General features: G+C 40.6%; 2 protein-coding genes and 1 non-coding gene across 5 annotated transcripts; 2 read left to right on the top strand and 1 right to left on the bottom strand.

The window, feature by feature from the left end:
• Positions 1-81,709: 81,709 nt before the first annotated feature.
• On the bottom strand, positions 81,710-237,574 carry RALGPS2 (Ral GEF with PH domain and SH3 binding motif 2). Of its 3 annotated transcripts, XM_004761986.2 has the most exons (20): positions 237,441-237,574; positions 202,315-202,461; positions 197,018-197,122; positions 195,637-195,687; positions 179,839-179,922; positions 174,265-174,354; positions 168,511-168,603; positions 158,028-158,154; positions 118,127-118,264; positions 117,051-117,141; positions 112,707-112,774; positions 110,356-110,491; positions 109,421-109,572; positions 105,909-105,963; positions 103,418-103,495; positions 101,753-101,858; positions 99,099-99,191; positions 92,286-92,391; positions 90,060-90,151; positions 81,710-87,401 (listed from the first exon to the last, which is right to left on the bottom strand). In XM_004761986.2, exons 2-20 carry the CDS (start codon positions 202,369-202,371, stop codon positions 87,372-87,374), a joined length of 1,752 nt encoding a protein of 583 aa, XP_004762043.1. In that variant the 5' UTR covers positions 202,372-202,461; positions 237,441-237,574; the 3' UTR covers positions 81,710-87,371. The 3 variants fall into 3 exon arrangements, with proteins under 3 accessions (XP_004762043.1, XP_004762044.1, XP_004762045.1); XM_004761987.2 differs by lacking the exon at positions 103,418-103,495; XM_004761988.2 differs by lacking the exon at positions 174,265-174,354.
• ANGPTL1 (angiopoietin like 1) lies at positions 123,887-147,280 on the top strand. Its single transcript, XM_004761985.3, has 5 exons — positions 123,887-124,258; positions 129,772-130,617; positions 142,741-142,934; positions 144,336-144,606; positions 146,587-147,280. The coding sequence occupies exons 2-5, from the start codon at positions 129,795-129,797 to the stop codon at positions 146,772-146,774; spliced, it is 1,476 nt and encodes a 491-aa protein (XP_004762042.1). The 5' UTR covers positions 123,887-124,258; positions 129,772-129,794; the 3' UTR covers positions 146,775-147,280.
• On the top strand, positions 206,487-206,624 carry LOC123389065. The gene has a single exon (XR_006603599.1). It is a non-coding gene; the product is annotated as a U4 spliceosomal RNA (small nuclear RNA).
• Positions 237,575-251,119: the final 13,545 nt, after the last annotated feature.

Raw genomic sequence — 251,119 nt, 5'->3', positions numbered from 1 at the left:
AGGCAGACAGAGAGAGAAATTGGAGGAAGTGGGCTCCCCGGCCGAGAGGAGAGGAGAGCCCGACAAGGGGCTCAATCCCAGAACCCTGGGATCCTGACCTGAGCCGAAGGCAGAGGCTTCAACCCACTGAGCCACCCAGGTGCCCCTGCGTAGTTCATTTAAGCAGTAGGGTGTAGTGGGTAGAACGCCTCCTTAACTGGTGGTGTGATACTGGGTGTGCCACCCAACCACTCAGAGTATCGGTTTCCTTATCTGCAAAATGGGAGTTAATCGGAGTCCTTGTTTCACAGCGTTGTTGTGAGGTCCAAATTAGGAAACGCGTGGGGAAAGTACTTTCGCCCTATTGTATAATACATGAGTTATTTTGCACATGTGTGTTTACTGAGCACCTACCATCAGAAGAGCCTAGAGAAATGACTGGGCTTGACACTAGTTCCAGACGGTCTGGTTAGGGAGGCAGCCCTCTGCAGAAAACAATCCCTACAAGGAGTCCACTGTCAAACACAGGAGTTGTATCAGCTTTTAACTGGATGTTGTTGAAAGGGCTTGGGTGTCATTTGCGGACCATGCATACATAATTCTTAGGGAAATGAGCTGGATAGCTATGAGAGTCTACCTAGCTTCTCTGCATAGGAGCATTGGTCTGACTGCCATCAGTTTATCTCCCTGAAACTTGTTTGCGACATCAGATCCTAAACCGACAGCCAAGGTCAGTTCCTCTAAGATCCTTTATCTGAAAGGGGCCCTCTCTTTTCTTGCCTGGAACTCTTGACGGGTAGTTGACTGTTGAACAGTCGCTGCTCAGAAGGCAAGCATAGTCTGCAGCATCGGCTTTCTGGTGACCCCTTCTGGCACTAGGGACACTGAGAGACGTGGGTTCACGGCCTCTCTGGGCAATCCATTCCAGGGCTTAATTTCACATCCATCAGATCCTTCCTTCCACTCCACAGGCTGCAGAAGAGTCACACTGTCTCCTCTTCTGTCTTTATAGATGGCAAGCCGGGGATTCAGGACCTTCCTGCTTTCAGACAGCAAAATTTCTGTCCCCCCAGTTTTCTCTTCACTGGGCCACGTGATTCAGGCTTCTGTGAACGTGTACGCTGCACCAACACAATCCTGACCCTCCACCATGCTCTTTCCTGCCTTCTCTTCCTGGAATGCACCTTGTTTCCCAACCAATCGACAATCAGTATATTCTAGATACTGTGGGGGATGCAGTCCTTTAAGAAGGGGATGTTGCCTTCAAAGAGTTCACATGACAGGCACACAGGAAGCAGCTGCAAGGGATACAGGGGACTTAAATTTTGCAGCACGGACCCTGTGATCACGGAAAGAAGCAGGGTCCAGGAAGATAATGTGGGCTGGTATCACCAGTGAGGGAGGATTAAGGTGAGCAAAATACGGGTGGGAGAAGAGAGGGACAATATGAACCAAAGTGGCACCTGGGTGGCTCTGTCGGTTGAGCCGCTGCCTTTGGCTCAGGTCATGATCCCAGGGTCCTGGGATCGAGTCCTACATCCGGCTCTCTCTGCTCGGCAGGGAGCCTGCTTCCCCTCTCTCTCTGCCTACTTGTGATCTCTGTCAAGTAAATAAATAAAATCTTAAAAAAAAAATGAACTAAAGTTAGGTCATGCCGTGTGAATTTAAAGACGGACATCCTTATCTGATGATAGAGACTGGGGAGTTTTCTAACTTCCTTTGGCCCTTCAGTGAATGTCTACCCAATGCCAGATGCTGAGCTGGATCCCATCCATGGAAAGGCCAAAGAAAGCCCAGTTCTCATCTTTGGGAAGCTGACAGTTTAGTCTTGGGAAATAGAACAGAAGGTCAGGCAGAACCTCCATTAGGAAGGCCTGAGACTTTGCCGAGGCTTCTGGGATGCTTCTTTCAGAACTCGTGATGTAGTTCTAGCTCTCCTTGTCTGATCTCCCCCCATTTGCCTCTCTCTTCCCTCTCTCCAAACTGCAAGGCTCTTAAAGATACAAACTGACTTTATTTCATCTTTATTTCCATTTGTGGAGTACTTTCCCCTCCCTGATGTGTCGAGGTGCCCTGAGTGGAAATCGGAGCCAGAACTTGGTGGGACCCCCTCCAGCCAAGGGCGGTGCACATATGTCCTCAGTAGAAGAATCTTGGTTAGTGGCCCAGGGCGGAATCCTCCAGGGCCTTGTCCACGGCCTGCAGAACTCAATAGCAACTCCTCTGCTTGGCATGTCCAGGCCCAGTGCAGCTTTCCAGGCCCATATTCTGCTAATTTCTTACCTTCCACCCTAAAAGACTCACTTGCTCTGGAAACATCCCCTTTTCTGCACCCACGGTTGTGATCATCTTCCTCTGGTCTCCACCCGCACCCCATCCCCATCGCCTCTTGTGGAAATGTTATACATCTTTCAAATACCATTTGCTCACAAATCCTTTCCTGACTTTTGCAACTGTCCGTGCACTCCTGGCCTTCTAAGACTCAGTCCTTCATGCCTCTTTTGGAGTATGGTTTGTTGGTATCTTTGGGGATGTCTCTGACCCCTTCCACAGGATTGTAAACCCTTCAGGGCCACGGACAGTGTTTTATTCCCAACTGTATCTTTCTTAGCACTAACAGGGTCCATGGCCCATGGTGAACACGCAACCCTTGGAAAAGAAGTTTTAAAACAGGTCCTTGTAGACATGGGCCATCAGAGGCAATCTTTCTTGGCCTCTTCATCATTGTGTTTTCCTTAACCTGTTTCACAATTTCCAGGTCTCTGCCAATTTGTCAAGCCCGAGGACTCAAATAACAGTCCAGCAATCCCAAGGTATAAGGGGAGTAGTGTCTGAAGGTGTCTGTATACAGCAGCACCAACAGAACACACACACACACACAGCTTTTAAGAGAATACCTCCAGGGACGCCTGGGTGGCTCAGTTGGTTAGGCGGCTGCCTTCGGCTCAGGTCATGATCCCAGCGTCCTGGGATCGAGTCCCACATCAGGCTCCTTGCTCCGCAGGGAGCCTGCTTCTCCCTCTCCCTCTGACTCTGCCTTCCACTCTGTCTGCCTGTGCTCGCTCTCTCTCTGACAAATAAATAAATAAATAAATAAATAAAAAGAATACCTCCACAATGGTGGGTCCTACTGAAACAAATTAATACTACATCAAGAAAGTCCAAAGGAGCTGGAGGCCAGTTCTTGACAGTCCAGGGTGTAGGAGCCGAGGAGAGGGAGACGGGAATGGAAGGATTACTGAGTGAAGGAACACAGGTGTCCCTTGCAGGAGCAGGAGTTCATCCTCTGCCTCCTCTGCCTCCCGGCAGGATTGTTCTCTGCCTGGGGCTCTCTGTGGACTGCATCTTTTGCATTTCTTTCCCAGCTGGGCAAACTCCTATCTCTCTCCCTTTGCCACCGGTTCTACAGAGCTACTCCTAGCCCACCCCTTGCTTGCAGCACTGGGACCGCCCACTTAACCCTTCGCAGGGCTTGTCTGTCATCTGAGCGAGCCTTGGAGCCTCTCAAGCCCGGAGTCCCTCCTACCCCCGCCTCTCCGCCAAGGAATCGTTCAGGAGGCATATATCTAAAAGTGGTGCCAGGGCGCCTGGGTGGCTCAGTGGGTTAAGCCCCTGCCTTCGGCTCAGGTCATGATCTCAGGGTCCTGGGATGGAGTCCCGCATCGGGCTCTCTGCTGAGCAGAGAGCCTGCTTCCCTCTCTCTCTCTCTCTGCCTGCCTCTCCATCTACTTGTGATTTCTCTCTGTCAAATAAATAAATAAAATCTTTAAATAAAATAAAAGTGGTGCCGATCCTTCAGTTGTTTCTCTCTATCCTAGTTATTTCTTTTCAAAGCAGCCTTATTGAGATATAACTTACATACCATAAAACTCGCCTGTTTAAATTGGACAGTCCGATGGTTTTTCGTATAAGTATGGAGTTGAGCACTTAACATGAGTCTAGAACATGTCCCTCACCCCAAAAAGTAATTTGGCCTATATTCTTTTCTTCTGAAAATATATGTTTGTTTAGCGTTGTTGTTGTTGTTTTTAATTTGTTTATTAGAGCCAAGAAGAAAAATACCTCAAGGGGACAGTGGAACTCCTAGAATGATGAAGAATGCAAAGAAATCCTAGCTCTCCAAGCTGTTTCACTTCGCTGCCGTTGCCTGGCTGTAGTCATTTAATTAACCACTCCAAGATGTACACTTCGTTGTGTTATATGCTCCCAGGTGAGCGTCTGGGGCCACGTCTTGGAACATTCTCCAGTCTGTTGTGCCTTTCTCTCATGCCAGCGGGCTCTTCAGTGGGTTTGGCAGAGACAATATTGCCGACTCCAGATTGCTAATTCCCACCAGGCAGTCATTTTGTAACATGCTCAGCATCGTAGCCATGCACATGGGTATTTAATACACATCTTTTTTTCTTTTTGCTGTGATGGAAGCCATTTAATTTTTATTAGCTCAATTTAATGCATGAAGTAATTGCATTAATTACTGCATGAGGTTATTACAGCCACCTGGAGGTTCTGGGTTCCTCAAATTCAGCACCCCTCACCCACAGGTAATGTGCAAAGAGTTAAGCTGAGGGCTCTTTGAGCCTCTCTCATCACTAATCCGGGGATATGGTAAAGCTTCAGTCTTCAGTCTGGACCCCTATGCCTGCCCTCCCCCAAAGATTTGAGTGTAATTGTCTTAGGGGGAGGGCCTAGCCAGGTTTTTTGTTTTTTGTTTTTTTTACAAAGCTCCCAGCTTACTCTCATTTGCAACCCAGGCTGAGGACTGCTGTTCTACCAGACGCTAAGGCAAGATCATGTTGAACCGTGTGAAGTTGCAGTCTTTGGAGGGCAAAACCGGTCGAATATTGGTAATTTCATATGATTCAATCTAATATTCAGGCAACTGGTTTATATTTTTGAGCGGAAGGAAAGATTGGTCTTTTGGAAGGTATTCCATAGGAAACCAGTCATTTCTCCCCAAAATCCTGCTCTGCAGTGTGTGAGGGTGAGAAAAATGGGACCGGAGGCCAATGACCTAGGTGGTCAAGATGCCCCAGCTCCATGGACCAGACCTGCCTGCATGTCTCCTTCCAGTGCAGCTGAAACATTCAGCAGCCCCTGGGCTTCCGTGCAGGGAGGGAAATGGAAGGAGCAGGCCACGGGTGAGACAAGAAGTTCTGAGGGAATATGACGAAGAGAGTCTGGTCCCTCTTTCATAGGCATGTACGTTGATGAATGCATAAATCTTAAATATAGGGCAGGCCAAATAAATCCCATGGATGGAGGAAGCCTGGCACTCAGGCCCGCAGCTTGTGACCTTGTCCTAGAAGATGGCTGTTCATGGCACAGAGAGGTGGCTCAGAACAGGGGAGGACAAGATATTTGACGCAGTAGGACTCTGAGCCCAGGGAGAAAGGATCCAACACCTCATGGCCATCCCTGTTGTAGAATTATAGATCATTCTTTCAGCTGAAGAAAATTCCGTTGGGAGAATGTGTTACAATTTATTTATCCAGCTTTACTCTCTTGGAGATGTGGGTAGTTTCCAGATTTGGGCTGTTACAAACGGTGTTGCCGTAAGCATTCTTTCTGCCATGAAGAATGTTTGGGTTTACTTAGGAGTGGAGGGGCTAGGTCCCAGGGATGCTCATGTTTGGCATTAGTAGAAAGTGCCAGTTTTCCAAAAAGTGGAACCAATTTACACCTCTATCAGCAGCGTACAAATGGCAGTAGCCCCACATTCTTGCCCCCTGAGTGATCTCCAAGCCACGGCATTAACCGAACCCGGAATGGTATACTTCCGACCTGAGTGTTCAAGCAATGGCTGGTTTCTGTTATGTGCAGACCAGAGCTTCCTGGCTAAGGCACTCTACAAGGGCAAGTCAGGGGGCTTGCCCTGAAAGGCATCTTCTCTTTAAAGGCCAGCCATTGGGGCACCTGGGTGGCTCAGTGGGTTAAAGCCCCTGTCTTCAGCTCAGGTCATGATCCCAGGGTCCTGAGATGGAGCCTTTCATCTGGCTCTCTGCTCAGCAGGGAGCTTGCTTCCCCCGCCCCACAACTCTCTGCCTCTCTGCCTACTTGTGATCTCTGTCTATCAAATAAATAAATAAAATCTTAAAAAAAAAAAAAAGAAAAACAAAAATAAAGGCCAACCATTTTTTTTTAAAGATTTTATTTATTTATTTGACAGAGAGAGATTACAAGTAGGTAGAAAGGCAGGCAGAGAGAGAGAGGGAAGCAGGCTCCCTGCTGAGCAGAGAGCCCGATATGGGACTCGATCCCAGGACCCTGAGATCATGACCTGAGCTGAAGGCAGCGGCTTAACCCACTGAGCCACCCAGGCGCCCCAAGGCCAACCATTTTTTGACATGTGTCTCACCCACCACCTCTGGAGCCGGGGAATCGTGTCTCCTTAGGGAGTGGCACAGAGGTTCCTTCCTTGTTGTTACCCCTGCCAGCTCTTATCCAGGTCTTCCTCATTTCTGTCCTGGACGATTGCTTGCTCTGCGCCTGGGTGTTGTCCTCTGGGGCTCTTCCACTCCAGTCTATCCCTCATACACTCGCAGTATTAACTGCCATATACACCTCTCAGTTGAACTTCTGAAGTCTTCTGGATAATCCCAAAACAACTAAAATTCTTTCTTTGACAACTCATTTGTCTGCCCAAGAGTATACTGAATGGCTTCTTTACTGTTGTCACGGAATCACCCAGTATAGTAACTATTCTTGACTGAGAACTCATTTTGTTTGCCAAGTCCTGTGCTAAGAGCGGCACCTCCGTTTCATTTTGTCCTCACAACAATCTCGAAATCTTCGCGCCAATGATCAAGGTGTGGCCTCTCAGCTCCAAGCCACAGCTTTCATGGCCTGCCCTGGGAAAAGCAGCTTGGACCTTGTGAAAGTTTTTCTTTCGCGGATGCCACCATGTTGAGTTTTGTCAGTAGAGGGCGCCAGTGAGGCACTATCCCCTTCCGACCGCCAGACTCTAGGAGAGTCCAGGGGCGTGCTGCTTCACCCCGCACCCCTCCCGGTGCCTGCCTGATTGGCTTTCCTGAGCATCCGAGAGGGTGGGTTTCCAGCAAGTTTAGAGATTTCTAGCAAGTCCTCCATCGCAGCACCACCATGGTCTGTCCGCTGCTCCCCAATGAGCCCCAGCTATGCCCTCTGCAGCAGTCTGGATCCCAGCCCCGGGAGGGGAGGGGCTGTCCTGGAGCTCTGGCTCCACAGGACAGGGTGGCGGCTGCCTCTTGTAGCTGCTTCTCTCCTTTTCTGTAGAGTTCTCTTCGCTTCTTACAAGCCAGTCCCTCCTTACTCCAACCCACTCCTGCAGTGAATAATTCTTCGCCTCCAACGTTCTCTGTTCAAATTACTAAATTTCTACTCTCTGGTTGGACCCTGATGGATATAACCCTCTTCTGATTGCGCTTCTGGTTTTGTTTTTTGTTTTGTTTGTTTGGTTTGGTTTGGTTTGGTTTGCTTTTGGGAATTAATGATATATATTTTTTCATTTTGTTGAGTTTTCCCTACTATTATTATTTTAATCCAAATATGTCAGCCAGTAAACTGTATCTCCTCTTTGTAAACACAAACATATTAGTTATTCTCATTTTCGCCTTAAGAAAACTTTTCTGGAGTTCTTGGGTGCATTCCCACACCATCTTTTTGCCCCTTTTTCCTGGTCTGCCTTCCACATCATGTTGAGCATCTCCCTGTTGTGTGGGCACTCATGCACACGCTTCCAGATTTTATCTTTTTTGTCTATTTCTTCATCCCTGTCTTTACAGACATATGTTTTTCAAAATACCCTTTGGGGCTTTCCTTACATGCCCACGTTTATGCTTCTTTGGCCTTGTTTTAAAGCAAAGTTTCATTTACTTGTTATCCTTTGTATAGAATCTATGTTTATTAATCTCATCGCTAAGGTTCTGATAAAGAGCTTATTATATCTAGGGAAAAATCCTTATATTGTTAATTTAGTAGGGTTTGGGGAGGAACCAAAAAAAGCACACGCATGTGTTTTTTGTGCCGTCTTTACCCAGAATTCCTTGTATATATATATTTTTGAAGTCAACTTAAAAAATTTTTTTTTTTTAAGATTTTATTTATTTATTTGGCAGAGATCACAAGTAGACAGAGAGGCAGGCAGGGTGGGGGTGGGAAGCAAGGCTCACTGCTGAGCAGAGAGCCCAATTCCGGGCTTGATCCCAGGACCCTGGCAGAGGCTTTAACCCACTGAGCCACTCAGGTGCCCCAACTTTTTAAAGTTTTTAACTTAACAGTATATCACAACCTGCTTCCCACATTATTACATATCCTTTTACTACAACATTTCCTTAAATTACTGCAATATTTTAAAAGGTCTTTGGCATTCCCTGCAGAGGATAGTACCAGGTTTCCCTTTGTTGGATATTTAGGCTGTTTGCATTGTTCCGAGAAATTTTTATGAGGGTTGTGGAGCATAACAGAGATGGAGGTGCTCACCCAGGACCCTGACAGATAACACAGAGGCAGCTTGTCATGCACACAGCACAGTTACACACCCCGGGGCTCCAGAGAATCCACAAGCAACTACAATTTTCTTTAATGGCCCATCCACCTACCAAGGGTAGAACATCCTGAATGTCTTCTTAGTTAGCTGCCTGTACCCGAGAAAAGGCAGAGTTCCTTATTTTCAACTTGTTTTCAGTTTTTCCGTCTCCCTTTACTACTCTATTTCTCATTTAACTCCTAATTTTGCCTTCAATATATGAGATAAATCTATTACTGTCTTCCCTGCACACAAGTAAACAGCGTGCTAATAATTTAATGTCTTGGAGTTAATCATTGACACTATCAAGTGCAATGTTTCTGTGCTCGTTCTCCTAGCTAAGTCACTGTGATGGTCTTCCACGGATGAATCGGGCCCTTCTAACTTCTGGTGGGCTCTCTGCCGCCCGCCATCTTGGCCCATTAGACTTGAGCACATCCTGTGGGGGAGAGCAGCTCTCAGCATCTCCAGTTATAAAATGCACCAAATAATGACATAATTATGCAGAAATAAATATAGACTGCTCAGTTAAAACCTTAAGTTATGGAGAAACCTCCAAGGAAAATGAAAATAAGTTTGTCCCTTCCAGTCTTTACCCTCCTCCATACACAAACACAGACCAGCAATTCACAAGTAAATGCAAGGTTTTCAACGTCCAACAATTTGGAGTAGTGAAGAAAGAAGTCAGAAGTAAAACATTTTATACAGTGCCTCTCCTTGTCCTTTCTAAAACCCAAAAGAGTCTCAAGCGACAACATTCTCCTTCTGAGTTGAAACCAACGGGGGCTGAGGCTGCTCTGGGACAGTGCTCCTTTCATGAAGTGGAAGTGAAGACTGGGCTTATTCATACATAGAACTTGCTGGGCAGTTAGACCACACCCTTGTGGGCTGCTGCTCGCACCCAGGGCTGAGGCTGGGCCTTGATAGGATTGCTGACCTCCAGAGGGCAACGTGGGACTGCTTGTGAAGTAACCTTCCTCTGTGGAAGCCCACTGAGGTGGAAACTTTAATGTTGGTTCACTTTCATCTGTGGCTCTTGAGAGTCAGCCTTTCAACCCACATTTCCTGAACTGCTCCCATATGTTGGGCCTGGGACTGACAGAGGGCATCAGTTCGGTGGGGAGACAGACCTCGACCCCCAGACTCACAAGACGGTCTGTTCATGCTGCCTGCTCCTTGAACAAACATCTACCCACAAGCTATTTCTGCGAGCGGCACACTCTCCACACAGCGGAGGGGCTTGGGGGAGCCCCTGGGGTTGGAAGCTGGTAGCCAGGGAACTGGATGGAACAGTGTCTTCTTAGATCAGACACTAATAAATAAAGCAAAGATTTCCAAAGATGCTTTCATGTGCCTCAGACTAAAAAAAAAATGTTAGTTTTACGTATTACACAGGTCACCACATTTAAGAATATTACCCTTATTATTATGCGGGGAAGTAGAGGAGGCAACGGTGGGATTGTAAGACGCAGTCACAGCCCACCCCCCCACAGGCCACCCTTGGGCTACTGGCCTCCAGGCCCCGCATTAGAAACAGAGCGAGAGTGCCATCAGACACTGTGTGCCCACCCCCTCCGCCCCCTGCCACATCCCCCTGGAGGAGGTTACCTTGTCCTGGGGAGTCACTATGCAAATAAAAAATGCAACACTGGGTAACGAGGGCTGCTCATGAATCCATTTACTGGATCATTTTTTCATCATTTACTGAGTCCTCACTGTGAGGCGGCCCCCGGGGCTGGGTCCTGAGGGTACAAGACCCTAGACATTGGGTTGCCTGATACAAGACAGGGCGGCCAGTTCCATTTGAATTTCAGATGAACAAATCACAATGCTTTTAGTGTAAGTATGTCCCATATAGTAATTTGATTTGCTGAGTCTGGCAGCTCTCCCAAGGAGAGGCCATAAAGAAGGCAAAGTGCTCAGGAGTGCGGAGTGGGGGAAGGGCTTCCTTGGGGCCCCTGCTTCTGTCCGGGAGGCATCTCCCGGTGAAGCCTCCACGACCATCCTCGTGCCCTGTAGCCCCACACCTCAGTTATTCTGAAACTACAGTGTGCCTGTCTATGTCATCACCCAGGGGCAAGGTCCTTATCCAGCCTGGTCACTGGCCTAAAGCCCAGTAAGGGGGTGTGTGGCCACTACTTGTTGAATCAAGCAGATGTTCCTGGGAGACGGAAGGCGGGCATGGTGGTCAGGGGAGACCTTGTAGGGGGAGATGGCATTGTGGTGGGGTCTGACAGAAAGGCAAGCGCTGAGGGGGTGACAGGACATGCCCTCAGGGGAATGGCGGGAAGGCTCTATGACCAAGGCTAACCGCCCTGCAGTTCTTTCCATGTGGAGAAGTAACAACAGCTCATGGCCTGACCCCACCAGCCTGTGTTGTGAGTAAGGTGGATCTAGTGGGTGATATGTTTTTCCCTGTGTCTCCAAAAGGACTCCGTGTTCACCATGATCTCAGAGAAGAAATTCCCTGAGGGAGTCATGGCGGCAGCTTAACTGTTTCTGGGAGCTCAGGGCTGAGGATTACAAAGCAGACACATGGAGATGGACGGCAAGCTAATGGCATTTCAAAGGACAGTGGTAATTCCTAAGCTGTGTAAATGGTATAAGAAAGGAAATTAAGGGGACACCTGGGTGGCTCAATTGGTTAAGCAGCTGCCTTCGGCTCAGGTCATGATCCCAGTGTCCTGGGATCGAGTCCCACGTCGGGCTCCTTGCTCAGCAGGGAGCCTGCTTCTCCCTCTGCCTCTGCCTGCCATTCTGTCTGCCTGTGCTCGCTCTCCCCCCCCCTCTCTGATAAATAAATAAAATCTTAAAAAAAAAAATTAAAAAAAAAAAAAGAAAGGAAATTAAGCTCGTGAATGTCTGTCTGCTCTGAGTCAGGCCCTGTCCTAGTCCCTGAAGGCCTCTGCCATCTTGTTCTTTGAGCTGGGAGTGAAGGCCAGGGTACATGAGGAGAGGTCAGAGTTTTGTCATGGGCTTTTGCTGCTTTTGGCTTTTCCTAACATGTTTTCTTTGTGAATAATCAAAGTCACTTTTATGGGGATGTACAGTCTATGCATTTTTATCCACATACAGATTCTCATAACTGCTACCTCAAACAGGATACAGATCATTTCCAGTACCCTACAGATTTCTTTCAATGCTGCCCCTTTGGTAGTCAGAACTTTCCCTGTCCTTAAACTCTGACAACTAACTAAACTCTGATAACTATTGACTGATCTGTTCTCTGTTCCTACATTTTTGTATTTCTGGAAAGTTCTGTGAATGGAATCATGTAGTATGGAATCCTTGAGGCTGGGTTTTCCCTCAGCATAACACTGGAGAGTCACCCATGTTGCTGTGTGCTCAGTAGCCCATTCCTCTGCGTTGCTGAGAAGTATTTTGTTGTAGGGATCTAACGGTTTGCCCCCTCATCTCTGGGAGATGTTCTGTTGTCCCCAGTATTTGGCCATCGTGAATAATGCTGCTATAAAGATTCACATATAGGGCTTGATGTAAAATAAATTCTCATTTTTCTAGGATAAATACCAGAAAGTGAGATGTTGGGCCCCATGAGAAGTGACGGTTTAACTTATTAAGGACGTGACTGTGTTCCAGAATGGTTGTATCATTTTGCAGTTGAGTTCAGCTGTTCCTTCAGAGTTCAGATGACCCTTCCTTCATTCGTCCCTTCTTTCCTACTCACCTTCTTTTCTTCATTTGCCTTTTCTTTCTTTCACATTTTCACTGGAGTAGAACTTATGTGCTATCTTCAGGATAAAACTAGACAAAGGGTTACAGGCTTGTAACTACCCCCTGGGTGATCATAGGGAACATTTCCAGCACCTCCTCCTTGCATATGCCCCCTAGTTCCACAAAAGAATTGCTCTCCGGACTTACATCTCAAGCTTGTTTATATTGCTGAGTGCCATTTTGTTGTTTGTGCAGTAAAACTTAGACTGACCCTGCTCCCCTCCCCACAGAGGAACTTATTGAGAAGCAAGTCTGGGAAACCAATAAAATAAGGTCAGCTAATTCCTAATAACAGAGCCCAGAATACAAGACCAGGTCGGCCAGTTCTTGATAACAGAGCCCAGAATACAAGGACAAGTTGGGCCAGGTAGAGACATCCAATCAGTAAGAAACACATATATTTTTTCCCTAACCACCAAAGAATGTAAACCCCGCCGTTTGGGTGCCAACCTTGAGCACCAATTCTGACCAGAGTAATAGGTTAGGTCAAACAGCTACTATAGGGTAAATTGTGATTCAATTGGCCACCTGCGTGTGACCTAACATGACTACAATTTCATTGGCCACCTATGTGTGGCCAGACTTTTGGTCTATAAAAGGTAGTCTGTAAGCTGGGGGTGGTCACTCTCTTCGGAGACGGCCCTGGCTGGTCAGTCTGACTTCTAATGCTTAACATAGAATAGAGCTTTGCATAATTTCACCTTGTCTCAGTCTCGTTCCCCTGGCTGATCAGCCTAACTTCTAATACTTATTATAAAATAAAGCTCTAAATAACTTTCACTTTGTCTCAGTCTCATTTCGCTTAATAAAGGACCTAATACTGAGTCATTTGCATTATAGGACTATGCCTCAACACCTTTATACACTCTCCTGTAGAAGAGAGAGGGGACCTGTCATCTCTGAAAACTTGCATGGACTGGGAGGTTCTGTATAGTTGACCTACCCACCTCAAAGGTCCTCAGAGTCCCTTTTCTGCAAACTCCTTTGGTAAATCCTGGGAGATTAAGATTTGGGGAGGGACTGGCCTTTCCTCCTGGAACACAGTGCTGACTGCTCTTCACAACCGGCCAGACTCTTTATTGAGGAAAGACCTCTCTAGTGGGCAGAATGAGACAGGTTGCTATCCAGTGACATAATTGCTTCTCTAATGCAGTAAGACAGCCCTGAGCGAGTTGTAACATCCAGGGACTCTAGCCCTGTGTCCAAGGGGGCTTACGGGAGAGCCGGAAGACTTCACTTGCTTATGCCCTTGGGCCTGTGACCCTATCTGACTGTGTAAGTTATATGTACATCATCTGTCTTTTTAGGAGCATAGTCTAATTATGAAAACTTTTCTTATTGAAATGAATTATGTTTCCAGAAGTTTAAAAACCATAAGCTTACAGATTTAAAAAAAAAAAAAATGAGCACAAAGTGAACACATCCAGGTAACAACCACTCAGGTCATTTCCAGCATCCCGGGGCCCTGGCCTGTGTCTCTCTGTCTCTACTTGGTCTTCCTCAAAAGTATCCACTCCTGGTTTTAACAGATGAATTTTGCCTGTTTTTAAACTTCATGTGCAGGGATAAGTAAGTGGAATCACGCAGTTGTGTTTCTCTTCTGTCTGACCTTTTCACTCAACATGATGTTGACTGAGTCATTCATGTGATTACATGCGGCTGTAGACCGTTTCTTCTTCTTGCTGTAGAGCCTCAATGGAGGGACTATGCCACAGAGCCATTATCCTCCTGTAGCTGGACATGGGGGTTGTTTCTAGTGGAGTTCTTACAGAAAGTGCTACTCTGAACCTTCTTGATCATGTCATGTGAGGCACCTATTTCATGCACTCTGTGTGGCTCTAGAACAAGGTGTGGAATCACTGGCTCATAAAGTATACCCGTGCTCACCAACACCATTCCAAGTCAAGATTGCCAGAGAGGTATTAAAATGGCGGTCCTCATTTCCACTCCGATCAGCAGCAGTTCATGACGGTTCCTATTGCTCCTCTTGCTATGGTCAGTTTCTAATTTTTAGCCATTCTGGTGGGAATCATGGTTTTTAAACATTGCAGTTGTGACAACTAGTGGGGGGAGGGTGTCAGAACACCAACCCAGTTCCATCAACACAGGGTTCCTGAAGGTGGGGGTGGGACTCAGGGGAAGGTGGCTGGAGCTATTTCAGAAGCCATTCCCATGATCCTCATCTTCTTGGGTCTCTTCTCTCCACCATGCAAAAGTTGTGGCATGGTTAACCTCACCTGAATTAGGTATCATCTAGCAATTTCACCTACCAATGGGCACTGGCCTTGAAATTGTAATTTAATTTATAAATTTAGCACAATTACAAGGAACATAGCTAAAGAAGTTGGATGGAGGACTTGGCAGGCTCTCTTGAACCTTTCCAAGTCAGGTTGGCCTTTTCTGAAGGCAATACATAATTCATATTTAAAACATCCCAGTCCAGTGATTTGGACATAGTAAATGTTCAGTATTGGTTTCCAGTAGTACAAATAGCAACTTAAATTATTCTAGAAGAGATATGATAGTTGCTTCAAGTAACTAACACTAGCCCTACAAATGTCACTAAGCAGACTAGTTTCAATGACCTGTTCATCAGCCAGTTACCTGAGTGCCCTGTTTTCTTCCCAGCTTTAGGATTAGCCAAGACCATGGAGAAGGAGATGGTGCTGATCTTGAGTTCTAGGTGTAAGTCAAGGAATGTGTGTGTGCATCTGTGCGCGTGTGCGCGCGCACACACACACACACACACACACACCAGTGGTTTAGGATTGACGGGAATCAGACCATCTGTACCCTCTCACTTCCCTCTGACCCCAAAGCCTTTCTTTCGCCATTTCTGCATTGCGCATTGTCTCTTAATGAGATTATTTTCCTTTCCTGACCCTGGGAAGTATAGCAGAAAGGCAAATACATGAGTGCTGCCTCCCGATTGCTTGGGTTCAAATCCCAGCTCTGCCAAATGGGAGCCGTGGCTGTGGTGGTCATTGTCATAGTGGTTCACGTGCATCAGGCTTTACCTGTTTAAATGTGGCTGGTGAGGGGGGTGGAGTCAATGACCGCCTTTCAGGGATGCACCTCTCAGCACATCCCATTAGAAAGTTTGGGGCCTGTTCATTTGCTCAGCAATAACATAGCTTTCCCCCAATGGAATATAAACCGCGTGAGGGCAGGAATGTATCTGTCTTGTTTACTGTTATATTCCCAATGCTTGCTAGAGCAGTGCTTAGTACGACGTATTGGAGGCTCAATAAGTAGTTGTTGAATGAATGAACACTGTTCAAAGGGCAGGAGTCGCACTGCTCCTAAATTTGAAATCCATAACCCGGATGCAGAGTGAAGGAAAGTGGCTGGGAGCTAGAGGAGCGAGCAGCAGAGACGTCCAGAGGAGCACGAAGAACAGGGGCAGATCAGGACCAGCAGGGAGCCCGAAGAGAGAATGGGGCAGCTGGGGAGGCTAGAGCCAGGCCCACCACATCTGAGAGCCCCACCCAGACAGGTGGGGTCTCCAAAGTGAAGGCCACTCCTCCTTCTAGCCTCTGGGCCTCCCCTCACCCTGGAACAGCCCGACCCCAACTGCGGGCACCTCTCTCGGCTCTGCCTACCTAAAATCAGGCCCTAAGTAAGACAGAGTCTAGATGGGAGGAAACTTTCTCTCTCTCTTTTTTTTTTTAATGGTTTTATTTATTTATTTGAGAGAGAGACAGTGAGAGAGAGCATGAGCGAGAAGGTCAGAGGGAGAAGCAGACTCCCCATGGAGCTGGGAGCCCGATTCGGGACTCGATCCCAAGACTCCAGGATCATGACCTGAGCCGAAGGCAGTCGTACAACCAACTGAGTCACCCAGGCATCCCGGGAGGGAACTTCCTCTTAATGGAAAGAGGACAGTCTGTTTCTTTAAGGTTTGGACCTAGCAGGCAGAAGGACAGAGGCAGGAACCCCACTGACAGTGAGAATTCACTCAGGCCACCAGACGTGAACTGGGACTGACTTCCCACAGAAAACCATCCAGTGAAGATTTCTCTCATTCCTGATGCATCAACGTCCCTGAAGTTTGGGAGACCAAGGCAGTTGTTCGATGCTAGAAGTACACAGTAGCCAAGATAATAACAACAACGAGGAGTAGGAGTTCGAGGAAGCTTTCCAGCTTGGAGGTAGAGCTAAAGTCAACACCATGCCAAGCGCGTTCAGGTCACTGGCTAATTTTTCATGTTGACTCAGCACCTCCTTTGAGGTCGACATTGTGCGAGGGCCTGTCGTACAGAAATGGCTAAGACATTGGGACCCTCCTCAAAATTGCATGGTTTTGTGGAAGCCAGCCAGCTTCTGAACACGAGACCCTTAAGTGCATAAGTCTTGCCACTCTGGGACAAAGAGGTGCTGTCAAAGGGCTCCGTTGACTTTCTTCTTTTTGTATGACTCATGTCATACATACATTTTTCAAGTGAATTATAGTTGACACACAGTGTACATTAGTTTCAAGTACACAATGCGGTGATTGGGCAAGTCTATACATAATGTCAAGCTTATCACAAGTGTAGCTGCCATCTATCTGTCCCCACACAACACTGTCTCAATACCACCGACCATATTCCCTCTGCTGCACCATTCATCCCTGTGACTGACTTACTCCGTAACCGGAAGCCTGTGCTTCCCAGTCCTCTTTGCCCAGGTTGCCCATCCCCCACCCCACTCCTCTGGCAACCATCAGTTTGTCTCTGTGTTTATGGGTCTCTTTCTGGTTTTATTTATGTTCATTTGCTTTGCTTTTTAGATTCTAAGTAAAGTCATATGGTGTTTGTCATTCTCTGACTTATTTCGCTTTATAAGACCTTGTAGTTACATTTATGTTGTCACAAATGGCGAGATCTCATCTTTTTTTATGACTGAGTCATGTTCCTGCGTGTGTGTGTGTGTGTGTGTGTGTCTACAACATCTTTGTCCATTCATCTTTCAGCGGACAGTTAGGCTGTTTCCATATCTTGGCTATTGTAAATAACACTGCAATAAACATAGGGGTGCGTGTATCTTTCTGAATGAATGTTCTTCATTTTCCTTGGGTAAGTAACAGCGGTGGAGTTACTAGGTCATATGGTATTTTTTTTTTTAATTTTTAAAAGATTTTATTTATTTATTTGACAGAGAGAGATCACAAGTAGGCAGAGAGGCAGGCAGAGAGAGAGAAGGAAGCAGGCTCCCTGCCAAGCAGAGAGCTTGATCCGGGGCTCCATCCCAGGATCCTGGGATCATGACTTGAGTTGAAGGCAGAGGCTTTAACCCACAGAGCCACCCACGCACCGCTGGTATTTCTGTTTTTGATTTTTTAGGATCTTGCATACTTCTCCCCAAAGTGGCTGTACAATTGACATTCCCACCAACAATGCACGAGGCTCTCCTTTTCTCCACATCTTCATCAACAAAGGTTATTTCTTATCTTTTTTTTTTTTTAAAGATTTTATTTATTTATCTGACAGAGAGAGATCACAAGTAGGCAGAGAGGCAGACAGAGAGAGAGAGGAGGAAGCAGGCTCCCTGCAGAGCAGAGAGCCCGATGCGGGACTCGATCCCAGGACCCTGAGCCCATGACCCGAGCTGAAGGCAGCGGCCTAACCCACTGAGCCACCCAGGCACCCCTCTTTTTTTTTTTTTTAAGATTTTATTTATTTATTTGACAGAGATCACAAGTAGGCAGAGGGGCAAGCAGAGACAGAGGAGGAAGCAGGCTCCCTGCTGAGCAGAGAGCCCGATGCAGGACTTGATCCCAGGACCCTGAGATCATGACCTGAGCCGAAGGCAGCGGCTTAACCCACTGAGCCACCCAGGCGCCCCTATTTCTTATCTTTTTTTGATTCTAGTCATTCTGCAGGTGTGAGGTGATAATCTCGTTGTGGTTTTGATTGGCATTTCCCTGATGATGAGTGATGTGGAGCATCTCCTCCTACGTGTGTTGGCCCACTGGATGTCTTCTTTTCTGGTGTCTTTCTTACTATCTGCTTCAGAAGTTTGGAGCTTGCCATGAAGCCTCCTAATTCTCCTGAGCTGTGTCTCCCTGACTCTTGGACTCACCCACATTTTGTGAATCTGTGTGTAGCTCCAGCCTCTGATCCTGCCTCTTAAGGTGATGAGTCATGGAACTGGGGAAACTCCTGAGTAAGGAGGATCATCTGGTAAATAGTCTCCATGTATGAACTTGCCGTGTTTCCTTCAAGCTCGCTCTTCCCACTGTGTTTCTTGTGCTTTTGAATGGCATCACGATTCATCCTGTTGTTCAAGCCAGAAATCAGGAATATTAAAGCAGCATGGGTCTGAGCAGGTGGGTATAAGAAATGGAGTGGAGGAGAGTGGTTCATCAGCTGTGGCACCATCTGGGTCCTACAAAGGTAGGTCTTTATCCTCCGGCCCTAACTTACTCCTTTCATTCAACTGGAATGTGGCCCAGAAGTCTCACCATCCCCACCATTGTCCCATTCCTTTTTCTTTCTTTTTAGGTTCCCCTGCACAAGACACCCCTCCTCCTTCTAAAACCTCCCCCACTTCTGCCTCTTTCTTTTGGCCTAAACACAAGCTTCTGTTAAAAATATGACAACAGCGGCACCTGGGTGGCTCAGTGGGTTAAGCCTCTCTGCCTTTGGCTCAGGTCATGATCTCAGGGTCCTGGGATCAAGTCTTGCATCCAGCTCTCTGCTTGGTGGGGAGCCTGCTTCCTCCTCTTTCTCTCTGCCTGCCTCTCTGCCTACTTGTGATCTTTCTCTGTCAAATAAATAAATATATATATATTTTTAAAAATTTTAGAAAAAAAAAAAAAAAGACAAAGGTTCAAAATGGAGTTGTTTATGCCAAGCCCTAGGTCACCAAACTGAGACTTGACTACGGTTTCAGCCTTCCCAGAAATGGAACCTTAACTCAATCAACCAGGACTCCCTGATCAGCGCTACTCGGATAATCTGCCCGATAGACCCCTGCCATCCCGATAACCAATCCACTTTTTTGTCCAGTGTCACTTCCTTATTCTGCTCCCTCCTGCCTTTAACAGGCTTTCCTTTTTGTATAACTCCTTGGAGTTCCTTTCTATCTGCTGGGTTAGATGTGGCCTGACTCATGAACCATTGAATGAATAATGCCAAGAAGATCTTCAAAAGCTACTCAGATGAAAAAAAAATAATAATACTTCTGTTTATATAAACTCATGCAAGTAAGTACTTTGGAGAAAAGATGCCTCCAACATGCAGACACGCTGACATTGAACTCGTATCTAGGATCGAACAGATGAATCTGTGCTATGCATGTTCCAGCAGCTCTGAAACACATGCCCACGCTGAAGGGTCCAGTATCCACATTTGCCTTCTTCGTCATCACTTAGATCGATTCTCTCAAGCGCTCTTGTGCCTTTCCTGGGCTTCACAGAGGATTCCAGGAGCACAGGCAGTGAGGCTCTATGGAGGCAGAGCAAGTTGCATTGTTTTGTCGCTACCTGTATTTTTAAGGATTTGCTTCTTTTCTGCCAACGAATCCAAACTGGCAGGATTTTCATTCATTCAACAAAAAGACATTGAGAATTGACTCTGTGCCAGTTTGTGTGCTAGAGGCCATTGTACAAAAGTGAACCAAACACAGCCGGGCTCAGCCCTTGAACACATCCCAGGCAGTGAGGTAGGCGCTAGGCTGGGGATGGGGCAGAGACTCCAGTCCCAGGCCTTGTTGGTTTTTTTTTTAAAACCTTTTCTTTTGGAAACTTCCAAACACATGCAAATGTTGAGAGAACAGTATAATGACTCCTCACAAACCCATCCATTTCCTGGTTTCAACAGCTATCAACATTCTGTCATTCTTATTTCATTTCCTGCCCCTACTTCTTTTTTTCTTGAGTATTTAAAGACCCATCCCAGATACCCTATCATTTACTTATTTCAGATTTCTGTTTGGTGCTTGAAAGAATGAGGCAGGCCCTACCCAGTCTCAGAGGGGGCTGGAAAGCTTCCCAGAGGAGGTGGCATCTAAACCGAGGCTTGGAGAAGGAAGAGGAGTAGCAGCCAGGTCAGAGTGATAGTGGGGAGGAGATGGGGCATGGGGAAAAAAGGTTTGAGACCGAAAAACAGTTCATGCAGAGGTCAAAGGTAAGAGGTCGAAGGTTAGGGGAGAAGGTGTGTTTAGCCCCCCGCCACTCACCTATGGTCTGTTAACGAATGGATGTGGCATGACCTGGGCGCCTGTCAGAAATTTAGGAGCAGGAGCCCCAGCTCAGGCCTAGGAATCAGAATCTGCATTTTAATCAAAATCTCCAGGTGATTGGTTTGCGCATCTAGAAGAGGCCCTGGGTTGTAGGGAAGCCTGAGGGCTCCTGCAGCAGGAGAGAAGGATGAGGAGTGAAGACAAATGCTCCGGGAGGGGCTGCCGAATGTTCTGAGCAGGGACTGGTGTGATCACATGTGCCTTTTAGACAGCAACCCTGCGGCTATGGGGAGAGTGGTTTTTTTTTTTTTTTAAGTTTTATTTTTAATTCCAGTTAGTTAGCATACAATCTTCTATGAGTTTCAGGTGTACAATACAGTGATTCAAACTTTCATACATCACCGAGTCCTCATCACAACAAGTGTCCTCCTTCATCCCCATCACCTGGTTCACGACCCCCCACCCTGCCCGTGACCATCAGCTTGTTCTCTACAGTTAAGAGTCTGTTTCTTGGTTTGTCTCTTTCGCCCCTTCCCCTTTTGCTTGTTTCTTTTCAAAAAAATTATTTGAGAGAGCATGAGTGAGCATGGTGGGGGAGGAGGAGAGGGAGAGAGGGACAAGGAGACACCCCACCGAGTGCGGATCCTGATATGGGGCGCCATCTCACGATCCTGAAATCATGATCTGAGCTGAAATCGAGAGTCGGACACTTAACCAACTAGGCCACCTGGGTGCCCCTGTTTTATTTCTTAAATTCCACATACGAGTGCCATCATACTATGTTTGTCTTTCTCTAACAGACTTATTTGGCTTAGTGTCATACTTCCTAGTTTCATCCATGTCATTGCAAATGACAACGTTTCATTCTTTTTTATGACTAGAGAAAGTAGAGTGGTTGTTGGGGGCAGGGGACAGAAGCCCTAGACACTACCTAGTTAGGCTTTTGTTCCCTTAGAGCTACAGGGTACCAGTGGGAGCTGGGCATGGACCCAGGAGCCCAACAGCCTTGCCTATGCTGCATTTTTATAGTGTTGTTCAAACCCTGGCGTGGCCGCTTTGCCTTGGGACATAGTATTTAAATTTTCTGAGCCTCTCCCCTGGCTGTCCCAAGCATGGCACCTTCTTTTTAGGGACCTTTGATCACAGTGTCCATGAAGAATGAATATCTAGAAATAGAACCTGATTTTGATCTATTAGGGATGCAAATGGAATCAGAAATGCTGCAGCTGCCGGGTCCCACACCCATGTGTCCTCCTCCACAGAGGGCAGCACTTAGGCCTGTGGCCACCTGGGGCCTTCATGGAGAGGCAGCTTGCTGGCCAGCTGACGTCTGTGTTCGAACACGCCTGCCTCTGCTCAGGCCCATTCTCTTGCGCTTTGGGGCCTGAGGATGAGTGAGATACAGAACTCTGCTACCCTCCCCCTGTCAAAATGTTCCCTGTTCTTTGGGCTCATGCCCGCCCCCTCCGTGGCACACCGTCTCTCCCCCAAGAGGAGCGCGGGTCGTCAGTGGAGTGACGGCCCAACACAGCACAAAGCTGAGTGCCTCTCGGGGACATGTCACCAGAGGAGGACACTTAGTAGGTCCTGAGGAAGTCAGATCCCTCCTTGGGGGTTCTGTGCTGTGAGTAGGGACAGAGTTGGGTTGATCACCGAGGCCATGAAGGGGTCCTTGCTGAGGTCAAAGAGCCAGAGGACCACATTGTGCCAACGGTCTCCGCGGGTTCTCCTGTGGTGCTGCACCTCCACAAGTGGCCACACGGGGTCACTGTGCTTTCATGCTTGGGTTGACGCAGCCTGGCTGGGCCTTTGCCTCCCTACAGTTTGTTCTGCAGAATTCTGGCTAACGGAGAAAAACTTCGCTGAGCCTGGAAGCAACATAGGCCCTGAGGGCAGAGGGACCCCATGGTCTGGGCAAGGCGGAAGAGCAGCAGATTAGTTCCACAGTCACATCGTTTCACCAAGAGCCATCATGGGGCCCTGCCCAGATGCCCTGCACACGTTGGCCCCGTTGGCCCCATGCTCTCTGATTCACCAACAGTGAGCGCTCACCTGGATGGGTGAGGGGTGGGCAGGAAGATCTACCAGAGCAGGGAGATGGCTGAGTTATGTGACTTTGGAAAGACAGGGGGTCACACCCCTCAGGAACATCTGGTGGTTCCTGTCCTCTGCAGAGCACCCCTGCTGGTCCTGGGTTTCAGGACTACAGACCCAGGAGGCTCAACGTACATCAGGCAGGTGGCCGACCCTCCTGCTGGGCAGGGCTTTGCTGGGGGAAGCCCCCAGAGAGTGAAGCCAGCACAAGCACATCTCATGGGCTCCTGGACCCTCCCACTCCCCAGACGGACTAGGGGTTCCTTGACCTCAGGTTGTTGATGGCTCCCAGGACCTAAGAGGCAAAGGTGTGGGTGGAGACTTGGAGGCCGGCCAGAGGGGGCTAGGGCCAAGGAACTCTGAGGGCCAGGACTGGCTGGTATAAACCCCTGAACCCCAAACCTAGGCTCAGGCCCAGAGCTAGGCTTTATGTGGCCTGAAGCTTATGCCATTTGAGGATCTTTTCAAGAAAAATAATATAACACTACACTACAACTGTTAAATTGGCCTAAAAGCAAATATTTAGTTAGAATGAGAAAATAGATCATATCAAATTATAAATTTTTATAAGGGGGCAAGTAGTGCAGATATCACAAAATCCAGAAAAATCTCATTTCTATGAACTGCCTGACAGACTTCTAGAATACTTTCCCAGGTGTGCCTGGATGTATGCTCTTTGATCACCACTTCATTTGCCAATGATCTGGTAACATCATTTTCCACATGGAGAACAGAAAGATAATCCAGCTCTTCCTCTAAGATGGTTGGTCAAAATTTGGTGTAAAATGCTACAGGCTTGTGCTTACAAACTCAGGACGTTGGTACATTCTGTTTTGTCAACCCCAACAAGGAGGAAAAAAATGTGACACGTTTAGAATTGTATATGCTGCATTATGAAGTCTGTTCCTGAGAGGAGAACCTCCTGGCAGAAGACAACTTTGACAAAGCATCAACAAGCACAAACCCTGCTTCTACATGTATGATGACTGAAAGAATTTCCCCACAAACTCGCTTCTGACCCTGGATGTTCTGAGCCTTGTTTCTCTTACACTTCCCACCTGCTTCGGGTGCCAGGGGCCCCAGGTCACATTCCTGTTGCCACGTGACCATGAGCCAGTACAGGGGACAGTAGGAATATTCTGGAAACCACTCTTACCTCGGGGGAAGATGCTAGAAATCATTGAACTGTACTAGGAAGTGACAAAAATCATATACATAAATGCACTCTTAACTCAGTTTCCCCTTAGCCGGACACTTAATAATGTTACAGCCTCTCCAAACCCCACCCAACATGAAAGGAAGCGTGAGCAAAGAACGTCAGAGTGGGAAGACACTGGAGTCTTAACTGGTTATGGTTTATATACACCACGCTTCTCTAGATTGTAAGCAGTTGCTAAGGGTCTCTCCCAGGAACTTGGAAGAGGTCCGTGCAAGTGAGGGGTCTTACAGCTTAAGCTTTATTAGCTAAACTCACCCTTGTCTGGAACCCATCACTCTTTCCTCCTTGTCTTCTTTTTTTTTCTCCACCCAACCTGTGTTGTTTCTGGTGGAGGAATTCGTTTCCTTCCAGGCGGAAGGCAGAGCCAGTCTCACTCCCCAGCCTCTCCGGGGTCTTGGCCTTCCTTCCACTAAACATACAGCTCTTCTAAGCTTTCCATTGAGTTGATAGCTAGAGACCACAGACATAGGGAATAAAGCAAATTCTTCGGACGTGCCCCTGAGAGGCAAAGTCACACACAGGTGTTACAATGCGCCCCCAGCTGTGATTGGAGGCCTGAAGTCAGTAACCATATTTCTAAGCAAAACAGATTTAAGATCTCCTGGGGCTTTTATCCCTGGAGTTAGGAGTGAAACTCAGTAGGTAGACAAATAGGATAGAGGCCGGGGCAACTGGTGGCCAAGGCTGGGGTCATGGCCACCTCCCCACTTGGCTCTCCCAGACCCCATCCTGAGCTGTTCCCTGGAAGACACCAGGCTTCCCGAGGGCAGAGGCTGCGTCTCCTGCTCCTAGCATGATTCTTGGTACATAGTTGGTGCTCAATGAATGCTGAAGAGTGAAATGAGACTGTGGGATCTGACTGCTCCCGCGTGGCCCCAGAGGCAGTAAGAAAGACTGCATTGGGTGTGAGTGGCTACAGGTCTGTGAAGGCCAGGAGACTGCCCATACCTGGCAGCAACTAGGTAAGCGGGCCAAGCCCTCTGCATCTCCTCCTTTGGTGCATGCTCTCATTTATGATGCTATTTTATTTAACTAGGTTCTTCCTTTAGAAATCAGGCAAAGACCAACTTACGGCCTGGCTTTTTTTTATGCAGGGATTTCTTCTGAGAGTTTCTTGGGAAGTTTACGTGTTTTTCCAAGCCACGAGTCCTGAGAAAAATCAATTGGGAAAACAGGAAAAATACTATAATTCTCCTGTGAGAACTGAAGCTTAGCAATCAACATAGAGACATGACAGGTTTGAAGGATTCCATTGACGTCAAGTGAAACCAGGAGTGGAAAGTGCTAACAACGCCAAGTTGAAGGTTAAGGTTGATGTTTTGGAGGACGGGAACAAGAACACATGGGAGGGATGTGCTCATCATATCATCAGTCTTTCTTGTAGCTGTTTTAGTATTTTGTGTGTGTGTGTGTGTGTGTGTGTGAGTCCCTGTTCTGGTGCTGAGTTGTATTGCTAACAAAATAAATATTAATAGGTTTATACATTTAGTATATGTTTTACAGATCTTATGAGTGGTGTTCCAAGAAAAAAAAAACCAACAAGATTTGAAAGCAAAAATAGATCCCTAAATTGACAGATTATAACACACAATTGTGTGTAGCGTTATTAGCTTTGTTAAAAGATCTGACCATTGGGGCACCTGGGTGGTTCAGTGGGTTAAGCCTCTGCCTTCAGCTCAGGTCATGATCTCAGGGTCCTGGGATCGAGCCCCACATCAGGCTCTTTGCTCAGCAAGGAGCCTGCTTCCCCCTCTCTTTGCCTGCCTCTCTGCCTACTTGTGATCTCTCTCTCTCTGTCAAATAAATAAATAAAATCTTAAAAAAAAAAAAAAAGATCTGACTGTTGCATGTCCAGATTCTCCCCAACGACGTGCCCTGGGGCTTCCCAGGGTTTGAATATCGGCCATAGGCAGTGGTGTTTCATGAGTACCACGAACTTGAGTGATTCTTAGGTGCTAAACAAAATTGTGAAGATATACATACGAGTAAAGAGTATGAGGAATGTTGGAGGTGTTTTAAGAATAACTTAGGATTGGGGAATTTCCAAGAATTCCCAGGGATTCCAGTTTCTTATTCCTGTGTTCTGACGTTAACCATCTGTTCAAGAATTTGGGAATGCTATTCCAGCCTTAGTGAGGATCCAATGTCAAGCTAGGGGACTGAGAGAGAGTCACGGTTTGGGGGCCAGGACACTGGTGCAGGACTGCTAGGTTTATGTCAATGTCTTTTTGGTCCATATCGCTCCACGTGGAGATCTCAGCCTTATTTGTGTTTGGCTTGGGGGATAGCATGGAATGGGGGATTGGAAGGCATCCGAGGGGCTCTCTAGCGACCTCACACTTGTGGAACACCCATGACGGGCAACGACTCACCCTTGTCTCCTTACCCGACCCCCATGTTCCCCACTGCTCCCAGCCCTGCAGAAGGCTGTGCTTATCTTCTCCCTGTGGGAAATAACGTTTCTTGTGTCCTGCCCAGGTCAGAGTTTTGGAAGTCTGTTCAAGAATCTGTTACTTGGCTTCCTGTGTGGAAAGAGCTCTGGGTCTGATCCCAAAACCCAGATTTGAGTCCTCCATCTGTCAGCAACGAGCTTTATCACTCTGGCCTCTAACTGGTCTGTTTACAGGAGCAGTCCCCCAGGCTCCAAGGCTGGGGTGAGGTCCTGAAACCAACCAACCAACCAACCAACCAACCTGGTCAGATAACTAGATAGGCAAGTGACTGGATAGTCGAGAAGGCATTTGGGAAAGGGGCTGGTGCCTATTAGGCACAATCTCTGGAGGTCACAAAAGAAAAATGAAAACTTCTAGTTTAAACCAAATGGTTGGGAAATGGCTGTACATCTCTCTTCCTTCCCCATGCTGCATGTAAGAGGTTTTCTTAAGAAACACAAACCATGTACACTTCCAAGGACAAAGATAAGATATGTCAACAGCTGCTTAGTAGACTGAATAATTGGAACTGGCCAGCCAGGGACAATGAGGCTGCCATGGGCTTCGGCTTCCTCAGGGGTCAGGGAAGAGGTGGCACAGAGAACAGAGAGACCCTAAAAATCTATCTTTCTTTCTGCCCCTCACTCTGGTAGGAGACAGGAAGTTCACTCTTCAGAGAAAGACAAGCCAGACCCAGCTCCAGGCCACCAGGCCGAGCAGATGGGGGAGAAAGGCACGAGCTGAGGTCAGGACAATGGACTGGGAGTCCCCAGCCTGTGCCCTGGGGCCCTGGGGACTCTTTCCCACTCTGATCTGAGCAAGGCTGGCTGTTACCTTCCAGGTGGGCAGTTGGAGGATTCTTCTCTGGAAAAAATGGACCAGCCTGGGGCGCCTGGGTGGCTCAGTGGGTTAAGCCGCTGCCTTCGGCTTGGGTCATGATCTCAGGGTCCTGGGATCGAGTCCCGCATCGGGCTCTCTGCTCAGCAGGGAGCCTGCTTCCTCCTCTCTCTCTCTGCCTGCCTCTCTGCCTACTTGTGATCTCTCTCTGTCAAATAAATAAATAAAAATCTTAAAAAAAAAAAAATGGACCAGCCTGAGAGAAGAGACCTACAGCGACTGAAGTTTGGGTCCTCCCATCAAAATACCCAAGTCTTAAACTGGTCACTCTGTAGATAAGCTCTGCATGCAGTCCCCATGCCCTGTCCTTGTGCTCAGAGATGCCCCCGTACAACCACCGACAGACAGCCCAGGGTCATCAAGGTGGGAGAAAATCGTGGGTGGGCCAAACAAACACAAGCTTTGTCTTGAATTCAACTTGTAGGGAAAACGCTGAGAAAACACTATATTTAAAGACAACCATCCCTGTATTGTAGAAGAGAACAAGTAGAATTATTCTTATCTGCTAGGAGTCTGTGCTGAGTGTTGAAAGCCTTGTATTTTATGGGGGGCAAAAAGGCTTACATCAACTTTAAATTGTGAAGATTAGTAAAAGGGAACCTCATTTATAATGAAGGCGGGAGGCCAGAAGGGGGAACTCTCACACCCTACAACTCATCAATCACTGCCCCAATGAAAAGAGAGGTGCCTTATAAATTGATACTACTTATGCTGTTACTTTACTACCCTAGTAGAAGGAAGGTTTTCTCCTCCCCTGGCAATAGCCCAGCCAATGAGAGACTCACAACCCAACCAATGAGAGGCCAGTATCCTTGGAATTTGGGATGGATTTTTCCTTTACAGCAGCCCTCCCACCTTCCCTCTTTCCTCTATCCAAGAGCCTTCTTTGTTCTCTGGACTTGCCGATGGTTTGGCTTAGTTTGCTTGTCCCAAATTGCAACTCTCTGCCATTCCTGAATAGACCTATTTTTGCTCTTAAAATAACAGGCTTTTGTTTTCTTAAAGTTTTTATTTATTTGAGAGAGAGAGGATGGGAGACAGAGAGAGACCATAAGAGGGGGGAGGGTCAGAGGGTGAAGGAGACTCCCTGCTAAGCAGGAAGCCTGATGCAGGACTCCATTCTCGGATTCCAGGATCATGACCAGAGCCGAAGGCACTCACTTAACCAACTGAGCCCCCAAAATAATGGGCAGTTTTAAGATTAACAGCACCTGGTGATCAGAAGTGGGATTCAGAGAAGATCCCCCCAACAACTCCAAGGCTGGTGAACAAACGAGTACTTACACCCATTAGACCAGTTGAGGTCAGTGTGTCTTGCCACCTCTGGAGTCTGAGGGTAAGTTTTCTCTGGGCTTTTAAGCTCCACTTTCTTTGTGTTTTGAGCTCTCTAGGTTTTATTCAGAATTGGTCTCAGGTCTTGTCCTTTCTGAGAGTACATGTTTGGCCTTCGGTCTGATTCCTTTTGAAGCCAGGCTGTTCCCACTGAAACTGTAATGTTTAGGAACTTTTCCTTTTTACTCTAGAGAAAAATCTCTAAGAAATGGAATACCAGTCATCAAAAGGCTTTGATAGTGTCGCCCCTTCTGGGTTCCTGCCTGGTTTTATGGATAAAAACTGTGGTCCCACTTCAAGCACATTTCTAACTAAATGGACCAACTTAACCTAGAGTAATTTAGAATTTCAGTGGCCATTATGGGGAACTTTTGATCTTCCCAAATTTGTTTTACTCCAAACTAAATTTGAAAGCCACAGTTCCAAAAAAAGCAAGAACAAAAAATTTAATGGGATGTTTATTTTAATTGGTATCTTGAGGCTTCCAAACATTTTCAGGATTCCAAGTTTGCTTCTCTGCGAAATACTATTTCTAACTTGACTGAGGCAAATAAACAATGAAATAAGTCAAAATGGTTTCTGAGGCCTCTTTTCCCCCCTCTCCCACGTTGGCATGCACCTGTGCAGCTGCCTGGGGCTCAGGCCCCCCTCCAGGCTTCATTTTCCTCTATTCCGGCTGCACCTTCTCCAGCCCCTCAGTACTGCCTGCTCCCTCATTCTCATTTTTTCACCCAATTTCCCTTTTCCCCATTCCCTCTTTTTCTGAACCCATGAAAACCTGCCTCTTTAAAATTAAGTTTTCAGGGTGCTTGGATGGCTTGGCTGGTTAAGCCCCCAACTCTCCCCCCACCCCCCAAGCCCCCAACTCTTGATCTCAGCTCAGGTCTTGATCTCAGGGTCCTGAGTTCAAGCCCCACCTTGGGCTCCAGGCTGGATGTGGAGCCTAGTTAAAAACATTTAAATAAATAAATAAATAAATAGTGAATTCTCAGGATCCAAATAAACTGCAAATTGCTTATGCTCTCTAGATTAAGGATGAATTTTGAGCCACAGTTTCCCCAAAGTAACTGAGGAACCCATAGGGTTGCTGAAGAGTTTCACTTAGTCAGACTTAACAAGTTGGTTCCTCAGGTTTATATCAATTAATCCACAGGACTGTTGGTGAAGGACAGGCCAAATGCTGAATGACAATAGCCTGATGGGAACATCCTGAAAGGGAACAGAGCTCTAACTTTTGGCAAGATGCTAGAACACTTGCTGGAAATCTCTACGAAGCAGTTGCAGTAACTTTTCCTAAGCCTGTTGATTGGAACAGAACTTAGGCTTGCACACAAAGGCCTAACGAACCTGTTCATGACTAATATTAACATCTCCAAATTGTATCCAGAGAAAATTATGGTCTTCCCTTAGATATTAAATTCACCTGGATAACATTTAACTCTGTTTATTAAATGACTGGACTGAGATCTTTCTCTTTTAGTTAAAAAGAAACACTGATGGACTAAGAAACCCTGTCCACTCCATATTTAACTAACTAGGCAAGCCAGCTCTTTTGCACCCTAGATGAGTCATCTAAAAGAAAGACTGCTAAAATTCTCAACTTTCAACTCGGCAAATAAAGGTCCCTAAACAAAACCCAAGTTTCTGCTATTATTGCAAAGAGCCAGGACATTGGGAAAAATATCATAAATTTAAGAGTTCAAGCACCTTCAACCCTCTGGCCAGCCTTGCCAATGTCCTCCTCCTTGTCCCACTGATGGGGCTCTGAGGCACTACAGGGACTCCTCCCAATCTTCCCTCTTAATTGGCTCAGAGAAACCATTCTCCAGACTGGGAATGACTCTCTCCCCTCACGGACTCCAGAGCTATACTCTCCGTGCTGAGCCCTGCTGCTCTAAGGTAGTCCCTAAGTTCTGAAGTATGAAGCCAGTTCAGGAAGTGGGGGCTCTCCACCAAGCCTCAACAGATCCCTGTCTCTGAGCCTGTCCCCTCTTGTCTAGGCCCCTGGAGAGGTACACACCCTTTTTTCCTTGGTTCCTCCACCCCTCTTCATTTATTGGGTTGAGATTTCTTAGAAAAGTGGCATGCAGGAATTTCTCCTCTCAAAAGGGAGGGTGATTCTAGAATGTGACCATAATCAAAAGAGCCAACAGGTGGATTAGGTGACGCTCTGTCTCTGCCAGCACCATGGTTGGTCCTGAGGATGCTGATTATTTGCTCCTGTTGCACCAGCTTCCACTCTTTGTATGAGCAGAATCCCCAAGTGATGTTGGCAGAATTCACAGGGTACCGCTCATCAGGATTCAGATAGATCCTCCAAAACCTCTCCCCGGAACTAATCAATACCCTATAAATAAAGAAGCCCTTCCAGGCACCAAGCCCATAATAGAACATTACAAAGCTCAGGGCCTCACAACCCCGCTCCCCCCCCATTAGTCCCTGTAATATCTCTGTTCTACCCGTGAGAAAACCCAATGGCCAAGGATGGAGGCTTGTCCTGGACCTCCAAGCAATAAACAATGCTGTCATCGTGGTGCGCCCTGCTGCTCCTAACCCCCATGTGCTACTGACATCCCTTGTCACCGAAAGCAAATGGTTCACTGCAACTGATCGATGCACTGTGTTTTTAGTGTCCCAGCTGGTAAGGATGGTGAGTCTCCTCTTCCCTTGACTTGCGAAGAACAGAAACACACCTGGACGGTCGTGCCCCAGGAACACCCAGAGTCCTTCTTGTTTTTCACAAACCTTAAAAGCTGAAATGGGTGATGGCAAGTTCTCTGTAGGTTCTGCTTCGTTTGAATACATAGGTGACTTGCTTCTCTGCTCCCCTTCTCAAACCTCTCTACAGGTACAGCATCCTCTTGTAGATCCATCCATCCATCCATCCATCCACCAACATCCATCCATCCAAAAGTTAAAACTTTTGGCCCAAAAGGGACATAGAGTCTCCAAAGAAAAATTGTGGTTTGCTCAAATGCAACTTCATCTGATCTGGGACCTGATCTGGTACCATTTGGATTCAGATGAAAACCCTCACGACTGCCTAATACTGACAGTTCAGCGTTTGACCCTGTGGCAATTTATAGGAAGCTCTTCTAACTGATATAGATTTTTTGTGGTTTTTTTTTTTTTTTTAAGATTTATGTATCGATTTGAGAGAGAGCATGAGTGGGGGTTGGGGCAGAGGAGAGGGAGAGAAATCCTCAAGCAGATTCCCCACTGAGCATGGAGCCCAGCTTGGAGCTTGATCTCACAATCCTGAGATCATGACCAGAGCTGAAATCAAGAGTCAGCCGGCCAACCAACTAGGCCACACGGGCGCTCCTACTGATGGTACAAAAAAGGTAATTATGCTGCTACTGCAAGTTCTTTTAAAGTCATCGAGACAGCACCTTAACTGGTAGCCACTTCAGTTCAACAGGCCGAGTTCCGTGCCCTTACTAAGCTTGTACCTTAGCCATGGGTAAAACCCAAACCACAAACATTTATACTGGTAGTCAGTATGCCTTTGGGGTAGCTCATGACTTTGAAATATTTTGGAAACAACAAGATATCTTTACCCTCCAATGGGGATAAAATTTAAAATGGCTCCTGTGTTCAAAATTTATGAGCTGCTGCACTTTTTTAGGCAGCTCTTACTATTATTAAGGTTCCTGGGCATCTCGGACTTGACTCGCTGGAGGCCAAAGGAAACCAACTTCCCGATACTTCTGCAAAAAACCCCCGCTGCTGTCAAGGGAACCAATAGCTAATCTTCTCATCATGTTCTGAAAGGATGTTCTCCCAAAAGATAACGTGGGAAAATTGAACAGGGACACCCAAGAACTGGCCCCATTAAAGGAAAGACAATATTGGAAATCTAATAATTGTCGGTTTAATAAAAAGAACTCTGGTTTAGACCTGATAACAACCTGGCCCTACCAGGAATTCTAAGATCCCACAACTTACCACTGTATATGCCACAAACCACTGGTATACTGACAAAATGGTAAGTGTTCATGAACCAGCCTGGGTGGGAAAGTAATAAGAAGCTCCAAAATTGCCAACCTTGCTTGTCCTGCTTGTCCAAAGTATAATTCAGGGAAACCTGTTCACAAAGATGGATTTCCCACAGCTGTCCCATCTCACAAATATACATATATTTTAGTCTCAGTTTGTCTGTTTTCTCACTGGACCAAAACTTTCTGTAGATAGGCCAATGCTTCTTCTGTGGCTGAAATTCCATTAGAAAACATTATCTCCACCTGGAGACCCCTCTTGAACTTCAGATTGATTGGGGAGCCTACTTGACCAAGTCTGTGTTATCTGGCTGACTTTACAACGCTTCATTGTGTGGGTCATCCTCAACCCTCAGGTGAGTTGAATGCACTAAGAGCAGCATCAAGACGTCATCAGCAAAATTTGTAGAGACCCGCCAAGTACCTTGGCCAAAAGCATTGTCCCTGATGCTTCTGAATCTCAGTTCCACTTCCTTTGGAACTTCTGGACTATCACGCTTTGAGATAGACACAGGACATCCAGTGCTCTTGGCCTCTGCTTCCTTTGATCCACAGTTAATAAAAGGAGATATACTAAATATTGCAAAGGCCTAATTGCTTCTATCAGAAATCACCATGCTTTGGTAGGGCAGTCCTCTCACAGCACACTCCTGGGAGAAAAAAACCCCCAGGCATCACAGTTTGCAACCTGGAGATATTTTCTATTGCAAAAGACACTTCCAGGTTGCCTGGATGGCTCAGGTAATTAAGCATCTGCCTTTGGCTCAGGTTATGGTCCTGGGGTCCTGGAATGGAGCCCTGCATTGGGCTTCCTGCTCAGCAGGGAGCCTGCTTCTCCTTCCCTCTCTTTCTGTCAAATAAATAAATGCAACTTTTTTTTTTTTTTTTTAAAGATACCTCCAGAAAGACTCTCAACCTTGCTGGAAAGGCCCTTGTCAAGGACTATAAACCAACCCTTGGGTTGCCAAGAGCCAGGGAGGAGACTCTTGGACTCATCTATAGTCAGCCTCAAACCAGATGGACTTACACCCCCATCTGGGGACCTGAAAGATTTCCAGGACTTGAAGCAGGCGACATGCGACAAGGCAACTTTTTCCAGATGTCCGACCAAGGCCTGTCTGACTTCCTCTCATTCTTTGCTTCTTTGATGCCTTTTATGAAAAGAAAATGATCTTGTCCATATTTCCCAATCTCTTGTGAAAGGGGGGGAAACTCTTACTTGGATTATGCCTTTTGAAATCAGCATCATCTGGATCCTGTACACTTTTTGGAAGGGTTAGAAGGTTCAGAATTCACAAAAGCCTTTCCTTCATCTGAACTCTAAACTGAATTTGGATTCTTATCCATATTCATGGTTTCTGAATTTGCAACCTGAGAGGCAGTATTATTGCTAACACATTTGTTCTCAACAGTTCTTTTGATATGACAGTACTGTTTTAGAACATCTTTGAAGTTTTGTTGTTTTGCAAAAATTTCCTCATCTGTTGTTTCGTGTTTATAACAGCACCATATCTTCCCAAATGCACCTGATCCCCTCTCTCAGCATGCTCCTGCCATAGTCACTGTTCTGCTTCATGGCCTCTCTAAATGGAGATTCCTAGGAGGTGTGTGTGACTCTGGGTTTGTCCCCATATGGAGAACTTTCTTCCCAGAAGTTGACAAACATGCCAGGAAATGTTTCAGTTGGTTCCTTTAGACCTAGGTTCCTAGCTTAGAACCATCATTCAATTTGGAATTGTTGTGGGATTTCTTCAGTCTTATAAAATTACTTAAATTTTGCATTTACCTGTCAAACTTCTATCTATGTATTTATAAGATTTTATTTATTTATTTGACAGAGAAAGGAGAAAGCACAAGCAGGGGAAGCAGCAGGCAGAGGGAGAAGCAGGCTCCTGCTAAGCAGGGAGCCTGATGACATGGGGCTCGATCCCAGGACCCTAGGATCATGACCCAAGCCAAAGGAAGATGCTTAACCGACTGAGCCACCCAGGCGCGACTCTGGTCAAACTTTTATAAAAATGATGTACCCAATAAGGAGATGATCTCCAGTGCTTACCATCTTGATAAATATGGATGATAGGTAGAAAGTACCTGAGAGTGCTCCCTCATAACCTTCTTAGTTACTCAAACATGGCCTTAAGTGATTTCCAACGGCCACGTAGTTGCCCGCCCCTGTGGGCCATGACAACCAGGAAAGGTCCTTCCTGGCACTGAGGGACAAAGCCACTAAATATGGAAAACCCTACTCTCAATCAATGATGTTTTCAAAGAAACTCATATTTCCCCCTTTTGATCAAGATGTTTCTTTTGAAAATTAATTAAAGGGAACCTCATTTAATGGGGTGCCTGAGTGGCTCAGTTGATTGAGCACCTGACTCAGGTCATAATCTCAGGGTCCTGGGATTGAACCCCGCGTTTCTGGGAGTGCAGCCTGCCTGAGATTCTCTGTCTCTCCCTCTGCCCCTGTCCCTGCTCCCTCATTATACCTCTTGCTCTCTCAAATAAATATATAAAATCTTTGAACCAATAAAATAAAATAAAATGAAGTCAGGAGGCCAGAAGGGGGAGCTCTCACACCCTACCACTTGTCATCAATTACAGACCCAACAGGAAGAGAGGTGCCTTAAGATACTACTTGACTGTGCCAGCAGGAGTAAGAAAGGTTTTCCTCCACCCTAGCAACAATCAAGCCAATGAGAAGCCAGTACACTTGAAACTCCCAAGTTACACCAATGGGCCTTTTGTTTACAACAGCCCTCCCAACTTCACTCTTTGCTCCAAGAAAGAGCATTTGTCTCCTTTGGTCTCTGGATTTGCTTATGTCTTAGCTGTAGCTTGCTTGTCCCAAATTGCAATTTTTAGCTGTTCCTGAATAGACCCATTTTTGCTGTTAAAATAGCTGACAATTTTAAGGTTGACAGAATCGTTAATATTATTCACATAACCATAGATTTATGATTAATGTAATTATCTAAAATTTCACAATTCTAGTGACTGTTTTAATATTAGGAAGTGTTTTCTTGCATTTCCTACATTAAAAACAAGTTTTAATGCAACTATGTTTTCTTATTTTTTTATTCCTTGGATGTCAGGAGCTTTTAAGAACAGAAAATACAGCAAAATGCAATCTGATTTGGGATTTGTAAACTTTATACTAGTGACTTTACCTAGCAAAGCATTTTGTTGAAAGAAATCTGATTTTTTTTTCTTAAGAGGGGAGCTTCCATATTTTTATCATATTTTATTTCTAGAGGGAGACTTAATTTTTTTCTTTCTTTCTTTTTTTGCTTATGTATTTTTCATCTATACCAGATAACCCCCAACATTAAAGACTGAGCCAAAACAAGCACCTCCCCCTGCCCAAACAAAAAATCAGGAAACAAAGATAATGTGCAGAAGAAAAAAAAAAAACAATTTTAATGATTTTTAGGAAGATCAAAATCCATAAAAAAGGAGGATGCTACATATATATTTATATGTATAGATAGATAAATATAAAGGAATGCCCAGAGGACAAAAAATACCTCTTGGAAATTTAAAATAAAATTGTCAAAAATAAATAGGAGGGATGGAGCATAAACTCATGAAAATCTCTCAGAAAGTAGAATAAAAAGAGAGATGGAAAATAAGAAAGTCAAATATACTAAAGAAGTGTCAGTGGGAGAGACCAGAAAAAATTGAGAGGATATTATCAATAAATGAACACAAGAAACATTTTCAGTACCGAGGCCATAAATTACCAGTTTGAAAGATACCAGTGATACAGTGATACAGTGTATCAGAAAGAAGAATGAAAGTAGACCTACACCAAGGCACTTAATCTTGGATTGTCAAAACATCAAGAATAAGGAGACAATATTATCGGTGTGTGCAGCTGAGGAATAAAGTCACATGTGAAGATTGGTAATGACAATGGGATGCGATTTCTCACCAGCACCACCGGGAACTCGGAGACAGGGAACCATACCTCCAAAATAATGGGAGAAATGACTTCCAATCTCAAATTCTGTGTCCAGCCAAACTCTTAATCTTGGGAGAACAGACTAAAGGCATTTTCATAGGCATGCATGACTTCAAAATGATTGACCTTTCCTGCACCCTCTTTCTAGGAGTTACTGGAGCAGGAGCTCCCCACCAAAATGGGGGAGTGTCCAGAGAGGGAAAGATGGGGGTGTAAGGGATCCAGGAGAGAGGGGACAAGAATCTCTGGGCTAAGTTTGTAGGACGTCTCAGATGAGGGCTCTGAGCTCTCCCAGGCCCAGATAAGAGTGGGAGGCTGAGGGCTGGGGCACAGATGTCTCGGAGGAAAAACAAAAATGGCCCATTACCAGGATCACGCACAGAGAAGGGGTTTTGGAGAAAAATTAGTGATAGGTACATAGAGAACAGAAGGCACAACACAAGGCAGTTCTTAAAGTGGGAGTGGGGTGGAGGTGAGGAAGCTGCACAGGGAAGGACATGTCATCTGATGTATCTCTGGGAACAGCATTTACCTTGTCATGAGGCAAATACTGAACATTGTGTTTTAAATATCGCCGCCGTGCATCTTACTGTAAGGTGGGAGAGTGGAATGTATGTGTGTGCAAGGGAGACTCATCCTTATCTTTCATGGTGACAAGTGGTCTTATAAATATGGAGGTAAATTTGAAAAACACAGCTCAAGGAAATAAAGGTGGTAGCCCCTAGGGTTGGGGCTCAGAGGAGGACAGGAGCCTTGAAGTACTGTTTCGCTTTGAAAAACACACACCCTGGATTATGAGGCTAAGCCTCCAAAGGACAGGTCCCCAAAACTCTGCCTGCCATCATGTTGCACTGCTCCCCAGCAGGCCCTCTGCCCTGGGAAGCCGGCTCCCCATACATCTAAGGAAGGGCTCGGAGCCCTGCAAAGCCCACCAGGGTGACCTAAAGCAGCAGCAGTCCTCACGCTGGCTTGGAAGAGAGGAAGGCGACCAACAGCGCCCCAGAGGTTCAAGCTCTGCCCTTCTCCCCCCACCTTCCTTCCAGGCTGCTGGCTTCCTGCCAAGATCAGCGCTTTACTAAATCAAAGCTGCAAACCTTAAATCTCCTGCCCCACCCCCACACCAGATCCAGCCAAACTGACTTTGCAGGAGGATTTATTAAGCTGGAGGAACCTACAGAGGAGGAAAACATCCACTCCCCCCCGCCCCCTCCAGCCACAAGGCATCTTCAATGGCTCCTGTCCTCCCGAGAGAACAGAGGGGATGGGCTGCCCAGGGAGATCCGCAGGCGGGAAACTCGTTACAGATGTGAGCCCCGGAGTCAGAGGGGGCACTGGAGACCTGCACATGTCGGGACTTTGGGGGTGCTCGTGTGTTTCCTGGAAACCAGAGACCAAATAGGAAACAGGAAGCCCCAGGAGAGAGGCTGAAATATTTCAGCATCATTTGCAGAGGCAAAGGCTCCTTGCCAGGGCCTGAGAGCCGCTCTGGTCTGTATTTCTCCTCAGCCTCAGATCACCTGAGCCCTCTCATTCCCCTGCAGTGCACCCCGCCTCTCTCTCACCTCTTGGGGTAGAGGTTGCTTCTTAAAGGGTGTTGGAGTCTGTGTTCACACACACACGCACACGCACACACACAGAGCTGCAAAGCCATTTTCTGGTGCAGATTTCTGATGAAGCTGACAGTTTAACACAAATACCATCTCACGCCTCAGAGTTTCCTGCAGCTACAGCGGCCCCTGGCACCAGGCACTGACTTACTGCTTCCATGTGAGTGACCCAGGGTGAGTCTGGGTCTGTCTGAGCCCATGCTACGATCTGTAGCTGGAGCTGAGCATGGCCAAGCTGGGAGAGCTCCTGGGACGTGAGCCCAGAGCTCGAAGCACAAGTGGCCCCAGCTGTACATCCTGGCTGTGTCCTTTTCTGCTGCAGACACAGGCCTGGCCAAAGGGGCCCCCTTCACGGGGCCCAGAACTCTGTCTCTCTGTCACTGAGAACTTTCTTGCTGGGAACCAGTGTGCCACTCCCTCCCAACTTCTCATCTGAAGACCCTCTCCATGGTGGGGGGGGGTGCTCCATGTTTGGGGGCTCTCCTCCCTCCACACCCCGAATCTCTGTTGGAAATTCCCATTTGATGCTAGCATCTGTGAACTTAAAAGTCTGGGACAAGCATGTGCTGTGAATTTCAGGATCAGACCAACCTTGCTTTCCAGCAGGGTGACCTAGATTTCAGGCAACGTAGCTTCTCTGAGCCTCGGTTTCTTCATTTATAAAAACATGGGCTCCTCTCCTCTTGGTGGTGGTGTGTGGATTGGGGTGGGTGCTGCAGAATATCTGGGCCTCGAGTGGACATTTCTCCAGAGAAGATGTGCACACAGTCCAGGCGCACGTGAGAGCTGCTCCGTACTGTCAGTCACGAGCTGGTGAGCAGGAAAGTCTCAGCCACACAGCCACCTGTGCCCACAAGGACGGCCACAGTGAGAACAGGAAGATGAAAAATAACCAGTGTTGCTGAGCCTGGGAAGAAACCAGAGTCCTCACGCATCGCTGGTGGGAACATGAAACAGTCTAGCTGCTGTGGGAGACAAGGGAGCAGCTTCTCAAAAGGTTAAACTGGGGGGCGCCTGGGGGGCTCAGGCGGTTCAGCAGCTGCCTTCGGCTCAGGTCATGATCTCAGGGTCGTGGGATGGAGTCGGGCTCCCTGCTCAGCGGGGACCCTGCTTCTCCCTCTCCCTCTGCCCAATCCCCTGCCCTGCATGCTCTCTTTCTCTCAAATAAATAAAATCTTAAAAAAAAAATTTATTTATTTATTTATTTGAGACAGAAAGAAAGAGAGAGCGAGAGAGGGAACACAAGCTGGGGGAGTGGGAGGAGAAGCAGACTTCTGAGTCTGCTGATACTGAGGCCTGGGCCCCACACCCAGAGATTCTGATTTCCCTGGTACGAGCAGTGGCCTGCAGGTCGAGATTTCTGGAAGCTCCCCCAGGTGATCCCAGCAGCCCAGGACCTTCCCCAGCATTTCCACCCAGCTGCTCACCTCTTCCTTCCCGCTCTCAGGCTTGCTGAGGGCCCAGGGGCAGCTAGATGGGACCAGAGTACTTGAGCGTGTGAATGCGGAAGAGAGTGAGGAGCCAGATCGATATATGTGACTGTGTGAGGAAATCTCCCATGAACCCAGGAGTGGGGAGACGGAGTGGAGCTGAACACAGGGTGCTTCAGGGATCCCAGAGGTGCCAAAAATAGAAGCTCCCAGGCATTCATAGGACTCAGGCCCAGGCCTGGCCCAGCAACATTTCTCCCAGAGGCTCTTGGTTAAAAAGAGCTACAGGCCTGGCCGGAATTCAAGGGGAGGAACACACCACCAGGCTATGAATGCTGGGAGGTATGGGTCATTGGGGGCCATTTGGGGACACAAGCTACCATACAAAGCCTTTCCAGAACCGGGGCTTGTTACCCGCTCCATTCTCCTCTACTCATGTTTCTGACTACCTGGTTGGCCTCTCCTTTTTCGTTCCTCATCTTGAGGAGTGACACAACCATTCAGGCCCTTAACACTGAACTCAGACGCTTCCTGACATTTTCCTCTTCTTTCCTGCCCCTCCCCATCATGCTGTCACCACAAAATCCCATGTATTCCATGTCCTGAATACCTCTACTCTTCCCTAACACCCTCCCCACCCTGTCACGGCCTTCCTCTAGGCCACCGCCATCTCATGAGTGGGCTACTGCAAGCACCCCTCCAACTGACTAGTCTCCTGGCCTGGCCCTCTCCCGTGCCCCCCCTTCCTGCCAGAGTGAGCAAGCCACAAAGTGGGGGCCTGTCCTCCCCGTCTGAAGTCTTCTCCCTACCCCCGAGTCTTCCCAGGGCAGGCTCCTGCGTGGGGAGCATGGGGCACACCAGTCGCTTTCCCTGACCACCGACCCAAAGTGCCCCCCAGGTGCTCTCTGTGAGGGGGTTCGGTTTTGCTTTCTCCACAGCACTTCTCCTTACGCACTATTTTCTTATTTTTTTGGTCCCTTCTGTCATGATTCCTTTTCTTGTTTCTGCTTTCTGTTGTGTAGTTCTCATACTTACAGTTCTTTATGCTCTTCTATCTCCTTAGATTGAACTTACGGAATTATTACTGATACTAGACTTTTTTTTTTAAGACCTAAAAAAAAAAAAAGGCAATTTCGTGGGGTCTGACCCAATAGATCATGAGCTACTTGTAGGTGAGTAGCTTTGTGTCTTGCTGTCCTTGGCACCTGGTATGGGGTTTTAACTAGTTGGTCACATGCACTAGCTTTAGGAAAGAATTTCAAGAAGTCAGGAGGAAGGGCAGGTGTGACCCCAGAGACGTGAAAAAGAAATATGCCAGAGGGACAGGAGGCTCTAGATAAGAAGGCTCTGAGAACATAACCAGGGATAATCTCAGTGAAGAAGGAGACATGTTGAAATACAAGCAGGTGCTTCTTACAAAACACTGAATGTAAAGAAACTCACGTCAGTCCTGGAGCAGGGTTGGAGAGACAAGGTCAAACTCGAGAACACTTCTTGAGTAGCATCAGGAAAGCCAAAGCTTTGCAAGAAACAAGTGTTTTTAAAGTTTTTTTTTTTTTTTTTTGACAGAGAGAGAGAGAGCATGAACAGAGGGGAGGAGCAGAGGGAGAGGGAGAAGCAGGCTCCCCACTGAGCAGGGAGCCCAACTCAGGACTCGATCCAAGGACCCCAGGGTCACAACCTAAGCCAAAGTTAGACGCTTAACCGACTGAGCCACCAGGCACCCAAAACGGGTGTTTGTTTAGTTTTTTGTTCCTTGTTACTGTGGTTGTTTGTGTATTTGTTTTCTGTTGCTGCTCTGACAAATCACCCCAGATACAGTGGCCTGAAACAACGCAAACTCATAATCGGACAATCCTGGAGGTCAGAAGTCTGACGCCGGTCTCACTGGACTAAAATCGAAGTGTCACAGGTCTGCACTCCTTCTGGACGCTCCAGGGGAGAATCGGTTTCCTTGCCCTCACCGTGGCTTCTAGATGTGGCCGGCATTCCTTGCCTGGTGGCACCTTCCTGCATCTGCAAGGCCAGGGATGTTCAGCCATGTCTGCCTCCCGTCCCGTGTCCCTGTGATGACCTCGGGGGACCCCAGGCTCATCTCCCTGTTGTAAGAGCTGCTGACCAAGCAACCTTAATTCCACCTGAAGTTCCATGAACCCCCTTCTAGCATCTCAGTCGTGCAGCCTGACCGATTCTGAGGGCGAGGGTGTGCTCATCTCCGGGGCACCGTTCTGGCTTTACGGAGAGTGTGCGAGTCTTTGCGGGAAGAGAGCTAATAAGAAAGATGGACGAGAAAGGGGCAGAGGCGCAGTGTGGGGAAGGTGGTAGGCGCGAGGGGCTGTCAGAGTCCACGCAGAGGCTGGGAGGCCCACAAAGGGAGCATGGGCGGGGTTGAGAGGGAGCTGCGATCCCACCCAGCCAGGAGGTAACGGAGCAGACAAGAATCCTTGCGCAGGAATTCGAATGTGCAAGAAAGGCCACATTTAGCGGATTTCTTCAAATTGATTTCAATCTGACTCCAAGTCCCCATCCTGCCGGTACGGCAGGAAACTCAACAGGAATGATTACCAAAGCTTCTCCTCTCCCCAGAATCCAGAGGCCGCCCCTCCGAACAGTTACCCACCACGACCCCTGCGATCCCGTGTGCCTGGCGCTGTTCTGAGGACTTGCATGGACCAACCAACTCACGACAGGCCTGAGCCCAGACGAGTACTACTAACGTTCCTATTTGACCCGTGAAGAGGCGGAGACCCAGAGAGGTTCAGGAAGTCGCCTGAGGCCACACAGCTCCAGGCCATTGTGGTTGTGGTCAACATCCTCCATGTTCTTCAAGGGAGGAGTAGCTCCTTACAAGTCTTGGCTGGCTCAATGCCACACAGGAGGTAACCATTGCTAAGACGGGGCACCCTGGCCCCTATGCCCCCCTCCGCACCAGGGATACCACGCAGCCGGCCACCCAGCAACCGCACCACTTGCTCAGCTCTGCCCAGACCTGCTCCCTCCTCTACCCAGATTAATGATTGTTTTTTTCCCCCCTCAGAGAATCAGTTGCCATTAAAAATATTTATCATCTTGTCTTCAACCAATGCTGGGAAGAGACAGCCAAGTGAATACTTCTATTTTGGGCCTCATTGTACAAAACTCCCCTGTGGGGAGGGAATGCACACAGATCCAGCTACCCTCACCCATCTGGGGACTAGGACATTTAAAGATGAAAATGCCCCCATTAAGACTTCAAAAAAGTATCCCATCACACAAGGAAGGGAGTGCCCACCATCCTCGAGTTAGTTCCTTTACGTCCCAGAGCATGGCGAGAGCCTGAGAGGAATCTCCACGCCTTGGCTTGGGCCTCTTTGAGTCATCTCTTGGGAAGGCTGAGGGTGCCAAGAGACTAGCAGATTTTTGAACCAGTGTTTTAAAAATGGAAAAAGAGGTAGATTCCAAACCGACCGATCTGAACGTTGACAAAACCTTCTGAAGAGATTATTAAACACGTAATTTGTAAGCCATTAGCAGAGGAAATGGTCTTGTTTCCTTTAATAATGGGGTTCTCCAGACTGGAGATGTCTTGCTGTGGGTTGAAACAGGAACCTAAACGAAGACCCCCACTGAGACCTCTCCCAAGTGTCTCTCCCAAGTTCACGTGATGAAGCCCTAACCTTCAATGTCATAGCATTTGAAGGTAGAGACTTTGGGACAGAATCAGGCTCCGATGAGGTCCTGTGGATGGGGCCTCGTGATGGGTTGAGTGCCCCTGTGGGAGAAGGCAGAGACATCAGAGCTCTCTCTCTGCTGTGTGAGGACACAGCATGACGGCAGCTGGCCAGGAGCCGGGCTCTCACCAGAACCGAACCGTGCCGGCACCCTGACCTTGCACATCCAGTCTCTAGGACCGTGAGAAAATAAATCTGGTGGTTTAGCCTCCCAGTCTGTGCTATTTAGTTATGGAAGCCCAAGCAGACGAACACAGATGGGTTTGTAGCTGGCTCAGGGAAAGTTCTTGAAAAGTGATTAATGAAATTCTATCAGGGTCGGGGTGGTGGTGGTGGCGATCAGGGCAGACCTAAATTAACATATACAGGGTGCACGTGCCCTGGACCTATGCCATCCCACATCTGAATCATTTGCACGGTGAAAGGTAAAGCAGCTAACGCATGTGAAGTCTGCCCTGGGCTGGGGGTGCGCAGAGGGCTAGCTTACAGGTCAGATAACGGAACCCCAGCACAGAGCCTACTTCCACGAAAAACTCAACGTGCAGACCCCCGCCTCCCTTTGTGCCACGCTCTCGTGACGTGTGTCCCTGAACTCTTTCTTGTACCGACAATGGCCCTCTGCTTTTGTCTAGTCCAGGAACACGCTCTCCTTTCTTTACATCCCATTCCCATGTCATCTCGGTGAAGTCTTTGTGGACCTGTGCTCCCGGGAAGCTGAGCCCTCCTGGGGCTGTGCCCTTTGCTTTGTAATTTGTGATTTAACGTATGTCTTCCTACACGCAGTCCCGGCTGCGATCTCCCAGGCTCCCGAAGTGCCGTGACGGCCTTGCTCCTTTCTCTCTGGGTGCCTAGCATAATGCCTTGCATGTAGTAGGTACTTGATAAGCATTTGCAGAGGGAAGGGGGGTGGGAAGGAGGAAAGGAAGGAAGAGAAGGAGAGAGGAATCAAGTTGACTGCTGCTCTGCTCTTGCCATGGGAAGGGGTTTTGATGATCTATTGCTACACCCCGAACCACTCCCACACTGAGTGTCTGAAAACAGTAACTATCTTATTTGCCCCTGCTCTGTGGGTCAGGAACCCAGCGAGGGCTTCACTGGGTGGCTCTTCTCCTCCACGTGTGCTGGCGGAAGCCATGCACTTAGCTGTATTTGATGGGGGCTTGAAAGGTCAAGAAGACTTCAGTCATACAGCTGGGATTCCCACGTTCTGCCATGTGGCCTGTCCCCCTCCATGAGGCTTGAACTTGCTCAGAGAATGGTGCCCATCAATAGTTGGACTTCCGACATGGCGGCAAGTTTTCAAGAGGGGGAGTCCCAAATGGCGAAGGTTCACAGAAGCAGTGGATCTTGGGAGGCCCAGGCTCAGAAGTTAGGCAGGGTCATGTCTGCCACATTTTATTGGTTTAAGGAGGCCATAGGGCCAGGCCAGCTTCCTAGGGAGGCTTCAATGAGAGGAGTAGCAGAAAGGGGTGTGCGGAGCTCCCAGAAGCCTTGCGATGTAGCCAAACAACCATATGCTTTGGTGTGGGGCCCTGGGTTCAAATCCCACCTCTCTCGTATGTAGGTCTCATGTGACTTAGCCTGTCTGGGCTGGTCCCTCTATGACATGACTCTGAGGATAATGAAGAGGGGCCTCTTTCCCAGGGTTATTGTGGGTTTCAAATGAACCCAGTTGTTACCAGCGGCAGAGCCAGAAGTGGTAACCAGGCCAGAGAGACAGCCCGCAGCCCTTCCCAGTGGCCCACGCAACCCTGGGGAAGACTCAGCGACCACAGAGTCCCCAAAGGCCAGTGAGTGCTGGCCACCTGTCTGCCAAGGAACCCTGTCTCACCCTGAATAAGATGTAGGTCATAATCCTGCCGCTGTGTGACTAAGTAGTCTGTTCTTGTGTCTCTGTTGCTGGGTGGAGGGGGCGGTTAGTGTTGTCAGGGAGTGGGGCATGTTTGGCAGGGTTTTGGGGGAGCAGGGGGGTTGCCTAATTTAAATCCAGGTGGGAAATAAGCACGAGAAGATTTTTTTTTTTTTCAAAACACTTTAACAACACTCTCTGCCCCGAACTCCCCCAGCCGTGCACTTGAGAAGTGCAGAAGGAACTCTGACCCCACTTGCCCAGGACTGTGGGCCTTGGGCTGAGCAAGGTAACAAGCAGAGGTTTCCCGGTCATGTGCATTCTTGTCACCTAGTCTGGCCGAGCTGCTCTTTCTCTCCTGACTGGTCTCCCGGCTTCCCCATGGTCTATGCTCCACACAGCCGCCCAGTATCCTCTTATATCCCCATTTCTTCACTTGTCAATTTCTCTCTTTTTAAAAAAAATGTTTCAAATTCCAGTATAATTAATGTACTGTGTTATATTAGTTTCAGGCATCCAAGAGAGTGATTCAACAACTCTACAGATGAATGGATAAAGACGTCGTGTGATATATACTGGAATATTACTCAACCATAAAGAATGAGATCATACCATTTGCCACAACACGGATGGATCTAGAGTACATTAGGCTAACTGAAATAAATCTGAGAAAAACAAATACCTTATGATTTCACTCACATGTGGAATTTAAGAAACTCACAATTGAACAAAGGAAAATAAGGAGACCGAAAACCACTCTTAACTATCCTGTTAAATTTTTAGTCGCACCTCTCCAGCGGTTCCTCACCCCGCTGCCCTCCCCTCGCACACCCCACCCTGGCCCTGCGGCCTCCTGCTCTCCCTGAAACACGCCAGGCTCTGAGCTTTGCACGGGCTTTCTCCCACATCTAGAACACTCTTCCTCCAAAGTCTGGGTGACCCGCCCCCTCACCTCTTTTAAGTCTTCGCTCATAGTTCACCTTCCTAACGAGGCCCCGCCCAGCATCCTATTTACAATTGCAGCCAGTAGCTTTCTAGGCCGCTAGTCTTTCTCTCTTCACTCAGCTCCCTGGCGGCAGGGGTTTGGTCAGTTTTCTTTGCTGCTAGACCTCAAGCCTCCGAGGCAGCTGCTGGACCACAGGCAGCCTTAGCGGTCTCTGCTGCCGCTTCCTGTGTGCCCCTTCTGACATGTGTGCAGCTACACTCCCCAGTTCCTGGGATGGCCATGTCATTTGTTTGGGTTCCTGAAAGGAGAGTAAGAGGGACATGTGCTCCTTCCAGAAGGGACGTTTCAGAGGTGGCATGTGACTGATCACAATTCCCCTGTCATTCTGGTGCAGTGATCGATGGTTCCTCGCCAGGTGGTGGTGGTGGCTTTGTTTGCTCTTGTCCCTTGGTCCGAACTGGGCGCAGCAGAGTCCCTGTAGCTGGAGGGTTCAGTAGCCCTGTCCTGAGTCATTAAGATTTGGGGGAATTTGTTGTTGCAGACGGATACAGTGGGCCCTCCACAGATATCGAATAAATTAATGAGTTGTCAATGAATCCCTTTGTCGTCTCCTTTAAAGTCCTGAATTAAAAAATCCCACTCGAAGTATATCATATATAATGATAGTCAGGATTTTCTTGAATGCCAGCACCTAGAAGTTTGCGAGTTGTGCTTACCCATTTAATCCTCAATAACTGAATAAGAAGTTAAGCTATTGTTATTCCCGTTTGTCACAGGAGGAGAATGCAGGACAGAGAGATGGAGGCCAGACCCACTGGTCTCTGCCGGACTTCTAGTCACATGGCGGAGCTCAGCCACATTCGTTGGGGATGAACCCAGGCCACCAGCCCCACCCCCGGGCCGTGGTCAGAGCGCGCCAGCTGGCAACGGGAAGACATGCAGTCATCATTTCCCTACATACACGCTGTCTCTGGATATGGTGCAGGGCAGGAATGCGTGCTCCGAAACGGGGTGGGGGGGCAGGCAATCAGCTTGCTGACCTGCTGAGCTGGGTGATGGGTCACCTGGATGATTCCATGTCTGGTTAACATCTCAGGAGGTATTAAGTGGTTTGGCTGCCAGTAAAATTCTCCAATTGTGCTTTGTGCGGAGGAAAAAAAATACCCAATCATCCAAAAAAAAAAAAAAAAAAAAAGAATCCAAACCCTATCCCTGCCCTTTAATTTTTAAATATATATGTATTTTCCGGGAAAATTCAATCCATATGTTTAACCTTTCATATGCTGAACCGTTTCCTAGGGAATATTTGACTTGCAAAACCCTCAGAACCTTCTCCCACCTTCCTCTCCCTGTCTCCGGCACCCCCAGCACTCCAGAAACAGGAATTCACATTTCAGCAAAAGTGAACCTGGGGGGAAACAGGAAGCCTATACTCTGGGAAGGCCAAATGGCCCTGGACTGCTGAGATGCCCACGGCGCCCTCCCCCCGGGGCTATCACCTCCAGGCCTCACACTGTGTCACATGGGCTGCCCTCCACTGCTCCATGTGTGTCCCGCTCCCTGACCTCTACTTTGGAAACAGTGGAGGCATCTTGAAGGAGCTCAAAGCCTCTTTACACACTTGGAGTTGGGACAACCAGACAGTACAAAGACATACGTGAAACCAGACAGGGGTCCACATTTTTGTGGGGGAGCCTGGAGCCTGGGCCTCCAGAGTCTCGAGATAACTCTACCCATTCCTGATGGTGGCTCCTCCTGTGGGACTCACTAGGGACCGGCCAGTGGGAAGGGAGTGCGTACAGTACATCGGACCTGAAATGCAGGCTCTATGGGGGAGTCAGGCCAAGCGCCGCATGGTGTGAGCGATAATAATTATTAATGCCTGACTTTCGTGTAACACTTCATAGTTTAAAAAATGCTGTCAGCAGTTTGATGTAGCCAGTTTTTTGAAGCCAAAATGCTTGAATTCTGATTCTTGGTCCTAGCTGTGCAACTCTGGGTAAATCACCTAACCTCTCTGAGCCTGGACTTACTTATTTGTGAAATGAGGACAAGAACAACTCCCACCTCCCAAGGCTTGTTGGAAGTCTGTGAGACAATGCCAGTGAACCCACTTTTAAGCTGTGCAGCTCTAACAGCTAGAGGTGCCTGTTGTGGAGGGGACACCTCATCTCCCTTGCTGTTCAGGTCTCGGTGCTTGTGAGTCTGCCCCTGCCCTGAGGACGACACATGAATTTGCAGTTTTCCATATATATATATATATATTTTTTTTTCTTACCTTCCCATCTTGGGTGCTCTGGGTGGCCAGCAACACTTGTGGGTCCCAGGATTCTGGACACTGGGGAATGTTCCTAGGATGGACCATGAAGCCTCTTAGGGGAGAACTTGTCCTCAGGGTAGGAAGGGTCAAGGACAGGCCTTGGAGAGGCCGTATGAAGGAGAGGAGAGGCTTCAAGTACCTCTGGAGAGTTCTAGTGGGAAATCAATAGACACAAGCGGTGGAGGGGTTCCCCTAAGTGTTGTCAGGCCAGGAATGAGGCCTGCAAAACGAGGTAGTGCACAGAGACAACTCAGTGCCCATCCCAGGGGCCCTTCTTGGGCTCTGGGGAGCACTGGGCAGGGAAAACCTTTCCAGGGGCTGGGAGGAAGGCACGGCAGGAGTGGGGTGGGCGCTGCAGAGCTGTCTCGCACACACTGAGACACCCCTGGGGGGCCCTTGAAGCAGGGGTCCCACGATGGCAGGTGGACATAGAGACCAGCACCATTCAGTCTCGTGACCGTGATGCTCCTCGACTCAACTGAGACTCACGTGCATGAGAAGTGGAGGCGGACAGCCCCCTGCCTGCAAGGTCTCCTCCCGCGTCTGTGCCCGGCCATCACCTACACCACCTCCCCCTTTCCCTCTGGGCCCAGCAGAGTGTTGGATAAACGTTGGTGGAAAACAAGTAGGAAGAAATGAAGAAGTGGAGAACTGAGGGCCCACCCGGGACCCCCCAGTATTCAAACTGAGCCCCAAACCCGTCTCCAGCGTGAGCTGCGTTGCGTTCTCCTGCCCTGGTCTGTCCCAGGGGTCTGCGGGCGCTTTGGGGGGAGGGGGTCCCAGGCACACGGCCCCACAGAGCCAGCGTGCGGCCGCACACTCACCTTGCCCCAGGCGGGGAGGGCACAGGCACCCAGTACGGGTCTCTGCCGCGGGGGCCGTCCTGGGGGGTGAGCCTCAGCTTTGTAAGCTGTAGCTGGGCATGGGCATGGCTGGCCTCTGACCCTCCAGGCTCTCTCCTGAGGCACCTGTGTCTGAGCACGAATGAAAGGCAAATCTCCTGTGACTTCCAGGTGAGGTGTGTCTCTGCCACCCATTAGGATCACCTGGGGCGCGCTGAGCGTGCCCTCCACCCCCAGCCCCCCTCCCCGTACCCCCATCCAGGCTTCATGTCACAGCAGCGCTGGACTGGTACCCAGGCGTCAGTTTCCTTTAAAATGCCCTAGGTGACTCTAGGGTACAGCCAGGTTTGAAAAAAGGTGATGTAGGGAGCTTTAAAGAAATCCCCATGCCTTAGCCTTATCCTGAACCCATGAAACTAGGCTCTCGGGTGCCTGGGTCTCCTTTGGTCTGTGGTTGTGTTAGGTGTCCAGGTGATCCTAGTTTGCATCGGGGTGAGGTCTGATCAAGCTCAAAGCCCACATTTTGCCCACGAGTCACCTGCAGCCCAGAGAGTCAATTACCTCCCTGGGGACATGGCATACCCAGTGGGAGCAGGAAACGACTCCAGCTCCAGGGCCCTGAACCCCAGGCCAGGGCTCATCCTGTCACACAGGGCGGGCAGAGGGCACATAAGGACACTCCCTCCAGCCAGGAAAACCCACAACTGGAGGGTTTGGGTTGGCTGATTTGGTCAAGAGAGGTCCTGAGATTCTCACTTGACTTTGATCAGAGAACTTGCACAGGGCAACCACTCCCCTCCCCTGACTTTTAGTAAACCCAAAGGGCAAAGTCCTTCAGGGAGACCTTGCCCAATTTCTGAGCATGGGCGTAGAGTGTCTTGGTACTGAGGCTGATGAAGATGGTAAAGGTTAAACACGAACTCGCTGGAGGAAAAATCTGGAAGGAAGAACCACACCCAGGGGAGCCTTCTGGGCCATACACACCCCACATATTCTGTGGGGCTCTCTGGGGTCTTTGCGCTCCTGGCCCTGATTCCCAGGGCTCTTTCTGTCCATCCCAGCATGCAGTTCGGTGGGAGCGTCATGGGTCTGGAGGCCGACTGCCTGCTTCCCCTCTAGCTCCACCACCAACACCTGCTGGAAACCAGTATTTGCTGAGTGCCTGCCATTAGCAGGAACGATACCTTCTCATGCTTGGCCTCTCTGTACTCAGAGTTGGGGATTATTAATGCCCATTTTACAGATGGGAAAGCTAAGGCTCAGGGAGGTTAATCGCTTGCTCCAGATCACCTGGGTATGAAGGCACAGCACTGGGATCTAAACTCAGGTTGCAAAGTCCCTGCTTTCTCCTCTGGAGCACCATGTCCCCCAGTACCAGCCTCACCTTGTTCAAGGCCAAGGTCCTTCACCTGTTAAGGGCCTCCTCCTCTGTTGAGATCTCAGTGGCTTGCTTCTGGTCCTGCCTGATAACCCACACCACAGCCTGGGCGGGGTGTCTTCTGCACTCCTCCGGGCCCCTCTGGACCCAGCCCATGGGAGGATCCTCCTGACACGGACACACTCAGCCTGGGACAGTGGGCTGGCACTTTAATTTTACAGGACAGTTTTATTATTAACATAACATTAAGGGAATTAAAACACCATTAAGGGAATTTATTTATTTATTAAAATATTTTATTTCTTTATTTGGCGGAGATCACTAGTAGGCAGAGAGGCAGGCAGAGAGAGAGGAGGAAGCAGGCTCCCTGCCGAGTAGAGAGCTTGACGCAGCTCGATCCCAGGACCCTGGGATCATGACCTGAGCCGAAGGCAGAGGCTTTAACCCACTGAGCCACCCAGACACCCCACATTAAGGGAATTTAAAGAGAAAACAGCACAATGTACAATCTTAACGACTCCTCTTCCACAGTCTTCTTTCGTGCCACTTTCTAATCTTGAGTTGGAGAAATGTACATTTTTTAAAAACTGTGTTCTAACTACAGCGCTTATAAACAATTTTGTGTTCTGCTTATTTTATTTCGAACCAGCTTATAAATACGTTTTCCTAGGCTCGTCCTCACACTGCCCGGATCTAGCATCTAGAGTCTTTCTGTCCCCTAGTTTGTGCCATCGTCAAATCGTTCCCCAATAGCCCGAAACTGCGGTTCATTTTACACGTGACTGCGTAAGGGATGCTTCTGTCCACACACTCCCTTTGCAGGGGCGCAGAGGCCAGGACTGCTGTGTGTGGCTGTGGGATAAGAAGGGCTGGGCTGGGGCGGGGAGTGTGGGCAGATCCTCTGTCGCCTGGGCTGTGTCTGCCCCAGCCAGGGTCAGGAAGCAGGCTTCCCGGCCACCGCCCTGTGGGCAGCCGCGGCCCGTGCAGCTCTGGCAACTTCTGTGCGGTCTCAGGCTCTGAGACCCTTGGTGCTCTTCCTGCTTACATTTGCAAAACTTGACCGTGAAGAGAAGACTCACCCCGGAACGCTATTTCCAGAGAGTCACTGGATGCAGAACAGTGTGCGTGGCGGCAGGGTGGGGGTGGGGGGGAGGAGTGTACGTCGTGCTATTGGGGACCCCAGCGTGAATACTGCGTGCCCCCGACCCTAACGCTGCATGCAAATGAGCTTCTTGCATCCCCTCACACGCTGGAGTAGCTGTTTGACAGAGGTGGCCAGGAAGGACCCACGCTGTCTCCTCTAGGAGGTAGTGATCATGGGCTCGAACCCGCATGTGTCAGCTTTCCATCACTCCCAAGACCTGGAGAGGTAGGAAGTCTCAACAGAGCAAAAGTTGTCATTTCCAACAACCTCAGGAAGCAGCTGGAACTTTGGAGCCACACCCCATTGGGCAGGAAGAGGGGCTGGGGTGTTGACATGGTGGTGAAGTGACAATGAGGTGAGGGGCAAAAGTTCCCTTGAAAGCTGAAGAAGGCAAAGGTCTAAGTCCCCTTGGGGCTTTCCTGTCAATACCCCAGAGGGGGTTCCTATCCCTCTCCAACGTGGCCATCATTTTTAATGTACGCACTGTGCCTCCATCTGGGTGAGAAGCTTCTGGAAGGCAGGGTCTGGGTTACACTCTACTTCAACCTTGGGAATCAATGAGTCTCCACCACTGTGGGGCAGCCTCCTGAGCTCGGCTCTGAAGGATGGGTGTGATCTGAGTTGGTATAAAGAAATGGGAAGGGCAAGCCAGGCTGGGAGAGGGGAATGGGCAGGGAGTGTGTGGGGTGAGTGGGGGATCAGTGAGAAGACCGCACACACTAGGTTGGGCCTGCATTGAGAAAAGAAACCAGGCTGGAAACAGGGCCTCCGGAAGAGCCCTTAGCCTGGAGAGAGAGAGCTCCTCTTCCATGTCTGATTTTCTCTGGCTCAGAGTGGAGAACAGTGATGAGGGTTGGGGGTTGATTACATTTGGCACCTTCTTGTGATCATTCAAGGGGAAAAACATAACCCAACACTAGATTAGGTAAACAACCGAGATCCACGTTGCCAAGTCCAGACCCTGAGTGAAAACAGGCTGTCTAGTGCCTGTCTCAATTCAAACTACAGTCTCCCATGAGCACAGCCCTGCATAGGGTCCCGAGGGAGCCGCAGGGACTCTGAGGGCGGGGCCTAATCACTGCCTTGACCAAGGCTTTGTTGGGGGGGCAGGTGACGCTCAGGCTAGACCCGCTGCACAGCACCAACAGGGTGGCTGCTTGGGAGGTGAGAGAGGGTCCTTTCTCTGCAATGCCCCCTCTGTTCCTCACCTCTGCTCCTCACCAGAAGCTCCAGATCTACCAGGAAAACCAGGGGAGGCAGGGACCATCTTCTGGAATGACCAGGGCTCGCTCCAAATGCCTCTGCACCTCGACTCTGGGGCTCCACCACCCTCGCCATGTTCCCTAGGGTCGGCAGTGGAGGAGGGGGTCAGCCCCTTCTCTGGGTCCCAGCCTCTGGGCTGTTTGCTAATTTTGGTTGAACTCTGGTGTTAAGTAAAAACATCAGGGATTCCTGGCAGGCACTCAGATGAAATGAGACTTAGAAAAACAGAAGAGTGTCCAGGTCTTCCCAAGCAGTGTAAGCAACAACAGCCCAAGCTGTTGACGGCCCCTGGAGAAGCCCCCTTGGCAACAGCCAGCCCCGCACCACCTGCATTTAACTGGGGAGCTTTTCTCGGCCTGTGGCTCAGGTGAGAAATTCTGACCCACATGTCCAGCTGACTCTTGGATATTTCCATCTGAATGGAAACACCTCACCCTCAACAGGTCAAAGCCAAAGTCTCCCCCTACCCCTGACAGCCCTGTATGTCCACTTTGTTCTCTCTGACTCTTTCTCACTCGGTGGTGGGTTCCGCTCTCCTCCCGGAAACCGGAACCAGGCACGTGGGACACGCCCTTGTCTCTTCTATCCAGACACCAGGCAGTCCCCGCAGCTCCCCATCTTCTTCCCCGTTTCTGCTGCTTCCTGGGCTTAGGGGTCTCCTTTTGAACTGTTACAGCTCACTGTTTGATGATCCTCCTACCTCTGTCCTGTCCCTTCTCAAAATCATCCTTGACCCAGCTACCAGGGGGATCCATCCAAAATATAAAGCTGATCGAGTGCCCTGCCCCCACTCCCTTGACAGGGACAGAGGAGAAAACAGTTGCAAACCATTCATTGCAGGGTCCAGTCCTGTAAGTGGGGATGTAGATCTCTGTCCCGCTTCCTTCCCCTTGTAGGAAGCAGTGGGGAGAATATGTGAGAATGGCTGAATTTGTGACTTACTGTTTAGGGCAGCACAGAGAAAGACTTAGCAGTCACTGAAGGTTCATATTGTAAAAAAAATGTAGGTGAAAGCTATAAGGCACGTTGTGTTATGCTGGAAAGAGGGCTATGAGCACCTTATCTTAAAAATGAATATTTTTGGGGCACCTGGGTGGCTCAGTGGGTGAAAGCCTCTGCCTTCGGCTCAGGTCATGATCCCAGGGTCCTGGGATTGAGTCCCACATCGGGCTCTGTGCTCAGCAGGGAGCCTGCTTCCTCCTCTCTCTCTGCCTGCCTCTCAGCCTGCTTGTGATCTCTCTCTGTCAAATAAATAAATAAAACCTTTTAAATAAATAAATAAATACTTTTCAGTGTCCGTTACCACCAAGGGAGTCCTCTTGCCCCCGTCCCTCACTACCCCCCTGTCTCATACTCACGTGCGCCCAAAGCTCCCAGATTGTGGTCTCTAGTATCATTTTCCACTAACAGGAATGAGAATTCCACCGAGGACAGCCGATTCCACGTCTTTAAGAGGCAGGGAAAAAATCAGGATGGGGTCTGGAATGTCTTCTTGTTGCCAGAAAGCAAGAATGCTTTCAGCAATGTCAAGGGCAGTGCTCTGAGGACCGAGGAGCCAAACCGAGGGGTTCCTGAACCAAGCCTTGACCATTAGGACATTAATTAGAACAGGTTGAGCCGGAGAAGGAATGCGGGTTCATTACAATACTCAAAAAACCAAAACCAAAACCAAAACCAAACCAAACTAAAAACCTTTAAAGTGTGCAGAGAAGTGGTTGGAGATCAAAAAGAGGGTGAATACAGTGGGCTATGTTAATTTGTCTCGGCTTTAGTAAGTGAGGCATTTCATAGGAACAGGTCTTCTGTTTCTTCTACTAATTATAAATCTGCTTATAAAGGATAGACATGTGCTTGTTTCTAACTGTGAAAGCCAGAAACAATAAATGCAAGGAACTCTGAGTCAGTCAATTTTTTGGTGGTGGTTGTTTTTTTAAAGTAAGCACTGTCCCAAGAAAGGGCTTCTCAGTCCCGAGGTCACTCAGGACAACTGAGCAAAGCAGGGTCCCCTGTGTTCCCAGTGGGCCCAGGGAGGGGCAGGAAATGCAGAGATTTGGCTCCTCCTTCCTTAGGGGATAAAAGTTCGAGATGGCCCCTCTAGGTGATAACACAACATCAGCAAGGAGATGCACCTCTTTTTTTTTTTTTTTTAAGATTTTATGTATTTGATAGCAAGACAGTGAGAGAGGGAGCACAAGTAGGGGGAGTGGGGGAGGAGAGGGAGAAGCAGGCTTCCCACCGAGCAGGGAGCCTAATGCCAGGCTCAAACCCCTGAGCTGAAGGCAGACACCTAACGACAGAGCCACTCAGGCGCCCTGAGACTCAGATTTTTAATAACGCTAACAGACCAGGGCACTATATCATGACATAAGGCTGGCCAAGCAAAATGCCAGCTCATCTCATTTTAGGGGGGAAAATGTAATGCCACAAAACTGAAAACGTTCCCGAAAGGTGCGGACTTGAAAAGTCTTAGTGAAGTAACAAAGTGTAATTATACAAAGGAAACTTCTCCCCATATTTGATCTCTTCTCATCAGACTTTGCAACCCAGACTCAGGCTGACCCAGGACTGATTCAACCACTCAGATTTTCACAGACTCTAGCGGTTTGAGATGCTTCTCTTTTGGTCTGGTAAGATTGTTAAAATCCCTAGGAAGGTAAAAATAGTATTTGGTAAAAATCACTGAAATCCTAGGAAGGTGTTAAAATTGGCGCCCCAGGAAGGTGTGGAGTTTAGGATGAAAAACAGAGTGAAATCCATATTATTAGCACTTTTATAACAGGTTTTGATATAAAGGTATTAAGCAGTTTTGGAACTGTGATGTTCTGTATATTTAATACATTTAGAGCTTTTAAAAGGATCTGCTGTATTAAATTTGTGTATTTAAATGCTTGGAGGTGTTTCTTTATGCTGGCAATCTGTGTTAAATGTTTGTGAAAATCCAATGTGCTAAATGCATGATTTAAAAAAAAAATCTTATTTTTTTCAGAACAACTTCAGGTTTATAGCAAAACTGAACTGAAAGTAGATAGTTCCCATATACCCCCTTCCCACAACAGCACACAGCCTCCCACCCTCCCAACATTCCCCAGCAGAGTGGGACACATGTTACAATCAATGAGCCCACACTGACATGTCATTATCAGCTGAAGTCCACAGCGAACATTAGGTTGTACACCTTGGTGGTGTACAGTTTATGGGTCTTGATAAAGGTATAATAATAAGGTATAATAACATGTATCCACCATTGTACTGTCCTATAGAAGAGCTTCACTGCCCTAAACATCCTGTGCACTCCGTCTACTCATCCTTTCCTCCCCACTAGTCCCTGGCAACCCCTGATCTTTCTATGCTTCCCTAGTTTTGCCTTTTCCAGGCTGTCCTATAGTTAGAGTCATACCATATGTAGCCTTTACACTTGGACTTTTTCCACTCTGTAACACGTGCTTACATTTCCTCCATGTCTTCATGGCTCGCTAGCTCATCCCCCTCTCCCCTTGAGTGCTGAATAATAGTCCACGGTCCAGATGTGCCACAATTTGTCCATCTGTTCACCTACAGAAGGACATCTCATTTGCTTGCAGGTTTTGCAAATTATGAACTATAAATATCTGTGCATTGGTTTCTGCGTGGACAGAAGTTTTCAACTCCTTTGGGTAAATGCCAAGCAGTACAATCGCCAGATCATATGAGAGTGTGTTCCATTGTGTAAGAAACTGCCATCTGCCTTCCAAAGTCGTGATATCATTTTGCATGGCCCCCCAGTAAGCCCCCCAGTGATGCCCCCCAGTGATGAATGGAAAGTTCCTGTGGCTCCAAATCCTCACCAGCATTTGTTACTATCATTGTTTGGGGTGTTGGCCATTCTAAGAGGTGGGTAGTGGTGTCTCATGATGACTTACAATGAAATGTAATGAAAATCAAAGCCACAATGAGATATCACCTCACACCAGTCAGGACGCCTAGCACAAAACACAAAAGAAATAACAAGTGTTGGTGACAATGTGGAGAAAAGGGAGCCCTTGTGCACTGTTGGAATGTAAACTGGGGCAACCACTGTGGCAAGCAGTACGGAGGTTCCTCAAAAATCTGAAAACAGAAGTACCATACAATCTGGTAATTCCACTTTGGGGTGTTTACCCGAAGAAAACAAAAACACTAATTGGAAAAGATACATGCACCCCCATGTTCATCGCTCCATTATTCACAGTAGCCAAGAGACGGAAGCCACCAAAGTGCCCACGCATAGATGAATGGATACGGAAGAGGCGGAGTATTACTCGGCCATAATAAGACTCAAATTTTGCCATTCACAACAGTATGAATGGACCTAGAGGGTGTTATACTAAGTGAAATAAGCTAGACAAAAACATACCATATAATCTCACTTATATGTGGAATCTAAAAAACATAACAAACACACAATAATAACAAAAATGGGGGAGAAACAGCCTCATAAATATAAAGAATAAACTGGTGGTTGCCAAGGGAGATGGGGTGGGGGGAGGGGGAAATCGTGAAGGGGATTAAGAAGTACAGTTTTCCAGTTATAAAACAATCAAGTCATGGGGATGAAAAGTACAGCATAGGGCCTATAGTCAGTAATACTGTAATACACTTACAGTTCAAAATGTATAAAACTGTCAAATCACTATGTTATATACCTGAAACTAATTTAATATTATAGGTTAACCACATTTCAATTAAAAAAAAATTTTTAATAGGCATCAAACCACATGTAAATAGTAGTCAACATTCCTCTCCATTGCCCAGAAGCTCTGCAGACCTGATGAGACATCAGTGGTCTGACTATGCGCCAGAAAGCATGTGCCTGAGTGGAGCAGGTGAGGAAGGGCCGAGTTACTCCTGGTTGTAGACGGGAGGACTTAGGGAGGAGGAGTGTCAAGGGCAAAGGGAGTTAGTCAAGGTTGGAGAGAGGGGGACAAAGAAATATGGTGGGAGAACAAAACTCAGGACGGTGGAAATGGCTAAGAAAGATTTTAAGAATGGGAAGGTTAATATCTTGTTTGGTGAAATCAGCATTGTTGGGATGGGCTCCATTTCCACAAGTGGGCTGCCCTGCGTGAGTGTGGGCTGTTTTGTGCAGAACTCCAGGAGAAGTGATGGAGCTCCTTACCTGTGTCCCTGAGGGGTAGAGAAGGACCAGCTACGGGCAGGGCGAGGTGAGGACACCAAGCCCGTAGCAGCAGGCTGCAGGCTAACTAACTAATGGGGGCCCCTTCCCCCAGGGATGCAGGGCAGGGGGAGAGGTCTCTATGTGACTCAGGAATGCGGGCCTTTATCAGCTCACAAGCTGACTGTTCCATTTTCAGGAATTTTTGTGAGTTGCTTATTAAACTATCAGTAGATAGAAATCTGCCTGGAAGCATTTACACCACAGAAGTTGGCACAAATATTGCAAATCAGCAACTTCCCCAACTCCGCTTACAACGGCCGGGTAAACGGTGACTGGTGCACTATGGCAGGTGAGGTCATCCGTGATCGGGCTCCTGGCCTCTCTCCAGGCTCAGCTCCTGTCACATCCTGCTTTTCACACTGATGCCAGAGGCTTCACAACTCCTGCCTCCTGGCTTTCTGCAAATGCTGTCCGCCTTTCCCTGAATCCCTTTCTTTGTTTTTTTTTGTTTTTTTTTTTTTTTAAAGATTTTATCTATTTATTTGACAGACAGAGATCACAAGTAGGCAGAGAGGCAGGCAGAGAGAGAGAGGAAGAAGCAGGCTCCCCGCTGAGCAGAGAGCCCGATGCGGGACTCGATCCCAGGACCCTGAGATCATGACCTGAGCCGAAGGCAGCGGCTTAACCCACTGAGCCACCCAGGCACCCCACCCCTGAATCCCTTTCAAGATTCAACTCCAGTGTCTCCTCCTGGGGAAAGGCTCTGTTCCAGGGCTGATGTGTGAATCCACAAGGAAAAAGTGTCTTGACCCTCTGGCGTCCTCCCTTTCATCCCATCCCCTCCAGCTCAAGGCTTTTGAGATGTGCCTGTGCACTTGTCCTTCCTTTCTGTGTCAGGAGAGTCTGGTGTGAGGCCGGAACCTCTCTGAACTTCTACAGACTGATCTCCCAGGGCAGGTTAGTCTTGAAGGACAGTCATGCAGGACCAAGTAGAAGATGATGCCATCTTTTAATTTAGAGGGAAATTCTCCAGGGCATCTTGGATGAAGTGAGCTGAGGGACAGCAAGAGCAGGGCCTGCTGACGATGACAGGGAATGACAGAGGAGAGCCCCTGTCAAGTGCTGAGGCGTGGGGTTCTCCAGAAGGCAGCAGAGGCCTGTGGTCCCACCCATCCCGCCATGCACTGGGCCTCAGGCCTCTGGGATTGGCTCCAACGTGTTAGCGCCCCAGGCCCAGGCCTTGGCTGCCCACTGACCATGTTGCTTCCAGCCAGTGTCACTTTCCGACCCTGTGGACTTGTCAGCAGGGCTGGAAATGGTGACTGGAATGAAAAATTTAAGCTGCAGGGGAATTTTTCAGGGCTGTAGAGAAAAGAGCTGTTCTTGGGGCCTTTACAAGGGTCTCTAGTTTCCAAAACAGATGCTACCTCAGGGTGCTTGGCTCCATCCATTCTCCTTGGGAGAAAAAGGTGGTAGAAGAGGAGCAGGAAAACGGAGAGGTGCCAGATGAACTGGCCTCAGGAACCTGCAGGGAGTAGGGCCTCACTGGATGGCCTCTGGACTGCTTTGCCACCCCTCTGGTCAGGGAGATGAGGGTTCTGGAGGAAGCAGCCAGGAGGGAGAGGGACAGGCAGACAACCTCTCTTGATGCTGTTTCCTGCTCTCAGGCAGTGCCCCATCATTAACACCATTTACTTCAGAGTTCTAATTGACATCTAGAAATTCTACTGACATTTTTGGTAAGATACACAAGCCAGTCTTCCCGGTGCTGGTAGGACACCATCTCCATCGCAGCAGGAGATGGATTAGAATAAAATGGAAGGCTGGGAGCCCACGAGGGGGACAGCCAGGTCCTGCCCAGGTGCTGCCCGCCTGGGCCTCCACTTGAGTGCCTTACTGCTCTGGACTTGCTGTTTCCTGAGAGTGACCAAGATGGCTTTTTCTTGGAAAGCCAGGAGCCTGTTTTTCCTGAACCTCTGGTGCCCATGCAGGCCTGCCCTCGAGGATATCACCACTGCCCAGGGGCCGGTGTGTGTGTGTGTGTGTGTGTGCGTGCGCGCGCGCGAATTCGCAGCTTGCAGAAACCCTTTGCTCAAAGAACTCATCTCTGAGGCAGGTGTGCCTGCCAGACAGAGCTGGGAGTGTGAAATTTCTCAGCAGGTCTGCTCTGAGGGCTGGAAGCAACTCTAGGGTTTTTTTTTTTTTTTTTTCTTAAAGATTTTATCTATTTGTCAGAGAGAGAGAGAGGGAAAGAGAGCAAGCACAGGCAGACAGAATGGCAGACAGAGGCAGAGGGAGAAGCAGGCTCCCTGCTGAGCAAGGAGCCTGATGCCTGATGTGGGACTCGATCCCAGGACGCTGGGATCATGACCTGGGCCAAAGGCAGCCACTTAACCAACTGAGCCACCCAGGCTTCCCGCAACTCTAGGGTTTTATAGGATTCCGAGGAGGCCTCGTTATTCTTGTTATTCCGGCCTGAGCAACTCAAGTGTCATATGTCTCCTTGTATCTTCTTTAGGTGACAGTCCTGCCGTCACCACCTGAACAAGCCATGGCTCCAAGGCAAAATGATGGAATTCCCTTTATAACTTGTGGGCCGGGTGCCTCCCTCTATGCCTCCTGTTCTTCCTGAAGCAGGTCAACCCCGCAAACAGCCGCTGGGTACTTCCGTGGGTCAGTGATTGTGCTAAGCAATGTTTAGGCACCATCTCATGTAAAGTCTCCACCATCTTGGGACGAAGCAGAGTTCTCTTACTGTTACCATTTTCCAGGTGAGAAAAGCCAAGCTCGGAAAGTTATGGTAGAGCCAGGGTGCAAACTCCCATCTTTCGGATTCAGGGGTGCGATACTGCCTTCCTGTGCCTGCAAAATTCAGGCTGATTCTAAAGTTCAAGTCCAACTTGGACTAGTCTCTGGACAATAGACAAAGCTTACAGTATCCGTCTCCTTTTGAGAAAGTAGGAAAATGTCACCCCTAGCACATTTCTGTCAATGACTTATCTAAAAGTTAAATTCAGTGTCAAGTATACCGACTACTGATGAAAACACTGAACTTCTGTCTTGTTTTCTCTCTACGCCATGTTTTCCCACTGCCACTTTCCTGGTAAGTATTATGTCGAATTGTTCGAAATTGGTGTTATTATAGGTAAAACCAGTAAAATATCAGCATTTTCATGTGGTTCGAGCTAATAGTACACATTGCAACTTGAAGAGCCTTCACGTGTCTCAACTGCTCGGTCTCCCTCCATCCCTGACCAGCGATGCCTCTTGTCCAAATTGTGCCCTCACTTCGGGGTTTAGCTGAAATAATGCCACCTCTGCCAAGAAGTCTTTGGTGAATTCCCATCTGGAAACCATCTTTCCTAAACACCCATGACACTTTACTTGCATTCCTTGTCATCATTTTCCTGCATGGTGGCTGTCTACAGGGGTACGTGCCTTTTTTCTGATGAAGGTACAATGTCTAATTTGTCTCCATCTGACAGGCTCTTTAGCATAATATCTGGCACTTCGTAGTGCTTTTTCAGAGTTTATGGAAGTCAGTTATGTGCCCTCCTGCTCCTTGCAGGGGCAGTGTCTGTCCCAGGGCTTCACACTATAGCCTGTAGGAGCATCTGAGTTGGGAGCACCGGGCGGGGGGTGGGGCGGGGTAGGTGGTATCTTTCCCTCGAGTCCCCGCACTCCACTCCCTATACAGAGGAGGGATACACTCCTCCTCTCTCCCAACCTTGCCCAGGGCTAAACTAGAATGCAGACAGGGCAAGTGATACTTTTGGGGACAATTTTGGGGCACACAATCCAATACCAAGCACATGTAAAAGTACTTTGAAAAATAAAGAGCTGTATAAACCTGAGGACTTAGTATTATCTATTCCTTCCTTAATACATTTACCGACGGCCTGGGAACTGTTAGGCAACGTGAGCAGTGCTGGGGCCAAAGTGAGAGCTCCGCATCAGGCAGACAGCAGTGGGGCAGACAGACAGAAAAAATAACCAGCGCCAACCGGGCAAACAGGAGCGTGAAAGACACGGGGGGGTAGGGGTCGAGGAGCCCGTAAAACTGGGGCTTCTTGGAGAAGGAGGCCCCCACGGAATCTTGCGTAGCAGGAATTTACCACCGGGGAAAGGTTAGAATGAGGAGGGAAGGGCTTTCCAGAAACGTGAGCCCCAGCACAAGGGTTCTGAGTGAGGAACTCAGGTGTCCATGGCGAGTAGGAAGGGTGCAGGTGAGGGCTGGGAGGAGGGGCAGGTCCGGCCGGGGAGGGCCCTGGGAGCCACACCAGGACCTGGGGCTGTGCTCTGGAAGGAGGAGGTCGCTGAAGTTGTGAGCAGGTGAGGGACAGGGACAGGAACAGGAGTGGGTGTCGGGTCCATGGCTGTGTCTGTAGTGAGCACAGCAGCTGGGGGTGCGGAGAGGGGGCGGGGCCAGGGCGGGGCAAGGGCGGGGCCTACCGGACAGCCCGCTCCATCAATAGGGACGCAAGATAGCGGGAGGCTCAAATGAAGGTGGTAGAGGAAGGGGGCCTGTGGATGGAAGCAGAGAAATTGAAGCAGTGTGAAGGAAGCTGAATGTAGAAACTTAGTAAGTCACTGGATGGATGGAGTTAGGGAAGGGGTAAAGAAGGGGAGTTCTGCAGTGTGTATCCTGAGTTTCTTTCCTTTCAAATGGGGAAACAGGTTTTCCCTCCTTTACACGTTTGTTTTATTGACACTTGTTTTGTTGCAAAAAAAAAAAAAAATCAGGACACACAGAAAAGTATCTAAGTGAAAAAGATTCCTCTTAATTCTGCTACTCAGAGATAGTCAATCCCTGGGGGAAAGTTCTTCCAAATCTCTTTCCTGTGATATATAATTAAAAAAAAAAAAAAAACAGAATTGGGAGTAGAGTATAATACTGTTTTTAAGACTTTCCATGCTTAGGTATACCTAGGTCAGTCCAATCAGAATCTCCGAGAGCGGGGGGACCCGGCGTCAGTGTTGTTTAAAGCTTCCCAAAGGATTCTGAGGCGCAGCCAGCGTTGAGAACCAGCACTCTAGAGGCAAATTAGTATAAGTCCGCGGCACTGTGAGGGCGCCTGGGTGGTTCAGGGGGTTAAAGCCTTTGCGTTCTGCTGGGGTCAATGATCTCAGGGTCCTGGGATCAAGCCCTGCATCAGGCTCTCTGCTCAGCGGGGAGCCTGCTTCCTCCTCTCTCTCTGCCTACTTGTGATCTCTGTCTGTCAAATAAATAAATAAAATCTTAAAAAAAAAAAAAAAAGACAGTGGCGCTCTGAAAGCTGCCCCCTGCTGAGTCCAGGCTGTTCCAGAAGGTTCCAGAAAGAACTCGGAAATCTATGTAGCGTCAGTGATCACAAGGCACTTTAGACTTCTACCCAAGAGTCAGATCAAATTATGATTCAAAGCATGGAGTCAAAGTCAGTATTTTCAGGTATTCTGCTCAAAGCGCCTGGATGCTCTGCCCCAGCTGATGGGTGATGGGGAGCCACTTCGGTGAGGCAGTAACACCTTAAGGTCTCCAGCCCCAGGCTCTGTGGCTAGCCGGCCTTGTCGAGGAGGCTGTTAGCCAGAGAGCAAGAGTAGCTTCGGGTCCTAGCAAGAGAAGGGATTATAAACTCCGGGAGCAGGCAGACCCCATCCCCGAGAAAGGAAAGAAGGTGAAGAGGGAAAAGAGCCTTCGGTGCACAGGAGAGCGTCGAGTCCAAGAACCGTAAACATGTATAGGCTGCCAAACCTCACTCTAAATATATTCCAATGATCTCATGTTTTCATATGCAGTGCAATAAAAAGAGGCATTTTTATTCATCTTGGATGACAGCGTCCCGAGCTTTTATGAGAGCGTCGCAGAAGTATTAGTTTAAGCAAGCGCTGCAGTCGGTATTTGAACCCTTTGAAGTCACGTAGACGCGCTGGTGACAGCTCTTTATCTTCTTGCAAGTGGGACCCTCAAATGCATTCCCAGAGAGTGGCGGCGAACCCCTACCCCACGGGGGAAACGTCCCGAATCAGGGAGCCTCCGAGGAGAGCCAAGGGAGGCTTTGGAGGCAGCAGCACATACTTTGAAGTGATTAACATTTCGGTTTGGCCTCTTCCTCCGCGTGGACTTCATCTGTTACTCGTTTTCTCTTTGGCCAAAGAGACCACATCCATGTCCCGAAGGAGAACGCTGGAAACTTTTCTGAAAGCCCTTTTAGGTGAAGCCCACTGAGAGGGCAAAGATAGCTTTACTCCGTTTATGACCACAAGTCACTAGAGACAGAGACAGAGACAGAGAGATCGAGAGAGTTCGTCTCTGTCCCACCACGGTCTGTGGATCCTGTCATTCTCCGCCCTCACTGAGCTGAATGTCAATCTCAAAGCCCGGGACCCTGTCAGTGCCCCCCACAGCCCCTCCACTCCCCAGGTGACAGGACCTCCAGCGCCTCTCCACCGCCCACCCCAGAGCGAACCCTCACAGGGGCTCTGGAGTCTGCGCTCCTGCCCTTTCTGGCATAAATCAAGCAGCAGGGTAGAGCTCGGAAATATGACGAATCCCTTGGCTGGCTCTTGCTCCAGAAGACAGGGGGGAGGAGAGGGAATCTAAAGTAACCAGGCCTTGGCTGAAGTGCAGCTAGAATTTAGTGTTCCTGGAGCTGGCCCCAGCCGCTCAGGGAGCTGCCAGGGGAGTCCTCCCTGGGGGCAGCCCCGGGGCTCAGGCTGCAGGAGGAGGGGGCTCCGGTGTCTGTGGACTCTTCACTTCTGAGAACGGACCTGGGAGCGTGGGGAGCTCAGCCCCAGGCCTGGGATGTGTGGGCACCTATGAGCAAGCACGTGTGCTCATGTCAGGGGCCGGGGAGGCCTGACAGTCCCTTCTGAGGGTCCAGTGGAAGGCCATCTCCCTGGTGCCTGGTTGCCAGGGCTTAACCAGCTCCCCATGCCTCTGGTCCCCTCGGGTCATTTTTCCTTGGTAGGGACACTCTGGCTCTGTCTTCCCCACCAGGGACCACCCAGTAGGAAAAGCTGGGGGTCCTGGGTGTCACCCTCCCGCCTCGTCCATCTGCTGGGCCCCAAGGCTGGTCACAGTGCCCACTCCAAGCAGCCCTGGGGGGCCAGGCTCCTCCATCAGACGCCGCAGTCCTGACTGCGCATGACAGGGTTCAGGCCTCAGAGCCAGTCCACCTAGAGGTTTCTTTTCATTTTGTACTTGAAGAGTCTGGAGAGATGGTTCCGGCAGCCACCAGACCAGAGATTCTAAGCACTTGCGTTCAGCGGGAGGAGGGCCCATGGGGGGCCTCCTTTGAGAAGACCTTGGGGAGGGCTCCTGCCTCAGCCACAGCAGCCTCTCAGCAAACACGTCTTCCTAAAACCATTCATCACCTTAATTCACTCCCCTCTCCAAACCTCTTCAACACTTGAATGCACTTTTTTGTTGAAGTGGTTCTTTTTCTTTTCTTTTTTTTTTAAGGGGAGGAGCACTGTGAGACCCTCACAGCCAGAAGGCAGACGGTTACCATCCCCCTTCCCCTCTGCTCCCCAGAGCCTCCTCCAGGCACCGGAATCCACTGCTCTGGCCACAGATCGATTAGAGCAATAAGCTTCCTGGGGCGGGCGTGGGCAGATCACCCAGTCAGGCCTCTGTCCTGGGCTTTCCTGTCACCAAAGCCACACAAATGCAAATACATTTTTCATTAGGTGAAAATAAAACTCACAAGTGACATCAACTGAAAAATGTTCTTTGAGAGCAAGTTATTTCCATTTAAAGCTAAGCACATGACAGCTGGGGACTTTTAATGGAGAGTAAAATTTGCTGGGCTGACTTACTATCAAACCACTTGAGAGTTTGTGTTTTTAATTTTCCTTTTTGGAAAAAGGCAACACTTTGGAGTCCAGAAGCGCAGATGAGGAATGGAAAGGTCTGGTCTGCTCTCTAATTATGGCCATAAAAGACCCTGGACAATCCTCAGCAAAACCATGTTCCAAAACCTAGGCACATTAATTTCCTATATGCTTTCCTTGAAGCTCACTTAATAAGCTGGTCAGGAGACAAACCTCTCTGTTCCACCATTCCCTTGGGCTCTATACCAACGGCTGCATGAGAACTGAAAACTCTGAAACTGAAAACACCGTTTCCCCGATTCACAGAAAATGCCTGGTATGACCAGTGGGTATCTGTATGGATTATATGTTTGTGTCCTCTCCAAATTCGTATTTTGAAATTCTAACTCCCACTCTGTGATGGTAGTTGGAGGAACCACCTTTGGGTTTTAGATGAGGTCATGAGGGTGGGGCCCCCTTAGTTGGGATTAGTGCCTTTAAAAAGTAAGATTTATTTATTTTATAATAAATAAATAAATAATAGATATATATAGTATATATATATTATATATACTATATATATTATATATACTATAATAATAAAATAAAATAATATAATAAATAAATAAAAGGGAGGGGAGGGGCAGAGGGAGAATTTCAAGCAGCCTGACACAGCACTCGATCTCACAACCCTGAGATCATGACCTGAGCCGAAACCAAGAGTCCAACGCTTAACTGACTGAGCCACCCAGACACCCTTGAGATTAATGTTTTTTTAAGAAGAGGCAGAGAGACCAGAGCTCTTTCTTATGAGCACACAGCAAGAAAACAGCTGTCTGTGAGGCAGGAATAGAGTTCTCACTAGGAACAGAAATTGCTAGCACCTTGATCTTGGACTTCCCAGCCTCTAGAACTGTGAGAAGTAAATGTCTATTAAATCAGTCAGTCTACGGTACTTTGTACTAGCAGCCCAAGCAGATGGAGACAGTATTCAGGGGAGAGAGGAGGTGCTCTGTGAATTATCTGAACACTTGAGCTGCATTAGACGTGGAAGAAGAAAACTATGTGATACCAGACTTCTGTTTCAGGCCAAAATAAATTCAGTTCCTCTTTCCCTCCAGAATCTTCTAGCACTTTTAGAGTCCGTAACACATCGGTTGTCTATGTGGGCAGTAGAGAGCATTTGGGGACAGGATCAGAAGGTGTCAGCTGTTGAAGGGAGAAGCTAACAGAATCTTCACTAACAGAACCATCTACACACACAGCCTGCCCTCAAGGAGGTTTTGCATGTGTGCTGCTAAGGATATCACGGTTTGCTACGTTAAGAGGAGATAGTCCAGGGTGCCTGGATGGCTCAGTGGGCTAAAGCCTCTGCTTTCAGCTCAGGTCATGATCTCGGGGTCCTGGGATTGAGCCCCGTGTTGGGCTCTCTGCTCAGCAGGGAGCCTGCTTCTCTCTACTCTCTGTCTGCCTCTCTGCCTACTTGTGATCTCTGTCAAATAAATAAACAAAATCTTAAAAAAAAGAGGAGATAACCCAATGTTTACCAGAAGATTACATCACGTAAAGTCATGACCAAATAAGAGAAGATAAAGAGAAGAGAGTTGATTTGAGGAGAATTAAAAAGTAGGTGTGAAACATCCCATGTAGAGCCTGGGAAAAGAGGGCTGAAGAGTAAGAATGTAGTTAGTGTTTATCCAGGGGTGTCAAGGGAATGGTAGAGAAGGCATTCCAGACTCTACCACAGTCCGAGCCCCACACTCTTCACTACCTACTCCCGATTCCTGCTTGACAAGCAGTTATTGTGTAGTTGGCTGTTCAGCTGTTTGGAGCATAATGCGGAGGACTGTTAGGTCTTCTTGGAGATTGAGCCCTTCATCATCATGGAATGCCTTCCTTTATCCTTGATCACTTTCTTTGCTGTGAGATCTGCTCTGTCTGAAATCAGTGTAGCTTTTCCTGCTCTTTTTAAATTAGGATTAGCATGGTATATTTTTCTCCATCCTTTTTTTTTTTTTTTAAAGATTTTATTTATTTATTTTTGGCAGAGAGAAAGAGAGATCACAAGTAGGCAGAGAAGCAGACAGAGGGGGAGGAGGAAGCCGGCTCCCTTCTGAGCAGAGAGCCTGATGTGGGGCTTCATCCCAGGACCCTGGGATCATGATTTGAGCCAAAGGCAGAAGCTTAACCCACTGGGCCACCTAGGCACCCCTACCCATTTCTTGATTGTATTATTTGTTCTTTGGGTGTTGAGTTTGATAAGTTCTTTATAGATTTTGGATACTAGCATACATAAGCATATATATATACACCGATACATATGTAAGCATACATAAGCTAAGGCATTGCTGCTATTACTATTTTGAACAAACTGGTATCTGCTAGATCAATTAAGAAAAATAAAGTTTTAATTTTACTTTCACCTATCCTACCTTCAATGCTCTTCCTTTCTCTGTGTAGATCTGGGTTCCTAACCCATTTTTCTTTCCAAGCAATTCCTTTTAACTTTTCTTGCGAGATAGGTGTACTGGCAACAAATACAATTTTTCTTTGAGAATACTTTTCTCTCTTGGTCACTCTTGAACAATAATTTCCCAGGATACAGAATCCTAGGCTGGTGGTGTTGGTCTCTCAACACTTTTCTCTTCTTGCCTGCATGGTTTCTGTGGAGAAGCCAGATGTGATTTGTACTTTGACTCCTCTTATAGGTAAAGTGTATTTTCCCTCTGGTTCCTTTCAGGATTGCTTCTTCTTGATTTTCAGTAGTTCAAAAATGGTGGGTTTAGGCATGGATTCTTGCTCTTCTGTTTGTTTTTGCATTTATCTTGTTGGTGTCCTCCAAGCTCCTGGATCTGTGGTTTGATGTGTAACATAATTTGGGGGGAAATTCTCAGTCATTATTGTTTCAAATATTTTTTCAGCTATTTTTTCTTTTTTCTCCTTCTGGGACTCCCGTACAAGTATGTTACATTTTTTGCAGTTGTCTCCCAAAACTTGGATGTTCCATCTTTTTGTTTTTGTTTTCTTTAGTTTTATTTTAAAATTTATTATTTTTTTAACGTCTCTATTGTCTTTGCTCTTCAGTTTGGAGGTTTTTACTGAAATATCCTCAGGCTCCAAGATTCTCTCCTCAGCTGTGTCCAGGATCCTGTTAAGCCCATCAAAGGCATTCTTCATGGCTATTACAGTGTTTTTCATCTCTACCATTTCTTTTTGGTTCTTTCTTAGGATTTCCATCTCTCTGCTTACATTGCCCACATGTTCTTACATGCTGTCTACTTTAACCATTGGATCCCTTAGCATATTAATCATAGTTGCTTTAAATTCCAACGTCCCTGCCATATCTGGTTCTAATGCTTGCTCTGTCTCTTCAAACCAGATTTGCTGATTTTTGTGTGTCTTGCAGTTTTTTCTGGATAGCTGAACACAACACCCTGGGTAAGAGAAATTTCTCCGAATAGCCCTTTAGTAATGAGGTGGTGAGGTGTCAGGGGAGGGGAGGCATTCTAACTCCTGTGACTAGGTCCCAGCCTTTTTGGTGAGCCTATACCTCTGGACCATAAACTTCCCAAGTGTTTTTTGTTTGTTTGTTTGTTTGTTTTCTTTTCCTTTCCCCTTAGCTGGGGTGAGATGGTGAGAATCTGCCGGCATGGGATATTAGCCTCCTCCCAGGTCAGCTAGGCTCTGATAATACCCCACCCAGCAGGCTATGCTCTAGTTCACTAGTTTTTCCTGAGGGCAGGCCTTAAGAGGAAGAGTGCTTGGCCAAAGTTCAAAATGGTTCCTTTTGCCCATGCTGGCAGCAAGAGGGTCATTTCCCCCAGGTATTTACTGTGGGAAACTGGAGGCAAATTTCGCAGCAGAGTGCCCCTTCCCTCTCGCCCATGATGAGGTTCCTCCTAGGGTTCTTACCTCTCAGGTGTCCACCCTGAGCCTCCAGAGATCATCAACTACAGTTCATGTTTTCCGACCTGGAGTTCATTCCACTCTTTCCCGGCTGGTCACCGCTCCTGCATCTGTCTGGCGAACTGTGATGCCTGTATTCACCTGTCTCTCCTGTCTTGAGGACAGTGCTATGTCCTATGCCCTCCTCCTTCTTTTATGGATCTTATATATATATATATTTTTAAAGATTTTATTTGACAGAGAGAGATCTCAAAAAGGCGTAGAGGCAGGCAGAGAGAGGAGGAAGCAGGCTTCCCACCGCACAGAGAGCCTGATGTGGGGCTTGATGACAGGACTCTGGGATCATGACCTGAGCCGAAGGCAGAGGCTTTAACCCACTGACCCACCCAGGTGCCCCTTTTTTACAGGTCTTAAAAGAATTGCTTTTTCAGGTTCCTCAGCTTTTTTTTTCTTACTTATTGTTGGGACTGAAGTGACTTCCAAGCCCCTTGCATGCTGAACTAGAAATAAAAAGTAATTTTTAAAAATGCAAATTCTTTTTTCCTTGTACACTGCTGTACCAGGGGGCCCTGGAGAAGCAATTGGAAAGGCACGTCCTCCGTTGTCAGTCAGTTCAACCAGCATTCTGGTTTTTCTATCAGTCCGCAGTGAGTTTGGCTGGGAGGATTTCACCTCTTGGGGACCAGTCAGTCTTGCGGGGATCCATTACTTGAGGTTCCTGAAATCCAGAAGCGAAGGGCCTGATCTAGACCAGACCCGCCCTGGGACACAGATGCCCTCTGAGGCTCGGCTTGAGCCATGGGATAGTGTAACCCGGCAACTCCACACCCGCAGCTGTCCTGGTTCTGGTTCTGCTTGCTGGTAAGTTACTTTGTACATATTCTGTCTTCCATAAGTCCTTCCTTTACACTTCTTCCTTACAGTGCCATGTGTTCTGTAGCAGGGACATGGTCCCTCCTCCTCCGTCCTTTATGAAATGTATGGTAGCTCGACCACAGGGACGCTCGATGTATTGACTAGCTTTATCAGCAAAGACATTTGAAAAGGCAAGAAGTGCAAATATATCCTCTTTGGAATCCAACTGTAAACAGCATGATTAAAGCAAGCTAACACATTGTTGTTGGATCTTCTGCGTGTCTGATTCGACTCTCACGCCACTCTACTCTTGAGTGATGAGCAAGAAATTCCTTTTTACCACATCTTTCCATATTCTGTCCTACAGCTTTTGTTTTCGTTCAACCTGTCATTTACCTGTCATGACCTGCGATGCTATTTGGGGCTGATTAGAGCTTGCAGGGCTCACATTCTTTCCCAATTATGCAGTTGGAGGTCATTCTTATAGCAAATCACCATTATGCAGCTACAAGCCTCTCATGATTCCTGCAACAAAAAACTTGCTGAACTGGGGTAGTCGGAACAGCAGTACTGGGCTTACTGTGAGGCCTGAGACAACGTGGAGGGGGGCGGGGAGCACCTGCAGGAAAGGAGGGGCTCGAGCCAGATGCACAAGAGACAGGATTTTGTTGCAACACTGGCTAAAGGAGTGGGTTTTGGCAACACCTTTCAACCATGATTCTATCTTCTCATTTATCCACGATGTGGAGAACAATCCTTATCTCACAGGACTGATGTGAGGACTGCGAAACATCGCATCTGTCAAACGCACAGTGTGGCGTCCGGACATACAGAGATGGACAAATGTTAGTTTCTCTGTTTCTCCTGTGCACAGTGCATTGGAGAAGAGGAGGAGTCAAGTCTTATGGAAAGGGTCTGCCTAGTGTTCTGGGGACATGACCTCTATAGCTGGGATCCAGAAGCATCCTGGAGTCCCACCCAAAGACCTGTTACGGCTTGGCTCCAGAGCCTCAGAGCATAAACACAAAGGGGAAACCAAGTCTGTATGTACAATTTAAGTAACTATGAAGTCATGCTTTGCTGTCAGCATGGAATGACTTCTGCCCCTCGTGTGAGACAGTGGCCTCGGTCCAGCTTATCTTATAGGAAGCCCTAGAAAGTGATACTTTATTTAAGATTTTTATTTATTTATTTAACAAACAGATCTCAAGTAGGCAGAGGCAGGTGGGGGGTGGTGGGGAAGCAGGCTCCCTGCTGAGCAGAGAGCCAGGATGCAGGGCTAGATCCCAGGACCCTGGGATTGGGACCTGAACCGAAGGCAGAGGCTTAACCCACTGAGCCACCCAGGTGCCCCAAAAGTGATACTTTAAATCGCCTGCTGTGGAAAGTGGCGACCCAGCCACTTTCCACAGCAGGCAAGTCCTCAAAAAGCATGCTCGTCACCCGGGAGGCACTGGTTTCCGCTGACCAAGGGAGCAGAGCCATCCTACCCGCGGCTCCCATCTGCTGACTGCTCACTCGCGCCAGGCCCCGTGCTTTGCATTTTCCATGCATTCTCTCAGTTGACCTCCCAATAACCTCAGGAATGAGGAACTGTTTCGTGCTGATTTAAAGGCTTGAGAGGTTAAGCACAGTGGACAGAAGGAATCAAGGGAAATGGGCCTTTGAGCAGGGAGGCTCCTGGGAGTGAAGATCCCATGTTGGCTCCAGAAAGGACATTGTGTTGTTCTCGAGGTCCACCGTCGCCTGCCAACAGCTCAGGGATTCATCATTCCTGGCTGTCCTGCTCAGCATAGTTCAGGGACCGCGGGGCATGGGACCGGGTGGGGTGCGGGGAATGCTTCCTTCAAAGTGCTTTGCAGTTTTTTTTTTTTCCCCTGTGCACCCACTTGGGGACAGACCTGCTTTGTCCCACTCTTGGAGCACAACTCCTTCCTGCCTATTCTCCCAGCACCGTCCAACTCCTCATCCTGGCAGGTAAAGCCCTCAGCAGCTTGGGTCTAACCTGTGTCCACTTTTACTTGGCAGCGTGAACTCCTCCCAGCCTCAGTTGTGTACTCCAGTCCTTGCTTTCAGTTATCCTCTGCCCTAAGTCCTACCCACAGGTAGGTCTTGCCTGTTCCTCCCGACCTCCCCTGACGCCTCCTGTCATAGTGCAGGGCCCCCTCCAAATAAGCAGAGCTTCCCTGGTCTCGTAGGCACATGCGGCGTTTAAGCAATTCAGGATTACTGGTGCGAACTTCTCCGTCCTGTGAGCAGAGCGGTTGCAAAACTCCAGGGACCCACAGTGCAAGGCCCACAGGGAGGCAGGCTCAGGCCCTAAGAGAAAAAAGTTATGTCTGTGTGTTGACACCACACGGATTTCTTCAGAAACTGTTATTAGCAAGGATAGTTAAAACAGGAAGCTGCTGGGTTTTTCTTTCTTTGGGTCACGTCATAGATCGCATTATCTGCCGTGTGTCTGTGCCGCTAGCAGGGCTGAGAACCAGACCCCTCAGAGTTTCAATCCTGGCTCCACAAATTCCTTAACGTCTGACGTCTCCTGTTGTGATCTGGGCAGAATTATCCCGCCCTTACTGGGTTACGAGGAATAACTGAAGTCTTGCGTATAAGATCATAACCACGTCGTCAGCGATGGGAGGCTGAATCCCACTGTGCCGTGTCTGTGAACGACATCGGGGACTTGGCTGGTGTTTGCAGGGGCGCCACGAGGACACAGAGGGAAGCACCAGAGAAGAGGCCGGCATGAAGACTGCTGCTTAGTCACCTGGGCCTGGGGAGGGTTTGGGTTCACAGTGCAGGGACTGGGTGACGGGCTGGTGGCTGCCGCCAGACACGGAAATGAGTCCCTTCTTCCCAGTGACCTCCCGAGTCTGACCTCAGCAGCTGGCCTCGTGCAGGTGGCGGCTCGCGGGTCATTCCCGGTTCCCACCCTGACTTGGGGGACCCTTGCTCAGAGGCAGCCTCTGATGCCCCGGCATCTGGCACACGGCACAAGATTAGTGCCTTCTGCTTCTTGCTGGCCATTCCCAAGTACACCCTTTCCAAGAATAAAGAAAGACTTCTTCCTAGACCAACTAGCTAACCAATGAATGGATAATTAAGATGTTTCAAGAAAGCCATCGGTTAAGATTCAAGGAGCTGCTTTCCTTAAGGTGCCCCAGGTTACATTTTTTGACAGCAAGTACAGAGCTCAGGACAGATTGAAGAAAGACAAGCACAAGAGAGAACACACCCGTAAGCAAGCCTTGGGCTTTGTTTAGCCACTGTTTACTGGCTACCATAGTAGCACGCCTCGCCCAGAGGCTGTGTGACAGAGGCCTCATTAGCCAGCAGCGGGGAATGGAAATATTTGAGAGTAAAAGCCTAATTATTTTAAGACACATCAAAACAAAAGCAATGAGGGAAACAATCTGGCTTCAGCAGTTTGAGGATTCGGCATCTCGGTAGAAGCTGGTGCTGTCGCTAGCAAAGGGAGAAGAGGGCCCAGAGCGGGCGGGGGGCTGCCCAGGGACACAAGCAGAGCCCGGGAGGAGGAGGCGGCCAGACTTGTGTGCAGCTCCCCATGGGCTCACTTTCCCTGAGGAAAGGAACAGGACATTCCTTTGGAGCCGGAGGGCTGCGGAGTGGGGCCCCGAAGCCATGGGAGTCACAGCCTGGCCCGGGCTCGGCGGGGTTCCCGGGGCACCCGTCCCCAGTTTGGGACTTACGTCCTCGCTGCCTGCGGAGGTTGCATTTCCTCCCTACTTGAGTTAAAAAACCCACAAGGAATAGGTGTTTTTCTCCCCTGTTTTGAGATTGTGAATACCACCTGGTTGCACTTCTAAAAATTTATAATAGATGGGGACAGAAGCAGAAATCGTGAGACAGTTCTCTAGTTATTTTTTTTTTCCAGCTACATCATTCCTTAGCACAGGTTAAAGTCTTAGAGGCGGCCTGCCTTTTTTCCCTTTTTTCCTTCATTTTTCCTCCTCTTCCTATCCCTTCTTTTTCTTCTCTCCCTTTTCTCCTTTATTTCCGTTTTCTTTCACTTCCTTTTTTCTCTTAAAAGATTATTACTATACAGGCGTCTAAAAGTCAGGCTCTCGTAAGCTTGGATTAATTCAGCAGCACAAGGAAATCATTAAGGACCTAGGTTCTTTCCATCTTCCCTTCTCTTTGAGGACAGCTTTGCTTTCTGGCCAGCTTCTCTCTTGGTCATAAAGTGGGAGCCTAGTTCCAGGGATCGCATTACAACACCTAGGTCCGTAAAAAAATGAATGGAGAAAATCGGTCTTGGGACTATAGGAAGGGATGTGGTGTGCGGGGGTCTGGAGTGAATGGCCCTGCCCAAGGCATTCAAATACAAGATAATTTTTTCCCATGTTGCTTCAGGCTATTTTGTTGTAGTTAGAGAGCAAAAGGTGATCATGGATGTTCTGAAATAATTCCTATGAGAGTAAATGCACTGTGCCAGCGGCTGAAAGAGTCACCGATCCACTCTTAGAGAAACCAGCCCTGAGCAGCAGGAGGACCTGATCTTCCCGAGATCTGATAAAGGTGAAGGTTTTTCCTCAGCCTCACCTCTGGGCTCCACAGCAGCTGGGGACCTGGCTGCTGCTCAGTCATGCGACACACTCTGCCTCCTTGGGCCGGGGCAGGGGGGGATATCTTCCCCCTTGGGTCCCACCCCACGCTGTGGGTCGTGCTCTGGATGGCGTCCCTTCACACTGAGAGATGGAGCTGCACTCTCAGTCTAGGACTGACACTCCAGTGCTCCCTTCTAACCCAGTTTCTAAGTTCCAATGGTTTCCCAAGTGTGGACCGTACGACCCAGCATTGGCACTGCCTGGGATCTTGTTAGAAAGGTGCATTGTTAGGCCTTACCCTGCACCTGCTGATGCAGAAACTTGGGGAGCAGAACCCCGAAATCTGTCTTAATAAGCCCTCCAGGTCATTCTGGTGCCCTGTAAAGCTTGAAAGCTACTGTTCTAAATAAAGTCTCTGGGACGTTTAGAGACCAACAACTTAAATGCTGGTTTCCAAGCCTGGCTACCCATTCTTGTTATCTGGGGAGCTTTAAAGAATTATTAATGCATAGATCATATCCCCCCGCCCGTCCCCCCACCAATTCTTATTTACAAGCTAGGCTGGTGTGCAGCCTGGGCTTTGGGATTTTTAAAAGCTCCCTGGATGGTTCTAAATTGTAACCAAGGTTGAGTACCACTGATATAAATAAATATGAAGGGAGAAAAGTATACTATAAATGATTACATAGAAATCCAACAGTGAGATTCATACACTGAAATAAAATGAAGAACAAAAACCCAAACCTAACATGATGGGTTAAACTGTAAAAACAGAAACATAAGGGAGGAGAGATGACTTGGGTTCGACACTGTTGGGGATATTCCAGTCTAGGATTCATTTATTGAGAGAGAGAGAGAGAGACAGACAGACAGACAGACAGCATGAGTGCACCTGCAAGCGGAGGGGGTGGGTAGGAGAAAGAATCCCAAGCAGGCTTCACACCCAGCCTGGAGCCCAACGTGGGCCCTGAGCTCATAACCCTGAGATTGTCTTGAGCCAAAACCAAGAGTCGGACTCTTAACTGGCTGAGCCACCCAGACTCCTCACCCACTCCTAGGGCTTAAGTGGGGCTGGAAAGCTCATCAGCTCCTTTGGCAACAAGGATGTATCAATGGTTTCTAAATACTGTAGGTTAGTGTTACTTGGAAGTCCCTTTTACGGCTTCAAGACACACAGCTCACTATGTTATGGAACACTCAACATTTGATGTTCTGTTAACTGTCCTTTCCCATTTTCCATGAGTTCAGATAGATGAAGCAGATGAAATAAGCTTAAACTGCGACAGCCAGCCTCAAGTCCCCATCAGGAACAGGAAGGGTCCCTATGAAAGACCCTTTAATGCAGAAGACCCTAATGGCTCAGAGAACAAAGGGCATCCATGGACTACTTAACCAATATGCAAATAGGAAATGAGCCCCTTAAAGACAGAAAACCATGAAACTGGAAATGAGTGTTCTTGGAAGAGGGGAATCAGTTTTAGTTTAGTGAAACTAAGGAATCACTACTATTTCTGTAACTCAAGTGCAGTAAGTTACCTTGATCTGCGAAGAGCCCTAGAACTTCATTAGCTGTATCACAGCAAGTTAGGCTAGAATCAAAGGTCTCCATGCAGATCGCACCAGGCCACACTCTGGACTGTTGCCAGGTCGTCTATTCCCAGCACCCAGTGAGATACGATCACACTCAAAATACAGCCACTTACCTATCTTGAAATAGAAATTCTAACTGTGTGTTTGTGTGGTTTAAGACTTGGTAATGATTTAGGTAGTATGAGATCATGAAACATGGCTTCTCCAGGACTTACTGGTTGGCGGATGTCCATCCAAGGATTCACAGTGAATCTCCAGGTTTTTCTGTCATAAATAATAGCAGAGGGTCCCGCTTTTATATTAAAATCTCAGAACTGTTCCTGGCAATAAAAACAGCAACTTGCTTGTCTTTCTTCTACAACAGCTTAATATGTAGATGCTAAGTTTCTGAACCTAACCGGGACAAAAACCCTGATTCTGACAATTAGGGAATAACACAGCAGATTCAGCAACTGTTACTTCTTGCAGCGCCTGCAACGTGGGCAAAGGAACCCACATCGAGTTCAAGCTTCAGCAAGCACCGGGCACCCACCACAGATTCCGACTTAACTAGTCTGGGGTGGTATTCAGAAGTCATGGTTTTAAATTAAATGTTGTCACTGTTTTAAATAGGCGCTAACGTGGGTGACATACTTCCTGGTCTTCATAATCAACAGTAATAAGCAGGGGTTCTTTCATGGGTGGCTTTTCTTGTTTTTCTCTACTTGCCAGTTTGCCTATGATGAATACACCTAGCTTACTTATTTGGTTTCAGGTTTACAAGTTATTTCTTAGTTCACTAGGACTCAATGAAGCAAAGACCCTGCTGCCTTCTATTTAAAATTTCCCCTTTCTCCCTAATCCCACTCCCTGCACCTGACTCAAAGAGCAGACTGTGTGACAGGGACCCCAACTATAACACTGCCCGTGCTGCCTATGGGCCACAGAGTCCTGCTCTAAGGGCCTGAGGCGCTTAGTTAGCCTCAGCTTGATAAGTGGGTTCTGCTGTTGTGTACATTCCACACATGACAAACTTGAGCGAGAAGGTTGAGTGGCTTGCTCAAGGTCATGCAGTGTTGGAGTGCTCTATATACAAATACAAGTTCCCTAATATCGTCCAGAAGGTGTCTGGCATGGTTCCTTACCAGCTTATACTCTTACCCACATACCTCACCATAACTGGTATTACCTGCCTATTTTTCACCAGTTTGACAGATATAATGTGATACCTCCCTGGTGATTTACTTTTCATTTCTCTACTAGTGAGGTTGAACATCTTTTCACAGATTAGCCAGATGAGCTTCCTTCTATAAACTGTCTATTTACATCCTCTAGCACATTTTTCTACAGAACTCATTTTTGCACCAACTTGCAAAAATTCCTTGCATGGTCTTGGTATGAATCCTTTGTTTTATAAGTTCCAAAAATTTTCTCCCAATCTGTCACCTTATTTACAGCTCATAGGACAAAAGGATCATACTGGACAAACCATCAGAACAAGATAGGGGAGTCCAATAAGGCAATGGATGTTAAGTCTTACAAATGAATGCAGAGCTATTTCATAAGGGGAATGTTTAAAAACTATTAATTCTCAGGCGCCTGGGTGGCTCAGTGGGTTAAGCCGCTGCCTTCGGCTCAGGTCATGATCTCAGGGTCCTGGGATCAAGTCCCACATCGGGCTCTCTGCTCAGCAGGGAGCCTGTTTCCTCCTCTCTCTCTCTCTCTCTGCCTACTTGTGATCTCTCTCTGTCAAATAAATAAATAAAATCTTTTAAAAAAAACCTATTAATTCTCAAATTAATTCTTTATAGATTATATAAATCTATTTTATATAAATTATATAAATTCAAACAATTCCAGTAAGAGCACCAACAGTGTTTTCACTGATCTTGACACAATGATCCTAGAATTCACAGAGGAAGAGTTAGAACAGCTAAGGCAAATTTGGAGAACAAGATGGTTATAGGCTTACCTTGGAAATACTGTGGGTTTGATTCCAGACCCCTGCAATAAAGTGAGTCAAATGACTTTTTTGGTTTCCCAGTGAATATAAAAATTGTTTACATGGTGCTGTAGTATATTAAGTGTGCAACAGTGTTATGTCTAAAAAACCAATGTACATATCTTAATTAAAAAATACTGCATTGCTACAATACGCTAACCACCATCTGAGCAATTTCCTAAAATAGGACAATGAAGTCTGCCACATCAGTGGACCCTTTCATGACAATTACTCTGCAGCATGCAATGCTGTTTGAGAGCATTTATCCATAAGAGAACTTCTTTCAAAATTAGAGTCAATCCTCTCAAAACTTGCCATTGCTTTGTCACTAAGTTTATGTCAGATTCTAAATTCTTTGTAGTCATTTCAATAATTGTCATGGCATTTTAACCAGGACTAGATTCCATCTTAAGAAATGACTCTCTTGGGGCGCCTGGTTGGTTCAGTGGGTTAAAGCCTCTGCCTTCGGCTCAGGTCATGATCTCAGGGTCCTGGGATTGAGCCCCGCATTGGGCTCTCTGCTCAGTAGGGTGCCTGCCTCCCTTCCTCTCTCTGCCAACTTGTGATCTCTGTCATATGAATAAACAAAATCTTAAAAAAAACAAAACAAAACAAAAAACCACTCTCTTCACTTCCAGTCCTTTAGCTCAGCAGTTACCTCCTCCACAGAAGGCCCGAACCCCTCAAAGTCATCCGTAAGAGGGCAGAATCAACTTCTTCCAAACTCCTGTTCATGTTGGTATTTGGACTTCTTCCCATGAATCCTGAGTCTTCTCAATGACATCTAGAATGGTGAATCCCTTCCAGGTTTTCAATTTACTTTGCCCAGATCCATCTGAAGAATCAGTATCTGCGCCTGCTGTAGCTTTACGAAATCTATTTCTTTTCATTTTTTTTTTTTTTTTTTTAAAGATTTTATTTATTTATTTGACAGAGAGAAATCACAAGTAGATGGAGAGGCAGGCAGAGAGAGAGAGGGAAGCAGGCTCTCCGCTGAGCAGAGAGCCCGATGCGGGACTCGATCCCAGGACTCCGAGATCATGACCTGAGCCGAAGGCAGCGGCTTAACCCACTGAGCCACCCAGGCGCCCTTTCTTTTCATTTTTTAAAGAGATTTTACTTTTAAGTAATAATCTCTGTACTCAATGTGGGATTCAAACTCACAACCCTGAGACCAAGAGTCGCACATGCCACTGACTGAACCGGTCAGGTGCTCCACAATTTTTTTTTTTTTTTAAATAAGACTTAGAAGCCAGATTACTCCTTGACCCACAACTGCATACCGAGTGTGGTGTCAGCAAGCATGAAAGCAGCATGAACCTTGCTGTCCTTCTTCATCAGAGCTTGTGGGTGAGCAGTTATATATGGTTTTTCTTTTTTTTTCCCCGAGTAGTAAGTCTCAATAGTGGGCTTAAAATACCCAGTAAACCATGTTATAAACAGAGGTGCTGTCATCCAGGTTTTCTCCCAGCTACATGAGCACCTGGCCAGAGAGCCAGCTTTCTCCTGAAGTCAGGCGTTGACTCCTCTGACTGTTAAAGTCCCAGATGACTCTTCCAATATAAGGCTTCATCTCCATTGGGTCTTAGCTCTATCTTCCGAATAACTCGCTGCCTTACCCTGCTCTTCTGTGTTATGGAGACGGCTTCTTTCCTTAAACCTCATAAATAAACCTCTGCTAGCCTCCAACTTTTCTTCTGTGGCTTCCCCACTGCTCCTTCTTCACAGAATTGAAGAGAGTTAGGGCCTTGCTCCTGAAGAGGCTTTGGTTTAAGGGAATGTTGTGACTGTTTTATCTTCTCTCCCTATTATTAAAACTTTCTTCATCTCAGCCCTAAGGCTGCTCTGCTTTTTTGTCATTTGTACATTCATTGAAGTAGGCTTCTCATTTCCTTCAAGAACTTTCCTTTTGTATTCACAACTTGGTCAACTGTTTGGTGCAAGAGGATCTATCTTTTAGCCTATCTTGGCTTTTTGACTAAGCTCATTTCTAGCTTTTAATTGAGAATGAGAGACCTAAAGCTCTTCCCTTCACTTGAACAGAGACAGGCCACTGCAGGGTTATTAATTGGTTTAATTTGCGTATTTGTGTCTTAGGGACAGGGAGAAATGGGAGGAACGGCCAGTTGGTGGAGTGGTCAGCACACACACATCATTTGCTGTATTCTCTTTTGTCTTATAAACGGGCACGGCTTGTGGCACCCTCCAACAATTACAGTAGTAGATCACTGATCGATCATACATCACTAGAACAAACACCGTAATAATGAAAGAAATCTGAAATAATTACCATAATGTGACAGACACTCAAAGTGAGGAAGTACTGTCGGAATAATGGCGGACTTGTGCAAAGCAGGGTTGCCACAAACCTTAGTTTGTAAAAAAACACAGTATCTCTGAGGTACAAGTACGTTTATCCTGGCTCAAAGACCAACAACTAATGAGGCAGAAAAGGGAACCCAGAAACCAAGTGTGCACATATGGAAAGCTCCTGCCAAAGGCGGTGCTGTGTGAAGTAGTAAAGACAGGTTTGGCCCCATCGGAGGATTGTCACTCTCTTTTGGTTCCAATTCAGGGACACTGAAAATTTTCAAAGGCCATTAGAGAGGTGAGGAAACTGTTGAAAACTAGTTCTTAGAGGCAAGCTCAAGAGAAATTCTTAGGGCATAACCAGCACCTCAGCCAATGCCTTATGGGAGGAGACTCCAGAGGGCTATTTCTGTACTTCTGAGAAACCATGAAATACGGTATGTACTAGCAAAGAAGGCCTCTTTGGGGACTGCTCCTACCACATCATATACCTGGGAGTGGGAAGATGAAGTTGGATGTACCAGACTTGTGGCCCCTATTCCCCCAGACCCCATCGTCAGCATGCCAGAGCGTATCCCCATTCCAGGACAGGGAAGAACAACTCAAGTGCACCCAGACGGCAGCTTTCTGTACCAAGAAAACCCTTGCCAACTAGTTTAGAATGAGAAAAAGATCACGTTAGAGCACTTATTTAAAACTTAATGATAAAATGCACTTTAGAAATTAATGACAGAAATGTAAATACGGCAACAAATCACTCCCACACAATCTGTATTTTTAAGTAATTTATTTCAATAGAAATATTTCAGAAAACTGTACTTAAATTCATTTTAAGTTAGCTTATGCAAACACACTGAAGATCTCACACTCACATCTGCATATTAAGGAGAAACAAAAAGTGAGAGAGGAACCAAGCTGCACATCACTCAGGGAGGTCATAGTGCAATCGAGTGCTTCATCATTAGAGTACCTCAAGTTAACTGGAATAAAGAATAAAAATGGCTTGTGTTTTCCTGTATCTCATCATCCTCATCGGCTATGTACCCCCACAGATGTTTATCTCCTTTAGATTACACTGTGAACGAGTTCCCCACCCCCTCCCCACATATACACGCTTCAGTGGGTTGTAAAAACAGTACATTTGTCAACAATTAAGATGTTGAAACTCTTCAGAGTCTGGTGACTTATAAGCAGCTACTGTGTCTGGCCTGACAAGTCAATGATTATTGGACTGTATTTGTGAATAGTCCTAATAGGTGATAGTATCTTTAGAGGAAATGGAATATTCGCTAACTGATATCTAAAGCACATGAATATTTATAAAATTTTCAACTGGTCTATTAAAAAAAAACTTCAATCCTTTCAAAGCACTTTTACATTCCATTCCTTTAATTCCATCACCACTTCACAGGCCAAATGCTAGAAGCAAAATTTAACTACTACTACTAACCCTGAAGGATCAGTCAACCCTTGATCTGGCTTTAAAGACTATGTCTACTTCCCTATTCCAGAACATACTGGCCCTTAAAAAATGTGAAAATATCATTTTGACTCAGTTGAACAGTAGCTTCAGATCTTTTAAGAGTCTCAGAGAAGCAAAATGCTTCCAAGTTTTGTTTTGACTAAGAAAGCTAGTCTCTTAGCTTCCCTTTCAATTTATATATTGGAATTGTTTTCATGTTCCTGCCATAGTATTTCTAATGAAACAATAGTATCTGGTAGGTTAAGTGACTGCCTGTTTGTTCTGAGTCTTATTTAAATTTAAGAATGAAGCAATCTCAACTTCATTTTTGGTTGTATCTCATGGCAAGACTTCAGTAGCTTTAATAAGACCCCAAACAAATTCTTTCTGGCTGTAATGTATTCTTTTAGGGATTTTCTAAAAGGCCTTATAATTAAACCGATGCTCAAAACCACCACTACCACCAACACAACATAAAAACAAACTCAGCTGTATGGACGTGCTTCAAAGCTGTTTTTAAAAGTGCTCATCTAAAGGTTGATTTGATGGGTTTTTCATCAGGAGAGGAGCAGGGAGGGAGCTTGTCTGAAAAGACTCATGACCTAGGAGGGCTGCGGCAATGACCCAGAGGCATCTCTACAGACTCTCTTACACTTGCCGGGACAAAGAGTAAGCTGGTGGAGAGAGGGATAGCACACACTCCTGAAATAAAAGGAGTTTAGAGGGCAAATGATTATTGTCATACTTGATGCCCTAAAATTGGTCTTCAAATTGTTAAGGCACTGACCAAATTTTCCCCACACTACAGCTTAAGATACTGGTGTAATGAAATTGCTCTCAACAACTTTTAAGAGTTTGCATGTACAGATCTTTCATCAGAATCCTCTAAATGGGGAAAAAAAAAGTCACTTTAATTACAAGCCATTTTTAGGGGAGCAAGACCAAAAAGGACTTAGATCATTTTGAAACGGTTGACTTCACGTTGAAAATAATGCTCATCAATGTGATTAAATAACAATGTTTGTATCTTAAAGCTTAGAAAAAACAGAATACCAATCTGGCTGTAAAACCATAAATTTACTATGCTTGAAAAAGTAGTATAAAAGGAGAGAGAAAATGAAAGCAAGCCCTAGAAGATCACCAAAAAGGCCAGGCAAGCCTCACCACATGCTCTGTATCGTCTCCTTGTGCAACAGCAGTGCCACTGTTCCATCGGAGCCCGGGCAAGCTCATCTTCACTTTCAAAAAGGGATCCAAGGATTTCAAAAGCCTCTGAAGCAGAGGAGTTCTTTTATTAGAGATTATCTCTGCGAAGCAACACTGTTCCCCCTTATTGGCAGAAGAAGGTAATATGGTGGTTTAAGAATGGATGGAAAGGAATGTACCTCAGAAAACAAAAAGGAAATCAATAGTGGATACATTCTTCTAAAAAGTTAATGGATGAAGTCTACTATTATTATTATTATGGATTTCCAATTAATGCCGTATAGTTTTAGAAAGGTGTTTTCAGTAGGAAAGGTGTACGGCTCACAGGTTTAAGCGTGGAAGACTGCTCAACTCAGGGGGCCAGGTAAATTCTAGTAATCCCGGGGTCCACAGTTCAACTAATCCGTGGGCTGCATACACCACAGTCAGCAACCATTCCCCCGCTATATCAGCAGTGCTCCTTGGGCTCTTCTAGAAGTAAACTGTAAGAGAAATCAAGCCACTTACAAAAACTTGGGAGCAAAGAATACCCTAACTCTTGACATATGGAAAGACTCAATACCAAGACAGTCTGCACAAAAGGTAGTGTGACAGTTGTATGGCGTTTTCTACACAGAAAAATAATTGTCCTTGGAGCACATACCCAGGGAGGAAAAAAAAATAGGTATTGTTTGGATCCCTTTTTGCTATATTTATACAAATAATATTTACATAGTGAAGAAAATGCTATAGAAGGTATGTTTGATCAGTTCTCTTTCAAAGCTTATAGTCTGGAGATTATAGTAAAAATAATACCTCTGAAAAAAATAAAGCAAAGTCCAAACACAGAGGGGGCATGAAACCAAAACTAGTACTCTGAAGGTCATTATTGTTTTTATAATTGTGTAAACTATATAACTATAGTTCGTATAGTTGTATAGTTTTATAGTTCTTTTTATAGTTGTATTTTAAAAACTGATGTTACTTCTGTGTGAAAATAAGCTTTTATGGTCAGATAAACTGTGGAAAAATATGAGATGTGCGTCAAACTGTATTTTGGCTAGTATTATATACCAATACACCAGACTGTATGCCAATATTTATGCTATTCATAAATTAGCTTAAATTTAAATTATAATGGAATTTCTAATGAGTTGTTCTTGGCTAGGAGAGAAACAAATGAGCTTAATATGATAGAAATTTCAAGCTTTTGAGTCACTGATTTACTAAATAAGCATAAGCTTAATAAGAAGAAAAAAATTTCATCTTCCTACTAATAAACTACCTAAATATTTAATATATTTTGGTGACCTATTTTCTTTGCTTGAATTATTATGTCGTTTGGTGAATTATAGATTGAAAACTCACCTAAGCTGACTGGTTTCCATTTGTCTCAAATGCTAAAATAATCTTCAAAAGCACTATCTAATCTTTTGAATAGACAGATTTGAAGAGAGAAGAACCATGTCTACTTTTACCGCACAGTTAAAAGAGTTTTGCTCAGTCAGAGGCCGCAATTCTATACGAGGACTATTCACCAAATCTGAACACTATTCTTTCCCTGTGCACGTATACCTTAATGTTAGAGCTGAAACATCAAACACACCTTCCAGTTTAGCTCTCTCTTTGGCATGGTGTGATGTCAGGCTCTGACTTCCAGTTGCAAATCTCCTCAAATATGGTTAAGCTAAATATGGTTAAATGTATCTAGTAGCTTATTTATGACAAACAAAATAATCATAAAAAAATCCACAGGGTTCTTATCCACAGTATTTTTAAAAAGCACATACACTGTTAAAAACTTATTTCTGAAGAGAAAATACACAATTAAGGAATTTAAAAAATGTAAAATGAAAGATGTGCAAGGTCTATATAGTAATACTGCTGGCGATGCAGGTGGTCTCTATGTACCCAATGTGGGTTAAGCCTGGGAGATCATTAATTGAGTAATCACTTAGCATAGGCAATATTCTGCCCTCTCCAGCCCACGTCACTGTCCACAAAACCGGAAATAATGGTAATTTCTAACTGTGCTATATGAGAAAAATATCTGAACTCTTAACATCCTTTCCAAAAGCTCTTCTACTTTCCTCTGGATAGACTCTTAGCTAATTATCCTGTGGGCAATATTTTCTATTTAATATTTAAGCTTCATGGCCTCAAGATTACTTAAAAAAAAGTATGAAATTCTTTAAGAATGCAAATGTGAGAAATTTTATGTGAGGCCCAAAGTATTACAAGTTTATTGGAAGAGATCAGTCAAAAAGCATTTCTTATTCTGGGCCACTGCTAAACTATAGGATGCCCCATGAGTTTCTAACATCTGAAGTGTGGCCTTTATTAAAATGCCATTTTTTGTTAAAACTCGAAGGCAGTTCACCTTGAGACTTTTTTCTTTCTTTCTGCAATTCAACATTTATTCTGGGAATTAAATGCGCTGTTGCATGGAAGAGCTCTCCCAAAACAGCTTGGCCAACTACTGACAAAATATGGTTTCATGGCTGGGACCTATAGTACGTTTTTAGAAAAGTGTTTTGTAATAAAGGAAAGTTACATATAGGAAGGAAAGTTTTGATACTTAAGATTCCCAGAATCTCAATCTTTCACCTTCTTCCCTTTTTAAATTATTTTGTGTGCCTTATAATAAAATACATATACAAATACATATGTGGAAGCTCTTTTAAACAAATGTGATCCTGAATCTCATATTTAACAAAAATAATGAACATGAGTAATAAAAAAAAAAACCTGGCATTGTGTACATTAAACACTGTAAAAGAAAATATCCTGATGAAAGATCAGTATATCATCTTGACGACAAAAATCACCAGTGACTGGTAGAAGGGATAATTCAATTAACTTGAAAAAAAAAATGTAATTACTGTAAAACCCCAGAAAAGTTTAGACTGGGATTATGGTTCTTTCCTAAGCAGATTTATAGTCCAACAATGAATTCATACAGAAGGCTAAATTTTAAACCCAGTTAAAAACAACCATGTTTTCTGGAGCCCACTTGAAAAGTGTCTGGACTAGGAACATTCAGCCTTGATGCCTCCTCTAAGAAATGATGTTCCCCATACAGTTCTAAATTTCCCAAGTTTAGTGTTAAAAAACAAAACAAAACAAAACTCCCCTCATCCCAAATAACCCCCGCCCTCAATCCCAAACGAACCCCAACAACTCATATTATGAACATGTCTAATTCTGAAACTGTAGCCGTGGGAGAGCCAGGGGGGCCGCACACAACTGGGAGCAGAGAGCGCCCCCCACCCCAGGTCAGGCGGCTGGGCACACCCCACTCTTCTCGGGCAGAGCATCTTCATGCCTCCGTTCAACACCAGCCCCTCATATAACCCATAAGCAATGCTTTTCCTTTTTAAAGTGTATCTAAAAAAAAGGCGATTCCCCCCTCCAAAATTAGTACAAAGTTAAAAGAAATGCAAATTAGCTACGATCTATTCCAAGCACAGCACCGCCAGAAGATTCACACACACTATTTGGTGTTTCATGTTGGTTTTCCTTTCATTCTTTTAAGGCAGTGGTTTCCGCAGGTCAGTTCAGAGAAAAGAAGCGTGGTCCATGGCAGTTTGTTTTAGAACTCCAATTTGTTCTCTGGGAATATCTCACTTCATTCCCTGAAATTAGTGCTTTTTTGGTTCAGAACACCAAAGGCTGAGACGCAGCCTCTGGGCTCCTCCAGGTTCAGAGCTGGCTTATAGCTGGCACTTTCATCAGCAACTTGCTCTCACTTAGGGGCAATAGTTCACCTTGCTTCTTTCTTAGGCTTTTACTCAAAAGTCATCAAGTTTGTAGGAACCTTAAAAATATAAGCAGTACAAAATTGATAGTATTTAAAAGGTGCTTTTCAAAGTACTATTTCTTATCTTTCTTCATTATTTTAATCCCAGATAACTTTCTTAGAAAAGGAATTTTGACGCAAGGTACAGCAATCATTTATGAATAATGAATAAAATATGCTAGAACATTTTTGAGAAAATCACAGAGTTAATCCTCTCTTTCTAGAAACTGAAATTGGAACGGAAGAAAGGGTGGAGACAGTATCTTTCTTGCCTACCACAGGGCACTCAGCAGATGTCCGCTGAGTGAGCAAGCGAACAAGAAAAGCAGCATGGCTCTCGTCAGGGTGACACTCTGACAAAGGGACATATCATCTGTTTTCTCATTATCTCTATTACCAGGAATTCCTACGTGCACATTTTAAAATCCAGCATGGATAATTTTATAATGAACATTTCTAAAAATTTCTTTGTGAAATCATCATGAAATTAAGTGTAAAAGAATAAAACTCATTGCTAGATAAATTCTGATCTGACACCTGGTGACTCTGAAAAATCATCAGGTTACAGTGTGAGGCTTACAGACTGGACCAGGTTTAATTCGATTCCTTATAGAAACCAACAGTAAGACAGGAAGTCCACATTGTAGTGAAGAGAAATCCCACAATAAATCTTTGAAATATGAATATATTTTGTTTTTGAAAATCAGCTGATGAGTCCTCTAGTCAAGGACCAAAGAGGGTTTCACCATGTTAAAAACACTCTTAACTCTTACTGTTTTCTAAACCTGTAGTGGGAGAGAAACTCCCACTTCAGAGGTCATTTCTCTGTCCTTTAAAACAGCTCAACAACTATCACTTCAGCAATCTTTTTCTGAAAACCTAGGATATTCAAGGAAAAAAGAGGGGGAATCTTTTTTACATGTCGCCTTCTGTAATAACACAATCATAACTGAATCATAAATCAAGTGCAATACAAATGCTCAAGTACTTAAAGTATAAATTCTCAGTCTGGTTGTAAGAAACCCATGTTTAAATAGAGTGTAAGTTCATTTCCTCCTAAGTTCCTTGAATGTGACTTAAGGTATTGTACTTGAGTGAATCAGAGTCTTCTACCAAAAATTTTCACATTTTACAGCTTCTATTTGTTCTATTTGTTACTACTATTCTGATTCTCCCAAGTACACGGACAAACAAACAAATAAAAAAAACCTACTTATACTTGTTCAGCTAGAAGGTCTGCTAATATAGTGAAAGAAACTGAACCTTTATGTTGGCGTCTATATTAATCTTGAAATCTGAGATTTAAAAAAAAAATGACACAATACTTTAAGCACACTTTAAGTGTACTTAATACTAATACTTTAAGTGTAAGCTGAGTTGCACATAAGCTCAGTCTAGGCAAAAGAAGGTCTGTTTCTTTCATTCTGTCCCAGACCCTAACTTGACAAAGGCGAAAAAAGCTGACTTTGTTCTATGGCATTTCATGTCCTTAATGGAGGGTACTAAAAATGATACCAATGCTGCTAGCAGTCGTTCATATATACACATATATATGTATATATGAAATAAAAATTCTAAGAGAACAGAGCCTATTCTAATAATATTTAAAAAGAATGGACCTAAAAGATAAAGATATTTGATTGTCTAACCCTGCATATGTTGTTTAGCATTTGAGACTTAGCTGCTTCTTTTATCAAAAAAGGGGTACAACTTTGATCCTGACAGTACAGGGTGAAAAAAACTTTTAACAGATGATATAAACTTATGTCATGTATTATAGTATCAAAATCAGCCACGGATAACACTTAATTGTACACTTTTGAATGTCAGTACCTGAAGTCAATGGTCTTCAAATACATCCAACTAAAAACTGGCCTACAAAAGGACTACAAGTATTTCCATAACTGTAGTTATGTTTACTTCACATCTTTTCTACCAATTCATGGCTCAACTTCAGCTCTGCAACAGGGTTTGGGGAAAACAACATCATGGCTTCATTTCTCCTCTGCAGCTGAAAAGTGTCTGAATTAGACCATCTTTGTTTTGGTGAAATAAAAACAAACAAATCCAAATGGTTCTGGGTTTTGCTGCCACCACAGAAAGCCGTATCGTTATTAATAAAGATGAATCAGAACAATTTTTATTAAAGTGCTATCTAAGTCTTACCTCCCTGGGGCTCTATTTTTTCTTGTCTCTCACTATATTCTACTGACATGGGCTACATCTGCCTCTTTTGAACACCTTCAGCTCCTTCCAGCTTCAGGAGCTTTGAACCCTCTGTGCCCCCCACCAGACAATTGCTCCCCTGATCTTCACAAGGCTGTTCCTTCTTGTCACTCACGTCAATGTCTTCAGGCAGATCTCTGTTGCTCACTCTTATTAAATTACATCTACTCTTATCCCTCTGTATCACATACTTCTGTTTTCCTTATATAGTTTATATTGTTCTCTATATAGTTTAAGCATTTGAGATTTTGTTTTTTTTCATTATTTTATTGACTATCTCCTCACTAAAACGTGGACTTCATACATTGCTGACTGCTGTCAATAAGAAAAAGAATAAAAACAGTATCATTTCCCTGCTTCCTGCATCAAGTTAGTCTGACGACTTCCCCTGGAACTCTCTTTCACGGGCTCCCAGGGATGAGCGTCCTGAGGCCAGGAGCCGCTGCTCACCTGCTGCTTGTTGCTCTGGCAAGCTGCACTCAGATGCTTGAACCACAGCATCGCATTCATTCTGTTGCCAGCTTGAAACTTGTATGAGTTTCCTAAAGTTATTAGAAACAAGGGAAAAATGATAAAATTTTAAGGATCCTGACATATATTAATTTAGCCCGATATCAAAGAGCAAAATAAAACACGACTAGAATTCTCAGTTTTCAGAATTCTGTCTCAAGCATCTGATTTTCTAATACAAATAAAAAGAAGAGTTCTCTATGCTATGTTCACACGCTATCAGTTATTCAGAAAGTCACCGTTTTGCTGTTTACGAATTTGAAGAGAACCATTTTTGTCTCCTTAAATGTTCTTTGCAGTAAAGTATACCCAAATGAAAGAACTGTTTGGCTCCTCTAGATTTGTATGTGGGACTGAGAGTACAGAATATGTTAATACTAAATTTTTACAGGCAAAGCGCTTTAACAAGTTTAACACTTAAACAGAGGTATATAACGTGATTAAGGATTAATTAGTTAACATCAACTATGCTTTTAGGTGTTAGTTACATTTGCCGAAATTATCACAGATTTCTGGGAAAATCTGAAGAGTCACTTTCCTTTTTGAGAAAATCAGAAATTAATCTGTGCTATGCATATTAGACCTTGCGTTGACTAATTCAAGACTGACATATAATAAATATATCTTATACAGTTTTGTGTACTGAGGTGATAAACTGAAAAAGGAAAGGATTTACATACTGAAGGCTGCCCTAGGCTGAGCTTTATTCCCTTTTTTTACTGACCTAAGTTTTTATTTCTCAATTCATTTCCAATTCTACTCCCTCCTTTTTTACTGCATTCAATGGTCCAAGAGCCTGACCTTCCTTTAGGCATGATGGAGCTTTCCTTTGAGACTGGAACACTCAGAGAACTTTTTCACTTTCAGAAGCAAGAGTTCACCAAATGTTTAATGTTAAATAATACTGTTTTACTTGCTGAGCTCAGACGTGGACATGAGACCGACTTGAACTGAAGGCATACCTCCAATAAAGCTGCCATTTATCTACTTTCTCACTCCCGCTCTGAAAGACTGTTAGTACAGATGGCACAAAAACCTTGGCTACTTGGAAATACTTTTATCAAGCCACACTAGGGAAACTGAAAGAAAGAATTTGTTAACTAAGCCCAATGAAAATGATCTCCTTAAAATGTAATTTTATGAGTAATGCCTTTGAGATTTGGGGCTGGAGCAGGGACTTTGAAATCAGAATGCTGAATAGGGAGTTCTTGTTCCGTAAGTCAATCTATTACATCTCAAAATGAGACATTCTGCTACTATTATTTTTTTCTATATACAACATATTTGCTTAAGTTTTCACTTAAAATGTTTCAATATTCTAAAAGCAGAGTATCTGTTGATACAAAATACAAAATACATTCTGAATAGAGGTCAAATTATAGGTGCATAGCCAATAATTATCATTTCAGTGGTGAGTTGCTGCAGTTTAAGATTCTGGGCAGATATGATGCATTTCCTGTCTGGCTTCCTTTGAGGTGCTTATCAACAGCTGGCAGTTGTTATGAAGGAAGAGCAGCAATCACATGGGTCGCGGCTTCCAACTTAGAGATGCACATGGTGTGATTCTACACAGCCCACCCTCCAACTTCTCTGATCCACTTAAAAAACTCCTCTGGTCAACAGTCAATAATGCCATCCATAAGTCTCTCCCTACACTGTAAGCAAAGTATTAATTATTAACTCTACTTATTTGGAAAGTGATAGGAGTTAAATAACCAATTAACTTAATTAAAAACAATGGAACAAAATCAGTTAGAGGAAAACCTCTGCCACATTCAGAAGAAAAGCAATTTATTTCAGGGTACAGATGAAGGGGTACTACCTATATATATAGCAAATGTCTGAGATTTTAAGGTAACAGATTCCCCAGTTCCCTCCTTCCCGCCGCGCTGCCCCCCCACCCCCGCCTGGTTCTTAGCTCCCCAAGGATTACTCGGGCTTTTAATTGCAAGCTTATGCCCAGACAGCAAAGAAAATATGCTTATAATAGATATTGATACCAAAAAAATGGATATTATTATTACACATCACGTGACAGGATTATTTCCCAAAAGACAAAACCCCATAAACATGCTCCTGGTCAAGTATTCCAGTTAAACTACGTTTGGACCAACTGAATGTTATATACTTGCAGTACCTTAAACACTAGATATTCTAATGATTCACCTTTCTCAGAGTCAGTCAGCAGGAAGAGATCTGGGTGTTCTGGGTCATCCGCCATCATTACCATCCATCCTACCACAGATACGTTCTTATTTGATGTTGATTTGAACTGAGAGATAAAAAGATCATTAATGGAAACACCAAATTTATGGCGCATCCTAAGTGAAAATTAAGGATAAGCACATTTTCAGTTTCTCCCACGAGAGGTAAGATTTGTGACTTCATGTTGGTCGAGTCTGCTCACAGTCTTTTGACTTACTACTAAATTCCATGTAGGCACGTCCCCTTTAGATAGTCTACTACTCTTCAGATCCTTCCTAGCTTCAACTCTTCATCAAAACCTAACTATCTGAGTCTCGAGTCCCAAAAAAGCATGATCTGTCGCTGGGTCTAATAAATTCATCATTGTGGTTTTTTTTTCTGTTCCTTACTACACTGCCCCAAACCCCTCTTTTCTTAGGAAACACACCTGCATTTTAATCGGGGTTTTATCTTCTTTTTACCCAGCTTTATTGATATAATTAACACAGCATAACTTTAAAGTATACAATGTAATAGGGTTATTATCTGAAACCTGATGATTTACTAAACCAGCAGTACTATCAGACAAAAAAAAATTTTTTTTTAAGTAGGCTCCAAGCCCAGTCTGGAGCCCAACACGGGGCTTGAACTTATGACCCTGAGGATCAAAACTGAGTCACCCTGGTGACCCAGACAATTCTTAATAATATATTCTTACTTTATTTCTTAAAAAAGGTATTCTTAGTATGCTTGTTACTTTTCTATACTTGAAATAAATATAATGGAAAAAAGAGCTATTAGAAAAGAATAGAAAATTAGGTTAATCTCATTCATGACCATAAATGAAAAAATATTAAGCAAAATATTGGTGTATAAAAAACCTAATGGAGCGTCTGGGTAGTACAGTCTCAGTTGAGTGTCTGACTCTTAGTTTCCGTTCAGGTCATGATCTCATGGTTGTGAAATGGAGCCCCACGTTGGGCCCCACGCTCAGCATGAAGTCTGCTTGAGATTCTCTCACTCTCTAAAATAAATAAATAAATCTTAAAAAAAAAAAAAAACCCAAAAACTGATATATGATGACCAATTTGGATTTATCTGAGGAATGTGAGGTTGGTTTAATGTTAGAAATCAACTAAAGCAACTAAAGTGGGTTTATTTCGAGAAAGCAAGATGAGTTCAACTTTAAAGAAACTAACTTCAGAAAAATTACTAAACTAAATCACCATATTAATAGATTAAAAAGGAAAACAAATACATTCAACTTAGTTTACCCAACAAGCTTTTGAAAAAATATAATGTGTATTTGCAACAGAGTAGGAATAGAAAGGAATTTTATAATTCAATAAAGAGTATCCACCAAGTAAACCAAAACTTACACAAAAACCAAACCAAAATAAAGCAGGAAAAGACCATAAATAAATAAATCCCCAAACCAAAACCCTGCAACACACACACTCAAAGGTAAAATGCTAAAAACATTTCAAAATCAGTATCAAGGTAAGGATACCCATCATTGCTACTTCAATTCAATGGAGAATTTGAAGACCTAGTCAGCTTAACAGGATAACAAAAAGGAAATAAAAGGTGTAAGTGTAAGGAAGAAGTAAAAAGCCATTACTCACAGATGATAATACTGACAAGGAAAATCCACTCATATCTACCAAATGAGTTAAGAATGATGAGCAAGGACACTTGGAAGAGATCAGTATGAAAATCAACTGTAATTTTAGAGACAGACAGACTGATTAATTGGTCAGAGAGAAAGAGAAGGTACAACCAGGACACTTGGAAAAGATCAGTATGAAAATCAAGTGTAATTCTAAAGACTGACTGATTGATTTGTCAGACAGAGAGAGAAAGCGCAATTGGGGGAGAAGCAGGCAGGAGGAGAAGCAGGTCCTGAGAAGTGGGACTCAATCTCAGGACCCTGGGATCATGACCTGAGCCAAAATCAGACGCTTAACCAGCTGAGCCACACAGGTGTCCCTCAACTGTAATTCTATACATGAGAAATAGAAAAGTCACTTCTAAGAGAGGTACCTAGCAATACACGTGACAAAAAGATATACAGGAGAAGTAAAACTGATAAAAGGCATCCATCCAAGAAGACATAAACCAATGAAGAAATACCATGAGATGAAGAAGATGGTCTGACTTGTAAAGATGCTAAACTGACTTATACAGATTCAGTGTCATCTCAATAAAAATTTCAGTAGCGTTTTCCAGAACTTGAGAAGCCGATTCTAAAATTTATATACAAGAGCAAAGGAGCAGAAATAGCCAACATGCTGAGGACCTGCCCTCATTAAGGCTCATAAAGCTACAGTAACTGAGGCCATGGGCTACAGGACAGGAACACACAAATAGGGCACTGGAAGTCAAGAGATGCAAATTCATGTGACAAGAGTGGACTCTGCAGACTGAGGAAGGAAGAATGAATTGTTCGATAAATGATGCCAGGAAAATTGGTTATCCACACAGAAAAATCACGAAAACAAATGCTTGCCCTTTCTGTATGCATTTACACCAAACACTTTTTTGATTCTGCTGGTTTTCATATATAGCTGACCTTTGAACTACATGGGTTTGAACTATGCAGGTCTACTTAAAATGTGGATTTTTTTGATAAATACATTACAGTAGGTGTATTTTTTCTTATGATTTTTTTTTTTAAGATTTTATTTATTTCTTTGACAGAGAGCGAGATCACAAGTAGGCAGCGCAGCACAGAGAGGGGGGCGGGGAAGCAGGCTCCCCGCTGAGCAGAAAGCCCAATGCAGGGCTTGATCCCAGGACCCCGGGATCATGACCTGAGCTGAACGCAGAAGCCTAACCCACTAAGCCACCCAGGTACCCCCTTACGATTTAAAAAAAAAAAAAAATTATTTATTTGACAGAGAGAAAGATCACAAGTAGGTAGAGAGGCAGGCAGAGAAAGAGGGGGAAGCAGGCTCCCGGCTGAGCAGAAGAGCCCGATGCAAGGCTCGATTCCAGGACCCTGAGACCATGACCTGAGCTAAAGGCAGCGGCTTAACCCACTGAGCCACCCAGGCGCCCCCCTCTTATTATTTTCTTAACAGTTTTTCTAGCTTACTTTATTGTAGGAACACATCATATAATATGTATAATACATGGAATGTATCAACCACTTATGTTATTGGTAAAGCTTTTGACCAATAGCAGGCTACTGGTAGTTAAGTTTTTGGGGAGCTCGAAGTTATACACAGATTTTCAAATGCACAGGTGTGGAAGGGAGATGGGGTAGGTGCCTCCAGCCTAGTTGTTTAAGGGTCCACTGTACTAATGGGGGCATATGTGTACTCTGATTTCTGGTTTTCACTTATTGGTACTTCCTTATTGGTAAGTATTTTGAGTCTTTATAGACGTCTATTGTAAACATTACAGAAATATTCTTCGACAGGTATCTTTGTGTACTTGTTCAAGGATTCCCACAGGACAGATTCCCAGAAAAGGAACCGCTGGTTGTTATTAAGTTAAATATGGACTAGGACTGCCCACCACAAAAGCAATACCAATTTAAATTTCTGAAAACCATGGACAATAGCCTATGTTTCCCTATACCATGGCCAAGGCTCTGTTAAGAATCTTCAAATTTTTTGCCTAATAGCAAAAGAGGGCATCTTCTTTAATCTGCATTTTCTATATCTAATAAGGTTGATCATCTTTTCATGTTTATTAGCCACTTACATTTCATCTTCTATTTATCTCCTCTTTCCCCTTTTCTAGTGTCTGTTTTATTCTCACGGAGCTGTGGAACGTCTTTAGTTTTGTTACAGATTTCTTTTCAGGTGCAGTCTTGGGTCTTTAAAATTTTAACTAAGCAAGCAGTATTTATTTCCTCTCTGCCACACAGTAATGGGTTCTAACATACCTGCAAATTTTTTTTTTTTTTTTTACAATGAATTAACTTCCATTAAAGGGTATTTTTACAGTAAATGTTTTCATTTTAAGACATCCAAGAAGAGTGAATGTTTTCATTTTAAGACATCCAACAAGGGGCTCCTGGGTGGCTCAGTGGGTTAAGCATCTCCCTTTAGCTCAGGTCATGATTGAGCCCTGTGTCAGGCTCCCTACTCAACAGGGACTCTCCTGCTCCCTTTCTCTCTGCCCCTCCCCACACCACCCCTGCTTGTGCTCTTTCTCTCAAATACATAAAATCTTTAAAAAAAAAAAAAAGGCCCATCTAAAAATACAGACATAATAGGAGCCGCCCTTTGGTCTCCCCAGTTAGTCCACACTGCCAAGCCTATTCTGTTCCTCACAGGCAAAAAAAGTATAAAACGTATGGGTTTATGGGCTTCTGGAGATCCCCCTTCTGCATTTATAGACTTTTATGAACAGGTATATTTTCATTAGTCATTTTTTTCTCTCCAACTTTTAATTTTCAAAGGCTGAAACTACAAAGTTGAAAGAATGCCACAGTGGTTACCCACAAATCTACATTTTGTGCATTTGCTTGATCTTTTTGAACTGCAGACATCATAAAACGGAGTCTTAAATATTTCAATGTATAGCGTAAGAATGTATTTCTATGTAACTACAATATAAGTATCTAAGAAATTCAACAGACATATCATTTTTTATAAAGTCCATATTAAATTTTTTTCAGTTGTCCCAATTATGACCTTTGTAGTTAAAAAAAAAAAAAAAAGACATTGTGTCCAGGATTCAACCAGAGCACACACTGCATTTACCTTTCAGACTCTTCAGTCTCTCTTAATCTATAAGAGTCCTCCTGTTCCCCTCACGCCCCTCCATCCACCACATTTTGGTCTTAAAAATCTAAGCCAGTTGTCTTGTACATTGTCCCACAATCTGGATTTGATTCTTTCTTCATGATTAGGTTCAGGTTAAACTGCAAGAACACTACACAGGTTGTGCTCTGTTTATAGAATACATTTTAATCCTTTATTATTTTCTTTCAATTTGTATTTTGTTTGAAAATGATTTTTTCCTTCATTGCTTTTAGTTCTGTGCCACATCTCTTCTAAATCTGATTCTGTAATATAAACAGGAGCCTGTCGCTCTACCCTCTAGGTTATTCTTCTAATTTCTTATTTTACCCGAACAGTTTTAATTGAAGAAGATTAGGAATATAGTCCATTTCCTTGGCACTCATTTGATTTCCTCACAAACCACTATGCTCTAACTTCATTTCACTTCTTTCTAATAAGTTAGGAAAAAATAAAAAACATTTAATTTTGAATAGCTACTTTTTAAAAATAATCATCAACTAAGTGAAATCAAGCCAAGCATCTCAAAGTGGCTATGTGAAAAGTTAACTATATCTGAAGACAAAGGATTTAATTTCGTTACAGCAACCTTTTTTCCTCCCTTTGAGGACAGCAGTATTCATCTGGCAATTACTCTGCAAAATGTTTGCTGGAACTAGTGTGTAACTCTATGGGTTGTGTGAGCGTTAGTCACTTTAACCAGACTACAAAAAACAGTCCTTTACCTCAATGTGAGGACTGTATCTAAACAACTGTAAAATATTAGTGGGCCAAAAAGCCAGAACTTCAGGGGTGCCTGTGTGGCTCAGTTGTTAAGTGTCTGACTCCTGATTTCAGCTCAGATCATGATGTCAGAGTCGTGGGACTGAGCCCCACATCGGGCTCCTCATCCCTGGGCACAGAGCCTGTTTAAGAATTTCTCCTCCCCCCCACCAACCCTCCCTTTGCTCCTTCCCCTATCCTCTCCTTTTCAAACACACACACACACACACACACACACACACACAACTTGAGAATTCATATGATTCCATTCAGATACAGTCCACAAATGAAGCCATGTGTTGTTTAAAGAAACATATATGGTAAATTCTGAAGAGGAAGGTAATGATCAATGTGAAATTCAGGACAACGATAGATGTGGGTGTGGTGAGGAAGGAAGGAAGGTGATAACATCTTAAGGCACTTACAGCATTCATTTAAACTGAAAATGCACCCTTCCGGTTTGATTATAAAGAACTAGAACCATATGGATAGAGAGAAGAGCTTCTCTGAATTATGCAATGTCACTAGATAATTTATACACAGTAAAAGGATTGATTTTTTTAGTGGATTACCTTTCCTCATATGGTAAACCACTTAATTTCACTCCAAAATACATGACTTAGAAATAAAATTCTTCTCAAGGGGATTTTATTAACATTACATGGAAAATTTCTTCCTTTCAAAGACTGGATCACTAGCATGTAAAAACAAAACAGCATGCAAAAAAGATTTATAGGAAGGCTCTACATTTGGAGAAAAAGTGTATTGAGAGGCTTCTTCTAAGCAATTTGCAACACAAGAAAGTGGACTATAATAAGGAGAGTAATAATTACTCCTCTTCACTGTTGAGCAAAACCACTCTGTCCGAGACTGAGGTGGAAAGATCTTTAGATGACGGTCCCAATTTCTCACATTTTACAGATTATGAACTGAGACTCCAAAGCAATAGTTTTCAACTGTTTTCTGAATAAGAAACCCAGGCCTGGGAAGGGTTTGATGCCAAGACAGACAGTGGTAATGTGCACTTTTGACCTTTTGATGGAAAAGTAGTATTCAAAAAAAGAAACCTCTAAATAGGGAAGTTATTCCAAAATCTTTCCTGGAATGGTCTTACTAAATAAAAGTAATTCTACCACAACACTCACACAAAGAATAGATGTAAGATCTTCTGGATTAGAATATGGAAAAAATCCAAATTGCTGCATCCCATTAGGACTACTTTCCTTACAACCACGAAGAGTAAACTCTGCTAGCAGTTTAGAGGAGGAATACTTACATGCTTTCTTTCTGTAGCTTTTAGAGATTTGGCAGCATAGTAAAAAAGTTGTGTCCCACACAAAGCTGCCCAATACTTTGTCCACGATGCTACCTGGAAAGACAAACACAGAAGCATTATTACCACTGGCTTCTCAGTTTCTTTGCTTTCTTAATGCCGAGGACCTCTAGCTCCACTCCAGCCACCTTAGCCTCGAGTTGAATCACTTCTGAAATCTTTACCTCCCACATTCCTGTCACTTCCACCAAAAAGACTCCACTACTTTTATTCAGATAACTACTGGTTTCATCAACAATCATACCACTTTTCAACATTATCGAGCCTTGCGCTGCCTCCCCATCCTGTAGCCTCCTCCTCTCTTCATTTTCAGCCAATACCACAGGGTCCAGCACTATACCCATTCCCTTCCAAGTACTTGAATCTCACTGTCCCTCTCTCCTGATAGAACGCCAGCCTTATTTAAATCTTAACAGTCTGATTACCTGGCACATTTTAATAACTGAATATTGCCAGAGGCATCAGACTGTGCCAACTGGTAAAATCAGAACCAGCAATCTCATAAAGGCATCAGTAGTACTTCATTTTTACCCCATCAAGTCATTATACTCTTCCTCTCTGCAAACAGCCATTTCATTCCTTTTCTTAAAATTCCTTATCCTCCATCCCCTTCTAACAGCACTGCACACTTCCCAGAGAAAAATAGGTGGAATCTGGCGAGGACTTCCTCATCTTCCCAGACCAAGTGTCTGTTTGCTGACCCACCTACTCAGCCTTTCTTCCTGCTGCAACAGAAGAGCTAATGCTGCTTCTATCAAAGGAGAAACTCGACCCTCCTTTCATGCTCTAGATCTCACTATCTCATTCCCTCAAGAAATCTGCTTTTGTAATTTACTCCTCTCTCCACTGTCTTGATTTCTCCCCCTCTCCCATCATTACACAAACGAGGCTTCACAGCACCCCCATCACTGAAAATGCCTCCACTGCCTGTCCCCTGCCCCAACAGAGAGCACCCAATTTCTTTGCTCCTGTTTACAGCATACTTTCTTGCAGGGCGTCTCTAATCCCTGACTCTACTTCTCTCTTGCCTGTTTTCTCCTCAGCTTGCTTTCAGTTAGGCTGCTGTTGTCAAGGTCCTTGATCCCTGACATATCCCAAAGCTCCTGTTCTTCACCACACTCAACCCCTTAGCAACATCCGGCATGGCTAGCCATTCCTTTCCTCTTGAAATACTGTAACCTCTACGCTTCTCTGGTAACAGTTCCTTCGTTTTCCTCTATGCTTCTCAGAGCAGACCTGGATGTGCTCTAGAACTCTATCCTCAGCCCTCTTTTCTTCCCCAGCCATGCTTTCTTCACAGATAATCAGTCTCACCTGGTCCCATACTTAAAATACCATCTGTATGCTAACAGCACTCAAATCTCCGTCTCTGGCCACCATCTCCGACAGAACTTCTGAACTGTACTTTTTAGAGACAAACTGACGTCTCCACTTCTATACTTAAAACACATAGTTTTACGTAGCCAAGACTTACTGGCCCCCAACCCTGATACCACCTTCACCTCCATGCTCTCTCCCATACATCACACCTAATACCTCATCAAGCAACCCCGACTGTCCTCTCTGACTTCGTCTCCTCCACTTGCTGTGCCTCAGGGCCACAGGCCTTCTCGCTGCCTAACTCGGGATCCTCATGTGGCTGGCTCGCCTGCGCATTCAGCTTCTCCTCACCCTCTCACTTGCCATCCCATCCCCTTATTTCACGGTCTTACTTTCTGTCTCGTTGGAATGTCACTTGCACAAGGCAGGCGCGTGGCCTCATCTTGTTTGCTGCTCTGTTTCCAGCATCTAGTACACAACAGCGTCATAATGCCCCAGCTGACACACTCCTCCTAGTTTTTCCTAGCTGGCCTCGTGTAGCTTCTCGACTATGTGTGCCTGAGGTTTACTGTGACGTAAGCAGCAAAATCAGACTGCTTAGATATAAACCACTGTTACATTTGAAGAAGCTCTCATATCTTCAAAAGTGGTAAGTCTGGATACACAATGAAAGTTTTTATTCCAGAACAGATAAATTATACTATTATTTGAGAAAAGGAAAAAAAAAAAAGAAGTCTTCTTTCGTTAGCAGTCAAACTGCTTGCTGCTACTGGGAAAGAAGAAGCTTCTAAGTTATCTACAAAAGGCTCTGGGCCACTAAACTTTTATCGTTTAAAAAAAAAACAGAATGAAGTTTTGGAGGTCATTTACTCTCTGGGTTTCATGAAGGAAAATGAAACTGCATTACAGAGATTTAAATAAATGACTTAGGACTGACAAAACAAAACTGGTTGCATTCCACATTTGGGGGTTGTTACTCTCTATTCTTTATCTTTCCTAAACTTATTACTAAAATATTTCATAACAGCATATACTTTCAAGGTTCTCCGAGAAGTGGTTTTGTGTAAGAACTGTATTAAGGGATGGGGAGGAGTACACCCTCAACGTATGATCTAACTGAAGTCTAAATTAAGAAACCCGGTGAGGAAAATGCGATTTCCAATTATTTCAAATGTACTATACATCTGGTTTTATTTCATTGTTTTCATATTTTTTAGGGTCCTCTATGTTTGCTTATTTTTAGAGATATGTTAAAATATAATACATCAAGATCTTACCGTAGGCTTTTTGCCTTCTTTTAACAAAGTTTTTCTCCTGAGAACACCTTGAATAGTAACAGCTCCTGGATATAAATGCACTGCCAAATCCTCTGATTCTGCAGAACTATAATAATGGAATGAAAAAAAGAACATGTACAACCTTTTGTGTATAGTAGTTACAAAGTAGGTACTTAACTGCAAAGTAATTACTCTTAATTTTAAAACCTTGTTACTGTACTTGGCATTAGAAGACACAATTATAAAGGCTTACTGATCTAAAATTTATAAGCTGTCACAAAAGCTTAATCAGGAAGTTATTAAAGTCAGCAGATGGTTAAAAAACACACTTTATTACATATTTTAACAAATGTAATTTAGAAAGAATAGAGTGATTCACTTTAGTGAAGATTAAATCAAGGATTTAAGACTTTTTCTTCTTCTTAACATGCCCCATTTGCATCACTGCTGTAAACATTTTTTCCCATTAGAAACTTTTAAGTCCTGGTAGGAAAGGTGAGGATTCTTTTTGTTAAAAAGTATTCAGGCATAAAAAATCCAAAACAAAAAGAGCGTAAGTTCCAAAAGGAAAGAAAGGAAAAAGAAAACCCATGCTTAATTTTAATTCTAAAACAGGTGAGAGAAGCAGTATAGGTAATAACAACATATTTAAAAAACGAGTGTACTGCAGTTAAGTTGTAATGACATTTAAATGCTCTCAATGAATAAGTGTTTGATTATAGCCTAACAGGATCTCCAAGAAAGGAATAATTCCAAAACTCAAGATTTCCTTTTCATTGATCTTAAGAAAACCATCACAGAATAACTAAACATTTAAATATCTTTCCCCAACTGCCTTAAGGTCCTGTATTTAAAACAACAGTTAACTTCTACAAGTCAATTAAAACATACACACTAATAAAAATCTGTCATTCTCTGGGGATCTGACATGATCTGCAGAATTCCTACAACAGGGAAAAAAACTGAAGATTGCTAGGTTATCCCGTTATGATTATTTAGGTGTCTTCAAAGTGACTTAAAAACCTCGAGACCACTAGAAATTTCATGCTATGGCTATTTATATTCAGGGAGGTATACACAAAGAGATTGGACAGCAAACTGATAGAAAGTTTACTTCTGAAGTTGGCTATTTTATTTGTTGTATTATGAAGTAGCTGATTACCCATTACCAGTAACCTCCAGCCCCATGTCAATCTAACAGTCTCATTTCCTTCTGCAGCTAATATGGTACAGAAAGAGACCTGGTTTAACTAATAAACCCACTGAACAAAATGAGTTGAAAAGCACAAATAGTATTTACTGAGACTTATCGAAATTCAGAGCCTGCAGGATATATGGAAAATTCTTAACAAAGATGAACTGGAGACTTACTGGCCAAGTAAATGCTTTGACAGTAGCCTTTGAATAATGCTTATCCAAGAACCAGCAGCTGTTATAAGGCCACCAAGTTGGAATTAATTTTGCAATCGGCTCAGTGGATCAGAAAGGAAAGTTCAAATTTATCTCTACATTAAATCTTGGAAAGAAAGCTTTTGTGGGTATTTTTTTTTAGCTTTTAAGCCAATTAATTGAGAAAGAACAGAGATACTGTGAGATCACACCCATTTAGCCAATCACCAACACCAGAAGGGAGTTCTGTGACCCCTGAATGCAGGGGGATTGTACCTGCTGGCCTTCATGTGGCTTCGATAGCCATTTCGTGCCACTCGTGTCACCGGGCCGAGAGAATGGTATAATCTGTTCCTGTTGGATTCCATTATAAATCGTATATATTACATATGCATTTATTCACAACAATACCTAGAACAATATAACAACTTCTTCCTGTAATACCGTTTTCTAAATCCTACAAAAGGACAGTATGTGGTTGCTCCTCTTTTTTTAAGCACGCAGCACAGATTTAAAAAAAGATGTTTTCTTCTACTACGGACTCTAGAAATACAGGTCTTAGTATATACCATACATTTTTATATACATTTGCTTTCACAAATCTGCTAAGATAATTAAAGAGTTATTTATAACCAGCACTATCAAAACCTAGAAAATACTTCAAAAATCCTTTTGTTTCTATTCCAGTTCTTGGACTCCAGTTTAAAAATGGTATCTGGATCTATATAAATAACTCATTTTTATGATATGTCCCTATGAAGACACCTAAAAGCGATGTGAGCTCTAAACTTAAAATTAATGTGGCCTAAACATCTCTATCTTCCTCTCTATCCTTTACGTTAAATCCAAAAAACTAATAAAAGAGACAAGCTGAGTAAAAAGGCATTATTTTATTTCTACATCAACTGAAATAAATGGTAAAGCTGATAAATGATATAAATGGTTTGAGATAATATTTATCCAAAATGGCATGTAATACTTAACAAAGGAAATAAACACACACACACGCACACATGCGCATGTGCGCGCGCGCACACACACACACACACACACACACACACACAGAATCACCAACACTTCTTTGCCTGGGAAAAGCCAAAGGTTGCACTGTTGATAAATGTGATTTAAAACAAAAAGTATCATTTTAGCAACTTAAACAGCAACATATTTGATGTCTCTGTAGGAAATAAGGACAGAGAGTGATATGTTCAACATTCAGAAAACTATTTTCGAATTCACTCTCTACAAGAAGTATTTAAAAAATCCTAGCTCTTTATTTACTGTTTATTATTCCATGTCTGAATCTTGCCGGGAAGCATTAATTTGCTCTCAAAATTCCAAAAGCCACAGATTTAAACTTGGCACAAGTACAGACTTTTTTTTAGCTGCAAATGTCTGCAAAGTAAAACATCTGTCATAGAAGAAATACATTGTTTTGAGATGTGAAGGTGACACCGTTAAATACTTTCTTCAAAAGTAACCTGCTGGGATGAGAACAGATTACTGAATACAACACTATCCTGGTGCAAATGGAGGAATGATTTTTTTCAATCAATGTTTTTTATCTAAAGATTACAATATACTCTTATAATCAACACATGATGCTCTTCCTGGAGGGAAAGAACTAAAGTCACTTGTACAGACAGCATGCCAGAGGCAACTTGTGTTTTTCTCGTTTCAGGCAAACCCTAATAAAGAGACTGAATACAAAGGTTGGAAGAGAAATAGTATGCAAAAACAAGTTGTTAAGGCCCCTCAAAAACAGTAAGACTTAGGAACACTGATAATTAGAGTAGAAAGGCTCAAGAGTACTTTGAAATGCTGGGTCTACAAATAAAATCTTAATCACGTAATAGAAAAATAAGAATATAATATTCCAATTAAACAGCATGAAATTAACCAATTCCAGTATCATTTATGGATAGTCAATAAAACTGTTTTCTACTAAAAAAGTGACTGATACAGAGTTAGATAATTATTTTCAACGCCATCAATTTCAATATGGCCCTCAAAGCTGCTTAGAAACTTAGGCTGCTCAGTTTATATACGAAAGGGAGCAATTATTTTGGCAAGAGTCAAGCATCCTGTAAATATAAAAATGGAAGAACTGAAATGGTCAAAGACAAAATAAAAGTCCTAATGGATGTTTAGTAAATAAATTATTTGCACTGTTTGGCTACATTTTTCAGGAGATCTTACATTCGAAGATCAATATTAGCGTATAAGCAGTAGGCAGATGGCAACTTTTAAAGCTTAAAGCAATAAAGAAAGGAGAAGGGAACATGCCTTACAGGATTTCATTAGAAATCTGTGCACTCTGTACATACTCTGAGGTAATGTCAATTTAAATTCAAACTTCAAGCTGCTTTACTTATAGTATAATTTAACACTGAGTCTTCTTGCCCTTGACAAGGTAGCAGAGAATGAAGTAGACTACGCTACTTAATGCCCTAATATTACTTAAATGAACCAGAATTTAAAGAAGTAATTTTAAACACATAAGTAGGTAAGTTGACTATGACTGGTTATTATGATTTTAGATTTGTAATTTTAAAAGCACTAAAGTTCAAGTATGTATCAAGTCACCAAATAAACATGTATTTATTAGCTAAGACTTAAATATCAACTTTAATTTCTGCCACCAGGCGGAAGCTTATAAATAGTCCCTTACAGATATGTAACAAATATTATCTGTTAAAATGCATATGATCACATCTTTTAAGAAAGACAAACTAAACCTGAAGCAGTTCAAATGAAGAATTCTTACCTTTCAAAAGCAGGCCATGAAGTCTCTTCACTTAGTTCAGAACCATCACTGCTACCTAAAATCAAAAGTTATTCTATTTTTTAAACATCGGAATTACAGTATAATCTTGTATTTTAAAAATAGATTCTTTAATTGTACTTCTAAAATGACAGTCATGTTATTCGTGGGTGAACATCCACATATTAATTCTTCCTTCTAGTATTAATGCTGCTAGGCACATTCTGTAGAATGTTGGAATTTATTAAGACTACCTAAAATAACAAAATAGCACAGAACAGATGTTAATAAACAATTTTCTACCATTAGGGAATGTACCATAGGCACAGAATTTTTCAAATTTAAAAATATGGTCAAAATTTAAGACCAATATAGTTGAGAAATTCTTAGAGGTTCATGCTCTATTTTATCTCTACAAGCCTTATAAAACTTTTTATTATCCTAAGGATAAAAAGCTTAATGAAATTTAATTTTGCCTTCAGAGGCAAGGTAGAAGAGGATGGAATCCCTAAATTAAAAAAAAAAAAAAAGGTGCTGTAACAATCCAAAAATAGTAGTTAAAATATAAAGTTTTACGTTAACTAAAGAAAAAACTGAGGGGAATAAACTTAGAAAGTCTAAAACAACTTATACTGATTTAAATGTTATTTTAAAGATAATTCTGGTTCTCAACAAAACTTATGATTAATCTGTCTCTTATATATCAAGTGAACTGTCTATGAGACTTTCATACCAGTGTTCTGTAAGAGACACAAACTCCAGTGCTAAAAGGTACACATTGTAGGTGATGGATTAATGCCTTATCTATGTATTTAGAGTGGCGCTAGTTATATATATAATATCCTTGGAAGAACAGAGTTAACAGTAACAGAAAAAATTTTCTGGTTGTGTGGTTCAGATGAGAAACTGGAATAGAGTCTTGTAGATTATCTTTTGATTTGTAGCATTACATGGTAAACACTGGAAATTCAATCATAATTACTATGACTTATTTGCAGAAAAATGTAAGTCTTTCTAGAAGCATGAAACTCAGAGTGGATATACTTCTCTTAGCTGGGCCAGACCACTTTAGGTTATCTATGACTTCTATACCACATCAGAAAATGTTAGAGGTCACTGTCCCAAGCACTGGTTACTTTCGCTAGAGTACTTTCTCAAAATCTCCATAGTACAGACTAGTATTGTAGATTAAAGCTACAGCTAAGGAAAAAACCCTTAACTACAAACTGTGTGTGTGTAACATCTACCATCTATGGTTATAAATTACTTTCTTTCCAGAATATAGAGCTTTAAAACAAAAACTGTCCAAGGTAATATCTATGTCTAATGTTCTAATTTACAAACAAGGATATAACAATCTTTACTGTTTACCCACTTAACAGCCTTACAATAAAAATAAATAAATACAAAGGCAAAATTACAATAGTCTCTTCCTTTTTTTAAAAAGTTTTTTATATTTAAGTAATCTCTATACCCAAAGTGGGGCTCAAACTCACAACCCCAAAATCAAGAGTTGCATACTCTACTGTTAGCGGCATCCCTAAAATAGTCTTTTCCTGTTCTAAAAGAAAGGCCTCCAAACTGAGACACTAACTGTAACTGAATGAAATAACGAGATAATTATCTTGTGAAAACCAAAAGAACATCAGTGAAAAAGCCACAGATAAACTAAAGAATTATCATTACAAAATTTATGATGGGGGTGGTGGTGCCTGGGTGGCTCAGTGGGTTAAGCCTCTGCCTTTGGCTCAGGTCATGATCTCAGGGTCCTGGGATCAAGCCCCATGTCTGGCTCTCTGCTCAGCAGGGAGCCTGCTTTCCCATCTCTCTCTGCCTGCCTCTCTGCCTACCTGTGATCTCTCTGTCAAATAAATAAATAAAATCTTTAAAAAAAATTTTATGATGGGTAAAAGTCAAATATATATACTTGAGAGATGTAATTGTAAAAATTATTTTTTTTTGTTTAAGTGGTATGCCAGATTCCATAGTGTAACAAATTTTTAATGGGAAGAAAGTTCTTCTTTCTTTTGCAAAATTACACTATGTATTATTTTTCAGGTTGAGGTTGATATTTGCATAGTAACAGCTTATAGCATTAATGAAAAGGTATTTGAGGTGGCTAACTTTTTTTCTATTTTGTGAATTTTATCATTATTTAATCATTTGTACCTATCAAAGGGGGAACTTTGGAATTTAAAAATCGCTGAATGGTGCTGGAAAGCTCTAAATCAGTTTTGTTCATTGCGTTTGGAACTTTAAAGGGTTAAGCAAGTCAATTTAAGAAAATGAACTCCTTCTTCTAGGATTTCTTTCTACTGACTATTCATCAATACTGAGATGATCCTATTAATAATAATAGGCTTAGCCCTTGAGCAATCAGGCACTTAATCAGAGAAGCTATTTTCCTCCTCTTGTTCCTTCTTAAGAAAAACAAAAACAACAAACAAACAAAACCTAGTAGGAAGGTTTTTCCAATAATCAAAAGAAATAATGCTCATCTAAAAGATTCAGAAAATAAAGTTTAGGAAGTAAAAACAAATTCTCCTCATAACCTCACATCCCTTTCCAATATGGTCCCAATTTTTTGGTCCCCTTTATCTCTATTCCCTGGCTTCTCGTTCTCCAGTCTACTCCAATCAGGGCTCTGATGCCACTATTTTATGAAGCAGGTCTTATCAAGGTCACCAATGACTTCTATCTTGCCAAATGCACACTGATCAACTCCCATCCTCATTTTTTTTCTTGCATTTGATAGTGATATACTTAATATCTACAGACCTAACTCGAACCCACTGAGCTCAAAAGTCACATATTCAGTTACCTGACAGCTCCATGTGGACCAAACACGTCCGAAATAGGATTCCCAACTTCTCAAACTCAGTCATCCTTCACAAATACCTCACCACCTACAAACGATTGCTCTTCTGGTTTTCTCTATCATGGCAATGGTACCATCATTTAACTAACTAACTGCTTAATCCAAAAAACTGGGAGTATGTCAACTCTACCCCTTTTCTCATTCCTACAACCAAACTGCATAAAGCAACCAATTCAACCAGCCCACCTTCTTTTCTCACCGTTCCTCAAATGCCTCCCCTTTTGGAGAAAAAATATCAAGCAGTGTTTTAAAATACCATGATTTCTTTATTAACTTCAGTAGGTACTAGTAAGATGATCCTATATCTAACTGCTACTTTGCTTTTTTATTATTTTTTTAAAAGATTTTATTTATTTATTTGACAGAGATTATAAGTAGGCAGAGAGGCAGGCAGAGAGAGGAAGGGAAGCAGACTCCCTGCTGAGCAGAGAGCCTGATGAGGGGCTTGATCCCAGGACCCTGAGCATGACCCGAGCTGAAGGCAGAGGCTTAACCCACTGAGCCACCCAGGGGCCCCTGCTACTTCGCTTTTATCAAAGTTTCTCTATGTATGTTAGGATTAGTGACTCTTTTCCAAATGTTTTATTAAGAATCTCATTTTTATACATTGTAATCCTCTCAGAGAAGTATTTCTCACCTATTGATATTCCACTAGAAAGAGTAGAACTTTCTGCTTGGCCACGAGATGGTGCGTGGGGCTCCATGACGCTGTCATCTAGTAGATGTCTTGGCCCTGCATTTGGGAATGTTGCACTCTTAAACTCTGCTGTGTTCATTTTATGAATGAAACTGGAAACAAAGAGAAGTATTTTTCATATATTTTATTATTGTTGGTTAATTCAGGATATAAAAATACTCTTAAAGATTCAAGATATAGAACATTTACCTGCTATCCTAAACTGACTTTTGAATTCTCATGCTAAGCTATCACATAGATATTCCCATAAAAGCCTAAAATTAACAGTTTAAGGAAAATATTTTAGGAAACCAGGCCAGGCCCTATCTTATGTAACAGATAATATTTTAATTTCATCTTGAGTCTTGGGTCCATTAAAAAATAGTTCCACATTCACTTCTGGGAAACAGCTATTAAACTTTCACAAAAATTATGGCAAAGGTAAACTATGGGCCCCATTTTGAGTAAACAATCTTGCAAAGGTAACGATTGTTAACAAAAGATCAGTTTCCTTTTCATTATATTTAAGAATGAAAGGAGTAATTTTTATACACCTTTACTTATGGTGACCTACTTTAAGACAAGCAATGACTGTTTTGATATAAAAGTTGTAATTTAAAAGGAGAATGGGCAATTGCTTTCCTCATTTTATTTATGATGATACTCTGTAATATAGCTCATTTATTCCCCCAAATGTAGGCACTGTTGGGAAAAGCTTATTTCCAAATTAAGGTAAAAGAAGAACTAAACGCTTCTAGGCAAACAAGGTATTTTACTAAACCAGGAAAAAACTATTGTTCTACAAATAAAACTGTATTTAACTAATAAAACATAGAGAAAACAAATTCAACTGGAAACAACTTAAAAATCTGAAAGATTAAATGAAAAATGCTGACTTATAGCCCAAGCTATGACACTTCCTGTGTCCATGTGGAATCAGGTTCCGAGGGGACGGTGGCGTCTGTGGAAGCAAGGCTCCTTCAGCTGCCATGCTTTTTCTCCCACTCTGTGGAGATGCTCCTACTTCAGGACCTAGAGGTTAAATGCAAAAGAGAAAGAGACAGAGACAGAGAGAGACACACAGGGAGAGAAAATTTTCAGATTGTTTCAAAAAGATTTTCTTTTTAATCCCTTGATAGAAAATATAAAATGTGATTTAAATTTTAAGATAATGATACAGTTAAATCTATTTAATTGACTGAACATTAAAATATTTGCTTTCTCAGGATGGGATTGGGAGGGAGACAAACCATAAGTGACTCTTAATCTCACAAAACAAACTGAGGGTTGCTGGGGGGAGGGGGGTTGGGAGAAGGGGGTGGGATTATGGACATTGGGGAGGGTATGTGCTTTGGTGAGTACTGTGAAGTGTGTAAACCTGGTGATTCACAGACCTGTACCCCTGGGGATAAAAATATATGTTTATAAAAAATAAAAAATTTAAAAAAATATTTGCTTTCTGGGGTGCCTGGGTGGATCAGCGGTTTAAGCCTCTGCCTTAGGCCCAAGTCATGATCTCAGGGTCCTGGGATGGAGCCCCGCATCAGGCTCTCTGCTCAGCGGGAAGCCTGCTTACCTCCCCGTACCCCCGATACTGCCTGCCTCTCTGCCTACCTGGGATCTCTGTCTGTCAAATAAATAAATAAAATTTTTAAAAAAAATATTTGCTTTCTGAGTCTTAAAACCCAAAATCCAAAACATACAAAATCTGTTAATTTCTATCTTATTGCACTAAGCAGGCAGTATTAGTATTTGCCTCTTTTCAAGAGGAAGAAGCAGAATTAGAAGAGATGGGCCCAGAATATCACAATCATAGATTAAGCCTGGAAGTAATCACACAGAGGAGTCCCAGTTCAGTGCTCATTTAATTTTACACAGCGCTTCTCTTAGTTTTAACTTCTTCTTGGAGAAAGAGCATGTGGGGCAGGTCAAGCATTCAAGTTGGAATTTCTTTTTTTTTTTTTAAGGTTTTTTTTTTTTTTTTTAAGATTTTATTTATTTATTTGACAGAGAGAGATCCCAAGTAGGCAGAGAGGCAGGCAGAGAGAGAGAGAGGAGGAAGCAGACTCCCTGCTGAGCAGAGAGCCTGATGCGGGACTCGATCCCAGGACCCTGAGATCATGACCTGAGCCGAAGGCAGCAGCTTAACCCACTGAGCCACCCAGGCGCCCTGGAATTTCAATCTATTTTGACATCCTTCAGACTTATGTGAGTTAAAAAACCGGAACTTGAAAAGTATAAAGATTTGCAAAATATCATTTTAACAAAGAAAACAAAAGCAAATGTGAGGGATTCAGACTGCCATGTTTTCCACTGCTTTTAATATATTTTCCCCCTAGGTATCATCATGACTTGTCCCCTTGCTTCCTACACACCTTATTGAATGGGCCTCCAAATACTTACAGGGTATCTAATATGAAGTTTAGTGCCAAAGTCTGCATTTAAAATTTCAAAAAAGGTACTTATTAATACTTTCTTAAACAGGGAACCTGGGTGGCTCAGTGGGTGAAAGCTTCTGCCTTCAGCTCAGGTCATGATCCGAGGGTCCTGTGATAAAGACCTGCATTGGGCTCTCTGCTCAGTGGGGAGCCTACTTCCCACTGCCCCCCCCCCACCCCTCTACTGCCTCTCTGCCTACTTGTGGTATCTCTCAAATAAATAAATAAAATCTTGGAAAAAAAATTTCTCAAACAATGAACAATTCTCCCTAATTTTAGATTTTTAATTATGTGTGGTACACATATATTATCCCCATTATAATGCAATAGGTGAATTACGGGATTGTGACTATTTTTTATTATTTTTTGTACCTGGCCCAGTATTAGAGTGAAATTGCTAAAATGTTACTAAAACTGATTTCCATAATTATTCATGTTAATAAAAATTTCCACTCAAACCACAGAAAATTTTAATGTCATCAACCTTCACTGACCAGGATAGTGTATTCTTAATAAAAAAAGAACAGGTATTTATAAACACTTGTTTTTTTGTTTGTTGTATGTATTTTCCTTGATTAGTTTGTTTTTTTGTACATTACTATAAACTCCAAGGAACTTCTTAATTAAAAAACAAAAAAACCCAAAGTGATATATTTTAATACCAAAAATAAATTTTTGCATGCATTATAAAATGTGCTAAGTATTTATTTACATTGGAGCATATTATTTCTTTTTTTTTTTTGAGCATATTATTTCTTATTAGGTTATCTGATTTGTTATTCAGTAATCCGAAAAAACTATGCACTAACCTACTAAATCTTCTCTCGAAGCAGCAGAGCGTGGCGTGCTTGTCCCTGGTTCTATCTTTAATGAAAGCCTGAATATTAAAAATAAACAAAACACATAAAATGATTAACATTTGACAATATTAAAATTACGTATTTCCTCACAAAAAACAAAGCATTTTAATAACAATCTCAGCTATAAATTTTTCAAGAGCAATCCTTAATAATAGTAAATCTCTTATTTCTTTCATACAAAGCAAATCTTATGGTTATTCTTAGAAATATTAGGCAGAGAAATTAAAAAGTTATATTTAAAAACAGAAAAATCTCCCCCAAACTAAATGGTTCAACACATTTAAAAATATTTGATAAATGACTAAAAAGTGATTTAACTTTAAGTTATATTGATACCTGACACTTAAATTCAGGAATTTTCATGTATTACACAAATTACTTCTAGAATTGTTACTGGATGAACAAATGGCTTCTGTAGCACTGAAAATTTCCAAAACATCCCCCAAAATAACTAATTCAACTTTTTTTTTTTAGTATTTTATCCATTCATTTGACAGAGATCACAAGCAGGCAGAGAGAGGGGAAAGCAGGCTCCCTGCGGAGTAGAGGGCCCAATATGGGGTCAATCCCAGGACCCTGAGATCACAACCTGAGCTGAAGGCAGAGGCTTTATCCCACTGAGCCACCCAGGCTCTCCTTCAAAGATCTTTAATAATAAAAAAGTTATTTGCAAAATTCCTGGTAAATCCCTGTCCTTAAGTCAAAGATTATTAGCTGATAACGTAAGTTCCATTTAGGATAATATATCCAGTTTTGAGTTCCACATCAAAAAGAGATTATGACTCCTATCAGTAGATGCCATTTCAAGAAACAGGATAATACAGCAGTTGTAGAAAATACTTTGGTATAGCCCACAAAGCCCATTATTACTAAGTATTTGTCTAAATATTAATACTTAAAAAAAAAGCATTCTACCAACTGGGTTTTTTTTAAATGAAATTGTACAATACAAGTGATACTCATCATGATAAATCTATTATAGGTTCTCAACTTATTACTTCCTTGATAACCTCACTGCAGCTGAAAGGAACAGAGAGGAAGGTATGGGTGAGTCACGCCGCTGCCAGGAGTACAAAAAGCAGAAGCATCTTAAAGCACAGCAGTCAAGTCAGAGGTTGGGTGTCTATGTGTCATCATCAAAACACCATTCAGGAACAGTGATGCTGGTTCACCGAGAAAAGAGATTATGTTCGTATTAAAATGGAGGAACTGTGGAAGATTTCCATCCTGATTAAAAAACACACACTAGGGGCGCCTGGGTGGCTCAGTGGGTTAAAGCCTCTGACTTCAGCTCAGGTCATGATCTCTGGGACCTGGGATTGAGCCCCACATCGGGCTCTCTGCTCAGCGGGGAGCCTGCTTCCTCCCTCTCTCTCTGCCTACTTGTGATCTCTGTCAAATAAATAAATAAAATCTTAAAAAAAAAACAACCCATGCATTAATTTGTAGTGTCTATACTGGTTCCCTATAGATAGATGAAGCTACCAAAAAAACAGAGGCCTTGGATACCAAAGGTGTCATTTTTATTTAAATCTCTCATCAGAAAAACCATTTTTTCTAATCATTTTAATGGCTCTTATCTTAAAATGCTGACTTTCAGCATACTGAATTAGAAGGTTCCTGAAACACAACTGCATCTTTAAAAAACTGTCTTATTCAGTCTCCCATCTGATGCCCCAATACTGCCAAGTGACTGAGCATTCCCCAAAGCAAAAACACTGCTTCCCACCCTAATCCTCTGATCCTTCCATCCCCTGGAACACTTTTCCTCACTCCTTACATGGAGATACCATCTACTCACCTGTTAAGATTAATAAGCCTCAGGTGACACTGTCTCCTGAAACCATTCATGTTCTTTTTCCCTCATTTTTCCCACTTACAGCTGAGTTAGGTCTCCCCCCCAGATCTATGTTCCCAAGGCATCCCAAGCATATGTCATCTATCACAGTAATGTCTGCACTGCTTTGTCATCATCTGTCTTGTGGATGTGTTCTGTATGAGATGAGCTTCTTAAGGGCAAGAACAAGATTTTGTTTTTGTAATCCTGGCAAGTAGCACAAAAAACTCACCTACGGCAAATGCTTAATAACTATTTGTTAAAATGACTGTAATGGGAAGGCCATTCTGGTTCTAGCCACTCATGGAAACAGAAATCAGTACAACAGCATTAGCTTTCCTACAAAAATGAGGGTATCTCACATCAGTATACTGACAGTTAAAGCTACTTAATGGCTTCATTGGCTACTATATCTTTTTAACAAAGTAAGAATTAGCCTAACTAAACACTTTTACTTTCACCACAGTAAATAAAAATTTACCACCCTCTATAACTGTACAATAATTTCTTAGGCTTCACTATTGAATACTTTAACTTCTTTTAAATTCAACAAGTTTGAGCCAGATATAGAAATTTTTAACAACTATTTAATCATATTTTGAGTTTAAGATATCTCACTAGACAAAACATGAGTGTTTTGTGCTATGCCAGTGATCATAGCTAAGATGGAAGAAATAGTGGTAAATATAAGATACAGACCATCAAATCCAAGAAGCCCCTAACCCAGGGCGACAACAAATCTATGAAAAAACTGCAGCCTTGAAAAGCTGAGCCACTGACCTCAGACATTTTCAGATGAACTATTTTATAAAATAAAAATTGATATAGAAATATAAAGTGGTAATATTATGGTACGGGGAGAAGATGGCAGTAAAGGTGTTTTAATTTTTATTTTTTTAAAGATTTTTATTTATCTACTTGACAGAGAGAGACAGAGAGCACAAGCAGGGGGAGCAGAAGGAGGGGGAGAAGAAGCAGGGTCCCCGCTGAGGAGGCAGCCTGACAGGAGACTCAATCTCAGGATCTTGTGATCGTGACCTGAGCTGAAGGGAGATGCCTGACTGACTGAGCCACCCAGGTGCCCCAATAAAGGTGTTTTTAAACATTAATAAAATTTTAGATACATTTAAATATATATTATCTAGAGCTTTAATCTTTGAAGAGAATTTATTTCTAGTTATTTTCCAGAATTTGTAGCCTTTTATTGGTACTTTCTTCACTGAAAACTGTTGAAACTTAATGGAACAAGGCAGTTGATAATCACATCATACAAGAAAATTTTTATATAATGCATTAATAATGAAAAATAACCTAGTCTCTCACTTTGTAAGCTTTTAAAGTATGTATAAGTATGAAGTTTATTGGAATCTATTGGAAAAAAATCTGTAAAAGACACAAAGAAAAATGAAAGCTCGGGACTAATTTGCATAATAAAGCTAAGCAAAAACTTCTTATTTGAAATTAACAAATGAAGTTACAAGAAGCATCAGAAGCCTCAAGAGATATAAGCTCTTTGTCCTTCCATCTTTTGAAAAAACAAAAAAACCGAAAAACCCCCAAAACCTGGCAGTTAAGAGGTACAGTAGTCACTGAAAATAAAAAGGCTTAAAATGTAAAAATCCTTCCTACCTTGGGCAGAACTGCAGATGTTAAAAAGAAGGAAATGGGCAGCTGTATTTTAAAAGTGATTTCTGAAACCCTTAATAAAGGACTTGGTATAACAGAGAAAAGGGTAAGTGTGGTACTGGACATATGCCTCTACCCTAGAGGTAGAAAGGTTCAATATTGTCTCAATCCATAAAAACAACTGAAAACAAATTCAAAGATGTGTCCAAAAATTACCATTAGAAAAGGAATAATTTTCCTATTTATAGAGGGTTTCATTATTTTTTCAATCTATTATAAGATAAATTTCCAAAAACATTCAGTGCTTGAATATAAAGAAAGGAAGACATTTACACTGGAACTATCAAAGATCAGCTCTCAACAACTTGAGAAAAGTGAAACACTTTTAAACAAAAGAACAGATGAGGTATTTGTAAATTGTCTCAATCATACCAAGTGCTTTAAGAAATACATAAGGGTGCCAGGGTGGCCTAGTCGTTAAGTGTCTGCCTTCAGCTCAGGTCATGATCCCAGGGTCCTGGAATCGAGCTCCCCATCAGGCTCCCTGCTCAGCGGGAAGCCTGCTTCTCCCTCGCCCACACTCCCTGCTGGTGTTCCCTCTCTCACTGAGTCTCTCTCTGTCAAATCAACAAATAAAATCTTTAAAAAAAAAAAAAAACAAACAAACCATAAAATAAAGAATGTATACAAATACCTTTATCATAAGCACTGTAAACTGGGATTAGGCATTTGCATGATATGATATAAAATTCAGATGTTTAAACACATGGGGACGAAAGGGTAGATAGAACACAGATCAAAGTTAAACCACTTCTGAAGATCCAACCTACTTGTAATTATCATCTTCCACAAACTTCTGTAGTTCTTCTATATACTGAACGGAGTTCAGGTATTTTTGAACATGAGGCAACATGGGGATATCTAGGCAAAATGTGATAAATAATTATCTGACGCAGTATATCTTAACCAGAATTTTAAAAGTTAATTTAAGAAATACATACTTAAGAAAAATTAAGGCTGCATGGCACCAAAACTCTAGGAGGAGACTACTGAGGTAGATTTTATTTAATGCAAAACTGATGGTAATTTAAAAAATTACAGTTGCATGCTGTTTGTACAGATTAAAAAACAAAACAAAACACCAAACATACTCTGGTTTCTCTTCAGATTGTATTAAGAAAACAACAACAACAACAAATAGCTCCATTTACCAAATCCCACATATTTGATAAATGTCCTCCCCACATATACTTTTCAGAAGTTTTTAAGGTTTTCTTAGAAGTATACACATGCACATAAAATAACTTTAAAACAAATCTATTTTAAATAAATTGGATAATGTAAACTCATTGTTTAACATTTTAAAAATATATACCAGTAATGGTTATCTTTATTCCCTACCAAGCTGAAAGCATCCAAACACCATAAAAAATGAGAAAAAAAATACAACATTTTTCTCATTATCTGGGCTTGTGTAAGCTCTTTCTACATGTTTTCCCATTAAATACTCTTGAACAAAAAATTGGTTATTTATTTAATGATGAACTTAAGAAAGCCAGTCAACTGTTACAAGGATCATAGGTCTTAGTCCCTTCCCAAACTGAAAAATGTAAGAACTATTTCTGTAACCAGGAATATCAAATGAGATGAAATAACAGAAAATAATCTTATAAATTATGTTAGCAAAGTTGCTACAGAAGAAAAAAGATAAAACAAAATTTTAAATATGAAATACTTCAACTCCTTAAAAGCAAGGTATCAAACAGGATGCTAAATATTAAACAATCATTATTTTCCTTTATAGTAGGATAATGTTCCCTGCTGTGCAAACAATGGCTATCAATTCAGATAAATGAGTCAAAAGAAACACAGCATAATGATGTAGTATTACTCCCCAGAAACGTACCATATTCACAGGACTGCTGTAAATCAGAAATTATTCGAAGGATGTTATTCATCAAATTTGACCTTTGCTCATTTTCTAGAATGCTGCCAGTTGATGGGTATGCTGAATCAATATATGTTAAATCTGATAAATAGATACCTGAAACAAAATGAGATAAATGAGTGTTTTCTTACTTGTAGTTTGGAAGAGCATGATAAAAGTAAGAAAAAGAAAAAACCCAAAAACCTAGTTCATCACTACATTTAAATATATGCTGTATTTAGGATTTATTGTTAATACACCACAGCCTTGCTAAATCATAATCACTGAGGCATAGGTTTCCATGGATTTGGGGTCAGATACATAAATAATATTTTTGTAAATGTTCTCTTATGAGGGTATCTTGTTTTTATTTCTATTTTAAAGTTTATTTACTTATAATCCCTACACCCAACGTGGGGTACTCGAACTCACAACCCCGAGATCAAGAGTCAAGTGTTCTACCAACTGAGCTAGCCAGGTGCTCCCGATGAACTTTATAGCAGTTCCCACGGCATTAGACATGAAGTATTTGTGTACTGTCTTGTTCTGAAGATAGACAGTTGGATTTCTGAAACTGCATGTGATTACAAACTGAAACTCTTTCCCCCACTGCAACCCCACTGCCCCATTTCTCTGTGCAAACAAAATAACCTCCAAATATAACTTGGTTTTACCAGTTCTAGATATGTAAGGCGACACATGTAAAGTGTGTAAGAAAGACAACTATAGTTGAAGAGAAAAATACACTTTCCTACTTTTTACCTCATCACTGCACATTTCACAGACTCTGAAAAAACCACCTATATACCACATACACTGACTTCCAAAAAAGCCCTGTGTTCTTTTTTCATCCTGTTTCTTTCATCTTGACTATTTCCAAGACTTATCTCTGCCCATCTCAATTTTATTTAATATCTAGGTCAGTGTCAACTGTTTTTTAGTTTTCTCACAGACTCCAAGAAAGGAAAGCCCCCCTTTTACAGAGGAAGAATCCGAGGTCCACAGATATTGACAGACTAATGCCATGTGAACTGTTAGTAACAGAGCTGGATCTCAGAGTATATACCTGTACCCTAGCTTCTCCACTACCCGCTGTTATAAATTCATACAGTATCTGTAATACCATTCACTTGGTAATTTTTATGACTTTATAATCTGTTTAAACTCTATATCTTATCTCTCACGACTATAAACTCATTTAAGGCAGCTGCTCTATCTTGCACTCTAAGAACATGAAAATCTTGTGCAGTGTTTTGACAACAGGTGCTTAAAACAACCTAAAATCTTGGGCTGGCAATCCTTTTACTCATCCTATTCATTCTTTTTCCATTCAGGAAGTCTTAAAGGTACTCTTGATGCCATCTATCATAAATACTTCCTTTACTTTAGAGACTCTCAACTTCTTTTTTAATGACTTCAAATGAATCTTTAGCTTAGCTGCTTTTCCTTCAATCTCAGAGGAAGAAGAATCCCTTTTTCCTCTCCACTGTGATTCTGAGTGTGATCACGGCAGCCTCCTCACCCGCCGTGGGCTCCTTTCCAGAGAAGAGCAGAGGCCTACATTTACACCTCCTCTCTTGAAGAAAACAAAATCAAGGTAACTCTTTGGTCACATCTGATTCCTTCTCTGGACAGGACCCCTGTCCCTTTTGCTATAACAAACAGCTTGAAAGAGAAATAGAGACCCCTCCACTTATTTAATCCTTTGTCTCTTTTTAATGAAATATTTGACACATATAAAAGTTCACGAGTCAGGAAAAATTATGACAGTCTCTGAAATAGGCAAAAAACAAACAAACAAACAAACAAACAAAAAACAAACCAGGCATCCTATCTCCAGTGTATTCTTCCGGACTTTCTGAGCTATCTAACAAACTCCGTAAGTTTTTGAAAACTAGTAATAATACAAACTCCTGTCCATAAAAATGCCAATGCCTTATGTTCATAAACATAACATTTACATAAAATGTAAATGATTAATGTTCTACGGATGTTGACCAGTTCTGCAACTATGTATAAATTTATCATAGCATTCTTGACTATATGGTAGGTGTGGTACTTTGAATTCTCTCCTGAAATGGTTGCAGTATCCTCCTGATCCCCTTAAAAATTTAATGATTTAAATAGAATCATGACATGTATTCATTTTGTATTTGTTTAAGAATCATGATTTTACCATTTTAAAAAGTATACTCTAACTCATGTAATGTTGGTTGTTATCAAGCAATGTGATACCGGTGAATGACCAGGCAGGTTAAGAAGTAGAACATTACATGTGCTGTTCATTCCTTGTATCATCTCCCTGCCTCCCCATCCAGAGGTAACTAACCACTACTCCAAAACTTAAAATTATTCCCTCGTTTTGTTTTTCCCAAGACATCTGTCTGTATCCCTGTACAATATATTTACTTTTGCTTATGGTTAAATTCAATGATAACATTCGTAAACACAGGTACACAGTAAGTAATTTATAGGTGTTTGTTAAATTTTTAAAAATAGGGCCTTCTGTGGGGCGCCTGGGTGGCTCAGTGGGTTAAGCTGCTGCCTTCGGCTCAGGTCATGATCTCAGGGTCCTGGGATTGAGTCCCGCATCGGGCTCTCTGCTCGGCAGGGAGCCTGCTTCCTTCCCTTCCTCTCTCTCTGCCTACTTGTGATCTCTCGCTGTCAGATAAATAAATAAAATCTTAAAAAAAAAAAAAAAATAGGGCCTTCTGTGATTGCTGTTTCTCACCATTTTGTTTCCAGGAGTTATCTGTGTTGCTAAATGCAGCAGTAATTCCTTAGACTGAGAAGATATTAACATGTAACTGTATCACAATTTACTTACTTATTTGATACTTTTAAGTTACTTCTTCTCTCCCTGCAAGTTGCTGCTGACATTCTTGTAAGTATCTCCTGGGACACATGTACAAGAATTTTCCTAGGATATATCTCATATTATATTATATATATGGCATTTATATGGTTTATTAATGTTCAGCTTCACACTGTTTATTTTTTTTAAGATTTTTTATTTATTTGACAGAGATCACAAGTAGGCAGAGAGGCAGGTGGGGGGGGGTGGGTGGTTAAGCAGGCTCCCTGCCAAGCAGAGAGCCTGATGTGGGGCTCAATCCCAGAATCCTGGGATTATGACCTGAGCAGAAGGCAGAGGCTTTAACCCACTGAGCCACCCAGGCGCCCCTCCACTGGTTTTTAAAGCTTTATCAATTCACACTACCACTGATAGCATTTAAGTTTCTACTAATCCACTCTTGTGCTAACACTTGATATTATCAGTCTTCTTGACTTCTGCCAATCTTATTAGTATAAAATATTATCTCACTGTGTTCTAATTTTCCTTTTCTTGATTGGTAATGAGGTTACATATTTATATTTCTATGAAATGTCTTTTATCCATTTTTTCCTTGGATTTTTTTTTCTTACTGATTTCTAAGTTCTTAATATATTGTGGAAACCAATCCACTTGGCAGTTAAATTTAATCCACTTTTCAACCTACTATATAGTCTGAAATCTGGGGTACCTGGTGGCTCAGTTGGTCGAATACCTGTCTTCAGTTCAGGTCATGATCCTAGGATCCTAGGATTGAGTCCCGTACTGGGCTCTCTGCTAAGCAGGGAGTCCGCTTCTTCCGCTTCTCCCTCACGCTCTGCTCTTCCCCCTGCTCGTGCACTCTTTCTCAAATAAATGAATAAAATCTCTAAAAAAAATACAGTCTGAAATCTGTATCTTGTTGAAATTTACTCTGACAAAGGTATAAGGGACCTGCTCATTATTAAATCTTCTTTTGGTCTCCTGTGGTTCTTTAGTGTCTCAGTACTTTTATTATTCCCTTTGTTCTTTGAGGCTTTACTGGCTCCAATGGCTTGGACCTTCCTACTCCCCCCCCCCCCACCCCTGGCCAATTCTTCTTCTTCTTCATGTTCCCTAGAAACTGGTGTTCTCCATGGTTCTGTCATTAATCTCACTCTGCATGTTCCTTTCCTGGATTATCTTACTTCTGTAGCCTCAACCATCACCTAATTGCCAATGACTTTTCAAATCTCTTTTTAGAACTGAAATCTTTAATTTTCAATTTGACATGCCAAACTAATCATTATTGGTCTCAAAATACATGACATCCCAACTTCTTACCTTGGTTAGAGATATTACTAATTGTTGAAGTTAGAATAATTCAAAACTACTCAAGTAAAACAGTTCAGGAGAAACTTACTATCTTGTATTTTCTCCCACATTAGGTTATTAGTGAATACAAGAGGATCAAGTAATATTAAATGATCAAGTAATGCATTATATAACATATATCAGAGCCTAAAAGGTGGCATTCCCTCCGTCCCAATGTTTTTAAAACCAGGAAATATCATAGGAAATATCTAAGTGACTTTCTCTTCCTAAGAAATGGGAAGATCTGGCAATAACGAGGCACAGCTGAGAAGGGTGCAGATCCCACCGTATTAACCTTAAATTAAAGATGCTGGTTTGTCCTAACTCATTTTCCTTTGTTACTTTACTTCTGGTTTATTTCACTTATTTACATTACTTGTCCTATTCTTGTGAGCATTTGTCTTTGTACACCTTGAGTTTGCAACCCCTGGTATACCTATATATGTCACAGAATTTAAAGAAACAATTCTGTCAAAGAGGTAGAAACTGGGCTGACTTTAAATAAACAATGTGGTTTGACAGAAAGAAAAAACAGCTCAAGCTAAGGCAGCAAGGGGGGGGGGGAAGTACATGGTATATATAAAAATTAGAAGCCCTGCAAAATTTTACCTAGAAGCAGCAATCAGTAATTATAGAATCCAAGGAGAGACAGTATGGCACAATGCTTTGGAATTAGATTCAAACCCCAGTTCCACTACTTAGTAGTGAAGTACCAAATCAGTTAAGATGCCCCAATTTTTGTTTCATTAGCTATTGAGCTACTTAATCAACACTTCTGAGTTTAATGAAATATAATAGCACAGTCAGTACTGAACAGTTACTAATTCTCTCTCTAGACTTTTCTAAATCCACAGAGCCAGCAGGGAGTCAGAACTCTCTTTTTTCAGGCCAGGGTTATGTTTGCTTTTAAATCTCTATACATCAACCACTAAGAATAACCTTATTCAAACAAGAGGGGTCATGTTTTTAGATTAGGAGGAAGTGACATTATATAACATCAGAATTTTTGACATATTACATTAATGAATTTCATATACAGACTTTCATTTATATTTAGTAATTATATGTATGAACAGTTTTATTAAGAGACATTACACAGTAAGATATATCACAACAACATCAAGAGTCGTCTATGTTTAAAACCTTCTGAAATGGCAACTTAGTAAAGTGTTTAAAAATTCTCTACAATATGAAGAGTATTACATTATTTCGGTGGCTGCCGGGTGACAAAGTCTAACTCTTGTTCTTTGTAACAAAAAACCAAACTTATCAGCCTGTTACTATTTCTGAGAAGTTGAGTACTATTTTTTCAGTACTCAAGTTAAAAGATCTCTGGCCAGCAGACTAAAATGTTTGTTTTATAATTGCCCGCTGAACTATGATAGTTTGTTTCCAGATGGTGCCCTTCCTTCAACCTGCACACAGTCTCTCCTTGTTCAGAGCTATTCAACCTCCTGCTGATCCCACCACCCCCACCCCTATTTAAGGCTACAGAGAGGAAATCCTAAGGAGGAGATTTTCCCCCTTAGTCTCCAGCAATTTTTAGTGACGTAGTATGTGGGCTGAACTTGAGTTTACTGAGAAAGAGAGGGAATCACTATTCGAGGGTGCTGTATGTACAATCTGGGTCAGCTACAGCCGGTTACTGCACTTCTCCATGTGGCAGACAGAGCAAAGCCACAGTGCTTTCTCTGCCGGATTAAAGACAGCCCACAGACCAGAACTTCCACTATACTACTTAAAATTACATAGGTGGCTTGTCAAGTTCAATTGATTAGTGTTGTAAGAAGAAAAAGAAGTTGCTTATTACAGCTTGGATTTGACGGTCCAAAGCAAAAATGCAATTGCCATTAAAGTTACAGAGAAACAAACTTCTACACTGATTTTTAAAAGCAAGAAAAAGAGCAGCAAGTTTCTGGGTCTGCTTTATCAACAGATACATAAAGGTATTTTAATATTTATTTTTCTTTGACATTCTGTGTATGTTCAAAATTCTACATCTGCAGAAATTTCAAAATCTTTTATTAAACGAAGAATTTTAAAATATACTAACAATTTATTTCAGCTGAAAAACGGCTGGGTTTTTTTTGCACCTTTATGTTAAAAAACTGATCATTATGTACTTTGTGATGATTAATGCATGCTTTGAGGTTCAATTTAGTAATATTTGGTATATATGCTTATACAGTGCTACAACATGTTAGGTTTCAGAAAATGAGTGCTTTAGTAACACCAGAAAGAAATTTTAACAAGTAACAGATTCAATGTATAAAGTTTATAACACAGTGATTAAAAACAAAGGGATACAACAAACAAAAGAAAAGAGCTGTAAACATTAGTCTCTCTCTCCATGCAATTCCAGTGTGTGTGTGTGTGTGTGTTTGTGTGTGTGTGCTGGCAGGTTATGTATACTGTTAGAGATCTTAAAGTATAGCTACGAAACACAGCTAAAAAGATATAAAATTAACTGAAAGGCTTTGCAACGATCCCTCAATTACAGTATAACCAAATATCAAGCAGAAATTTTGGAAACTGAAGAATTTTAAATAACTTTTCACATTTACATGTAACAGTTATTTAACTCGGGTAACAGAAATTAAAATTGCTATACCTAGAATTACTTAAGAAAGTTATTGATACATTAAAAAAAAAAACCTAAAACTTTGCAGGTTAGAATTAAGGAAAAAAAGAAAATGTGACTTAACTATTAAGTAGTCAGCAGTAATAGGAAATAAGAACCCAGAAAACAGAATTACTTAAACTGTATTAAGTACAATTACTTAAATACATGATCAAAAGACCAAATATATATATATTTTAGATAGACGTAATTTCGGTAACCAAGCAAGAGGTTTCTCTCAATGTTCTACTTTCTTTCAATATTCTACTTTAATTGTATTATGAGAACTATTAAAAATAAAATTACTAGTTAGCAAAATTACTAGTTTGCTTTTAAACACCAAAGACACTTAAGGTTCTTTTTATGATCTGGGGATCCTCTGTTTTTCTAAAACTAAAGACATTACATGGTAAGAAACTTCAATAAGCAAACAACTGTAAAGCTCAGATTTTTTCAACTTTACTTTCATGTCTTTTCCTTAAAGATTCATACTCTAAATCCTGGGAGGATCTCTGTTGAACATATTTTACAAAAAACTGATAAAATGTCCAAGCAATACTGCCATCTCTCTCTTTTCTGTTGCTGTTTGCTATGAAAAGTGCAGAACCTCATTAAACCCCAGTTCTTACTGAAGCCTTAGGCAAACATCGAATCTGAAACCCCAAACACAAAGATAACTACTATCCCTTTCTTTAATATCTCCAGGGGATGAGACTGTTCTTAAGTCTTCCCAGAACATAATTCACAATCTAGAAATATCTAAGGCATCTTCAATGCTTCATAAATTTAAGTTCATTGCCTCATACTGTTTTTAGTGCATGACATAGTCAGTTAAATGCCTCTATGCATTTACCATCTGAAAGGAAGTAAATCCTGATTTTTATTTCTTCTCTCTACTAGCTGGCAGTGTAGCAACTATGAAGAGAAATAATACCAAGAAAATTAACTCAAAGCATGGACTTTTCCCCCCCGTTTTTTCCTAAAAACAACCAAGCAAAGGCATCGATTTAAACCTAAGTATACTGTAACTAATTTATAACATTCTCTTGGGACCTAGGAAAGTTTTAACATATACAGAAAGGTTTTATGAGGTAACACAGATTTATAAAACTTACACTTTTAAAACAGAACGTGGTGGGAAAATATTAAATAAGAGAATGTTTTCAGAAAATGTAACAGTAAATGTATTTTTAAACCAGTTCTCACTCATGACGTAGCTAGTCTACTACTTCAGAAATGTGTCTCCTTATTCTTCTTTGGATGACAACGAAGTCACTACTTTTATAAGGTCAAAGGAATTATATTTATTTAAGAACACATGTTTAGTTGCTTCCTTTAAATACTTAGGTCAGATTCTCTCATGGTACACGATGATTTATCTTACGATTCAATCGTGCAGGAGCCCATGAAGAGCCAAGGCAGACCACAACAAAGGGAAGCTATTGCTATTTTAATTTCTCATCTTTGTTCTTTCATGACAACACTGACGTAAAGTCACAATAACAGTCTTGGATTACAAATTCTTAGTTGTCCTATACAAATCTGTGTCTGGTAGGAATACAGGCTGTTCCAATCAGAATATTGTTCATGAAATTCTACTTGTTTTGAAGTTACATGACAGCTTCTGAATTTCCCTTGTTTTGGTAGCTTATTTCATAGATTATTTAAAAAAAATAACTTTGTAGTCTAAGAATGTCCATTCTATTATTAAAGTGAAATGAGTGGAAAAAAAAGTGAAATGAGAGAATCTAAGGACTAGTAAGTTAACTATGTAGGAGAAATACTGTACATTTTACTGTCCCAGTTTTAAAAATAAACCATATCTAAATCCCACGAATCTGCAAATATAAAGACCATATCTAAATCCCATGAATCTGCAAATATAACGAAAAATCTTTTATTGGTAACTCTAGTACAATAAAAGTCCTTTTCTTATAAAATAGAAGACTTTACGGTCTAAATTTTCTCTTGACATCAGAGGCAAAAATATAAAAACAAAAAACTAAAAGTACTCATCCAAGTGCGCTTTTATCAGTAAGCAACAGACAGCCTCTGATACAAATATGGAATACTATTGTGCTCATTGCTCTTATCTCGGTTATGTTAGTGAGAGACAAATGATTTCCCACACTCCATTCACTCTGCTTTATTTTCATTATCACTCCATTTGAAAACACCAACGTAGACATGGTTTAAAAAGGAGCAGTCATCTTTGTGAAAGCAGTTGGAGTCCTTATTTCATAGATCGTAAGAACCTTCATTTTTGGGGGAGGGCTCCTAATCACAAGTTAGTTCTGTAGCTACCAAGTAACAGTAATACATACGCGGGGAAGGAATGACAGCAGAAGTCTGGGATTGAAAAACGATGCAAACAGCCTAACAAAAATGATTCACAAATACCTTTTCATAAAAGGTGAATGGGTCCTTGTAAGTAATGGGTCCATGTAAAGACCTACAAACCAGAAAAAGACTGAAAAAACAAGAAGCACAAAGTTGAGGCTCCTTTATAAGTTACAGCATGACTACGATAAAATTCACAGGTCTGGAAAAATGAGAAGAACTGAATCCAATGTGAGTGCTAATTCTGGCTTCTCTGGGACTTTATTTCTTTGTAAAAAGTGTATACATTTATTTCACAGTGTTGTTGTGAATGCAAATAGTTAACAAGCATTAAGGGATTGTTTGCTCTCGGTGATAGAAAATAGGACAAAATATGTCACAATATGCAGTGGTTAATGAAAAAGAGAAACATCAACTCTGGAGTCTTTTGCCTAGGTTCAGAATCTGGCTGCATCTCTCAGAAGCTGTGTGACACTCTGGGTAAGGTCCTTAATTTCTGGATGCCAGTCCTTCAGTGAAGATGAGGACTGTAATAATCTACTCAAAGGGCTGGAGTTATAAGTAATTTAATTAATACATGCAAAAGGGCTTAAAACAAGGTCAAAAGCCCAAGAAGTATGAACTACTGTTATTACTGCATTGCTATTATTAATTGTAGGCATAAACAATTTGGGACCTGACTTCTCAAATCAAAAAACAAGAACTTGGGGGGAAAGTGGGACAGAAGAGTTCTGCCTTAGTGTAATCACTGCTATCCTTCAAAAACAGCAGTTAGGCATCCAGTTTATGAGGGGGGGAAGGCGGGCCATGTGCTCCAGCAGCCTACTTGTGTGGCTGAGGGAAGCGGCACATCTCAGCCACTCTACTTACTACTACTACACCTGAGAGAGGTAACTCGTGAAACAGGAAGCAGCTTCGGTTCTTGAGAGCAAGTACTGGTGTTTCTACAAAAACTGTACTATGAGGGACAAGTGTTTCTTTGTCATAGCAAAAATGAAACACTGCAAGCACACAAGCCGGCAATGCATGCCACAGCTAGCAATGTCAGCCGAGGAGCCGGGGAACCTGAATCCTTGACCCGGTCCTAATACGATTTGCGTGGCCCGGGCTTTCAAAATGCACATGGGTGCAGAGAGGTTCTCGAAGGCACCTTCCAACTCTAACAATCATATTCAACTACAGAGAGTTTCTTTCCTTGGTAATGGTTTCAGGAAACTATTGAAATTTTACTACAATACCGTTCAGTAGACTAAGAATTAAACTGCTTTAAAAAAAGAATGAACCTGCTAAATCATATGTAAGCTTAGAGCATTTATATGATTATAGTTCAGAAAACACAATTACCCACAACAATGACTGTAAACATTCTCTCATTCTTAAACTTGTCACTAATCCCAAAAGGACAGGCTACAAAAACAAAAAACATAATGCCAAAACTTTCTGGTCTGAGATCTGTTTAAAAAATGTCTGACAGATAAAAAAGATACTTATAGAGGGCCAATTTAACTAAAACCACATAATATAAATATAAAATAATAACTAATAAAATCACCTGCTATTGACTTTAATATTAGTTAGGGAAGAGGGGCACCTAGGTGGCTCAGGCAGTTAAACATCTGCCTTCGACTCAGGTCATGATCCCAGTGTCCTGAGCCCCACATCGGGCTCCCTGCTCAGTAGGGACTGCTGCTCCTTCTGCCTCTCCCCCTGCTTCTACTCTCTTTTCTCTCAAATAAATACAATCTAAAATAAATATATGAAAATGTATTTAATACTAGTTAGGGAAGAATGTTTTAATCAATGCCTTACAAACACTGTGTATCATTTTCAGAGCCTTCAGACAATAAGCAAACTTTCCAAAGGTAAGAAAAGTGTCTTATTAGGGTCTCAAAGCACCCAAGAACACTAACCCTATGCCTCTGCACACAGTGGGCACAGAACTGAGGAATAAAAAGCATTATAGTGAGGTGGTAGGTGGAGAGCTATTCTGAAACCTAAGTGTTAGACAAATGCAAACACATTATGATGCTGAATTTAACAAATTAATAACATTAATTTTGGCCCAGTTTAGTAACACCAATAGATACCCCCCCCCCTTTTTTTTAAGTATTACTGACTTTTTAAAAGTAGGTTAAAATTGATTTTTACTTTTCCCCATTGGTATATTTTTTTTACTTAAGACATGAACTTTAATGCAGTTTTCTAGTAACATATTTTGAATTCTAAAAAGAAGTAGTATATTTAAGAACTTTGATAAATTAGGAAGTGCACGCAATGTAATCCACACATGGCTGAGAATTCTGTTGGAGCACACTGGTTTTATTAGTTTTTGTTTATTTTTTTAATGGACCAGCTCAAATATAAACAATTATTCTTAACCCCAATATAATACAACTAGCTAATAACAGTATCATCTTGACTGCAAGATGACACATCCTGGGTTTTGCTCATGTTTATTATTCTACTTTATTTACTTATGTTTTCATTGTTTTTTAAAAGACTTCATACAACCTCATTTCAAAATGAAGGCTTTTTTCTGGACCCTAAGTGTGCTATTCTTCCTACTAATGGGCACTGGACACTGCAGAGGAGGAGAGTTCAAAATAAAAAAAACATCCCAGAAGAGATACCCTCGTGCCACAGATGGTAAAGAGGAAGTAAAGAAATGTGCATACACATTCCTGGTACCTGAACAAAAAATTACAGGGCCAATTTGTGTTAATACCAAAGGGCAAGATGCAAGTACCATTAAAGACATGATCACCAGGATGGACCTTGAAAACCTGAAGGACGTGCTCTCTAGGCAGAAGCGGGAGATAGACGTCCTGCAGTTGGTGGTGGATGTAGATGGAAACATTGTCAATGAGGTAAAGCTGCTGAGAAAAGAAAGCCGTAACATGAACTCTCGTGTTACTCAACTCTATATGCAACTATTACACGAGATTATCCGTAAGAGGGATAATTCACTTGAACTTTCCCAGTTGGAAAATAAAATCCTCAATGTCACTACAGAAATGCTGAAGATGGCAACAAAGTACAGGGAACTAGAGGTAAAATACGCTTCCTTGACTGATCTCGTCAATAACCAGTCTGTGATGATCACTGCGTTGGAAGAACAGTGCTTGAACATATTTTCCCGACAAGACCCCCATGTGTCTCCTCCTCTTGTCCAGGTAGTGCCACAGCATATCCCTAATAGTCATCAGTACACTCCCGGACTGCTGGGAGGTAACGAGATACAGAGGGATCCAGGTTATCCCAGAGACTTAATGCCACCACCTGATCTGGGAACTTCTCCCACCAAAAGTCCCTTCAAGATACCACCAGTAACTTTCATCAATGAAGGTAAGTTACCTCTTACTGTTAAAAATGGAAGTATAAGATTAATATGTTTTATGGTTTATGAAACAATGCACATAATAAGTCTTTTTATTTTTCATCTTGGTGATGTAATTATACATGAACATTTTTGTTTTCTATTAATCAAGAATTGAACTTAATTAAATACATCTCTCAGCTCTGTGTCCAAGAGTTCCTAAAAACAGTGTATTCTGTGAGGAAAATTATTACCTTCCAACCAAATTCTTACTAAGTTACTAGCATTAAGACAGGAATGAGTCCACAATCCACTTCTAACCTCTACAACCATCCCATCATCTCCAGCTAGGTCCTCTCGCCGCTCAACAATCCTTTTGTTTACCTCTTGCTGCTCTCCTCATTCTCCTCCTCTCCAAAAGGAACATTTAAAAATTTGCTTTCACTCTCCTTAAGCCTGTAATTATACCTCCTCCTCACCTCCACTCTCAGACACGCATCATCTATTGCTGTAGTGAGATGAAGTCTACCCAGTCCTAGTTTCCTCCTTCTTTCATATCTTGAAAACATCTGCACAACACCCATGCCTTCTTGACCTCAGTCGTAAGAGGAAAAGGTATCCCTTCCAATTTCCAAGACTAAACAAACTACAACTTGTATCTTATACCCATATATTTTAAAAGTAAGTTTTCACTAGGATAATAAAAAACCCTAGAACTGATCTTAATATCCATACCTCTATTTCTTAATTCCTTCCCTTCCTTCCCTTCCTTGTTGATCACTGATATAAGTGCCCAAAGTACAAAGATAAATACTTGACCTTTGTTTCAGTTTAGTACACTCACTGCTAACTTTCTAAATATTGTACCCCCACATCCATTTTCTAATAAAGCATTCTCCTGAATCTTTACATATTGATTTGTTTCCTCAGAGTGGAAAGAAAAGTCCAAAGGCCCCAAACTAAAAAACAAATCATAGTTCATTCACTTATTGAAAAGGCAGCACATGAAACTGCACGCAGACTATGGGACAATTTTAGACCTCGAAAAGCAGCACACAGACTGGAAATACACACAGCATGAGCACCTCTCTGCATCAGCGGAACCATGGACCACCCACATCCCTGCTTTCTCAGGCATCCGCATCGTAATACTGACTCTTCCTACTTCCCTAGGTCCTTCATTTGCATCTTCTTCCTCTCCTATAGCTTAAGAAGTTTGCCTCAAGATTCCCTATTTTACAGGTCTCACACATCTTCAAGGCTACAAGTATTACCACTGCTCAAATGCGTCCTGCTTAGAGCTCTCCCTCCTGATTCTAACCAGTGCTGAATGTTTGCATCTGGATGCTCTACCATCACTGCACAAGGTGCTGCTTCCTCTCTGCCTTCTTCCAGCTTATCTGTCAACCAGGCAGCTTTCAAGTCTTAAGTATCTTAAATGTTACACATTCCCAGATTCAAAGAAACATATCTCGATGGCTCTTTCCCCAAACTGCTAACTATGCCTTGAACACATTTTCTCTATCACATTACACTAGGGTTGTTTGCATGTCTGTCTCCTACTAGACTGAAAGCTTCTGGAAGAGAGTGAACGGTTTCAAACATCTAGCCAGGATCAAGTTTTGGCACACTGCACTCAGCTTATTTCAAGCACTACAATAGATATTTGAGGAATGAGTGAATGAATAACTGAAGCTTAAAATAATCCTTTTCCCAGCCTAGCATTTTCCTTTTAGAAGTAATTATTATAGAAGTAAAACATATTTATTGAAGAAAATCTAGAAAATACTAATAAGCTTTCCAAAAAGCTTCACTGAATATCCAAACAGTAATGAAAGTTAACACTTCCATAATAATCTTCAAGTCTTTCTTTTTTCCCCCTTGTTAACATGGTAATCACTATTCTTGCAATTTTAAAAGACAACTTTGTTCTTTTTCTTTCCCTGTAGTTATACCCTTAGGATCAATCTTTGTTACTAAGATTGACGGGTCATTTGATTTTGATATTTTTACTGTGATTCATGCTGCTCCGTATTTCTGAATTTGCTCGGCTCATCCCTGTCACTTCCCTCCTGCCCCACACGTGTAGTCAACAGAGTTCTATCCACGCTGCTTTTCTTTCATGGACTTCCCCCCCAATCATTTATTTATTTTTAAGATTTTATTTATTTGAGAGAGAGCAGGCGTGTGCGTGTGGCCATCAGGTGGGGTGGGAGGGCAGAGGGAGAGGGAGAGGGAAACAGAGCAGCAGACTCTGCTGAGCAGCACCCTGGGATCATGACCTGAGCTTAAGGCAGACGCTTAACTAACTGAGCCACCCAGGTGCCCCTTGTCCTTCATTTCTATTCAGAGCCAGAATTCTAAGACCCAAGTTATTTACGGCAGCACCTGGAAGATGGAGACTTCTGGATTATTATAGCTGTGTAAACACTGGGATGGGGTGGGGTGGGCGGGCAACTGCTCTGTGCCCCAGTTTCCTCATCTATAAAAAAGAGGATAATAATTGTACTTACTTCCAGAATTAACACTTGAGAAGTGCTCAGAATAGGGCCTGGCACTCAAAATGTTAACTCTTATTAGGAATGGTATAACAGTTTGTTGAGTAGTCTAGCTCTATTTTCCGTCTCCATCAGAATATATTCTGTATTGCCAACAGATCTATCTTCTTAAACTACCACTTTGATCACATCACACTTCTGTTCAGCAGTTCCCCATTACAGACAGAAAATGTGCATTTTGCTTAGCCTGGGTAAGAACAGTATCCTCAAATGAAACTTACTTCTTTAGCTTTTCTTCTACTAATTTCCTTCACAAAAACCATCTGCTTCGATAAAATGAATCAATTCATTGTCTTTGAAATATTTACTACCATGCTTTCTGCCTATCAGATTATAAGGCTCAGACATAAGATACAGTAAAGTGAAGTAAAATAAAATAAAATAAAAGTAGCAATTCCTCCTTGAAGCCCTTGTTGACTTCCTCAGGCTTAAAGTGATTGTTCCTCTCCATGAATGTCTCTTTTCTCTGGAACATAAAATATATACAACAGGGATGCCTGGGTGGTTCAGTCGGTTAAGCCGCTGCCTTCAGCTCAGATTATGATCCCAGGGTCCTGGGATCAAGTCTCGCATCGGGCTCCTTGCTCAGGGGGGAGCCTGCTTCTCTCTCAGCCTCTGCCTCCCATTCTGCCTGCTTGTGCTTGCTCTGTCTCTGACAAATAAATAAATAAAAATCTTAAACACACACACACACACACACACACACACACACACAACATTCCTTCTATTCCCTCTTGAATTATCAGTTATCTTCACGTGTATTTACAGCACTCAAATACACATTTAAGTAAAATGCCTTCCAACTATAATGTAAGTTCCTTCCTGGTAGATGGATACTGTATCTCATTTGCAGATGCTAAATAAATGTTGGTTTAACTTGTTATTACATTTTTCATAGAGCTTTGTAAAGCTGTCATTCCACAGACCTTCATGAAAGTATTTTAGTACATTCTACTGTACTGTATCCTTCAATTTATACTGTTCTAACTCTCAGTAACAACAGGCTACAATACCATTATGTTAGGTAAATGATGATCACTATTACCTCACACCCTTTGATTTTCAAAGGAAAGATGTATACAAAATGACCCACAGGGTATAGAAAGAAAAATATATCTATTTTTAACAATCTTTTAAAAAGTATTTGTTCTGGGGTGCCTGGGTGGCTCAGTGAATTAAAGCCTCTGCCTTCGGCTCAGGTCATGATCTCAGGGTCCTGGGATCAAGCCCCGAATCGGGCTCTCTGATCAGTGAGGAGCCTGCTTCCCCCCTCTCTCTCTGCCTGCCTCTCAGCCTACTTGTGATCTGTCTCTCTGTGTCAAATAAATAAATAAAAATCTTTAAAAAAAGAAAAGTATGTGTTTTGTTTAAGCTTTTAATGTATACTTCTCAGCAAAGTAGTTTATTTATATAACATAAATAAACATAATTGAGTTTGTGGAATTTTTTTTTCAACTGATGGAATGTACCATTAGGTAGGTATGGAGATGACCACCATGGAGTATTTTCTGTGGGTTTTTAATCTTAAGTGGATGGTATCATCAGTTCTCAGAGAAATCATTATTCACATATTCATACACTGATACATTTAAAAAGGCTTATACAAAAATGAGCTCTATCAGTTCTATATTTTATTATACATTGAGTTATAGTGCAGGAATAATCCTGTATTTCACAATTAAATCCCATGCTAGGGATTCAGCATATCGAAAGTCCCATTAAACAGACTTTTGTTTTAATAAAATAATGGTGTTTATATTCCTATTTACCAATCCTTAATGTAAAAATTAAATGAAGATATAACTTCTGTTATTCACTATTTACTTGTTGCTACAAGTAAACATTAACTTTTCACTTATTTTATTCTATAAATATTGGTCTTTGATATTCAAGGACATAATGAGCTACACTGTAAGAATGGTCATTAGCACACTAGCAAACATAAAAAAGAAAGTGCACAGAATTAAGAAAACCTGTTTCCTCTTCTGTTATTGACCTTGGGGTTAATAACAATTTGCCTGTCTGAATCTATTCTCTCATGTGTATAATGAGTTGGATGGACTGGACAACTCTAACATCACGTTTTAGTTCGAATATTCTATGATTCCTATCAAATATAAATTACTGTAACAATAATAAACAGACTTGCCCTTTTCTTTATATATATAATGTGTAAAAATCTGTGTGCATATTCTAATCAGACTGGAAAATATGTCTGAGCTGTTTGGGTACTTGCACAAAAGGGGCAAAGATGGATGGTCTGCCTGTACTTACAGATGCTCTGGCACCGAGAAGTTTGTATTACTGTACTCTGTGTGTGGGAACATGGTCTATAAGTCTGAAGTCTCTAAATGTATAATGTGTATGTATTATTTAAAAGTGTTTCAGCCAGTCACAAAAAGTCAAATACTGTATGATTCCACTAATACAACATACCTAGGGAAGTCATATTCATACAGACAGAAAGCAGAATGGTGGTTGGTGAATGGAAAGTTGTTCAATGGACACAGGGTTTTAATTCTGCAAGATGAAAAGACTACTGGAGATTGGTTGTGCAACAAAGATAAAGTACTGATGCCATTGAACTGTACATTTCAAAATGATGAAGTTGGTAAACTTTGTTATATCTTATCATTTTTCTAAAAAGGTGTTTTAATGACAATTTAAAATTTTTCTTTTAAAAATGGTTATAAGAAAAATGCACCTCAAAAAAACTTACAATGAACTTTAAAGCAAGGGGTGCCTGGGTGACTCAGTCTCTTAAGTGTCTGCCTCCAGCTCAGGTCATGACCCCATGCTCCTGGGATTGAGTCCTGCATTGGGCTCCTTACTCAGTGGGGAACCTGCTTCTCCTTCTGCCTGCTTTGCCTGCCATTCCCCCTTCAGTGCTCTCTCTCTCTCTCCCTCTCTGACAAATAAATAAAATCTTATAAAACAAAACAAACTAAATAAATGAACTTAAAGCAAATAATGCAATACTTTTGTTAGATTAAAAATAATTATCTCCAGAAACATTACTCTCCCTCTAGCTTAAAAACAAAATAGTTGAGAATTTAACTACACACCTGGCAAATTGCCATGAATAAAATCGTTAACTCTTAATGTTATTCAGTGGCTACATTTTGGGTTAGTCTTTTATAAAAAACAAAACACATTACTCTTTTATGAATGGTATATTTATAAAAATAAGTATATTGCTTGTACGCAGATGGACTTGAGAAAGTTCCTGCACACTGTGTTAGGGCACAGATCTGAGTATCAGGACATCTGCAATTGGCAAGACTTTTTTTTTTAGTCTTTTTAAAGACTGTTGTGATTAAATGAGGTGATGCATATAAACATGCTTGTGTATGGTCTGACCATCTATTCCATTTTTCTGTGCCCTTCCCTATATGTGCCTTGCTTTGCCATGTATGGGGATAGGAAAGGTAAGCTTTAAAAGCTATACATGCCCTCTTTAATACCAACCACCAGGCTCATGTAACCCCCACCCCCGACACCCTTCCAAAACCCTCAGTTTGTTTCTCTGAGTCCACAGTCTCTCATACTTCGTCTCCCCCTCTGATTTACCCCAAATTCACTTTTCCTTTCCTTCTCCTAATGTCCTCCATGTTATTCCTTATGCTCCACATATAAGTGAAACCATATGATAACTGACTTTCTCTGCTTGACTTAAAAATATGGGTCCTTAATGAAAAATACACCTTGGGAAATAATGTGGCATGACTGTTCAATATTTTTCTTTCTATGAATCAGATCTATTAACTGGAGTTTGTTAGTCCAATACAAACTTTTAATCATCAGATAAACTGAGGAAGAGAGACACTGGTCCTTCAAATTCAATGTACAGAATTCTAGTTTCCTGCCTTAAGAAGAGTCCAATTGTGTGTCAACAAAGATGAAGACTATTTCAAGATTACTCAATGCAAGGAAAAGGTTAATAAAACTCCTATGTTAAAAGAAAGGTACTTCCAGTCTATACTGTATGGTGCACCATTATGAATAAATTCCTGAAGCATGTCAATTAATTTATTCCTAATAATAGGCAAACCTGCAAGTTAAATCTGACCTCTCAAAAACAAAGCTGTTGCTTTTCTACTAGTCATTTAAGAATTCCTATTAGGCATTATGGTAGAGAAAGAAAAAACATTTAAAATAAGAATGTCTTATATTCTAACTCTAGGCAGAAAGTTAAGTAACATATTCAAAAGTAATGAAAAAAATTTTCTGTTAAGATCAACAATACACACTGGCTAAGACAGGTTAATGGTTTATTTATAAAAATGAATACGAATAAATACTAAGTTCTGATAATTACTATCTTTACTGAGGAGAAAAAGTAGCTGAAAGTACTACTAATTTTATACACATGTTCTGGAAAAGGGTTTTTTTTCCCCTCAAAGATTTTATTTATTTATTTATTTATTTGACAGAGAGCGAGAGAGAGAAATCACAAGTAGGCAGAGAGGGGGAAGTAGGCCTCCTGCTAAGCAGAGAGCCCGATGTGGGACTCGATCCCAGGACCCTGAGATCATGACCCAAGCCAAAGGCAGAGGCTTAATCCACTGAGCCACCCAGGTGCCCCTGGAAAAGGGTTTCAACTAAATTCTCCTAAGCCTTTCTAAGTCTAACAGGTACCCAAATTGCAAACATGAAGGCCACCACAAACAAGTGGGTTGAAAAGTAAAGATCATTTTATTTTTCAAAAAATATTTTACTTATTTATTTATTTATTTGACAGGCAGAGATCACAAGTAGGCAGAAAGGCGGGAAGAGAGCGAGCGAGAGAGAGAGAGAGAGAGAGATGGAAGCAGGCTCCCTGCTGAGCAGAGAGCCCGATGTGGGACTCGAGCCCAGGATGCTGGGATCATGACCTGAGCTGAAGGCAGAGGCTTTAACCCACTGAGCCACCTAGGAGCCCCTAAAGATCATTATAAATTTGCATAAAATGAAGTCTTATCAAATGAAAGCAGGATTTAGGAAACCCAAAACTCTCCAATTTGGTTAAATATCCAAGGGCATTTTAAATAGCAGAGAAGAAACAAATACTATTTTACAAATAAATACTATTTTACAAATACTTTGTAACATTCAAAAGCTTGTTCTAAGTATTTTAAGCTATTCAAATAACCTAATGAAAGTCCAATGCTGAATATATCCTTAAATATAAAATGTAAATTGTCAAAACTATAATTAAATGAGTTCAAATATTTAGAAGAATAACATTCATAAAATAAACAATATAAAGGTGGTATTTATAAGAATAAGCAAATTTCTGAAATGAGAGATATTTATGTGGATTCCAACAAGACTACTTCATATGTGCATTAACTACAACAGAGTTTAAAATAAGACCAATATTCCTCAGATATCCTTGACTATTCCGGAAGTGACAACTTAGAAAAAGTTTGACTACAATGAAGAATCAATTTCAACTCGACAGCCAACCTCAAGAGCTCCAAGTATCCCCCTTAGCCATTTACATCTTAGACGAACTAGACTTTTAACTCCTCTGTAACATCAAGCTCTCTTTGGATTCCATCCCTCAGCTCCGGTGACTCATGTGTGGCCATGATTAGATTCCTTAACCCCACAGGCCTAACTCCTCTTCAATCTTCAAGATTCTGCTCACATATAAGTAGACTTTTATCTCTGTTAATCTGGGTTAGTTATTTCTGGCCAGTGTCCCATGTGCCCTACAGAACTCCATCAAAGTACCTATTATATTGTTAAGGAATTCTCTCTTTAGTTGCCATTTCCCCCATTTCCCACCTGACTCTATGGTTGTTTCTTTACCATCCGAGCCTACAATTTTCTAGCCTATTGTTGATGCAGACAGACACATCTGGAAAAAATGCACAACTGAGGACATTCTAGAAACCACGGTGGCTTCAGGAATCACTGAGTTCAATAAATATTTGAGTGTCTAAGTGGGCCAAGACAACCAAAAGATACAATCTTTGCCATGGAGAGTTGTATGAGTAAACAAATGAATATATTACCATGCATTACACAAAGTAATCTAAGAATGGACCTGGAAATTAGACTTTACTTTTCCTTCTATTTCACTTCCACATATAAAATTAAAGTTTTATAAATTTCATCCTATCCGAACTACAACTTTCTATCCTTCTCTTACCTGACTACAATGTATGTTTCTGTAATGTTTAGTAGCTCATATATGACTGGTAAAAAAGGAGAATATCAGTAAAACAAAGAGGTCATACTGGCTCACTAGGAGTAATCAGCTGTTAATTTTGGTGCAGTATTTTATAGAACATGAAGGTTTTCAGGAATACACTATTTTCTACAATAGACATGACTATACATTCATCTTTGATTAGCCATATTTAAATTTATTAAATAAGCATGTATTTATTAAAGGAGTTACTGCTGTGCGTTAGGGATAGCAACAAAGGACAAAAGAAGGCTACTAACAGTTGATGATGACTACTCTGTAAAGTATTGTGTAAAAAGTTCTGAATACTTTGTCATTTAGATTCAGTAACTGATAAGGTAGATAATATAAAAATAATTCACACTGAATTTTAATGGAATATGATCTAACTTATGGCCAGTCTGATAAGCTCAAAAATGTTACTTTTATCATAGTCTTCCCTAGCTTAAGAATCTATTTATAAGCTTTCACAGGCTAACCAATATCTTCATGAATACAGAAGCATAAATTCTCAACAAAATTTTAGCAAATCTGGCAACTTTTAAAAATAATAATACACTATGACCAAGTCAAGGTCATCCCAGAAATACAAGGTTGGTTTAACATCAAAAAAATAATCAACAGAATTTACCTATTAACAAACAAAAAAAGAAAACCCTGTTGTTTGAGTAGATAAATAAAAAGCTTCTGACAAAATCCAAAGCCCATCATGATAAAAACGCTTAAAACACTAGGAACAGAAGGAACAAGAATTTTTGAAGTAGGTATTACAGCTTAAAGGATATGTTTGTAATGAATGAAAGCTTGGAGTAACTCTAAAACTAAAAAATTCAATACCTAAAAAAAATGCAACCCAAGAAAGACAGCATTAAGTCTTTACAGGTAGTTTCTCAAAATTTTTACTAGTATTATGTAGTGTTTTGTCACTGTATCATGAAAACTCTGAAACAGAAATATCGATAAAACACTAAAATGTGGGCTAGAGAAATAGATCATCACTTGATTTTGTCTGTGGTTTTCAATTTTCTTGTATTTAAAATGTGAAGGCGGGACCCCTGGGTGGCTCAGCAGGTTAAGTCTCTGCCTTCGGCCTAGGTCATGATCTCAGGGTTTGGGGATTGAGACCCGCATGGGGCTCTGTGCTCAGCAGGGAGCCTGCTTCCTCCTCTCTCTCTCTGCCTACTTGTGATCTTTCTGTCAAATAAATAAATAAAATCTTTAAAACATGAAGGCAAGTTAATTCATTCATTCACTTAAAAAAAGACGGACAGAAAAAATGCAATCTTGCCATTTGCAATGACGTGGATGAACTATAGAGTATTATGCTAAGTGAAATGAGTCAATCAGAGAAAGACAATTATCTTATGATCTCACTGATACATGGAATTTAAGAAACAAGGCAAAGGATCATAGGGGAAGAGAAGAAAAAATGAAAGAAGATGAAACCAGAGACGGAGACAGACCATGAGAGACTGTTAATCTTAGGAAGCCAACAGAGGGCTGCTGGAGGGGAGGGGTGGGGGGAGGGGGCCAGGTAGGCCCCGAGGCAGTGAGTGGGTGACAGATATTGGGGGGAGGGTATGTGTTGTGAGTGCTGGGTGTTGTGTAAGACTGATGAATCACAGACCTATACCCCTGAAACAAATAATACATTATACGTTAATTAACTAAATTTCAACTGAAAAAAAAAAAAAAAAAAAAAAAAAAAAAAAGACTGATTATCCGCCTATAGCTAAAACACTGATAATGTACAGTCAGAAGAAAAACGAAAATAGTCACCATCCTCAAGGAGCAATCTAGAGGCAAGAGTTCAGTCTCTAAGAACCCCTTCTAATGATGTAATTATATAATTATTTATTTAATGAGATGAATCTTTCCCCAATTAGCCCCAAATGGATCCTGTATATATTGGCACAGTACAGATAACATATTTCTTAAAATTTCAACAATCCTATTAGCATTATAGTGAGTATTTTCTTGTATGAGCTTTACTTGACTAAACTCTATTTACATGTAATTTTTTTAAATTGCACATGTCAAAATTTAAATATTTCTAGTAAAATATAAAGTTTGACAACTGGGTTTTCTATACTTTTTTTGTGTTGTTCTAAAAGATCTGCAGGGTAATTCTTATTTCTGAATCACTTAATACTTTTACATGATTATAAAAAAACAACTGATCAAAATACTGAAGAATGGTGCAACTAAAGACTGTTAGTAAAACTTAGAAGCAATCTTTCTTTAGGTCCAAAAATGTGGAAATCACAAGTTCAAGAGTCAGCTCCTCTACAAAACATTTCACAATATGTTTTATCATTTTAAAAGATATGAAGAACTTACTCATGTATTAAAAATTGGGAGGGAACCCATAAAACTACAAAATAACACAAGAGCAAATGTAGCCAGCAGTTCAGAGCATGGACTCTGGGATTAGAAAGAAATGGGTTTACGTCTAGGGCTTATTACCTTCTAAGATACAGGACCTTAGACGAGTTAACTGTTGCATCTATAGCACATCTGTAAACGATCACAGGGTCATTGTGTAGACTAAATAAGAAAATTACTGTTTGTCATATAAATTGATACAACTCTTTAGAAAGGCATTTTGCCAACATTCCTGAAGTGTATTCTTATGGACCGTTGAATGAGGGAAAAAAGTTAACAGATTCTTTAAGTTTGGGGGAACTCTGGTTTATTTCAGGGCTTCTTAATCTTTCATATGTGAATGTACACTGTGGGTTTCCAAAAGGGTAATATAATACTTAGCAATAATAAAACTTATTTGACCGTGGCTGGCCATTTTCACTCAGTACCTCAAGGGACTAGTGTGTTCCGCAGAAACCAAATTTTGGAAACTGTAAACCAAGCACTATGAAGAGCTATAAAAGTGTTCACACCCTCTTGATCCAGTAGATCAATCCCACAGCATTTTTATAAGTAATTATTTGAAAAAAAATGAAGCCAGTAAGATGACACTTTGTATAGTTTTATAATAGCAAAAATCAGATGAAACCTTGATATCCAATGACAAAGGAATAAACAATGATGTATCAATGTTAAAAATTTATATTACAGCTACTAAGTGTCAGAATGACTGCAGTCCCACTGCAATTTCTGTTAAAAGACAGAATCCAACTTTCTATGTGTGTCAGAATGATGACAATATAAAAATGTTTTTCTATGGACAAACACTCACAAGAGCAGTGGAAAATGAAACAAGTTAATCTTCCATATAGTGGGACTGGGGTAATTCTTTTATTTGGTTTCTTAAACTTTTATGGTGTTGTGTATATAACGGATAAAAAGTGGTATCTTTATAAAGAAAGCTATAAAGGGAAGACTTTTGATTAAAAACTATCTCAAAATGGCTCTGTTCCTATTAAGTTTCCTGGTAATCAATGACATTTTCATTATAGGACCATTCAAAGACTGTCAGCATGCAAAAGAAGCTGGACATTCAGTCAGTGGGATTTATATGATTAAACCTGAAAACAGCAATGGACCAATACAGTTATGGTGTGAGAACAGTCTGGATCCTGGGGGTTGGACTGTTATTCAGAAAAGAACAGACGGCTCTGTCAACTTCTTCAGAAATTGGGAAAATTATAAGGTAAATCAGTGATTCAGATCCGGGATGTGGAACATAAGAGCTCTTACAGAAGTAACCATCTGTGCAAATAAATAATACAGTTTAAAAATAACTATCCACATATTTTTCATTATCTACTCTCCAGTTTTAAAGTCAAAATGAAAAGGTAAAAGGGAAACTGAAGTTATCCTTTAAACTGCCCGTTTTCAGTCTGGATGATTTATACATATATTTAATTCTTAGCAAAGACTACTGATGACTCCATTTTCTAAAAAGACAACTGCTTTTTTGTTTATGACCACGTTATGATCAGCAACTGTATTTAAGCAGTATGAACTACAGAACTTAAAAAAATGACCATTTCTTGAGGACCGATTACCTCTGATAACTGCCCCCTCATGTTGTAAACTGCTTATCCCAGAGGCTGGTGCTGCTGGGAAGTAACGTGCCCGACTGTCGCACGGGACCAGAGCCGTGCAGCAATCATTTTGGAAAAAGTAAACGACCAGTCCTGGTTAATAATTTTGATGTTTACATGCTAACTGTAGGAGTGGTATACACCCTCCAGTTCAAGGAGGGCAGATGGGTGAGATTACATTCTCTACATGGTCAGTTGTTCATTCAGGATTACGTAAGTCATGTGATTACTCACTTTTAGGTGACATTTTATTGGCAGTTAAAACTGAGACATTAATACATCCATGTTAGAAGTTATTTCTAAGCAAATAACTAGGGGAAAAAAAGTCCTGTAACACAACCTTCTTGAGAACACAGGTAGTGTTAAGATGAGGTTTACTGAGCCTAAGGCTGTGCTGTTTACCTACCGTGGTGAACGCTTATAGAAACAGAAGAGTTCCTTGATTTATTTTTTAAAAAGAGTCAACAACTTTTCCAAGGTGGAACTCTGAAGATTACTGCTATATCTTCTGATATTTAATTGTAACAGAGCTAAAGAAGACAATGTACTTTAACAACAGAATATTATCATTTTTACTGAGAGATCATAAGATGTTAAATATCCTTTTTGTTTGACTAAAGGGGGGAGGGGGGACAGTTACAGATATACTCTTAGAAAGAAAACTTTGGCTCTTCGTATATGAGAGAGATTAGGAATCCTTTTCAGAGATCTGGGTAGCTTATTAGTTGATGCTTTTAGTAGCTAGGAATAATTTTCATTCTCTTCTGCCTTTTTCTTATCTGTAAAGTTTGAAGCTAGCTGTTCAAATGAATAGACAAAGTAAGAGAGAGCAAAACAAAACGACTATGTGAGGCTTGTAAAAATCAGGTAATCTATTAAAAGGGAAGTTCACCTTACCACTTAAATGGTGAATATTTATTTATCAAAGATTTAAAACTTATCTGTAAAGAAGTTTACTATCTCTACACTTATTTATCTCCTCATGCTGTTTGTTTATTTAACAGAAAGGGTTTGGAAACATTGATGGAGAATACTGGCTTGGACTGGAAAATATCTATATGCTTAGCAATCAAGATAATTATAAGCTGTTGATTGAATTAGAAGACTGGAGTGACAAGAAAGTCTATGCAGAATATAGCAGCTTTCGCCTGGAACCTGAAAGTGAATTCTTCAAATTGCGTCTGGGAACTTACCAGGGAAATGCAGGGGACTCCATGATGTGGCATAATGGTAAACAGTTCACCACACTGGACAGAGATAAAGATATGTATGCAGGTGAGTAAGAAAAACTGATGTGTATTCTTTGTAGAACGACTAACTTCTATATGCATTACAGAGAACCCTGCTATTAAAGTATATGGTAGGGGCGCCTGGGTGGCTCAGTGGATTAAAGCCGCTGCCTTCGGCTCAGGTCATGATCTCAGTGTCCTGGGATCGAGCCCCGCATAGGGCTCTCTGCTCAGCAGGGAGCCCGCATCGGGCCCTCTGCTCAGCAGGGAGCCTGCTTCCCCCTCTGTCTCTGCCTGCCTCTCTGCCTACTTGTGATCTCTCTCTCTGTCAAATAAAATAAATAAAATCTTAAAAAATAAAAAAAATAAAGTATATGGTACTAAAAATCTTTCCAGAAAGGTAATTTTGGACTCAATCACAGGTTAGGCTGCCAAAAAGTTAGTTATCTCTTCTATAAGGCAAGCCCAAAGTGTGAATAAACTCTATCACTCCAACCAGGGGTTGAATTGAGCAAAAACTTAATTCACCTGGAAACAAAACAATGCCTGAAATCCATAACTACTACTGACTAAACATGGCAGGCACGGTTGCAGGTGCTACAGATACAGCAATGAGGAAAGTTCCTGCCCTTGTAGAGCTTATTCTCCAGGAGACAAAATGATTTGTCAGGTGGTGGCAAGTACCCTAATAAAAATAAAACCAGTGAGGGAACAGTAAGTGACGAGCAGCAGGGAGTAAAATGGGTGCTATTTTATACAGAGTGGCTGAGAAAGGTTACCTTGAGAAGGTAACATCTGAATAAAGACCTGAAGGGAGTGAAGGAGGCCAGCCATTTGGGAATATGGCTTTGATAAAGGCATTTCTTAGTACCTACACAGAAGGGAATAGTATGACTGCAACATGTGGTAGGACAGCAAAAAAGCTTTACTCAGTGGGGAAATTAATACTCTCTTTAAAATCAGTTAGGCAATCCAGACTTAACACTTAACACTACGGCACCTGAGTGGCTCATATTTGACTTTGGCTCAGGTCACGACCTCAGGGTTGTGGGCCTGAGCCCACATTGGGCTCCCTGCTTGACAGGGAGCCTGCTTCCCACTCTGCACCTCTTCCCCTCCTGTTCGTGCAAGCGGAGTCTCAAATAAATATATAAATAGATAGACAGATAAAGTCTTTTTTTAAAAAAGCTCTTAACATTAATTTTCATATACTTTTTCCTTTAAAAAAAAAAAAAGATTTATCAGAGAGAGTGTGTACGAGCAGGGGGAGCAACAGGAAGAGGGACAGGGAGAAGAAAGCTCCCCACTGTGCAAGACGCAGGATGTGGGACTTGATCCCAGAACTCTGGGATCATGACCTGACCCAAAGGCAGATGCTTAACCGACTGAACCATCCAGGCTTTTGCCATTTTAACCCAGGTTTGTGGCCCCGATAAAGAGATATATATCCCTCCTGAAAAGTGATCTACTTTTCAGCTGTATCTTGGCCAGAAGCATGGAGGTCTCTACGTTAACCTGTTTACAATGGCAAAAGAGGAAAAAAGGGAGAGATGTAACCAAAGTATAGTATATACCATATTTATAGAAACACATCTGACCACTGGTAGGGCTACTCTCTTTTATATTATTTTATGCTATTTTAATAATTGAATTTTCCCAAATTTACTTTTAGCAACTCTGTATCTTTCCTTCCCAATCTCTCCCCTCTCCCTCTTTCTCTTTCACAAACGTTATTTTTGTTTTATTTACCCTGCTACCCCCAAATTAAATCACTTAATTTAAAAAAAGCATGTAGTAAACAAGCGAAGGGCAAAATAAAGGCAATTCAAGTGATATTTCAAGTAGCTGATACTTCAGGAGCAGTAACAGAATGAATGAAGAAACAAAACCACAAAGATAAAAGGTAACGGAAATAAGTAAGAGAACTCAAATAGTCCCAAAGGTAGCTTAAGTTTTTGATGGTTTGCAGAGTACTGCACATAGAAGAAACCTTTACTTTGATATCTCTTATTTTTTTTCCTCAAAGGAAACTGTGCCCATTTTCATAAAGGAGGATGGTGGTACAATGCCTGTGCACATTCTAACCTAAATGGAGTATGGTACAGAGGAGGTCATTACAGAAGCAAGTACCAAGATGGAATTTTCTGGGCTGAATATCGAGGCGGATCATACTCCTTGAGAGCAGTTCAGATGATGATCAAGCCTATTGACTGAAGAGAGACAGTCTCCAACTTAAACGACACAGAACTCTGTATTTTTCAGTTCCTAAAAATGTAAATGTTACATGTATATTGTTTTGCAAAATTCATTGCTACAGATATAGTTTTAAAAATGAATGTTATTGTAACTATAAAGGGGGACTTATAAATGTAATTTCATCTTTCCTCAATATACTGCAGAAGGTTATTTGTATCCATAACCCTATTTTAAAAACTGTATTGACTAAATACAGGTAAAGCTTGTTTTATAAAATGTAAATATTTGCCACAATGTATAACAAATCTTAGCTTTATTTTAAATAAAAACTGAATACATGTTCAAGAACAATTTATTTAAAAACTTTATGAGATTGCTCTAACTTCCAATAGAAAAATAATTTTAAGATTTCAAGCCAAGTAATACATTTTATTTATAAAATTACAAACAGGAAATTAGAGAAAACTCTAATTTTGCCAAAAGAAAATACATTTTGCATTGAATAAAAGTTATTTCAAACTCAATTTGTGCCTTTCACATGAAATGATTGTATCTAAATTCTTGACAACATACTATATGCTGATTTCCCCAAAGAATTAAGTGAACCACAGTATTAAAATATATATTTTAAAACAAAAATAATGTATGCAATATTTAGTCAATTTACAAAAATAGAAAGACAAATTTTTTTTAGTATCATCTTCATATGATTTGTTGAACATCAAAATTTTCTCAAATGCATTTGTGTTGTTGTATCAGCAAAATACTGATATTACAAAAATTTAATAAGCTAAATGTTTTCATATCTGAATTATAACTATAAGCATATTAATTTTCTTCCTCGCCCTACCCCCAAATCTGCTACTCCAAAGTCAGAAAGCTTGTAGAGCTTTATAAGCCATTACTGCATACTGATGGGTGGGACTAATACAATTTCAAGGAACTGTTAGATATTTTCCCAATACTGAGATTCAATAGCTTCAGAGCAGAATCCACAGGGGTTTGGCTAGTCCAATTCGCTAATTCCATTTTATGGTGTGTGTGTGTGTGTGTGTGTGTGTGTGTGTGTGTGATTTATTCATCTTTGGATATAACAACTTTATTACTAATCTTCTGGAATAATTTCCTTCCAGAAAAATGTTCATTGCTTACAGATGACCTTTCTTCACTTGATCTTAGCCAAAAGGCCGAGAAGCGATACAGATGACCTTTCTTTATTTCATTCGTGAACTAAAAATTTAGAGAAATCTCATGACTTTTGTTCAAGCAAAAAGAAAACCCAATCAGAACTGAAGATGACCATTTAAACAACTCAAGCCAACCAACATGACCAGTATTTTTTCTGTCACATGCTAAAATTAAAATTCTGGTGAAAGAAGGTAAGAGAACATCAAAACCTTATAGTATTTTTATTCTTTGTTTTACTTAAAGGTCATCTTCAAATGGTTTAGAAGTCCCTCCTACCACCCCCAGAACAAAAACAAAAAGTCTGGTGTAAGACTTCTGGGATGGGGCCCCCAGATGACTAGGTCAATTAAGCGTCTGCCTTCAGCTTAGGACATGATCCCAGGATCCTGGCACAGAGAGCCAAATTGGGTTCCCTGTTCATCAATGAGCCTGTTCCTCCCTTTCTCTCTGCCCCTCCTCTCTGCTTGTGCTCTCTCTCTCAAATAAATAAATTAAAAAAAAATATATTAAAAAAATATTTTTGGCACAAATTAGGCATCTAGTTGTATCAAATCTTAGTAAAATTTTCCTAGGGTATTCCATTTATTGACAGACCTATAGCATTTCACTTAAACATCCAAAACCCAATCAAGGGCAAGCCTTACAGAATTTTCACAGAAAAGGAGTATTATATTACTTAAATTAGAATGATTTGAAGTCCACAAACTAGAAAACTGGTCTGAATGCTAAACTGTCTTGGCCACTAGGCCCACTCTGTTCTCCTTTGCAGACATGATATAGCTCTGTTCTGCAGTTCCTGGAGAGCAGGGAAATAAGCACCAGAGTTGTATGACAGCTAAGGGTAGGTTCTAAAGTCAGTACTGCTTGGATTTGTAGCCTAATTCTATCAATTTCCTAGCTGTGCTACCTTGGGTGCTTTTTATACTCCACTTTCTTATCTAGAAAATGAGGATATGAACAGTACCTAGCTTATGTGGTTACTACAAAAACCAAATGAGGTAGTTTATGTGGTAAAATGTAAAGACTGTAGACTTTGGCTCTCAGATTATTACTATTCATCTATGTATTTTCTGCCACACTTAGCATGGTGCCTTGCATAGAGCAGGCGATCAACAAATGTGTTAAAAAGAAATACTACCCAAGTTTTCAGACATAAAATTACTTTGATCTATGATCTTCATTTGCAAAACTAACAGAGCTATGTCATGCTATTAGGGTAGTTAGTGAAGAAACCAGACTGTAAGAAAAGATAAAGAAAAACTAAGGTAAGGATGATATTCATGGTAGGAATTTCAGTCAAATGAGGATCTTCTGAGAGATTAAATAGGTCACTTGTATCCAATAGCTAGCTACTTTGCATGTTACCTAGGAATAAAGACATGGTTGCCCTACCTTCAATATGACTGAACTGTAATCTTGGAACTGGCTTACAAAAGGATTCAGTTATTTTTATTATTTGTTTATTTATGTATTTATTTACTTTTCAGTGTAACAGAATTCATATGCACCACACCCAGTGCTCCATGCAATACGTGTCCTCCATAATACCCACCACCAAGCTCCCCTAACCTCCCACTCCCCACCTCTTCAGTTATTTTTTTTTTATTATTTTTTTTTTTTAGATTTTATTTATTTATTTGACAGAGAGAAATCACAAGTAGACGGAGAGGCAGGTAGAGAGAGAGGAGAAAGCAGGCTCCCTGCCAAGCAGAGAGCCCAATGCGGGACTCGATCCCAGGACCCTGAGATCATGACCTGAGCCGAAGGCTGTGGCTTAACCCACTGAGCCACCCAGGCGCCCCTCTTCAGTTATTTTTAACAAATGAAACGAAACTTATCCTAAGAATGATTTAGATGCTATTCTGTACTCAATGGGAGATAACATCAATGTCTAGGAAACTTGACATCTCTGACACAGACTTTAAAAACTTCCAATTTTGAATAATGCTAACATTAGACAATGCCTTAAAATTCAGTAGTTATCTACAAATAAACCTATCCTCAAGTCTCCAAGCCTGGTAGAGAATAACAAGCAAATTTTCAGTCTAGTGCTCACTTGACTCTATGAGTCATGACATAAGAGTGCTAATAACTTTTTTATTTTTTAACTTTATTTATTTCAGAGATAGCCAGCAAGCAAGCGCAAGCATGAGCAGGGGGAGGGAGAAACAAACTCCCTGCTGAGTGGGGAGCCCAGTATCGCAGGACCCTGGGATTATGACCTGAGCTGAAGACAGACACTTAACCGACTGAGTCACCCACGCGCCCTGAGAGTGCCAATTCTTCTAGTGTTTTATTTCTTAGGACTCCTACTGGAGTAGTAAGTGTATAAAAACTTCTGAAATTATGAAAATGTTCAAAATTACTTATAAACCTGTACTAGTATGATTTTTATATACTTAATAGTAAGTTAGTGTCTGTGAAAGATAACCAAGTTAGAAAAGAATGATGGTACTTACAATGCCAAGTCCCTTCCCCCTCATCCCCTAAAGCCATTTAAAAATAAGTTGACTTAATTTTATCAGTGGGGTTAATAGTTATTAAGTTGTAATTTTATAGATGATTACAGGAAAGACTGACAAACTCAAAATTTTAATTTCAATACAAATTCAATACAAATTCTCCAAATACTAATAGTATGCCCTAATACTTTCTTTGAACTATAAGCGAAATAGTTATAATGCGTATCTTTATAGCAAGTCAGTTTAACCTCCCTTCTGTTTCTTCGCTTGTAAAATATGATAATATCACTTACCTCATAAAATTGTTAAGAATTAGATAATTTATGTAAAACAGAGTTGGGCACACAAAATTAAGTACTAAATAAATGTCAGTTACTAAGATTTTTATTGTTCTTTTCCCATTAAGGTTTGCTCAAAAAAATTATAAAATGTTTTTGCTGCAATTACTGAAACATCAACAACCAGAAATGCCACCAGCAAAGCTGCTGGAATTGGGCGACTCTGATTCTGCTTACAATTAAAATGTAGATCTGTATAGCCGCTACACATTATTTATTTTTTAAGACAAAAGCTCTTAAATAAAGACTATGAACAGGGTAAAGAAGTTAATGTAACCCTAGCTCCAGCCTTTTCACAAGTTCTCAAGTGATCTAAAGTAAACCTCAGAAAATTACCATTAAAGAATGTCAGAGGAATTTTAAATATATAAAAAAGAATGAGGGCAAAACGCATGGAAGTGAGGTAATGGAAAATGCAGATGTAATTTTGGCTGAAGAAAAAGCTGGGGCTAGCTGCCATTTGGTTAGAGCTCATTCTCGGGATTCAAAAGAAAGTGAACATGCTTTATTGCTGTTTCAGAATACAATATATAATCCAGTGAGAAGGAGGTAAAGTACTCCACGGTGTACAGGATCTACAAATCAAATCAAAGAAAGGAAAAGGGAATAAAAGTCTTAAAATACCAAAAGCCAGTGACATTTTTTGACCATTAGACATTTCTGAGACCCAGTGTTAGAGCCTTTTATACATTTATGCAAGTAAAACTCTACCAAAGGAGAAGGGGAAAACTTGTTCATTTCCCCAGAGCTCCAGGCAGCTTTGGATTTTGTAAAAATTATCGAATAAAAAATTTGAATAAAAACCTAGTATTTTTGAAAAATATTTGTACACAAGTTAGTAGAAATTTCTATAACTAAAATGAAATAGGGGTGCCTGGATGGCTCAGTCGGCTAAGTGTCTACCTTCGGCTCAGGTCATGATTCCAGTCCTGGGATTGAGTCCCACATTGGGCTCCTTGCTCAGTGGGGAGCCTGCTTCTCCCTCTCCAGCTGACAGCCACTTGCCCTGCTTGTGCTCTCTCTCTCTGACACAAGTAAATAAATAAAATCTTTTAAAGAATTAAAAAAAATAAAGTAAAATAAAGAACTGTATCACAGGGTGCCTGGGTGGCTCAGGGGGCCTTTGTCTTCAGCTCAGGTCATGATCTCAGGGTTCTGGGATCCAGTCCCGCATCAGGCTCTCTGCTCAGCGGGGAGTCTGCTTCCTCCTCTCCCTCTCTGCCTGCCTCTTTGCCTACTTGTAATCTGTCAAATAAATAAATAAAATCTTAAAGAAAAAAAAAAAAAAAAACTGTATCATACTAAGAGATCAAGGCAGGTTTACCACTGAAAAATAAAAGAGGATCAGATAAAATCAGAAAATCATTTTAAGTTTAGGCATGCTTTCTTTAAACACTTCATTAGGTGCAAAAGAGGACACCGCTAACAAGGCCTGGCAATGAAATGTACTACTTCTACGACAAAGAACAGAGGAGCGATTTTTCACAAGGTAATGATGCAATCTAAGCCTCTGGTATTAAAGAGATGTTAAATTCCATAAGGATGGGGACAAAGTTCATTTTGTGGCACTATACATAATGCTGAGCAGAGACTGGCTGCCCGGTCCATATACTGAAAGAAAACTGGGGTGGGTAGGAAGCTGATAAACAAAACTGCCTCATAAATAAATCTTTTGTATTTAAAACAAATAAAATTATTAGAACAATGACAAGGGCCCAGAAGGGATCATTAATTCAACCAATAAATAAGTGCATACTTTTTGTTCTAAATGCTGAAGATAAAGCCTTGAACCAAGACATAAGAACTTACATTGCCAAAGGAGAGAAAGATGAATGAAATACAAAATAAAATGGTGCTTTTGAGAATCAAGAATGGAGGGGACACTACATTACAGAAGATTATAAGGATAGCTTTTCTTTTCTCAAAAAAAAAAAAGGTCTATTATGAAAATCAAACAAATCAAAAATTAAGTGTGTGTGATGCGGGGAGGGAATCTTACAAGAGTAAGAGGAGTCACACCTAGACACATCAAAACAACATACTGATGTACTACAGAAAGGTAGGAGATTTTACAGAACCTTCTTTGCTTCTACTTGAGCAAAAGCAATAAATTAACCACAATAATTATTTCTATTGTTTTATTTCTGCTTGCTTTCTTTCCCAGAAAACATCCTAAGCTTGTCAAGCTACGGTCTTTTCCTCAAACTACACAAATAAAGTAGAAATGAGGCTAGGATATGCACATGAAAGAATATTTATGTTTCATACAACTAAATTTTTCATTTTTGCACAACATTCTACATTTTTCTCTCCAGCAAAGCAAAACGTCCCACACGAAATTTTTCAATAAGCCCCTTAAGATTTTTATCCAATGACAAGAACAAATGAGTGCTGTTAATAATTTTCAGATTTAAAGCAATAATTCTCATATAAAACAATTTTTTCCTTGAGATTTGCCAAACTATTCCTCTCCAGAAATACTGCATCCTTATTCTAAGAATTTTTCACTATATTGTCCAGGCTGACTAATTTTTACCTTGAATGCAAACCAACAGAAGAGACAATTTTTCAAGGGATGATGAGTTGAAAGCCAAGAAAATGTTTTAACTTCTTATAATTTAATCCACATTGAAGTTAGATAAATTTGACAGTATCAAAATAAGAGTTTTCTCAGCATATCAACTGCCACCTCCTTTTTAAAGCTTCTCTAAGAATGGTTGGGTTTGGTCATAATGCTTCGAAGCAATAACATCATTAAGTTTGGATCCCCTCTCATCAACAAACATGATTTGCCTTTACCTTTTCTCTGTGAACTACAGATTCTTTCTGTTGATACACTCTTTCCATAAGAACCTTTGCAACATAACAGATAAAGGGTAGCATTATGCAAATTCTGCATACTGAGGAGGGATAGTTAAATAGGAGCTACCAGTATGCATAATGAGTACCATCTTTCAAACATCTTTAGGTCAAGTTTTTTTTTCCCCTTAAGATTTTATTTATTTATTTATTTATTTGAGAGAGGGAGAGCAAGCGAGTGTACAACCAGAAGGAGCAGCAGGCAGAGGGAGAGGGAGAAGCAGTTCTCCCTGCTGAGTAGGGAACCCAATGCAGGGCTCGATCCCAGGACCCTGGGATCATGGCCTGAGCCAAAGGCAGAGGCTTAACTGAGTGAGCTACCCAGGTGTCCTTTTAGGGCAAGTTCTGTTCTATCCAAAAGCATCTTGTAAACATTGACCTTTGGGCAACTGCACTAAGCCTAGTTTCCTAAGAGTAGGAAAGGATTCTGAAAACAAGACAACTTAAATATAAAAACCACAGTCATTAATTATAAATTAGAATAAAATATGAAAAAAGCAAATATTAACAAGACATAAGCTGTTGTTTAGTCTTCATTCTTTAAAACACTTCAGTATTAAAGATCAGCAATGAAAAAACAAACCAGTTGACTAAATATTAAATCAAGCAGTGAAGAAATTGTATAAATTGAAAATGTCTCTTATTTTCTTAGAAAAAGTATGTATGGTTTGAATGATGGAATACATTTAATCTCAAGGTCTGCTGTACCACAAACTGCCTCCACATTAAAAGGATTATTTTCAAGATGGAAACAAACTTAGTCATAATAACTTACCTAACAAACATTAAGTTTTCCTTTTTCCCATCTACCAAAAGTTTATATTGCCAAATGTTCCACAATTGTCTCAGATGTTTATTTACAAAGCAAAGGGATGAACATCACATGGAGACTACCAACACATAAAATTATGTAGATGCTAAAAGAGATGTTCTCTATTTTAACTTCAGTTCCTTGTTGTTTTTTCCACTTTTGGTTTCTAATTCTTGGATAACTCTTAGAAACATCAATCTCATTTCACTAGGCAACATGAGAATTAGAGAAGAATTCCAGTAAAACCCCCAGGTTTTCAGTGCCATGGAGTGGTATATAATGCCATACCACCTCACTGGTAGACTAAGTGAGGAGATAAGACAGGTTTAGAGGAAGGAGGAAGGATGACGAAGTCACTCCTAAACATGCTGAATTAGTTACCTATAGAGATCTCATTCAGTCGGTATTTGAGTGCAAATACCTCATCTAAAATGCTTCTAGGCACTGGTAATTGCTAGACAGCTGGATGTGCCAGAATTCCTAGGCTAGGTTTGGGAGCCACTGGGTGAATTACAGAAGTCTCAATGAGACCACTCCAGGGAGTACAGCGTAAATAAAAGCAGTGGCCTGAGACTTTCAGAAGAATAGATTTAAGAAAAACAGAGAAATAGGAGTCAATATAACAAAAGCCAGAAATGTAGAAGGTAAACCAAGAGAATGGTTGCTACTACTGGAAAATTTCAGTAAGTTAAGTATCTGCTATCAACCTCACAAAATGAGGCTTGAGAAATACCTATCAAACATTTCAACTAGGAAATCAATGGTGGCCCTACTGGGAACATAGCAAGAAAAAGAGAAAGGATTAGGTACTTTTTTTTTTTTTTGGAAGATTTTATTTATTTGATAGAGACATCAAAAGTAGGCAGAGAGGGGGAAGCAGGCTCCCCACTGAGCAAAGAGCCCGATACGGGGCTTGATCCCAGGACCCCGAGATCATGACCTGAGCCGAAGGCAGAAGCTTAACCCACTGAGCCACCCAGGCACCCCGGAATAGGGTGCTTTTTAATAGCTTAGGTATAAAGTGAAGGAGAATTACATGGTAATGGTGAGAAGGAAGAGTCTGGAACATGAGAACATAGAAAATGGAAGTAAACTGAAAAGAGAAGTCAATCACTGGAGACCAAACTGAAGATACAGGCAAGATAATGGTTCTAATATTTTCTCCAAATCAACTTCTGCACCTCAATATTTGCCTCATTAGCTTTAACTCACAGGAATAATCACTGTGTTTGTTGCTGGTACCAAAGCTGGGAGAAAGTAAGTACACTCTCTAAAAGACAACAACCTTCCCAGTTCCCCCTAAAATCCCGTCACACTAGTGGTTTGCTCCCTTCTCTTTCTTTCCTCTCTATGTGCATGGCAGGGCAAAAATGTATGCACATGCACAGACAACTTCAAATTCTGTACCAAAGTCTCTGCTGTGGAAAAATGTAAAGCAAACTCCTGACCTAGACATCATGGCACCAAGATTTATATTCATTTGCTTATTTTCAACAAAAAAGAACCTTGATTTCCTTTTCTAAAAGGTATAAATTGCAGAATTTGAGGAAAACATTTCAATGAGAAACGAATAAAATCATAGAATCAGTCAATTTTGGAATGAGAACTTATCAGGGACAGTTGGAAAGATGACAGATCAAGACTTCAGAATGCAGATCAATCAAGAACTTGGTTTTATGACTATAAGCCATGCCTTCCACCTTATGGACCTTAATTTTCTAAATCATAAAGTAAGTGAATTAGAAGAAATCACCATGGTCCCATCCAGCCTAAAGAAGAGCATGATTCGGGTCCTTCGTGTGCTATTTCCAGGTAAAGAGAACCAAGGCTCAAAGAAGACAATTCAATGACTTGAAATGTTAGTAGTCCAGAAGAGTCATTTTGGAATTGAGGGCTGCTGATTCTCAGTCTAATGTTCTTTAAGTTATGTTCTTACAGAGTAAGAAGATATTGATGATTTTTAAAAAATCTTCTTTCCTCCTTACTGCCAATGACATTTTCAAGAATGCGCACAACCAAGGCCATGGTGAAAAGCGAAGCACATGAAGAAAGTCTCTCCTAACGTCTAGCTTAGAGCCTCTCTGATAGAGTCATGTGTACTATAGCCCTGCAATGTTGATCAAAGAAACAGCATAGTATTCTGGTATGTAGTGGCCATTATCCATGCTATGCTTGGGATACTCTGCCTTCAATCAGAATGCACAACACTTAAGTGGGTAGGAGAAGAATCAATGAAACAAGATGGGATTGGGAGGGAGACAAACCATAAGTGACTCAATCTTACAAAACAAACTGAGGGTTGCTGGGGGGAGGGGGGTTGGGAGAAGGGGGGGTGGGGCTATGGACATTGGGGAGGGTATGTGCTTTGGTGAGTGCTGTGAAGTGTGTAAATCTGGCGATTCACAGACCTGTACCCCTGGGGATAAAAATACATGTTTACCAAAAAAAAAAAAAAAGAGAGAGAGAGAGAGAGAGAATGCACAACACTGCCCATTTTCACTGGAATCCTGTCATGTCCTACATGGTTCTAGTGAGTTCTACTTTTCTGTGAAAAACTAAGACTGATGCTCTATTACAGCAGAATCAGAGTATAATCAATTGCCTCTGTCTCTACTTGGTTTTCTAGTTGTGGGCATCATAAAGAGTTCAAAGATAACACTGAGACATTTAAATAAATAATGGATTTTCAATTACTTTCAAAAACAGTTACTGTGAAACCCAGTGTGAGTAATTACATGAAGACAATGGAGACAGAGGACAAAAGGATACTAGAAAGAAACAACTCTATGATTTGATTACTCTCTGCACAGGATCAAACCAATTTATCTTAATATATGCTAAGCATCTTATCACATAGAGTATTTTCTGTATTTAAATTTACATATACATTTTAAAATGGACAGTTTGAGACTTTTCATTGAAACAGAAAACAAAGCATTATTCCTTTTTTGTTGAAAATAATCTTGTAATATTATTGGTTAAATACTTCCTGGAATTTATAAACACTGTAAAATACACACAAGGAGATAAATTCTTAGTGAAATGATATATAAAATACATACTTGGTTGTCTCAGCACCTAGCTAAATTTTCATAGCTTAAATAACTTATTCCCCAGGAAAACAACAATACCAACATTCACTACGACTGCTTTTCACAATTTACCCTAAGAGATCTGCCAACTATATACATATAACTATATATATATATTCATGATATTGAAAATAAATTCAATAAACCTTTTGATAAATTTCTTTAGTTAATGTTAAATGTTTTTGTGGTATTAAACTTCACTGCACACTCTCATTCTTTAAAAGCATTACAAAAAGAGCTAAAATGTATTATTTTTCCATGGTCCATCTTTATTTTTCCCCCCCATGGTCCGTCTTTACGAAAAATGATACTATGAAAAACCTTAAGGGCAAAAGCTAATTTAATATGAAAATACATCCCAGGTAATAAGGTAACATATTTCTTTTTTTAACTTAACAATCTTGCAGTGATTTCTTTAAAGGATATACACACATTTTTAAAGTACCTTGGATTTTATATAAATTACTGATTAATCAAGACAGAACAGCTGGGCATAATGAACACACAGTGATATTACTCACCTAAATAGGGAATGCAAGGCGTCATCTTTAAGCTACTTATATAGTCTCTTAGCCTTTTGTAATTATCTTCTTTACTCATTACATATTCTAATTTTTCAAAGGTAGTTTTGTCTTTTCGACTTAGTAACTAAAAAATAAACAGAAAAGTCTAAGTTATTCCCAAATTCCATTTTATTATATTAAATAATTGAAGCTGTCTTTACTATAAATTTAAATTTCAGAGTTATACCATCTTCAATTATACTCTGGTAGTGTATAAAAAAAACAAAATCAGACATGTCTATTATAAACCCAGAGGTGCCTGGGTGGTGCAGTCAGTCAAGTGACCAGCTCTTAGATTTTAGCTCAGATCATGATCTCAGCACCATGAGATCAAGCCCTGCATCAGGCTCTGTGCTCAGCACAGTCTGCTGGAGATTTTTCTCTTCCTATCCCTGTGCTCTTCCCACTCATGCTCTCCATCTCTAAAAAAAAATACGTAAATCTTAAAAAAAGGGCAGGGGGGGACCAAATCCACTATTTAAAAATTATAATATCCTTTGTATGTACACAAAGTCATTAACTAAGCAGTAAATTAGCTTCTCATCTTCACTATTTTGTTCTTTAATTTTTTAAGATTTTATTTATTTGACCGAGAGAGAGGAGAGCACAAGCAGGGGGAGCAGCAGGCAGAGGGAGAAGCAGGCTCCCTGCTGAGCAAGGAGCCTGATGCCATGCAGGGCTTGATCCCAGGACCCCAGGATCATAACCAGAGCTGAAGGCAGACGCTTAACCAACTGAGTCACCCAGGCACCCTTCACTATTTTAAATGGTTGAACGATTTTGTTGATCACTTTCCTAAGTTAAAATAATTACATATTCATATCCAGCTCAAATGTCCAAATACTTTATTTAATACACTGTCCCCTGCCTCTTCAAAGATTAAGATTATTCTTGCATAATCATTAAGAGATAAATACTGAATTTTGTGTTTCAGTAACAATCTTTCTTCACTAGTCCTAACAATAACCATAAAACTTGATTCACACTTTGGGATTTTTAACAAGACACTTTTTCTTTGATCCTGCTGATCAGCACTACTTCACATAGTTGATGAACAATCAACTGCACTGTTTTAGGAAGCTTATGGGGGTAGATTTGCAGTGACTGTCCTTTGAGGAAAACGGAGTCAATCTAGGGGAATAAAAGAGAAGTAAGGTCAATTACCCAAAACAGTATTAACTACTTGTTATTTTTTGTGTTTTTGATTTTAGCCATTCTGACAGGTGTTAAAGTGATACCTCACTGTGGTTTTAATTTGCATTTCCCCAATGAATAGTGATGTTGAGCACCTTTTCATGTTGGTCATCTGCATGTCTTCTTTGGAAAAAGGTCTATTCAGGTCCTCTGCCCATTTTCAAATTTGATGTTTTTTTGGTGTTGAGTTGTGTAAGTTCTTTATGTATTTTGGATATTAACTCCTTAGATACATAATTTATAAATATATCCTCCCATTCAATACACTGTCTTTTTATTTTGATGATGCATAGAAACCTTTTATTTCGGTGTAGTCCAAAAAATTTAATTTTGTATTTGTTTCCCTTGCCAAGGAGACATTATCTAGAAAAGTATTCCTACAGCTGATGCAACAGAAATAACTGCCTATATTTTCTTCTAGGAATTTTATGGTTTCACGTCTCACATTTAATTAATTTTGAGTTTATTTTTGTGTATGGTGTAAGAAAGTGGTACAATTTTATTCTTTTGCATGTAGCTGTCCAGTTTTCCCAATACCAGTTGTTGAAGAGACTATCTTTTTTCCCACTGTAGATTCTTGCCTCCTCTGTCATAAATTGACCACACAAACACAGGCTTATTTCTGGACTCTTCTGTTCCATTATCTATCTGCCTATTTTTGTGCCAGTAACATACTGTTTTGATTACTACAGCTTTGTAGTATATCTTGAAATCTGGGATAGTGATGCCTCCAGCTTTGTTGTTCTTTTTCAAGAATGCTTTGACTATCTAGGGTCTTTTGTGGTTCTATACAAATTTAAGGACTATTCTAATTCTGTCAAGGATGCTACTGGTATTTTGTGTTTGCAAGGATATGGAGAAAAAGGAATCCTCATGCACTATTGGTGGGAATGTAAATTGGTGCAGCCACTGTGGAACATGGTATGAAAGTTCCTCAAAATATTAACAGTCAAATTGGGGAGGGTATGTGCTATGGTGAGTGCTGTGAAGTATGTAAACCTGGCGATTCACATACCTATACCCCGGGGGTTAAAATATATTATATGTTTATAAAAAATAAAAAATTTTTAAAAAGAGCATAAAATATATTAACAGTTAAATTATCGTATGATCCAGTAATTCCACTACTGGGCATTAAACCAATGAAAATGAAAAAAATAATTTGAAAACATATATGCACTCCTTAAACATGTTTATTGCAGCATTATTTACAGTAGTTGAATATGAAAGCAACCCAAACTTCCTCGACAGATGAATGGATAAAGAAGATGTGGTGTGTGTGTGTGTGTGTGTGTGTGTGTAAATAAAATGAGTTCTTACCATCTGCAACAACATGGATGGACCCAGAGAGTATAATGCTAAGTGAAATAAATCAAATAAGAGAAAGACAAAGTATCATATGATTTCACTCACGTGTGGAATTTAAGAAACTAAACAAATAAACAAAGGAAAAAAGAGACCAAACAAACAAAAACCCTAAAAAACCAAAACCAGACTCTTCAACATAGAGAACAAACTAGGGGTTGCTAGAGGGGAAATGGATGGGTGAAACAGAAGGAATTAAGAGAACAGTTATCCTTGGGAGAAGGGGGTGTGATTATGGACATTGGGGAGGGTATGTGCTTTGGTGAGTGCTATGAAGTGTGTAAACCTGGTGATTCACAGACCTGTACCCCTGGGGATAAAAATATATGTTTATAAAAAATAAAAAATTTAAAAATAAAAAAAGAAGAAGAAAAAAAATTAAAAAAAAAAATTAAAAAAAAAAGAGAACAGGTATCTTGATGAGCACTGAGGAAGGTATAGAACTGTGGAGTCATTATATTGTACATCTGAAACATTTTAATGTTAAAACTGTTATGTTAATTATCCTTGAGTTAAGAAAGGGTATTTTAAAAATATTAATGAAAAAATTCAGAGAGTATGTTTTTAAGTATTTCAAAGACTCTGGAAAAAATATTTTTTTCTTTAAATATATGAAGTTCCTATTTCATTGTGATGTAATAAACTCCACTTTATGTCATAAAATGTTATTTTTTAGGATATAAAATATGTCCACCTATAAAATGCTCATCTAATTCTATAAGGATAACAGAAAATCTGAAGATTAATTTAGAGATAAGGAGACAGATTCAAAGTTGATCACAGGATTAGCAAGAAGCAGAACATACTAATACTCTCTTAGTCATCCACCCACAAAGACATCCTGTTTTTCAGTTTCTCAGTCTGGTTCTGGAGATAAAGACAATTCTGATGCCAAATGCACACTCTTTTATATAGAGTATTACAAAGAGTACAACTGGGATTCACATTGGAATTTATTTTTTCATGGGCTCCAAGAGGCAGATTATTTTCAGATAATCTCTACCAGAAATATATCTGAGCAGTATTCCTCCTTCTTCAAAACAAAATATTTTAAGGAGTCTTTTGTTTTCATATTTTAGACAGATAGCCCACAGTCTAAAACAGCAGTTGCATAATCTTTTGCTTGGCCCAGCTTCAACATACTTGATTAGCATTTTCAAGATCAGGCACAAATCTCTGCTGTTACCTGGAAGGCCAACCATCCCTCTTCTCCCGCCTAACAGAGTATTTGGATATGGAAAATATGGTGATGTGATGTAGCAGGGTAACAGTAAACCTGTTCCTTTTTTCTTAAATCAATCATTCCAAAACTTTGGTACAGAATCAGGAGAAACGCAGCTGATTTTCCCACATCTGAAACACAGAACTCTGGTAAAGAACTACATGGTCTAGTGTGTATAAAAAGGGAGTGCCTAGTTGGCTCAGTTGGTTAAGCACCTGCCTTGGGCTCAGGTCATAAGGTCCCGGGATGAAGCCCTGCATCCAGCTCCCTGCTCAGTGGGGAGTCTGCTTTTCCTTCTCCCTCTGCCCCTCCCCCCTGCTCATGCTCTCTCTTGCTCTCTCTCTCTCAAATAAATAAAATCTTTTTTTTTCAAATCAATAAAATCTTAAAAAAATAATACGTATAAAAATAACTTATATTTGGAATTTTCATAATAATCGATAGCCAGATTAAAAGGATTCAATCTGGTGTGGGACCATAGAGCCTTCTTTCAGGAAGACTATAGGAAAAGCATGGACAAAAGAATTAATTAGATGTTAACATAATGTGTTTGCAGTGGTATCTCAGAAACTCGTCCAATGCCCCCAAAGCTATTATCTACGAAGTCCTGATTTTTTTTTCTGCTTTTCAAATCTTTTTCTGACATTACTAATGTTATCCCTACGATTTACTTCACTATACTCTTCCCACCAAAAAAGGGGAAAACAAAGTGGTTCTCAACTGCATGCTTTAGGTACTACACTCTTCCTCTGGCGAGGAGCATGACAACCAGGGGGCAAAGCTCTTCACATGTTCATTGATGCATGAATGTGGGAACTTCAAAATGTTCTTGGCTAGATCTCTACACCATGTTACCATAAGAAATCCACTTTGGGGAAAATGGATGAACCCCTATTCATGTCAGTCACCATAAAAAAATATAAGATTCCCAGATCACCTCTTATCACCTTGATTTGTATCCCCATACATATGTACAAATGTGTTCATTTGCATAAATAATTTATCTTGAACCTTGGATGCAGGTTAATTATAACCTTCTGTTCATGACACTCAATTATCATTAGTCTCTGATATGGCTTTCCTGTTAAATTCATTTATTCTTAAATTTCCTAACAAACACATACGCATCTATTTTCCTAAGAACCACACACCATTAACACATCTACATATGTGCTCCTTCCATATCTAAATCCCTTGACTTTTTTTTTTTTAAAGATTTTCTTTATTGAGAGAGATCACAAGCAGGGGTAGGGAGAACCCCATGTGGGGCTCAATCAGGACCTAGAGATCACAACCTGAGCCAAAGGCAGATGCTCACCCAACTGAGCCACCCAGGCACTCCCCTTAACTGTAAGTATCCAATAATCTCCTTCCTAAATTTTGCCTATCATTCTCTTAAATTTTATTTGATTTTTGACTGAACAATATCATGCTATTTTTAATCTTTGGATTTACTTATTCAATGTTCTGACACTGAAGTTCCACCAATAATGTTACATGTGGCTGTAGTTCACTCATTTTCACCGCTTCCCTATATATATCTTCTTCTTTGAAGTACTATCATTTTCTATTTTTCTTTTTTTTTATTTTGCTTTTTAAGAGATTTCTTTATATATATATATTCCAGATATAAATTCTTGATCAGTTACAACTGCTTCACATTATTTTCCCCCATTCTGGGGCTGCTTTTCAGTCTTCTTTAAAATATCCTTTGATGAAGAGAATTCTTCCTTTAATGTGGTAAAAATTTTTCATCTTTTCTTTCACTGTTTGAGGTTTTTGTATCTTATCTGAAACACCTTTACAGATTCCAAGATAGAATCTATTCATACCAAGCCAGAGAGATATTAAGCTATTTTTCTCTTCTAAAAGCTTCCACATTTTTCATTCCACATGTAAGGCTTTAACTCATCTAACAAAGACTTTAATTTTTCCCCCAAACTAATAATCAATTTCCTGGCTCCATTAACAAACAGACCCTCATTTCTCCACTGATTTATAATGCCATCACTATCATATATCAGAATTCTATAAAAGCAATTATCTATTTTGGGGTTCTTTCTTCTGTTCCACTGGTTGACATGCACTAACCGTACATTACCAAAATAATACATTTTGGTATCTATTAGGGCTGTGTCAAAGTCTTCAACCCCATTTTCTCCTTCAGAAATAAATTGGCTATCCTGACCCTTTACATTTCCATGTAAATTTTATAAGCAATCTTGTCCTGGAAGGGGACTTTGATTCAAGGTGCATGTATCTCTACATACATTTGGGGGAAACTGGCATCTTTAAGATTTCCTATCCATGACTAAGGGATATTGTTCCATCTATTTAGTTCTTCTTTAATAACTTCCTGTGAAGTTTTATAGTTTTCTGCATATACATCTTACATATATTTAAGGGCTGATACTATAAATACATGGCAAAGAAAAAGAACCCAGCCCTCAGCCTTGGAAAAACAAACCTGTAAGGAAGAAGCTGATCAGCTAGATCACCTGTCATGGTCTACTCTGGACCGACCACTCTGGGGATGACTGAGCAATGTTCCATGGACTATACATGGTCAAGATTTAAACCAAAGGTGAATTATTCTGAGATCGCTATTTGAAAAAACGTCTTGCATATATTATCCCATATATTGTTTGCTGTTGTGTCTCTTTTTTTTTTTTTGAAGATTTTATTTATTTATTTGAGAGACAGAGATCACCAGGTAGGCAGAGAAGCAGGCAGAATGAGAGGAGGAAGCAGGCTCACCACTGAGCAGAGAGCCCGATGCGGGCCTCGATGCGGGGCTCGATCCTAAGACCCCGGGATCATAACCTAGGCCGAAAGCAGAGGCTTTAACCCACTGAGCCACCCAGGCGCCCCTGCTATTGTGTTTCTTTTACTGATACTGTAAAAGGTGTCCTTCCAAGTGGTATTTTCAAATTGTTTCAAATACAACTGGTTTTGTATACTGTTTGTATATTCAGTTACTGTAATAAACTGTTTTTTTCTCAAATTGTGGTAAAATATACATAACATTCACCATTTTAACCATTTTCAAGTGTACACTTTAGTGGCATTAAGTACATTCACCTTATCAACCAACCATCACCACCAACCATGCATGGGCAGAACTCTTTTTATCTTCTCAAACTGAAATTCCACACCCACTGGACAATAACTCCCATTTCTTCCTCCTTTGGGCCCCTAGCAACCATCTTCTACATTCTGTCTCTATGAATCTGACTATTCTTGGTACCTGGTATATACAGAATCAGACAGTAGCTGTCCTTTTATGTCTGGCTAATTTCTCTTAGTGTAATGTCTTTAAGATTCATGCATGGTGTGACGTGTCAGAATTCCATTCCTTTTTAATGCTAAATAATATTCCATTCTATGGGTATGCATTGTGTATATCTATTCATCTGCTGATGGATGTTTAGGCCATTTACACTTTTCCAACTGGACCTCCTGGGTCTCACGGTCTATCCTCTGCAAAAGCTCCATTCTTAATCTTTTCTTTAATCACTCTTCCTTCTTTTGTAACATGAGCCTAGATTTGAGTTGGGTGCAATCCTGGCTCCTTGCTTTTCACAATTTTCTCCCAACATCCTCCAGCTTCTACTAAGTTCAAGCACTAGATCAGTGCTGTCTGATCAAATTTTGTAATGAAAATGATCTCTGTCTGTGCTGCCCAATACAATGACCACTAGCCACAGGACTACTGAGTACTGGCAACATGGCTGGTATGAATGAGGAACTAAATTTTAAATTTAATGATCTAAATACCCACATGTGGCTAATGGCTACCATACTGGACGGACAGCACTAGATTGTAACACTTATGTTACAATAGAGCTACTAATCATTTTCCTCATTGTATCTTAAAGGTGTTAGTAGTTGGAGAAAGAGTCCGTGAACCACCATGATTTCCGTATTTTGGTGACTGTAATTTTCACATAGATGACACTCTTACTACATGGTATCTAAGTTCCTTGACTTCACTTCCCTTCAATGAGCCTACCTTCTACCACTCTGTCTCTACTCCCTTGGTTATCCTGAATCCAAAGAGAACTGACTGCACCAGACTTTCCAATCCAGTTACCAATGCTACTTTTTCACTCTTCCTTCTCTCTTTTACTTCTCTTTTTCCTTACCTTACTAAAACAACTTTGTACATTTACCCACTTTCTCTCTTGTGCTATCCCTGACCCCAATACGGAATAAACAGTCCCTGAAAAATTCCAACACTGGTTAAATACAATTCTCATCACTATTCCAGACTTAATGCTGAACACCTGAACCTGTCTGGAGAATACATGACTTCGCTGACTGGTTTCACCTTTAATTTATGACCAAAAATCTCAATCATAAGGCCTACCATACCAAACCCACCCTATTTCCCTAGTTAATTCATTCTCACACTCTTCTAATAAGAGGACTTTCATCTGTTCTTCTTTCTTCAAACCTCTAACACCTCTCCCCCACCACTCTCAATCAGTGACTCTGCTTTACATGTCTTAAGAAACAAGTATCAGGGGAATTTCTATAGAATCTCACCACCACAGCTACCAACTTACCTGCATGTGTAACCAAATGCATTCCCTTCTCTCCTGTTAAAATGGATAAACTGTTTCTGCTCCACTCCAGAACCAGATCAATTCCCTCCTGCCTGATTAAGGATATTGCTAGAGTAACTTCTTGCTCTCCTACCATTTTTCTATTAGGTCACTGCATCAGCATACAAACATACTGTCATGGACCTCATTTCCAAAAACAAAACAAAATTTGGTCTTACATCCCCCTCTAGCTGTCAGATTTCTCTGCAGCACCTCAACCCTGCCCTTTACAACAAAATTCCTCAAATGCATTTTCCTTATTTGCTATCTCGTATTTTTCTCCACATTCTCTCAAATCCAATCAGTTTTTGGTCCACCACTATACTGAAACCACTCTTGGCAAGGTTGCCAATCCTCTTCAACTGCCCATATCCAGTGCTCATGTCAAGGTTCTCACCTAATTCAACTTACTAGCAGCATATGGCATGGGGGATCACTTTTTTTTTTTTTTTTTTAAGAATTTATTTACTGTCGGAGGCAGGCCCCTGGCCAGGGTGGCCTCCGCCATTAAAAGATGGCGCCTGTCTAGTTGCCAGGTTAGGATTGCCTTGTGAGACTAAGCAGAATGCCCAAAAAGGAAGTAAACAAGCATTGGTTGCTAGCGAAGTTGTTCGTTTAGGTGCACAGCCTGATTCGCTCCCTCCTGTACCCTGCTCACTGATTGGTCATGTAAGCGTATATAAGTGTGTAGACTTGCGGAAAGGAGAAGAGAGAGAAGATGCATCCGAACTGGGGCGTCTTGTCGTTCTTGTGCGCCGAGGGCGATAATTTACTTATCTGACAGAGAGAGAAAGAGGGAGCAGCAGGCAGAAGGAGAGGGAGAAGCAGGTTAGCCGAGCACGAAGGCTGATGTGGGGCTTGATCCCAGGACCCTGGGATAATGACCTGAGCTGAAGGCAGACGTTTAATGACTGAGCCACCCAGGCTCTCCATGATCACTCTTCCTTGAAAACAGTTTCATTACCTGACTGTGGAAAACTCCCACTGTAATATTTCCTTTGCTGAGTCCTCATTTTTCCAATCTAAATCTTGGGAGGCTTCCAGGGCTCTTCATCTGTATTTATAATTCAGGTGATCCTTATCTGGCCTCATATTTTAAAGAATACCATTATGCTGATGATCAAAAAAATGTACCTCTAGCCCTAACTCCTCCCTTAAACTTGTACACCTGACTCTGACCTTACAGTTGCACATGGACATTTATCAGCCAACTCAAACTTGGTATGTGTAAGAAGAGAACCTCCTTGCCCCACCACCAACACACTCCTTCCCTATACCCCCAGAATATCAGTAAACAGCATCTCCATTGTTTGATTTGATGTGACCTCTCTGGACTCACTAATCTCTTACCATCAACTACCCCATAGCTTACTCCATTCTCTCAACACTGACTGCCCTGCTATTCTTTGAATGTCATCAGGGCCTTTGTACTGGCTATCACGTCTGCTTGAAATTTTCTTCTCCCAGATTTCCACACAAATGGTTCTCTCAGTTCTTCCAGCTCTCGAGGCAACTGTCATGGAACAGAGACTCTCTTACCACATACAATTAGCCCTTGAACAATATGGATCTGAACTCCGTGGGTCCACTTATACGTGAATTTTTTTACAGTGGAGTACTGTAAATACATATTCTCTTATGATTTTCTTCTTTTAAGTGTTAACTTAAAAGAAGAAAATGCCGGCTTCAAAAAAAAAAAAAGAGTATAAACTAATTTAAAGATCCTTATCTATTTTAATATTAACCTTACTAAGAACTACAGAAGAAATAAATACATCTTTCTTTCTTTTTTTTTTTTTTTTAAGATTTTATTTATTTATTTGACAGAGAGAGATCACAGTAGGAGAGAGGAAGGGAAGAGATCACAGAGAGAGGAAGGGAAGCAGGCCCCTTGCTGAGCAGAGAGCCCGATGTGGGACTCGATCCCAGGACCCTGAGATCATAACCTGAGCCGAAGGCAGTGGCTCAACCACCTGAGCCACCCAGGTGCCCCAATACATCTTTATTTCTAATAGGAAGTCTAGCCCTTTCATTAACTAAGAAGATGACTTACCGCCCATGTTTTAGTCAACCTGAAGATTGGGGCACTCTGTAAGCCAGAAACCACCGCCATAAGTGCATGAAGGTTATTCAGCTCATACAGCTTCTGAAATTTAAGAAAAAAGGGAGGAGAGAGGAGAAATAGTAAGGATAACTTTAGATTAACAAATAAAATCTAGGCAACTTGTAGTGTTCTAGTACTTCTTACTCTCATCAGTGAAATTTGTCTCTGAAGTACCCATTATGTTTACAGTAAGTTGATTTTGGCCCACAACAGAACCTCCATGTTCTAACCTGGCATTGTCCCCAAGCTCTGGGAACAAATCTACCTCTGGTTCAATAATGTATTAAGAAAACCAGTATGAAGCTTACCCAGTATGATCATGCACCCCAGTTTCTAGTAAGGAGTCTCCTTCCTTATACTGAAATACTAAGCCTCCACCTTATGATCTCAGTTTCAAGAAAGTATCCTGATCCAGTTTCCTACTCTACCCTCATAATTCCAGGGTTATGGTTCAAACCTGCTTTCCATAGTCCTTATTTCCTGCTTCCTTCTGCCTGAATCCTCTGAACCTTTGTTCTTCAACTCTCCACTTGCTTCCCAATACTTGACCTTGCTTTTTTTAGTCTCCTTACAGAACTCCTCTCTAATATTAGGTTCTGACAGTTTGCCAAGAGAGCTGCTTGACATTTAATGCTATTTTCCCTAATTTCCTCATACTTCCACATAGTTACATCTTAATGGTCCTATCTGAAAAATCATTTAGAATGGTCCTTGCCCACCACCAAGAGACTCCAAAGCAAAAATGCCTGTTTTGAACATTAGTGCAAGGACGGGGAAGGGTTCTGTTTCTCTGGAGATCTCTGACCAATATATCACCTTAACTCAGGTCTCAAAGAATTCCCATAAAGTTTCAAGGAATATGAACTCAACAGACTCAATTTTTTTTAAAAATGGAAAACAAGGGGCGCCTGGGTGGCTCAGTTGATTAAGCATCTGCCTTCAGCTCAGGTCATGATCCCAGAATCCTGGGATCAAGTCCCGCTTTGGGCTCCCCATCTCCCTCTCCTTCTGCCTGCCATTCTGCTATTTGCACTCTTCATCTCTCTGTGTCAAATGAATATTTTTAAAAAATAAATAAAAATAAAAGCTTAAGCTTAAGAAAATTAAAAAATGGGAAATGAAAAAACATAAGAAATAAGAATTCACAAATGGAGAACATCAAGTATAGGCCTCAGTGAAATGAAGATTAAATGAAGATATTATCTAGAATGCAACATAAAAGTTTTTTTAAAAATGTGAAACAAAGAGACATGAAATGTAGAGAAAAAAAGCCAACATTTATCTAGTCAGAGATGCAGAAGATGATAAAAGGATTGGTAGAAACAGCATCTGAGAGATAATGGCAGATTATTCTCTCAGATTACTGAAAAGATGTTAGTTCTTAGGGTCAGGAAGCTCAAGGAATCCTAAGCAGAGTAAAGAACAAAAAGCAAGTACAAAAAACTGTAAGTCTAGAATCGTACTTTTTTAAAGATTTTATTTCCTTTTTTTTGGAGAGAGAGCAGGAGCAGAGGGGAGAGGAAGAAGCAGGTACCCCACTGAGCAGGGAGCCCAATATAGGGCTCCCTGAGCTGAAGGCATACACTTAACTGACTGAGCCATCCAGGCACCACTAGAATAGCCTTTTTTAAGAACAAGGAAACACAAAGAGACTTCTAGGTTAAATAAAATAAAGATCACTTTAACAAAGAATTTTTAAAAATGGTGTCAGATGCTCAACATCACTAATTATTAGGGAAATGCAAATCAAAGCCACAATGAGATATCCTCTCATACTGCTGACTGGCTAATATTAAAAAAAAAAAAAAGAAAGAAAAAAACCTCAGAAAATAACAAGCACTGGCAAGTATGTTGGGGAAATACCGCTCATACACTGCTGGTGGGACTATAAATTGATGCAGCCACTATGGAAAGCATTGTGGAGGTTTCTCAAAGATTTAAAAACAGAACTACCATATGATCCAGCAATTCTGTTTGTGGGTTATTTACCCAAAGAAAATGAGAACACCAATTCAGAGAGATATATGCACCCCTATGTTCACTGCAGCCCTACTTACAATAGACAAGGTTCGGAAGCAACCGAGTACCCACTGATAGATAAACAGATAAAGAAGCTGTGGTATATATGATACAATGCAGTATTACTCAGCCATAAAAAAGAATGAAATCTTGCCATTTGTGATTATCTTGTTGGATCTAGATGGTATTATGCTAAGTGAAATAAATCAGACACAGAAAGACAAATAGAGTATGACTTTACTTATATGTGGAATCTAAAAAACAATATAAATGAACAAACAAAACAGAAACAGATTTATAGAAAATAAGCTGTCGGTTATCAGAGGGAAGGGTTTGGGGGAATGGACAAAACAGGCAAAGGGGATTGAGAGGTACAAACTTCCAGTCCTAAAATAAGTACATCATGGGAATGTGATGTACAATATAGGAAATATTGAAAAAATTATTGTAATAATTTTGTATGGTAGCTAGACTTATCATTAAGATAATTTCATAATGGGGCGCCTGGGTGGCTCAGTGGGGTAAGCCGCTGCCTTCGCCTCAGGTCATGATCTCAGCGTCCTGGGATCGAGTCCCGCATCGAGCTCTCTGCTCAGCAAGGAGCCTGCTTCCCTCTCTCTCTGCCTGCCTCTCCATTTATTCTCTGTCAAATAAATAAATAAAATGTTGAAAAAAAAGATAATTTCATAATGTATAAAAACACTGATTCACTATTATGCACACCTGAAACAGGATACTGTATGTCAATTACACATCAATAAAAAAAATGGTGCCAGAATTATTCAAATGAAAAATACAAACAGTAATCCATAATTCATACTTACATAAGAAATTTATTCCACATGGAGTAAATACTCAAGTACAAAAATCAAAGCTATAAAACTTTAAGTTATATATGCTTAAGTAAGACCATAAAAATTAAAGATCAGTAAGTTTGACTACTAAACTTAAGAATACCTATATCAAAACATAACATGAAAAATGATGACAAGTTACAAACAGCATGATACATATGAAAACACATAACAGAGAACTAGCATCTAGATTTAAATTAAAAAAAAAAACTCCTACAAAAATCAACAAATAAGAGAAAACTGTTCAAAGATCTTGAACAGACATTTCAAGAGAGAAAACCTAAATGATCAATAGAGAAAATATTGTTCAATCTCATCACGTTCAATGAAGGTTATTTGTCTGTCATTTCTTTAAAGGTAATTTATCTGTTCTCTCTATATTTCTAGGGCTTCAATGCTCACATGAGCACCAAGAGACTCCCACAAGAAAGCTTTACAGCAGCAGTGTTTATAACAATAAAAACCTGAAACTATCCAAGCTAGAGTATGCTGAAGAATTTGTGGTATATGCAAACAAAAGAGCACTCTACAACAGAGATATACCCCAAAACATGCAGTAACAGTGCTTAGTAAAAAAAAAAAAAAACAAAAAACAAAAAACACGTTTTTGGGGGCCTGGGTGGCTCAGTGAGTTAAGCCTCTGCCTTCGATCAGGTCATGATCTCAGAGTCCTGGGATGAAGTCCCGCATCAGGCTCTCTGCTTGGCAGGGAGCCTGCTTCTCTCTCTCTCTCTCTCTCTGCCTACCTCTCTGCCTACTTGTGATCTCCATCTGTCAAATAAATAAATAATATCTTTAAAACAAAACAAAAACCAATTTTTAAAAGTATAAATGTAATTTGGAAATAATTCAAATAAAACTGAAAAACATATATAACAATATGAGATTCAGTAACACACACACACACATATATATATAAAACTATCAAAGAAAAGCAAACAACGTTGTGGGCAGTAGTTCCTTTTGTAGTGGGAGGGTAGGGATCACCTATGAGAAGACCTATGGGAATTCAAAGAGGGCAGTGAATACATGGACATCCACCTTACCATTCTTTTGCTACTTTTTTTTTTTTTAAGATTTTATTTATTTATAAATAAATAACCCACTGAGCCACCCAGGCGCCCCTCTTTTGCTACTTTTAATCTATTTATAAATATTTTGTGTGTCTCTGAGATCAGTTTTATTCATCAAACTTGATTAGACTATAGTACCCAGTTATTTAATTAAACATTAATCTGGGCATTGCTGTGGAGCAATTTTATAGATATAGTTTACATCTATAATCAGCTGATTTTAATTAAAAGAGATTACATTGATAATCTGGTAGGCTGCACCTAATCAGCTGAAACAGCTTAAAAGACAAAAACTAAGGTTTTCCAGAGAAGAAATTCTGCCTCAAGAATGCAGCTTCAACTCCAGCCCGAGTTTCTAGACTGTCCAACAGCCCTACAATCGATTTCACACTTGCCAGCCCCCTCCCACAACTACTGGAGCCAATTCCTTAATTTTCTTTATATATTATATATATATATATATATTTATCCATCCTCCCATTCTAGAGAACCCTGATACAATCTACTAAAAGAAGAAAAAGACCTGCCAGTTTTATACAGACTGAATACAGAAGGGAGGGAGGCAAAATTAGAGGGATTTTAAGAGATGGTGCATGACAAAAAAAAGAGTATGAACTTACTAGGGCTTGGGACGAAAGCAACTACTGTCAAAAATAACTTAAAGTCTAAGAATCTGCGCTGGTACTAAATGATTACTTGATGAGGAGGGTAAGAGGAAGACTGATAGGCAGAATTTGGTGGTTTTGAACAGAACATGTGAAGCACATACACAAAATTAAAACAAATTCAGACTCTGTGGAGAAAACAAGAAATGAATTTGTTAGCCAAAACTCCTTATTTATTTAACATATCACAGAGAGTGTTTTTTATAAATTTTATGACACTGCCATAAAATATATTTGGAAAGCTAGCTCTGCCACCTAGTGCCACAGAATGTTAGAATGTAATTGTTCCCAGGTGTTCAAGGAAAATATAAAAGTGTTACAACTCACAGCAATTACAATTTTACAATAATTATAATAATTTAAAACTGTAAAAATCGTATCCTCATTTTAGTCCACTTTCATTCAGACATAAAGTTATGTATTTACCACAAGAATGATGAAGAATGTGGCTATAATTTGCCACCTTTTAGTGAACTTAACATAAGTTTAGAGTTGTTGTGCATTTTAATAAAGTAATAGCATCCTCTTGTGAAATGGCCTGTTCACCCTCTTCTCTAAATTCTGACCATCCTTGAAGTCCATGTTCCTTTTTTCTTGCTGCATTTATTACCCATGCCCTACAACAACTACTCAACTAACATATTTGGTGAATATCTTCCTTATATTATTCTTTTATAAATAAGTCTTATCATTCTCTACAATGTTGGCAGTGATATATTTTAAAAGCAAATAACTGGTATGTGTTTTCCTATTTAATCCTGTAAGGCTTTCCCAAGTACCTGCACAAGAGTCCAGTATTTTGTAACTATCCTACTTCACCATAATCTGATCTCTGCCAATTTATCCAGTCAAATAAATAATATAATCCAGCTACTCTGAGAGAGGGAGGAAAGATGTAAGAGGAAGGAGGAGAGGAAGAATAAAGAAAAGGCAAAGAATACAGACACCCAATTGAAAAAACTGACATACTAATCAATCAGGCCTTATTTTCCAGGGTCAATTAATAGTAAATAGGGTGTCACAGGCAAATATTCACTCACAAACAGTACTGAATGACTGGACTCAAAAAATAAAAACACAAGTCTTTCTTACCTTAGCAGTTTTAATATAATGGCTCAAAACTTCTGCTCTAATTTTTAACGTCTGAGCATGAAGAATTTCTCTAACAACCCAAAAGCTTACCTGCAAATGAAAATGAAACATAGTTGAATGGCAAGACTCCTTACTCACTAGGATTCAATTAATGACAGGAAATACTTGATGAACTACCTATAGCTGGTTAAAAAACCATACTTGCTCTTTCCCAGCATACCACCAAGTTGGCTACATACCCAATCTTTGGATGTTGCATACAATTCATATGCATATGAGATATGTATGTGCACAGAGACAGATATATATGTATGTATGTACTTCCACACACAAAAAAACTATGATCACTATGATTTTTCATTTGTAAAAGCAAACAACTTTTGAAGGAAAAGAGCTAATAGAAGAATGCAATAAAATTGGAGTGATAGAAGAAAAACACTATACCAATACATGTGATTTTGCCGTATTCTGAGACACTGTGGCAGAATTAGGTAAGCTTTAAGAGCAGACATTATAAAAAATGCTACTTACAGCATGCTTTTCCTCTGGCTGTGTAATCCCACATTGCCATTTATTTACATCAAGCATAATTGTGTGAAGAATCCCAAAATATCATAAAGAAAAGTGTATCCAAGTCATTCTAAAATTAAGACTGTATTTTAAAAAATCATGTAATGTTTTCTAATTCAATAAACTGTATCCACAATTTCTTTTAAAAATCATTAAAAATAAGGTGCCTCGTTAGCACAGTAGGTAGCGCGTCAGTCTCATAAAAATCATTAAAAATAATTCATCAGACAGTGTGGAGATTCCTCAAGAAATTAAAAATAGAACTTCCCTATGACCCTGCCATTGCACTCCTGGGTATTTACCCCAAAGATACAGATGTAGTGAAAAGAAGGGCCATCTGTACCCCAATGTTTATAGCAGCAATGGCCATGATCGCCAAACTGTGGAAAGAACCAAGATGCCCTTCAACGGACGAATGGATAAGGAAGATGTGGTCCATATACACTATGGAGTATTATGCCTCCATCAGAAAAAACGAATACCCAACTTTTGTAGCAACATGGACGGGACTGGAAGAGATTATGCTGAGTGAAATAAGTCAAGCAGAGAGAGTCAATTATCATATGGTTTCATTTATTTGTGGAGCATAACAAATAGCATGGAGGACATGGGGAGTTAGAGAGGAGAAGGGAGTTGGGGGAAATTGGAAGGGGAGGTCAACCTTGAAGAGACTATGGACTCTGAAAAACAATCTGAGGGTTTTGAAGGGGCGGGGGGTGGGAGGTTGGGGTACCAGGTGGTGGGTATTATAGAGGGCACAGATTGCATGGAGCACTGGGTGTGGTGCAAAAACAATGAATACTGTTATGCTGAAAATAAATAAAAAATAAATTAAAAAAAATTCATCAGAAGGCATACTAGATCTATCTGTAACACTACTAAGAGGCTCTAATCCACTCTGATCGAAGTAGTTTGTTTACCATACGGTACAATGTAACATATTTTTAATTCATTTACTATGAAAAGAAAATCAAAGCACCATCAGTTGGCTCACACTTCTGTAAGTCTAAAAACAGGGTATATTAGTAAGAAATGACAGTGCAAAATACAGTGCCACTGCCCCACAATTCATCTCCCTGTTTTAGAGAGAAACATTTCAGATTTTATATATATATTTTACAAAACCACCTCAGTATTTGTTACTATATTTGGCAATAACTATCCCTAATTTTGATAAAGTTTACCTCTAAAATATATCAAAAGCTATACTTTAGATATTTAGATATTTGATCAACAAATAGCCTATCACCTGTGAACTCAATCTAAACTGCATAATCACGGACTTAACTAAATTTAATGTGATAGGGGTGCCTGCGTGGCTCAGTGGGTTAAGCCTCTGCCTTTGGCTCAGGTCCTGGGATTGAGTCCTCCATCGAGCTCTCTGCTCGGCAGGGAGCCTGCTTCCACCTCTCTCTCTCTCTCTCTCTGCCTGCCTCTCTGCCTACTTGTGATCTCTGCTACATAAATAAATAAAATCTTTAAAAAAAATTTAATGTGAGACAAATTTTAAGACTAATATCATCAAGATATTAAAACATGGCCAAAAAGTTTTTTGTCATTCTTTTCGTTGGAAGTTGGGGTATATGTTAACCTCCATGTCATCTGAACAGGCTTGTAACTACTTTAATGAACAGATGATTAATGAAATTGATGCTAACTTCCAGGACAAGGTCATAAAAGAGCATGTAGGCCTTGCCTTGATTATTGGAACATTCTGTCTGGGATTCCTGAACTACCTACCATGTAAGAAGTACGACTACCTGAGACCACCATGCTGGAAAGGCTAAGTGCAGGTGCTCTCCAACTGACAGACCCAGCTAAAGCCAACCACACCTGAGAATACTGATCCAGAATGACCAACAGTAGGATACAGTTCAATAAAATTACTGGGAAAAAATCTGTTGACCATAGAGACAAAAAGATCAAGTAATTTTGAAGGAAAAGAAAATGTAATTATCATCAGACTTCTTAACAGCAACACTGTCAAGAAAAAAAAAAATGGAGTAACATAATATCACGGAAAAAAAATTTTTATACAGAGGACAGGAAAATTTGTCAGTATGCAAGAATTCTGGCCTTACTGTTCTAGTGAGTCCTTCCTGAGTATTGTAACAGAGAATGAGCTTCAGGCAACCAAAATGCCTAGAGAAACAGCAACATAAGGATGCTACTTTTTCAAAGAACTAAGACTAAAAGAGAGTGCATTATATAATGCCCATATGCTCAGACAACATATAGTACAATTATAAAAACAGAACATCTGCAAAACATCTATCTGTTTATAGGAACATTATTGGTAATAGTATTATTCTGAGCCTTTTGTTTATTATGTAGGATAAAGCAAATGAGTGTATGATAGGGTACTGCATCATGTCCTGTGTTCCTTGAAAACCAGAATTCCGGGTGTGGAAGAAAGAACATGTGGATGTAATACAGAAGAGTTGGAAGTAAAACCCTGGTCTTGAATCTAAATTAGAAGTATCAATATGAACTAATGGGATGCTTTATCTTTAAATAGTTGTATGTCTATGTTATGTGTATGATACACAGATATCCTAGCTATCTCTGCTGAAAAAGGCAGAGAAGTTGTCATTCTGACAGCAATGAGCATTCCTGGCATCCAGGTCCACTACCCCCAGTAAGAAACCGGGACTTTAAAGAAATGTTGATTGTAGGCCAGGGACAGGTAATGGACAAAATGAACCTGAAACATATTTGTATACCCGATGGCAAGGAAACTATTCAATACTACCAGGGTCATGACAAAGGATATGAATGCCAACTTGAAAAGACTTCCACTGGCCTAAAATGGAGTATTAGTTTCAATAAAGATAATAACTGCAATGGGTTGACACATATCATATGCAGTTAAATTTACGAGTTCATAATGGTATTAGAAATAAAAAACTACTTGGTCACTATTAGAGAAAGACAGAACACCAATTCGTTATCTTCAAAATTATTAAATAAACGGGAAGAATCAAACATTTATCTTTCCTTGCTTATAGGAAGTGAATCTCTGGGCAAGCAAATACCAGATGAAGGAAAATGTGTCTATAAAAGCACTTCAAGGGGCGCCTGGGGGGCTCAGTTGGTTAATCATCTGCCTTTGGCTCCAGGTCCCAGGATCCTGGGATTAAGCCCGGCCTCAAGCCCGTATTGGGCTCGTTGATCAGGGAGGGGTCTTCTTCTCCCTCTCCCTTTGCCCCTCCACCCCCCTCACACTTGCTGTCGCTCAAATAAATCTTTAAAAAATAATAATAATCGGGCAGATAGATTCCTTTTAAAAGACTAACTTCTTTCATAATTTACTATTTCAAACCTCCTATGATGCTACTCGGAGAAATTAACAGAGTAATGGACCAACTAAGTAAGACTGTAGGATCAACTGTAACCTGGAATAAGGATAAAGGCTTTTGGTACAACATGCCATATTTGACTCTGGCAACTTTTTGGCTTAAGAATAACAGCCTTAAAATCTAAAGTCATATTTGCGAATATTTTAACAATGCTTTTGCTATGGCAAAAAAATTTTACTATGATGACAAATTCTGAGCAATTCAGAAAAATCTGAATATATAACTATATAACTTGAATATAAAATTCAGTGAAAGACATGGTTGCCTTATATCCTATTTTAATGATTTAATCTCATTTTTAAGAACTTTGATCCACTTCATTTTGGGGAATACAGTGAACCAAATAACCTGAAAAACTGTTTGCTATATAAACTTCTAGAAATGTTGGGTTAAAGACAACAAACTCTTTTTTTAAAAAAACGTGTGACTAACTCAAAAGAAAGGATTTCCCCTAGAGGCAAAAAGAAGGGGAAAAAAGGGAGGAAACAAAGGCAAAGCTATGGTTAAAAGAAAGGGCACTGCAGCTGCCCATGGAGGATTTTCTCTCAGTGACTTAGGGGCTTTGGATTTAATACTCCTCCTAAGACATAAAACAAGTTGCCCATCTCTATTCTACCACACGATGTCTATCTAAGGGATCTTCAAAGTGCTATGATCTTGGAGAACCTGTAGGCTAAAACAATTCACTTACTGGCAGGGGAAGACAAACACAGGAGATGGAGAAAAATATAAGTTTTTCTTAAGAATCTGTAACTAGCCTCACTATAGCCACGTATGGAAGTTCGCAACCAAAACTTATGAGGAATTTAACTAAGTCATTATAGTCTTTGGTACCAGCAAAAGCAAACAAAAGTATTTCAGAAGAGATATACCCTCAAACTAAGCAGCAGCAGAATTCCCATAGATGCAGTACAGATAAAGCTTAAATGAACATGAGCTCTCAATCTAGAATTACAAAATGCATAAGAAAACCATCTTGTGTAAGGATCAGCAAAAATAACACAGAATTAGTACTCCCAGGTCTTTGGATAATAACACAGAAATTATATTGTAAAATGTTGAAAATGGTTTAAGAAATACTAAAAATAACACTAGCGTAAAAGCACACAGAACAGGTATGACCCATCTATAAGAGAATTAGTGAATTGAAATATAGATCTGAAGAAACCACTCAGAATGGGTGTACATACAAAACATGGTAAGTTAAGACACAAGTAGAAAAGAATAGCAAGAGAGTAGAAAAGAATTTCCAAGATAAATTACAGAAGAAAAAAACAGAGATCATGCAGAGAGACAATGTTGGAAGAGACAGTGGCTGACAATATTCCAGCACTGACGTGAGAAGTTAAACTACTTCTTAACGAAAATATATTAAGGGGGGTGCCTGGGTGGCTCAGTGGGTTAAGCCGCTGCCTTCGGCTCAGGTCATGATCTCAGGGTCCTGGGATCGAGCCCCGCATCAGGCTCTCTGCTCAGCAGGGGGCCTGCTTCCCTTCCTCTCTCTGTGATCTCTTCCCTTCCTCTCTCCTACTATGATCTCTCTCTGTCAAATAAATAAATAAAATCTTAAAAAAAAAAAAAAAGAAAATATATTAAGGAACTGAATTTCAGAAACAAAATTATCAAAATTCTACAAGCAACTCACATGATTAAATCTTCGTGTGAAGGCAACAGCATTTGGTGCAGAACTGTATTTTTCTTTTTTATTCCATCCACAACTTGAAAGCTCCTGAAAAAAATGAGTAAAAATAAATTCAGTTTTCTTACTATATTAAAGGTTTCGAAACATAAAAGACAGTTGTGTCCTTTCCTAGAGCCATTTAACAGGAACATATCTAATACTACAACCACTCAATTAAATCACAAAAACAAACTCTACTAGTGGTATGTAAGAGGGAAAATTACTTGTCTATGAGCATACAGATGACTAGAGTTACACTTTACTGGGAAACTGGTGGATCCTTCTTTGAAGCGATTTGAATCCCAAATAATCCAGATAATGCAAGTTGAGCTTCCTACAATGTATACTGAAGCCTAGTAGATGCCAAGCCCAATTCAGTTACTCAGAACTTTCAGTTAGGCTCCCAGAACCTCACTCTCTGAGCTGACAGCCAACCTCCCAAAATGTGTGATCAAACCTCTAAAAAAAAGAGTTCTTGATACTCTAGGGTATCAAGACACCCCAGGTGTCAATTCTGTTGACCGGGTCTGTCAATAGAATTCAAAGGGCTTACTAAATCTGGATGTCAAAAAATTAAATTTTTATTTTATACTAATCTCTGATATGACATTCCTTTTTATTATAAATGCACAGTACAGATTACAGAAGAGTTAACAATACCTGTGACTTTTGTCACTGATAAAAAATTTTTCTATCACCCTATAGTTGGTACAGGCAGTCCAAAAATATCATTTATACTTACCACTAGTTTGAAATTAGCTCATTATCTCTGTATCTTAATATGTTAATAAGGAAGCACATATATATTGCTATGAAACAGTTATAAAAATATGGTGATAAGTATATTTTCATAGAATTGATTCCTTTGATTTTTTAAAGAGGGGTTCAGCTTCATAGGCTTTGTTCAAGTGCCAAAGGGGTCCAAGGTTCAAAGCAGGTTAAGAACCCTGCTGTAATGAAGTAACCACACCAGAAAGAAAGAGAATCTATCTGAGGAAATCTATCTATCTAATCTGAGCAAACTGAGTTAGGGCAGGAAATGAACAAACAAACAGAAACAGAAAAAAAAAATCATACAACTATTACTTTCAGACAGCTAAGGTATTGCTCCCATTAGGCAAAAACAGGAGGATATATTTAGAGGACAAAACAGAGCTTTTAGAAATGAAAAACATGGTAAGGGAGATTTTAAAAACCAACATAAGAGTTGTGAGATAAAGGTGATAAAATCTTTTACAAAATGAACTCAAAATAGGAGTCAAAATATTATGTTTATAGAGTCCATAAGAGTCAATGTCTGCATAATAACAAGAACAGAGAAAAATAACTTAACAAAAAAGTTTTTTCAAAATATTATGTTTATAGAGTCCATAAGAGTCAATGTCTGCATAATAACAAGAACAGAGAAAAACAGCTTAACAAAAAAGTTTTTTTAATGCCTCTAGAACTTAAGGACAGGAAAAGACCTATCTTGTGTCTTTTATAATGGGGTAAATTTTTTAAAAACCTCAAAATCAAGGCCTAGCATAAAAAATTTTAGAGCATTAGAGACTAAGGGATTATAAATCAGTAAGATTAAAAAACAAAGCAAAATAAAAATAGATTACAGGCAGAAAAAGGGATCAAAGGCCTCGATACCTAAAGAGTAACACTGAAAGTCGAAGACAACTGAAATGTCTTCAAAATCCTAGAATTCTGTGCCCAACAAAAATGTGAAATTAAATATGAAAATATACTGCAGAGATTTTCAGACATCAAAGTCTCAGAGAATTTGTTTTATATGTACCTATTCTCAGAGAGCCAGCAGAATTATGTGGTTCCTTAAAACAAACTAGCAAATTAAGAAAAAAGAAGACATGGGATCCAGGAAACTTAGTAACAAACATAGAAAGGAAATACTATGAATACCCAGATTAACAGTAAAGGAGATCCTGGGACACAACTGTGAGTAGAGCTTAAGAACAACAGTTTAGCGGTACCCGGGTGGCTCAGTCAATTGAGTGTGTCTGCCTTCAGCTCAGATCATAATCCCAGGGTCCTGGGATCAAGCCCTGCATCAGGCTCCTGGCTCAGCTGGAGGCGTGCTTCTCCCTCTCCTACTCCCCCTGCTTGTGTTCCCTCTCTTGCTGTTTTTCTCTCTCTCTCTGTCAAATAAATAAATTAAAAAAAAAAAAAGAAGAAGAAGAAGAACAACAACAACAGCTCAGACATTAACTAGCAAGAAGACAGAAATTACAAGAAGGGTACCTCTCAAAGATGAAGCAATGTCTAAGAGTATGAATACACGGAGAAGGCATTCACTATATTCACCACTGGCAGAAAAATTAGTGACCAGTACAGAGAAAGCTTAAGTAAGTTATTAGCTCAAGGAAAACAAAATTTAAGTAAACACAGCTCAATTGTAAATAGTTGAGCCATGATTACTTATTCATGTCAAAATTATGACATAACTACATGCGAAAAAGAAGAGGAAGTCAACTGTGTAAACGTCAAGGGAACAGAATGTACAACTATGAAATCATCTTCTACAGTACCGAGTCAATAAATCATATCCAAAATTTTAAGAATTATAAATGACAGGCATTTAGATGCACTATTTTAAAACTGGACATAAACTCCTCCAAGGAGGAACACAGCTAAGACGCTGGATGGGTTTGCGGCTCAAGGGTGGGGATGATGGAAATATGTGACTTCTTAAATGTGATGTATTCTTATCTTCCATAAAATTTAGAAACAGAAATAAAAAGAAACAGTCTAAGGGGAAGATGGAGGAAATAGTTATGATGATATAATACTTCCAGAAACACAAGTACTATTCCCTTGACTGGCGTGATATCAGTGAATATTGAAAAAAGTGGTAGATTCAGATATTTTGGAGGCAGGCAGGCCTTGGTCAAAACTAGATCTACACAGCATAGGCCAAAAATGAGGTATCCAGAGATACGCCGATTCCCTTTTCTGGCCTGAGTAACCAAGAAGAATACTGAGGGAAGAAACAGCAATTACTGCTTCAACACAATAGATAAGCAATAAGTGCTCTGAAGATACCAATTACTAACTTTTTTAAAACCTAAAGCTAGATTACAACCTTCAGATTTGAAATTACTGGAGGAAAATATAAAACAACAGTTAAAAAAAAAAAAAAAAAGAATTGTTACTGAGCCTAAATACCCATTTCACATTACCTCCCTGTATAGATAGAAAATAGTGATAGACATTATGTGAATGTAAAAACATGATAACTATATTAAAAACATCTAACCTCGACAAAGTATTATTGTTCTAAAAATATAAATATTTAACTATATGAATATATATTAACTATATAGAGACATCATATTTTAGGACAATTTCCTAGGATTAAATCTATAAATACTGAATTGCTTTTCACCAATTAATATTATTCCCAAATTTATATTAATGCCATGATCAAAGTGTCTGTGTCAAATTGATACTATACTTATCAAACTACGTAATGTAGCCATTTACCAGTTCAAACTCAGTAACAAACTTCACACAGAAAATGAGTTTCACTTTCCTGTTAGAAGGCTACACTCTAACTAATGAATATCCTTGTACCTTTTCTCACATTTCTGATCATTTCCTAAATATACGGTCCTAGAAGTAAAATCACTAGGTCAAAGAGGATGAACTATTTCAAGGTTTTGATACCCATCCAAGTGCCCTGCTGAAATACTGAGTCATTTATACTATTACCGAGTGTCATTTTTCTAAAAGTCTTACTGAATCTGGGTATATTTATCCCCTTTCATTGCTTCAATTTCCCCAACTGTAAGAGTAATTACGTTTGTTAAAAAGAGAGAAAAGGGAGGGTGGGGCCATGAACCAACTATAAAACCACCAAAGAGAATATCTATGAAAACACACCTTCCCAATCTTCTTTACGTGCATACTGAGGCCTAGTTTCTGTTTGTTTTTAAAGTAGCTGATACTTATATTGTCCTCTTCTGTGTGATTTCATCTTCTGGTTTTATGTTTAGAAAGGCCTTTTCAGCCTGAGAACAGCTGTCTTAACAGCAGCAGTAAAAGTAAGAGTTAACACTAACAGAGATTACTGTACACCAGGCACTAATCTAAGTGCTTTATACATATCAACTCCTTTGAACCTATCTTCATCATTATTACAAATTATAATAAACAAGGAATCCAGATAAAATTATCAATGAACTACAGCTTTATTTTTTTTTTTGCACTAAAAACTTCCAAATGCTTCTCTGACTCCTCAAATAAAAAATTATAAAAATGGATAAAAATTTGGATAAAAAATTCATCCAATACTTAGAACATTTCAACATCATTAATTTAATGGAAAAAATGCTTTGTCCCTTTAACTAAGCTGACAGGAAGCAGGTGGGGATGAATGAATCTATGGTCACATTAGTTGGTAGCAAATGGATGAAAATTCCACTGGACCCCTCCATTTTAAAGGAATTTGTAATTAGGGGCACCTGGGTGGCTCAGTGGGTTAAGTCTGCCTTCGGCTCAGATCATGATCTCAGGGTCCTGGGATGGAGCCCCACATCAGGCTTTCTGCTTGGCCAGGAGCCTGCTTTCTCCTCTCTATCTCTGCCTGCCTCTCTGCCCATTTGTGATCTCTGTCAAATAAATAAATAAAATCTTTAAAAAAAAATAAAGAAATCTGTGATTAGAAAATGTAAGACATAAGCAGGTTTTTTAAAACCTGTTAGAACAGTAGCTTCTGCTTCAGAAAACATTTCCATTTTGAGATGATGCTGTATTACTCGCACATCTAATACAACAATAAACTATAATGATGGAGAACAGATTAGTGGTTCTAGGAGTTAAGGATGGTGGGGAGTGAGTAGGAGTGGGACTAGCTGACTAGCGAGGGGTAACACAAGGGAGAGAAAGCACTGTGGTATTGCAATAGTTCTGTATCTTGACTGAGGTGATGGTTAGACAAAACTATACATAGAAAAAAATGTTATAGAACTATACAGGCATGTGTTATACAAACGTCCATTCCCTGGTCCAGCTACTGTACCATATACGTTAAGATGTAGCTTCTAGGGGAAACTGGGTGAAGGGTAAGTGGCACTTCTCTGCAGTACTTTTGCAACTTCCTATGAATCTATAATTAATATCCCTATACTATTTTTTCCCCCAAGTTCTAGTGAATCTGTAATTACCTCAAAATAAAAAGTCAAACAACAACAATAAAAATCTTATTTAATGGGGCACCTGGGTGGCTCAGTGGGTTAAGCCTCTGCCTTCGGTTCAGGTCATGGTCTCAGGGTCAGTCCTGAGATCAAGCCCCGCATGGGGCTCTCTGCTCAGGGAAGAGCCTGCTTCCCTATCTCTCTCTGCCTGCCTCTCTACCCACCTGTGATCTTTCTGTTTCTCTGTCCAATAAGTAAATAAAATCTTTTTTAAAAAATCTCATTTAATGAGCTGGAATTGCATTGGGACTCTAGGAATGAACTCATTACTTTCTTCTTAAACCCTGACCAGCACTTATATTAGCTAGTCTTAAAGGAATTTTGCCCTGCCCCACCTCTTTCTCAAAAGCCACTGAACTCTGAGAGGGGAAAAAAAAATTGCTTTTCCCTTTGTCTCTGTCTCTGTCTCAGACTCCAGGATCTTCCTCCAAAAAACACTATTAACGATCTGAGAAATAAATTCTCCCACCAGTGGTATCTTGCATTAGACAGCATATCAGTCTAGGCAAGGGCTATTAGATACTAAAACATCTCCATGAACACCAAAAAGTAAGCTTAGTGACTCAAAGGATTCTTTTAGGAGTCTGGTTTAAGAATAGGACTGATTTAAGTACACTGTGTAAGTAAGCCTCTATTTTAGCAAAAGCTTAATGAAATACACCAGCCTTGATACCTCTTAAAAGTTGTTCAAATGGATTAATTTACAATTTTAAAATCAGGCAGTAGAAAGAAATCTAACAGCAATTCACAGATACAAATGCAATTTTTAAATGGTCATTGAAAGAATTATGTAGAAGAATACTCATGGGCTCACTCTGAGCTATGAAACTATGAAGCCCAATTTCTCACTGAGTTTATTTTGGAAGCACGTGGGGAGCAAACACCACAACTCACGACCACCTACCCTATGAAAGAATTACTGAATTTCACAGGAGCCACAGCTTCTCTTATGTCTCTTGTAGGTTTGTTCTGTAAAGTCAAATTCTTGCTCTAAATTTCATCTTGTAGGTTCCAACACTCTTAAAAGGACTGCTCTAAGGGTGATGTTGTAGGGATACCTAAAGATAGAAGAAGAGAAAAGGCCAATATAGACCAGCATTTAGACAGAGATTGAGAGAAGAAAAGAAAAAGTGATGGAATCTGTAAGACTGTGGGGAGCAGGGAATCCTCACAAGAAGACCTTTTTTTGTTTCTCTGAAGTACAGCTGACACACAGAAGAAAGTCATTATGCTAAGGTACTCTTATGCTCAAAAGATGCAAAGCTCTAAAGGGAGATGGTATCTCCATTAGCATTCAGCCTATATGGCTATTTAGAAAGAAGTCTCAACCACAGATGATGTGCTCGTTAGGATTCCTGTATTTTTAATCAACAGAATAAAGTTCTGAAACTTTATAAAACTTTAATGTGTTATGTTAAATCAAAAATATCTTTCTTTTCTAATGTAGTCACATCCTCTGTTCCCCCTCTGCCTTCCTCCTGACACATTATAGCTGTCCCTAGAATGATAGCAGAGATAAAGGCAGGAGCTACCTTCTGCTACCACTGATGCCATGATACACCCACTCCCCTAATCAACAATGCCCCCCCTTCCTTCTCTGGTTTTATTCTAAGCCTAAACTTACTACACCACACTCACGGTGATGAGCCGCAGTAATGTAACATACAGAAGAGTTTCTACCTTGCTTGTAACAGAAAATTCCAAATCTTTCATGTCTTCTTTGTTTTCTTCAACCCTCCCACCATATTCATGAATTGTTTACATTTTAGTTCTAACGCAAATGATAATTTCCAATAAAAAAACAACAATAACACAGAATTATGGTATTCCTGATTTTGGAACCTGGGATGTTGCCAAGATTCTAGTCTCTAACATACACAAAAATGTTAGCATACAGAATGGCCTTCAATATATCGTCAGAAATATCAACTTTATATCAACTTTAAGTTTTTCAGAAATGTTTTAATAAGAGTCAGAATTAACTATTATGTACTTTTCCTCATTTCACCACCATTCTTCCTCAATCTCTAGTGTATCCCAGTTACACATGAGAGCCTTATCTGTGCTCTGTATATAATGTCTGTTTATTGAAATAATCTAAATGACTTACTAGAACTTTATAATAAAGTGTGAAACTTTCTTCTTTGAATGCAATACATGTCAGGAACCTTTAGTCAGAGCCGGACTCTTTACGAACACTTGAGACCTCGTAGAAGAGGCAAACATTATCCAGTGTGTAATGACGACAGTACAGATTTCAAGCACAGTTCACCCTTTATGAATGATCAAAAGCACCAGAGAATTGCGATTAAAAAGAAAATCTGATTGCAAGCAAACTTTCTGTCATAACACATCCTGTGCTGAGTAATAAAATACTCATTCTGAAGAGAAACCCTATTGATGTAATAAACATACCAATGTCATCAGAACAAATATAAGCTTTATAGAATGAGAGAATTTGTAATAGACAAGACCCAAAAAACCTATAAATGTAATATACCTTCAAAATAACACTCACTGCTTCAACATGAAAGAACTCACACTGGAGGGAAGCCCTATAAACATGTCAGAGCTTTCTAAAAGAAAACAAACCTTCATGATCAAAAGAGAAATCACGCCAAGAAAATCCTTATGTGTATGAAATACGGAAAAACTTTAACAAGAGCTGAGCTTCAACTAAGTAACAGAAAATTCACACCAGAAATAAGTGCATGCACAAAATCTGTAATCTGCTGTTACTAACCATTAAGGAATTCATACTAGGGGAAAAAACCTGAAAATTTTCTTAATTGTGGGTGGGGTAAAAAAACCAAAACTCCTATTTCCATAGAAAGAACGCTATTTTATGAGTCACATTCTTGGAGTAACAGACTTTTGTTTGGAATCATTTGGAAATGATTCCAAACATGATGAACACTGGGAGATGACATGTCTGTGGGCTCTACAGTATAAAGCCTTGGAATGGTCACTAAAACAAACTCAAATACTGAACAGGTATTATTCTAGGCACTAGAGACACATCAGTGAACAAAAAAGATCAAAGTTTCTGCCCTTGTGGAATTTATCTAGTGAGAGGATAACACCCCCCAATCTATAAGAGCTTGACTCACGACCATCACTAGACCCTGATCATCTGCTTAAGACTCCTGCAGCTTTGATCAAAATTATATTTATTACTGACTGAGAACTACCCTTAACTGTCACTTTTACTCTGAAGTCACCAATAAAAACAATCCTACTTCCAGGAATTCTGGAAGACCTAAACGGTATTCTGAAGAACCAACAGTCCAAAATCCTTTACTTCATAGATTCAGTCATTTTTTTAAAAGGCCAAAGATTTGAAATAGATTCTATTAATGGCACAATCTATAAATGGCAAAGCTGAAAAAAACTGCAAGTCTTCGGACTCCCTGCTTTTATGCTTTGCCACTAAAAATTCTCTTTGGGGATTCAAAGGGCTAAAATAAGTGAAATAATTAAAAAATTTTGAGCACCCATTTAGAGCTATGAAGGTTAGACACTGATTAAAAAAAAAAAGAGGGGTGTGTGGCTGGCTCAGTGGGTTGGGCCTCTGCCTTTGGCTAGGGTGTGATCTCAGGGTCCTGGGATCAAGGCCTGCATGGGGCTCTCTGCTCAGTGGGAAGCCTGCTTCCCCCACCCTTCTCTGCCTGCCTCTCTGCCTACTTGTGATCTCTCTCTCTCTCTGTCAAATAAATAAATAAACATCTTTTTTAAAAAAGAGGTGGCAAAATACATGGCAATTTGTGCCCAAAACTGGTTTAAACAAAAGAAAAAAGAGAGAGAGATACAAAACTCCATGGAAATAAGAGTTGTAAGGACCCATTACCACTGGTAGAATATAAATAATCAAACTGCTAAACTTTTTCCTTTTTGTGATCACTGTAATGACCGTTTCGGCAACAGTATCACTGTACACTCTCCCCACCACTGAGAGAAGGCTGCTTAGCAAGGGGAGGGAAGAAGCGTGAAAGGCGGATTTTGTGTGAGATGGAGCAGCACCCATAGAACCTTCCAAATTTGGCCATGCTGCTTGGGTCAGTGGGGACATGAAGATTCTTAGGATTTCTGTAGCAGCAGCTCTGGGAATCAGGGCAAAGTGTTCCAATGGAGAGGGACCCGGTGGTACAGAAAGCACTGGCTGTGCTGAGACCTGTCTCAGGCCCAACAATCCTGCACAGACACTAAGGAGTGCTCATATTTCTAGAGCCAGTGAGCTGCAGCCTTATGAAAACATGGTACTCTTTTAATAACTATCGTTCAGAGTTGACAGAGATGGGGAAGGAGAGAAAAGTTTTTTAGGAAGTAAAATCAACTGGAGAACAGGGGAAATAGGATGGAGAGAAAAGGAAAGAGTGACTCCTAGGGTTGGTTCTGAATGGTAATAATAATGGACAGATGGTGCATACCACACAGACAGGGAATCTTTAAAAATGAAACTGGAGCACACCTTTTTTTGTAGTTATATTCCTACCCAATAGTTTTTTGTATCACTGATGAACTTTCCTGTAACATTAAATTCTTTTCATTGGTAAGCATGTTTTCCATTCTTCTGACCATAAAACAAAAAGCTAAGAAAACAAAGTACCAAAGTGTTCTTTTTTCTTCTTTTGATCTGAGATAACTTCAAGTGTGAGACAGGGTTGGAGAAAAACCAGACTTAGCATTTGTTTGATTCAGATCTGCTCTTCAAGATGTGACTTTATTTAGCCAGTATTCTACTGATGACTAAGGATAGTCCCTATACCATAAACAATTTTTTGTGCCAGTTCCAAGATAAGAGAGATAGTTTCTACAGTGAAATAAAAGGCGTGGAATTTTTCCTTTTCCCCCTGAGCAATTCTGCAGTGTGCTGTGTGACAGGCACTGTGCAGGTAAGTGGCCAGAGCCTGAGACAGTGGCTGCACTTTGCAAGGTGCCCTTTTCTTCCTACAAGTTTAGGTAGGGCGCCTGGATGGCTCAGTGGGTTAAAGAACAAGTTTAGGTAGAACCAGTTCATCTAAACTGTACTTAACACAAAAGACAGGAATACAGAATTCCATGAACTGGTAGGAATTACAGGTCTACTTAGGGAACTGAATTAATGAGAGATATATATTTCAGTAAGTTCCAGGTGCCTCAGAAATTGCCTCTATTATAGAAAATCGAGTGAGACTTGGCTGGTGCAATCACCAACCTACACTCAATCATTAAGCCATACGGCTGGATTCAGAAGCTATATTCTTCGAAGTTCAAATTCCGTACAGATTTCATTTTAGAAAACTTGAATTACCACCTGAAATAAATAACAGGAATATGTACATGTAATAGTGAGTTCTGATTAGCAGTTTTAGTGAATAACTAAAAAGCTTTTAAAATTTCATGAAGCATAAACATGTTTTAAAAAGTTTTACATGGGATGCCTGAGTGGCTCAGTTGGTTAAGCAGCTGCCTTCGGCTCAGGTCATGATCCCAGCATCCTGGGATCGAGTCCCACATCCGGCTCCTTGCTCTGCAGGGAGCCTGCTTCTCCCTCTGACTCTGCCTTCCACTCTGTCTGCCTATGCTCGCTCTCGCTCGCTCTCTCTCTGACAAATAAATAAATAAAATCTTAAAAAAAAAAACAAAAAAAAAAAAACAAGATTTAAAAAAAAAAATTAAAAATAAATAAATAAAAAAGTTTTACATAAAGTTATATAGGGACTTAAACCCTGACATAATGGGTAAACGCATCACAAGATAAATTTATTAGATTCAGGGATAACTCTTTCATAATGTCTGAGGTTAAATTTTGATTTAACAAAAGTGTTCATTCTTTAGTGAATCTAGTAACTATATAATGAGGTAAACACCATTTATGCTAATAAAAAAGATTAATACACTAGACTGACTTCATGGTTTATCTGTTAATTTGTCAATAGCAAGAGTTTTGACATGACAAACAACATCTGTACAAACATTTCAGATAACTGGTGGTCGTTAATAACTCAAAGATATCCCACAACAAAGATGCTCCACAACTCAGGAATTAGTGTGCTGGAGTGTGGATATTACCATCGGTGCTGGCAGCAATGATGAACGTTAAGAGCAAGCTAAATACAACAACAGGATACCATTTACATGAAAAATTAAAAACCTGCAACAGCATTTACTGCTAAGGAATACATATACTTAGAGAAATATAGCTCACTGCACAGGAATGATATAGATCAATACTGGATGGTGGCCCTCAGTGGGAGGAGGGAGAACGGCAAACATGGGAGAATGCAGAATGGCTTCAACAGGACTGGTTAGGTGGGTCCACAGGGGTTCATCTTATTAGTCCTTATGCCTTGCTGTAGGGTCTTGAATATTTCATAGTAAATTAGAAAACATTTTTCTGCCAGATGAAGAAATTCTCCTTATACTGCCAGATTTCATGTAATTTTGATTATATGAGACTAACACCTAACAAGAATATTTTTGTGCTACATCACATCTTCCAATAGTTACATCACATCTTCCAATAGTTACTCCTTCAATTTCTGAAGACATTCTCTCACTGAACAAGTATTTGCTGTTACTATATTCATTTTCTCATTCTAACTACTGAATCCCATCACATGTCAGACAGCCCTCATGTAGCTTAAAACCTAGTGGAAGCAGCAAGCAATTAATCAAGTAAGTACATGATTAACAACTCTTTACACCTTATCACTCCTTCTTTCTTAAAGATACTTCCTTCACTTGGCTCATCAAATTCTGTACTAATAACCTGATTTCCCGCTAAATCACTCACTGTTGCTTTTTCATCTCTTGCTAATTCCACCTAAACACTAACTATGACCCCTCTTCCCATCTATAGTCACCTTCTTGGTAAACTCTTGAAACACCGCTACAGCGACCTCTCTCAAACTACATTTGAAACCTGGACAGTAATACAGTTACGTATTACCTAACTCTGCATTCTAACAAACATGTAAACCCAAACACGTCCAAAGCTAAACTCCTGCTCTTTCCTCCACCAGCTGCTGCTCTGGCCTTTTTCCACAAGTAGCAGCATTGCACATAATATTCTAGATGAATGGCAGCCCCAGAAGTTATGAACATAATAATAATAATTTTCCATCTCAGAGTATCAACGACACGCTTCTGGTGTCAGGCCAAAAACCCTGTCTGGCATCAGCCCTGACTCCTCTTGCACATAGTATTTGACAACTTTGCCATGACCTCTTCGACTCCCATCCTGACCCGAGCCACACTGTCTCTCACAGTTGATTCAGTCTTGGTACCAGTCCCACCCCCAAGTCAGTAGTCAGAAGTGACTTAAAGAACTACTTAACATCTCAGTCAGAAACTGCCACTCCTCAAAACCCTCCAAGAGCTTCCCATCTCTTTCAGAGTAAAGATCTGCCAAGACCCTGGATGACATCTAGCCCTCACTACCCCCTTCCCTCATATAGCTCAATGGCTGTTCTCTACCTGGAACACTCTTCCCCAAACACCCATGATTTGCTCTCTCACTTCCTCTGGTCTTGGCTCAGATGGCCTCTTCCCAGGGAAGCCTTCCGGAAACCACCCTATCTACAACTGGAACTCTCATCATCCTCCCTCTCTGTTCTCTTCTGGCTGCTTTATGGTTTTCATGACACACTATCTTCACCTTACTCAAATGTAAGATCCACCAGGGCAGGAATTTTAGTCTGTTCACTGCTGTACCTCATGGAACTAAACCACTGTTTGGCATGTAACAGACACTCAGCAAATACTTGCTGAATCACAAAACATTAGTGTAAACTTGCAACTGATATATCCAGTGAAGAAGCAGAGTGTGCTAGGAGAATCTGCAGGAAGACAAGAAAAGCTTACCTGAGAAAGTCAAACTTGGTCCAAGAACTGAAGGATGAATAGGAGTTAATCAGGATATGCACAAGATCAGTGGTGACAGGGACTAAAAGGCCAGTGCAGCTAGACCAGAAACTATGAGGAATTTGTAGACCATATTAGGATGGTTTGTCTTTATCCTCTGAGCAACAGAAAGCCACTAAAATGTTTTAAGAAGAGGGATCATATGAACAGATTTCGATGTCTGAAAACATTACCATGGGTGCTGGACAGAGAGGACTTCAGAAGGGTCAGCAGATGTAGGTAGATCAGTAAGAGGTACATAGCTGGGATAAAATGGCAGCTTGGATTGGGATGTTGGGAGCAGAAAGAGAAGGCATAGACAAGACACTTAGAATGTTAAAAAAAAAAAAAAATCAGTGAAACTGGTATTAAGTTAGATAAGGGATTGGGGCCAAAGGTTCACTTTTAAATTTCACAAGTTAGTGTTAGATGTCCCAGGAAAATAAAAAAGTCCCATACTGACTTGAATTATCTGTCTTCAGTAATCATTATGTACAACTTCAGTGTCCAAAGCTCCTAGTCACAAATGACCATTGGAAGGCAGCTATGCTCACCACTATACCACCAATGCACAAATGACTATTGGGAACCTGAAATGTGGCTACTGCAAAGATGTGTCCTCACTATACAGTACACACTGAATTTCCAAGTCTTAGCAGAGGAAAAAGAAAGACTAGAGACTACCTCAATAATGTTACAAAAGTTGAAGTGGTTCTGTTTCAGATGTTGTAGGTTAACTAAAATAATTAAAATTAATTTCATCTGTTTCATTTTTAGTTCATAATGTGGCTACTAGGAAATGTAAAGTTACGTTAAGTGGCTCACATTGTACTTCCACTGGATAGCGCTAATCTCATAGGAAATAGCAACATGGCCACTGCCATTTATTCAAAAGGAAAAAATATATCAAAGGATAAGATGGCCAAATTTCAGGGCAAAGAAAGCATAATTTTTGTAAAGAATATTTAGTTTGTTTTGTTCAGGGATGTGAAGAAATTAATGTTTCAGTTTTTGTCTTTTATTTAAAGATTTTATTTGAGAGAGTGAGTGAGCAAACATACACGCACAAGCCGGGGGGAGGGGCAGCAGGAGAGGGAGAAGCAGGCTGGCTGCTGAGCATGGAGCCCAACGTGGGGCTCGATCCCAGGACTCTGGGATCGTGACCTCAGCTGAAGGCTGATGCTTAACAGACTGAGCCACCCAGGCGCCCAGTTTTTGTCATCTAAATACAAAAGCCATTTTCTTTTTCTGCTTTACGTGTAGAACACATTGCTTCTCCTATCCCTAATCTAATGGTTCTACTGAGACAATTCTCAGGTATGGAGTAAATGTTAGGAAAAGACAGAATTGTGGAAATGAAGGGACTCAGATCATTTAGGCCCAGCCCTCCATTTTGTAAGTGACAAACCTGAGATGCTAAGACATTAAGTAACTTACTTGAAAGTCACAAGACTAATACTGTCTATACCACCTAAGACACAGATGTTTTCTCCAACTCCTTATAATAATTAGTGTTCAGAGCCACTACTACTTGTACATACAACAAATATACTATATTTTGTTCCCAAAAGATCTAAAAAAAATTATCTATTTTATGGTACTGAATACTGAATTTTTTTTTTTTGAGGATTTTATTTTAGAGAGTATGTGTGCACTCATACATGTGACTGGGCCGAGGGGCAGAGGAGGAGGGAAGAGGGAGGAATCTCAAGCTGACTTCACTGAAAGTGGAGCCCAATGCGGGGCTCGATCTCAAGACCCTGAGATCATGACATCAGCTGAAACCAAGAGTTGGATGCTTAACCACTGAGGCATCCAGGTGCCTCATCACTTACTCAATTTTGGGGTACAAAATCATACTTATATTACTTATTAAGAGTGGAAAAAGCATCAGTTTTTAGAGTCTAAAACCCAATTCCTACACGTAACTGTGCATCAAAGCTGTCATCCTGTTTGCTCATCAGTAAAACAGACATTACCACACTCAGGCACGCATACACACACAGAGCGTTAAAAAATGGCTTCCAGCAGGTAGAAGTATAATAAGTAAGAAATGCCTTGGGGCGCCTGGGTGGCTCAGTGGGTTAAGCCGCTGCCTTCGGCTCAGGTCATGACCTCAGGGTCCTGGGATCAAGTCCCGCATCGGGCTCTCTGCTCAGCGGGGAGCCTGCTTCCCTCTCTCTCTGCCTGCCTCTCCATCTACTTGTGATTTCTCTCTGTCAAATAAATAAATAAAATTAAAAAAAAAAAAAAAAAAGAAATGCCTTCCATGATCCTCCCTTTTCTCTCCAAAATGTTAACCACTGTCATATTACAAAGTCATAAATAAAGATGTAAGGAAAAAAACTGCTGGAGTGAGTCCTGAAACCCAGTTTCTTATTCCCAATGTCCTATGAAAAAGCTTCAAAGCCTTGGGTAAATCAGTCAACCTAAGTCTATTCACCCGTCTAAGAGGAAGCCTAACCAACCAAAATGATTCAAACAGTCCTACCTACCTATGACTCAATGATGTTTACCTATGACTGCCACATGAGTTTCTAAGGACTGAATATTATATGCACAGTCACATCAAAAGCTTTAAACATTTAAACACTAATATGAATGTGACATTTCTAAAAATTGTTATTATTAGTAACCATTCTGTATATTTAAAAGGAAAGTTCTTAAAACTACTCACATCTGGCTGAATGGCTTTAAATACTGGAACATCCATTAGTGTTATCTGACCCTGAAATAAAAGGTAAAAAAAATGATAATTTGTCCTTAGGAATTCTACAACATGACATATATTCTAAACTAAAATTATATTCTATACTAAAATACATTGAATACTCAAATTTTTATTAGAAAAAAGTAGCAATTTTACAAGGGATTACAGGAAATGAAAACATGCCCTTATGCCATTATTAAATATGATTATTTCAGATGATCTCATACCTATTCATACCTTCTTATGACATAAATGAGGTATAGTTAGAAAATAAAAATGATTTTAAAAATTTGGACACAGTCATACATTAAATCAAAATCAAAACAAAAAATCAGATCTACTGGTTCATGGAGCAGTATTATGGTGATTATTAAGTCATATTTCCTCAAACAGTAATATAAAATCTGATGTTTTATAAAGTTTTCTTCCCCATTTATAAAAATCAATGTCGGGGTGCCTGCGTGGCTCAGTGGGTTAAGCCACTGCCTTCGGCTCAGGTCATGATCCCAGGGTCCTGGGATCGAGTCCTGCATCGGGCTCTCTGCTCAAAAGGGAGCCTGCTTCCTCCTCTCTCTCTCTGCCTGCCTCTGCCTACTTGTGATCTCTCTCTGTCAAATAAATAAATAAATTGAAAAAAAAAATCAATGTCACATATTCTCGTGGCAATGCATGTCAAAAGACTACACATGGGTTGCCCCCAGAGCTCAGGGTTTGGAGCACCAGTCTTGTTGGGACTGCACACACCTGTGGACCTATCTTAGTCTCACTTAAGGCTACAGCTGTAAAACTAAAACTCAGTAATACACCAAAGAATAGTATGTTATGACCGAACACAGTTTATTCCTAGAATGCAAGAGCATTCAACAACAGCAAATTAAGACGTACTATTAACAAGTTAAAGGAGAAAGAGAACTTCAGTGAACATTTACATCAGTTAAGAAATAAAAGTTTTTCCAGGTATCTTTCATGATATTGCAATAATGCCTTCAAATTTCATTTTTCCGTTTCTTTAATTTACAAAAATGTAAAAATACTTCTTACATGGGTCGATAAAGCACAGCTGGCTGGCTTGGAGAGGTGGTACAGGCAGGGGGCAAAACCTACAATAAAGGTTCTTTCCCGCCAAGCTGAAGGTTTAAGGTAGGAAGCTGCTCTAAAGCTCTCCGCAGCTCTTCCTCCCTTCCCTTTCATCCCTCTGCTTGCTTCCCTGCTGTGCTACTCTCTCTCCATCAATTTCCACATTCAGTTTTTTTTTTTAACCACCTCCTCTGCGCCTTGGCTCAACAGCATCAATGTGTAAGGTATGTGCAAAAACTTGGAGGCGGGGGGGTGGGGGGAGGAGGCTTACCGCATATTCTTCTGGTGTAACCTTAAGAACGTCAAATACCACAGCATCAAAGCTTTTCTTCAGTTCGGAACCTTTGTCACTTAATGATTCGGAACTGCTACTTTTCTGTTAAATTGAAAGAAAATGCAGTCATTTTAATACTGTTTCCCAGTCAATGCCATGGAAACTCAATCGGCGTTCAATACCAAGGAAAGTGTAACACTGTGGACAACACGCTGCTTAGCTGAAGGAGCTCTAGACACAGGGTCAGGCAACCAGAAATCTAACTTGGGTTCTAGAGTCCTCTTCTTGTCTGGCAGTTTCTTCATCCTGATATCCTACCATAGCTTACAGAAATTAAAGATTTTAGCAAGACTGATGATTCTCAAATGAGGTAAAGGGAAGTTAGGGAGAAGAAATGTTATTAAAGAAAAAGACAAACTTCGTAACTTAAAGCATAAGAACAGTCAGGACTTCATTAAATAATTCAATCATATTTGCTAAGTGATGTGCACCTGTGATAGGACAATTGCTACTATTTTTATTATATTACAAATTTAAGGATTTTCTGCTTTAAGGTTACTATTTCAAGTTCAGATTTGCTTTTACTACATGTAGAATAAAAAGTGGCTTTTGGCTCTGAAAATCTTATTTCTGTTCTATTTCCACATCTATACCATGAAATAAAAATGTATTCTGCCTCAGTGGGCTAAAATCAGAGCATCATACCATAAGAACATTCAGATCATGCTCTATTAAATGGAGGCAGGATATTAAGTTATAGTCAATGGCACAAAAAACTCCCAAAGTTTCAGTTACCAATGTATAATACACATGTCAGCCTAGCAGCTGTGAGACATCAGTTTTGAGCACTTGTCCTTACACCTCATTTTTGTTTTCTTTCACTTTCATTAGCAATTTTGATTATCAAAATCATTTCAAAGGAAGGACCTGTCATTAATTTGGGAAATTTCTCAACCATTATTCTATTTCAAGTATTTCTTCTGCCCCTTTCTCTTCTCCTTCTGGTAGTTCCATTACATGCATGCTACAATTTCTGTCATTCTCCCAGTCCTTGGATATTCTATTCCTTTTTTTTTTTTTTTTTCATTCTATTTTTCCCTCTGCATTTCGGTTTGGGATGTTTCTGTTGACATAAAAGCTCATGAATTTTTTGTCAGCTGACTGTTGACCACTAGTCCACTGGTAAACTGATGGATGTTATTCTTCATTTTTGTTAAAATGTTTTTGACTTCTAACATTTTCTTTTGATTCTTGGAATTTCAATATTTCCACTTCCATTACTCATCTTTTCTTCCAAGTTGTCCATTCTTTCCGTTAGAGCCCTTACCATTATTAATCATGGTTATTTTAATTCCAAGTCTGATTAATTCCAAAATCTTTGCCATATCTGACTCTAGCTCTGTTACCTGCTTTGTCTCTCCAGACTATGTATTTTTCTTACCTTTTAGCAGGCCTTATAATTTGCTGAAAACCAGACACAATGTATTTATTGGATAATAGGAACTGAGGTAAATAGGCCTTTAGTATAAGGACATATGCTTGAATAAGGCAGGAGTTACGCTGTGTTTACTGTTTGTTGTACTTAAGGTGTCTGGATCTTCAATTTCCTCTAGTGTCGTTCTTTGGTTTCTCTAGAAACTCCTTCTTGGATAGAATCTGTGCCTTGCCAGTTGTTCAGCTATACTCCTTCATTATTCACAAGGGCCCTGTTACATGGTGGTAAAGTACTGAGGGAGAAGTATTCTGTAAGACCTATAGTCAGGTCTTTTAATGGGCTTGTGCCCTCAAATACCTCTCAATACCCCACAGCCACTGCCAATCCCCAAAAAAGTGAGAAAGAAAGGCTGGAGGGGGCTGGAGTTGGGTACTTCTCATCCTCCAAAGAGATCAGGCTCTGGTGAAGTGGTTTCTCTTGAGGTCGGGGAGAACACAATGCATTGGGAACATTTCAAAATGATTATTTTCCCCTCCCCCTGCTAGAAACAGGAAGGGCTTTTTCTCTGATCTTCACTGTGAGAATCTGGCAGAGCTTCTAGAGGTAAAACACAAAAGTAGGGGCTTGGGTAATGGAGTTTCTAACTTCAAGGTGTCCACACCATAGCCTCCCACAATTTCTCAACTATAGCTTAAGTATTCCTACCCATTTCTGGCTTCAGTGATTTCTTCTCCTGGTAAACTAAATCTTTACTTGCCTTTCTCTCCAGTTTTTGAGTCATCACTGTCAGTCTGCTCTATGACATCAATTTTCTGACAGAGCTAAGAAGAGTTACTGAGTTTCAGTTTGTTTAGTTTTTTTCAGGTTATGAAGCCAATAATTATGAATTTCAACCTCTTTTACATATATGAGCAGAAACCCAAAGTCCCGTAATCAAATTTTATACATAGTATTTTATTCCACATGTTTATTCTCTGTAATTATGGCTAGCTTATGTCAACATTATTTTATATCCCAAGACTAATTTAGAAATTTATTCATAATGTTAAACATCAGTTTAACACTATCAGACACATTTAACATGTATCAACTTAACATCAGACATCAGTTTCTGACCAAATAACTAAATACATTCTGTCAAGTAAAGACATGAACTTTAAACATAACTTTCTCCAAGTTTTTAACTCATTCAAGAAAAATCAGCAAATCGTAATGGCAATTTCATTACTTATCAAAACAAGTAATCACTTTCCTTTTTTCTTTCTTGTAAGTTGTTAGGAGAGGCTTAAGAAATTATGAGCCTGATGCTTCCATCTGCCTCCCCAATACCAATAAATAAGCTGGTACTGATAAGCTACACAGTACTTACACATAATGTCCACTAAGGGAATAATAGTAATTCTTTATTCAAGACAAGACTAAAAACCACTGATACTTCTCAACAGCTGAAAAACAAATTCACTCCAACTTCTGATGTCAGGAGCTTCTAGTACAAGTTAAATATAAAGCTACTGAGACAGGGAAGTCCATCACCCAGATCAAGTATTTTATCCATTCTGTAAGCTTATCAGATTTATGGGACATTTGCATTTTGATATGTTAATAGGTCTGTATTTTAAGAGAAGGTGAAAATATGTATTTTTAGTTTTACTTTCTTGCCACAGTGTAGAAAAATTTAAAAGACAGCCTTTTTGTCCACTTACCAAGTACTAAATTATACTACTCTGAGGCCTGATGTTAGTCCATTTACCTTCTTAGGAAAGGTAACAGATTTTTTTTACAGAAGTAAAATGATCTATTTTATTTAACAAATAATTATATACTGTTTCCTATAATACTAGATATATAGGTATAAATGCCATACACACACACATACACATTTAACATATTAAAAAAATACGATTATAAAAATACCAAGTAAACATACATATAATATTAGACATCTATACAAACATGTAATATAATCCCTTTCTCACAGAGAAAGAAAAGCGATGTATAAATTTATGGAAAAAATTATTTTAAAAGTGGGTTTTTTTAAACTGCTAGTTTCAAAACAGGAAAGCTATCTGTTTAGGGGATCAGGAAAAGACTCTGCTGAAAGTGTAGCATTTGAAATAGGTTTGAAAGACAGCCAAGTCTCTTTTTTTGTGCAGAGAAGGAGGGGCACATTGGAGTGAGAAGAGAAATGCCACCGAGAAAAACTGATATAGAGAAAACTAACAGAAGTAGGAGAAAACAATGGTCTATACAAACATCAGCAAGATGTAGTATTCCTTCATTAGAATGAAATTTCAAGTCAATAATTAGTGGGGGTTAAACTGATTAAAAAGAAAATTTAGAGTCACTTTGACGAGGAAGTCCTGAATAAAAGGTTTAGGGCCATTTGTATTTCATTAGTAGGCAAAGGGGAACAACAGACAGTTTGGGGATACAATAAAGCTTAAGAGCTGTATTTTAAGAATATTAAAATTGAATTACAGTCAAATGGACCAAAACCAACAGAGAATGGAAGTACATGATCAAACTAAAAGCTTGCTGCAATAATGTAAACAAGAAATAATGGCCAAACTCAGATGGCACTGGAACAAAGAAGGAGAAAAGGAATGGATCCTAGCGATGAGGTCCGGACAGGCTCTCAGACGGCTGCCAAGTGATGGTCTCTGTCTCCTGGCACTCACATCTTTGTGTGATTCCCTCCACTTGGGTGTGGGCAGGACTGTGACCAACAGAACATGAGAGAGAAAATGGGCTGTCACTTCCATGATAACATTAGAGAAGGCTCTAACTTCTGCCAGTGTGCTCTCCCCGCTGGGATGAGCAAACGTCTGTGGTGCACAAAGGGGAAATCTAAAGATTAAACTCAGATGGCAGGGAAACAGTGATGAGACAGACAGTGATGGGACACAGTGATGCTATTAACAGAAGTCAGAGAAAGGGGCTGCACTATTTTCTTTACAGGGTGCACAGCAGAACAGTAATGAGTAACTTCATTTTGTTCGTATTATACATAAAATGTCCGGTCCATCGGAAATGTTTAATAAAAATGTATGATGGAAGCCAGAGCTACAGATAGAAATAAAGAAATCACCAGCATAAGGAGAATCATCAAAACCATAGACTTAGACTATTTTCATTGCTACCAAGGCCTCAGTAACTGGCTGGAGAAAAATGGAGTTGAAGTTATTAATGAACTTTGAGACTAAGGAAGGAAAAGGTCATAGACATTATTCTCATCCTCTATTGTAAGAGAAAAATAAAGGAGAAATATAGGAGCTACACTAAAGTTACTAAGGAAAGCAGGCAAGTACCCTGGATTTAAAGACAAAGAAAAAAAAGAAAAAAAAAATAGGAAGCACAAGTAAAATCACAGCACGTTAACCAGAGAAATGGGCATCTAGCTCAGTCTTCACCTCCATCTTTTACACTCTAAACCACATCCCTTCCAACATTTCAGCCTAATGGTTTTTGACTCTTTCAACAGGCCTCAAATCAAGAATCTAGATGGTTTCAAAATTATGTGATTTTAATAAAAGAATCTTTCATTCTCACTTGTACTATTGGCCTCAAGGTTCATGTAATGTAAAAACACCCTAAAAAGACATTCTGTGTATCCTTTAAAACTAAACTCAAGAAAAAGTTTTAAGTAATCATTATTTGTCAAGTATCTTAAATGGATAAGGATTAATAATTTCTAGATGTACAGTAAATATGTGAATGGAATAATTAAAAGTTTTTTAAAACTAAAAAATTTATAGCTCTTCTTCTCAAGTTCTGATTTAAATCTGTGACCAACCATAATACTTAAAAAATTAGAATGTCAGGTAAGAAACTCTGCAGCTAACCTTCTCAAATGTCTTACCTCGGAAGCAACAGCAGCAATATTAACATTGCTTGCCTGCCCGTTCATCAGGTCCATGCTTCCCACAACATCAGTCCTTAACACTATGTTAACAGCAACAGAAGACTGACTGCTTCAATGTCCAAGGCCACAAATACATTATTATTCCTGTAAAAAATAAACAGAAAATGTTAAACCTATGTCTTATTGGAAGTTTGAAACAACAAATCCACGCTTATCACCACGCCAAGAAATAAAACACTGTATTGAGAACTTGCCAAGAAATAAAAAACTTAACTGAAATCTATTTTTTATTTCAGCTAAATTACTAAATTCAGCTCAAGGACCATCTTAGATGCTCTTTTCCAATGGTCAGAAACACCCAATGCACTCAAAACATGCTACTGCTCAAAACATGCTCAAAACATGTTACTGCTATGTTCTTCATCAGTAAAGCATAAGTATAAATTTTCACTTATTGTGAGAAAAATTCAATAACTTTTTTTAGTTCTTAGTAAATAAAAAGTGTAAGACAACACATGGCAGAGTAACACACGAAGTAACTCAAGAAATCTTGCAGGATCTAAATGACATCTATAGGGGCACCTGGGTGACTCAGTGGGTTAAGCCACTGCCTTCGGCTCACGTCATGATCTCAGGGTCCTGGGGTCGAGTCCCGCATCGGGCTCTCTGCTCAGCAGGGAGCCTGCTTCCCCCTCTCTCTCCCTGCCTCTCTGTCTACTTGTGATCTCTCTCTGTCAAATAAATGAATAAAATCTTAAATAAATAAATAAATAAATAAATAAATAAATAAATGACATCTATAAAGCGACAACAGTAAGTGTACCATTGCTGATAAACTGGTTTATGAAGACAGAACAAATAACTGATAATAAAATATGAAACGTGTCATACAGTGACCACAGTATGTTTATTTGTACAGAGTTTTAAAGTTTATCAAGTATCTTCAATCATTATCTCACTGATCTTTACAACTGCCAGTAAGACTAAATTAAGGAGGACATTTTTAATGCTCACATAACACAAGGAAACAGAGCCTCTGCCAGTAAATGAAGAACCAAGAATAAAATTGAAGCCATCTGAAATTCTAGTCAAATATTATTTCCACAACACCACATTTCTTTCCACTGTAAGTCAGAGTATTTACTTGTGTTTTCTACAAGTAACTTGTTGTATAGCACTATGTTGTTAACTTCACCTTTCTAGGATGGAATTTCCTCCTCTCCGTAAAAATGACAGGAGCGAAGTGACTCAGGGCCCCTTTCCAACTTTTAATTTCAAGAACCCTTTTGCATAAGAGAAAATGAGAAATGCCCATAAATTAGGTACATTAAATTCTACCAACTTTAAAAACTGAGTCTGAAATAGCAATAGTAGTTCTCTTGATGCTAAGTTTCCTCTCTCTGGAGAAGCAATAGAGGAGAGTGATTTAGAAGACTCAGGAACAATATTGCCCAAGTTTGAACCCAGCAAACAGTTAACTCTTCCGGGCTCAGTTTCCTTATCTATTAAAGGTAACAGTAAGTACCTACCTCCCAGAGTTGGAGTGAGGAGAAATGAATATATATACAAAGCCCACAAAACAGTGCTAACATGTGGTAAGGGCACAATAACGACCTTGCAGATTTTATCTACTTAAACCACACAAAGCTGAAATTCCACAGAGTCTTCAAATTAAAGAAGACAAAAACCTTAATATATCTCTGGCAAAATATATGTTGGTGGAGGTCTCCAAAATCCTAATTGCAAATACAGTGAATGAAAATGCCTAAAATGTTTTCTGAATGTAGCAAAACATATTGCTGGTTTTCAAATGCTTAAAAATTATTACTAATGACTGCAGCCTTTAGTCACATCTTAAATTAATATTCATTTCTTCAGATATACTCTAAGTACCTGCTAAGAGCAAAACATGATGCTAGACTCTTTTTTAAATGAGAAAGATATTAGAAATAATGGGTTTTTTAAACCATTTAGACTCATTTAGAAAATCAATGCAAAAGCACAGAAATACTTTAATTTCCTCTAATCTACAGCATTTCATTTAGTAAGCTTCATTATCCTTATGACACTATTAAGGATCAACTTATATTTACACTGCTATATAAAATGAGCTTGATAATCCAAATTCTTTCTGAAGCCACTCAGTTATTAATGACATGGCTTCAAATAGTTTCATTTCATTCCAGTCTATGCATATTCATTTAGGTATGAATCCGTAAGTCAAGAGTGCCCCCTAGTGTTAAGAAAAAGATTTTAATTAAATTTTTAAAGGAAAAACATTCTTTAAAAAACGATGCTTCAAATGTGTATACACACACACACACACATATTACTATTATTTACTGAAAATGAGGTAATACAGATCAGGAATAAAAATTATGTATTGTTGAACTATATGACATTATTTTTTTTTAAAGCAGTCTTATTTTAAAAGATTTACTTATTTGAGAGAGAGAGATAGATTTATTTGAGAGCATGAGAGGAGGAAAGTCAGAGTGAGGTAGGAGACCTCATGCTGAACAGGGGTCCGGACTCTAGGATCATGACCTGAGCTGAAGGCAGTCGCTCAACCAACTGAGCCATCCGGGTGCCCAAGACATTACACATTTTAAACTATAAGTAAAGAATTAAATTTCCTCTGCCTGGTTTTAATTAAAATGCCACTCAAATAGCCCATAAATATTAAGGTTATATTAAAACCCATTACATGTAAGAAAAAAAAAGCAGTAATTACAGCAAAGCATACCTTAAAGAAAATCATATTCAGAACTATTTATAAATGCACTAGATGTCAACAGTATTTAATACTGCTGAAGAATAACAAACCTCATATGATACCATTAAAACACTAAGTCCTTGGAGAAAGAAATGGGTTTATTTTTTAGTATGTATTTCAGGAGCTTTCTGTGCTTTGCACACAGGAAAGTTCAAATTAAAGACAGATATATGTTTTTCCTAGTGCTATGAATGGCACAATCATTCATAATTACCAACATCACAACAGCTCTTTTCTTAATTAAATTATTTCTTACTTATTCTCTTCTGAAAACTTCTACAGAGAGTTAATCTCTTTTGGGTTTAAATCCTAAAACAAGCATATTGCTTCTTTCTAAGCAATTATAATCCAAAACCAGGGATATTTCTTCTCTCCAAGCAATATAATCCCCAAACAGGAAATCTGAAATGTGTAGATTTAGTTCCTTCCTTGAAGTCATAGAACTAGATTATTAAATTGCAGGCTTATTCAGTCTCCTGAACACCTCACCTTCTCAGTACTTTTTAACCAGTACTTTTTAACCAAATGAACAAAGAATTAAAGTCAAAGTATCAACTTCTCACTGATTAACCCCATTTCAAAGCAGTAGTTACATATTCTTTTCTAAAATAAATTATGCTATCATCATTAGGAATATTATGCTAAAGAAATTTAGTAGTTTTTTAAGACATACTGTAAAAGAGTTAAGCAATCATAAGGGAAATGGTAGTGAAATGCAATTCATCAGAGCAATTTCTTTGGAAACATTCAGACAATACAGAATTGACATGCTTATACACTTTGGCTTAAAAACTTAGTCCTAGAAGTTCCCCTTATGAAAACTCTGGAGAAAGAGAAAAATACAGCTATTTTAAGCACTATTTACAAAAGTGAGAACCACTTTAACGCCCTTACAAACAACCACATTAAGAAACTCAAATGGACAACTGTAAGAAAGGTGAAAATAGAAGCAACAGGTTCAAAAACAGAAACTACATCTTCTAATTAATAATATTCTTATAACTTTCATGAGAAAAAAACAGGTTAATATTAAAACACCATAATTGCAGTTCAATATTTAAAATTTCTTATAGAACTTGTTCTCCTTTGACATTTATTTTTAATTAAGTAAGTATTAAAGATATATTTTACCTGACACTTGGGAAAGGCCCAAAGATTTAAACAGCCTGGGGGCATCTAGGTGACTCGGTTAAGCATCTGCCTTCTGCCCACCTCATGATCTCAGGGTCCTGGGACCAAGCCCCACATGGAACCCTGCATCAGGTTCCGTGCTCAGCAGGGAGTCTGGTGCTTCCCCCCTCCCCAATGTTAACACTAAGCAAGATTATATCTGCTATTTTCCATCCTTAAAAAGTTCAAGTTAACAAAAGAAATGAAAAAGAAAAAGGTTCTCAGCTTTGCGCAGTGGCAGTATCATAGCCAATGAGGTTTATCCCAGGCGCGATTATTGCTAATTGAAAAAGAAAAAGGTTCTGATGTATGCCCAGGGTTGTATGAGACCCCCACGGCTTCCTGAAGAGTTCTCATTAGTCTCCTGCCTCTCTGCTTCCACTGTTCTTTTGTCAAAATTCTAATGCCATCTTTTCCCACTGATTTATTTGTGTATTCCCCTAATGCATTTAAAATTCCTAGATATTAGAAACCCGTATTTAGAACAAAACATGACAGAAAAACCATTATTTTTTATCTTTTCACTCAGGAACATGAACACAATACTTGACCTCAATTACCTACTTAATAAATATCTGTTAAAAGAGTGAGTGAGGGTGTCTGGGTGGCTCAGTGGGTTAAGCCTCTGCCTTTGGCTCAAGTCATGATCTCAGGGTCCTGGGATCGGATTGAGTCCCACATCGGGCTCTCTGCTCGCACTGCTTCCTCCTCTCTCTCTCTCTCTGCCTGCCTCTCTGCCTACTTGTGATCTCTGTCAAATACATAAAATCTTAAAAAATAAGAAATAAATAAAAGAGTGAATGAATAAATAAAGCAGTCATTCACAAGACATTATATACATGCCCAATTAAAGTATAGGGTGAATGGCAATCAAAAAATAATCAATACATACAATACTACACACATTTAAAAGAATATGAGGAAGATTTCTACTTCCAGCAATACAGCTAATAAATAATATAAAAATGCTGGGGCACCTGGGTGACTCAGTGGGTTAAGTGTCTGCCTTAAGCTCAGGTCATGGTCCTGAGATTTCTGCTCAGGTGAGGGTCTCAGAGCCCATCCCAGGGCTCCCTGTTCATGGGGAGTCGTCTTCTCCCCTTTCCTCTGCCCCTCCCCCCACTTGTGAGCTGTCTCTCTCAAATAAATAAATAAAATCTTAAAAAAAAAATCTTTGTAATACAAAAGAAATGTAGGAATTGTAGGTTAAAATTTTGATCCCAATTGGATAGAAAAGGCAACCAAGAGATGAGAACAGAATTGAGACACATACTTTCCTTCCCACTCTACACAACCATACTTTTACCTAGAATAAAGCCAAACATATTGATGGTCTACCCCATCAATGTAAAATGGTGAAAGAAAGGAAGAAAGAAATAAAGAGAAACAGAGGGAGGGAGGGAGGGTGGATGGATGGATGGATGGATGGATACTGGTATAAGATAAAGACGCTTATCAGTCTTGTCCTGAATTTAACATTAAGACTAGAGGAGAGTGACCACAAATTTGTCTACAAAATGACAATCTGTAATCCTAAAGACTCCAGCAGACACACAATGTGAATTTATACTATCAGCACGGTTCAAGACCTTTCAGACAAGAAATCCACAAAAATATGTTCACAAGCCAGACTCCTGGAACCCAAGGCAGATGGAGGGAACAAAAAGGCAGTATGTGATTCCCGCAAATAATGCCCCACTAGCAAGATCAAAATAAAAATTTACCAACTCTATAAGCAAACAACACATTACAAGTAAAAGTGGGAAACACAACAATTATTAGGATTACCTTTTGAGAACTTAAGATGAGCTATAAAATAGGAGAGATTAAAATCAGGAACCTTAAAAGAAAAAACTGAAAACACAAAATGTTATTAAGAATGCAAGACAGGGACACCTGGGTGGCTCAGTTAGTTAAGCACCTGCCTCCGGCAAGGGTCATCATGATCCCAGCCTCCTAGAATCGAGTCCTGCATCAGGCTCCTTGCTCAGCAGGGAACCTGCTTCTCCCTCTGCCTGCCACTCCCCCTGCTTGTGCTCCTTCTATTTTTCTCTCTGGCAAATAAATAAAATCTTTTTTAAAAAATAGTGCAAGACAAACATTTGTCAGAAAAAAAATAAAAATAAATTTTTTTTTTTTTTTTTTTTTTTTTTAAGATTTTATTTATTATTTATTTGACAGAGAGAGAAATCACAAGTAGGCGGAGAGTCAGGCAGAGAGAGAGAGAGAAGCAGGCTCCCGCTGAGCAAAGAGCCCGATGCGGGGCTCGATCCCAGGACACTGAGATCATGACCTGAGCCGAAGGCAGCGGCTTAATCCACTGAGCCACCCAGGCGCCCCTAAAAATAAATTTTTAAAGAAGAAAAATATAGTCATTGGAGAATTAAGCATCAGATTAAACACAACTGAAGAGAATCTGTGAAGCAGAAGAATTTATGCAAAAATTCTGTACAGAGTTACTGATACAGAAAATGTGTAGAGATCAAGAGAAATGAAAAACAGAATAGTAAGATTTAACACAATCTAAGAGAAGTTCTAGAGGAGGAAAGACAGTAAAAGGCAGTATTTAAAGAGATAAAGGCTGAGAAGTTCCCAGAACATGTGAAAAACAAACTCTTCTTATTCAGCAAGAAAAATAAAGAAAGTCATATTCTACATATGTCACTCTAAACTGGAGAGTATTTGCTTTAAAAGCAAGTGGAATAACACACTTTACTTACATAGGAACAAAATTATATGGAAAGCTTCTCAACAAAAGTAATGCATACAGAAGAAAAGAAAATATCTTCTAAGTACTTAGAGAAAATAACCGTCAACCTAGAATTCCCCACCCAGCTAAATTCTCATTTAAGAGACGGTGAAGACACTTTTAGACAAAGAATTTACCAAAAAAATTAGTCCATATGGCAGGCAATTAAAAATGTAAAACATGAGGGGTGCCTGGGTGGCTCAGTTGGTTAAGCGACTGCCTTCAGCTCAGGTCATGATCCTGGAGTCCCAGGATTGAGCTGTTATACTTCTATTCAGCTCAAAAGTCATGGAATTTCTACAGGATGAAATCATGTTTGGGTTTAAAAAGACAGACAAGCTAAAGGGTTAGAAGAAAGGAGAAGTAAGAACACCATAAACAAAGGTGCAAATACAAACGTGAAGATGGCCCAGAGAGGAGGTACAGCATGGAGTGCTCGTCTACTGGCTTAGCAGAACCCTCAGGCTTAACTCTGGAAAGGGCTGAAGAAGTGAGGACAGGCCCTAGCAATCATGAAAGGTATCTAAGTAGGGAACTGAGCTTAGAAAACTAAAACCAGTATATTTCAAGGCTTAATACGCCAGAGGTATGCCACTGGGTCTTAGGGAAGGTGAGTAGTAAACAACACTCTTCCACCTTTTGCCAAAACCAGCAAAGTATCGAAGTGGTGTGCAGGCCCCTTCCCTACCCAAGCATTTCCAATCTCTGCTCTCCAGGACCCTCTTCTAAGTGTTCTCTTGTACAAGCTCTCCCATGTTCACATGGTACCCCCTCACATCAGTCATCTTCATCTTACCATCTTACCAGCACCAGAATCCCTGTTGCCACAGAGATGGCAAATCTCAGAGGACATTAACAAAAAGTTAATGCAAGTCCTGTCAATTCATGAGCAAGGCCCTCCCATAACTCCCCTCCCCCACTGCAGGACCAAGCAAGCAACAGAGAAGGCAGTTCAGGGGTAAAAATCGTGAGATGTGGAATACTAAATTCTAGGACTTAAACAAGGTGTATTATGCTGGGTTATTTAATCTCTGAACTTTGGTTTTTTCATTTTTAAACAAGAGATGGCAAAATCTATCTCACAGAGATTTTGTAAGAATTAAAAGAATCATAGGAAAAACTCCATGCATCTAGAAATAGTATAGTATAATGGAAAGAACACAGACTTTGGAGTCAGAAAGCCATGGGTTCAAACCCTGGTCTAGGCGTTATCAGCCAGCTGTAAGTCCTTGGATAAGGAACTTTGCTAATATTTAAGCAGAGGCTCCAAGTCCATCTATCAATGATGTGGCTTAAAAAAGAAAAAAAGAACTGAGGGTTGCCGGGAGGAGGGGGCTATGGAGAGGGTGTTTGGGTTATGGACGCTGAAGAGGGTTATATGCTATGGTGAGTGCTGTGAAGTGTGTAAGCCTGACAACTCACAGACCTGTACCCCTGGGGCTAGTAACACATTATAGGTCAATAAAAAATAAATAAAATTTTTAAAAAAGGAAAAAAGGAGAGGATTAGGCACACTTCTAAGAGCCCTTCTTCTACTTCTAAATTCCAGAAGCATGTTAAAGTTACAATATAAATGAATGGATCAGGAAGAGTAAACTATTCCTCTAAATGAACCATTTTGAAAGACATAAGTACACTGGAAAAGAAACTTACCAAATGATTAAAAACATTATTTAAAAAATATTCATTTCTTAGAAATTCTAAATGTATAAACATGTTAACTAATAATAATTTTATCTCTCAGCACAAAAACCATATGAATATGCTGCAATAATACAAAGCCATGGAATTTAATGATGAGGGGTCTCTTGAGAAAGTAATTCATAAGTGTAGATTACACATAAATGTTCTAAATTATTTTATAAATTCATTCAAAAGCACACAACTTAAAATTATTCCATCTATTCCTAGTATTATAGACTAAGTAACAAAAAAATTCTAAGCTACAATTCATTCTTTTTTTTTTTTAAGATTTTATTTATTTATTTAACAGACAGAGATCACAAGTAGGCAGAGAGGCAGGCAGAGAGAGAGGGGGAAGGAGGCTCCCCACGGAGCACAGAGCCCAATGCGGGGCTCGATCCCAGGACCCTGGGATCATGACCTGAGCCGAAGGCAGAGGCTTTAACTCACTGAACCACCCAGGTGTCCCGCTACAATTCATTCTTAATCAAAGGGGTAGTAAGCATTTTTTTTTTAAATGACAGCAATTCATACGGTAATAACACACCAAACTAAGGGAAAAAAAGACAAATTCTGAAGAAACTTCAATCTCTGTAAGCCAACCACAATGACAGGTTTAGCAATTTCACACCACCCACATTGCTAAAGAAAAAAAAAACTGATAATGTCTAAATTAATCCACACATTTGAAGTCTCATGTCAAAAGAACTAAACCGTTTCCCAGAAGACTATCTGCTAGATCACTTACCAAACTATTATTTAAGTTAGGTACCTTTATATTTTTTCTAGGCATCTATTTTATTTCTAAATATTTTAGGTACATACTCAAGATGTGTATGAGAATCTGAAGAAAGATTATTTTCAAAACAAACTAAACTAAGATCTTAAATTAAAAGGAAAAAGGTAAAGACAGCAGAAAGCTGTTTCACCTATCACAATGCCACCTTATTATGCTACCTGAAGTAGAGTGCATATATTAACAATGAGCAATGAAAAGTAACTGACCCATATAAAATGTACCCCACCACCTATAAAATAGCAACTATTATTTCCCAAATAAAGGCTTTAAAAAAGTGAAGCTACTTTAAAGAGTACACTAAGATTAAAATGGTTTTACCTTAAGTCAGTAAAGAGACTCCCCACCTAAGGCTTTCAGATGTGATTTTATTGCATTTGTACTAAAGTATAGAAATACTGGGATGATCCATTTATTAACTGGCCTATATCTACACAGGAAGCTTATATTTCCATGTACCTAACTGGCCTAAAACCAAATACTTGATGAGAGATTTTCAAATGACTGAACACTAACAGGAAGTCTTAAGTAATGCCTTAAAGGTTCTGCTCTACCTCCAACAGAGAAGGTTCACTGAAGATAATTTGTCAAGTGATTCTAATACATAAGCGCTCAGAGATCTCCCATGAAACCTAGACCAAAATGTATGCGGTGGTAAACTAGAATTCAGATAACAGAAAGAAAGTTACAGGCAAAAAATTAGTCTGGCTCCAGATATTTCTGCTTTGTATCTTTTTGGTTTTGGCGGGTGTGTGTGCATTTTAGCCAGATGCTCTGCTCCAGAACACTAGCCCATGGAAGTCCATTTAACTCATAATACCACACCTTTGGAAAGAACCAAAAAACCCTACATATTATATAATATGAACAATTAAAGCATGAAAACAATGCAGCTGAATCCGAAAGAGCTTTATATATTTGGCAGAAGTGTACCACTGCAGGCCCGGAAGTGGTCAGAGAGAGTAACTGGGAGAGTGGTAGCATCACCCTGGGAAACTGACAAACAGTACAGTCAGTCAGGGCTCCATGGTCGGAGTGAAAACTTCACGTGAGCTGACAGTACAGCACTGTTTCTCTCAGGCTGTACGAAAAAAGCAAGAGCTAGAAAGAAGAGCAATTATATAGCCTGGGCACCTGAGAGATTCCAGTACCTGAAAGGTTAAGGCTAATAAGCTGAACAGCACACAGTGATCCACGGCAAAGGAATATGGTCTCTAAAACATCAAGGAAGAAAACTTGGTGACACATGGGAAAATACTCACAGCATGCTGCTAAATGAGTAAAACAATCTGCCAAACAGTACCTAAAGTATAATCCTTCTGGCTGTCATTGTCATTATTACAGTGTACATCAGAGATTACATCAACATGTACTACAATGGAGCTCTCTCCAGTTTTCCAAGTCAATTTTTCCCTAACTTTGGCTTACCTGTGTATTTTTAAATTTCTACAAAGACATTATTTTCATTAGAAAAAAGTTAAAACAAAAAATAAAAACCGTGTCTTCCTACAGACTGCTTATAAGTTGCAAGAGGAAAATAAGTAGCTACACTGTGTGAAGAAACAGGACAACACCCTTAGCATGCAGACCAAAATGACCATCACCACCGAGGAACAGACTCACATCATGGGGCTCTGCTGGGATATTCTGGGAAGGGCACAGCACTTATGAGTATGAGCTGGGGATGCACAACCTGAATCCGATCTCAAGGAAATGGACAAAAATAAACTGAGAACATTCTATGAATTCGTTCTTTTAAAAATCTCAATATTTTATGAGGCACAAACAAAGGCTAAGGAACTGTTACAAATTAAAGGAAACTCCAGAGACATGACAACCAAAGAGCCTGTACTGGAGGGCAGTAAATGCTCTAAAATATTGGAACAATTCACAAAATGAGAGTATTAACTACAGATCAAAGTACTGTATCAGTTTCCTGAATTTGATAACTTCACTGTGGTTACTTAAAGAATAATTTTGTTTTAAAGAAATACAAATGAAATATTGTCAAGTAAAGAGGTATGAGGTATGCAAACTAATTTCAAATATTTCAAGAAATAGGCATGTGTATGTATGGGAGAAATGAGTAAATTATAAAGAAAACAGGGAAAAATGTTAAAAAAAAAACCCAAACCTGACAGTCTGAAATTATTTCAAAATAAAAAGTAGGGGGGAACCCTACTTTAATCCACAAAATTTCACAGATAACTAAACTATACATCTAATTTTTAAAAGGTACAACTCTTCCCACCAACAGATGGCGTTAGTGGTCACTTTTGAGCCAAAATGGTCTCAAGAACAGCCTTTCAGAATTAGGCTACATATATCCCAAATGTTTTGTCTCGTGTTATTAATACAAAGAATAAACAGATGACTATTATTTAAGAGGCAGAAAGTACTTTGAAGATCCCAATTTAGGATACATTTCAAATCCCCAAGTTTTCCCTTATGTTACTCCCAGGGCAGGCCCTACATCCCACTCTTGAAAAATCATGGCTGCATAACTTATTAGCAAGTCATAGAAACCATTATAGTCTTCAAATGTGCAAGAAAGAAAGAAGATGAGGTAAGAAAAATGGAAGTAAAGACAAAGAAAAGGAAGAGGGGGGGAAAGGCAACTTTGCTTATTCACGATTATATTCCAATTCCCTGATTTTACAGAAGACAACAATCTCACGGGAGGTTGTATGGCCAAGCTCACATAAAATCAACTAATCGCACAGGTAGGTCTTAAATTCAAGTCTTCTGTTCACTAATCCTCGGCACTTTCTACAATACCAAATTACCCACCCCCTAATGAACCCTTAATGGAATGTCTAAATAGTATGAAAACCTGGGGGTGAAACACCTGATTTCTCTCCATTTTCACTTCTAATAGAAGTTCATGAGGTGAATAAGGACACACACAGGAAATAACATGTACAAAGGTCAGGAAGGGTGAAATCCTTTCTCACTGGCATTTAGGGAACTGCCAAACTGGCATTTAGGAAATTGCCAATCGTTAAGCACAGTATAATTAAAAGGGCAAAATGTAAAAGAGAGAGGAGAACTTTGAGGAACTGCATCTGAAGAAGTAGGTATAAAGGGCAATGGTTGTTACAGCAAAAAGAAAAGCCTGGACTTTATCCTGTAGGCAATAAAAGACAGAGTCCTTATAAATGGACTACTAACTTACATGATCTTAGAAGTTTCATTCAGAAGGAATGATTTATACTGCACACACATAGAGACCATTAGTCATTCCTACTGAATTCAGAAGTCTCAACAAATAAATACCACTGTGATGTCTTCAAGTATAACAGAACCTCGATATTTATGAGGAATCTGTCCCAGGAAACCCTGAAAAATCCCCAAATTCGAAACAACTACTCTACTATGGCATATAACACATTGAAGCATAACTAATTTTTTTTTTTTACTCCTACAAGCCTTTTAATGAATCTAAAAATAGTGAAATAATTTACACTTGTTACACTGCCATACAAATTGCAGAGTAGACTGATTTATACCATTAATTTAAGCCACCACAGAATCTTACATTTTATTCTGTTCAAAATTCCTCTTCCTAAAACTATTACTTTTTGCTTCCCTTTGGTCACCAGCACTAGGAGTTGGCTTGGGAAGCATCAATAGGACTGGCAACAAAAGTTACTACACAAAAAAGCAGAGCATCATCAATGCCACAGAGACATGCCTCCTGGCTTGAAACCACTTAAAAGCATAAACTTGAACAAAAATCAAAATGGCTGGAGTAATGCTTCAGCAAGAAGGCTCAATTTTGAACTAAGTAATCTTTTTCCTCTCTTCGGAAAACCTCCCCTCCACCCTTCTAGGCACTATCCTGAAAACATGAACAACCGGGCCAGCAGCATGTACACAATTCCTGTCAAAACCAGCTAGGTTCTGGATTTCCCTATAACCCCCCCCCCCCGCCCCCAGCCTCTTTCTACAGGCAGGCTTGCAGTTTTGAAGGCCTTAGCCTGCTGCAACCTCCTCTGCCCGTCAAAGCAATAAAGCTATCGGTCGTCTTTATTCCAAACTCTCTTCCCATTATATTTTGGTTCCAAAGCACGGAGGTCAGTTTTCGACAACAGCGTGATGGACTAGTAACACATCTGCGCTCAGCAAAATCACAAATCATCATTATGTCATACACTAGTCAAGTCATTCATAAAACAGTGAAAATCACAAGTGTTAATTTGTGAAAGAGAGATCCATTCTATCAGCAAGTCACTAGCCAAAAAAGCATCACGTACTCCAACAGTAAAAATCCCACTGGCCTTTTAAAAGTAGCGATACCTATACCAACACAAATATTTGCATGCCAACCTGTATCTTATACATAATACACCTTAAAATAACTTCAGCAGAAGGATTAGGAGAAATCTTCTCATTTTAGTAAATTTACAATATAGTTTCCCATTATTCAGAACTGAACAAAGTGGGTCTCTGAAAATGTTTACTCCTGCCTATCTTCCTGGGCTACTCACTGACCAGAAGAAGAGAATTTCCTATATAAATATTGAGGTGCTACAGAGATTGGAACACTGCTCTTCATTTAACAGTCCAAGGTAAATATTATTATATTCAACTTAGGAAACTGAAGATTAGAGAGGTAAAGAACAGAGATACATTCTAAGAGCAAAGAAACCTTCCCTTAAAGGTTTCCTCTTCTCATTCTCCTCCCTACCCCAATGCCAAAAAAAAACCCAGGCTTCCTCACATGTGTCACTGGCTACAATTCCTTCATACTTATTATGTCTGACTATGAAGAAATGTCAGGCAAGTCTTCACTAAGAATCTGATATTTGAAATGAGTCTGAACGACTAGAAACCGGGCAGAAGGAAGGGAAGTAGTAAGGACATTTCTGGCAAGAGAAAATAATACTTGCAAAGACAGAGGTATGGGAGACACTGGCATGGCAGGAGAATATTGGTTAATTCTTTGCAGGAAAAAAAAAAACCTGTGTGTGTGTGTGTGTATGAGAGAGAGAGAGAGAGAGAAACAGAGACAGAGAGTGAAGGCATGGGAGGGAAGAAGGAAACACAACAATAAAATTACAAAGACAGACTGAAAACAGATCATGAAATGCGTACAACAGCATGGGAAGAAACACGCACTTTACTCTCTAAATCAGAATTTCTTAATTAGGAGACCATGAATTAAATCCTAGGGCCAAGAAATATGTAACTTCCCCCAAAAGTATAAAAATTATGTAATGAACACAAAAATTAATTTTCCTGGCTCCACACCTATCAAGTCATTTTCAGAGGGACTCAAGATAAAAAGTGGTTAAGAAACACCATTCTGGGAGACTGGGAATTAACCGTGTCATTACAGGCAGGGATGTGTGCCATACCACTTTTATTTTAGAAAAGAAACTGGCAACATGCATGGTGGATTAGAGAGAACCTTAAAAGCAGAGACAGCAATAAGGAGGTTATTGCCCTATCGAGCCAGGAGATTATATATACATTTTCCAAAGCTAATTCCACAGATTTCTCAAAAGTAAACTCTCTAGAATTTGTCGAACATCTGCATATGGGTTGTGAGTGAGCAAAGCTGTAAGCATGCCTTATCATTCTCCTTCTTCTCCTTTGTAGCTCATGTCATTCACTCATTCCATACCATCATCTCTAGAGGACAGTCGGAACATCAGAGCAGCTACAAGTGAAGGGCACCGCTTTCTTCCATTTGCAACCAGCTACTACTGGGAACTGACCAGACAATACCAAGTGTCCCAACACGAAATGCTGATGGTGTAGAACAGGGGCTGGCAAACTAGGGACCACAAGCTGAATTAAGCCCTGTTTTTATAAATTAAAACTCTTATTGGAACACAGCCACGCTCCTTCATTTATGTATTGTTTATGGTTACTTTCACCCCACCCCCAAAAGGGAGGCCTGAATAGATGCAACAGAGACTGCACAGCCTGCCAAAAACAAAAGCCTAAAGGAGTTACAGTCTGGGCCTTTAGAGAAAGTTTGCATATCTGTGATCTATAACAAAACCTGGGACAGATTCTACTTCAGAGCGCACTCCTTTAGTACAAGAGACAGGGTATGCAGGGGAAGGCTGTTTGGAGACCAAATTCAACCGTGTTTAAAATCAGTCTTCTGAGGCAGCCGCACGTACATCTGCAGTAGCGGCAACTTACTCCTAAACAGATTGAATATACAGAATTCCAAGAACAACTGTTCTTGGGTTATTGGAAAAATAACCCTCCATGCAAGCAACGTATTAAGAGCCAATGTTCTCAACCCCAATCCAAATCTTTGTCCTTAGCCTTCTTTCTTCCACTCAAATCTGCCTTCTCCCTCCCTTTTCTGCTAAAGTGTCTGATCTGAGAACAAGAGTCTTGGTCTATTTGTGGAACATGAGCAAAAAGGTGGCCAGGTAGGCATTTTATTATTTTTTTTTTTAAAATTTTATTAATTTATTTGACAGACAGAGATCACAAGTAGGCAGAGAGGCAGGCAGAGAGAGAGAGGAGGAAGCAGGCTCCCTGCTGAACAGAGAGCCCAATGTGGGGCTCGATCCCAGGACCCTGGGATCATGACCTGAGCCAAAGGCAGAGGCTTTAACCCACTGAGCCACCCAGGCGCCCCCAGGTAGGCATTTTAAATTAATGACACTTAAACCTAAAATTCTGTATTTCAAATAGCCACTAATTATTTGAAAAACAAACAAAAACTAAATTTTAGTCCATTGATTAAAATTAGGCTCTACTGATAGCCTCTTTCAGGTTTGGTTGGGAAATTACACACACGGTAGTAGTGATGTTTTAACATTTTTTTCAAATGGTATGGAAACAAATACTGCAACATATCCAAAAAGATCAAATTCAGGTAGTGTTTGGGGCCCCTGAGTGGTGCCGTCAGTTAAACGACCCTTGGTTCTGGCTCAGATCTGATCTTGGGGTTGTGCAATCCTGCTCTGGGTCAAGCTCTACCCTCAGTGCAGAGTCTGCTTGAGATGCTCTCTCCCTTTCCTTCTCCCCTTCCCACTTGTGCTCTCACTCTCTCATATAAATAATCCCTTAAAAAATAATAATAATATTTCAAAAATTAAAGAATCTCATAAATATATCATCTACACATTCCCTAAAGTATAAGACATTACTTTCTCTGAAGATTTTTGTTTAGCAACTTCTTTTACCAGTAATACATTCAACACAGTATTCAACACAGGATTCAAATAGTAAGTGGCTACAATGATCCTAAACTGGGGTTTCTCAACACCAGCACTATTTCTTTCAAGATTTGAGAGAGTGAGAGAGTCAGATAGAGTTCACAGAGAGGGAGAGGGAAAAGCAAGCTCCCTGCTGAGCAGGGAGCCTGATTCGGGGCTTGATCCCAGTGCCCTGGGATCATGACCTAGGCTAAAAGCAGAGGCTTAACCCACTGAGCCACCAGGCACCCCAATCCTAGCAGTACTGAAACCTGAAACAGAAGAGGACTGTGCTGTGCACTGTAGGCTGTTTGGTAGCATCTATGGGCTCTATCCACCAAAAGCTATTAACAGTTTTGTTAATCAAATGTCTCCAGATACCACAAAATGTCCTGTGGGGGGAAAAATGACCCCAGCTGAGAACCACTGTATCAAATGAATTAAATTTCTTGATGATTTCTAAGAAAAAGATTTCAATGGACTTTTCCTGCTTTGTGTGTACTTAAAATAATTATGTGAAAGATACAGCAATGATGCATGTTATATAAAGTTTTTAGTAAATCTCTTATCAATTCATATCACATCAGGATCTTTATCACATCACTTTTTAAAAACAGCTTTATTTATACAGTAAACTTCACATGTTCAAAGTATACAGTAAATACCCATGAAAAAATTCTCTACAATCAAGATAGTAAATGAACATACCCAGTGACTCCCAAGGTGCCTGGTTTCTTTCATTCACGGTAATTATTCTGAGATTCACCTGTGCTGCTATGTATATCAACAGCCCATGCTTTTTTATTACTAAGTCAAACGGATATATCACAATTCGTTTAACCATTCGTCTATTGATGAGCATCTGGATTTTAGTGGTTATTACAAATAAAGCTGCTGTGAATATTAGTATGCAAGTCTCTTCAGTAAATACCTAGGTATAGAATAGCTAGTAGGTCTATATTGAACATTTTAAGAAACAAACTATTTCCTAAAGTGGCTGTACTATTTACAGTCCCAACAGTAAAGTACAGATTCCAGTTCTTTCAAACCCTTGCCAACACCTAGTAATTAGCCTTTCTGGTAATCCTAATAGTATGTATTGGTAGCTCACTACGATACTCATTTATTCTTCTCTAATGACTAATATATTTAACATAGGTTATAGATAAATAATATTTTAAGAGTTCTCCACATATTCTAGATGTAAAGCCTTAGATACTTGATTTACAAATATTTTCCCCCACTCCACAGCTTGTCTTTTCATTCTCTCAATATTTTTTGAAAAGCACACATTTTTAATTTGATAAAGTTCATTTAATCAGTGTATTATTTTATGAATCTGCTTTTGGTATTACATTTAAAAAGATCTGCCTCAAATAAATTAATTAAATAAATAAAACTATTTGCCAAACTCAAGATCACAAAGATTTTCTCTTGCTTTTGTCTAAAAGCTCTATAATTTTAGGTTTTTCCATTCAGTTCCAGGATTCATTTTGAGCTAATTTTTGCAGGCAAGAGACAGATTGAAGATCATGTACTCGTATATGGATATCCAACTGTGCCAGCATCATCTGTCAAACGGGCTATCCTTTCTTCACTGAATTGCCTTTGCGCTTGGTTAAAATTCATTTGTCTATATATGCACTGGCTTATTTCTGGACTCTTCTATCCCACCAATCTATTTCTCTATCTTTACCTCAATACTATACTATTCTGATTAGTTTTATAACGAATTGGGACATCGGGGAGTATTAACTCTCCAACTTCCATTCTTTTTCAAAGTTGTTTCTGCTATTTTAGGTCCTTTTCATTTCTACATGAATGCTTGTCAATTTCTACAAAAAAGCATGCTAACTAAGAGTATGGAATGGGATTGCACTGATAATAGATCAATTTGGGGATATTTGTCATCTTAGCAACAATGAGTCTTTCAATCCATGAACAAGGACTACCTCTCCAAGTATCTAAGAGCTCTTGGATTTTGTTCAGCAATGCTGTGCAATTTTCAGTATTTCATACGTGTTGCTACTGTCAATGGTAGTGATTTTATTAAATTTCAACAGCCAACTATTCTAGTTTAAGAAGTACAATTGATATTTATATATCAATCCTGTACTCTCCAACTTTACTAAACTCACTTGTGTTTTAGTAGTTTTGTAGGTTCCAAAAGATATTCTACAGTCCTGTAATCTGCAGAGAAAGACACTTTTACTTCCTCCTTTCCATTCTAAAAGACTTGTTTTCTTTCTTCCTTGACCACACTGCCTGGAACCCCCAGTACATTGTGGAACAGAAATAGTGAGGGTAAACAATCTTGCCTTGTGCTGGGTCTTAAGGAGAAAGCACTTAGTCTTCTACCATTAAAATTACATTACCTGTAGCTTTCTCAGAGATGTCCTTTATTGGGCTGAAGAAATTTCTTTCTAATCCTAACATGCTCAGTTACTATCTGGAATGGAGGTAAGATTATCAAATGATTTTTCTTTCTGCATTTATTGAACCACACTGCTTTTCTTTTTTAGCTGGTTAACAGAGGGAATTACATTGATTGCTTTTTAAATGCTAAATTAACCTTGCATTCCTGGAATAAACCCTACCTGGTCATGATGTTTTGTTTTAAAAATGGTTACACTCCACTTGCTATAATTTGTTTAGAATTTGTGCATGTAGGCTCATGTGGGATATTTCTGTGTAGTCTCTTCTTTTCTCCTACTGTCTTTATCTAGTTTGAATATAAAGGTAATGTTAGCCTGTATAGGTAAAGGTCAGTTAAGAAGTATTTCTTTCTCTGCAATTTTCTGAAAGTATTTGTTTAGAATGAGTATAATTTGCTCCTTAAATATTTAGAATTCACTTGTGAAGCTATCCAGGCCTAGTTTTTTTGGTGGGAATATTTTAACAGAATTGAATTCTTTAACAGAGACAAGACCACTCAGGTTGTCTATTCCTTCTAATTTTTTTTTTTTTTAACAGATTTTATTTATTTGAGAGAGCAAAAGAGCAAGTGAGAGAATAAAAGCAGGGGGAGCTGCAGAAAGAGAGAGAGTAGGAGAAGGAGAAGCAAACTCTCCACGGAGCCTGACTTGGGACTCAGACCCAGGACCCTGGATCACGAGTTGAGCCAAAGATAGATGCTCAAGTGACTGAGCCATGCAGCACCCCATCTATTCCCTCTTTAGTGAAGTTTAATAGTATGTGTCTTTTGAAAAATTTGTCCATTTCATTTTTGTTGTAAAACTTATAAACATAATGTTTATAATATTCCCTTTTATGGTCTAGAATCTGCAGTGTTGTCACTTCTATCATTCCTGAAACTAGCCAGTCTGGTTAAAGCTTTATTCATTGTATGGAACTTCCCAAAGAAAAAGTTTTTGGTTTCACTGATTTTGTCTATTGTTTTTCTGTTTTCTATACCTTTCCCCACGCTGATCTTTACCATTTCTTTTCAATTACTCTGGTTTAAACTGCTCGTTTTCTAATTTCTTAAGGTGGAAGTGGGGGTAATTAATTTCAGGTCTTTTTTCTTTTCTAATATAGGCGTTCAGTGCTGTAAATTCCTTCCTAGGTATTACTTTAGTGGCAGCTCATGAATTTTGGTGTGTTTTCATTTAGTACATAATACTTTTTAATTTCCTTTTGATCTATCCTTTGACCACAGGTTATTTATAATTATATTATTTAGTTTTATAAGTATTCATAAAATTTCCAGTTTTTGCTAACAATTTCTAATTTAATTCCACTGATTAGAGAACATATATTGTCAATCCTTTTAAATTATTGAGACTTGTTTTATGGCCCAAAATATGGCCCATCATGGAAAATGGACTTAAGAATTGAGAAGAGGCCCCAAACCAAAAAAACAAACAAAAAGAACTGAGAAGAATACTCGGGTGTTGTTGGAAATATCCATAAATGTTAATTAGGTCAAATTGGTTTACACTATTTTTCAAGTCCTCTGTATCCTTGTGATTTTCAATATCCTGAGAAGGGTACTGAAATCTCCAACTAAAATTGAGAATTTGACTACTTCTCTTCGGAGCTGTATCAATGTTTAATGTATTTTTGAAATTCCCTTATTAGAGGCAAAAAATATTTACAACTGTTATGTCCTCTTAATTAACCAACTGCTTTATCATTATGTAACAATATCCTTTATCCTTGGAAATATTCCTTGCTCCAAATGAAGTCTACTTTGTCAAATATTAATACAGCCACTCTTACTTCTATTGTTTTAAAGTATGGTCTATCTTTTTCCAGTGTTTACTTTTAACCTATTTAAATTTAAAATATGTTTCTTGGGATGCCTGGGTGGCTCAGTCAGTTAAGTGTCTGCCTCCGGCTCAGGTCATGATTCCAGGGTCTTGGGATTAAGTCCTGCATCAGGCTCCCTGCTCAGTGCAGAGTCTGCTTCTCCCTCTGCCTGCTGCTCCCACTGAGAGTGCTCTCTCGCTCACTCACTCTCTGACAAATAAAATTTAATAAATAAAATAAAATATGTTTCTTATAGTCAAGGATATATAGTTAGATCTTGCTTTTTTAGCTAATCTGATATTCTCTGCCTTTTAACCAATATTTTCAGACCTTTTATATTTGACATGATTATCGATATGGTTAGGTATAAACCTATCATCTTGCTATTTTTTCGTATTTATTCCATATACTTTTTTCCCCTTTTAATGCCTTCTTTTGGATTAAAACACTGTATTTTCTTTTTGTTGTTGTTTTGTTTTTTGTTTTTGTTTTTTTTAAGTAACTACATTTTCTGATTCCACTTTAACTCCTTTGTTGGAGTAATCTATAACTTTTTAAAAAATAGGATTGCTGGGGCGCCTGGGTGGCTCCATGGGTTAAAGCCTCTGTCTTCGGCTAAGATCATGATGCCGGGGGTCCTGGGATCAAGCCCCGCATCAGGTTCTCTGCTAAGCGGGGAGCCTGCTTCTCCTCCTCTCTCTCTGCCTGCCTCTCTGCCTACTTGTGATCTCTCTCTCTGTCAAATAAATAAGATCTTTAAAAAAAAAAATAGGATTGCTTTAGGATTTATGGTATACATCCTTTAACTTACATGGTCCACCTTCAAGTGATATTATACCACTTCAAGTGCAGTATAAAAATCTTTTAACAGTATACTAACCAGAATTACTTAAGACAGCAAGACAGTCAAATTACTTAAGACAACATTTTTTTAATGCTGTATACCTAAAATACTATTTCTTACCCTGCCTACACCTGGGTTGCTCTATTCTAAGTGAATGTGCAAGAAAATTAACTTCTTAGGGTCCTTAAGCTATAAGAAATTCAAGGTACCCCAAGTAGCATTATATATGTCTATGACATGTATATGATACATGTATATGATATACATCATACAGATATGCTATTTATTGAATAATTGTTATACACTTAGCATTATTCTAAAAGCTTTGTGTCATCTCATTTAATCTTCTTATCAACCCTATAAAGAAAGCTATTATTTATGATGCTCATATGACTGCGACAGAGAAGTTAACCTGCGCAAGGCCACAAGTTAGTAAAAAGTACAGCCAGAATTCGGAGGTGCCTGGGTGGCTCAGTGGGTTGAGCCTCTGCCTTAGGCTCAGGACATCTCCAGGTCCTGGGATCGAGCCCCACATCAGGTTCTCCCCTTGGCGGGGAGCCTGTTTCCCCTCTTTCTCTCTGCCTGGCTCTTTGCCTACTTGTGATCTGTCAAATAAATAAATTAATAAAATCTTAAAAAAAAAGAATACAGGGCACCTGGGTGGCTCAGTGGGGTAAAGCCTCTGCCTTCGGCTCAGGTCATGATCCCAGGGTCCTGGGATTGAGCCCCACATCGGGCTCTCTGCTCAGCAGGGAGCCTGCTTCCTCTTCTCTCTCTGCCTACCTCTCAGCCTACTTGTAATCTCTGCCTGTCAAATAAATAAATAAAATCTTAAAAAAAAAAAGAATACAGCCAGAATTCTACTGCCAAAAGTCTGACACCAAAGCCTGTACTCTTCCCTGGGAAAAAACTGGATGTGGTCTCAAGAAGGGCAGGAAACATGGAAGTACTAGAATATTGGAAGAAGAGTATCCACAGAGCCAGAAATCAGAATCTTCAATCTCTTGCTCTGGGCTTGTCTCTCTCTCACACCTCATGATTTCTCACTTGAAATTTTGTTTCTCCCGGTATAAATGCCCAATTCTTTTCTCATCCCACCTTATAATAATCTTGTCCCACCTTATCAAATGTAACTATTTTCCACCCCATTGCAAATAAACTCTTCAATCCAAACCATACCAAAAAGACTAATTCTTACTGTTTTCTCTTCAGTTGTGCTGGTTTCCTAATTATACTCTTTATACTTTAAACATACTTTTTTTTTTTTTTAAAGAGAGGGGAAGAGAGAGAAAGAGAAGGAGAAAAGAGGAGGAGGATCTTGAGTAGGCTCTATGTCCAGCACAGAGCCCAGTGCAGGGCTCAATCCCACAACCATGAGAGATCATGGCCTGAGCTGAAATCAAGAACTGGCCCCACCCAGGTGCCCAATGAAACACAATTCATTAAGGAACACTCTGGCCCTCCCCTCACTGAGTCTCCTCTCCTCTGTCAGCAGCTCTTCAATCTGACACTTAACTACATATGGTCTTATGCTATTTACTGTGATTTCACATGTAAGATTTCATCTTTCATCAAGAAGATGTAAGTGAGCGCAAGGCCCAAGATCTTAAAACTCTATGATAACACAGTATTGTGCCTACCTAAAATATTCAAAACTACTGTCGATAAAAACAAGCAAGTCAAAAGTGCAGTTTCTTATCTGTAAGATATCCTCAAAATATTACTCTTTTAGTAGACTTCCCTGGTCTCCCCAGCTTTAAGAGACAGGATCTAAATCACATAAAGTTACAAACACTACAACCACAAATCAAAACTGAAAAGTAGCAGAGTTTATCCTAGTGACAACTTACAGGTCATTCTTTTATAAGCTATGCTGATCAAACTTACATACTAATTCCCTGGCCAGAAATGTTCTAGTCAAATCTTGGGAATCTAAACAAGGACTGGAAGAGGTCTAACAAATAATTTACTTCAGTAACCTTAGAGATCTAGAGTAACCCCAGATATGAGAGCTGTGTTTACACTTGATCTTCAAGGTCCTAAAAGAGGAAGAGTGAAGAATTCAGCTAAATACGTTGCTTACACTCTCATTTAATCCTTACAATGATCCTATGAGAAGATACTCTAATGCCCAGTTATAAATTGGTAAACTGAGTGTAAAGAAACTTGCCCAGATTCATACAAACTTTAAGCACAGGATTAAAGCCACTATGTTGCAATATATATATATTTTTTTAAATCAAAATTATAAAATTATTTGACTGATTCCAAGAACACTCAAATGCATTATTAGAATTTTAAGGCAACCTGAAATCATAGTTTTGACATTCACATCCCTTTCAATGAAAATTAAACTCTAAGTTAGGATGCACATTTAATAGAAAATGCAAATGATACTAGACCCAACCAAAATCCATAGGCTTATTAATGTTTCTCAAGCAAGCACATTGAAGTATATCATTCTTTGTTCAAAAAATCATTAGTGGCATCATCTTTATGACATTTGGCTATCCAACTGGATAAAGACAAGAACTAGATCTTACATTAAAATAAGTTGGATGAATTAAAGATGAAAAACATTTAAGCCATAAAAATATTAGAAGTAAACATATGTGATTAAAAAAAAAATCTTGGCATAGGAAGTTTTTCTAGACTAACAAAAGAAACAAGATACTGATATAACTAAAGAAAATATAAGACACAGACAGTGAACATTATTTCATCAATTCTAAGATACGTATATCCTCCCCTTTTAACCTCTCTGAAATCAGGATGTCTCTTAAAATCAAGTATGTCATGGTTTAACTGATAGCATAAGCATATATTTATTCTTAGTTGTACATAAAATAGTGTATCTTACAACTAAAGCCATCTTAGGCTCAATAAGATACTGAATTGACAAAAGATAAAACAGGGAAAACATCTACAACAAATGACTAAATATTCTTAATAAATAAAAAGCTCTTACATGTTAATTAAAGTTAACTAAGAGGGTGTTTCCACTCCACTGTTTATGTATCATGTAAGTTAGGGGTTAACTATACTACTCTATATACTTTTTGTGTATCTGATTTATTTCATTAAAAGATTTTAAATCAACGCACCTGGGTGTCTCAGTTGGTTAAGTGTCTGCCTTGGGCTCAGATCACAACCCCAGGGTCCAGGAATGAATCCCCACATTGGGTTCCCTGCTGACAGTCTGCTTCTCCCTCTCTGCTGCACCCCCTGCTTGTGCTCTCTCTCCCTCTCTCCCCCTAGTTGTCAAATAAATAAATAAAATCTTAAAAAAAAAAAAAGACTTTAAATCAAAAAGACTTGTGCTTTTAAAAGAATATGAGAAAACAGGTTAAAAAAGAAAAAGAAACTGGAGAATGTAGCACAATCAAAAACATGAAAATGAAAATTCCACTGCAAATGTTTAAAACTGCAAATTAAAACAGGAAGCATTTATCACAAAAGAGATCAATATGTGTGCTTTTAAAGCTTACCATCAAATCAGTGATAGCATACACACTTATACACAATGGGAGAGAATTCAAAGTTTGTACTTAAACAAGCAACCCTTGTTTTAGGAATTCATAAGGGAAATGATCAGAAAAGTACAGGAAGACTTATTTTAAAAAGATGCTAACTTTCACTGTTTGTAATATGTAGAAGTTAGAAACAACCTATATATCCATCAAGGGATTGCCTAAAAAAATGATACATCTACATAACGTGACAGCATGCAACCATTAAAAATAACAGTATAGAGAAAATGTCTTTGAAAGTCATGTCAGTATTCCTGGAAGTACACAAAGACTATTTTTACCCCCTGTTCTAATTTAAAAATGTTTTCTATTGGTTTTTAACTGAAATATAACTGGCAAATATACAAAGGTTTTTTGTTGTTGTTGTTGTTTTTTAAAGATTTTATTTATCTGATAGAGATCACACGTAGTCAGAGGCAGGCAGAGAGAGAGAGGGAGCAGGTTCCCCGCGGAGCAGAGAGCCCAATGTGGGACTTGATCCCAGGACCCTGGGATCATGACCTGAGCCGAAGGCAGAGGCTTTAACCCAATGAGCCACCCAGGCACCCCTATACAAAGGTTTTTTTATACGAGGATCAGATTTTTTAAATCTTTTTTTAAACTGAGTTTTAAAGACTAAAATATGTACTTATGTAAGGTACACTGTTCAAGAAATTTTTACTATATAGCCACCCACGTAACCACCATTATATGAACAACAGAACTTCTCCAGTACTCTAGAAGTCTTGCTCCTCTCTAGTCTCAACCCCTAAACACTACCCTGACTTTATCAACACAGGTGAGTTTGACCTCTTCCTGAACTTCAAAATAAAAGAATCATACAGTATATACTCTGTGTCTGCCTTTTTCTGGTCAATATTTTGTTTGTGATATTTACCCATACTTCCCAGGAAGGGCGTAGTCCTTTTTCGCTGATGTGTAGTATTCCAATGTAAAGCATAGTACATATTATCTGTCCATTTTGTTGTCGATGGACATTTGGATTGTGTCTTATTGGGAGTTATGAAAAAAAGCAGTTTTGTTTTTTCAGGTTTCACAACTTATGTTATTTGCACTGTCTCTTAACTTTTAGATATTTCTATTAATAAAAAGGATTAGACAACCCAGAAAAATACAAGAAAAATATCTGGCATCTCACCACATACACAACTACCATTTTCATTTTAAGATTTGTGTTTTACATAACTGATATTATGTTACATATATGCTGTTTCCCCCCCCCCCAAATCAATCCCTTTTCCTTTCAGTTATTTTTTCCCTTTTTTCTCTCCCTCTCACCTTAGCTCAACTAGTAACAAACCTTTATATTTAATGTGCAACATTTTTCCATCCTTACTAGATCACCTAGATCACTTACACACATATGCACAAATACACATACATTAGGTTTTTGTTGTTTTACAAAAAACGAGATACTTTATATATTCCTCTGCATCCTGCTTTCCTCAAATATGATGGCAATGTCCTCACATCACTGATTACTTTTGCCATAACTTATTTTTTAACAGCTTTATTAAGATATAATTTCCATACCATAACAACCTACCTGTTTAAAGTGTGTAATTCAGAAGATTAAGAATACATTTATCATGATGGGCACTTACTAATGTACAGAATTCCTGAATCACTATATTGTATACCTGAAACTAATTTGACACTTCATGTTAACAATACTGGAATTGAAACTTTAAAAAATAAATTGCATGATTCAATGGTAAGTAAAACCATCCCCACTCAATTTTAGAACTTTTCATCACCTCAGAACCCAGGACCTGGGATCATGACCTCAGCAGAAGGCAGATGCTTAACCGACTCCATGCTCCATGACAGGGCACCCAGGCGCCCAGTCATGGAGCATTTTCTAAGACTATTTATTTAGTTGAGAGAGAGAGATAGATAGATAGACAATCTGAAGTAGACTCCTTGCTGAGCAGGGAGCCCCACGCAGGGCTCTATCTCACAACCATGAGATTACAACCTGAGCTGAAACCAAGAGTTGAGGCTCAACCAACTGTGCCACTCAAATGCCTCGCTCCAAGACATTCATTTTTTAAGATTTTATTTATTTATTTGCTTGACAGAGAGGAGAGAGAGCGAGAGAAAGCACAAGCAAGGGGAGCAACAGAGAGAGAGAGAAGCAGACTCCACGCTGAGTGGGCTCGATCCCAGGACTCGAACCAAAGGCAGATGCTTATCCCACTGAACCACCCAGGTACCCCCCAAGACTTTTTTAAAAAATGAACAGATAAATAAGTGACTGTTTAAAAAAAAAAAAAAGATTATTTATTTATTTGAGAAAGAGAATGAGAGAGAAAGAGCATGAGAGGAGATAGGTCAAAGGGAGAAAAAGACTCCCTGCCAAACAGAGGGAGCCAGATGCGGAACTCAATCCCAGGACTCCAGGATCATGACCTGAGCCGAAGGCAGTTGCTTAAGCAACTCAGCCACCCAAGTGCCCAAATGAATGATTCTTAAATCAAAGTCTGCACGTGGAGAAAAAATTATAGTACTTTCTTTTGGCATTGCTCTAGATATAAGTATTATATAGGCTAAATTTGTATGCATTAAAATATATACACATATATGTACAGATCACATATGAAAATGTTTCTGATGAGATAAATAAAATAACCCTATCTAAAATTTAGAAAAAAAAAAAAAAAAAACCACCTAAAGTAAGATATCTTACAATGATGAGATGTTAGATGTACTCCTAGTAAGTCAGGGATATGACATTCAAGTGGGCCCTTCATGCTGCTGCCCAGAAATCACACCGTATTTCCCCCTTCTGTTCTGTTCTCTTTTCCACTCTTTGAAAGAGGACTATAGGGGCACCTGGGTGGCTCAGTGGGTTAAAGCCTCTGCCTTTGGCTCAGGTCATGATCCCAGGGTTCTGTGATTGAGCCCTGCATCAGGCTCTCTGCTCAGCAGAGAGCCTGCTTCGTCCTCTCTCTCTCTCTGCCTGCCTCTCTGCCTACTTACAGTCTCTTTCTGCCACATAAATAAATAAAATCTTTAAAAAAAAAAAAAAAAGAGGACTATATCATGTATTTTTTCCTGTTTTCAAACCCCTAATATAGACTCCTATTCTTCCTTATCCTCAACCAGTGACTTATTTTCCTTAGGTGAAACCCTGCCCAAGCCACCACTATCATATCTGTGCCTATAATCAGTGGACCCCTCAACAACACAAGGTTGACTGTGTGGGTCCACTTACTTATATGTGGATTTTTTTTCCAATAAATACAGTACAGTGCTGTAAATGTATTTTCTCTTAAAATTTTCATAGTAACATTTTATTTTGTGTAGCTTACTTTGAGAATGTGTATATAATTCATATCAATATACAAAATATGTGTTGGCTGTTTACATTATTAATAAGGTTTCCTGTCAACTATAGGCTATTAGTAGTTAAGTTTTGGGGAAGTCAAAGGTCATATATGACTTCTGGATGGCACAGAGGTTGGCGCCCCAACCTCTGTGTTGTTCAAGGGTCAATTGTATTCCATCTTCTCTCCTGTTTCTATAACCTCTCCGTACTCCTATTAAAGCAAAGGCTAATCCTTCCACCTGTGCACATAGATCAGGAGTCAGCAAACCATGCCCATGCTATCTATGGCTGCTTTCAGGCTATTAAAGTAAAGCTGAGTAGTAGTAACAGAGACTGTTTTGCCCACAAAGCCTAAAATACTTACTATCTAGCCCTTTGAAGAAAACTTTGCTGACCACTATAGATTATCTCTCCTCTCATCTAATATGGGCACAGCTGGTTGCAAGGGCCCATTAAGTTCCATGCACAAGAAATAAAGTAATATCCACACAAGAAACATACAGTATCAGTGATGTATCAGATATACTCATGACAAAAAAAAAAAGGATCTTAACAGGGAGAGGTCACCTATTAAGGATGAAGACTGAATGGCAAGACTCTCGAATAACCACTTGAAACTAGGAAATTATAAGGCAATCCCTTAAATCTTCAGGGAAAATTCTTCTACCTTAGAATTCTATACCCTAACCAGCCGAATTATTAACCAGGTATTAGCATGGAAGCAAGCTATTTTCAGCCATACAAACATCTCAAAAATTTCACCTCCTCATACATTCTCTCTCTTGAAAGTTAGAGTGATGCATCTCTCTAAAACAGAGGTATAAATGGAGAAAGAAGGCGGCATGGATCTGGAGACCACAGGCTCTGATAAAGGCAAAAGACAGAACTCAAGAATCCTGAAGGCAAATCATGAGCTAAACCTGGGTGGCAGAAGTCGAGAACCACCATGTAGATTTGAGCAAAAGCATAGAAAGACCTAAGGTTTTTCCCAATTTTTAAAAATCTGAGCAATCAAATATCTGATGTGCTTAAACATACTGGGACAACATCTTAATTAAAAAAAAAAAAATCAGAGACAAATGGGAAGCTAAGCAAAATTTAAAAAGAAAAAATTTTTACTCTAAGAAATATCATCATAGTACACTGCAAAGGTCAATGGTGAACATATTACGGGGTCATAATGTGAAAAGTGAACACTGCTTTAACCAAAAGCATGATATACTGGGTGATAAAAGATGATGTTCAAGATGGCCCAAGAATCCTAAAGCACAGACTCAGCTCCCACAGTAGCAAGCCAGGAGATAGTATGTAAAGTTGAAAAACAAAAAGTATTTTAAACTATGGGAGTAAATATCAGAAGAAACACCTAAAAGTATCAAAACTGAATGCTCTGAGAGCAGAACGTAAGAGGAAAGTTATACCAAAATGAAGCAGGGAACGGTGTTTTTCATTTTAAGTCCTGTAGTACGATTTTCTTTTTAACTGCAGTTGTATTATTTAAAGTCAACAATTAATGTGTTTGTTTAAAAAAAAAATGGGTTTTGTGTCATTTAAGGTCAGTTAATTCACTCACCACAAATATTACCTAGGTATTGACTATGTGCTAAGTACTTTTCTGGGTGCTAGGAACACAATAGTGCAGGGAAAAAGGCCCTTGCCCTCATGAAACTTATATCCAAAGGGAAAAAAATAATAAACAAATTAATGTATGCTATAATGTCAGCTAAATTAATGTTGTGAAGAAAAATAAAGGTAAGGGTAGAGTGTGGTAAGGATGCTACTTCAGTAGAGTTTTCAGAAAAGGGGTCCTTCCAAGAATTAGCAAAAAGGAAATCAACCTAAAAATGAAAATGTGTTTTGAGAAAACGTCATGAAAGTAGGATTACAGGAGGGTATCAATTAAGTTCAAGGTGAGAGCTTCATTTTAAGCCTCTCATACTCCAAAGCAAAGTATCATTCAAGAGCCTACACCGAAGTTCTCAGTGGCACACAAATTGCTAGGCACCCTTGACCTAAAGTCACAGGAATACCGCTATTTATACTCTTCCTATATCCATAGCTAGCCATTACATATTAAAGTTACCACATAAATTTCTACTCAAACTTTTTTCTATAGAATATGTAAATGTTTATATTTTAACTATGCAGTTAAAAGTTTTCCTAAATCAAAAGCTCAACAAATTATTCAAGAAGGATTTCAGTTTAATTCCAAGTTACCAAAATTCATCATATCCGATCTTCATTCTCTCACTACAATTAAACAATAAACATTGGGAATAAGACGCCTTTAAAGAAACAATTTATAGGGTAATGCAAAACATTCACTTTCCTTTCAAAGGACCCTCACTCAGAGGCCTGAGGTAGAGTTTCAATCTCTTGAATTATCTTTTCACTGAAAATTGAGTAACTAAAAAAAATGTATTAAGGTTGAAGGGATAACTTTATCCCAAATATGGCTGTTATACAATAGAACCTCATATTCAAAAAGTAGGATTTTAATGTATCTTATTCCCAAAATACTTATACCTTAAAAGTACACCAAAACTGTGTCTTTTTTATACAGCACAATAACTGATAATGAATGAAAGAAAGGCAGGCAGGGACAAACCCCCCAGCCCCAAAGAGGAAACCACCCTTAGAAGGATTTAATAAGGAGCCCACCACCTCTCCCACTGATAGGTAGATGACAAAAACCTGACTGGATGACAGGTGCAGGGAGTTAATCTGATTAAAACACCGCCTGCCAACAAGCCCATAAAGATCCCTAGTTCTAGGGGTGCCTGGGTGGCTCAGTTAAGCATCTGCCTTTGGCTCAGGTCATGATCCAAGGGTCTTGGGATTGAGTCCCCCATCAAGACTGGCAGAGGGCTCCCTGCTCTGCAGAGTCTGCTGCTCCCTCTTCCCCTCCCCCTGTTCACAATCGCTCGCTCTCTCTCTCTCTCTCTCTCTCACACACACACACACACACACACGTGCTCAAACAACAACAAGGAAGAAATCCTAAATCTAAATGCCAAATAAGCAACCCTCTTGGGTCCCCTCCCGCGTCAGGAGCTTTGTACTATCACTCAGTAAGGTTTGCTGCCACCATTCTTCTCTGGTCTCTCTCTCCATTCTTGACCAAGAACTGGGGACAACAAAGGAGAAGAAATCCTGTAATAGCGATACTTTTGGATTTTAAATAGGTTTTAAAGTTTAACTCGCAAAAAGAAAGTAAATCCAACTGTTTCAATTAGGGTAGGGTTTAAAGTTTAAATGTTATTTAGAAATTTCTGGAAAAGCAAACCAGTAACAACTGTACGCACTGATGTTGATGCTCTCCCCACCAAGCTCTACCGTCCTAAGATGGAGCACTGCAGTACAGCAACAGCTACAACTCAGGTTTGGGATGACTGCTTGCTCACAGGCCTTGTGCTTTCACATCTAAAATTGAGATAATAATGCCTACAAAGACAGCAGTCCTGGGGGGTGCCTGGGTGGCTCAGTCAGTTGAGCATCCAACTCTTCTTGATTTTGGCTGGGGTCATGATCTCCAGGTCCTGGGACTGAACCCCACAAGGGCTCCAGGTGTCAGGAGTCCGCCTGGGGATCCTCTATCTTCCCTCTCCCTCGGCTCCTCCCCTCGGAAGCACGCACTCATGCGCGTGCATGCTCTCTAAAATAAGTAGATCTTTAAAACAACAACAAAGTTAGCAGCTCTGTCAATGAGAAGTACCCATATATTTAAGTATCAATAATGCATATTAAAAAGCTTTGTGATCACAAAGAACTACACCAATAATCATATTTTAAACAAAAAAGAAAACTATCACTTCCAAATTTTTCTGATTTCAGCAAAAATGGCTATCAGAGTCTATGGAAGAAGAGTGGGACACTGGTCCACTCACACACACAGCCAGAAAAAGAAAATGTAGGTTTTTTTTTTTTTTAAAGACTATTTATTTGTCAGAGCACAGCAGGGGGAGAGGTAGGCAGAGGAGAAGCTCCGCTGAGCAGGGAGCCAAAAGCAGGACTCCCTGGACCCCTGGGATTATGACCTGAGCTGGAAGCAGAGGCTTAACAGGCTGAACCTCCCAGGCGTTCCAAGAAAAGATGATGTTTTTTAAAATTTAGACTTAAAAAAAAATTAGACTTCCTCATAAACAAGTGCCAAGAGAGACTATTTTTAGCAAATATTTTACTCTACAAACCAAAAGACTAAAGTTGTTTAACCACATGCAAACTGCGCATCATCTGACTTCAGGTAGAGTATTTATTTTTGGTTATACTTGGGAACCAGATACCCAATGTATATAAACCTCAGCATATTTCTTAAACAACTGTCTTAATGCTTTTGTTCACTCAGTAATAATTCCCACTATTCTTAGAAGGAAAAAACACAAACAATATCCTTAACCAAAACTCATCACAGGTGATTTTACTTCTTAACCTTTAAAACTAACATTAAACAAACAGCATTATCTGACAATGACTAATAGATTATTTACTCATTTAGTCTTTAAACTCCACCAGAGCACAGACCTGTCTTTTTCTGTTGTATCAAAAATTCGGAGGCACCTAACTGGCACCGATTATGTACTCAATAAGTATGTATGGAATGAATGAATGATGGAATGAGTAAACTGGGCTTCTAGACTAAAGCTTAAGTGTGTAAAGTTGCAACAGAACATTTTCACTTATATATATCTCCATCACTGGGTACAAACAACCACAGTCTCAATTACAATGACACAGTAAACTGAAAAAGACACATACTATGTATTTGAAAACACAACTCTATTACTGGTATGTAACACACAAAGTAAAAGATTCACAAAGCCAGTTTTTTAGGTTTTTTTCCTCAAGAAATTTTCTTTCTTTTCTAATATCAAAATATACACATATATTAGAAAAGGCATGCTGCAATCTTGATAAACCAAACACTATCTTTAGAGTTCTGTTGCAATGGAATAATTTAGGCAAAGTGAACAGTATTTCTGGAGTTCACACAAAATATTTTGAAAAGTCAAAGTCCTTAATTAAAGGTTAAATAAAATGAGTATATTTCAAAACTATATTGAATTTTTAAAAGGGAAAATAAACCAAGCTTAGAATAATGTATACAAGAAGTCATCTAGTATCCTTTATTTGATCTTTAAGCTAGTAAGACAAGTTATTTTCCAAATTTTTAAAGCTGTATTATAAACTTCAGACTCACAAAGCTTGAATTAGAGAAGTTACTTTTATTAAGGTGACACTGTTTGGTAAGTTCCTTCATATAATTCTAAAGTCTACAGTATGATATTCAGCAGTAACAGTACAGTACATTATATTCATGATTCCACCCAACTTGCACAAGCATTATTATCTGGGTGGAACAGGCTTTATGGCTAGCAAGCTGTGATCTGTGAATGCAATAATATACATGCATGGATCGAAGTTTTCCAAGATTCTGAGGGTCATCTTCAAAGAGACTTAAACAAGAGTAGATCTGACGGGTGAATACAAAAATACAACAAAATCAATTCATAAACACCGATACAAAAACAAGGCTCTCTACAAAAACTACAAGCGTTGGAGAAGGAAAAAAAAAAAAATCCAGGGCACATAAAAGATAAAACACAATTAATTGCTGCCTGTGTTTCCTACTTTACGGTATTAAACAGCGGTTATTAGATACTCCTTTTTAGCGCTCTCTTAAACAGGAATTTAGTGTTTCAATTGCCCCTCCTCCACAGTTAACATCAGTGCCCTTTCTTCCTCCTCCCTTACCCCTCCCAGTTCAAACAAATTAACATTTGTACGAAGGTACCTCCTATCAGCTCGCAGCTTCTTCCCAAGCACGCCCACGTACACTGAAACTGGCCTGCGTCTACACAGCACACAGCTACAGGAAAAGAGCTCCGAGGGGGGTAGGTGGGAGGGTAATTTAGCTCCGCACAGGTTTATGGCTATTTTCCAGGTATTAGCTCCTCACGCTTAGCTCGGGTTTCTGCCAAATCACCTCCAAAACCCGGTGTTTATGAGCCTACCTAATCCCATACTGCAATGGAATTCCAGATATTTGCAGACAGATATCCCGGCTTTGCAAGTGTTTGATCAGATCCGTCCGGAATCTCTTTGCTCGATACGCCCGCTCCCATCCGTACAGCAACCCGACCCCCGGCCGCGCCCCCGGCCCCGCACCACGCCGCGCGCCCGGCCCGAGGCCAACGCAGGACCAGCGTCTCCCGGCCCGGGGCTGGCGGGCGACCCGGGCTGCGGGGGCTCGGTAACAGGTCACCCTGACCGCGGGCGCGGGTTCGCGGGCTGCCGGCTCAGCTACCGGCTTCGGGGGCGCAGCGCCAGGGCCAGGGGAGGGGGTGTGGCCCGGCTCCGCGGTCCCGGCGCGTTGGTCCGGACTCCCGCTCACCTGAAGGGAGGCTGAGGCACAGCCAGCAGCCAGGGCAGCGCGGGCGGAGGCCAGGGGCTTTCGCCACCCAGAAGGGAGAGCGAGGCTGCCTCAGGGGGCCACCGCGCCCCCGGTCTCGCCACAGAGACCGGGAGCTGGGACCGCCCGGCCGCCTCCAGCCTCCGAGAGAGAGCCGCCGAGGGAGGCGCGGCCCCGGGCCCCCAGCACCCTCCTCCCTCAGCCGGAGCCTCGCAGCCCCCTCTCCGTGCCGAGGACGAGCTGCCCCGGGGCCCGCGGCCAACAGCTCCACACCGCAGCGCCGGAGCCGCCGCCATTCCCCGCGCCGCCGCCGCTGCAGCTCCGCGCCGCCCGGGGGGCGCAGCGCACCCACCTTCCCTCCCCCGCACCGCCCGCCGAGGCTCCGCACCGGGCCCGCGGCCAGAGCACCGACCTGTGCAGCCGCGGCCGTCGCTTCGAAGGATGGGAAGACGACGCCGGCTTCAGGCTTCGTCGTCGCCGCCGCCACCACCGCCGGCCACCACCGCCTAGGCTAGCGCCCGGCGACCCGAGCAGTCGGCGTCTCTCATTCAGCGCCCGCCGCCGCCGCCGCCGCCGCCGCCGCCGCCGCCGCCGCTCCGGGGAGGGGATTAAGCTGGATCCACCCCGTCAGCGCCGGGGGGTGGGGGAGGAGAGCGGACCTGGCGGGAGCGCGCAGGGAGGGCGGGGCGGAGCCGTGCGCGCGCGCACCAAACGAGCGCACGAGCGCGTGCCCCCTGCGCCGCGACCGGCAGGGTCTTCGCCGCGCGCGCCGCGCCAGCCGCTCTACTGCCCCACAAGCCCAACCGCCGCGGGGGACCGGTGTCCGCGGCGCGCGCCGCTTGCCGCAGACCCTCGGCCCCGCGCTCGCGGGAGGGAGGGGCCGCTACGCGCGCAACGGAGGGGCGGAGAAGGGTTGGAGGGCCGACAGGTGGGGCACCCGCCGCAGCCGACCACCTCCTCCCGCCACGCGGCCCAACACGGTGAAATCCACCCTGGTGTCCGTTGCTTTCAGCGCCGGCACCTCATCTTTAAGGCCGGAGAACAAAGTCTGGAAACCCTTGGCCCCCAGATGAGATATTCCGCCCGCTCCAGGGGTGGTTTGACAATTAGTCGCTGCGGGCAAGTGAGGGGGTTCCGGATGTGCAGAGCCACCCCACTGCAGTAGAACATAAATTATGGTGATCAATACTCTCACACAGAAAGACTGGGGAAGTGTTAGAAGTAGGCCTTGGTAAGGGTTATGCAGGGGACTGCCTGCCCTTGGCTTCATAAGCAAATGACAGAAATTTGACATGCCCGGGGTCTCAGATGGATGAGTTCTGGGTGAAAAGTATTTTCCCGTCAATGCGTGAACAAGATTCTGAAATATCAAATATTTTCTGTGAATGAAAAAGGAATGGATGCGGGATGAACGGTGGAACGGTGTTGTTTTGGAGGGTGCACTGTATGGGGTGGCCTACTTAAAATTAGCAACATTTGATGCCCTGTGACTGTAAATGGAAGGTTTTAAGTGAGCCACCTTTATACACGCTGTCATTAGACCACTTGGAAATGGATGAGTATTCGATGATCCGCAGCTCGCTCTTGAAGGCCACGTGCAGTTGGATGCGGACGGAATACTATGCACTAGCCTTGGGTATAAAACATGAGAGAACCAAAATTGTTCCCATTTGGTTTCTTTCCTCCCTTTAATAACCACTGAGCAGAAATGATTAATCTTGTATATTGAAGAATGCTCATTATTTCCTTCTTTGATCTCCTGGTATCCTAGCCGTTTACTCTTAGGGAAGCTAGAATGTCTTCAACGCCTTCCTTTCAACAGGGTTATTTCTTTAAAGCCTTCCCTCCCCCTCTCCACAAGGAGTAGGAAAGGTAGGAAGGAAAAACAAGGGTATGAAGAGTTTATGGTTTTTGAATGTTATTGCATTTTGCTTTCAAAGACAGTCTTGAAAGGAATCATAATGAAATCACTGGGAGAAGTAGAGAAACCAAAAGAAGGGAAAAAACAACTTTCAAATAGAATAGGCTTAGAAAAAAGAAAACAGACTATTGGTTAAAAGGGGGGAAGTGTGTTAGGTATACAGGAAGTTTTCCCATAGATGCTAATTGCTCCAAGTCCCAAAGAAACAACAGGCAAACAATTAGCACTTGGAGGAAAAATCCTTCTAGTTATCAAGTTAGGTAAATGTTTATCCTTTCTTAAGTGTTAATAAGAGATTAAGGAAAAGGTTGACTATGTGCCAATAATAATACATACAACAATTACACACACACACATCCCATTTTAAGAAATAAATATTTAGAAATAAGAAAACTGAGGAACAACGGGGAATTCTAGATTTAACGTCTTGGAATTACTTTAAACTTGAATTAGGGTTTCATAAAAACAAATAAGCCTGTGTTTCTACATCTACCAATAATTTTCACAGTTTACCATAAGAGCAGTGAAGTTTTCATTTGGATTTTGACAAGAAAAAAGCATATGACTCAGGAAGGCAGGCCATGGATATACTAAATTCTTATTAGTACTGAATTTTGGAGTTTGGAATAATTACTCAAAATCTGTTTCTCATGTTGATAATCTCTAAAATAATAGTTTTATTAACCTTTAGAGTTGTGTTGAGCTCAAACTTCTGAAATTGGTGAGATTAAAAATTATGAATAAAAATATGGAAAGAAATTAATTCTCAACATCTTTTTTTTTTTGTCATAGCTTGGGAATTATTTTAGAAAGCCAGTGTCCCTTCCTAATTATTGATATGCAAATGGAACAATGCCTTTTTATATTTAAAGAGGACCAGCAGCAAATTTTCTTTATCAGAGCATCTTTTATCACAGTTAAATTCTGTACGTTGCTTTTTGTATTCCATTTGCTTTTGTCAGAAGACAAGAAACATGCAAAGTCTTAGTGTAACAAAAAATACTAATGTATAAAAGAGAAATGCCATTATATAAAATACAAATCAATAAGAATTCAATATGCTTAAAATTGTTTCAGAGGAATCACCATTATGTAACAGTTTTATTACTATCCATCAAAATTATTTCCAAGGGCTAAGCCAAATAACTCATTTAGATATAGAACAAGCCATTTCAGAGAAAAGAGACCACCACGGCAAGAACCAAATCAACAAACAACTCCTCTCATTACTGCTGTGAAAATCAAACTGTCATAGTTAGAAAGCTTATTTCAATAACCCCTAATTCTGTTACAACCAACAGAATTTCTGTAATGACATAGACCTCTATTATTTCTCTAACCATTAATCTCTTTTTTCAAATATATAAATATTGGCCGGACATTTTTAAAAAAGTTATTGGTTACGTTTGCAATGTTCTAATTAGAAATCTAGGCAAAATAGCATACCCAAGATTCACTCTGAGGGAAAGGATATATGGGAGTACTTTGAAGAGGTAGACACACGCTCTCCAGAAATCTGACACCAAGGTACAAGGAGAGCCTGCCACCATTCCCAATCAAGTGAGACATGCCACAGATACCAAGAACAAAGATAATCAACAGTCCATTCAAACATGAGTACCAACTGTCAAAAGGCATAAGGCCTAATTCAAGATTGATCTGTTTCTCACATGGGCAACTCTATGCAAAGAGTGGATCGCCAGGGAAGTATTTACTTAGTGGTGACTAATGTTTCCCCAGAACAAGTCCTGGGGGCCAACTAGTATATAAATAAATGTTTGCATGAACTAATAATTTTCAATATTAACTTTAAAGATGATTTCAGTGGTGCCTCACTTACCTGGACAGGATAAAGAGGGTGTAGTGAGGGATTGAATATAATTAGATATTCTAGATAACAGAGGTTTTCAGCTTAAGCACTAGAAACAATTGAATTTAAACCACATGTATTGATTTTTTTCCCCCTGAAATATCACCAGTTTCTCTGTCTTAAACTAATAAAACATAGTATAGTTTAACCTATTCCTAATGACCCAGAGGTATTTTAAAATCAAAAGCAGTAATACCAAGAGATGTGTGTGGGAGTTTAGAAGTACTTGGTATCCTTCACTATACAATAAATAACTGTGGCCTACTATGTTCCTGAATTCCTTTGAGTCTAATTGATCTGGATGGTGTGCATTATTGACCTTCCTGATGGTGCTACACCACTGCCTGCCTACATGTATCAACATCCCTCCCTTTGAATTGTCTTACCACGTTAGCCTGGGAAATCAAACAACCAATATTTTTAATGTATGTATAAAATAAAAGAATCTCAAAATACGCTAAAACAACTCCAATATGTGTGGAACATTTACTTAATTGAAAGGCCATTTGACAACTTTCATGTTTTCCTCGATATTTTGGACATTTGGGTTTACCAGATAAGTGAATCATTATTGCATTCTACTTCCTTTATATAAATGTTGGACATTGTTCTCCAAACTTAAAGGAAGGTGGGGATTTTATTAATATTTGTCTCAGGGGTTTCCTTATATATCCTGCATCCAAAATAAGGTTAGAATTAAAAGCCCCAGGAACTGATAAATCTGTATCAGTAATAAATAAATAAATTGAGTGGAGAAGAAGGGAGTACTCTTGTTTATGGTGGAATATTGAATGCCAACATGTAAGTGTGGAGGGAGTACTGGAGTTGGACAATCTCCATTTTGCAAACATTGTGGCAAAGATTGGGTAAGACCAAAACCATCAATAGATGCTAAATGTAAGGAGACATTTTGATGAGGAACAGGGTATTTGCATCATCTCACAGTTCTTCCTATAGACTTCCTATTAGTTGCAAGGAAGGAAGAACACGAATTATACACTAGAGAAACTGGACAAAATCTTGACCAGGTAATCAAAATTAATGTCGTGAGTGAGGGGACAGATGGACATTGTCTGCCATGAGATGTGATTCCCAGAGGACACGGCACCTAAGGAGGAAGTTGAACGAGGAATCTGGTAAATATCATATTCCAAATGAAGAATATTCTAGGTCTTGGGATGCCTGGGTGGCTCAGTGGGTGAAGCCTCTGTCTTTGGCTCAGGTCATGATCTCAGGGTCCTCAGGTCATGATCTCAAGGTCCTGGGATCAAGTCCCACATCGGGTTCTCTGCTTGGCGGGAGCTTGCTTCCCCCCTCTCTCTGCCCATCTCTCTGCCTACTTGTGATCTCTCTCTCTCTGTCAAATAAATAAATAAAAATCTTAAAAAAAAAAAAAAGAATATTCCAGGTCTTGTTTTTTAATGGAGGAAGGTGGCTGTATTCTTCAAAGATGTCAGCATCACGAAAGACAAAGGCTATGAGCATATTCCAGCCATGGAATATGAGCCATGATAACTAAATGTAATACGAAATACTAGACTGGAACCTTTACTGGGGGTTGGGGGAAATAATTCTATAAAGCACATTATTGGCTTACTTGGAAAACAGGTGGTATATTGATTAGATCAAAGTATCAATGTTAAAATCACCAAAGTGGGTAACTATACCATGGTTTTGTCTCTAAATGCTGTGGTATTAAGGAGTAAAGGACTAGGAGGTATGCATGTTGAGAAATATATATACAGAGACAGAGAGAGAAGAGAAAACATAATAAAACAAGCAAAGCATTAACAATAGGTGATTTAGGTAAAGGGTATTTAGGTGTTCCCCGAAAATGTCTATAAATTTGAAATTATTTCCAAATGAAAAGCTTTTTTTTAATTTCAAAAAAAGCAGCAGCAGTAAAAGCAATCCAGTTGACTCCTCCCCTGAAATCGTCTCATCTCTTGGGTTAAAATAATAGAAACAATGCATTTTATAATTGAGGAATCATCTAACTTTTTATTTAATGAATGAGGAAACTGAACCTCAGAGATTGAAGATTTACCTAAAATTCCTTAATCAGTTAGCAGGATGGCACAATCTTGATTCTATTTCTGTCTATAGTTGCTAACCTGCTACTGCTGAGTTCCTATCATTTTCCCTCGTTCCCCTTTCGCACTCTGAGTTTCCTGTGGGCCTAAAATCTCTATCTACGATCATACAGGGGGCTTGTATAGTCTTACCATTTCAGCTACCACTGCTTCCCTGGGAATTTTTTTTTTTTAAGGTTTTTATTTCACAGAGAGAGAGAGTAGGCAGAGTGATAGGCAGAGGGAGAGGACAAGTAGACTCCCCACTGAGTAGGGAGCCTGATGCAGACTCAATCCCAGAACCCTGGGATCATGACCTGAGCTGAAGGCAGCTGCTTAACCAACTGAGCCACCCAGGTGTGCCCCCCAAGTCCCCCGGCATTCTTACCTTGTCTTCTGTCTGATTGCCTCCATGACCTCTGTATGAGGATATTTCATCACCAGTTCAACCCCTACATGTTTAAAACTGAAATAGCCACAGAGGAACAAATTAAAATGACTAGTAAAACCTATGAAAGTAAGTCCATCCTTACTGATAAAGACACATTAAAACATATCAGATATGTTTTGCCTCTAAGACTGCCCAATTAATAAAATCTATATAATAATTCAATAATTCAATTTTAGCCAAGATGTGGGCAACAGGTTCTCTCATACTCTGATGGTAGGAGTATGAATGAACATATCTCCTTGCTGGGCAATTTGCCAAAAGCAAGGAAAGATTTACATGTACATACCCTCTGACCTAGCAATTTCACACATAGATGCTTATGCTACAAAAGTGCTGTGACACTGTTCAAAGAAATACACAGGACTGCTCACTAGATATTGTCTGTAAGAGCAGAAGTCGCAATAGTAAATGTCCCTCCATATGGGGGTGGGTAAATGCAATTATATTTTCTTACAATGAAAAGATAGCTCTATGTAAACCAATGTGGAAAAAAACCCAAATAAGTTTGTGAAACCTATGTACACCAGTGTTCCATTTCCTTTTCTTGGTTGGTACATACATAGAAATTAGCCCGGAAAGCTATGCAAACAAAGCCAGCACAGTGGTTGTTACCCCGAGAGAATGGAATGACGGGTAGAGAAGGGGACTCTCATTATTCTATTGTATATAGTTCCATTGTTTGCTATTGTTGTTTTTTATTAGAAGTATGTATGCCTTTATAAAAGCAACAACAACAACAAAGGTGTTGTTTTTAATCTGAAATATTTTAATTTCTTAACCAGCATTTCCGTCAACACCACTCTTCTCATCATTCCTTTTCTCTCCTAGGTTTTACAATCACCATAGACTCTCTTCTCTCCTTTATTATTTATCCATTTAGTTCTGTCCCTTATAATTTTTTGCAGATTTTTTTTGCAAATATTAGACCAAACTATGTACATAAAAATTACTCCTACTTGAACTCTTAGATTTAGCTACTTTCCACGCCTCTTTTTTCTTTAAGATTTTATTTATTTACTTGACACAGAGAGAGATCACAAGCAGGCAGAGAGGCAGGCAGAGAGCGAGGGGGAAGCAGGCTCCCTGCTGAGCAGAGAGGCCCAATGCGGGGGCTCGATCCCAGGACCCTGAAACCATGACCTGAGCTGAAGGCAGGGTATTAATCCACTGAGCCACCAAAGTGCCCGCCTTTTTTCTTTTTTACACACCTACTCCTACACGACTGTCATTGTGTCACACGTCTTCCCCACCTCACTCAAAAATCCCCAAGTTGTTCCTTGTGGTTTGCCAAGGTGATATCCAGGAACTTCCATACCTCAGTTTACCCTACTAATCCACCTCACCATCACTCTACATCCTAGCCAGCCCATCCTCTGATGTATTCATTCAATAAACAAACACATATTTCCCCTCACAAGCACCAATTATGGACCCACTCCTATCATTGCACTTCAGCACACCTTTTGCTTGCCCTCTTGTGTCCCTTCTCAAACTCTTCAGGGCCTGACTTCAGACCGGCCTCTACCCCTTCCATGAGGATGTGCCTCTTAGCATTTCACACTGACATCTCCCTTCTCCAAACCCCTACTCAGATTATTGTTGGTATCATTCTCTCACTTTGAGAATGTATTATACCCCGACTTATGCTTTTACTAGTATGTGCATTTCTTATATTCTCCAATCGATGGACGCTCCTGGAGAACATAATGCAATCCCTCTCTCACTCTCTTGCTCTCTCTCCGTGGATTCATGTTTATTGAGCATTTACATTAGACAGACAACACATTAAATGCCTAGCCTGTGTCATTTTATTTAGTCCCACAACAACTGTGAAAGGTAGATATTTTTACATGTGGAAATGGGGCTTAGGGGCACCTGGGAGGCTCAGTGGGTTAAAACCTCTGCCTTTGGCTCAGGTCATGATCCCAGGGTCCTGGGATCGGGCCCCCAGATCAGGCTCTCTGCTTAGCAGGGGAGCCTGCTTCCTTCTCTCTCTCTGCCTGTCTCTCGACCTACTTGTGATTTCTGTCTGTCACAGACAGAGAGCGAGGGGGAAGCAGGCTCCCTGCTGAGCAGAGAGGCCCAATGAGGGGGCTCGATCGATCCCAGGACCCTGAAACCATGACCTGAGCTGAAGGCAGGGTCTTAATTCACTGAGCCACCAAAGTGCCTGCCTTTTTTCTTTTTTAAGTAAAATCTTAAAAAAAAAAATCTTAAGTAAAATCTTAAAAAAAAGAAAAGAAAAGAGAAAATGGGGCTTAGAGATGTTCAATAGCTATCCCAGGGTCATGCTGCTAGGCAATGACAAAGTTGGGAATTAAATTCAGGCAGGCTGACTCAGTCTCCAGGCTGTACTGTCTCCCTATAAAACTGTGCTTCTTATATATTCTTGTCAATTAACAGCACTATAACATGTACATTAATGAATCATGGAAAATACTTGTTATTATAATATACTTTATGCTAACAATGAACAATTTGACATGTGATACCCCATATATATGTATATATATTTTTTAAGATATTATTTATTTATTTTACAGTTGGGGGGTAGAAGGAGAAGGAGAGAGATAATCTCAAGCACACTCTGCACTGAGCACAGAGCCCAACTCAGGGCTCAATCTCACCACCCTGAGATCATGGCCTGAGCTGAAGTCAAGAGTCAGTTGCTTAACTAACTGAGCCACCCAGGGGCCTTCATAGATTACTATTCTTTTTTTTTTTTTTTTTTTTTTTTTTTTTAAAGATTTTATTTATTTATTTGACAGAGAGAAATCACAAGTAGACGGAGAGGCAGGCAGAGAGAGAGAGGGAAGCAGGCTCCTTGCTGAGCAGAGAGCCATATGCGGGACTCGATCCCAGGACCCTGAGATCATGACCTGAGCCGAAGGCAGCGGCTTAATCCACTGAGCCACCCAGGCGCCCATAGATTACTATTCTTAATTTTAAAATAGTCTTGTAGAGGCACCTGGATGGCTCAGTCAGTTAAGCAACTGACTCTAAATGTCCGCTCAGGTCATGATCTCAGGATGGTCAGACTGAACCCAACCTTGGGTCCTGGCTGGACATGGAATCTGCTTGAAATGTTCTCTCTCACTCTGCCCCTCCCATTCCCTGCTTGCATGCCCTCTCTCTCTCTTAAAGAAGAGCAGTGTCTGGGTGGCTCAGTCAGTTAAGCATCTGCCTTTGACTCAGGTCATGATCCTGGGGTCCTAGGGTCCTGAGATTGAGCCCCATGTCAGGCCCTCTGCTCAGCAGGGAGCCTTCTTGTTCCTCTCCCTCTGCCTGCCACTCCCCCTGCTTGTGCTCTCTTTCTCTGTCAAATAAATAAATAAAATCTTTGCCGGGGGTCGGGGGGAGAATAGTCTTTTCTAGAATTTAGTTTGGTTATAGTATCTTGTTCAAGAGTCCCAGAGCAAGACTGCTTTCAAAAACCTAAACACTTCTAGAATAATGGGAAAAGTTAAATGGAAAAAAAATGGCTTTAGGTCCAGTTCCTCATTTTGTCCACCCAAGTGCATTAAAAATATACATTGCAGGAGATAATAGTAGTGCAGTAATAAAATTGGTTATCACATTACAGATGGGAAAAGCTTACTGCATAACCATTGAGTCCATTTCCCTGGAGAGATGCAATTCTATCTGTGGTTTCACATTCCAGAAAGAAATATTCTTACTCCTCCTGGAAATTAGTAACATAAGCATTTTAAAGTATTTCTGTTAGATCAACCAATACATTTTATGTACTTTTTACTTTATTTAATTGAGATTTCTTTTCACAAGACAGACTTTCTTCATTATGACTTAATCCTGCAGACACAAATTTGAAACTCACTGTTGAATACTGGCAATTATATCTGCCTTTGAAAGTCTCCATATCTGTAACACAGTCGTTATTATTTAAGAGTATTTCACTGGAGAAAGTACAGTGGTGGCAAAATTAGTTACAGATTGACTTTCAGACTGTGACTCCAGTTAGAAAACACGACTTCAAAAATAAAAACAGCCTGATATGTCAGTTACTTTTCAAAAAAATTATTTAAAATTTACTGATAAAAACAGTACCAGCACAAACCCTGAAACTAAAATAAAACCACTTTAAAACTAATGGGCTTTGGGCTGAGATATCAAAACATAAAAATCGCTTATGTTTACTTACTTATGTTTCAGTATTTTTCTTTCCTGTCAACGTTATTAATTTTGAAATATTAACTGCAAGAGGGGCAGGGCTTCTGATAGATTAAAAACATATTTACTGACCACCTTCTAAACATGGTGAATGGAATATACATGTTTATATCTGTTACCTCCCAAAACTGCCCTAAAATTCCAATAAAGAATGACAAGAATGGGAGAGGAGAGGATGACAAAATTTTGGAAGATAGGAAAAAAGGGATAAGTAGATTTAACTAAGCAGAGAAAAGTTAGACTAACTGTTGAAGGGGAAGGCAAAAAAAAGTTGATTTGCACATTAGAACTCTAGAAAGTTGAGGAATTGGAGACAACAACAGGGACTGAGGAAAGTGAGGATGAAAAATGCCTTTAAAAATGGAAATGGAGGGTGCCTGGGTGGCTCAGTGGGTTAAGCCGCTGCCTTCGGCTCGGGTCATGATCTTGGGGTCCTGGGATCGAGTCCCGCATCGAGCTCTCTGCTCAGCAAGGAGCCTGCTTCCCTCCCTCTCTGCCTGCCTCTCTGCCTACTGTGATCTCTCTCTGTCAAGTGAATAAATAAAATCTTAAAAAAAAAAAAATAAATAAAAAATAAAAATTAAAAAAAAAATGGAAATGGAGGGGTCCCTTGGTGGCTCAGTGGTTTAAGCCTCTGCCTTCTGCTCAGGTCATGATATCAGGGTCCTGGGATCAAGCCCCATGTTGGGCTCTCTGCTCAGCAGGGAGCCTGCTTCCCCCTCTCTCTCTATGCCTGCTTCTCTCTCTCTGCCTACTTGTGACCTCTGTCTGTCAAATAAATAAATAAAATCTTAAAAAAAAAAAATGTAATGGAGTCTGCCTGAATGGCTCAGTCGGTTAAAGTAGTTAAGGCTCCACCTTCGGGTTTAGGTCATGATCTTAGCGTCCAGGGATTGAGCCCCATGTGATTCTCCCTCTCCTTTGCCCCTCCCCCTGCTTGTGTGCGTGCTCTCTCTCTCTTTCACATAAATAAAAATCTTTTTAAAATTGAAATTGGAGAAAAGTCTGCATAAGAATCAATTGGATAAGCAGCCCCTATCCTGCCTCAAGCTGCCACCCCTCCCTATCATCCCAGAGGCAGAAAGGACTTCTGTTTTATAGAGAATTAAACCAGAGAGCTCGAGGTGAGGTATCTGATTTTTAAATAAGAACAATGAATCAAGGCCCACCACACATTTTAGGAAAGTCTCTAACATGAAAGGTGAAGCAAGGGGAAATTTTTTAAAAGTTGAAGCAATATCTATAGTAAAATACAATATTGCATTTGTTAAATAAGACTAGGATACCATGAAAAAGTTACAAAGAACAAAGAAAAGGTTCTTACAAATTAAAAATGTAACAGCCAGTATAAAGATATCAGCAGGAAGTTAGAAGACAAAATTGAGGAAATTTCCCAGCAAGTAAAAGACTCAAGACACAACCGTGTTATAACTCTACACTGAGCTAAAAGTGTGGGCATACCAGTGTTATTATAAATTTTTGATTGGAAGAAAACTGGTAACATTTCTGCAGAGGGCAGTTGGGCAATTTTTTTCAAAATTAAAAGTATACACTCCCTTTTTATTTTTTTATTAACATGTAATGTATTATTTGCCCCAGGAGTACAGGTCTGTGAATCATCAGGTTTACACATTTCACAGCACTCACCATAGCACATACCCTCCCCAATGTCTATAAGCCAGCCAGCCCATCCCTCCCCTCTCACCTCCCAGCAGCCCTCAGTTTGTTTCCTGAGATTAAGAGTCTCTTACGGCTTATCTCCCTCCAGATCCCATCTTGTTTCATTTTTTCCCTCCCTAGCCCCATTCCCTTTTTTTTTTTTTAATAAAGCTATATATATATATATATACATATATATATATATATTTAAATCTTATCTATTGATTTGAGAGAGAGAGTGAGCAAGAAAGAGCATGAGCAGGAGGAGGGAGAGGGAGAAGCAGGTTCCCCGCTGAGCAGGGAACCAGATGCTGGATCATGACCTGAGTCAAAGGCAGATGCTTAACGTTCTGACCCACGCAGGCACCCCTAAACATTCCCTTTAACCCAGAAATTCCATTTCTAGGAATTTTATCCTACAGATAAACTCATTTGCATATAAAAAGATGTATATGCAAGGATGATAATAGAGGCTAGAAATATACTAAAGGTCATCAACCGGAAACAGACCCCCAAAAAATTACATTACATCCATCACTAGAATAGGGCACAACCAATGTACTCATACAGAATGAATTCTAAAGTATACTGAAAATAGCAAGATGTGGAGCTATTTGCTTATACACAGAGGGCACATTGCCAGTAAGATAGACCAGGAGTGATCATGGTGATTCTCCCTGTAGGAGAACTGATAGCTAAGTTTGCCTTTTGGGGTCTTTAAATTTTTTTTAAAAATATTAATATATATTTTAAAAGTATATATATATATTTAATTTGAGAGAGAGAGAGCAGGAGGGCAGATCATAGGGAGAAGGAGAGAGTTTCAAGAAGACTCCACAGTGAACATGGAGGCTGTGGTGGTATTTGATCTCACGACCCTGAGATGATGAACTGAATCAAAACCAAGATGTTCAACTGACTATGCACCCAGGCACCCTATGTATTTTACATTTTACATCTACTTTTTAAAAATTATTTTTAACCTACTGAGTTCATTTATCATTATTTATATATCATATATCATTATATATACACCTCCATTTACTGTTAAATTAAAAAGTCTTACTTTCCATTCAAAATAAATTTTGTATTTCTCCTCTAAATCATTTCTGAATCCATTAGCAATTTTTTTTGGTTGAAATGTCCCAAATTAGACCCTGTACCATAATAAACAATGCTGAGTATAATGTCCTAATGACTATATACACTCTACAGTCTTTGGTTTTTAATTATAGGACAATACTGATGGCATATGGTATCTTTTCATATTTATAGTGTGTATACCTCTTTACCCATACTTCTTTTTTTTTAAGATTTTATTTATTTATTTGACACAGAGAGAGAGAGCAGAAGAAGGGAGAAGCATTAGGCAGAGGGAGAAAGAGAAGCAGGCTCCCCGTGGAGCAGGGAGTCCAACATTAGGTTCAATCCCAGGACCCTGGGATCATGATCTGAGCAAAAGGCAGGCACCTAACTGACTGAGCCACCCAGGCAACCCTGTTCTATGTATTTAAGAGTCTGGCTGTCTGCCTTGTCTGTTTCTTAAACCACTGGGAATTACTCTCCACTTCTTATACCCAACCATTGGCTACCTAAAATACAAACTATGATACATAGACTGTTTTCAAGCCTCCTTACTAACAACTAATCTTTTATTTATTAATACATCTCAATGTTTATCCTAGTAGAAGTAATATTATACTGGTGAGCTTGGAGTTAGTCATCATTGTCCTGGTAAACCACAATCAACAACTCAACCCTCCTTTTTATATCTAGTTTCTTTCACTTTAAAAATAAGATGGTAATATTCACCCTGATTTTCTTCATATCATTATTCTGAAGATGAAATCACATCTTCAATCCAAGAAAGAAAGTAAAAAAAAAAGAAAAGAAAAAACAGCTTTGGAAAGTGTTTTTAAGTGCCAGCTAT

The sequence above is a fragment of the Mustela putorius genome, unplaced genomic scaffold, assembly GCF_011764305.1.
Source record: "Mustela putorius furo isolate JIRA1106 unplaced genomic scaffold, ASM1176430v1.1 tig00003942_pilon_pilon_pilon, whole genome shotgun sequence".
Classification (NCBI taxonomy): Eukaryota; Metazoa; Chordata; class Mammalia; order Carnivora; family Mustelidae; genus Mustela; species Mustela putorius.
Note: the sequence above shows the minus strand (reverse complement) of the source record. Positions and strands in the feature narration are given on the sequence as shown.

Bases quoted from the DNA above. Each gene is read 5' to 3' on its own strand.
- ANGPTL1 (XM_004761985.3), top strand. From the start codon at position 129,795: ATGAAGGCTTTTTTCTGGACCCTAAGTGTGCTATTCTTCCTACTAATG. The intron at 142,935-144,335 runs GTAAATCAGTGA...TTTATTTAACAG, and splicing joins GAAATTGGGAAAATTATAAG to AAAGGGTTTGGAAACATTGA. The intron at 144,607-146,586 runs GTGAGTAAGAAA...TTTTCCTCAAAG, and splicing joins AGATAAAGATATGTATGCAG to GAAACTGTGCCCATTTTCAT.
- RALGPS2 (XM_004761986.2), bottom strand. From the start codon at position 202,371: ATGGACCTGATGAACGGGCAGGCAAGCAATGTTAATATTGCTGCTGTT. The intron at 112,775-117,050 runs GTAGGTTGGATC...TTTAATATTCAG, and splicing joins GTGGAAGATGATAATTACAA to GCTTTCATTAAAGATAGAAC. The intron at 92,392-99,098 runs GTAAGTATTCCT...TTTATCTCTCAG, and splicing joins AAGCTACAGAAAGAAAGCAT to TTCAAATCAACATCAAATAA.